The 205,070-nt window shown below is 38.9% G+C and overlaps 3 protein-coding genes across 23 annotated transcripts; 1 reads left to right on the top strand and 2 right to left on the bottom strand.

The window, feature by feature from the left end:
* Positions 1-8,072: 8,072 nt before the first annotated feature.
* FGD6 (FYVE, RhoGEF and PH domain containing 6) lies at positions 8,073-84,140 on the bottom strand. 4 transcript variants are annotated; one of them, XM_067312397.1, is made up of 21 exons: positions 84,083-84,140; positions 74,193-76,644; positions 57,292-57,439; positions 53,758-53,825; positions 53,637-53,667; positions 42,656-42,807; positions 41,648-41,804; positions 40,110-40,197; positions 34,085-34,135; positions 31,062-31,120; positions 30,880-30,951; positions 29,760-29,828; positions 28,100-28,183; positions 27,047-27,126; positions 22,258-22,360; positions 21,564-21,710; positions 20,654-20,756; positions 18,389-18,516; positions 13,262-13,390; positions 10,484-10,632; positions 8,073-8,356 (listed from the first exon to the last, which is right to left on the bottom strand). In XM_067312397.1, the coding sequence occupies exons 1-21, from the start codon at positions 84,093-84,095 to the stop codon at positions 8,320-8,322; spliced, it is 4,320 nt and encodes a 1,439-aa protein (XP_067168498.1). In that variant the 5' UTR covers positions 84,096-84,140; the 3' UTR covers positions 8,073-8,319. The 4 variants fall into 4 exon arrangements, 3 of the variants coding, with proteins under 3 accessions (XP_067168498.1, XP_067168507.1, XP_067168521.1); XR_010886537.1 differs by lacking the exon at positions 8,073-8,356 and adding an exon at positions 13,009-13,177 and having other exon boundaries at positions 10,550-10,632; XM_067312420.1 differs by lacking the exon at positions 8,073-8,356 and adding an exon at positions 13,009-13,054 and having other exon boundaries at positions 10,550-10,632.
* A 331-nt stretch (positions 84,141-84,471) lies between these two features.
* On the top strand, positions 84,472-155,355 carry VEZT (vezatin, adherens junctions transmembrane protein). Of its 8 annotated transcripts, none has more exons than XM_067312309.1 (12): positions 84,472-84,614; positions 106,156-106,290; positions 114,420-114,509; positions 117,286-117,461; positions 121,206-121,481; positions 126,266-126,415; positions 135,908-136,055; positions 139,267-139,598; positions 140,410-140,603; positions 145,933-146,033; positions 147,252-147,459; positions 155,191-155,355. In XM_067312309.1, the coding sequence occupies exons 1-12, from the start codon at positions 84,579-84,581 to the stop codon at positions 155,202-155,204; spliced, it is 1,860 nt and encodes a 619-aa protein (XP_067168410.1). In that variant the 5' UTR covers positions 84,472-84,578; the 3' UTR covers positions 155,205-155,355. The 8 variants fall into 8 exon arrangements, with proteins under 8 accessions (XP_067168410.1, XP_067168373.1, XP_067168367.1 ...); XM_067312272.1 differs by lacking the exon at positions 155,191-155,355 and adding an exon at positions 151,814-153,343 and having other exon boundaries at positions 126,278-126,415; XM_067312266.1 differs by lacking the exon at positions 155,191-155,355 and adding an exon at positions 151,814-153,343.
* On the bottom strand, positions 153,397-196,526 carry LOC106488586 (uncharacterized protein C3orf20). Of its 11 annotated transcripts, none has more exons than XR_010886532.1 (12): positions 193,407-194,524; positions 192,615-192,764; positions 189,634-189,754; positions 187,708-187,839; positions 183,536-183,698; positions 181,917-182,064; positions 181,220-181,321; positions 179,478-179,745; positions 178,178-178,294; positions 168,224-168,366; positions 159,938-160,040; positions 153,397-154,174 (listed from the first exon to the last, which is right to left on the bottom strand). XR_010886532.1 is itself a non-coding variant. In XM_067312335.1 (12 exons), exons 4-12 carry the CDS (start codon positions 189,739-189,741, stop codon positions 160,010-160,012), a joined length of 1,212 nt encoding a protein of 403 aa, XP_067168436.1. In that variant the 5' UTR covers positions 189,742-189,754; positions 192,615-192,764; positions 193,407-193,731; positions 196,449-196,526; the 3' UTR covers positions 156,888-160,009. The 11 variants fall into 11 exon arrangements, 9 of the variants coding, with proteins under 9 accessions (XP_067168436.1, XP_067168444.1, XP_067168431.1 ...); XR_010886531.1 differs by lacking the exon at positions 153,397-154,174 and adding an exon at positions 155,663-155,696; XM_067312335.1 differs by lacking the exon at positions 153,397-154,174 and adding an exon at positions 196,449-196,526 and having other exon boundaries at positions 156,888-160,040; positions 193,407-193,731.
* Positions 196,527-205,070: the final 8,544 nt, after the last annotated feature.

Here is a 205,070-nt window from a genome sequence, read left to right as displayed (position 1 = left end):
ACTGAAAAGAGTCTGGTCCCATCCTCTTGACACCCTCCCTTCAGATACTTGTACACATTGATAAGATCTCCTCTCAGCCTTCTCTTCTCCAAGCTAAACAGGCCCAGCTCTCTCAGCCTTTCCTCATAAGAGAGATGCTCCAGTCCCCTAATCATCTTCATAGCCCTTCGCTGGACTTGCTCCAGTAGTGCCACATCCCTCTTGTACTGGGGAGCCCAGAACTGGACGCAGTACTCCAGATGGGGCCTCACCAGGGCTGAGTAGAGGGGGAGAAACACCTCCCTCCACCTGCTGGCAACACTCTTCCTGATGCACCCCAGGATACCATTGGCCTTCTTGGCCACAAGGGCACATTGCTGGCTCATGGTCAACTTGGTGTCCACCAGCACTCCCAGGTCCTTCTCTGCAGAGCTGCTCTCCAGCAGGTCAACCCCCAACCTGTCCTGGTGCATGGGGTTATTCCTCCCCAGGTGCAGGACCCTGCACTTGCCTTTGTTGATCTTCATGAGGTTCCCCTCCGCCCACCTCTTCAGCCTGTCCAGGTCTCCCTGAATGGCAGCACAGCCCTCTGGTGTATCTGCCACTCCCCCCAGTTTTGTATCGTTGGCAAACTTGCTGAGGGTGCACTCTGTCCCTTCATCCAGGTCATTGATGAAGAAGTTGAACAAGGCTGGAGCCAGGACTGACCCCTGGGGGACACCACTAGCTACAGGCCTCCAACTAGACTCTGCGCCGCTGATCACAACTCTCTGAGCTCTGCCATTCAGCCAGTTCTCAATCCAGCTCACTGTCCACTCATCTAGCCCACACTTCCTGAGCTTGTCTATGAGGACGTTATGGGAGACAGTGTCAAAAGCCTTGCTGAAGTCAAGGTAGACAACATCCACTGCTCTCCCTTCATCTACCCAGCCAGTCATTCCATCATAGAAGGCTATCAGGTTGGTTAAGCATCATTTCCCCTTGGTGAAGCCATGCTGACTACTCCTGATCACTTTCTTGTCCTCCACATGCTTGGAGATGGCCTCCAGGATGAGCTGCTCCATCACCTTTCCAGGGATGCAGGTGAGGCTGACTGGCCTGTAGTTCCCTGGGTCCTCCTTCTTGCCCTTTTTGAAGACTGGGGTGACATTGGCTTTCTTCCAGTCCTCAGGCCCCTCTCCTGTTCTCCATGACCTTTCAAAGATGATGGAGAGTGGCTTAGCAATAACGTCCGCCAGCTCCCTCAGCACTCGTGGGTACATCCCATCAGGGCCGATGGATTTGTGGGTGTCAAGTTTGCTTAAATGATCTCTAACCCACTCCTCCTCCACCAAGGGGAAGTCTTCCTTTCTCCAGACTTTCTCTCTTGCCTCCAGGGTCTGGGGTTTCTGAGGGCTGGCCTGAGCAGTAAAGACTGAAGCAAAGAAGGCATTCAGTAACTCTGCCTTCTCTGCATCCTTCATCACCAGGGCACCCACCCCATTCAGCAGCAGGCCCACATTTTCCCTAGTCTTCCTCTTGCTACTGATGTATTTGAAGAAGCCCTTCTTGTTGTCCTTGACATCTCTAGCCAGATTTAATTCCAAACGGGCCTTAGCCTTCCTCATCACATCCCTGCATACTCTGACAACGTTTCTATATTCCTCCCAAGTGGCCTGTCCCCCTTTCCACTTTCTGTATACTTCCTTCTTCTGGTTGAGTTTTGCCAGGAGCTCCTTGCTCATCCATGCAGGTCTCCTGCCTCCTTTGCTTGACTTCCTACTCATAGGGATGCACCGCTCTTGAGCCTGGAGGAAGTGATGTTTGAATATTAACCAGCTCTCTTGAACGCCCCTTCCTTCTAGGGCCCTAACCCATGGGATTCCTCCAAGTAGGTCCCTGAAGAGGCCAAAGTTTGCTCTCCTGAAGTCCAGGGTTGCGATCCTACTTAGTGCCCTGCCTCCTCCTCACAGGATCCTGAACTCCACCATCTCATGGTCACTGCAGCCAAGGCTGCCCCTGACCTTCACATCTTCCACCAATTCTTCTTTGTTTGTTAGTACGAGGTCCAGCAGCATACCTCTCCTCGTTGGCTCCTCCACCACCTGTGTCAAGAAGTTGTCACCAATGCTCTGCAGGAACCTCCAGGACTGTTTGTGCCTAGCTGTGTTGTCTTTCCAGCAGATATCGGGGTGGTTGAAGTCCCCCATGAGAACCAGGGCCTGGGATCGTGAGGCTACTTCCAGCTGTCTGTAGAAGGCCTCATCGACTTCCTCTTCCTGATCAGGTGGCCTGTAGTAAACACCCACAACAGTGTCACCCATGCTAGCCTGCCCTTTGATCCTTACCCATAAGCTCTCGACTCGCTCTTCATCCACCCCTAGGCACAGCTCAATACATTCCAGTTGCTCTCTCACATAAAGAGCAACTCCACCACCTCGCTTTCCTGCCCTGTCTTTCCTAAAAAGCACGTAGCCATCCATGACAGCACTCCAGTCATGCGAGCTATCCCACCATGTCTCTGTAATGGCAATGAGATCATGGTCCTGTGACCGCACACAGATCTCTAGTTCTTCCTGTTTGTTCCCCATGCTGCGTGCATTGGTGTACAGGCATTTCAGGGAGGTGATCGAGCACGCAGGTTTCCCAGGAGGGGTAAAAGAGGGTCCTCCATAGCCACATCCCATGCACACTTCCCTGGCTGCATTCACCTGCTGGAGGCGTCCTGACTTGAGCTGTCTTTTGCCAGCTACCCTGGCACTATAACTCTCCCCTTCCCCCATCTTTCCTAGTTTAAAGCCCTCCTTACCAGGTTGGCCAACCTGTTGGCAAAGACACGCATGCGCTGCTTAGTGAGGTGGATCCCATCTCTTGCCATCAGTTGTCGATCTCCAAACAGGGTCCCATGGTCGTAGAAACCAAAACCCTGTTGCCAACACCAGCGGTGCAGCCAGTCGTTAACCTGGAAAGTCCATCTCCTCCTCCTCTCATCCATCCCCCTCACTGGCAGGATTGAGGAGAAGATGACCTGGGCTCCCAGACCCTTGACCACTATCCCCAGAGCTCTGAAATCCTGCTTGATGGTCTCCAGTTTGCCCTTGGTGTCATTAGCACCCACATGGAAGAGCAGGAGTGGGTAATAGTCTGAAGCGTGAACAAGCCTTGGCAGTCTTTCCATGACATCTCTCACACGAGCCCCTGGCAGGCCACAAACCTCTCTAGACATGAGGTCAGGTCGGCAGATAGGTGCCTCCGTCCCCTGCAGCAGCGAGTCCCCCACAACAATCACCTGCCGCCTCTTCTGGGCGTTCTGGCAAGGCACAGGCTCTGTTGTCCCAGTTACTTCCCTTGCAGCCATGCCCATCTCCTCCTCATCCTGGAGGGCACTAAACCTGTTCTTCAGCTGCAAGTCTTCGGGAGGAGTAGGAGCCTTTCTCCTCCCATGAGCAGTGACCAGTTTCCAGCCTTCTTCTACGGTGTCAGGATGTGCCATTTCACACAGCACAGAGCCCTCTGGCAACTCCACTGCTGTGGGGGGTTGGGACTCCCGAAGCTGCACAGTCTCCGAGAATACCCTGTCTATCTCTTGCTCAGCTTCTCGGATGCTGCGCAGCCTACTGACCTCCTCCCGTAACTCTCTTACCTGACGACACAACTCGTCAACACATCAGTTGACACAATAGAAATGAATTTAGTAAAAGCATTTATTAATGTAACATCCTTCATTCGACCTTGCCATAAATAACTTTCTTAATTCTTTAGAATGATTATTTCTTAGGCTGTTCTCTTTGCCATGGGCACGTGCTAAAGAATTAATGTGCTAAAGAATTAATTTAAACAAATTAGCTTGAATATCAGATGCAATAACCACTGGGAGTTGGGTGATCAGATTACTTTTTTTTTTAAAAGAGAAACATGACCACAGCACTGGGATGGGTGAATTCACGTATTTGTGGCTGAAGAGGGAGAGATAAGTAAAATCCTGTGTCCTCACAAAAATCTGGGACAAAATGCTTTCTGAGCAATTTTGACCAGGAGCCTGAGATAGCAGCCCTTTTATTCTGTTTCTTGTGTTCTGAAACTGTCTTACCTACACTGATAAATATTCAAGAACATTGCATTAATCAAGTGCTTTCTCTTTGGATTAATTTATCCTAGTCAGCTGTTACTGCAGCTATAACTTCAGCTCATATACCTCTAAATCACACTGCATTATAGCACATAGGCATAGGGAGCCTAGTTCATTCTCAGGCATCAGGGTTGTCCGGGTGACCCAGTTGAGAAGGGCTGCTGTTCCCCATAGCTGGGGGGCAGTTTCAGGAGATACACTCCCACTTCTTGGTGTCCTACAGGACTGCTCAGGAGTAAACTGGATTGTTGCACTTTTTCATCACTTCTGCCCACAACATGGGCTCCTCACCCTGTTGTGAAAAGGCTCTGTGGAAAACTGAAACATCATGAACTTGTGAAGGCATAGTCTGTTAGTTCTGGAGGGTGGGGAAGAGGGAACAGAAAGTGAAGAACTAGACAGCAAGAAGCAGCTACAGGAAAGACAGCAAGGCAGGAAGATGAAAATAGTTTTCATAGCAAGGATGCCAGTTTCTGCAGTAAGAGTGTGTATCGTGTCTTGGTTGACATGAGCAAGACATTTCACTTAAAATTTGTTTCAGGTTGTCAGTAAACTCAGTAGCAATATGCCAGCCTGTGCATATAACCTACCTTTTCTAAGTTTTTTCTGTTTGTAATGACCAAACCTAATATGGACTTTAAATTTAAACAGACATGCAGCATGACGACAGCAAATTCTGCCATTTGGAAATCAATGAATAAACGAATTATGTAATACATAAAAGACCTGAAAATATTTCAAAAAAAGAAAGTGATTCAATTAATGTGAATTTATTTATACAAAAATGATACATATCCACAAAAATATTTACAACAATTTTCGGCACTTTTCATTTACAAAATAAAGATTCTATCCTTTCATTTAGACAATACAATTTAGGACTGCTCCAAATAAAAGTATATTTGGATGGTAAATTTACTGGACAGGAGCTAGGGCAAACAAATGCATTGAATGTGTCTCTCCAAACATTTATATTACATCACAAGGTAAAGAGTTAATTGGGTAGTCCACTTTCCATACACAAAAAATCCTAGTAAAATACGTTCCATAGTTGTTCATCCATTCATTTATCTAAGTATGGCAGGGATAATAAAAAGTTTTAAGTCAATGATTTGTTAAAGACAATTCAGGATCCTAAAACCTTTCATTTATCCAAGATTAAGGATGCTAGAACTAATCTTTAATGCTAATGTTTGTCTCATACTCTATTAACCAACCTTAAATAACTGTTAACTATAGATCTTTATAAGAGGTAGCCAGGTGTTTAAAAACTATTGGTCTTGTTTAATAAATCTGCTGATGTAAGAGTCAAATGTGGAAGTGAATACTTGCCCTTCGGTGGTAATGAATAAAAGGGCAGGCGGGAGAAATTGGGTAATAGTTTGAAAAGCAGTCATCTGAAAACATTATGAAAATACCTATGTTGTGGGTCTTGGAAATTTTTTTCATATGATACAAACCACTAGCACTGGGGAAAACAGAATAAATATTCAAATATGTTTACACAGACAATTTCACCTATTACATACAGAATTAGACTGCAACATGTCTACTAATGTTTTTAAGGCTCTATTCAAATATATTTCTGTCACAGAAAGTTTTTGGTTGATCAACTGCTTCTGGAAGTTCTCTGACTTCTACAGAACACCTTAAACTATTTTCCTATTCTGTGTCAAATCATTTAGAGGTAGTTTCATGCCATACATGAAGCAGAATTTGGGCACTTTACTCTGTGTTTTGACTTTTATTGCTCTCTTTCAATTTTGCACTGAAGAAATCAATATCAAACCATAAATTTTAAACAAAATTAGCTTGCTTCTAGCCATGAACATATTTTTTATTTGCAGGCTCAAGGCTCTCCATCTTAGCTGGTGTGCAGTTCATATAAAAATATTAAGAAGTTCTTCCATTTGATAATATCAATTGAAAGAACCACATGACATTTATGTAATATTAGTATCAGCTTTATTTTGGACGCAGTAAAAGCATGTCAGAAATCACCTGAAGAGACATGCTAATAACTTACTTGGCTTCACTCAGCAGCTGTTTCTGAAAAATTACATAAAAGTCCTCTATATATGTAACAAAAAAGAATATTTATCATATTTGTATTTAAAAAAAAAGTGCGAATAAAGGCTTTGATCTGATTCCCACTAATTTTCAAACACTATCTGGTCAAATCTCTAGTGTTGATGACAGATGCCAGATCAACAGCCTTAAGTCCCTGGTTCAGAAAGGTCCTCAGGACTTCTGAAATGCCTGAAGTCAATAAAAAGCATTAGGCTTCCAAACTCCCTGCTACCTGAACAGGAGCTCTGGAAGGCGAGCTTCCTCAGAGCTGTTTACGTTAATATCTTAAACCTGATCTTGAGGTATTACTTTGAGGGAACAACAGTATTTTGGTTCACATTTTCATTCTCGGCCTTTCTGTGATGACTGCTAACTACTAATTCTATCACTTATGTTCTGGTGTCATCTACACATTGCAAAGCCACATCCAGTCGCGAGCTGCAGTAGACCAGGCTTTGGTATGTTCCATAGAGTTCACGATCATTGTAATCAAATATGGTTAAATCCTCCATTTCTCAATATTTATGCATGTCCCTCATGTTCCAGCAAATAATTAACCCCAGATCCTTCAATGTAAACAAATGCAAATACTCTGTTGAACCAGGACATCAGTCAATATATCAGTAAAAATAGATGCTCCCGGGCTTTTGTCCATATTAGGACTTCCATCAACACAGGCAATTGGGGATAACTCAGGAAATCCCTAACTCAAATTCTCTCCCAGTTTTACTTTGTGAGGCCATAAAATAACTGTCGACATGGATTTAAACCAGCAATTTAAAGATGAATTGCTCTTAATCCTGTTACTGAAACTAGCTTGATCCAGATGATCACTGAAAAATGTAACATACAGTAAAATTAACTGGCTGGCTACATATGCATTGCATTTGACATAAAAATGACTTCCTTTCATGTGTTTTTCATAGTTCTAGTTCCATTTATGCTATTACAGTGTTAACAGTTTTTCAAAATTAAATAGAATAAATGCACCAGAGTCATCAGTAAGTATTTCCTAATGAGGTACACTGACAGTTTTCTAAAGTGTAAAAAAAAAAAAAAAAAAAAAAAAAAAGTGTTTTAAAGTGTCAAAAAGAACAAACCATAGTGTAAACAAAAGGTATTCAAAGAATGGTATGCATTTTCAATGCCATCTACACTAAAAGCTGTGTTTTCTTGCTGTGACAATTCCAGTTTAAACATAATATTTATGCATACAATATTCTAAAATTTGGGGGAATGGCATATGTTTAATGTTTTTTGAGCAGTACTTTATATAATGTTTCATACTGCGTACAGAACTCAATGTGAAGAATTTTGAGATGTGTAATCTTTCTCTGTATGTGAAAAATTCATTTTGACTCTGCTTTAATTTACTACTGGAAACATAAAATATATATCCTGCAATTTTTTAAAGATAATTTAGTCTCTTTGGTTTCTGCAATATTGTAAAAGCTAGTGCATTATCTCAGTAATTGCAGTCTGTTTTAAAAGAGAGTAAAGGGAAAAATATTTTAACAATTGAGCTGTACTTGGCAAGAGCTTCTGTGATACAGAATTTGTTGTACTGCTTTACTGTACTGGTACACAGGACTTCAGCTGCCATTAAAGGAGAAGAGCAGCATTATTATACAGATTCTCATAAAGGAGTTCACATAACCAACAAAAGTCTAAAATCTCTTCCAAAATTCCTATTCTGATCTGTTCTTGCTAAATTGCAGACTGAGTATCAGCAACTCAAGAACTATAAAAATCATGAGGAAATACAGAACTGCAATAAAGTTTGTGCTTTTTTTTTTTTTTTTTTTTTTTTTTTAAAACAACCAACAGATCTAAGAATATTTTGACCAGCCACCTGCCATTCTGAAGACAAGGGCATTTTGGAATTCAATGCAGACCTCACAAATAATTATGACCATTAAAGTAAACATTGGAATTTAATAAATAACACATTTTGTATCAACACAGAAATACACACAATTCTTTAAAAAAAAATATTACCTTGCACTAAAAAAGCAACAGTTCCTAATTCTGACAAATATACAATTTTGTGTAGGTTGACATGGCAGGATTCCATTTCTTTGAACAATGGTGCTGTACTGTGTGTGTTTTACCATCATCTTCAGAGATTTTGCTTTAGACTTGCAGACACGGTGCTGACACTACTATAATATGGTGCCTTCTTGAAAAGCTTCTATCCACCTATTAGAAAATTAATAACTATTAGTAAGCTGCTGGTAAAAGTTCAAATCATACTGCCCACTTGCTGCAGATCCGCACAGAGAGTAACATCATACATGCATTATCAGTTGCTCTGTTAGCTCTAATACCAAAAATCTGTCCAAAGAGTCCAAACATTCAAAGCTTACTAATGACCTATTGAGTATCAATACAAGGCTAGATGATAGCAACTATTTTTCTCATACTTCTTCCCTCCTGAAATTACATGCCTAGAGCTTTTCAAGAAGTTGAGAATAAAGTAGGAACTTTATTCCCTTTATTACAGGGGTGATAAACATCCTCACATTCAAAGATGCTTTAAAAAAATGTTTCTGAAGCACTTTGATGCCCCAGTAAGAAAAGAAATGATGATGTGTTCAGAGGGAGGGCTGAACTGTGTGCATTTAAAGTCGACGGGCCCACATACTGAAGATTAAGCAAACACCGATTTGATGTTGAGTGACAATCTTCCAAGAACTGAATGAGAAAAAGACTGTAAAATGATTGTGATCACGGAAATTCAAAGCTGTCTTAATATTCAAAAGGTATCTAAATATTAGTCACAGACATTGGCCCTTCCTTGCCCTGAGTGTTTAACTTTATAACTGTGTCAATCATCTTTGAATTCAAGCTTTTGGCAGGAACACATTAAGCATGTGTACACCCCCATGCACATCTTCTGAATACACAGTTCAAACTTCTATCCCTTACTTTTTAGGGGATTTTCTATTTTCCACTGCCGTATATTCATTAAAAATGACTAAAATGCTCAAAGGAATAAAAATACAACACATTTATTAACACCTTAAGCATTGAACATAGTACTAGATTCACAAATCTCAAAGCTCGTCAAAAGGTAAGCATCTGTTTACTGCACTTAAAAAAATACATCCAATATTTCTTTGGCTCTAAGAGGAAAAAATAGTGCCTATCCAGGGAAACAGGCCGACAGGGTGGGGGGGGGGTTGTTTGTTTGTTTTTCCTTTTAATGCTATCAAAGCAGCATTTATTCTGTAAGTTCAACATAAATCTCCCTAGGATATTAAATACTTGGAGAAAGCTTGCAATTTAAGGTACGTAATTTTATTCTTAGCCTAAGTAAAATAGACTACATTGAATTACAAGTTTTCCTACTGGTTACAAAAGCCATTGTCTGAATAGGAAAACAAAGCTATTGAAAGCCTTGGATTTGGTTAGTTTTGTTTAATGTAGTACAAATGAGGACACACTGGAAACAAGAGAATACTGTCTTAATTAACAAGAAAATGTTTGTGCATCTGGAGACAAAAAAAAAAAGACAAATAAAAACTTCCAGATTTTGTATATATAAAAGCATTATTAAGGCACTTTGTTTTTTAGAATGTCCCTATTTACACAAAGCTATATTTACAAATGTTTTAATATTTAAGTATTAATAGGGGACTACTTAGCCCATTAAATCTATTTTTTAATGTAAAATTCATTTGGGAAAATTGCAGCAAAACCAGTCAGATAAGCTAGGTATATAAGCAAGATACTTAAATGCATTGCTTGTGTGCTCACTTCTAATTTACTCCATGATTTAACAGGAAATATTTTCACCTAATTAATGACAAAGTGTCTAGATTATTTTGTATATAAACAGATAAATGTTATTACAAATTCAAACAAGACAGAGGGAGTTAGATAGCTTGAAATGGAAAAACAAAACAGACCAGTTAACTCTTAAAATATGCTTTCTGGTTTTCTGCAAAGCTAACATTCAATTTTCATTTGAACAAACCAGGGATAGAGATGAAAGAATGGTTTATCAACAAAAAAGATTTTATCTTACACTTTTCCATTCTCTTACATTCATTCCTCTGCAGAGGAAAGTCTGCTTCTTCATTTCAAGCAAAAAAGAAGGTTTTGCCTGATTTTGCTTGTTTTTGACCTCTATCTCAGAAGTCCTAATGAAACCAGCATCTTCTGTTTAAACAACTTGTTTTATTTTTAAAAAATATTTATTTACATATGATATATTATACACCTTTCATACATATACTTAATCCATGAATATTAACATTCATGACTTCTGAAACATTTTCCCTAGAAAAAAAGTAACAGGAATGAATTCAAATAGTTTCTTACTTTTGAGCTGAATGAGGATCATCTGCTTTGAATATGTAAAATAAAGTGTTTTTGTGCAGTAAATGGAACACTCTAGACTCTGAGTTTTCATCTTTTACTTCACTGACTGTGAATCCCAGTAAAGGCTGGCTCTCTAATGCTGCCACATCCTATTTTAGGGGAGAAAAAAAACAACACAAGACAAAAATAGAGCTCGTAAGATACACTGAGCAATTCCTTTAGACTATATTCATGCACCATACCATTGCAACAGATCAAACAAGTTATTACAAACAGTCATGCACAAAATGCTGCATTTTATAGCCTCCATGCATGAATCGGTGAACAGGAAATAACAAAACCTTATAGACTTCAACTCTACTGTCCCTCATCCTTTGCTGATAACACCAGCCTTCTCCCTCACCACCTATTTTCATCATTCTGCCCCATAAGGACTTACTGGGTATCAAAAGACCTGCCACCACCTGGCTTCAAACTAAAGGTCCATCTAGCCTAGTATGTCTTCAGCAACCTTAATAAGTTTTCATGTCTGAAAAATGCTGCAATGGAGAGACTAAACACCATTATAAGGTGTCCTCTGATAATATTCAGGGCATCACAAAACCTGGTATTTGTAATCTGGCTCATTCTGGTGGTGTGAAATGTATTTCTGGGCTTATCAATGAAGAGAGCTGTGGAGTGCTGAAAGTATTCCTGGAGAAACTGATCCAAGATGCCAATACCTGCACTCAGTACGATAACAGGAAGAGCTATGGATGTAGTCTATGTTTTCAGTCACCGGAGTTGTACTCCAAATGGTTTTGATGGCTAAACTTACTTTGCTTTCTGTTGCTGAAAATTAATAGGGTGAGAAAAAAAAAAGTTTCTGAGTATTCAGAAGTGGTTGGCTAGGAAAGAGTAACAACAGGGCAAACATGTATGATGCTTCCCCTCCTTATACACTTTTAGCTTCTCTTCATTTAATTTCAAAACCTGGCTAAAAATCAACCTTTCTTCCTTCCTCATTCATCCCAATTACTCCCCTTTATGATATTCTTATCTTTTAGTTTATAAAGATACCGTCCAGCATTTTTGGAAGAAAATATTTTCATCCTGGGCAAATTTCATAATAATGTTGTGCAACTAGACCAGATCCTGCAATGCTTATGGATCGAAAATATAAACAAAGAATGTACATAAATGCTGATGCATCAGGTGAAGACTTGGGTAATGGCCTCTAGATCAAAACAACAGTCTCCTATGAATGCAAAATTTCTTGATTGCTAAACCTGATTTGTCTGCCTTCCAAAATCTGTTTTATTATTTTAGGCCTTTATGACACTAATCAGAGTATAAGCTTTGCCACTTAGAAATGTAGCCAATAAGCTTCTGTATCAAAAGCAGCATTCTTAAGTGGGGGTTCACTAATAAGGCAACTAATGTAAAAGGCTTAAGTGGGGGTTCCTGGCTAAAGCTGCATCGGGCTGGTCATTATAACCTTTCCTTGAAAGCCTCCAAACAATCTGGTGCAATGGCTCATCAGGACAAAAACTAAGGACATATATTTCTTAGTGTAAAGAAAACAGGAAAAAACTAATTTTGTGATCATGAGTTGCAAACTGCAGCTATTCTGGAAGGTTTATATATCAGAGGAAGCCAAGCAAAAGAAAATTTAAGGTGACTGCCACAGACTAATATGCCTTTCCTCATAGTTTCCAAAATCTCCCTCACAACTGACAGGAGAGAGATAGTGCTCTAAAATATTTTTCAAATCTCTGCAAAAGTAATTTTTTTTTCTACATAATTATTGAAGATCTTTTTAGAACTACTTGATTATTTGCTATTGCCCATTCTATGCTTGAAGAAACATTACAGGTTCTGGACATAATTTGGAAGTGCTAAATTAACAAAGGTTGGCACTAGAACACTGCAACCTTGCAACAAATCTGAGCGCAATTCCCCTAAAAGCAGGAAATATCTAGGGGTGGAGACTGGGGTGAAGTGGTGGTGAAGTAGTGGTCAGGATAGGTTTGGCCTTACCATCTCTAAAGAAAATGAGGGATAGCAACACTTCTAAACAGATGCTTTGCATATTTTGCTCTTGAAAGCTCTAAGTAAGCTATAATATGTAATACAAATAATCTAAAAGTCAAATCTTCCAGCTCTAGAATACATCCATGTGTTGCAAAATGTTACAGATATGATAAAAACACAATATCCTCAGCATGTGCAGAGCTTTATATACTGGTCAGAGAATATTCCATACCACAATAGGACTAAACATTCTAAATAAAAAAAAGCAAATGCCAGTAGACAAGATGCATTTCTTATTTTCTACTGCAGCAGTTTTTATTAAATGTTAATTCTAGGCTGAAAGAGACAGTTTGAGGAGAAGTCAAGAGATTTAGTTTGCTCATTTTCCAAGCATACAAAACACCTTATGGAATTGCAAAACGAGATACTTCAAGATGCTGTTGGTTTTGTCACTATTGCCACACGATGCATCTAAACAGACCCCCCGTGTATTCGACTGACTCAGAACATACCTACAAGTGTGCAATGGTGTGCAGTGCAGAGGTACTCAAGCTAGGTCTGGAATCAGAAACAGCATAGCTATATCAGCATATTACTGTACCAAGCTCACTGGGCCTTCTCAAAGTACCATATTGCAATCAGATCAATTACTGTAAGGTAATCTAATTGTATAGCTTGTTTCTAGATCATAAAAATGAACAATTTTGTTACAAATACAATATTATCATTGGGTGTTTACTTGATTTCTAGTATGTTGTGTCTTACCTCACTAGCAGCATATGTGTATAGCACCTTATTTTTTATAACAAACCATAGGTGTTTCCATGGTTTCTTACTGCCCTTAGATCTGTGTAAGTAGCCACTCATTGTAGAGTCTTCCGTATTTGCTGAAACCTGAAATAAAAAAACACCAAAAGCATGTACGCATCCATCTGCGTTTAGTTTTCATAGACTGCACATAGATTATTCTAAAGGACAAGATATCATGAAAATTAGTATAACATAACAAGCCAGCTCAAATAAATTATAGTCTTCATTACATTCCCTGCATTCAAGACATCAGATCAAAAGTCACTGCTGTTACAGTTGTTCAGATTCAGATCATATTCTGGTAGCACAGGAAAATAACAGCAACATGTAGCTCAAAAAATACTCAGATACACAAAATACAGTCTGCTTATTTAAGTACTGATCAAAATAGTTACTCTTCCCTGGGGGAAGGAATCAGAAGGAAGATTTTCATCACAACAGAATTCAAATTACAACTTTTACAACTTCAGAGTTGATCTGCTGAGTACCAAAACACAAAAAGTTAAAATATCTCTCAGAAAAACTGGAACATATAAGAAAGAGGACTGTTCCTCTATGTTTTGATAAGTAATTATTTTCATACGGTTCCAACTTATTAGTACCTTACACTCTAAAAACACTTTTTAATCTTAAGAGTTTAGTAGGAGAATTTAAATGATGTTTGGAGCTGCTGACTGAAGCTCGTCACACACAATTTGGTTCCATAGACTTACACAGTGAGTGAAAACATTACTATTGGAGGCTCTTTGTGTAGAAATGAACTTCTCAAACCTCTTTAGGTGACAGCAGTTACTTCAGTAGGGGAATATTCCATCCTGAACTGCAAAGGAACCTGAGGAGGGCTGCAGGTGGGAGAGAGACCAGCCAAACACCTTCAGAAAATGGAAACTACAGAAGAATCCTTATCCTCTGACTTGACTATTGCTGTCACAATTGCTGGTCTCAAGCAATGTCAAGCCTGTAGACACGACAGTCTCATAAACTTTCCTTTGCTCAACACTGCAGCAAGTCTGCAACCTCTGATATCAACAAGTAATTGCATGACACACAGAGAAAGAAAACCATTTAGGTAATCTTTTCTTCTGCCTAGCAGCTTCCAAATGAAGTGATTTTAAAGCAGGAACAATTATTACCATGTGGTATCAGTCTGATTTATTTTGTTTTCTCTCATTAGGAGAGGGATACCTTCACCTTAAAGCTCTTTCACTTGTCTTAAAATTTCAACAAGTGGCTGGTGGCGAGTATTGTGTGTCAGCTAGACCAATGCAACTTGCATGAGAATCAATGTAAGGTTAAATAGCCTTTAATTAAAAATATCTTACACAGTGCATGCTGGAAGTTGTATACTTAATTCACTGAATGATTATTTTTTACTGAAATATTTGTCTGCTACTTAAGACATAACATGTGGTGTCATACTGATTTATTCAGGAACAGTTCAGGTTGTGCTGTTTTGGGTAATTGCCTCTTCTTGCCCTCCACAGTTACAGGTGGGGATGCAGCTATCTTAATGGCTATAAGAAGAACTATAATCTAAACACTGATCTTGACCCTCAATATAACTGAATCCTTACCATTTGCTGGAAATATATCATTTGGCATGAAGATTGATAATGCCCTGTTACTTTGGGGACTCACAGCTAAACAAGACTGCTTTTTAAAATTAGATAATGTCATAGAGAACTAAGAAATTTATTCTGTACTTTGATATTAAGTAGTTTTTTCACTTGATCTGATTTTATGTATTGTACTTTATGATTTAGCTTTATTATTAATGATGCAGGATTTCATTGACATAATAATTATAGTTAATGACTCAGGAAACCAGGAGAATTAGAGTTGCAGTGGATTAGAAGTCTTTTCCCTCCAGACACTAGGACTCGAGCCATGTTGCAGTAGATAACAGACCAGTCCAAGTCTTAGGAGTGTTGCCTCAGTAGTTCAGAGTCTCTTGGAGAAGTCTACCTCTCCCAACAGGTTCACTCCAAAGATATTTCTTCCTGTTGCTCTGATGAGACTTCCAAGCTCACCAAAGATGTTACTTTTATTTAGGAGCTACACATTATCGACAAGAATTTACAAGAGTGCTATCAGAAAGGACTGCTGCCAGCCTGAAGGATAATATCCATCATGCAACTGAATACTACTTAGGCCAAACGGTGGTACTCTCTGCACGTTTTCAGCAGCTAGGCAAATTTTTAAAGGGTTACGAGAGAGCATTTTTAATATAATTATGATATCAGAATGCGGATTAAGAAAACAGAGAAAGAATCCCTATGCCAGAGTATGCCAACAGTGAGGCCTCAATCATTACAGGACCAGGTTAGCATTAGGACAGTGATTTCTGAGTGCAGGCAGCCGGTGAGCCCTTGAAAGCAGTACCAGCAGGCCCGTTTCCCCTTTGTGTGTGTTAAAGCTGTCGCGGGACTATTGTTACAGGTGGTATTAGTGCTCAGGCACAAACACAAAGGCAAAGTCCCCCCAGTCAGCTACCCTAGCACTATGGCAGAGACTCCGCAAGTGGAACTGCAGCAATTTATACCACCTTATAGATTCGTCCACTATATTTTTCAACATCCTTATCAAACTGTAATTTCCTCTCAAATTGCAACAATTCTCACTTGCCAAATGTACTTGGATAATAGCAAGTAGTTTCAAATACCAGTAACATGGATCTCCACATTCTGCCACATCTCTATAGGAGAAAGTTTAAAAATGACTTTTGATAGCAGAAACATAATTGCATATTGAACAATTCCTTTGAAATAACAAAAGTTTTAAAGATAAAAATATTCACAATAGTATTTTTTTTCAAGCAACATGTTCATACTTTAATATAAAAACACAGACTGACACTTGGAAGTCATGCTGCTTTCAGCCTTGAGATTAATTGGTCAAGTGATGCCTGCAGATGAAATTATAACTGCATTTAATCCAAATTATTTTTCCTAATAATAGCAGTTTTCACTAGAATTATCCACCAAAATATCTAGAGAACTTGTAAAATGCCAAGTGCCTGACAGAACGTTTCAGCAATATGTTTCCCAGAAAATAAAATGGCCATAATAAAACTTAGCAGGTGTTAAGGAAGACTAATTGCCCGAGCTGCATCTTACCTAAAGTATCGATACAGCGCAGTTGTATCACATTGCAATGTTGACACATTGCAAGTTGTGTTAAGAATCTCTCACAGGTTGCATACGTAGGAATATATCAGAACACAGTTAGATCAGAACCTCAGGGAATTCTAATGTATCATACACCAGGAAAATGCATAAACATTTAAAATGATTATAAATTAGATAAATTGCATTATATGTTCTAGCAGGTAAATTTCTTCCTGTTCTTGCAATGGCAGCTTTATTCATAAGGATAAAGTCTATTACACATTTTCATTGCCTTCTCAAGAACAGGGGAAAATCCAACTTGGTCATGACTTACAATATTTTTTTTATCTTGATAGGTATCACAATATTAAAAACATGAGTAGGCACCAATACCTAATGACAATGCAAAGGGAATGCAGGAACTGTACCACATTCGTGGGTCACTACTCAAGAAGCTACTATCTTTTCCTTGTTTTTAAAAGGGGGCTCTCTTGCCAGATACATTTCAAAAGATCTAATATTAGTAAATAGCTTTCAGGTAATTATCTATTCTGCCTCACTGAGAGTAGAAGTCTAGCATTAGGAAGATGTCTGATCTTTGGAAGACAGAATAATCACATGTTGGGTATCTCTCCAATACGGTTATGGTACAGAACATGAAGCACCACAGTAGACTAGAGGCACTGATCTTAAGCACCAATGAACATACTCTATCCTATATTTGTGTTTCTTAAATCTCTGTCGGAAAACAGAACGCTAATAATACTCTGATTGAAAGTAAACTGTCTTAGGAAGTTAACAGCTTCGTAAGGAAACAGTGACTCAGATTTCCACTTGCACAGCAAGGTAAGTTAATAGCTGAGAATCTCCCAAACCTCTTCTAGCTTTACTAACATACCACATTATCTATGCTGGGACCAATTATATGAAACATCTTGAAAGAGACAACTTGGGAAGCTAAATCCCTTCCACTGGGGTTTGAAAGTTGGTCTCTACATGTAGGGTGCTCTGCTGCTGCCTACGGGGACTTTTTTTTTTTTTTTTTTTTTTTTTTTTTAAGAAAACAGCTCTGATCTTGTGTTGATATCACAGTGTGAAGAACTTGCATAGTGTCTGTAGTCATTACTGAAATTAAGTTTTGTTCTAGCATTTTCCGTCAGGGCTCAAACGGTTAAGAAATGAAAAAGCCAATATTAGTAACTAAATGAAAAGGTTTATTTAACTGTGTAAGATTTTACCAGCTGTAGCATAACTAAACCAACACCTATCCAGCTCTTACACAGTGTTAATACATTACTTCTATCAAAATTTGTGTGTTTTTTTTCCTTTTAAAACAGATATTCAGAGTCCTGTCCCGTCAAAGACTGAAATTCTAACCTGATCTCAAGTTAATGTTGCTAATTAACTCAGATGCACAAGTCATAAAACTCCAGCCTCAAAAAAGGCTGGAAAAAACATTTTTGTCTGCCTCTATCTGCTCTGGAAGAGAGGTTTCTGGAGTCACTGAGATTTAGGACTTAAACTGGATACAGCAGGACAAGAGAGGACTAAAACACATAGGACCACATACATCTGGAGGACCCACATTCTCATATAAGACGAAAAATTACTTCCTCCCATTCCCAAGCCCTCCAGTGTAGGTGGGCAGAGTTTAGCTCTATCTTTTCCCGTGGGAGTTTAATTTACTACTGGTGCAGAAGTAAATCACAATTCCTTGAAACATGGGAAGCAAGCAAGAAATTATTATTCCAGACTACATCTTTGAATCACAGACTTAAAGGAATTTATGCAGTTTATATACTACTTCATAGTTCAGGGCCCTGCCTAGGTAAAACTGAGGCCCAAATCAATATTGCAGATAAATTTTAACTTTTTATTATAGAGGAGACAGCTAAAATATCAATTAACTTTTCCATCATTAACACTGATGATGTAATACCAACAAAGCATTATTTTTGACCAATAAAGCACTTACTTCTTTGAGAGCTGCAGGAATTTTTTTCTGTTTTCTTCCAGATGGAATACTATGTAACACTGTAGACAAGGCACTGGATGGAGATTTATGGTTGACTGGGGATCCACTCTTGGGAGTGCACTGATTATCTAAAATGCATAGGATGAATATACTGCTTTCATGTCACAGATGACTAAACACAGGCAATGACCCTTGGACATTTTTCTTAAAAGCAGATGACATTTTCATTCAGACTACAGTGTTTCAAATGTTAGCTGTTCATCTCTTGCTAGTCCACCTAGCTAGTAACAATGTAATTCCTAACCACATTAAATTCAGTGTTGAATTAACTTCTCAGTATTATCACTAACGTCATAAGTCAGAATCCCCCAAATCACGATAAAGCTAAAAAACACAAGAAGTTTAAAACTGAACAGATAGGTTTGGTTTGTTTTCAAAGTCTATTTTGCTGTTGAACTGCTTTTGCCCATACTCAGAATAAAAAATTCAAGTCTTAAAAATGATTAAAAATGTTTAAAGATATATATTCCAGTTCAGTCTGTGTTTCAACTCTGTTCCCCAACTCTCTGTCCCTCAGTTCACTTCAATTATCTTCTTTGCTTTTCTCAGTATGGATGCTCTTCCAGCATCATGCCATGACACACCTCTAATTCATTCCCATCTCCAGAGCATGCCCTGTCTTTCTGCACTGCCCTAGGCAGCTTCTCTATCTCCCTTGGAAGACTTCTGCAACACTTCACTCCTTTAGGGCACCTTTTTCTAGCAACACCCACCACTACTTTCCAGTCCAGCCTGGAGAAGGAGGGCTGTCCTAAGCTTCATTAATTCTCCTTTTTGAGTTGTGCCTGAAGGTGCTGTTAATAACGAGGAAAGCAGGAGAGTCCCTGGATTGCCGGCTGTTCCACACCTGCTCTGCAGCTCTTCATACAGCTCCGGGTGCTAAAAAGCACCTGCAATTGCCTGCAGTGCAGCAGCCTCTAGTGCCCAATGCAGAGACCTGCAGGTGGTGCAGGCAATCCCCCTCTGCCCTGTCTTTGTAGGCTCCCACCACTCCAAGGGCTATCAATGCTGCTTTCTGCGTCCAGCTGATAAGATGCCACTCCTAGCATGCTGGAGGCCCTGGCCTGATTATTCCATCAGGGCATCACGGGTTTCCTCTGAGACCCCAGACAGCTTGCGTCAAACCAGAGCCCCTCCCAGAGGGAAGGGCCACACATTTTCAGTCCCTGCTTATGACCGTGTGCCTTGTGCTAGAGTCTTTGGACATAATTCAGAGCAAGTCTTGCGAGGTGGGATTGGATTCCCCCCTACCTGAGGGGAGTGCCCCTGTTGATTTTATATTTATTCCTACATAATGACCTGAAGCTAATTCCAGAGAGATGGATTTGAATTCTCTTGACTTGAGAAGCAAACTGACCCAGGACCTCCCCTCTGAGGAAGTGTTATCATCACAAGGCTATCCAAACTTTGCTTGCTGGCAGGCATTAATAGTACCATCTTCTCAGAAAACATTCAGTGAAAATGGCTCTAGCTGTGGTGCTTTATATGGAAATCCATGTTGTTAGTGTTCAGTAGACGTGCTTAGGGGACAACTGTTAGATCATGCCCTCAGAACTGATATGCCTACTTTTTAAGTCCTAGATAAGTTGAGGCTTGAGAAAGACATTAAGAGATTCAGCTTCAGTAAGATGAAGGCCTCTGCCTTTAGTACTACCCCAGAACGTTAGCTATCTCGGGAGCTTTGCTAGCAAAATTTAAGTCAATGGGCATATAAACATGTTACAGAGGGTAAAAGTACATGTGAACCCGCTGTGATGTCACTGATAAGTTGCAAGGACTTAAAAGTATACTTGTACCCTATGGTAAATGAAAAGTAATTTAACACAAGTTAGCCCAAAAAGAAAGCAGCATAAGCTACATGTCATTTATCATAGGTCAAATGCATGCATGGGGACTGTAACCAAAGGAAGGGCCAACGTATTGCAAATTCACTTCATAGTTTACTCCACAGCAAGTTGTTTGGGCTCTTATAACTTCAGATGCTATAGCCTCTTAGGCAATTAAGCAGAGTTAGACACTTGAATACACAATTCACAAAAAAAGGCATAGGTAGCACTTTATGTTCCCAGATCTCTGCATCTCAATTCCTTGATAGCACTTCCCTATTTCAAAGGGGCGTTGCAAAGAAACACAGTGAAGATGAAGCACATACTGTGGCAATAAGGGCTACAGAAATAGGACAGACAAGTTGGGCAGATTCTTTACCTTGTTTCTGTAGTTCTCTGAAGCAATGATCACATACTCTTGCTGGCTGGTTTTTCATATAGTCTAAGCCATGTTTATTTGATGAACAAGCTTGACAGACAATCTGTAAACAAATAAAAGCATTATTGTGCATGATATGTATCCTCAAATCACCAAATACCTCAAAGATGTACACTTCAGTACTGTTAGGCCCATAACTGAACTTCAGACAGGCTTTTATTTTATACTGAAAAAGATCTTGGCTTTTGCTTATGCGTTCAACATTCTGCTCTTTTTCCATGAGTGATCTCAGCTGACTAACAATTTTCTGTAAATGATAAAAATTTAAGTAGAAAAATCACTGAATTATACAACTCAATAAGCCAATGATAACAATTCATGAAAAGTAGAGTAAGCCTGTGTTACTGAAAATATTGAATTCAGAAGCTTTTTACAAGATAACTAAAAGTAGTCATTCTCTTGACAATTTATCTGCAACACAGATGTCTTGACTACAGTGAATTCTGTACTCTGAGAAAAATAAAGGTTTATTAGATAATCATGTATTTCATAGTAGTTAAATATTAGATAAGTTTGGTCCTAAAGTAAAAACCGAATCATTTATGAAAATCAGTAAGGAAGGTGTTATGAACAATTCAGCTAAAATCCTTGGTTTGTATTATACAGTTGCAGGAGTAAGAGACAACCGTAAATAGTATTCCAAAACACAAAACATGGAACATGTTAAAAGTTGAACACTGGTCTGTCATACACTCTTTACTCTAAATAACTGTGTTGTTTTTAACCCATATTACTGTGTCATACTACAGTGTCCCCTTAAAACAGTGATAGTGCAATTAGGCTCCACTTGTATTTGTCACACAAAACCCCCTAAAAGACTAATGGAGAAGATGATTAGAAAATGGCCTACCTTTCCACATGCCCTGCAGTGATGCCTTCTCCATGTCAGTGTGAATTCACTAGTACAGATCATACACATAGTGGCTCTAGTATCAGGAATCCAGATTGGAGCCTTTGATCCTAGTGGACTATCTTTCTCCTGTTTCTCTGGATCTGCCTAAGAAAACACAAGTGGAATACCATTAAATTCAGTAATGGGAATACCATTAAATTCAGTAATGAAAAATACATTAATATTTCTCAGTGATTACAGGTTAACTCTAACAATGCTGGAAAGCTTTCTCTACTATATAGTCATCTTCTTAAATAAAAGTTATCTACTATTTCACCAGTGGCCATTATAACACAAGCCTAAAGACAGAGCTGCATTTAATCAGTTCATAAAGGCTGTGTGACTACCAACCTTTACCATCATATCTCTATCAATAGCCACTACATATTCAAATCTCCTCATTTCATCTTTCTGTTCTCAAGATTACTGAGAGAACTGAGAATGGTTGGTTTGGGTTTTCTGGAAGTAAAAAATTTAAGATTTCTGAAATAAATAATTCTATGAAACACTATTCTGTTCCATCATCATCTAGTCTCATAATTTACTACTCTGTTTTATTATTCATCATAAAATGCCTTTTGATTCTCCAAACACATGCCAAGAATCTTTACATTTAAAAGGGAAACAAAATAACAATAATGGTATGGTATACCTCTTCAAGACTTCTACTAGGATTAAATGTGATTCTCTTTTTTGTATATTCTTCAATTGACCTGGAGATGGCTTCTAACCACTCATCTCTTTCTGTAGCAGAACTGTTGGAGTTAAAAAAAAAAAAAAAAAATCAATTTATCATTAACATTTAAAACTGAGAAGCAAGTGTTGATTAGAATTCCATTATCTTTATTACATGTTGACTTAACTCTCCCGCAATTTAAATTTTACAGACTGTCCCCTGTTCCTACTCAAGCTGATTTTGCAGCATTGCTTTTTCTCAACTGTCTGCATGATGTCAGTACTTGTGCCGACAAATAATAAAAAAGGATTGTGTCTGTTGCTTTAATGCAGATTACCTCCTTCCTTTCCTCCTTCCAAAATACTGTGTGATTATTTCAAGGCTTGTATGTAATTACTTCCTCCTTCTCGGCAGACCCTTGAATAGCTTGAGTAACGCTGCCACTGGTGTAAATGATGCTCCCAGAGCAAAGTCATGGGCCCTCTCCCTTAAGGGGGCTCTGAAACTTCCCTAAGCCTTTTTTTTCCCCCCCTTTTCCTTCTGTCTCAGGGTGCAGTTTGTTATATTCAATCATGTGAAACTCCAGGCTTCTGTCAAAAAGAATGGGCTGCCTTTTCCCCAGCGTTGTGCTCCTGACTGTTCCCTCCTACCAAGTCCAGTAATTATGCAGCTTCAGAATAAATTGATTTTTGCAATTTTTCCACTGGATCAGCTAACCCGAAGAGAAGAACAGTTCTCCATCAGATCAACTTACTGCCTCTCTTTACCCAGCAGCTAATGGATCACTAAGTCTGATGCAAGAAAAGCATTAGGATCAAGTGGTGTGACCCAGGAAGCAAGGAGAACAAGGACTGCTTGGTACAGCAAGAGCCTGCAGCTATACTGGATTAAGTACAATGTCAAAGTACTTCCTGAGGCCATGGGCAGACTCTCACTTTTATATAATATAAATCCACGCTGCTGCTGCACAGACAGCCTACAATACCTCCCTGTCAGCCACTAGGTCTTATCACCTGCCAGAACAGACACTTATATGGCCTCACAGTGGGCTGCATGCGTAGTGAACTGGCCTGGGAAACAAATTCAGATTAAAACTAACCCAGCGAGCAATCAAGCAGGCAGTCCTCTGTATCAGTTTCCTGACTGGGCTCATCACACAGGTGACCAGTTAATTGTGCCAGCACACAGGAGAGGGTGGTTCTGAGGAAGGATGGACCAGCTTGTGGCAGGGGAAGAGGTGGACTACTTGTTTAAGATGCCATACCAGCTTAAAAAGGGGTTCTGGAATTTCAGCCAGAAGTTGCAACCAACAGGATTTTTTTCCCTATGTAAATAGCATCAAATAATTTATTTTTTTAAAGCAAAAAATAAAGCATGACAACTATATAAAGAAGGAAGTTAAGAAAAAGGAAAGCAACAATTTACACAAATGAGGGACACAACACTTAAGGTGCACAACAACAATTATTTTTTGGTGGCTATTGTTTTATGCTAGATGAATTTGGAAGCTTTGATCATTTTTGAGTCTTTAAGAAAAACATTTTGAGCAGGAATTTTGAACTGAATGAAACTGGATACTACATAGAATCAGAGAGGACAAATCCGGTAAGGCAAACAAAGGGGAAGACTGGGAGGCAAAAGGAGGAGAAAAGATCTAATGCACACAGGGAGAGATTCAGAACAAAAGGATAGGAAACAAGATACAAGCAAGGGCAAAGCAGTGTTATTATTGTCTGTCCCAATATCTCACTCTCCGAGTGGAACATTTTGTTCAGTTTATTTACCTTTGCTTCCTTATCTGGTAAGGACAATCTGCCTTAGCTACATAACATTCATAGCTCCAGTCAATTCCTTTGGCTTTTTCAAAATCTGGTTACATTTAATTAGGTTCCTAAAACCACTTTAAATAATTACATTTAAAAAGTTGGTGCAGTCTGGGAGATTCAGCATCCCCAGATCGTGCTGATTACAGTGGGGCTGCTCACACGATGAGCTGCACGGCTAAGGCCCTAATATCTTACTGCAAAGCTCACAGTTGGCAGTTTTGCTAATGTTAACCGTTAGTGTTGTTACCAACCCTTCAGAAGTTAAGAGCAGAGGCTGTTCCACTGGCAACTGAATTGATATAGTGGCTTGCCGCAGCAAAAAAGGCAGTGCTGCTTCTGCTGTCCTGCCCAGCCCTCCCCACATGGCCCTGCCACAAGCCCAACATTTGTTGCAACCTTCCAAAAGCTGTTTTAGTTTATTAAAATTGTAGGGGGTTTTTTGTTTTGTTTTGTTTGTGATTTTAGCTAATAGCACAACAGAAAACTTAAGTGGGCTGAACAGAGAGCCGCAGCAATTGCTGTTCCTGGTGAACGTGTGTGCCGGCAGCATGGGGCGCAGCTGCTTGCTGGTGCTGAGCAGTTAGCTGGGCTCCTCTGGGCGCGCAGAGCTGCACCCGGCATTGCCAGGACCAGAGCCTCAGGGCTCCTCTCACAGTTGAGCCACTTCTGATGAGCTGCCTCATGTCACGGGAGGCAACGCGCCTGCCAGGGGTAGCTGTTAATTACCATTACCAGGAGAGACAGGGCCAGGAAGATGTATTTACAAGACATCCTCTTCATATCCATGCCAATAGAAACTGCACCATTCACACCCCCGCCCCGCCAAAAAAAAGAAAAAAAAAAAGGCAAATACCTATTTCCAGTAGTTTCTTGCTTGTTTCCCCCTCTCACACCACATCAAACCCAGGCCTTGCTTACGGACGGATAACAATCTGAAAATCCTCAGCTGCACCTGGGCCCCCCAGCACCTCCTTCGTCCCAAGCAAACACAAGCCCTCTGTTACTGTTTGGTAATTTAGGGCTCCTGCACATACATAGCCTCTGGTAAGTATAAAAATACTAATAATAGAGATGAATGCTCTCCAAAGGTGCAAGATCAACAACACAAAAAAGAAAGAGCAGGTCAGAGAAGCTTTAGTTGGTAATATGAGGCTCATCTTCTAGCTATTAAGTTTCCAGTAATGCTAAGCTCAACACAGAAGCATGTCACAAGCAGCAGCCAACATGGTGGGAATGTTATGGGTTTTCCCTGATAGACCAGCACATATTTCACAGAAGTTGCCTTTAAACTACCATTTAACCAACTCTTCAAAAGGAGAAGTCTATCATGTTTTGTAGAATATAAGCAGGTTGTATTTTGAGATGATAATCTTTTCACAGGTTCCAATGAATCTTTTCACATTACTTTTTTTTTTTTTTAAATGACTGAAGTAAAAATGAAGTGTTTTAAATCATGGAGAGATGAATCTGGGTTGCCTACTGAAATCCCATAAATGCCTTTATGCATCTGTGCAATACCCAATCATTCACTAAGGCACCTAAACACCATGAACCCGGTCATACGATAGTGGTGCATAATCACAACTTAAACTGTGAAATCCATCTTTTTCCCAAAGTGCAGAAAAGCCATAAGAAGCATTTATATAAATATCTGTCAAAAAATACATGCAATACTCCTTTCCAATCTGTTGTTATATATCTGTATATAAATAACTACTACTTAGACACAATTGTGCTTCTTCCTTTGGCTACTTAGACAAGGTTAACCTTGGTCTCCCCATCAGCCACAGATATAGCTATCTTTATGCAGACATCCTAATGTCAGTATTTACAAGGTCACACAAAAAGCAGCAGTCTGCCCTTGCTACGCTTTGTTAAATGAAAGAGAAAACATGTCTTTGTTCATTGAGATTAGCACTGTCACAAGTGACAGAACATATAAAACTCCAAGTCAGACATTGTAAAAACAACAATCCACAAAACCAGGTCTTTGGTAAAGGCAGCTCAGTAGAGCTGCTCCAAATTAGTGGCCATGTATCCTTCTGCTGCTACCCAGAGAATTTAATTTTTGATAAAGACAAGCACTGCTCCTGTAGTTTAATGTCATTTCTATAATTTCAGGTTCAATTCAGCACTTCACTGAGGCCTATTTCCTGTTTCAATCACACTGTTATTTTAGCTAGATGACCAGAATGAATTTTGCTAATTTATATCAGTTATCAGTAATATCAGAATTTATTGTTATGCTTCATATCCCCTCTTATTAGTGCACTGACAGGGCATATCAGTAACTTTGGAATAAAAAAAAAAGTCACTGAAAAGCAAAGCCTAAAAATCATTGAAGCGAAACTTAATCTTAATTCTTGTGCTTCTCAAGAAAAGGCAGCAGAAGATATTTCAATTTACTCAACATGTCTGAAGGTGCAGCTGAGCTGAAAAGGAAGAACAAATAAGACTTTTGTTCCATCTGATTAATACTTAACTGTCTCAAGGACAGTTGAATTCCTACCATCAGCAGCCATTGCCCAGATTGTTCAAATACCAGCCACGTTTACTATAGATTTTGTGCTTCTATCCATCACCCTACAATGAGAAGTCTTCCTTATATGTCAAGGTGAACTGTATTAGAGACTACAAAATTCATGTGGTACCTATGAAGCTGATTGTATATGACTAGGCTTCATTTCTGCCAGCCCATAAAAACAAAAAAAATCCTTACCTTTTCAAAATCAGATTTAAAATATGAGCAAAAGCAAATTAGAACAAATCCTACCTTATTTCCAGAAATCCGATTGTCAGTTCTCTATTCTTCTATAGTCACTCAGCACAAGAGTAACTTTTCATTATAAAAGTGCAAAATAAGCCATACAAAGACAAAGCTTATATGGCCTATTTGAAACCACATGCTTTTAAAATAATTATGCACTTATAAGACTTACCTTGCTGAAAGAATGAAAGATCTCTCTACACTTTCTATGTTCAGTTCATTCTGATATGCTTCCTGGGTTGGCTTTTTAACCTGCAGTCAAGAGAGAAAACATCACATTCAAACTGAAATGGTGCTTTTAAGTTGCTTCAGTTTTATTGTAAAATGTCTTATTTTTTAATTGCAAAAGGGGTAAATTGGAGAGAAGATCTCACAGGTAGGAGATCATACATTAGTCCAGACAGCCCAGATACAGTAAGATTACATGCTGCCCACTATTTTATTTCACTGTGGCTTCCCATACCACCAAGGGTTGGACCACCCCAGTGATCCTTCACTTCTGAACTACTAAGTTTCAAATGTCACCAAGTTTGAAAGTTAAGAGTGGCTTGGAGTCACCACAAGACACTTGTTGACAGAAAAGAGGCCACAGTTCTGCCTGTGAAAGTTTCAGAACTGAACTCCAAATGAACTTAATGCTTTTCTGCAACAGGACCAGGGATGAGAGAATTAACCCCTGAGGTGACAGTGCCTTGTCCCACTGACTGTCATGTTATGATATGGACATTCCTTGTCACCAGCCAGAGGGGTTTAGAGCTTAACTTTGGTGCTTTTCACAAAGGCTTAGAAATCATAAGCTGTTTTTTCCTTCACAATTAGCAGATCTCTATAAACCATACAGATCTGATCCACCAGAAACTTATCAGGCAGAGATGTATAATCTTTGGATGTGGGCAAGAAGGAGCAGTTACAAGGCAAGAGTGAGGCAGTCTCAACAAAATACAGACATAAGTAAGCAGGCAGACTATTTCAGAGTAGCTCAGTACTGGATGAAAAGGCAGGTATAGATGATCCTGTGACAATACAGTTGTTTACGGAAACCTAGGTAGTAGTCCCACAGACCACATTATGCAACAAACTTTAAGTCTGTAGCACTGCTCTGCAATATAAGCAACTTTAGCATCTCTTTCCAACAATAAACATAGATGCCTTTTGAAAATCTGAAGACCTGTGTTTAAACAAATTTGGAGAAAGACCTATTTTAACGGGCATCTTAGTGACTCACCTTCATTCCAGCCAATGAGAGCATGTTGTTGAGTTTATACATCCCTGACTGAACTGGAGTAGTATACAACAGGGCATCATTAAACTGTAACATAGAAGCAATACTTTTCAATGACTAAAGATTGTTTAAAGACAGATTGTTTCAGATGACTTCTACTGAAAATATGAAATTTGTACAGCATTGAAATCAACTGTCCAGGAGGGTAGCTTCTGCATCCTATTATTTTGCTTAAAACCCAAGAAACATTTTCATGTATGAATTTAGATAACAATAGGTGTCTATTTATATCCTCACTGTGTAAATATACATTTGGCACATAAGTAATCATTGCAGGGATGTCAAAGACCAGGCTGTCAAACAGGACAAAAAAAGTTTCTCATGTACACAGCTATATTGTATAACAAACTACTTTAAAAGAAGATTAGAACTAACCCTTCACACAAAGTAAAACATCCCAAAATCTAGGAAATGTCAGAATTAAGATTAGTAATTTACAATTATTTGGACAAGCTTATCCATATGAATTTTACTTGTTTAAATGTTCATCTGTTGTTTATTTCCTTTCTACCAGGCTTTGCACTTACTGTACAGCTATTAAGGTGTTTTATCTTCTGTGCTGTTCAACACATGGAATCAAGCTTCATTTACTGAACATAAACATAGACCAGAGGACTGACCTGTCTCATGGCTTTTGCTGCACAGTTCTTTACAAAATAATCAAATGTTTCACAAGCTCTATTACATCTTCACAACATACTACGAAAATCATTGCTTATTAAGAGCCTAAAGGTATAGACAGTATGCCACACCTTTTACATATTAAAAAAAACAAACAAAGAAAATCTGAGCTAGAGAGTTTTAAATTAGCAACATCTACTTTGGGAAGTCCAGCCTGAGCTAGCACCAGATTTTTGAGAGTATTACCTTGATTGACATCATTTGCAATTTTATCAGTGCCCTAAATGCTACAAAGGAGTCTCCAGAGCATAAGATAGGAACTTCAGAACTTAGCACATGCACTTCATGACTGCTAGGAAAATATTTACATATACTTCAGTAACTGAAAGATAGATTTCAGCCAAGACCATGAGCCTGTAATGTCACAAATCACACACAGCAAGCCACTTTTCTATCTAAATAGGAGAGCGAAACAAAAAGGTTCAAGTGGAAACAGAAACTTCAGAGAAAGTCAGAAGTTTCAAAACAGTAGTAAAGACAGAAAGAGAACCCAGAACTTAATTTCCAGGCCAGCGCTCCGTTCAGGATGCATGCTGATTTGGGCAGGGGGGGAGAGAAGGTGAGAATACAATAGCAGCAGCAGAGTTGTAGGTTTTAAGCTCTAGTAGAACTGCATGGGTTGGAGCAACTGTTTTAGTTCTCCAACTACCTCAGATAACGTCTTCTCACAAAGCTGCTCAAATTTTAAGTGAGCATTGTTCAAAACAGTAAATTTTGTTGAGAAATGGTTTTCTATTAAAATGTTACCGCATATAAAACAGATGATCTCTCTAAATTAGACTGAACAAGTAAAACGGCAATAGTCATTTTTGTCCCCTAATGGTCAGCTGAAGTTACCAGTTATTTATGTTTGTGATGCAACCATTTGAACCACTTAAAATTACACTGGTATCAGACACAGAAACATAACATAGCACCTTACCAGAAAAAACATACGTGGCTGCATGACCTTCCGGGACAGCTTCATCAACGTTCCCTCTTTCAGAAAGATCTGGCAAATTAAAGCAAACAATTTCAAAACCCAGCTTTTCAGGACACAAGCCACAACAAATAAACTTATTTTTTCTTGAAATTACTACACTTGTAGTGTTACAGAAGTTTGAAGATTCAAGGGGTTTTTGTTTTAATGCAGAGAGTAGGTAACAAACCTCCAAGCACAGAGGATTAGGAAGAAAAAAATTCTGGTTCTGAAATGCACATGAAGTTAAATCTGTAATAAGAAAATTTTCCTGTATAGGCAAGAAACAACGAAAATTATATCAGGGCCTGTACTTATTGCAGAGAACATCATCTTCTTCTGCTATTAAAGGGTACATGTGTGCGTTTATGTGTAATATACACACACTTTTAGTATTCTGTAAGATGATGATTGTTAACTGCCAAATAGTATGGAATATCTGGAAGGCAGCAGTTTCGTACTATTTGGATCTAGGTAATAAAGCCAGGCTATAAAGGTCTTAATTCTGCAGTCACCCAAATCAGTAACAACACTCATGTTGAAGTTTTCAGTGAAATCAGTGGGACTGTTCATGAAATGGTGACTCACAAGAATTATATTTCCACATATGGCCTTCATTTGTGAATTCACTTGTCTCCACCATGAATCAGTCTTCAACAGAATTAACCCTCTTCTTCTATAAAGCTATGAAGGTAATAAAGACAGAGGCTGGGGGGCACTGAGCTTAACATACCTCCCTGAGGAAGGCTGCTCATCCTTATGGCTCACTAAAATGAAGAGGGATTGTGTGCTTTTATTCCAATTTTCCATGATGCATTTGAAACCATGACAGATTAAAGGTTAAGCTTGGGAAAAAAAGTGCCTGGAAGATTTGGCAGGGAATCACATTCTAAAAGTTTTAAGTTTCCATCAGATAAATATTTTCCTAAAAAAAAAAAATTTTACACATGGAGAAACAGTATTTGACTGTCAGCACCAAATAATTAAGTGATAGATCATTTTTTGTCCTCAATATATGTCACCTTCAGTACTGTCTGTGCTGCATTTTTATTGAAATCTGCTGAATGCCATTTGGAGGACCTACCCTTCCCGGCTGCACAATCTCATGGTGTCCATTTAAACTGTACTGAATCTGCATGAGTTTCTGAAAGTTGTCCTATTGGGAGAAAAAGCAGAGAGACAAGTAATCGCCCTTGCATCCATGACCTCTTTTTTTTAAAAAAGAAAGAGCTTTAAACAACCAGCTTCCAGAATCAAAATACTTACCCCCTGCTTCATGATATCATTGGCATGGTTTGCAACTTCTATGACAACAGCTAGAGCATCTGAAGCATGAAGAAACAATGTTTTTGTTATACAGACTAGTTAGCATTGGTATTACAGAACGTGCAGGTACAGTATTCCCCTTCGCATTCTGCCAAGATTCAAGGATGTGATCTAACATTCACTGCGTTTGAAAAGCACTTCCCATAGATTCCACAGGCTTTGGATCATGGTTTATTAGCTGTGCCCTAGCAATTCATTGCTTCAGCCAACAGTCACGGTATCATTCATTTCTTACAGCTAACTGAAATAATCTACCAGCAAAATTAAGTTTTAGCTTATCTCTCACAATGAATCTCTTTAATTTCCATGTCTCTAGGTACAGTAGAAAAGTTAACAAGACTTCAACTGAAAGTATGCAGAGATTAATTAAGCTTTTTCCAATTTATACATTTGCCACCAGTGCTAGTCATGGACTTTAGAGACTATCTAGAACAATTATCCAAATCTTTGTGATTTTTTTTTTCTGCCTTTCAAGATAACAGTATAAAGTTTAAGTTTCTAAATTTCAAGCATTTTATACCAGTAGATAAAAACTCTGAAAGGGAAGAGTTACCAAAGACACTAAGAGGGATTTTATTAAGTTCAGATATTTAATAAGTAGCAACTCAATAGAAAAACATGCTTAGGTGTAACTGCAAAAAGGAGTTATATAAAAAGTATATGTTACTGAACAGTTAGTCTGTATATTACACAGCACCCATCTGAGGATTTTACCCCAAAACCTGTAATTCACTTAAGTAGCAAAAGGGCTCACTTAATTGAAAGCTAGCACAATTACTCTCATAAAATGATGTCTCTACAGCATTTAGCACTTTTTGAATAATTCAAGTGCAATCAAGCACTCCAAATAAAGGAACTACATTGCTTAAAAGTAATCAGAAAAGCCTACCAAGCCAAAATGTATAGATTTATGAACGGGAAGGTTCAGAAGGCCATGAGGCCATGTAAGGAACTGAACAGAAGCATGAGCAGGGATCTACTAAGTCAATCTAAAGAGAATTTTTCGTTCAAGACTTTTATGAAATAAGGCAAAGTAAGTACACTAGTCAAACAGTTAAAAGGCAGAGAAGATATCAAACATCTGATCAAGATCTGAGTTCAAATATAGATGTCATGTTGTCAACTGAGCCTGCTGGAAGTTATCCGGTGGTCTTCTGACTAGGAAATGCTGGAGCTGTTCCAGCCAAAACACTCTCCAGCTCCCATCAGCTCAAAAAGAACATGAAATTAAGGGAAATTTAGCTAAATTCACTAAGGCAGGAATGAGTGCCTCAATATTTTGTTTTACTTTCCTTCATTTATCAGCTATTATATCTGTGAAAAAAGCTTTTACTCATTGACTTCCAGAAAGATTGAAGAAAGTTGCAGGAAATTTGCTGGTTCTTGCAGGGAAAGTTCAAAGATCACAGGCTTACTTATAGAGCCAAGACTCTAATCCAAATCTAAACAACAATATAAAATAATTCACAGGGTCAAAAGTTCATAAGCAAGCTGATTTTTGGAAAGGAAAAGCATTCCACTTCTCACACCACTTAGTTGGAATAATGTATTTAAATGAAGGTCCCCAGGAAGATTTTTTTTTTTTTTTGACAATGCTAATCATATAACCAAACCTAGCCCTTTTTCCCCCATGCAATTAAATGACAAAGCAAACAAAGTCAGAAGGAAGCTAAACTTAATTATCACATGAAAGATCTTGGTGAGTAAAGATTAGATTTTCTTTTCTTATCCAGTTTCAAATATCAACTATCAAAGACGTCAAATGTATAAAATTAACATTCTTATTGTTACAACCAAGTTTCTGCTTTTATCTTCGATACAGGAAGGGAGAGAAAACATACTGTGAAATATGAAAAAGTACCACCGCAAAAAACATAGAAGCTGGAGAGAGCTCAAGAGCACGTAAAGTAAAATATACATTATTTAATGGGCAGTACGACTATTAGTTTATTCATGGTCATAATCAGTGCACAAGAAACTTTTCTATCTCCAAAAAAAGTCAACACTGAAAACATTTTGTGCTTATACTTTCAATATAATATTCTCAGAGAAATAAATATGCCCAAATATGTTAAGATGGAAATTTCTCATACATTTGATGGTACAGTATCAGCAGGCATAGATACAAGAAAGGGAACCTGGTTTAGCATATTGAACGCTGGCATTTAGTGCAGTCCAATCAACTACACCTGTGCAGCTCTCCTGAAGATAAGGGGCTTGCACAAATACCACTAAAGAGACTGACCTAAATGACAGGGGTTTATGCAAATGAAATGGAAACACTGATTGGGAGCATTTCTAGTATGCTGAGGCACACACAAAGCAGCAGCAATACCGTTTGAATGCGCACCGCAATGCTGTGAGCAAGGCAAAGCAGCTGAATCCGTAACTATCCCAAAACGTGTAGACCTGCTCTCCTCCTCTTCCACCACCAACCATTCCTTCTCATTTCCTCATATCGCCTTTCCCTCACATGCAGGCAAAAGTGTGTGTGCAGGTTTGTGGCAAACCGAACTGGAGAACCGCTAGGTTAAATATAGCCCAGAGCGGCTCCTTGATCTCGCTCACGGCAGCCACACTCGTCCTGGAGAGAGGGGGAGGAAAGGCCCCGCGTTCATGGGTCGGTGGGGAAGAGCCGAAGGAGCAGACTGTCTATCACAGAAAGGTCTGTGGAAGACAGGACAGCCTCTTTCAGCAGCAGTATCCAAATATCTGCCTAAGCTGCTTGTGGAACTTCAGTCTTATCGCGTGGTCCCAGCTCGAGGGTGCGCTGATACCACTTTAAGCTTCAAACATTTTTTGAAACACAAGTTTGGGATCTTTTGGTGTCGCTGCTGAGAAACTCAGAACGAAACAGGAAACACTTCTGCTTCTTGGCTTAATATTTTGCAAGCATTTAAAATGTAGAAGCATTTTTCATATCTAGGTAGCCTGTTATTTTTTTAATCTAAAGAGACATTTACCTTTAGTATCCCTATAGTCTGCAGATTCTTCTAAAAGGTTCTTTAAATAATCTGTATAAAAGAAAAAAAATAGAAATATTTTTGTAAAAGAACTAAACAGCACCAAAGTAGTAAAAAACATTTTTCCTGGAAATTTGCTTTTCAGACAGATGTATGCAGCAAAGGTCTACTATTTAATCTTTCAAATCTGTCAAAGTAATAACATAAGGAAAACTAGAGTTTTCACAATAAAAGCATGTAATGCTACCTTGCTGAGAAAACCTTATAGAAGCAGTGACCTTCTCCAAAGGCAAATTATATATTGTATATATTATTCCAGAACAAAACAAGCTGGTGAAAGAGGACAAGTACATATGTGCAATCCTTTACATTTAAGCTGACGCAAAAAACCTGAATATTATAGATACTACCTTGTTTTGTCTTAGCACCTAACTCGTGTACAAAAGCTGAGAAAAAATTAGCCCAACCCCGAAGATTACTATGATTAATATTTTTCAAATTAAAAAAGTATTATTTACCACCCCCACCCACCAAAATTGTCAAATAGGAATTTTTGGTTTTCAGTTATAAATCCAGCCCTCAACCACCAGATGGCACCATCTATTCATTAAAATCTTCCTTGGTAGTTTTTTTAAATCTATTTTACTTGCCCAAAATTCACCCCAAATGTCTGACTATCAAGAAAACATTCCCCTGGAGATTCCATTTCCTGGTTCAGTGTCTAGTTCACCAAGAAGTATGATGTCCTATCAAAGATATATACATATATTAATCAGGATATATATATATATAAGTCAGCCATGTATTCTCTATAGCCCACAGCTTTGAACTAGTTAAATTTCATGGAAACCCAAGCAGAAACTTCCAGAGAAATATATGCTGGAATGATATCAACAAATACCAATTTATAATTACCTTTTAAGTGAGTGAACGTATTCAGATTCTGACAGATCTACCAAAAACTAATCACATAGGGTCTGTGATTTAGCAAATGTTCAATACTAGCTTAGCAGTTGCACAAGTTTCATGCCTTTTACTCCTATGGGAGTAAAATAATTCAGCTCCCATGTGCTTGCCCTACCCAGATTCATCCTTTTACTCAAGACGGATCTGGAGCCAACAGTTCCTGCCTTCCTAAGACGTCTTGCTTCACACAGGCCCCCCCGAGATCACTCGCTGTACTGGAATGCTTTCCTCATGCAAAAAACAATTATGAAATGCGTTTCTGCAGTAAAAGTGCTATGAAGGGTGAGAAATCTTGTCAGTTAATGAAAGTTTTGAGGAAAAAAGAACCACAGAAAGAAAAATATTTGGCTTTTTTTTAAAAAAATACGTTTTTGGCAAAGACCTAAGGTAAGATCCAGCAGAGAAAAGCATGAAGAGCAGGTTATGGTGAAGGAAAAGGGACTTGGTGGGGTGTCCTGCAGGGAAGCTGGGGGAGGCAGTGAGGAGCGACTGGGCTAACTGGGCCACAAGAACACCCCCGATTTTCTGCTGTATTTGCAGTTCTGTCTGATCATAATCAGGCATTGGCCAATGTATGATCTTTTACTAAAAGTCTAACATGGCACCAAAACCTTTCCAACTTCATAAATATTTCATTGCTCACAGCCCTCAAAATCTTTTGCTGTAGTAGCTACCAGACATTTATGTGCAATATTTATGTGGACACAGTCTCCATTACAAAAAAACTCCACCTCAAATCACCTTGGGTTATGCTGGTAAGAAATTCATTTAAGAGAAAAATCAACAGGAGGCATCTTAAAAGGAACTGAGAGGAGTTCACACTGTTTTTAACTTGAGCTGAAAACCCTCGCTTTGATTTAACCTGGAGGAACCTGCTTCACAAATACACTTTAAGAATATTAGACCAAAGGTGCCCTCTCTTATCCTGCCTCCAGAGCTCTGTCAAGCAGCAACTGTGCCTTCCTACCCAGGCAAAGCGTACTTGGGACTCCACCATAAAGCAAGCAAGTTAAAGCTTTACAATTGCAGCTTGATCTTCATCTTGGTCAGCGCAAAGGACTGAAGCGGGGACCTCCCAATATGAAAATATGTGTCTTTGCAGCTTATATAAAAAAAAGCTAGATCTTCTTAAGGCTGCCAACCATAGACTCACTTCTCTCCAGACTGGGAACAAGAGGTAAGGGGATATAACTTACTAATCTCCAAATGTACTGCTGGCACTCTACGAAACTGTCCCAGGTGAATGGAGACATCCAATTTAATATCCAAAGTAATTGCACCAGAAGCTTAAAATCAGAGACCCAACGAGGGAACTAGTTGTTTCTTGGTGTATTCGTGCGGTACAACACGTTCCCTGAAACGATGACACTTTACAATTTTTTTTTTTTTTTGGTTGGTATATTCTAGCATTCTGAATTATATCAGCATTGAATAAAGGAGGGAAAATTAGAGAGAGATTTTAATATAACTGCATTCACTTAAAATGCTATAGTCAAAAAGGAAGGCCGCTCTTATACTTCAAGTCTGAAGCATCCAAATAAACTTGCAACTGTAAAATCCCCAAAGTGATAAATATTTACATAATGTTGATCTTAATGCTCTTTATGCACATAATTTTGATCTTAATTCTCTTTATGTACATTCTCTTTATGTACACACATGTACATGGCCGCTGGTAAGCGGACATGAGTTCATATCTAAAACTCAACTTCAGAGAAGCATCAGGACAGATTTTTTAGTCTCTTCTGTTCTGTGAATACACATTGGAAATTCTGTGTTTGTAACAACTTTCTGGAGGCACTAGCTTAAAAACCTATATGGACAAGAAGATTTCAGAGACAACCACAGGGACATTTTAGCAAAAATATTCTCAGATAAAATGAGTACAGAAGTCAAATATCAAGGTAAAACAGTATCTGCTCTCTTTGCCAAATTTCTTTGTCCTCTGAAACGTAGTTTAATTATTCAGACTTTTTACTCACATAAAAACCACCAGGTGATTTCTAGATGAGCCACTGGGTTCTCAGAGGAAAAAAAGAGTGACCAGAGAAAGAAACTCTTTTAAACAGTTTAAATATAGAACAGAGATAGAAAACCTAAATTTTTATCCTCTTTCCCTATTGCCTGACCTTAGGCTAGCAAAAGGAAAAGAAAAAAACAAGCAAAAAAATCTACACTTATACCAACAGCTTTCCACAAATGCAGAATAAAATAAGGAAAATAACACAAAACCAGTAATGCTGTCATACTGTTAGCATTGAGTTTTCCTTCTGTTGATTTAAATAGAAATCAGATCAACAGATTTGGGACAAATCTGAGAGCAAGCTACATGTGAGTCTGCAAGAACGGATCTGCTTTACTATAACACAGACTCGAAGGCTGATCCTTAAATACAGACAGATACAACTGACGTAGCACTAAAACTGAAGGTGAGACTGAGCAGGAAGCTAAGAGAGAAAAAGATCTGAAAAAATAAAGACACCAGGGGAGAAACAGCTGCAGCACTGTAGCTAGCACAAGCGTCTACCACCTAAGCAAGGTAAGGTTTGTGTGGAACAAGCGACAGCAACTTCTCAACCGTATGAGAATCAAAGAAGTTTCTTCTAACCAGCTTGCCTCTAACCAGCCTCCCCAACAACAACCCATCTAACATTTGCCGCAGGGGGGCCAGAGGGCAGGGTATGGAGAAGCGGGAGCCGGCGCGACGGAACGGAGAACCCGTGCAGCTAAGCGGGAATACCATGGCGGCTGCGCCTCTGCTCAGCTGATTTACGAGCCCACCTGCTCCTGCTTGTGCTCACACAGACCTAACAGCACGTCAAAGCACGGCAACGACCTTGCAACGTGGCTGCGTAGCAGCAGGTGACAAGTACAAAGCTGTTCCACCAACACGCAACGTCGAAATAGGAAGAATCCCCTGCTGACTCAGGCTGAGCAGCTTCGTTTCTGGGATGATTTTTGCTCTTCTGCTCTGATCCCCTCTGCCTCCCCCTGCCAGCTTCCCATCAGCTGACTGGGGTTGCTGCTGCATCACTGCAAGTCATGCCCATTCCCGTTTTGCTTGCTTACTTTCTGTCTCACCCACTCCAACAGCAGATCCAAATATTTGGCATCTGCTCTGAAAACTCGGCAACACAAGCGTGTATGAAGACGACGCAATACCACACTGAAGTGCTGGAAGGTGACAAAGCAGTCACGCCAGCCGCGTGGATACGGAAGAGCGGGAATAGCAAGGAAAACAGAAGTCTGTGAAATGGCAGGCTAGACTGAACAGTGTGAAAATGAAACAGATGCAAACAATTCAGTATAATTAAATCCTTAGTCTGACCTCTTTTATTCCTCCCACCAAACAACGAAAACTTCCGCTTCCAAATCAGTGCCCAGCATCGCAATACACTTCATGTCGGTGGCCATGTGTATTTGCAGGGTGGCTTAAAGCTGGGCAGCCACAGTATGGCCTGCAGGACTGGAGACTCCTCCAGCAACCACCATCTCCACAAAATGAGGTGTTCGCTTGTCAGTCACCTGTCCAAAACATCCTGTCCCAGCCGCACTCACAGGCAATGGTAATGAGGAATTAGTCTTCAGCTTCGTCATTTCATTTTAGTGCCATTCATCTCTGACATCTCTCACTTCGCTATATCACTATATACATATATATATAGTTTATATATATATAATATATATATACACACAGTTACATATATTCATATGTGCATATGTATGTGTGTGTGTGTGTGCGCGCGCACGTGCCTATATATCGAGAAAGGTATTTACTCTATCCCGCTCCTCTGTTCAACCCTTTTAATTAAAACCTTTGAAAATCTCCAAAGCTCCTTCACTGATTTTGGAATGAACAACAGGCCTATACCATGCCCTAAGTCAGTACAGTTTTAAAGCAAAACAAGCCCCAAATGTCTTTTTATAGTTTTACTTTATCAATTAAGAGACACTAAGATTTTTCCCTACAAAAAAAGTGGCCCATTTAATAAGGGCTTTTCACCCTTTCCCCCCCCATCTGTGACCTTAATGAAATGATTAAAACGAAAATAATCAACTTTAATAAGTTATTAACTTCTAGGTACCACTTAAGTCTACATCTGCCACAACATCACTAGTGTAAACACTTGCTGGGAAAATGCCAGCAAGCTGCTACAGAGCCAAGAAAAGGTCACAGAGCATTTTATTTTGTAGTTACTACGTAAACAGAGGCTATTTTTAAATTGCTCATCAAGAAGCGATGGCTTTCAAAAACAGTCTTAAGTATTTCCAGTTCCTTACAGGAGCCATCCCCTTCTTAAAACAAACACATCACAAAAGACTTCACAACAGCGGCCCATATCATTGCCCTCCTTTTATGGAGGGGAAAACACTGCATCATGGAGATGGCTTGCTCAAGGTCACCCAAATACGCCAATGTCGGAGCAGGGAAGGGAACCTAGCTTTCCTGGGCCCAAGCCAGCTCTTCAACCTAAGATAGGTTGTAACCCCTGTAACAAACCTTAAGCACTTACTGGAAATTTATGCTGAAAAGGCTTGTTTTGCTTTTAAAAGAGAAAGGATTTTGGAGACAAAACACCTGGGTGGGGAGGCGTGGCGGGGAATGGAGAAGATGCTTTCAAGAAAAGCTCGAAAGATGTGTATACACATCTTTCATTTCCTTCTCCTAATTCCAGTTTTCCATACTACTTTTTTCCTTCAAAAAAACCAAAAACCCACACACAAAAAAACAAAGCAGAGCTTTCCAATCCTCTAACTAAATTACTGGCTTCTGTTACCACAGAAACAAAAAATCAGCACAGGTCTCATGTTTGCAAAGCACAGCTGACACACCAGCAGAGAGCACATCACTGTGCACACCCTCTGTGTATCTTATTGCAATCAACATTAACAAAGAAACCCTCTAAATTCATGACTTTTTTTTTTTTTTTTTTTTTAAAGTTTCACATATCTGAAGTCAGATAAATATGCTTTATGGATGGATATGACTGCCTGAAAACAAGTTTCCTGGGACATGTGAAAACTGGCTGCTTAAGCCTGTAAAAGAGCTTGACTGTACCTGTCAAAAGGAGCCTGTACTGGGGAATCCTCTGAACAGGCTTGAGCAAATAATGCTTGAGTGCCAGACTAGCACAGCGGGGGCTCATCTGAAAGAAACACCCAAGATATAAATAACAATTCTGTGGTAGTCAAGGGTTCAAGCAAAAGAAAACATACCTTCAAGCAACTACCAACAACATCAAGTAAGCTTTATCTTAAAAAGACATGACTACTGTAGTGCTACACTGCACCACAGAGCAAGCATTTGCCTATGTAGAAGACATGCAAAATGTCAAGAAAAAAAATCAAATGTACAAATTCTCTACAGATTCAAAACAGTTTTCTGTTGTTGTTGTTGTTGTTGTTGTTGTTGTTGTTGTTGTTGTTTTAATGAGGAAGAGAGGTGAATCTTCCTAGAAATAAACAAAACACCAGTGGCAAAGGCAAAATACTCATTGGTAATTACTGTGAACGTTCATTAGGCAGAATGGCAGAGAAGATAACGTTGTGCTCTGAAGAAGTTTTAAATCAGTCCAAACTACCAAAGACAACATAGAAAAGATCCATGCTCCAGAAATTTTAATTATCTTGAGTTTGCATTCAAAATAATGTGTATCAGAAACACCAACTCTTTGAAAAGACCTCTTTTCCTCTTCCTATCTTTCCCGACTCTGTACTTCAACCTCTTCCTTTGCCTACAGTAAATAGCCTTTGTAACCATTTGTAAACAAACAGAGTAGGCATTACCCAAGAGGAAGCCCTTGTGGTGTGATGTGAGGTCAGTTCGTTTTGTCAGCTATCATCTACTTCATTTTTCGTGGTTAAATGACTGTGTCTTTGCTAGAAATAAAGTTATTAGTGTTGATTTGAGCAGTTTCTGCCATTTTCAACAATTCCTTTAATGCCAACTTAATCTTTGCAGGGTGATGGGAAAGCCTCACAAACGACTAAAACATTTGTGTGGATCGTGTTTAGGAAGTTTGCACCTTTTTTCTGTGTGTTAAGGGGATTAAGTAAAAATTTGGCAATGTTCTTAATGACATAAATCAGCGTTCATCTGATTGTTGCACGCGCTGAGTTTGAAGACTACTGGAAGTTTGCAGATCAGAAATTTCTATGTTTACAATGGAAATGAAATGAGTCTTAAGAGTTAGCTACTGCCTTGTGATGTGGTGGTGAAGTCAATCTGCTTCAAATAAGACAGTTAATTGGTGCATAGTATGATCAGGAGACAAAACTAAAAAAACAACTAATGATTTTGTCAATGCGTCTTCGACATATTTTGTGACAAGTGCTCAATTTTCTGAAAATCAAGATCTTTTAACATATCTCTCAGTGGTAGTCAAAATCACTGGTTACTTTAGAAAATCTGAATTTACTTCATTCCATTTCCACCCTTCTAGGTCTCAACCCAAAACTTTGCAGCAAAAAAGAATAAACGAATTGGAGGATGGTCTCTAAAGCCTTCTGTTGGCCTTACGATGGCCTCTTAAAGAACTTATGTTCACAAGTTCTGAAAATCCACAAAATAGTGTATTCTACAAAAGTCTACAGTACCTCAAAGTCTTTAACTACTGAAGCAAAACCTGCATTCTTCTTACACTGTTCATCTAACAGTGCAACATTTTTATCAAATTCTTTGATGTAAGTTGAATACATCTTTAAGTAAGGACCTTTTTTCACAAATATATCAGCAATTCTTTGATGGTCAAGCCTAGAAACAAGAATAGAGCAATTAAAAAAACCACAAAAGACTGCATATGTTAATCTTAGAGCAAAACGTTGATCTTTTCACATTAAGATGTTCCAGTTTATGTTCTGAACAAAAAACTTTCAGTCCAACAGATAGGCACTTAGCTTAGTAATGGCTCTGAAAAAATCTTACCAGGCACACAGCCACACCTCTATACCCTAGTCTGCAGTTAGATCATAACAACTTTATACGCAGTTTACTTAAAAGGACTTTGAACACAAGAACACCTTAATACAAGCTGGCCTCCTCAGGAATGGATCTTCAAACTTCAAGGTGTAGTCTCCGCTCCTTAATAGGAAGCATCTGATTACAGTCTTTAACTCTTTTCAATGCCTTTACTTGCATACTTTGAGAGCTGAATTCGATATACCCACCTGTGTAATTGAGAATGGGCTTTAACAGGATCATGGCTGTCAATCAATGCTGTGTTTGGTCAGTAGATCTCAACTATCTTTAAAATGCAAACTAATCTTCACAGCTCCCTACTCCTCTAATAAAATCAATCCACTTATTATCATGCCCAACTACACATGTAAGGATCAGAAATTTAGACTGAAACTAAATTTTAGACAAAAAAGTGTAGTTGCTCAAAACATGTTTACATGCCTTCTGGATCCTTTTGGATGCACCTAAATGCCAAATAAATCATCTAAATGGAAATTTGTCTCCTACATCCTAGAATTGAATTTTATCATTTAAAAAGGCACGTGGAAAACAAACAAGGGTAGAACCATGGTCATTACAGAGTCCCGTAAGTCCCTCAGATAAATTTTAACAACGTCAAAGGAATTGTATTCCTCATTGATAGTCACCAGTGAGACAATCGCTCTTCCAGTTCCCTCAGGAGGTCCCGATTAAGCTCGTACAGCTGAGGTAGGTAGTACAGGATCTGATTCAGGATTCTGTCCTCAATCACTGGTTTTCCAAGCTGCCTGGAGGCATGTGCCACAGCGTCCCGGAAATCCTGTCGGAGCACAAAGAGGACAGAAGCCCCCCTGAGAGAACAGCCTTCAAAGCACCAGGGCAGACAGCTGTGCTTTCTTTGCAGACAGTCCACGCGCTGTTCCCTATTACTGAAGGCAAGGAGGGACCATCTGTGTTATGTTTCTGTGCAGTCTTAACATACTCTCTGGGGACGGCCTTAATCCCTTCGGTTTCACACTGGACCTTTACTTTCACTGCTCCTGTGTGCACTATATGGAAGCTGTTAATTATTTTTATAATGCACCATTAAAAATGTGCTGATACTACACAGGAGGAAACTACAGAAAAAAGTATTTACTATCTGTAGAGCCTCTGTGGCCCTTGAGTATCTTCCTGGATCTTTGGACCAACAAGGAACAATGTTACTCCAGCTGATACAATCATAACACATTTTAAAATCATATCAGTTTTTGTAAGTCATCTACAGATGCCCTTTAGGAAGTTGTGCCTCTTGGATAAAATAATGTAGTGTCACAAAAGTTATATTTAGCAGTTCTTCCATACACAGGAAAATTAATATCTAACAAAAAGATATTGTACCAACGCATGCAAATCATGAGATTTTAAATATTAATGATAATCCTAAAACAACCTTGGCACCTTCAAAACATTTACAGGGAGGAGGAAGCCCTGCTCACTTACCCTTGAAGGAGCTTATTATAGTATTTTTATGCTATAACCAGCTCTCAATAGGACAGAGATCAGGTTTACCGGGCCTCTTTAAACAACCTAGAATTAAAATCTTGGTCCCATATAAGTCAGTATGGCCAGGATTGTATCCATAATGAAAGTCTGTATCTACTAGGAGAGGTATTTTCCCTGATCACATGCAAACAAAATTTTCAAAAAAAAGGTTAGCAATTTAGTATTTCACTTGAAAAATTAATCAAGTATATAACATGGTCTAAACTGACAAAAAGGAAAATCCAAGCTAGGATGTGATTACTGTGTTGTCGTCTCTCACTTGAATTTGAAACACAGTGGAAAAAAGACAACCTGTAACAGCTTTTTGGTTTGTGGTCTGCTGAAGCCTGACAGTCTGTGGACAATCTGCAGGTGGCCTGAAAAAGGTGACCAAATGGCACATATTCCCAAGTACTACGATAAGTTATATTTTAAATACGCATGGATTCCACACCTGCCTTTGAAAATTTGTAGGGTCCTCAGGGAAATAAAGCACAAGCAAACAAACAACCAAAAAACCCCCCTAAGCTCCACCCCTCCCACCCGCACAGGTCTCCCACAAGTCCTAGTAGCTATCTCAATAGCGCAGCATCTGGCACTATTTAGGATCTGTCAGACCTAAGTCTCAGATTTCTCCTGTCCGCTCCCCTCATCACATCAGCTCTCAGTAGTCGCGAGCTGGGGATGCACTTGTTTGCTTTGTGACCCTCCAGGTCACCCAGGCTGTGGCTGGGCAGAGCTATGACAAGAAACTGAAAGCAGATACTGGGCAATGAGGGCGAGGGGGCGAAGGCTCAGAATGAAGTGCAATGGAGTTAAAAAACAGATGGTGTTATTCATATGGAAATGGTCTGTTTTACGTCCTCTGTGCAGACTAGTGACACATAGGTTAACTACCAGCTGCATCTTACGCGTTTTCCTGACCCTAGGGCATTGCTTAACACTCAAATGATGCAGGAACTACAATGGCTAAAGCTCAGATGAGGCTTTCTATAGAGCCTCATGCAAAATGCATCTTCATATTACCGCAACATTCTCCCCTTAGTCCCCAAAATCACTCTTGCACACAATATATTGTATACACTTTGCCATGGGATGAAACAAGAATTTTAATTGAATGTTATAAGGCTGTGTGCAGAATGAAAAGAAAAGCAGTTCTGCCTATAGCATAATCAAACTAGGTTTTTCCCTGACCAAACAACAAAAGGAGAGCAGGGAGTCAGGTTTAAGCACCAGTAGATAAGACAGGAATGTCATTTGTGGTTAAGAGCATTTAACTAACTTCTAGATACTGCAGCCAAAGAGCCTGCAGCAGGTTTCCAAATACATGGAATCTGATTTCTCTATTGGCTTGATCCAAAGTGCATCAACTTCATGAGGCTCTGGATCATGCCATGCAAGGCTCGGTCTTTAAAAGAACTGGTCAAAGCTCTGCTTCATCACCCCCTCTGCCCCCCTCCACAACCGAGTCAACAGAAGGAGCCCTGCAGAGAGAAAACACAGGAAAGAAAGATAACACCAAACCTTCAAATGATGCAAACCAGACTGCTGAACAACAAAGAGGATAAACTTCAACACTTGTTTTTTTTTGTATTATCAGGTCTTCACTACAGCAGCAGTACAATGCCTTTGTCATTGTAATCATATTAAGATGTATTTATAATCTGGCAGTGGTTGTGAAGTAACCATCGTGCCAAGTTTAACTCGAGATAAACTGAAGAGTTAAAGGCAGAGATCATATGTCTGGGGCGGGGGGGGGGTGTTAAATCTATTTTATAATCTTATTTTTTAAGGTTATGGCAAGAGTCATTGCACTTGAAGGTACTGGCCTTCTGGGAAAGTAATTTCATACATAAAAGGACCAAAGCCTGGAATGGATGTATTTTTATTATTAAATGGGAAATACATTAATTTAAAAAGTAAAATCTGAAATTTCACTCCAAAGAGTGGAAACTATTTAGATGAGGACAACTTTTGATACAAGTAGGTAGTGACTTAGAAATTATAGTAATGGTAATTTAATGCTCCAGCACCTAATTCCTTCTAAAACTGAATCTGTTCATTGCTAAATACAAACACAGAAACACCATCACAAATACATACATTGCACAGGAGGTGATAAATAATGATAGCCTCCAATATCTATATATACGTGCAAGAAGTGATCCACATTACAAACATTTTTCGTGTATAGTGCTACAGTACTATACAGTACTTTCGATATCACATCTAACTTTTCAGGCAAAGACAACTTGTGTTCACACAGCTACTTGAAGAGGACAGCACTCATCACTGCCCCTGGACTGTACATTCTTTCCAATGCAGAATCATCCTTTTCTACTGCAGACTAACATAAGACAGCACCCCACGGGTACCTGTTGTCCATAAGAAAATCTAGTTTAGGCAGTTTTAACTTCTTCTGAGTATATATTGTAGAATTATTGTCTGATAAAGCCTTCCCAACTTAAAAATGTTAGGTTTTTTTATGCTATTAGTATACACTCTTGCTAGAGATGTTTGATTTGTAACAATATTTGAGTGGGATACCACCATCACTTCTTTCCCCCTCCCCACCAATGCAGTTTCCTTAAGCAAGCAAATGGCTGTGATATCTGAAATAATTCTGACCTTACTGTGAATCATCTGTGATCAACCCACACACTTCCCCCTTTACAAAGGCCCTGAGTCACAGTTTCTTTCTGTTCTTTCCACTGGAGGATTCCTAGTGCAGCTCAACGCAACCTGCCCGTTAGTCTAAGGAGCAAAGGAACAAGTTTGGTTGTAAACCAAGATATATATTAACATGACTAAACTCTTACTCAGCTGTTTATTTGATTAAGTGCTCCTTCAGATATCTGAATAGCTGAATGAAGATAACTTTAAATGGGTGAAATTAAACCTTCGCATAAATTTAATTGGAATAGGAAGTGCTACATGAGCTAAATGTGATCACATCTTTTACTCCTAAGGCTTCACCCATATTGATCTTGGATTTGTTCTCCTGGACCATACCATCAGCAAAAAAAAAAAAAAAAAAAAAAATCATAATCTCTTCTGCTGAAGTACAACTCCACCTAATGCACCTCCAAATAGCTCAAATATCAGCTTAATTTAAGAAAAAATGTTTGCACTTGGATGCTTTTCAAGGAACACAAACACACATCGTATGGGGGAAGGGAAAAAAAGAGAGAGAGTTTCACATTCTAGGAAACAGCCAAGCGGCTGTACTACGACAAATGTTAAGCAAGACTGCTAGGAATACAGTTACAGAAGATTTCACAAATACATTATTTAAAACAAAATAGAAATAGACAAACTTAACCATAGCAATTATAGTTAATAAAGATGAATAAATGTGGATTGTGGCATTTTTTCAAACATAGGGAATTGATTCTGGAAGGGTGGTAACTCACTCCACACCTTTTTCTCAAGCAGTTTATTATGCTCACTTATAAGCATTTAATAACATAGTTAACTTTCAAAATAATCAATTATTTGACTGTGGCATATTCCCAGAATGTTATTTCAAGGAATAGATTAGGTAGTACAGCAATGCTTCCTTCCAAACCAAAATTATTTTATTAGCCTTTTTAAATAAGATATCTACAGCAGCAGTTCATTGTCAAATGCCTCAACAGTCAGCAATGGTAAAACACTTAACAGACTAAAAATTTTACTGACATCTTCACTTCAAACTGTTCAAATATTGAAGCTCTACAGTTGGAGAAACAGGATTTGCAGGTTGAGAGACTTTTTCACAGGTCACACTGTAGATCAGTAATAAGCCAGGACCAGAGGTCAGGAGTTCCTTTGCTCCGATACCCAGTTATTTCATTCCTCAATATGCACTACATTCTTTTTCCAAATCTACTATGATCAATTCTTCATGATATTTAGCTACAATTTAACATACAAAGTAAACTCTTAAGATTTTTTTTTTTTTGACATATAAATGCCTTCTGAAAACAGAAACAAATTAAATCAGAGTTTCCCACACTCTTCCAGAGCATGCCTCTGGAAGGACACACAACAGAGAAGGGGAAGTTGTCTGAACTCTGATCTGTTCTTGTCCAACAAGAGGGTGGTCTTGTGGCTGCAGAGAAGTTCCAGGTGCCTCCTGACAATCTCCTACTTTCTCTCAGAGTGAGTCCTAACAAGGACAGAACTGAGGTATAATTCAGAAGTGAAAATTTAAAGGCTCAGGCAAAAGCCTACAGGCCTAAGCTTTTTTTCCCCCCTCTACCCCCTACTTCCACAGCAAAAAGTCAGACATCAAACCCTGCAGTAGAAGTACCCATCCCAAACAGTGCACGCTCCCTTGCTGGACCAGAAACCTCACTGCCCATAGCAGGAGGAAAAAAAAAAAAAATCAAAATGGAAGGGAAAACAAAAAGAGTGGTAGATGTTGGCAAAATAATAAAATTAGGACCAAAAAATGGACAAAAGAAATCATAGCAACTAAGCCAGGTAGCTTACTCCTACAGCAACAGGTGCTGCTGATGAGTTGCTTTCGCTTGTGCGAAGCAAACTATTTCCAAAAAATCCCATAGTAAAGCAAGTGCAAAAGGCAGTGATCCTGTCCTACTTGTGTCCAGCAACATGCTGCTGTTTTAGGGCACAGAACACCTCGCACAGTGGTGCTTGTTTCTCCTATGTGCCTTAGGTTTTACATCTAGTTCGCAGTTGTTTTTTCCTGCAAGTGCCCTTAGGGAAGAAATAACACTCCTTGCATCTTCACAGTCCATGTATATCCTCTAGAAACCATACACGAATCATCACAGAAAGGTATATACAGATGTACTGATTTGATTTTGCACTCTGTCTTCTGCAGTTTCTAAGAGCACTTTACTGGAATATTGTCCTTTAAGAAAACATTATAATTTTATTACCAGAAATACAGAGAATTCAAGATTACATCTAATGGTTGATTCCTCCCTGAAGCAACCCCATTCATAGAATATGTTTGGGAGAGTATCATTGTGCAAAGCCAGTGAAGTCCATTAGCTCTATCATGTCTAGTTCAATTTCATGATATAACAGAAACTTCCCTAAGTATTTATCATTTTCTACAGAACTTTTGTAATCTGTCTTAAACAGAACAAGCCAGGTGTACTTAAAAAGGGCAGTGTCCAAACAGGCTTTTAGAATTGCACCCCTGACCTGACTTCCTTAACATAAAAGAAGGAAATGCTAATAAAAATTCAGTGGCACTTGTTACGAGCTTGCAACCATGTTTCCACCTTCTCAGCTGTTTTAGGCTTCTCTTCAAATGCTCTGAATAGTAGCACCTTAAAAACATCTCTTTCTTAAATTAAAGTATTTGTTACAGAATCACAGAATCACAGAATCGCTGAGGTTGGAAGGGACCTCTGGAGATCATCTAGTCCAACCCCCCTCCTCAAGCAGGGTCACCTAGAGCACATTGCACAGGATTGCATCCAGGCGCGTTTTGAATATCTCCAGAGAAGGAGACTCCACAACCTCTCGGGGCAACCTGTTCCAGTGCTCTGTCACCCTCACAGTGAAAAAGTTTTTCCTCATGTTCAGGTGGAAGTGTCTGTGTTTCAGTTTGTGCCCGTTGCCTCGCGTCCTGTCGCTCGGCACCACTGAAAAGAGTCTGGCCCCATCCTCTCGACACCCTCCCTTCAGATACTTGTACACGTTGATAAGATCTCCTCTCAGCCTTCTCTTCTCCAAGCTAAACAGGCCCAGCTCTCTCAGCCTTTCCTCATAAGAGAGATGCTCCAGTCCCTTAATCATCTTTGTGGCCCTTCGCTGGACTTGCTCCAGTAGTGCCACATCCCTCTTGTACTGGGGAGCCCAGAACTGGACGCAGTACTCCAGATGGGGCCTCACCAGGGCTGAGTAGAGGGGGAGAATAACCTCCCTTGACCTGCTGGCAACACTCTTCCTGATGCACCCCAGGATACCATTGGTCTTCTTGGCCACAAGGGCACATTGCTGCCTCATGCTTAACTTGGTGTCCACCAGCACTCCCAGGTCCTTCTCCGCAGAGCTGCTCTCCAGCAGGTCAACCCCCAACCTGTACTGGTGACTGGGGTTATTCCTCCCCAGGTGCAGGACCCTGCACTTCCCTTTGTTGATCTTCATGAGGTTCCTCTCTGACCACCTCTCCAGCCTGTCCAGGTCTCCCTGAATGGCAGCACAGCCCTCTGGCGTATCCGCCACTCCCCCCAGTTTGGTATCGTCAGCAAACTTGCTGAGGGTGCACTCTGTGCCTTCATCCAGGTCATTGATGAAGAAGTTGAACAAGACTGGACCCAGTACTGACCCCTGGGGGACACCGCTAGCTACAGGCCTCCAACTAGACTCTGTGCCACTGATCACAACTCTCTGAGCTCTGCCATTCAGCCAGTTCTCAATCCACCTCACTGTCCACTCATCTAACCCACACTTCCTGAGCTTGTCTATGAGGACGTTATGGGAGACAGTGTCAAAAGCCTTGCTGAAGTCAAGGTAGACAACATCCACTGCTCTCCCCTCATCTACCCAGCCAGTCATTCCATCATAGAAGGCTATCAGGTTGGTTAGGCATGATTTCCCCTTGGTGAAGCCATGCTGACTACTCCTGATCACTTTCTTGTCCTCCACATGCTTGGAGATGGCTTCCAGGATGAGCTGCTCCATCACCTTTCCAGGGATGCAGGTGAGGCTGACTGGCCTGTAGTTCCCTGGGTCCTCCTTCTTGCCCTTCTTGAAGACTGGGGTGACATTGGCTTTCTTCCAGTCCTCAGGCACCTCTCCTGTTCTCCATGACCTTTCAAAGATGATGGAGAGTGGCTTAGCAATAATGTCCGCCAGCTCCCTCAGCACTCGTGGGTACATCCCATCAGGGCCGATGGATTTGTGGGTGTCAAGTTTGCTTAAATGATCTCTAACCCACTCCTCCTCCACCAAGGGGAAGTCTTCCTCTCTCCAGACTTTCTCTCTTGCCTCCAGGGTCTGGGGTTCCTGAGGGCTGGCCTGAGCAGTAAAGACTGAAGCAAAGAAGGCATTCAGTAACTCTGCCTTCTCTGTATCCTTCGTCACCAGGGCACCCACCCCATTCAGCAAAGGGCCCACATTTCCCCTAGTCTTCCTCTTGCTGCTGATGTATTTGAAGAAGCCCTTCTTGTTGTCCTTGACATCTCTAGCCAGATTTAATTCCAAACGGGCCTTAGCCTTCCTCGTCACATCCCTGCATACTCTGACAACGTTCCTATATTCCTCCCAAGTGGCCTGTCCCCCTTTCCACTTTCTGTATACTTCCTTCTTCTGGTTGAGTTTTGCCAGGAGCTCCTTGCTCATCCATGCAGGTCTCCTGCCTCCTTTGCTTGACTTCCTACTCATAGGGATGCACCGCTCTTGAGCCTGGAGGAAGTGATGTTTGAATATTAACCAGCTCTCTTGAACACCCCTTCCTTCTAGGGCCCTCACCCATGGGATTCCTCTGAGTAGGTCCCTGAAGAGGCCAAAGTTTGCTCTCCTGAAGTCCAGGGTTGCAATCCTACTTGGTGCCCTGCTTCCTCCTCGCAGGATCCTGAACTCCATCTCATGGTCACTGCAGCCAAGGCTGCCACCAACCTTCACATCTTCCACCAGTCCTTCTTTGTTTGTTAGTACGAGGTCCAGCAGCATACCTCTCCTCGTTGGCTCCTCCACCACCTGTGTCAAGAAGTTGTCACCAATGCTCTGCAGGAACCTCCAGGACTGTTTGTGCCTAGCTGTGTTGTCTTTCCAGCAGATATCGGGGTGGTTGAAGTCCCCCATGAGAACCAGGGCCTGGGATCGTGAGGCTACTTCCAGCTGTCTGTAGAAGGCCTCATCGACTTCCTCTTCCTGATCAGGTGGCCTGTAGTAAACACCCACAACAGTGTCACCCATGCTAGCCTGCCCTTTGATCCTTACCCATAAGCTCTCAACTTGCTCTTCATCCACCCCTAGGCACAGCTCCATACATTCCAGTTGCTCTCTCACATAAAGAGCAACTCCACCACCTCGCTTACCTGACTGTACTAAGAGTACCTGCATTAACTAGCATCAGTAAGGCAGACTAAGCAGAATATTATCAGTTTCAGTGCATTGCTAATGGACTTGGTCACTAAATTTCAAGCATTTACTCTTTGGAAAAACACTAAGAGAGGGTTCAGAAGGTGTAATGAAACCTCATCTAACAGACCAAATCTTTACTATGGGCGAAGCAGCCCAGTGTGGGGATAACCTAGTTTTTACTTTCAGAAATCTGTCAGAGGTTGCTTGACTGGCAGTTAGTAATTCTGACACTAAAGCCAGTAAGCCAATGTAGTTCAGTAGAGGTGGAATCAAAATGGCAGTTTTACCAATATTTACATATTATCCATAATAATATGAGTAAGTAAACAGATTTAATGTCTGTGATGAACATTCAAAATCTTCAAATCTACCACTCTGTAAATAATGTGTTTCTATAACTTTTCTCAACTATAGCAAATGTGTTTAATGAAGAACAGGTGCACACGCTTCGCTCAAAAGTAGTGCCCACTCTGACAAAAGCAGTTACCAAGGTTCACACGGTGGACCAAAGGCAAAGGTGAGAACAGCGCGTTTCCTTGACTCCCAGCCTACCATCCTCCCTTGTTAGATTAGGCTGAATACGTATCAATCTGTTATTGCTAGCCAACAAGAACATTTCTAACGTGTTTGTATTTGGCAGCTAGAAACTAACATACTGTCATGGGTAGAGTTGCGAGTTATCCATTAAAACAAAGCAGAATACACTCTACAACACTGCAGATTTACCTATGTGCAGACCATCTTAAGACGTTTATACCAGAAACTTCCTCAGCTCCCTACACTACCTTCCCTTGCCCACGCTCTTCCTCCATTTGTCTGCTTCTTCCACCCCAATGGCCTTTGCTTCCAGTACTGTACACGTTAGCTGAAAATATATTTTCAAGAACTGGCACACTGAAAAGCAAAGACACTTTTTAAGGTACAAGCTCCATGCATGAAAAAAATAAATAAAATCACATAACTTAAAACTTGTCAATACTCATTAGACCAATTCTCTTCCTTTAACCAGCATTTAAACTTCAGTTCTGTAGTAGGAACTATGTTGACTATAAGTTATACATTGGCCACAAACGTTTGACCCAGCATTTTAAAATCAAGCCCCAACAAAACAGGAAAATCAATTACTTAGATGGAAGGCAAGAGAGGAATCAGCAAATGGTGTGGTAATTTTTTTGTTGCCTGGAAGGTCTCCTTTTTACAGGATCGTACACATCCATACACAAGAGTCTTTGTTCCCAGTTTCACAGACCAAGCTTCTCAAGAGACTCAAATGCATCTGTTTGCAATATAACTACGTCTGTCGCCCAAGGAAAAATTACTATGCTTGCACTTATTAGAGTGATAAAACAGTACATACATATGACTTAGAGGTTTTCAGAAATCACATCAGATGGTGCTAAAGACAGCTAAATTCTTCATTAATTTACTATTTTATCATCTTCTACGCAGCATGTTTAACAGATCATTGGTCTGCATGAGCAAGGAATAAATACCCAGCCCTTGCTGTGAACATCACTATTGTGTGCACTGCAATCACAGCTGTTATCAGGAAGCAAGTATCAGTCAAAATACTGCAGCCTAAAAAAAAATAATGCCATGGTGACAAACACAAAGAGAGCTAATTAGCTATATTACCTAAAGAACGTGTATTTTTATGCATCATTTCTAAACATAAATTAGGTCAAAAAATCCACTAGTTTAAAAGTTATTCTAACCGAAGATTTATGAAAGAAAGATTTGGTTTTTGTTGCTACAGTACAAGCCGGTTTATAAATTAGGTGCCTATTAGCATAAATGGATGTACATTCCATTTTCAATATTCAAGCAGTACCGCACTCAACTGGAATACTGCGTGCATTAAAACTGAGGAGGGAGAAGGGGAAGAAACCACCAAAATATTCACCCATTATAAAAAATCTGGAACTTTAAATTTCTGCTGAATTAGATTAATTTTTGTTTTGAACATGTAAACACTGTAGGAAAAAAATGACATTCACTGTAATAAAACCTAAACATTGAACTTTAATGGATGAGACCAGTGAAAGAAAAAACAAAAATTGTATAGATACTTACAATGTGTAAGAGCTTTAGCACATCCACAAACCTATCAAAAACAAGAAAAAGCAAATAGTTACATCTGAAATACACAATTAAAATAAACTGAGGAGGTGTTAAGTTTAGAATTGACACTTACACTTTCTCTGAGCTCATGATCTCCTTGGCAATATGGTAAACTTTTGTTTTCTTTCCAGCTGCCTTACTCTGCAAATAAAATTATAAGTTATACTATGCACACTTACTAAAACTGTAGTGAAGATCATTTCAGCCTACTAGTTTCTCAAATCCAATGTAGATATTCACTAGTTATTTTCAATAAAAAGTATTTTATACTGCTTGGAAATCTCCTGGCTTTCCAGGATCCATGTGAAATTCAGTTTAGCTTATAGCTGGGAATAACAATATTAGCTAAAAATTAGTTTTCATATAACTATCAGCCTTCCTATTTAATTATTACAGGAAGCACTGAAGCACATAATGAATAAGGCCCTAAAAAGTGATAGCTATTGGTTATTAAAAGAAATAAAGTATGGATAATGTATATTATTCACATTTTTTTTTACTGATGAATACAGCAACAGTAGTATTTGCAGAAATCTCAGATGGCTTTCAGGCACATCTTACACTAAATACAGACTTTCTGCAGAGGATGAAAGGAGAAAAACATCACAAAGAAGAGAAAAGTCAACTTTTCACAGTCTAGTAAAAAAAGTTGCTGGATTCAGGTTCACCTACTTAGCAACTATACGGCAAAACTGTAGAAGTTCGTCTCTTGTAACCTGAGGCTCCGTGTAAATGTTGCTGACTTTTGTGCATGCACACATACAACTTGCACAAATCAGTGCTACTGTTTATCAGATAGAAGGAACAGCCACAGCAAAGCAAAAGGGGGTAGATGTCAGGATGCAAATGTTTTTACACCAGTGTAACTCCATTAAAATTTCCCCCAGATAAATAAAATCTTTCTCCATAACAGCACTTATGGTTAGCAGTATGCTTCTCTGCTGCCAGCTGGCACTATATCTATTACATATTTAGGCTTTCATTTCAATGGGCTTCAAAGAAAGAGCATGGATGAGGAGGACTAAAACATCATAAGGTACACCACACAAATGCAGTGGAAATCCTAGCGAGGCTGTATTGGATATGGTAGTGTAACGTAGACATTGAACAGTGTGTCTTCAAAAGTAGGCATCAGTGGCATTGCCTACAGACTTCTGATTCATAAGCAGCATGCTGCAAGATTCCTCTGGAGTTTTAGTTCTTCTCCAAACCTATAAAGAATTCCCAAGTGCTAGAAGTCAAACTGTGAAACCTATGATATTCATAGGATGGTTTTAACAATGTTGTTAAATTCAATAAATCTAAATTTAAAAAATAATTAATTTAATTTTTAGTAATTTGGCATCACATCAAATATATGCAAAATACATTCTAGATTTTATATACTATATATACAGCTACACACAAAGAGCTGGGATTTTATTTCTAAAACACTCCTCCTCATGCCTTGATGCCTTTTTAGAAAGCACAGCTGATATACCACAAGACTGAATTTACAAATAATCCAGTTACACAAAGCAAGATATCTGCCATTCATTGTAGAACTGACAGTTGCAAACCAGCTGAAAATTAGTATTTCATGAATAAGATGCTAATGCAAAACAATTACAAAATGAACTATCGCCACTGTTTTCAACCTAATTTGAGAGACTTTTCACATACCAGCTGGCACTGAAAAGGCCACTTTGTATTTGTTCAGTCAAAAGATACTCTGGGCCTAAAAACAGCCTAATCTGAAAACTGAAAGGATATAACCTGGGCTTTCTGCCTCAAGACACTGTATAGGAAGGAACGTTATCGCCTTTAATGGATTAAAAGCATCAAAGCAGCCAGATGCTTGTGGTAAGACAAAACAAAAACAGCTGGTCACCAATGCAGAGATTGTTTCATTTTCTTCTGCAGCTGCAGAAGCTGTTAGGAAGTTTTAAGCAAGGAGCGGATCGTTGCTAATCTTCTGCCACCAGCTCCATGTGCCACAGGCCAGCTGAAGCAAGCTGAAGAACAGATGCTTCACAGCAAGTTCTGAATTACCTGGAATTACCAATGCACGTTCCAGGAAACCTAAGAAGCTTCCTAACAGCGATATCTTCCTGTAAAACTCTGTCATGAAAGACTGAGGAGGACAATTCTAGAGACACACAAGGTAATTTTAGCTCATATACAGATACTGTTCTGGTTCATTTCACAGAAACAAGCTTTTCTCTTGGCTCTCTTTCCCTCCCCCAATTTATTCCTCTTGGAAGATTTAATTAAATGAAACTCTGTTTCAGCACACTATCAAGAAACTCAAATCTGAGACAGCATCATCAAGTCATCTCTTCCATCTTTGGAAAGTCTCATTACTACCTTAAAAAAAACAAATAAATGAAATAAAGGAGGCAAATATATCTGAGGTCATACTCTACCAACAAGGGAAACCATACTTCATCTGGGATGAGATTAAGTGCCTTCAGAGCTGCTAGGACTGTTACTGAGGAGAGGGAAAGATTTTACAGGCAGGCAGATTTCAGGACTTCCAGGACTGTAAACCCTTAGGATTTAAGAAAGTTAGTAATCCCCAAGGAGTGGGATCAAACCTCTACCGTTAACTATTTAGATCAAAACGAAGTTCTATCTCCCTGCTCCCAATCTGAAGAAAAAAAAAAGAAAAAAAAAAGAGAAACAAGACTAAAATAGGGCAAATCATTCCAATCCAGCACTCTCAGAAATTAGCAGAAGGTCAGATCTTGGCCATAACAGTTAACTGTGTCCTTCACCTCTTCAATGCTCTGTGGCCCTACAACCCTCAGGCCTCACATGCACATTAATTGTGTCTCCTCAATATCAATGCAGTGAATAAGGAACTGAAATGCTGAAAAGCGGGATGAGCCCTCTGTGTATTCAGGTCATTTGAAAAGGAAGAACGAAAAACTAGTTAACAGTCATCTGTATGCTTTGTGTCAAACAGCGATTTGGCAGGTTTATGAGAAGAACGTTTGAATGCAGGAAAGCTGTCTGCAGAGATGGAAGTAGTTATTGGAACACAGCCTTCACTTCATAGAGCCAAAATTCCCCTGAAATAGGACCATATGAACAAAACTACAACTACCAAGAGATTTTTCAGAAGGACCTCTTTGGACCTTGCAACATTCTTCTAGCCCCTTCGCTTGGGCTTTACCAATGCTGACAAATCAAACAGTTGACTTCAAATGTTCAGTGCACAAGAGACATTGTGCACTCTGGGATCTGTGAGGAGGAGACAGCCTCATTAAAGAGTATTTACAAGTTTGTTTCAAACCAACATCTAAATATACATCTGTACATGTAACTTTGTATGAGAAGGGCATGGTGGGTAGGTCTATAACTCTACAACTCAGTGAAAGATTAAGAATGAATGTGTCAGGCAACACACACTTTCTAATGGCATATTTCTAAACTTAGTCTCTTGATATCAGGCTAGTGCACACAAATTAAAACTTCAGAAAAAACGAAACTATAAGAATGGAAAAAAGAAATATGTCGAGTTACTTTGATTCAATGCCTCTTATTGACTTTTTTTTGTTTTGTTTTGTTTTTTTAAACAAAGCAGCATAAGAGTAAGGAACAGTTTCAAAAAATAAAAAGATACCTGTTTATCTTCTTGAGGATCCAGCTCCCCTTTGCTGGAATCAGAATTTGTGTCATCATCTTCATCAGAACTATTCATGATATCTTCTTCATCTGACTGAAGATCTCCCATTACCACGCTAGGACGATCATGGTGCTCCTCTGATGTCCTATAAGGAAAATGTAGTTGATAAATACACTAGACTTTATTTAAATAAAGAGCTTTCTATTTTATACCACAATAACTCATCTACTTGTTATCAGAGGCACTGAGACCAGAGGAGGAAGACAGCGGTAGGATTTTACACAGTGGAACTCTGGAATGTTTCATCTACACTGAGATTTGTACAATGCTTGCTGACACTGTGGCCAAAAGCCACAGGACCTTTGGAGAATTTACATTATTCGCGTCCTTCACAGTCTACCTGCATCACCACTGAGAGCGAAATTTGGTTACTCTGTTCCCTTACTGCTTTGTGCACGTGTAGTGCAACATTTATATCATGTGTTGTAAGGATTTAAAAAAAGATCTTAGACTTCTTGCTCTCCTCTCTCTCATAATGTCAGGACTTGTTCCAGACATGGTACTCCTACTGGAATTTTTTGTCTGAAACTCTAGATTCTTGTGTATACCTACATATATAGACACACACAATCTTGTTTATCAAAGCATAAGCTAGCTAAACCACCACATCAGGGATGGCAATGTTAGAACTGTTCTGCCCAATTCATTCTCAGCTCTTAAAAACGTGGAACCTTTCGTGATTCAAACCCCCCATCCCTCAGGGACAGACACCTTCCAGGTAGCTGCCAAAGCTATAAAAAGTAATCTTGTTCTGTTGCTGTAGCATGATTACAGAGGTGTCTCTTTTCATTAGCTTTAGCCACATTTGCAACGTACTGAAATTTCATGAGACAAGCACACAGCCTTCTTCCTCTAACTAGCCTTGACACCTTTAGTAGGAATTTAAGAAATGCATTTCTAGAAGAAAATAAAGGGGGGGGGCGAGTAGGGAGAGATAAAGACAAAAAGAAAGAGCCTAGAGGAAACAGTTTTGATAAACTTTTGATAAAGTCACACAGAAACACTGCAAATCCCTGAGCTCCTACCTTCAATCGTTGGGAACATCTGATAATTCCAAGTTACAATAAAGCAGTGTCTAAATCCATAAAATAGATGTGCCAAAGCCTACAAAGATGCTGAGATGCCACAGGCTTGTTGCGATATATGAAACAAAAGGGACTAGCCACTCTACGAAACAAACAACAAATCCAGAAACCTGCCCCCAACCCGTCTTAGCCAGCACAAATCTCATTGTGTTGATCAAAACCTAATTTTGTGCAGCAGCTAACATCTTTCAGGACTGTATATTTCTTCACACAGACAACCTGTGCATCCCAGTGTAAGGGATGTTCACGACTTATCTTGTATTTTGCCAGCTTTAAATCCCAAGAAAGCAAATGGGGGGGGGGGGCAATTCTTACACTCACTACCTCTGAAAGCCACTGTTACCAGAAAGAAAACATGTCCATGCGGACGCCATGGAAACTGTCTGCCAGGAACCTTTTCCCAAACAGAAGAAATAAAGAATACCAGCTGTGCAAGGATGCTCCGGCAGGCACAGCAAGGTGTCAATTATTCAATGCTTAGTGCAGAGTTAAAACAAAACAACAACAGCAAAAAACCCACTGACTCAAACCACACATACCCCCTCCCCAGCCCCCCCAGTGAACAAATGCTGATCACAAGTGGAAATATATTTAGAGATGAAGACAAGATAAGCTGGCCTGTGGACAGACCTTTTGTCAGCCGCAAAGACATAGAAATATTAAAATAGCTTGGTTCTACTAAAATGACACAGGAAAACCTAGGGAAACAACCAGTTACTGTCATCCCAACCTGAACCTTGATTCGGGGAGAAAGACCGTGAGGTCATCACCGAATCCAAGCAAGGAGCCGGGAGAGGGCTGCAGCACCAAGGGCACGCGGCAGCACCCAGGTATCACAGCCTGGAATCGGCCACCTTCGCGGGTAGGAGAGAAGCCGGCAGAGAGGCCCCTGCTGAGCGTCACAACCCATGACGTATTCCAGGGACTTCCTCCCCCGCAGACACTGTAGGAGCTTCAGGAAGGCAAAAGAAGAGCAGCTTTTCACTGGAACTTCTCATGGAAGTGCGTTAGCAGGCCTCTGACAGTTCCTCAGGTAGCTGTTAACTTTAGCAGGTCAGAAAACTCCTTGACTAGCCTATCTAATGTACAGTCAAGTGACCGGAATAGCACCTGCTGGTCAGAAAATAATAGAGAACTTCTGGATCAGCTGACAACTCTTCCTTGCCCAGAAGGATGAGGATCAACTTAGTTGGCCTGTGGTAGGGGAAGAATTTTTTTCAACGGAGGAATCATCAGCTTATTTAATGGAAATTTTTACTAAAAACTACTCAGAAAAATTAATAATTAGCTACTAATTAATCAGGATGTTTAGTAAGTGTTCTCAGGTTAGAGTCATTCAGAAAATACATTTTTTTCCTTCCTGTGAATCACCAAAAATGTTTAAGGAGTAAGCTGCTTTTCTTGCATTTGTGGGGTCTGTGTGTTTACACACATACACACACACACACAGAGCGACTGCATATGCCACCTATTACACCTCTAAAGAAAACTACGAGAGCCAAGAGAACCGCTCTACCAGATCTTACTTATATCATCTGCCTGGGCAGCCAAAGCACCTGCAAATCTTTATAGTGTATTCACTAGAATACTGCCAACTCTAAAGGGCAGGGGCTCACAGCCCAACACAGCCCTCAGGTTCTTTCACTGGATACAGGCAGTCTTTTTTTGCCTCCCCTTTCCCGTTAAAAAACCAAAAAAAAATAAACCCACAGTGGATTAGATGATTCATGGTTAAAAATCAGTTCACACGTAGAAATTTCCCAGAATCAAATAACCTGGCTGTTCAGGAATAGGACGCAGTATTATAGGCATGGGTAGAGCTACTCCCGCTGGTACCTGTGGCTTTGCTTTGGGACTCCAAAGACCACCTGGACATTGTCAGTATCTTCATTAGTCTTTACCAACCATGCGTTGGAGAAACATGCCTGTACCTTTTGTCCTACTCTTTCATCACACATGCTATGGCTTTTCTGTCCTGAACAGAAGCAGTTTTGCATTTACTGATTACTCTTTCTGTGCTTTACTTCTTAAGTCATCTATACCATAAATATACATAATTTCCCTAAAAGTTATTTCTAGACTAAGTGAAATTCCTTGTAGCCTTTAAATTAGTTTGGAAATAGCAGTAAATCTTTAAATAAATAAAGGCTCTTCTACCATGTATTAATTCTCATTTTCCAAAGTGTCCCAGGCATGCAGTAGGGGTTATTTTTTAAGCAGCTCTTCTGATTTTTGAAGTTCGCACAATCCTCAAAATTCCTATTTCTATCTTGTTCCCTCTTCATCACATATTTTGTCCTACCCACAGCACAAGTAAGAGAAACTTCTGCATTATCAGTCATGTGAAACATCATCATTGCCAACTCACTGTACTGTCCACTGAGTAAGAATATCTTGTCATATCATGTGAGCAAGTTACCTAAATATAGATGTGGGGCTTTTTTATTTGACACACAAAATTAAGAGAGTGTTAATTTGCTTCATAATGGAGTAGATTATGGGATGAAACATTTATATTATGCTATATTTTCCTAGTCCTATAGTAAGATATTAATGAAACAAAACATGCATGTCCTAGTCAGACATACAGCAAGATAAATTGTCAAAATTTATAAAGAACTGCCATCAAACTGTTCCATCCAGGAAAAAAAATCCTACCCAAACCAGCAACAAAATATTATTGCTTTCAAAGGATGACCAAAAAAACTTACTTAGTTCCTGACGCATTTAGAAGGCAAGTAGTATTTTAAGCATGACCGAGATGATTCAAAGACAGTGTCTGCTACGCAATGCCTAAACATTAAGCATCTTACAGTATATTAGAATTACATCATGTGCTAGCATCAACACATCTACTAAAGCAAGTTTCCGCAGCTCCAAAGCATTTAATAGGTTCTTCCACACTACTACCACTCCTTTATACTCATTTCTTTAGGATTTTCATTATTTTTAAGAGTTTTTTCTACTTTTGATAAGTACTCAGAATTCTGTAGGGGTGACAAATGAGCAGTCCTCGCACACAAAATTCTGCTAAATTCATAGAATTTATCACTCGTCTTTTTGTTATTTTGAAAAAGGTGCCCATGCTCTTCACAGGAGTGTCTCTCAGCATCTTTATACTACTTCCATCTCTCCCTCCATTATTTCATCAAATATGTTTAGACAGCCTTCAACATATAGACAAAAATCACACTATCTGAAATTTATAATCAACTAAAAATACACACAAGCACACCGCAGTATATTTCATCTCAAATCTTTTTTTCTACAGTTATATTTCATTACAAACATTTCATAGTTACTTGCATCTCACTTTCCTCCAGAGAGGTAACAATTACTATTGCTTTTCATCCATTTTAATTTTTTTATATTTTCAGTCCATGCAATCAATTTCAATAAATAAGGAATGTCCGACTGCTTTTAAGACCTAAAACCACATTGACTCTCCGTGGAGAAAATAAGTGATAAGGCTGTGACATTTTTCATAACTCCTTATACTTGTAATAGCTGTAGGTAAGGCAATAGCCTCACTGACTGATTCTCTCAATGGATCTTAGGTATATGCTTCTGAGAAACCCAAAGGATAAAAGACTTAAGAGACTAGACTAAAGAAAAAAAAAGTTCTGTGGACTCTTTTGTGTTAGGTTCAGAACCTCTCTTTTAAAGTAGAAAGAATTTTTAAGTATAAAATTCAAGTTAAGGTCTAGAAACGGTTAAATAATTATTTAATATGGGTGCTCAAGACAACAGAAGACATTCTGGGAACATCCTCACAGTGTGCCACAGCAGAAGTGAAATGATTGCCTGATCAATAATTCCGTCTGATTTCATTTAGTAAACTTTATTTTGCTTTAACTTAATACTTCTGATTTTATTTGAGACACTGTCTTTATCTAATACTTATCTGGTTTACTGCAGTTTTCTGAGAAAAACAAGGAAATCAGTTCTAGAAAGCAAGCATACTTGGCAAAACACTTAAATAATGAATAATAGCCAAGACTGCTAAAGAGCTCCTGTGAAAGTCTTAAGAAAGCATATAATGGGATTAGTGATCATCTCAAGATTAACAAAAGGAAAGGCATCAATTAATGTATTTTTCTAAAGGGTTACATTTTACAGCAACACCTTAACTCCACAACCATCTTAAGCAAGCCAACATTAGCAGATATTTCCTTGTGCAAACCAGTCTGGAAAGCATAAAGATGAACTTCATATCACTCCAGATGCACCTGGACTCTAACCCATCATACTGAGCTTGTAATTTAAATTTCAGATTTTCTGAATGATGCTAACTGCCCACCATTCTAGCTCTTACCGAAATTCCCTCCCTCGGTGTCCTCTTTATGCCTTTCAGCTCTCTTTCAGGCATACCTGACCATTAAGCAGTAAATGAGGATGAAATGCAGCCTGGATCAGGTGGCTTACGTATCCTGGTTATTCCTATAGCATCAGTCACTTCTTTGCTTTAGTGATAGGAGCACAGATGGAAAGAGCTTGTGCTGAGACCCATCCAGGTGCAGTGGACAGGGTCAGAAATTGTAGTGGATATTGCTGCAGCTCTCGCAGTGCTCTCTTGGCTGCCGACACTAGGGATTGGATGCCTTACTGCAGACAAGCTACTTGGGCTTCAACTTCTCTGCCAAAAAAGGTGCTTTTTCACAGCGGGAGAGTGAGATAGAAGAACGTCCTCTCAAATAGGATTTGTAAGAAGATAGTTTTAAAGTTATAGCACTAGTTCTGCAGTGACAACTCATTGATTTCAACAAGCTCTTGTATTATTAGGACTAGTAACAACAAAAAAAAGGCAACAGACGAAGGGTTTTTATTGATCTGATGCTAGGGAACATGAGAGTTAATCCTGATTTCCCTTTTGCTTCCCTTTAAAAAGTATCTTTTTAAAGCCCCCTGAACAGATCATACCTCTAAGTTTCATTGCTTGCTTTTGTGAGCTATCCTTCCATAGCTGATCTTGCTAAAGAATAAAAGAGCCTTAACCAAAGTCTTAAAAGAAAGAAAGAAAAAAAAAAACCCACAAAACAACAGGCAAGCAAACTAGACCAATGAATTAAAGATTATTTGCATCACCTGTACTTGTTCTGGGTATATTCTCTCTTGGCTGGTTAGGGAACGCTAAGGAAACTATTAAAATACAAAGCATAAACAGACTCCTCAAGAATCCCAAATCTAGAAAACAGAAATAACCTGCATCCATCTGAGCAACTGGCTTGGAAAGCGTTTTTGCCAAAGTCAGGGTAGTTTCTACAACTACATTTTAAAAACTTTAAGAATTTAAACAATTATTTTAAACATTTTATAAATACTGTAAGCACACATAAGCACCTACACATTTTACAGGAAGTCAAGAACCTTGATCATCATGATACACTGTCGACACAGAAGCTCAAGACAGTCTATGTAAAATGGATTTTGGTTAAGAGCAGCTTGTACTTCGAGAGCTGCCGGCTGCCTCCTGGGCAAATGACTGGTTTCAGCGTGAGCTCAGGAGACACTGCCTGGAATTTGCTCCTGCTGCAAATGCTTCCAAGAACCAGCTGCTTCCTCCTGCTTTTTACCTCGTGGCCCTGTCTGCTCACACCTGGATTTTCCAGGCAGCAGTGGGCTCACAAACGCTCTGAGGAGAGCTACCACCACATTTAGCCTCTCCTATCACACCACTGGCATCTGGTTCTATACTTGGCCAAGCACGTTGCAAGCTGCAACACCGGACTTGTTGGAACTCGGCTCTCCTAGTGTTTTCAGCTGGCAGCATTTATTTGGGGGTTTGTTATCCTAAGGTCAAGACATTGCTTCTTTCTTTCCTCAACAACAAGAAGAAAATCTGGCTTCCATTCTAAGTAAAAAGCAGTAAGACATTTGCTCCTATGTGTTTCACAGTTAATCAATTTTGCACCTTTAATAATTTTTTTTAATTATTATTATTAACCTCAGGTATTATGATCAGTACAGTTGTGCACATACATCGTTGCCAGATTTTAGAAAGCACAGTTAAAAAAAAAAGGTGTAAACTGTCAGATTATCTCCATGTTCAGCTCAGATTTGAGAACAGGAGCTCCTGCTGCCAGAGGTGCATAAAGACTGCTCTCATTGCAGACGGCCTCCTGCACTCACAGACGTGTTTTTCAGTTTCAGTTCTGTTAGACCATTTGCTGACAATTCCTCTATCCCTTGGAAAGTTCAACATAAACACATATGCATGCTTCAGATGTTTCCATGCTCTCCGTACAAAAATATTAAATGCCATATTAATTTTAATATTGAATTGCCATATTAAAAAAAAAAGGATTTAAAAAATCTTGTTAGTGAAAACTTTTCTGACAAGACTTATTTTTAAATTGGTTCTCTTTCTCAATCAAGCCATTATATTTAAGATCTGTAACATCGTCCAAACAATCTCAGACACGCTGCAGGTGTCTCACAACGCATCAGTTCAACTTCCAAGCACCACGACGCAGGCACAATCACAGAAAGCAGAACACTGCGTTACACTGGCTCCACTGGAGCTGCCACATCTTACTCTCTCGTGCCAAAACAGATTATGCAAATTTAACAGAATATAATCCAAGATGATATGTGGGACAGTCCTGAGCATTAGTACCAGATGAAACACAATGTCAAAACACAGGGATTTAAACCCTTGCCTTGAGACTGGTACAGAGAAACAATTCACTGTATCAGTTCTTCCTCTCACCACCCCAAAATTTGAGGGATAAGACATTCCTGAATGTGCCATTCGAGGTAGCTAAGAAACACACACATAAAGAGAATTGCCTTGATAAAGTCAGAGGGGGGAGAATCCTTCATATTGCCATTTTTTCATTATGATTATTTGTTAGGTGGATTGGGTAAAACAGGCAGTGAAGCCTTTGCAGAAATCACATCTTTTTGCTTTCCCTTCTTATCATGAAGTCCAGTTTTCAGCCCTATGTCACAGGGAGAGCTGTGATCAACAACACTTAATGGGCCAGATCCCGCCTTTGGGGAAAGTCCCGGCATGGGAGTGATAACTAAAGAAGGACTACTGAACTACAGCAGGACCTGCTACTCTAACTTCTAACCCACCCATATCAAACACGGACCCTAGGCAGACATGTTTATTGGGAAGGGGGAGCAGAAGCAGAAAAATCAAAATAACACTTTAATTGCCAGGCACATTCACATGAAGGGGGGAGGGGGGGAAATACCTATCACGCATCTCCAGTACCACTGAACATGATTCTAGAAAACTGTAATGAAAATGTGATGAAATCTCAAACCAAACATATCAGAGAGGAGGTTCTGTTCTCACTTGGTCTAGTTTGCCCTTTCTTATTAATACCTGTCTCAAACAAAATTGACTTTACCTTGCCAGAGCTACCATGAAATTCCAGTGTTTAACTACGTCTCTCCACTAAAATCAAAGTTAATTCAAGCCCCCAAAAGTCTTCTATATTGTCTGATGATTATTTTTATGATTTGGTGAATTAAGCCCTGAAATCAGGACTGGAATATGTTTCTTCAAAAAGCTGCGCGTTCAGTTTAGAAATAATGTGCAACCCATTGCCCTCCAGCTTTTACATGTCAGACGCCTAGAAGACAGCAAAAGCAAGCTAAATTGCAGAGTACTCAAAAGATAGAGTTACTCAGCTCTAAAATAAACACAGACTGACTTAACTTTCAAACACGGTGCTCCCTGCATGCATACCAGCTGACACAGCTTCCTGAAGAGTGTGCTGGAAAACACAGGATGAAACGATTTGGCTGGAACCTACCCATGCAGGCTATAAAGAATAACTGTGCTGCTTGTAAGATTGGGCTCATGCTCTCTTTTCACCCAACCTTTTGCATAGGTTGGAGGAAGAAGGGAATTTAGACACCTCTCAACTTTTCACAGTTTTCAGTTCCTCTCAAAATCAATCGGGAACACCTGACCAGCAGAAAAAACACTGGGAAATAAATAAATAAATCAACAAACTCTGAACAGTTGAAACCACTAAACCATCAGGCTCAGGCTGTAGATACCAAAACAGAAGTTTTGATAACATTCCTTTTATTTATTCACTTTAAAGAATTTTTTTTAGTCCATTTTAATTCTGCTTGATGGGATGGAACAATTTTTCATAAGCACAAAGATACCATTTCAAGGAAAATTAACACTTGTGTAAAATCAGTATTTCTAAAAAGAAACTGATTTGGTTCTAGTATCTGAAGATATATATTCCTTAATATAAATCTTGTCTGTTGCATTGAGACAAAGTAGCCACTTACAATTTTGTAAGTCTATACAATAAGACATGTTTAATCAGAGCAAAGGTAAATGTTGGAAAATGTTGGGATATATATTAATATCGCTGTTTGCATTTAAAGCCAAAAGCTAGCATCTTGGCTGCTTTCTTTTCCTACATTGGTTTTATGCCCCCCCAAATCGATCTAATTTACATATACATTAGACCTGTTGCAGTTAAAATTTCACCGTACAAAACAGTACTAAGGAGCTTCACAAACACATTTCCTGAGCCAACGCTGAAAATAACTCACAGGAAAAGGCTGTTGTTGAGCATATAAATGGGTCTTTCATCAATTCTCATTTCATATTTGACTTTCCATTCCACATTTAAGATACTCTCTGAAGCTACGTTTTCCTAACCTGCTATTTATACCATTGTTGTTAACTGGAGACAAGAAGAGCCATGTTAGAGGAGGCGAATAAAGGCCAACATTAAGTGTCAAATATGTAACAAAAAGTTAGCTTCCTTCATCTTAAGGAAAGGAAATATGCAGAAACAATGCTGACATTAGGAAAGAGCAAACGTGGAGTAAAAGAAGAGAGAAAAAGAGGTTAATTCATGAAAGTATGTGACACCCGAGTTCCTGTTAGCCATAAATGGGGAAGTTAGGAAACGAGCTAAAGGACACGGGGTTTTATTTACTTCTTTGCTTACTTTGGGCTCCTCCTTACGTCACGCCGCGCTGCCCTCTGGCCCGAAGGCAGCCAGCTCCATAGGTGAGAGCCAGCGATTGGAGCTGACACAGCATCATCGGGAGGAAGGATGGGGACATCCTTGTATTGTACTGGCAGGATCGATTGCAGTAGCACCCGCAGGACATTTTTGCCATCTGCAGTGAGCGCTTCTTTGGTGGAAAACGAAGGACGGCAGTTAACCATTTAGTTCATAACAAATCCTGCACTGATGCTCAAAAGGGCTGTTTTGGTGCATATGGACTACATGTCACAAGCCACTGTTTTTTAAATTGCACAAGACAGTGACAAAAAGTAGCCCTGCAAAGCCTTTTTAAAGCAGCAGAGAGACTGGCCTAGCAGTCAGCGACTGCATTTCGTCAAGATCTATCTAATTTCCATCACCATTGCTGGCTTGCGCTCTCTCATACACACATAAACACAGACAGTCCCAAAAGTATAATGTCAAGAACTTAAATAACATCTATTTTTATGCAACAGTTGCAATACCATCTGATAAATTAGAAATATTTCATTATTGCTTTTCCAATTCTGTCAGAAGGTTTCTATGCATCGGGTCTATGTCAACCTGCCTTCTCCATTTCTTTTATCAAGATCAGCATCAATATGGAGCCCTTGAAAAGGGATGAAAGAAATATCAAAGCCACACAGAATACAAATATTTTCTTTCATGACAGGCTTTGAGATCTTCACAATTGTTTTCATTTCACAAAACTTTCCAAATATTTTCAAGACTGGATTGTGTACTAGAATAATGGATTTGGTATTGGAAAAACTTAGTTTTCTGATTTATTTCTCTCTGACTTTTTCTTTCCCCCTCTCATGGCAAGAAAGCATTGGACCTCAATATTTTTCCCAATGTCAAAACAGCTGAAATCAGCACATATCAAACACACTTGCACAGTTTGTCAAGATTCTTTTAAAGCAAAAAGGTTCATTTTTATTTTGATTAAAAAATGATTAGTGCACTTTTTCCTCCCAAAGTGCTTTAGAAGTTTTATGTATTTTCCCAGATTGCATGAGAGTACCAAAAAGAAAAATATCTTCTTATAGGGTACGCATTTTATTTCAAGCAGACTAAATTATAGACCTGAGCTACTGAAAGCCACCCCAACGCTAAGGAAAACAATTCCTCTCATTAGGAAAACAGACCACAGAGACAAACTCTTGCATCAAGGCTCCCGCAAGAAAAGAAAGAGACGAACCCATTTGCCTTCCTGAGCAAAAGATCCACTCTAAGTCTTCCATGTAGTTTTGCATGCTACTCTAGGACTATAAAAAAAGCTAACTAGACAATACAAAATTAACCAAATCATTCCAGATGCGAGGACTGTGATATGACTAACCCATTTGCAAGAGGAGTCCACAAGCCGGGTACAACCCCAGGATGACAGCTCCAGCATTTATATATACACCCATTTCCTTCTTAAAATCCTCGCGCCAGAACATTAACACTCTTAAGCAACAATATTACCAGCAGGACAAGTTTCTCACTGATTAGGATGCTGATCAAACACCCCTAACTTCTTTATATAATTCGTTTCTTCATAGTTTATAAAATAGCAGAATGTGCGAAGTCAGCAAGAGAGCGTATTCGTGACGTGCAAAGGACGGCATTGCCCACAGCTTCCAGCCGGGCCTGGCAGAGGCCCGGAGGCGGGAGTGCCGACGGAAGCGGCCCTGACTCACTCCTTGCCGCCAAGCCTTCCGAGCAGGCAGGGGTGTGCTAGCTGCCTTACACGTATGTGAGACAGCAAGGTAGAAGGGGGAGAAGAAAAAGGCACGCACAAGGAAGGAGAAAAAAGAAGCCCGGTGATAACACATAACTAAAGATAAGGAGGACTTATAGGAAATGTAATGCGTTGACTCAGTTATTCCATTAAAACCAGAGGTGTGACTGCAGAGCAAGAATTTAATACACAACTAGGGGTGGCAGAACCTGGCTGGAAGCACAGGGGGAAGACCAGAAGGTGGGACAAGATTGTAGGGCTGGTGGAGGAAAAGGAACATGTATTCTTCAGACCAGACACTACACTAATCCATTACAACTAATTTTTAAGAAACAGATGAAATCCATAATCCACACACCTGGCCTCTTGTCATCAAGAAACTATCTTCTCTTTGTATGTGGTTTTATTAAAGGTTATGAAAATGTTTTTGTACATATATATACACCAAATACAGCACCTTCAATACCCAGAAAGTATTTTTAGCATTCAAATTTTAGAAAGCATAAGTGTTAGAGAAATGTTTAAAAATTCTATTTTAGATACTGCAGTAGTTTATGAATTAAGTACTTTTAAGAAAAGTCTTTTGAACAGGAATGTGCTTGTTTCAAAAGCCTCCCTAACATAGCTAACCACTAAGCAACACTGTATTTATCTGGTGTAATACTGCTCATAAGTAGTATACCCCAACCCCAATAAAATGCAGTGCAGATAAGAGGGATGGGTAACAAGGAAAAGTGCTTAATCGCACAGAGAGATTTCAATACTAAAATCAATATTACAGAAAGGCTTTCATGGAGACATAAGCGACCTCTGGGAACTCAGGCACTCAAACAGAACATAGTCTTGGTAACTAAACTTATATTTTGCACTGAGGCATTCATTTCTGAAAAGCCAATGGGCCGTTCTAAATCAGCATGGGTGGGAGAAAATGGGAACTCGTATTAACTAATCAATACTGAGATCTCAAAATACTGTGGTCCATGTGACACCCTCCCCTGCTTCCAAAAGAAAAATCCTAGCAGGAAATACGTTGCAACAAGCCACGCAGTGGAAAATAATCATGACACAGACAGCTCTAACTTCTGTCAAGATGAGGTAGCAATCATTTGCAAGGTCTTGAAGAACACTGTCAAAAGCAGCCAGTAAATATGGTATGCTGTTCCCTGAAGGGCTGAAGGAGCAGACTTACTGAACTGGAAGTATAATACTCTTGCCTAGAACATCATCATAACAAATGCAGAAAGGAAGCCCATAAGACCCAGAGAAGTTTAAGTTTCTGCTTTCTTCAGCGTATGTTCCACATCATGTTGACTTTTCCTTTGTATTTTTAGATTATTGGACAAGTGTACGCTCAACTTTACATTTGATTTTAAAGAAGATTTTGCTGTCTTCTTCGGAAAAAAGTTTTTGTTACTAAAAAGAGACAGATAACAAGCATAAATATTCCTCATTGGTTAGGAGGTTTTAAAAAATGGTGTTACCTCAAAGCAGGACTGTTTCAACTACTGGTCTCTGACAATATCAGAAAGAATTGTTGTGTTGCTATCAGCAGAACTGACTTTTCACCTCACTCCTCAGACCTGTCCCATTCACTTCGCAGAAAAGCAAAGAGATGCTTTTCCTGTCACCTGCAGCTACATAATGCATTTAAAACTTCATTTAGATTGAAGCGCACATTCTCTATCCCATAGCGTCTATTCTTCACTCACTCTGTTTACAGTGTCCAGATAACAATGCGTTTACTTTGATTACCCATTTTAAATGGTAGCCCAAGATTAGGACAAAACAAGCATGCCTTAAAAACTGTTCCAAGAGATTTCTTTTTTCTACAGTACAAAAAATACATGGATCATCTGCTGCCAAGGTATTGTCATTACTTTCTTTACTCAGAATATTCACCTGAACTAAAACAAAAACAACAAACCCAGCAGCTTCTGTACCAACACAGTGGTTCACACACTGCATCAGGACACTAGTTCCCTTCCTTTTAAAGCCATGCCCAAATTTAGTGGATGTGAGGCTGACATCAACTAACTCCAAAAAAACACTTGAGAATACTTGATAAAGTGGTTAACAGGACAACTGATACCTATACTATTAATTACCCAGGCCTGCCACTGTACATTTAAATTCCTGCGGGAAGGTCAAAACAAACAAAATGTGTCCACATTTAATAAGATATATGAATTTAGGATAAGACTGTCAGAAACTATCAATATTCTCAATTTAAGCATATGGGTTTCACCAAATGGGATAAGGAGGAAATTTCACAGTAACCACAGAAGCACTGGGTACATCATGGAATTTAATTTCTTCCTCTAGAAAGATATATAACAAGGGCTAAATACACCACTGGGCTCTCCTAGTAATGGGAAATCTTGTGTTCAGAACTGTTATAATGCACAATTGCTATCATTATTACTAGAAACGTAGACAATCACTCTGTGAATTTCTCAGAACAATCTCATTTGTACTTTGGCTTTAATTATACAATAAATTTGCATTTGAGATGCCATTAGCAGTGCATTATAGAAATTTTATGCACTGTGGTCTATGAAAATGAGATAAGTATATGTTCTGACAAGTTGGGGAAAATACCAGTAGTAATTATTACCATAATGCCAGCACTGTTTCTCTACCTTCTTTTATAATACCACTTGGCACAGGAAAATGTAAAAGGTTCTTAAAGAACTATGCAGGAAAGGTAAGACAATGACAGTGATAAAACAACTTCAAAAGGAGTAAAGATTACAAAGGATGGGAAAACTGGAGAAGCTACCTGCTTGGTTCCATCTGGGCTAGGGCCCTTTGGCCTTCCACGCCAGAGCGCAAAGGCATACTTGGACGTGCTCTTCCAGCTGCAGCTGATCTAGTTAAGAGATCACTGCCCCTGTGTATCCCCTTTTTCCCCCAGGGATTTCTGTGCTCCTTGAGATCTGCTAGGGTAACTTCATGCATAAATTATTCCCTGAGGCAGTTTCTGACCATGTGATTTAGTTTAAAATAAACTTAAATTTAAATAAAGTGCTCAGGGTGATGTTTCTCTATGTGTGTTTTTTGAAGAAAAGCACAACACACTGAACCACTTATGTCAAGAAGATCCAACTTAGGAGGGAGCAGCTACAGCTGCAGATGTGCCAGGGTGCAAAAATCACTTAGACCACCAACGGTACTGGAGAAGGTTTATGTGGAGAGGGAATGACTATAAATCTCATGCACTCATCCAGGTAAGAAAAGTATGGAACTTCACAAGGAACAACTGAGGTCTTATTCCTACTGCACTTCAATACAGCAAGACATTCCTTTTCTTTCCCAAAGCAAAGACAAACATTCACCTGATCCAGAACCACAACACATAAACATATATCACACAAACACATAAAATATGCCCTGCCTTGTCTTTTCCTCCTTAGGCAGATCAAATCAAGGGACTTCCCAAAGAATGGGGTCGAATCCCCCAAAAGATACCCAAAGTTTAGGTTGAATCAAAAACCATACATGCAATCAGGAAGTAGTAGCACTTAAAGTTTGCCAGGAGAAAAACAAAACAAGAAGCACCCTACTGTCAACAACAAAAATACTCAACAAGTATATAAACACATATATAACACATAACACAAACCAATGCCAAACCAATAACTGGTAATACTACTTCTCACAATAAAGCTTCATGCTTTCTATCAAACAGTCCAACATTGAGAACATTAATCCTACAAACCATTATTAATGAAGGATGCCACTTGAAATATTTGTCTTCTCCTATAAAAGAAAACATATTCCCCTAAAGAATGCCAAGTTCTCAAATTCTTTACAACATGCGTTTGCTTCACACACACACACACACAGAATGAAGCAAAGCTTATGAACTCAGTGAAAAATCATGGTAAACATGACTATGTATAAGCTAGCTCTTTTCTTCTTGACAATATGCATACACTCTCAACAGCACAAAGAAGCGTAAAGAAGTTTGGTGGGCACTACACTATATACAGCCTGTATATTTCTTTCAAATCTGTAATGCTAGCTTGAGCCAAATCTCAAGGATCTGTAAGATCAACGGATTCATTGAACTGAAGAACTTATATAATGACATATTGGGTCAAAACAATGCTTCACCTAGTACCACACTGACAGACACAGTGAGAGATGCTATTTAGGGAGAACATACAAGCCTGGCCACTCTCTGTGGTCCATTCCTTTTCCCAGAATTCACAGCCACAGTATTACAGATGTTAAAAGATCTGTTCCTGCCTATTCCATTTAGCATCTGTTTGGAACACGTTATCTGTCAATCAATCCAATCGCTTTTTGAATCTACTGATACTATCTGTCTCCACCACCTTCTGAGACAACAAAACCCAGAAGTTGACTACCCGTTCTGCAATGAGTGCTTCCTTTTACCTGCAGAGTCACAAACCCCTGTCTTTCAGTAATACTCCGTATGAATCACACGGAAAGCTTCTCATTCACTGCTGCTAATTTTATTGCATCTGTGAGCACAGGAAGATTGGAAAGACTCAATGTATTCAGGGAAACGCAATACCTTTTGTTAAACCAGAACAGCTTTCAAGACCTGATGAAGAAATTGCATACCCAAAAGGTTGCCTCTTTTTCCCAGTTGTATCAGCTGATCTAAAAACAAATGCATTCCCCCACAAATCTAGTAATTATGTATTCTATGAACATTTAATCCAGCTCACCCCGAGACTTAGGTAAGGTTCATTTGTCACCATTTAAGTATTCTTGAACACAAATACATGATAATATCTAATTGCTTAATTAAATCTGGAAAAGCACATGCATAAGTAACCAAATTTTGATCAGATATGTGAAAGGCTAGTTTTTCCTCCTGACTCTCTTCACCAAGTGAAATAAGTTTTCAAAACTGCAAACACATATGGAAAGATATAAAGCAATATGACTGTTCTGCTGACATTTAATGAAAGGGATACAGACTCTCCAGTCATCATCTAACCAGTAAAGACATGTTTACAACCAACAGAGCTGCAGTTGAGCAGTTTAACTTCCCTTTTCTCTTTATTTTACCTGCCATGTCTCGAACGCCTGCTTGTAGCTTCATAAGGCTCATCAACCTCATATATGCCAGGGATCTGGTCTTCCACACTGCTGGAACTCTGCCATTCAAAACACAGATTTTTACCAGCACCCATAGCAAAAGGCAAGTTCTCATATTCTGGTATTTCCTCATACTGACGCACGTTCTCATATTCTGGAGCACAATTACTTGTTAAAGAATTGGAATGCGTTTGTGACAAATGCTCTCCTGAAAGCACCTGCCCATCTAAAGACTCCATCCTTTGATTATTCCGCATCTCGGGTTGACTTCTGTTTCTCTGCCTCTTCTTCTGTAATGCTGGACTACTTATTTCCACAGAATGTGCCTTTGCAGATTTAGCTTTCCTTTCGCTACTTATGGATGCTATATTCCGGTTGTTACCATTTCCATACCCTTCCCCAGTGGAAAGGCTAGCAATAGCACTATCCACTGACTGGCTGCCTTTAGACAGAAATTTATGGAAGTCACTTTTCATTAAGCAAACTGACAGTTTCATATTGAGAAACTTTTTCAAACTGTTTTTCTTCTGAGGGTCTTTGCAAGGCTTGTCTGTCCTTTCCATGTCCACAGAAGAGAGAGATTTGGCTCTAGGCTTGGTCACGACAGTTGCATGGTTGAAGCTTGTAGCAACATTAGCAGTTTTTAATGATTCAGAATTTCCTGAAAATGGAAGAATAGGATGAGCTAACTTCCAGACGGGTTTTTCAGAAGAACGTTTGGGTATATCACAGGAAGACAGTACTCCTTGCTCTTTGGCTGGCGTGTGCATGAAGTGAGTTCCTTCTAGAATGCTGTTTGATTTCTTATCTTCACTGGAGGCATAAGAACTTTTTTCAACAAGCTCTGCTGATGCAGCTTTTTTCAGCAGTCCAGCAGCTGGTAGGCTGTTCCTCTGTGGTTTCTTCGGAATGATTTTTGGAGAACTTTCATCCTTTATTTTAACTTCTTTATCTTCCATTTTTTGTGGGGAATCATGCAGGCTACTGGAAGCAGGTGAATGCTGACTGCCAGTTAATTTGAGTTGCTTTGGCAAACTCATGGACAAAGTATCACATCTGATAAAGTTAGTCCTTTTGTCCACAGCATCTAGCATACTAGCATCATCTGTCATTTTATCCATGGAGTTAACTAAGTTAAGGTCTTTCTCTAAAGAGCATTCAATGTTTTCTACCAAATTAGAAATTTTATGTGACACCTGAGGCAAAAGATTTTGTGATGTTGACTCTCCAGTATCAGCAGGTTCCTTCACCTGATGCATTTTCTCTGCAACGTTTTGAGTTATCTCAGATTTTTCAGGATGAAGCCCTTCTTTACTATTGTTATAAGAAACACTCTGACCAAGAATGTTAATTTTTGCTGGCTTTTTAAAGCTTTGATCAGAAGGCCCAAAGGAATCATTCTCTGAATTAGATGGTTCCTTTGTTCCTTCTCCTGCAGTGTCTATGCCATCCTGACGGACTAGACATGCAGTACGTGGCTTTCTTGGCTTAGGAATTGGAAGCATTTTTGAGCTCGCAGCTGAACATGTTTCAGAAGAAAGAGAAGTCTTTTCTGAATCTGCTTTCATACACATCTCATCTGAAAACATAATACTGCTACTTAAATTTTCATTTTCCAGGATTTCCTGGTCCAATGAACAAGAGCAACTGTGGTTATTTTCACTCAAACTAGGGCAAGTTTCAGACATCTCAAACTCATCAGCAGTGAGCTTACTGTCAGTATTTTGTTGCTTCCCTTTAGCTTCCTCAAAAGAAGATGAAGACTGCAAAAGTTCCATAAACTCTATTTTAACATTGTTCTTGGAACTGGTGCTATTTCCTCTGTCAAGTTTGTCTGCATACTTGTGTCTCACAGGACTGCTGTTAGGGAAGACACTCTGAGTTAGAACATCTTTAAGCTTCTCTTCCAGAATGCTGGCTTTCAAAACTACCTGATTTCTATTTTCTAGTTTTTCATTGTGACCATCTCCCAGATCTAGCGCAGTTTGTTCACCTACTTTGATGTTCTCCAAGTTTTCAAAATGTTCAAAAATTATCTGAGTTTTACAAGTGTTCTCCCCATTTCCAAGCTTATGAAGGCATTCAAATTTGCAAGATGACATTGGTAGAATATATGCTGTGTTATCAGTACTCTCTTCTGAGGCTTCATTTTTATAGTTCAAGTGGTCCAGTATTTGAGAAGAATCTCCTCTGTGTTCCTCTAAGCTTTTTGTGCTTCTTCTCATAGACGATGGAGGTCTAACTTCCGCAGTAGATGAGCTCTTGAGAACCTTTGGTTTTGGTGCAATTGCTGGCTTAGTTTTCCTCGTTGCTTGTATAACACCAGAAAGTACAACATCAGGCTTCGGTGCAACAGGTGGAGGTGTTGCCTTCTGTCCCACAGCAAATTTTGGTTTGGGGGCCACCGGTGGCTTCTTAATTTCTAGGAAGGATGGAAAACAAAGATTTTAGTCACCATCAGCCCATACAACAACTTCACCTGCCACCACAGTATTACTAGAAGATTTGTAACATTTAAATCACATGACCTGCATAGAGGATACTGGCATTTGTATGCATATATTTTTCTCCTGAAAGTATTTCTCCCCCCTTCCCTACCACTTTTTTTTTTTTTTTTTTTTTTAACTAGCAGCCTTTCCTCCTTTTAATAGGCACAATCAAGGAGTAGAGGGAAAAATTTTCAAGGATAACTTGCTTCTTAACAACTCTTTCTAACTTTACAAAAGTGTGTGTCCTTGCTCAGATACTGAAGCATGATGCTAATGAAAACAGAAGCAGATTAGCTTGGTTTTGCAGTCTGAACTATTCTAACACTTTTAAAAATGGTGAAAATGATGTTAAGTGCCTACTGTATAATCAGCCACAAAGATAACAGACAGCTAGGGTAATTACCAACACAGTTTAGTTCCTTCCCCTACCACCTTTGGAAATGTTTAACGTAAAAATATTCTCCCCCCTTGTTTTCAAACAATATTTACATGGATTGCCGTACCATCTGTAAAACTGGAGTCTGTCAGCAGCAGTAAAGTGAAATGGATCCTATGGTGTGAGGTTAATGCAACAATTTATAGCCAGTCAGTACCTTCCAACTTTAAAAGTAAAATGTCACTTCTGCTGTGCATCTTATAAAATTACTCTTCCCAACACATTACCATCTGATCTGGAAGCAGCTACCACCGCTATGATTTATGACCCACTTGACAGCCTTAGATAACAAACCTTGAGGAGAGTAGAGGGCAGGAAGGTGAGAGCAAGAGGAACTCGGGGTTTGTAATGTTTTGACCTCTCTCTCTCTTTTTGTGGTTTTTTTTTTTTTTTGGTGTGTTTTTGGTTTTTCTAAAGATATGCCTGAGACATTCCAACAAGGCAAGAGATTATTTATGATGGGGGCAAATGGTGGAAAAGCAATTTGAGATTTCTACAGGTTCTCAGTGATCTTGACATATGAAGACTGATTTATATAGTAAGCAAGATTCTCATTTTGTTCTTTATATACTACCTTTGCATTTATTGCCTCTGTTTAGAACAGTATTTTGGTATACTTTCAGGAAGTCAAATGCACTTTAAAGAAAATTCTCACAAAACCATGCTAATTGATGATTCACATGCAAAGGGGTTGCCTAGGCCATTGATTAAAAATTTCAGTATTCCTTTTGAATACTGAATACTGAATACTGTGCTGGGGTGGGTTTGCTGTTGTTATTTGTTTTAAGATGTGCAACTGTAACCTAATCTCTATCCTAGAAATATAAGAATAAGGTTGCAGGCTTAGTTTTTTTTGTTTTTGTTTTTGTTTTTTTAAGAAATCTAGATGGTTAAAAAAAAAAAAATAGATGCACTCAGATGCAAGCATTTCCCAAACACTAATCTGCTCCTCTAAGGAGACTGCCAGAAACAATGTCTTTACTACAGAAACAGGAAAACCATGTTTTTCTAGGACATGAATCATTAAACTGTATCCAGACTGGCTCCACTTAGCCTTAGAATAGTTGTCCTTGATGCAATTATATTAGCAAAGAGGTAAATCTGATGGCAGAGGCAATTTCTGAGGCATTTTGCAAGAGGGAATGCACTATTTCTTTCAAAAGGTATAGCACCACATAATCGAAATGACAGCCAACAGTGGCACAGCTACCAGTTACTGCAAAGGATGCACCACCTTCTGCTTCCTGTCCAAAGACAGATATTTCCCCTGCTGTGAACTGCAAGCCAATAGTTAGCTGGAGGAAAAAAAATTAACCATTTGGATGGGCAGGCACTCACCCTGAATAGCAGAAGACAGACAGATTTCTTGAATACTCAGACTCATGCAATGCAACTGACTTTTCAGTTGGACAATGAAGTGGTTGCAATAGAGGATGAGCTTGTCTTCTACCGTAAAAACAGAGGAGAGAATGACCATTTGGTCATGGAACACTACACTCCGGTAGACCTGGGCCAGGTGCAATAATTTTTATTAAGTCATTAAAGGTCCCTGAACACAGGAGGAGAGAGACAGTCTGCTTGGGAATCCTTCCTGATCCCCAAATGAGATAAACTGCAGAAGATTTAGGAGATAAAAATTTGGCTAGGTAAATGATACCCTGTGGAATATTTGTCCCACTCTGCAAACAGAAGTCTCTGTAGCTCAGAAGTGTCTCTATAGTAGAGCCACCTAATATTTTGGCCACCAGTCAGACTAGATTAGCCTGCAGGGCTTTCAGCTAGCATTCATTAGAGAGAATTTGAGAAGGCACGATATAATACCATTACCTGAATATAAGACTCAAAACCAAAGCACAAAAGTATTAACGGATACAAAGAAAACAAAACAGTTGTTTATATACTGATATTAGAAACCTGGGTAATGAACAAAATCAGAAAAATTCCCTTCTGACAAATGTGTGATTCAGTAAGTTTTCTGAAGCCTCACAGAACTTTCAAATGACTTCGATGTTAAAAGACATTGGAACAGAGAGAAAAGACAGGTAAGTTGCATGGTATATTAAAAATACCCTTATCTGTTTTAAAGTTATTACCAATTTCATCTAGTTTGAATAGGGGTCAATGTATTAGGGGTCAATGTATTAACAGGCACATTACAAGTTTCAGTATCAATACAGATCTGCAATAGGTAACCAAATCAGAAATGAATCTGATGAGCTGCCCTTTCAAAATATATTTATGATGCAAGAGTAAAAAAATCCAGGAGAAAGGAATGCATACCAATATTTTTCCTCAACAAAACATCTTTAAGTTTCTGAAAAACACAAGTGATGAACCTAAGAATAATTAAAAAAAAAAAAAATCACAGCAGCTAAGCAAGAGTAAATTAATATTAGATTTTGATTGGAAATTGCTAATTCAAATTCAGTTGATCATGACCTAATTTAATTCATCATGTGCAAATCCAAAGCAGTTATACATAATACACTGCTTTAGAAAGGGCAATTTCCTATCCTGAAAAGAAAGAAGACCAAGAAAGCAGCAACTGCTACATATAAAGGTGTAAACAATGACTGGAAGTCATACGAGAGTGACTTTTTATTAAATGAAAAGTGGAAACAAGCTTCTTTTGTGAAAAACAATAAATAACATCAAGGAAACAACAACTGCATGGCATGGCGAGTTCGTTGGGCAACAGGTTTTTTCCCGGTGCCAAATGGCTCTGTATACCTAAGAACAGAGATTGTTGGTTATACTTTGAAGGAGAGTAGAAACTGAAGAGAATTTGGAGATCATCGTAGAAAATTATATGAACTCTATGCAAGTGTGTAGCTAAGGCAGTAAATAATCTTACAATTTACAAGGAGATAAATATAAAAAGAGGTAAGGAGTTGAAAATATTTCTGTACTCAGCAGCTGCCAGACTGTTACTGACATACTATGTCACACTTCGGCATTCTTAAACGAAAACTTGGGAAGAATTCAAGAAATAACTACAAGAAGTACCTTAGGTCTAAAAAACATGCCTCAGATTCCAGAAAAGTTCACCCTACTTAATTTATCCAAGCATTTAAGAAGCGAGATGGTAATAGTATACATAATTATATACATGTGAAAGATTTCTGATAATGGATGACTCTCTAATCCAATAAGCAAAGACATAATGAGACCCCCATAGCTGAACACTGAATTTTGACAAGTTCAAACTAGAAATAGGGCTTTTAAAATTATTATTAAACCACAAGGATAATTAACTACAGGAACATCTCGCCTAAGGTTGTGGTGGAGTCACCAGCACTTACAGTCAACCTAAACTCACTTTCTGAGATATGTAATAACTTCACAGGCAATTTTGCACTGGACACTGGATTCTCTGGCCTGTGTTACTCAAACTCCACTGTTAAACATTTTACTATGATAAACATTTTACCTTGTTAAGTTTATTCCCATGCTCTTGAGGTTCTTTTGAACTTCCATGCTTGGGAATGGCAAAAAAACAATAAAAAGTTACGTTCATCTGCATCTGTACGAGAAAATATGAGCAAAAGGTTCTGGCCAAAGAGAAACAAGTTTGTGATCTCTGACTGATCATCCCAGTCCTCCTTTAGAAAACAAATCAAAAGGCTATCCAGAGGATATAAAAACGCAACAGCCCTTCTGTCTAGCAACACGGGCTGTTGTGCACACACAACTTGATATTCCAGTCTTTGCAATGCCCCACGTGAGTGGAGGCCTCCATCCTGATATTCAAAGTCCTCCGTGGGACTGGTTCTAATTACCCAAGAGATGTCCCCTTGCCAGGACCCTACAATCCACCTTGAAGCAATATTCTTTTGGTACCATGAAACCGTAAGAAGACAGGGTAAAACAGTTAATCAGCGCGACACAAGAGAAGATTTCTTACACCAGCTGCATCTAAACTTAAAGTACAGGTACGGAAACAAGTTAGTATGGGGTAAGCCAAGGAGTGAGTTTAACAAATCAGCTACTTTATAGTAACTGTCCATGTGTGTTCTCTTACGTTACTGCACAGTATTTGTGGTAGCTTATTCCTTTTCGATGAGGTGATCTGTTTTGTCTGCACTAGGAAAAGAAAGGAATTGGGCTTGAAACATTGTTACTGTATAGCACCTGGCCTACTGTAAATTCACATACTAGCTTACTCACGGTAGCTTGACCAAATATGCATATTCTATTCTCAGACAGTTAGGAAATAAATATTGAAACTCTTTTAAACTTACCTACTAGGCAACATATTCTTTTCATACATAGCCTACCTCTATGGAGGTACCCACAGAGCGATCAATCTGCTGTTCTTTCTTACATAGAGTAGGAGCTCACTCCAACAGCAGATTGACTGCTCCTGGGATTACTCTCAGTTTAAAATACTCCAGCTCACAGAAGCAGCAGACACAAAACAAGTAAGACACCAGTCAGGCTTTGAAAGAGCATGTGGGCAGAGAGATAATTATTGCTATACGTTTGGAATGTGCATTCAGAGACTGTTGTGACGGTAGTTAATACATTGCACAGAGAAACAGATTCCACAGTATTTTAAAACTCAAATTCTCTAGCAACTTCAGTTTTAACAACTCGAGACAAGACATTCCGGTTCAAACATAGCTACTTTATGTTTTCAGTTACAGAAGGAGAGTTTCATTAGATAAACACCTAAAAAGTATTCTGAGCTCATTAATTTATTTCCTGTGAATGGGGTTTTGCCTTTGCCTTTGTTTTATCATCATGCAGAGGCTCTAATTTTTTTTAAGGTGTCACAATGCTAAAAAGTAAACAAAAAAAGAATGAATCATGACATCCCGGAAGACAACACATGGAGTTTTTAAAGTACAAGGGAAAATGATGGTTTCCAAGCCACTAGGTTTTTAGAAAACATCCTAAACAAATTGCAAAAGGAAAAGATTAATTTCAAAATCTCATGTTGTTCAATGACTTGTTGCAATAAAACAGGAAAGTTGGGGATAACTTTAGAGCAAATGCAAGAGATGAATAAACAACCTTTTAAGATCATATGTAGAGATAAAGCTGAGTAACTATAATGAGACTTGACATATCAGAGGGTTAAAGGGACACTAAACCCTGTAGGCTTCATTTTTTCAGACCTTAAAAGTAATGAAGTGTGATAGGAAAAGTCATGTTGATTCTCTTTATTCTGTTCCTGATATGACTTTTTTTCTTTTGAGTTACATTTTTGACATTAAAATACACTACACATTTTTCGTTGCTGCTGCCAAACCAAATTTCAAATATATATTTGAATATATATATTGAGCTGTATATTCCACCCACCATTAAATAAGTCTGTATAGATTCACATATAAGGGCTGTTTCTTCAGCAACAAATAATAAATATCAAACTTGCCTATCAAGCTAAAGCCTTTCATTTCTGCAAATCCTAATTACAAATATTAAATCAATACTTATGACTGTCAACCAAAACACTTTGCTCTAAAGGTACATTAAAACCACAGGTGAGAGATATATTCAAGCCCTTCAAGTTAAATTGAATAAAGAGCAGAAGGAAATCCAGGCATTTCAAGTTCTGTCTGTAGTCTTCACATCTGACAACGTTTTTACTAAAAAGCTATGTTATCAATCAGATGTCAAAAAGCATATCATTTTAAACAGCACAAACTAGAGTAATAACTAAATTCACAATCTGAATGATTTCAATATTCAGAAAACCATAGGAATAAATTTAAAATATAGGGGCTAGTAAGAATTGATTTGAGCATTAGCTTTATATAGCATTGGGATGTATATATTTCAGGATATGTATTCTGTGGCAATAGGAAAAGGCAGACTTTAAGCTTCTACAACCTCAGGACTGTCTTCTCGCAGTCCTTAGTCTCTTCAGTCATACACTGCTTGTGAGCTCCTTAACTAAACTGTCAAAGCTGTCATGATCCTGTCAACAAGATCATGAATCTCTCATCTTGCTTCACCTGTTCCCTATTTATTTTCTTACCCTCACATGGATAAATTCTTTATCCCCCCTCCAATAGCCTTCACACGGTCTTTCAGCTTCCCTCTTCCTGCCCACCACGACCCTTTATGCCTTCTCCTTCAAAACCCTCTCGAAAATTCACATTTTCCACGAAGCCTTCCCACTTTCTTCTTTCTGATATTCCTCAGCATCCCTTTCTCTTTCGCCTTTTTAAGTGGCTTTCCCCAGCAGACTCCCTCCCTCTGCACCTTCCCCACAAACACCACGACGACGACACAAACTAAAGCGACGGATCAGAGACTCGGCCCTGGCATCCGACCCCACACAGGTGCAGAGCCTAATCCCCAAAGTCCTGGAATAACTGTTTAGTGCTGCAAAGCTGTCCAACTTTCTGAACTTAGTACCGTATCAAATTCAATTTTAACAGTCCAGCTCCCAGCTCTTGAGCACCCCCTAATATACATCTTTTATTTGCACAGCTGTTTAACTCTTAAAAAAAAAAGTAGCAGTGAACTGTACTACCAGTAGCATTACTAAATACTTCAAACATACAACGCAGCTGTTAAACAGAGATGATCTAAACAAAGTCAGAAAAGTATCTGATAAAAGCGGGAATATATTATATGGGGCAGAAAGATGCATTAAATTGCTTTCTGTTTTCCAGTGATCTGTGCTTATTAGCTAAGGGATAACTTAAAGTAACTCTAGGCTGGATAACAATTTGACTATTGCTCGAGGGGAAAGACACTGCAAATTAGCTTGATGCTTAAAGTCCACGGGTTTTGGGGGGGTTTTTTTGTTTTTTTTTTTTTAAGAAAAGCCCGCTCCCCCGAAGGCTTTTTGCTGCTTAAGGCTTACAACCCCCGGCGACGAGTTTCCCCACGAGAGCGGCGGGCGGGCGGGCACCCACCCCGCGCCCCGCGTCCCACCCCGGCGGCGCGGCTCCCGCCGGGCTCCCGCGGCCACTCACCGGCGGAGCTCATGGCGCCTCCGGCTCGTCGTCCTCCCCCGCCGCCGCCGCCGCCGCCGCCGCCGCCGCCGCCGCCTCAAGCCCCGGCCCCTCTCAGCGCCGCCGAGAAGGAGCCCATTGTCCCGCGGCGCCGCCGCCCAGCAGCGCCCCCGGCCCCGCGCCCCGCTCCTGCATAACGTCCCGCCGCCACCGCTGCTCCCGCCGCCGACTGAACCCGGCAGCGCCTGCTGCCGGCCCGCGCCGCCCGCCCGCCGCCGCCGCGGCGCCCCCTGCCGGCCCGGGGCGGTGCAGCGCCGCCGCCGCCCGCCCCTCCCCATCCCCGCCCACCCGCGCCCAGAAGTGGGTGCTCGCGGCGCCTTCTGGGAGTTGTAGTCCGCTCCCCCCCGCGCCCGAAGCTGGGCCGGGCGGGGAGGGGAGGTGCTGCCGCTGCCGCCGCCGCCGGCGCGGCGGACTCCGTTTCCCAGAGTGCCCGCAGGGGGTGGCATGGCGGAGAAGGATGACACCGGAGTTTGACGAAGAAGTGGTGTTTGAGGTGGGCGCGGGGGTGACCCGAGGCGGGCTGGGCCCGTGCCTCTCTCCGCCCCTCGCTGGGGCGTTGCACCGCGGCCCCCGGCCGTTGGGCGCGCGGCGGGGAGCGGCCGTTGGGCGGGAGCGGCCGTTGGGCCCGCAGCTCGGGGCGGCTCGTAGGGGCCGGCGGCGGCGGGTGCAGCGGCGGGCGGGGAGCTGCGCCGCGCCGGGGCAGCGGCCCTCTCGGTGCGGGCCCGGGGCGCGGGGCTGAGCCGCCGCCGGTGCGGCTCAGCTTGGGGACGGCGAGGACGGGGCCGGGGCGATCCTTTGTGAGGCCGCCTCTGGAGGCTGGGCACCACCAGCGCCGTTCCCCCTCTTCTGCCGTGGGCATTGTGCCTGCTCGCACGCTTCATGTGCCTCCTGGTTGGTCATCTCCCTTACAATGAAAGGCGTTTTGCCTTAAGGCCTTGGGTCGGCCTCATGTTCTGTCAGACCAATCTATGAACGTTTTCAGAAGTCATTAGGAGTTGAGGAAAGTAGTAGTACGGCGGCTATCGCGTTTGAATAGTTGTTTCAGTGAAAAATCCTTGAACCTGAAATGACTACTTGTACCTAAAGCAAAGCACGTGTATCAGAGGTTGCCCTGACCTACACTAACTACTGAGTTGTGGAATCTGGGGCAAAGATAGTAAATCCTTTGCCCAGCTAATAAATCCTGTTTCTAAATCAATGTAATTCTTGTAAATGGTGTATCTGAGCATGCATCCACCTATGTACCAAGTGTTGAAACTACCTTATCTTGCTAATGTTTGTATTACTTACAGAACTTGCATAAAATCTTTAAAGATTTTATGCTGTATGTCCTGTTGAGTAATGAGGCTACAATATTATGTGGGCCTTCTTCAAAACAGTGGCTAAATATATCTGTTGCTGTGGTTCAGTGACAAAATCAGATTGGTTTGCAGTAGGTGAATGTAACTGCATCTTCATGGAGGTCACACCTGTTTTTTTCAGGTGTACAGGGAAAGTGGTTACAGAGGAAGATTGCCTTTAAAATGATGAATTATTATAATCCTAAGACTTCTGGTTTCACTAGGATGGAAAAAGCTCCTTGTGTAAGGAGTTCTCTTCCTCAGATGAAAGTACTGCCCATTCATGGCTTGGTCTGCACCACATAGTTTTGGGGGAAACTTATCTTATAGTTTGGTGTTTATCCACAATCAACCCTGAATCCTATCAATACAGCCTTTTGTTTATGTTGGTGTCATGTTAAATCACTTCCTTGAATAACTTTTTTGGCAGGAATTTATTCCAGGGGTACTGTGCCTTCCCTCATGGCTGCTGCAATTACTTCTTCAGTATAGTGATACTCTGCTTATAATTCCATGGTTCTTTTGTTCATGCAACAGTAACCATTTTGACTTAAAAAAAAAAAAAAGGGGGGGGGGAATTCTGATGCATAGGAACTAAAATACATCCCTGCATGTGTGCGTACTTTGTGTGTTTTGTGAATCCATCTCCTTCACTAGTAAAGGCCCTATGCTACATTACTATATCTATCAAAGTATACTGAGTAGCATAGTAACATATTTTTGATACGTTAATGCACAACTATAATACCAGATAAGCAACTGTAGGAAAAGTTCAGACTTTGGTTGGTTGGTGTCGGGGGTGATCCCTGATGTGCGCAGCTGGGTGACGTACCTACTGATGATAACAGATACCTCGCAATATCCTGATGAAATATCTTCAGGAGTGTTGCTGCTATTGTAAGATGAAGGCCTCACAGAGAATTATGAACCTCCTTTACACAGATGAGCCAGAGGTGGGGATTAGGAAGGAGAAGAAAAGCATCTCAGGTAGTCAGTGTTAAAACATATTTCTTTAGTTATTATTTTGATTTTGTTTTGGGGCCTAAACTCTCCCCCTCCCCTATGATGTTTGGTTTTTATGAAGCAACTACATTGTTTCTGTGCCTCAGTAGGGCAGGCACTTCCCATCTTATTCTTCAGCAGCCTCTGGTCACTTTTGCAAGGAGGCCTTCAACATAGAGACCTAGGTTACTGCAAGCAGTTCTTTTCTAACAGTTTTTGTGCTCTTGTGAACAAGATATTAGCCAATATTATAGGCAGCAGTGACAAATTTAGTCATGTTTATTCCATTAGCTATACATTCATTACACAGGTCATGCCCACTCATTCTTCCAGACTTATACATACCTTCAAACTGTAGAAAGGTGTCTTCTGATAATCCTCCTGTTACAAGCAGCTGAATTCTATTCATATTTCTGTGAACACCTGGGGAAGTTTTCGGGCATTTTCTTATCCTTTCTTGTTTGCTTTAAGTCTAATCATGTTTTTCTTATCAGTGGCTTTGGCTAGAGTTTCCTTAAAAAGCACTCTTACACCAGGTGACAACGTGGGGATTAGAATAGAGAAGGAAATGGACAAAGCAGGGGGGACGTCTTTGGTTTCAAGAACTCCTAGTTTGAGTCTTTTGTCATAAGAGTAGAGATGCTCATGACACAGGAAAAGCACTGAAGATGTGTATGAAGTATGCCAACATGGCAGGCGACTCTTGAGACAGTGAATAATCTCTACAAAGCTACTATGAAGAAAATACATGAAAGCTCGTGCTCTAACAGCTAGTGCACTTCTATTTCAGTATTAAACCCTTGTTATATTTTTCCTCCTCATCTTTCCTCTCCCCCAGCGTACCAGGAGAGCATGACCACTGTCCCTCTGGTCAATCATAGTAGAAGACAAGGTTGCTGATTCACTGTGGCTTGCGCAGGAGCAGCCAGCACCTTGCACTTGTTCTGTGTGATTGCAAAGTGTTTGGGGGGGAGGGGGGGATCTGTTACTGCTCAGTGAATTCTTCCACTAGGAAAATGATAACTTATCTCTTTTGTCTCACTAAAATCACCAGAAGGAGATAGTCTAAGTATTTCTCTAGAAAAATGTGAATACGCTATTACTTCATGGTAGAACAGATATAATGAGTAGCTGAGGAGGCTTTGGGATCACTGGATTTGCTGGTATGTGTTGCAGGCAGGAAGCTTTTGGGTGTTCTGCATGATATGTATGGGGAAAGTGCCACTGATATTGTATTATTGTATTCAGCTACCAAAACTGGAGTTGTCTTTCCAGATACAGTGTTTTCTAATTGTTTGGCAAGCATATATCTGCACAAGTTAATGTGAAGAAGCAAATTACCTTCCCCACACCTCCTTCAGCCATACAGTGCTTCTTTGTTTTTTTATAAATGTCCTTGGTATCTGCCTCTTGGAAGCGGCTAATCTTCATGCTTTCCCATTCCACTTGCCTTTGCTATTTTTCTTTACAAGTACAGTTTAAAAAACAGCATACAGCAACAACAGTTGGAAAACTTGACTTACCAGGATCTATCATGTTTATGAGGTGTTTCCAGGACGTCCTTTCAGTCTGTCAAAAGCATGCTGAAAGCCAGTTTCTGCCTGCTCAGTAGATAGTTAAATCTTTCCTTGGTGCTATCTGTGTGCCAAAGCACTGGTCTCATAATTCAGAGTGGCTAGAAGTAGCATAGGTCCTTGAGAATTTCACTTAGCATTACAGCACCACCTAATATGAGTATTCCAGTCTGGAGAAAAGGTTCTTTGTTGCTGCTTTTAAAAAAATTCTGTATTCCTAAAAATGAGTATTATGCACCTTTCCTCATCTCTGTATTCTTACATCAAGGAAACATTTCCATTAGTGGGCTAACAAAAGCATAACCAGGAAAGAAGTGGTCCAAAGTATTTTTCGTGCCCAACAGAGTGGGTGGGAGACCTGTTCCATACCACAGTTATGTCAGTGTTATCTTCTGCATATTGTTCAGGTCAGAGCCCTGTCCAGCAGGCCCTGAATACATGGATGATAGCGGTCTGTATTACAGATGTTGTAGCATCAAATAGATGATGGCCCATTGATTGATGAGCTTGCAGAGACCAATCATTTTTCTCGCTATCAAAGCATCTTTCATATTAATGTGGGTGTGAAGGCAGGCAAACATAAGCATGGTGCTGCTGCCCTAGGAAAGCAGTATTTCCCATGCAGAAGTTCAAGAGCCACTGCAGATCGTCATGATTGAATAATAATGAATGACGGTCATTTTACCAGTGCAGAAGTGCTGTCATACTCTATTTGGTTGATAAATGAATTCCTACAGCACCCAGTGAATTTCATTCACTGACTCCATAGTCCTCAGCACTTCAGTTCTTTCATTTGTTCTACTTTGCAACCGGTTGCTCTTGTAATTAAAATGCTAAAAAAATACTGAGGAGGAGGGAAGATGCAGAACCCAGCAGACACCAAGATGCCCCTGATATGCTTGGCATCTGTTCGTCTGCCAGCAGAGTATCAAATTAAAAACTGTTACAGTATAGAGCAGATTATGGAAAAAATGGAGGAACAGTGAAATTCTTTATTCATGTCTTTCTTATGGTATTAAAGAAGATCATGGGATAGGGTAGGGAAAATATTAAGATCCTTGAGATGAGTTTTTAAATGAACTAGAGGAGAGAATGCTGTAGTGCAGTGTAGTGTGTGCTGCACTGCAATAGTTTCTGAGTAGCTGAACATAGAGTGCAAGCAACTGTATTCCAGAATCCTCTGGAAAATTGCAATGTTTTGTGTATTTTGACATGACACTTGAAGTGCATTAGTCAGTATTTTTTTATTTGGACCATGATATCTGTTTGCTTTGTTTGTTTGTTTGTTTTTTAAACAGATGCCCCTTCTTGCAACCAGCTAGACTCCTGCAGCATTTTTCTGGTAGGAAGGCTGTTTCAGAACTTCATTGTTCTGATGATTAAAAACTGCTATCCAATTTCTGAACTGAAATTTATTCGTGGCTACTTAATACCTACTTACACTTCTGCTAGTATTGCCCATTAGCATTTATAGTTCCTTATTTCCCTGGAATTTGCCTCTCCTAATGTATTTATAGAGAACAATCTTATCCTGGCTAAGTATTTTGCTAAATTGAATCATCCAGTATATTTTAATCTCCTTTTACAAAACAAGTTTTCCATGTTCTTCTTTTTCATATTTGTTCTTTGTTTGCATCTACTTCAGTTTGAATTCATCTTTCTTTATGTAAGCCAGCAGCGTAGTACTTGGTGTTCTTGCTGGGGTCCTATACAAATACCTGCACTTGTCTCTGCTGGGAATACTTTGATTCTTGCATCTTTGGGCTACAAACAACTTTTTCAGGACTTCATACTAGTGACTCATTGTAATGTGATAGGCTAACCACTCATTTCTGTCTTTATTTTTTTCCAACAGCTTTCAGGTTATTGGAGAACTTGTTTTTGTTAATCTCTGTATGTTTTTATTAATCACTATGTCTTGCTGTTGTTTGCTGTTAAATTACATGGCATTATTGGTACCCATGCAGGGTCATCCATTTCTTTGTGTATGATATTTCAATCCTTTTCTGTGTAAATGGTGTTATCGGGAAATTTCATTAGCATGCCCTTTTGGTGTAAGGATAATTAAGGAAAATTTAAAAGCTTTGATCAAGGACTGATTCCTGAGGAACTCTATTAGTAACCTTCTTCTGATCTGATAGTTTTCCATGCAGCACAACCCACTGTCATATCTGCTATCTACGTATTTGGTTTCTTTCCCATCTTTTTCCTCTTAACTGTGTCAAAAGTATCCAAATCCCATATGGCACAGTATCAAAAGTCCATATAAACTTCCTGCATTTCCCTTGTCTAGAAAAATGAGCTGTCTCGTCAAAGAAAGAAGTCAAGTGAGTTTGGCACAATATACCTCTGGTGAACCCATGTGATATCTTCTGTGATGATGTGTTTTCTTCTCTGTCTTTGAATTTTGCAAGAAAGAATTATTCTCAGTAGCATGCTGGCTTTTGATCAGATTCATAGGCCTGACATATCCCTCATTGCTTTTTTCTCCTTGTAAATATAGACACTGTGTTTGCTGTTTCCCACCTGTGAGCTTATAGATTTATTAAAAATCCTTTCTGCTGGAGCTTTGATCTCCTGTGCCCATTCTTTCAGAATACTGGGTGAGCCAAACACCACTCCTTAAGTGTGTTTTCAGCTCCCGAGCTCCACTTCCAGCTGAGTCATTTGTCCTATATTTTAATGAGCTTGTGCAATTTTTTTTTTTTCATTTGGATGATATTAAAGCTATGCTCCTTCATTCAGGTTTGCACAGACAGTCATTGGAATCAAATTCTAGAGAGTCTTCATGACTGTCTGTGTCCTCTCTGTGGTACCTGTGCAAGGATTCGGACCTGATATTTGCTGTTATGCATTCTAATGCTCTATTTACAGAAGAAACTTATCAATGCAAGATTTCTCAGAAATGCTTAACAGTCACTAGCTTGCAAAAAAACACAGTTTTTGACACTCACAGTGTGAAATTGCAATTGCCTTAGATTTTTAAGGGCTCTTTCAGATACAGTGTTTGAAACTTAAATCATTGGTTGTAAAATTGCATAGAATTAATTTCGTTGTCAATGTTTAAACATTTCTCACCAAATATTTTAATTTAAGTGACAAAAAATAATTAGGAGGTATTTTACTGTTCCTGCTGTTCAAAGTGTATAAGCAAATAAATTGCATTACAGTAGAAAAATTACTTTAAGATTCTTTTGAAGCGTATTCATTAAGGAGAAAAAATTGTTTGCACTTGTACTAAAGTATTTTGGACAAATAACTTTTGATTGCCCTCCAAGGGCATGCCATAATCTGATCCTTCTCCATGAAAAAGTATTACTTAAATCTTATTTTATTCCCCTCCTTCCCCCCCAAAAAAAGCTATCGCAGCATTCAGTAGCTTTTAATATCCAGGTCTGGATATTATCAAAGGTCTGAATAGGTGTCAAGTACAAAAGCCTCCTAGAAATTTTCCATTTTTTCTGTTGTTTCATGACATTTTCCTGGAACACTGAAGTTTCATTACTCTTTGAAGGTTATTGCTGAACATGCTGATTTTATTATGTCAGAAATAGTGCTTTATGTTCTAATGTGAAAAGCAGGGGAGTCTGTTGTACTTTAAGAACTATGCAGCTCGTAAAGATGTTGAAAATGGGTTACCATCTTGTGACCTATCCAAGGCAGAAAAGGATTTTAGGATTTTACAATAATTTATTTTTATCATATATGAGCACTGTGACGGTGTGCTCCTTCCCCCCCACTGATGTGCTCTCTCCCCCTCAACCTGACCTCCCTGTAAACAGCATGTATGTAGGGGCTGGTTTGAGCATGTGCCAACTAAGGCCCGTCTAGCATGCGAATATGACTATGAGTCAATCATCTCCCCCCCCCCCATAAATAGGGGGCAGCCCAGAGCCCATTGAGCTCTCCTGCACGGCAGCGGGCTGCACTGCAGCACCTCCCCTTGAGCAGGGATGGCTCTCGAGGTTACTCCTTGAGGTTGAGAGGTTCCTTACCCGTGACAGATCCTCAGTAAGCGATTAATAGCATGCTGAACTTTTGCGAACTTCACGAAACTTTGCTGAGTTATCTCTCTGACTAATTGCGCACATAATTCCTTAGACATAAACCGTTGACCAAGTCTGGGACTAGGACTGGATCCAGCCGCACCTAGGTTCCTCTCTGAAGGAGTTTAGAAAGCAAGGGGGTCCAGTCTGAACCTTGTGACTCAATGGGAGGGTTTCCTTCGCACACACTCCTTTAGATATGAACCATTGACCAAGCCTGGGACTAGGACTGGATCCAGCCGCACCTAGGCTCCTCTCTGAAGGAGTTTAGAAAGCAAGGGGGTCCAGTCTGAACCTCGTGACTCAGTGGGAGGGTCTCTGTTGCACACGCACCTGACCCTGTCCTTCGTGCAGTAAATAACTGAGGGAACCTTGCCAATCGAACCTTGTTAAATCGTTGTTGTTCACGATTGAATTTTGTGAAGTTGCTGTCTTACTGCAATAAACGTAGTGCTGCTTCCTTCTTAACGAGTGAAGTGCATCACTCCTTTCGCGACAAGCACTTCCCGTTAAAAGTTCAGAGATACGTATAGTATCTGGTGGACAGTCTCGCAATTTCAGGTTGTAAATTAGCTGATTTTATACCAGTTTCACAAATCAGCATGCTTGAAAACTCCTGGGTTAGCAGGCCTTGTAGGAGGCTCTCCTCCCTGTAACCATAGGAAGTACAAGACACCTTTCACAGTCTCTTGGCTGCAGCAAGAGGCAGAGAACCTGGGCTCCTTGTCTTGCTCTTCTTTATGCTTGGCGTGTTTTTTCCCCTGAATATAATTTCAGTTCCTTCTCCTACTGCTGTCACTGTTCTTCAGTTTTTCTTTTTCCCAGGCAACACTCTGGTATTACTGACATTTCCTTAGCTTATGAATTGGTTTTGACTGTAGCCCCGGTGTAGCATCTTCATTCACTTCTGTTTGCAAAACCTTTGTTAAGCAGTTTTCATTAGTTCCTCCGTATGCCAGTTTTCATTATCTTTCTGTTGGCTGCCATGCTTTCCTCAGTCTCACGTGGGTTTTTTGAAGCCTAGCATTTCTTCTCTCTGAATTGTCATCCTTCCTCTTTCCTAGGGTAAAGCTAGTAATTCTTGGAAAGCTTTTTCAGGGTGGTAGTATGTAACTGGACTGAAGGGAGGTGGAAATAGCTGGTTGCTCACAGTCCCTGTTATTCACAGAACTATATCCTTTTTTTTGAGCACAGGATCACTAAATTTGCGTTAAAAATGTCATTATTTTTTAGGAACAGAAAGCCTTCCTCACTGGAGACATTGTCTCTTGCAATTAAATCTTGTGGCCTTGCTAAAAACAGTTGTGTCCAGATACTCTTCAGGTAGGTTACTAATGTTGCTATTCACTGGCTATCTCAGTACCAATGGAAGTGTATGTTAAGGAGTAGCCCCACCAAAGGCTGGCTGACTATCATGATGGTAGTATCACTGTTGAATCTAAGCTTTATTGTAGATATACAGGAAATGATGTGATCAGCAGTATGACTCCGACTTTTTCAAACTAGTGTTCATTGTTTGTCCCTTTAGAAATCCCAAACTGAAAAATATATTATATGTTCTTTCCCAAAGTCCAATTTTATTTCTTGCAATTGAGAAAAAAATACCAAATGACCAAAATAAGTTTCCTTTGCTTCCCTTTCTGTACCAAATCTCAGAAGTCATACTAATCTGTATTTAAAAAATAAAATAAGCTGGGGATGAATGCAAAGAGAGTCAAAATCTCATGTCTGAATTCAAAATTTTATAATGTATTGAACAAAGTTCTACCAAACCTAGATTAGGCATCTAGAGTTGAAACCCACAGAACTAGAACAAAGATTTTGAATGTATATTAGGTGCTTCATTTCACAGCCAGCCCTTGCTCAAGCAGTCATATTCCCATCCCTGGGGGAAAATACCACTACACAGAAATGGAATTACCCTTTCTAGCTAGGAGGGACATGATCTGTATTCTTTGTCTGTTTGCTGAAGTGGAAAAAGTTAACATGAGAAATCAGTCCTGAAGACAGTAAGAGAAGTGTTTTCCAAGCAGCGTGCCATCCTGAGAGAAAGAGAGAGAAAGCACCATGGATTCAGCAGAGGTGGTATCTAATGGTAGAGTCTGTTTAGGCAGGGCACAGGACAAAAGCTCTTTGGAAATAATTGGCAATGTCATAATGTGTTCAGATGTAATAGGTTCAGAAAGATTACTTTCACTGCATATTTAGGCAACAAGCTGCGATGCTGCATGGTGCTGAGTGGCCTGGAGATGTATACATTAACATTCTGATATGCAGATTTCTGTAAGGTTTAAGAAGGATGCCAGCAAAAGGCACTACTGTTTCCCAGCATAAAACAACTATGTTCAAAGCATCCTTTAGATGATGTGTTCTCTGCGTACCTACAATAGCCAAACGTATCTAAAATATGGTATTTTCTTGCTTAAAATATTGGTGCTAAACCCCTCCGTCACCAAATTGAGATGTTCAAATATTCATTTGAACCCTTTCAAACCAAAATTAATTTTTTTCAGACACTGTGATGTTTATTTTCATAAACACTTTCTCCACCCAAACTGAGCTGTTCTAGAATTGTTATTTTGTTTAAAAAACACGCAAACAAACAAAACCCAGAAAACCTAACCTCAGAAACTTTGTTATGTTGAAAATATTATATCACATTCATTCAAACCCCGAACTTTAGGACTTCAAAAATTGTGATTTTGACAAGCATCAGGCTTGGAAATGTTATCGTATAAAAATTAATGTCTCAAGGGTTGTAAATGATGAAAAAAAGTGTCTGAAATAGGACATTCGCATCTATAGCATCTATAACGGTAGCATCTATAATGCTCCTTCAGCTGGATTTTTCTTAACAAATATTGGGCGAAATAAAGAAATAGCGCTCTTATTTTATATATATGGATGAAATAAAGTCAGTTTTAAATACTCAGTTCTGTCAAAAAACACACCTTACCTATCATTTTGATAGGCAGTGTTTGAGACTGTGCTTTGTCTGCCTTCAGTGTGGGCTGTTGCCAAAAGAGGTGTTTGCGCTTCCCTTCTCTTTAGCTGCTTGTTCCCACCCTCTTCTACACTGACGCTAGCATTTACAGGCAGTGTTGGGTAAACTGGCTCAGGACACTGATTTGCCTGTAAACTAACCTGGCTAAGAGAGAAAAAAAAAATTTTGTTTTTTTTTCTTTCTTTTTTCCCAAGCAAATTACTTCCTTCTTCCATCTCACCACTTGGCTATATAAATATTACCACTAGTGTACTAAAATGGTACAGCAGCCGCTCTTAATGTCAGATTAAATTGAGCATGTAACTGCTGCCTGGGGATATATCTGTGCTTCGAATTGTAATGTACTGTCGAGGCCCCTGAACTAGCGGTAAATGGGCTAGATCAGATAACTCAGCAGTCTGCTAAGAGGGAGGGAGGACAGGCTGTGCTCTCTTTCCATCGCGTGACTGGAAGGCAGGTGATAGGAGAGAAAATAAAGGAAACTACAAGTTTAAAACTGTGTAAAGAACCTTCTGATTGTTGGAGACCAAGTAAACTCATCAGACATTTTTGGATAACATGTTCTCCAAACATATACAAAGAAATATTGTTTGGGCCATAAATATCTACCATTAGGGTCAAAGATTCCACAACTCTCATTTAAAATACTGGGCAGCATCACTGTAAAACTACAAAAAATGGCAGGAAGACTAAGAAGCAAATGTAGCACTTCAGCAATATGTCAGTTTTATAAAATTGACTAGCTTTTAAGCTGTCCACCTTGTAAATGCTGGTAGATAAAAATTCAGACTTGAGGAAAGATAGGGGTTTTTTTAGCAGCGAAGAAAGTGTAGAAAAACCTAGAAGCAATATAATATAAACTGCTAGTCACTTGTTCCAAGAGACTTCCCCTCTCCTTTGGAAAGGGTCAGCAATGATGTAACTTGACCTCTTTCTCTCGACATCACTTACAGTTTCATCTACACTTTGTGCAGTCCATCGGGGTAGCCAACAGTTGGAACTGTAAATGTTAGCAGTTTGCAGCACACTGCTTGTTGCTGAGTTAAACATTTTGGCGTATAATATAGTCATTTTTCTATACTTGTAGTGAGCTGATTATATTTTTCATGGGTATTACTGTAGTCGATTACAGTAATATAGTTTGAAAACTTTGTTGAGAATCTGCATTTTGGTCTTTTGCTAAAAATTCTGTTAAACTTCATTTCTATGTGCCAGTAGTTCTTAAGTGATGTGTGAACCCATATTGCTTTTATCATTTTTAATAAAAAATTTGAAGACAAAAGTACATGATGATTCACAGTAGATCTTTGAGGTCTGTTGGTCCACAAGTTTTGGAATCCTCCTCTGTATTAACTGCTTTCGGTCACACTTATGGGAGTGTTAATATTGCCTTACTCTTCTCACAAGTTCAAGTCATGAATCTACTTCCTTGAGATGCCTGAATAAAATATCACTCACTGTACTTTTTCTTTTAGTCGTCATAATGTGACTGTCTCTTATTTCTTGGATGCTTTGAAATTCAGTCAGGATATTTCCTTGTAAGTTGTTATCATTAGATTTCAGAGTTAACATGACTTAAAACAGATAAAAATGTTAATATCTCGAAGCTGTTGTTTTAAAGAGATTTCCAGAATGTTTTAGTAGACATGCCATTAGTTTACCAAGTACAGGCATACCTCAGAGATATTGTGGGTTTGGTTCCAGACCACCGCAATAAAGTGAATATCACAATAAAGTGAGTCACATGAATTTTTTGGTTTCCCAGTGCATATAAAAGTTATGTTTACACTATGCTGTAGTCTATGAAGTGTGCAATAGCATTATGTCTAAAAAAAATGTACGTATCTTAATTAAAAAATGCTTTATTGCTAAAAAAATGCTAACCGTCATCTGAGCCTTCAGCAAGTCGTAATCTTTTTGCTGATGGAGGGTCTTGCCTCGATGTTGATGGCTGCTGACTGATCAGGGTGGTGGTTGCTGAAGGTTGGGGTGGCTGTGGCAATTTCTTAAAACAAGACAGCAGTGAAGTTTGCCGCATCGATTGACTCTTCCTTTCACAAAGGATTTCTCTGTAGCATGAGATGCTGTTTGATAGCATGTTACCCACAACAGAACTTCTTTCAAAATTGGAGTCAGTCCTCTCCAACCCTGCGGCTGCTTTATCAGCTAAGTTTATGTGATATTCTAAATGCTTTGTTGTCATTTCAACAGTGTTCACAGCATCTTCACCAGGAGTAGATTCCATCTCAAGAAACCACTTTCTTTGCTCATCCATAAGAAGCAACTCCTCATCCACTAAAGTTTTATCATGAGATTGCAGCAATTCAGTCACATCTTCAGGCTCCACTTCTAATGCTAGTTCTCTTGCTGTTTCCACCACATCTGCAGTTACTTCCTCCACTGAAGTCTTGAACCCCTCCAAGTCACCCATGAGGGCTGGAATCAACTTCTTCCAAACTCCTGTGAATGTTGATATTTTGACCTCCTCCCATGAATCACAAATGTTCTTAATGGCATCTAGAATGGTGAATCCTTTCCAGAAGGTTTTCAATTTACTTTGCCCAGATCCATCAGAGGAATCACTCTCTATGGCAGCTATAGCCTTACAAAATGAATTTCTTAAATAATAAGACTTGAAAGTTGAAATTACTCCTTGATCCATGGGCTGCAGAATGGATATTGTGTTAGCAGGCATGAAAACAACATGAATCTTGTACATCTCCATCAGAGCTCTTGGGTGACCAGGTGCATTGTCAATGAGCAGTAATATTTGGAAGAGAATCTTTTTTTCTGAGCAGTAGGTCTCAACAGTGGGCTTAAAGTGTTCAGTAAACCGTGTTGTAAACAGATGTGCAGTCATCCAGGCTTTGTTGTTCCATTTATAGGGCACAGGCAGAGTAGACTGAGCATAATTCTTAAGGGCCCTAGGATTTTCAGAACGGTAAATGAGCATTGGCTTCAGCTTAAAGTCACCAGCTGCATTAGCCCCTAACAAGAGAGTCAGCCTGTCTTTTGAAGCTCTGAAGCCAGGCATTGACTTCTCCTCTCTAGCTATGAAAGTCCTAGATGGCATCTTCTTCCAATAGAAGGCTGTTTCGTCTACACTGCAAATCTGTTGTTTAGTGTAGCAGCCACCTTCATCAATTCTCTTAGCTAGATCTTCTGGAGAACTTGCTGCAGCTTCTACCTCAGCACTTGCTGCTTCACCTTGCACTTTTATGTTATGGAGACAGCTTCTTTCCTTAAACCTCATGAACCAACCTCTGCTAGCTTCAAACTTTTCTTCTGCAGCCTCCTCACCTCTCTCAGCCTTCACAGAATTGAAGAGAGTTAGGGCCTTGCTCTGGATGAGGCTTTGGCTTAAGGGAGTGTTGTGGCTGGTTTGATCTTCTATCCAGACCACTAACAATTTCTCTATACTGGCAAGAAGGCTGTTTTGCTTTCTTACCATTCGTGTGTTCACTGGAGTAGCACTTTGACTTTCCTTCTAGAACTTTTCCTTTGCATTCACAACCTGGTGAACTGCTTGGCGCAAGAGGCCGACTTTTGGCCTGTCTTGGCTTTCAACATGCCTTCCTCACTAAGCTTCATCATTTCTAGCTTTTGATTTAAAGTGAGAAATGTGTGACTCTTCCTTTCCCTTGAACAGTTAGAGGCCATTGTAGAGTTATTAATTGGTCTAACTTCAATATTGTTGTGTCTCAGGGAATAGGGAGGCCCGAGGAGAGGGAGAGAGACAGGGAAATGGCCGGCTGGTGGAGCAGTCAGAACATACAGTATTTATCAATTCAGTTCACCATCTTATATGGGCACAGTTCGTGGCGCCCCAAAACAATTACAACAGTAACATCCAAGATCACTGATCACAGATCACCCTAACAGATATAGTAATAATGAAAAAGTTTGTGATATTGTGAGAATTACCAAAATGTGACACAGAGACACGAAGTGAGCACATGCTGTTGGAAAAATGGTGCCAATAGGCTTGCTTGATGCAGGGTTGCCGCAAACCTTCAATTTGTAAAAAAAACACGGTATCTGCAAAGCGCAATAAAGTGAAGCGCAATAAAACGAGGTGTGCCTGTAGATATATTAGCTTCATTAATTTATTTTGAATGTAAACAAAGGGTAAAATCTGTGAGTTGCTGATAAGTAGAGTGAAACAAACCATGTTCTTTCTGTATCAGCTGAGTGCAGTGACTTGCATGGTCAGTGATTTCCCACCCAAAGCTCCAGGTATAGTTTTTGTGGCCGGCCAGCAGTGCCTGTTACTGTTCTCCAGCAAGGATATGTTTACCCCTTTCACGCTCAATTTTTCAGCTATTTTTGTCAAAAAGGTCTGCTCAGCTTTTCCCCTGTGTTCTGCAGGCCCACTTTTGAATGGAGAAATAGTCCAAAACTCTTATTGCCACTAAGTTTCAGAGCTTTGTCTGGTATGTGCATCAGAAGATTTACAGGAACAGCAATAGATTAATGGCTTCAAAGTAGTTCTCAGGCTGCTCCTAAATCACATGACACTCTAGTACTAGAGAAACCAAAGTCTACACTACCGTTACGGTCAAAACGGAGTAGAAAATGTGGAGGACTCTTTCACTGTCTTGAAGTCATTGTCTAATATTAGCCGTGCCAGCCATTGGCTGCATTTCAGTCACATCAGAGGAGGAGGTGGCTCCAGCCAGCAGAATAGGACCAAGGCTTTTAAATACCGTTGCCTGGAAAGTCTTATTAATGGCTTCATATAATATCGATGTGCAGTAATTCCTTCCAGCAGTATCTTTTTAAAAGCCTTTAGCAATCTGTCATCCTCTTCTCCCTTCCCCCAGTTATAAAGCCACGTTAGTCAGGAGGAATTGCACAGTCCTGGGAAGTTTCAGGCTGTGTGCGCTGATGCTGTCAGGAAAATGCTACTGTGCAGGAGCACAGGTGCAATTACAGTGACTGCTGCTTCTCATCCTCTGCTTGGGCCATCCTGGAGGGACAAGTGGAAAGAAATGGGGAGGTGGGAGAGATACTGTCAGGTGCATGGGAGCAGTACAGAAGAGAAAAGTGGAATACCCTGTTCCAGGAGACAAAGATCGCACTGTCTGTAAGTTTTACCTCAACTTTTAAAAATCTTTCTAATATTTTGAGAGAGAGAGAGAGAGGAAGATTTCAATACTGTTTATTTTATTCTGAGTTTAGCCACCTGTTAAGCTCATCTTAGCCTTTGCTGTCACTATGGTAGAAGTGTTTAATTTGTTTTTTTAAACCGAGAATTAATAACTTGTAGCTATTTTGGAAGTGGTTTAGGCTCGCATGGTGTTCTTGGCACATTAGCACCATCGGCTTTGAAAAAAACGTTTCAGTGTTTTAAGAAGAGCTCTTAAACCTCTTATTGTGTGCAGTGGCATTAAATACTACTTCTAATGTTGATCTGCTCAGTTAGCTCTGGTTGGAAACTAGAGCAGGGGTTTACAAGGTAGTAAATTTTATAAGAGTAAAGAAAGTTGGGTGTGGGAAGCCCCCACCTCTGATGGAGAAATCCTGCGTCATTTGCTTCATGATGCATCAGCAAAAATAATTTGGGTGTGGCTTTGGTTTGTGGCTGCTACTGTAATAGGGCTATGAAAGCTGACAGTGTTTTAATCTCGCTTGGGGTTACAAAGGTTTTTCTCATAATACACACAAAATGCCTCAAATGTTGAAGTGCAATATCTGTGCTTGCAAGGCTGCAATAGATTTAAATATTTCAGCAGATATCAGTCAAAAGTGAGCTCTTTTCTGAAACTAAGAAATTCTCTATTGTAACAGCCTTTCCATCATATAGCACTAGAGATTGTCCTGTACGTCTCGTTATCTTTTCCTTTTAATGTTTGTTTGTTTGTTTTAATCTGTTTTAACTGTAGGCTAGGTTGGAGTTGCAAACAAGACATTTGGTCTTTGGTTTAGGTGCGGGGGTTTGGTTTTGTTCTGTTTTTCTTTTGTTAGTTTTGTTTTTTTGTTCTTTAACCAAATCAGTGCTGTGTGGCAACTGGCATTAAAAGTGAGCATTGGGCAAAGGATAAGGAACAAAACTAATTTCAGTGAGCTGTCCTTTAATCCTAAAATTAGGAAGGAAGGAAGGAAGGGTTTTCTTTCTTGATTTCCAGAAATGGAAGTTTATATAAACCTATACCATAGATGTTTAGTTATGACTGAATGGTTTTGCAGCATGACTAACGGTAGTGAATTAACATAGAAAGGTTGAGTGCCTTTTTGTTAGTCTCTGAGTCTCCAGAAAAACCTAATTATTTAAATTTTCAGAAAGTAAGTTCCTAATCAATACATCAGACTGTTTCAGAATACCTTATGCTGATGTTTTTCTTATTAATGAGATTTGCCTTGTCTAATCTGTAAGAAATGCACAAAAGAATAATAGTGTTTTATCTTTTAGTAGTCCTGGAGCTGTTTTCCATTTTCAACGCACAAATTTGACAAGCCGCATAATAAAAAATATACCTGGTTATATATATAATGCTTGTCTCTTGGGCTATCAAAAAAAGAAGGAATGCATGAAATTCAGGCAAGGACAATTAGGAATAAAAAAAGGCAGATCCTTTCTGTTTTCCCCAGCTAAGGAGCAGATTACTTAATGTTATCATGGCATTTGCAGGTGAAAACAGGTGAGCCTGAAAATGCTGATGAATGAAAGCATGAATCAAAACTAAGGAATTTTTCTCACAGTTGGAAGTGCGTGGGCAAGAATATGTGCATGTCTATGATCTTTTTGTGGGGAAAAAAAAGGCAGTTCAGAGTGAGAAATTTTTTGCTAAGGATGTAAGCTAGAAATTCAAAGCTATAATTCATGGGACATAAGACATATTACAAGATTTAATTATTGTTTTAAAAGCTTTGTAAGGATGAAAATGTTGTGCAAGTATTAAGTATAATACTTCTGTCTCTTGTATTGAAACATAAGCAGTACATTGGATAGCACATTTTTAATGTGATCATATTCTAATTGCGAAGTTACAAGATTAATAATTTTATTATATTTTAATACTGCAAATTTTGTGTGAATGCTCACATTTAGGAAATCTATGCTTCAACTTTTACAAAGCCCTTTACTGATTTTTCTAGTCATTGTCTACTTCAAATATGTCATGGGATAAATTTGCTATAGACTGTTGGAGAAATTCTCAGTGAGTTATACAGACCATACAGCTTTGCAAGTGACAGGCTTGTCAGTAACATTTAAGATCAGTCAGTATCTAGGACATTTAAATATATTTATATATACACATACACACACACACACACACATATATACACACACACACTGTATATATACACATACATATAAAAAATAAAGAGAGAGTGTGTGTACATAAGCTAATGCTTGCCATCAGTGATACTTCTAATAGCAGAGGAATGTAATCTTCAAGTTTTGTGAGTGAGCAAAATGTGAAGCTGAATGCCTGAATACTTCCTGAGAAACTCAAGGAAGATGCTCATCTATTTGAAGGAACATGTGATAATCATTTGAGTTAAATTTTAATTTATTACTGTTTTCTAACTAATAATCAGAAAACTGATTTCCAGTTCCCAGCAGTAATAAAATTTGCAAATCTACCCATAATGGAGACTCCATAAAAGTTAATCAAAAGGAATTTATGTAAAACCTAGTAGAGTGCCTATATTTTACCCTGATTACAAGATAACATGATAGGGAGCTAATAAAATCATTTAGCATAGCTAGGGGCTGAAGTTTCATTAACATTCAAAGAGACAGTGCATTTTAGAATATTTCTATACAGTGGAAAATGTACTAATTACAGTTAGCTGCCAGGTTTCGATGTTGCCAGAAGCCCAGTAACAGGGAAGGATTAAGCATTCTTACATCTATGTAGTGTTTCACTTAGTAAATACAGCACTCAGGGTTTCATCTAGTTCTCTCCATCTTTAGTGGATGGAGCCTCACACTTTCTCCCACTCTCTCTTCTTCTATTGCTGTGGGGGAAATAGTACCAATCTAAACAGCATTTGACCAGTTTTCTTGATCAGCTTTTAAAAAATGATCTCCTCATGGACCGTTTCCGTCTGTACCCTGCGCATTTGATGTGACCTCACACGGAATAAAAAGCTCTTTTTTTCTTTCTCCTGGGATGCAAACAGATTGCTTTGCACACTGAAGATTTGCTCTGCGATGGTTTTGGATCAATAACCAAGACCTAGGTCACGTTTCCATTCGGTTGGTTGGTGCTTGCTTGCACCCCTTGGTCAGGCCTCAGCAGCCATGCCCACCTTGGAGAATTTTAGCAGGAGGTGCCCACTGAGAATCTGAATGATGAGCCAGCAGCTGCTTGTGCTTTCTGCAGTGACCCAAAAGGAGAAATAATTTTATGTGATTTCCACAGCAGACAGCTGTTATTGTCACCAGCTTCTCTAGCATTATTTGGGTGGCAAGATGGTGTCTGCTTAGCCTTTCCGTTGTAATGGAGAAAGCAGAATACACAAGCCCCAAAAGCAGGGATGTGCACCCGGAGATCAGAGTGGACAAACTCCTGAGTATATTTGAGGTATTTTGCCAGCTGTCTGTGTTTATGTGTGTACCAATAAAGACAAGGCTAGTCATGTCAAATGATGGCTGGCCTTGCTTGTCACAAGTATGATCGAGATGACATTCATAACTGGAGACAGCAAAAAAGCAGGATTTCCAGGTTCCTGAGGTGAAAGAGGCTTAAAACTTCTTGTTTTGTTTTGTTTTCAGGGCAACACGAACTGTTTCTGAGGTTCCCATCACAGCTGCTCAGTGAAATTGATGTTTGAGTCCCATCCCTGCTAACTGTGACAGGGAAATACTAAAGTCCGTGGGGCGAGGGAGCTGGAGGAGCCCAGGGCTGCTGGATGGATGAGGGAGGCAGTTAAGTCCTGCAGCCAGGACCTGGGAGGGAGGTCCCAGCCCAGGGACAGGTTTGCAGAGAGCCTGGGTGCAGTTCCCTCAGAGTCCTGCCTGGCCTGAGCCTCAGAACTATGATTTTGAAGGAACCATTCCCTTCTCACCCACTGATTTGTCCGCATGTCTTTGTCTGAGCGGGGATCGTGCTGGCTGGTTCTGACTGAAACCTCAGTACAACCCTGAGTGCCCCTGGTATGGGCAGGTTCAAGCTGTTCCAGGTGTGCTGGCACTCCAACGGTTCTGCACCAAAACCATTCTGCAAAGACAAGATTATGCATATGCATCTGTATTCCAAGTTTTTTTGCTGAAGTTATTAAGGTAATTTGACATTGCCTTAAATAAAAGAAGTATTGTATTCTAGTCCATTATGTTTTCTTTTCCATGTTAATTAAGTAATCCTGGTCAAGTGGAATGTTCTTCTTGTAGAAAAACATACCAGTCCAGAACAGCATATTGTTTCGTGAGAGTTATATGCACTGGAAAAAGTACCTAACTATAGAAGAAGGGAACTTGGAAGAGGAAAAAAAAAAAAGATAGGATTGAGCTGTCACACTGGAAAAATTCCCACAAGGAAATGAGTCATTAACCTATCCTAGTGTTTTGCAAAATCATTTTCATTGTGGGTGAGGAGGATCATCTGTACCTGCACAGAGCTCTGAGTTGATATGAATGTTTGAGTTTCAGGTAATGAGTGGACGCTGAGTCTGTTTTGAGTAAGTCGACAGCACACAAAAGTATGCATTTGTTTGCTTTAAATAGGTACGAGTGATTAAAATAGCACTTTGGAGATGGGGTAAAAAAAAACACCCTACCAGTAAAGATTTAATTTGTTCAGCTAGAATCAACGATTGCTTCAAAGTTTTATTAGCTGGCAGGAAGTCATTTAAGATTTGGCCATGTTCTTATGCAATCATGGTAGCTATATCTTGTTTTTTGCAGCTTGCACCAGCAGCAGTTTCTGATAGTTAACATAACAGTTCCTAGTTGATGCACCAATGGTGATTGTTTCTGCAGACCTCTGCTTGTGAGGTCTAACTTCTACAACTGTGCACTTTTTACTGGAAAGGTTTTAGTTTTTACTTACAGTATTTTTGTTATCTCACTTGATGGTATGTTGCATTTCCCAAAATGTTGTGCTCTGTTCTTCCTATACAGTTCATTGGTGTTTGTATACTGTAATGTGGGTTATTGAAAAAGTTTTTTAGAGGTAAAAATGAATCCCTAACTACCTACACTATTTAAGACTGGTTGCTGAGAGGTTTTCTTAAAAGAGAAGTCTCCACAGGTCCCCTGAGCAGAACTAGAGACACCAAAAATATCCTTTCCATGGTGTTGCCATGTATGTGAATGTAAACAAATTAATAACGGTTAAGTAAATCTTAAATACCTGATATAGATGAAACAAGAAAATTTGAACGTTTAAATAGGTAAATATCTAAAAATGTAAAAACCCACTCCCTTGTGATCACAATTCCATGCTTTCTCTAATAAGTTTTAATAAAGGACTTTTCATAAAGTAGTAGCTTTGCCAACAGCTTAAAAAAGTAGTTTTTAAATAATTGTGATACTCTGTTGCCAGAAATGCTAACACCAACCTCAGAGACAGCAGTAGCCATTTCCTAATTTGTTTTTTCATTTCTGTAAAACACTGTAGGTACATAATCGGGTTACACTGAGGCTTTGTTTATTCAAATTTGAAAGTGCTCTAGTTTTGAGGTTTGTTTCAGTAGAAAAAGTACAAACTGTTCAGGTGTTTGTAAACTTTTAGAAACTGGTACCAAATACATAGTTTATTTATTGAATACATGTAAGTTATAAGCTAAAGAACCAGTTCCATCAGGTCACCTAGAGAAAATACTACTGTAGGAAAAGTTAACTGGCGGCATGCTTATTTCCCATCATGTTGTCTTCTAAATTGGCTCGTTGCACCATGTTTTGTTATCGTCAGGAGGAAACTGAGGAGACATACTTAAAGCAAAAGTTTGGCTTCTTTGCTGTTACTGTGTTGTTTTCTTGCTATCGGATACTTCACTGGTGATTGTGTAGTTTGACTGTGGTTCTGCATGCTGTAGTCATAGTTGTGCTTTCTGGGGAATAGGGAATGTCCTTCACCTTTGTTTTTTTTCATTTTCTTTTTTAACTCTCTTTCAGAATTCCCCACTCTACCAGTATCTGCAGGATTTGGGACACACCGATTTTGAAGTATGTTCAGCTGTGTCACAGAAGGCAGAGCAATGTGCAGCAAAGGGAGGCCAACAGGAATGGACTGCTCATGCTGCCCAGAAAGTGAGCGTTGTCCCACTGCCATGCATTTATCTTCTCAAAAGATAACTGCATCATTTCACAAACAGGAAAAATCAGAGAGGATAAAGATTAAAGTGTTACTATACAAAAAGTTAACAATAGCGGTTGCCATATCTTGTCTGTTAATGTATTTGGAAACATGGTCTGCCAGTATAGTCTGAAATATTTCTTTGCATTTATGTAAGCTCCAACAGCAAGAGGTTTTGATATTGAATTTGTAAGGGGTGGAAAATAATATTATTTACTGGATGCTGTCATCTTAGCATGGCATTCTGTGAAAAAAACCTGTAATTTTGTGGAACAAAATATTTATAGTTCCCAGCCCTTCTCAGGCATTCAGTTGCTAAATACCACTTACTTTGTGACAAAACATTTTAAGAAAGAGGATTTCTAGGAAGTATAAATAAATGACCCATCTGACTGAGATAGTAGAATGAGATAGTAGAACTGTGCTTAGGTTATGGAAATGTTATAACAGTAGCGGCTGATGAGCATCATCAACTGATTAGCTCAGACTATTTCTCTTTCTTTTTAAATATAGGCTTGTGGATTTTTCTTTTGATATTTTAGTATTAAAATTATGCTTGAGAATTAAGAGCCTGGAGTTTAAGAAATTCTAAAAAAAAAAAAAAAAAGGAGTTCTTACAGCATTAGTTTGCCTATTTAACATGTACTTTGAACTACACATTTTTTGTTTTCCTTATTAAAAATAAATGGTAATTTACTGCTATTAACAGTGTATAGGCCGTGTGACTCACATGAGGAGCTGCAGTGTGGGCCAGGAAATTCTTCTTCTGAGCTAGCTGATGCAGGAATCTCTTTGCTGATCCTAAAAATGACAAATATATTGAAAATTCAGTAGTCAATCTGTCTTCTCCTTAGCACCTAGATGGAGCATGCAAAGAGCAGTTATTTTCTGCCTACCTCTTTCTCTTCCACAGTGGAGAGTTCTGTTTTCAGTGGACATGCTCCAGCTATGTGCTAAGCCAGGAAGGAAAAAGAGGCTTTCATGCAGACTTCTCTGTCCAGGCCACTGCAGGCTGTGGGGGGGGGCCCAGAACCTCACAGGTAAGAACCTAAAACAAGCGTTCATGGATTGACTTGTTGCCTCTGAAAAATTATCATTTCTTTCTTCCCACCACCTGCTGCAGCTTCCATCTTTGTGCACCTTAGGTCATCTGATTCTTGCCCACTGTGGCTTTTAACCTTCTTCTAGAGCTCAGTTTTCCTTACGTTCATTCCTGCTTTATACCTCTTCTGCCACTTTCAAACCAGTGTTTCACCACCCCCTTCCTCTCATTTATAACCGCTGCTGCTTCCCTGCTCCTGTTCCACTACCTCCTACTCTCCCAATTAGCTGGCAGCGAACTGTGGAAAGCATCCTATTTCTTCCCCAAATTAGGTGAAATGGTATGAATGGCCATTGAGTTCTCCAGCAGGAAGACTCTCTGGATGCGGTGGGTGGGGGATCATATGGCAAGTGGGGTGAGCTGACTGATGTCTACTTCTATTAGGATCTTTACTTAAATAGTGCCATCTTGATGTATACCCAATATACTTTGTCCTCAAGAGGTTTCAAGGAATTAGTCTTGGAATAGTCACAGGCTTTAGTGGCTAATAGTCACAATAGGCTTTATTTTGACCAAAAAAAATTCAGTTTTATGTGTGTCCCTCTTGCTCCTCCCTTGTTTTAAATCATACAGATTTTTTCTCAGGGATGTCTTGTCCTTGAAGACAATAGTCTGTTCTGGTATTCAAGGCAGTCTGTTCTATTCTGTGTAGGGTCTTAGGTGGGGCAGAATTTGGAAGTGTATGAATTGATGTGGAGAATATCAGTCTTATTTTTTTTCTCTGATCTGGGAGAAGAATGTGTGGTTCTTGAAATTTTTTTAGTAGTATGGTATACATACAAGGACTGATGTACACAGTCTTTGAAGTGGAAATTTAGAAGTTGTCGTATGAGTCTTATTCATCCAGCAGTATTCTGAGAAGTGTTAGTATGTCACATTTTCATATAGTGCTGTCCATTTTAGCCACTCTCTGTTTAGACTATATGAGCTTCCTCACACATTCATTACCACATTTGAAAAGACAGGGTAATAAAATGTGAAATGTTTTGTGGTGGTCTTTGGTCCTGTTGGAGTATTTCTGCATGGATAGATCAGTCATAGTTTGTTTGTGCTCATCTGATGGGGCAGGTGCATTGGGCACTTTGCTTCACAGCCCTGACCCACAATTGCTGGAACTTACAGTCCCGTGGAAGTGTAACATATCTCCGTCCTTGCCTTCATGCCCTGATTTCCTCTCAAAGCTGACCATGTAGATAAGATACAGACAGGGTGCATGTAAATTGAGCAGGCCTGTGACTATCACTAAGTGAATATCACCCATGGAATAGACAGAATCTGTGGTGCTGCTGTTTAAAAAATAACCACACTGTAATAAGAATTCCTGAATTTTATAATGGTATGTTCTGTATTCAGCCCTGCTCTTGCAGAATTACAATTTTTCAAAAAGTTCAGCAGTCATGTAGAAAGAATATCCCAGGAGCTTCATACAGAACTCCAGTCTCATATGCTGCAGGGTTTGTGAGGCCAAGAAACAGATTAACTCTGGGAGGAAAAGACGTGATTCTTGCAGGGTTTCTATGCTTCATCAGCTGGTTTCTCTCATGTAAGATTTTTTTTTTTAATTTAGTACATAAATTGATTTCTAGTTACTGTTGATGCGAGTAGCTGTTACATTAGTAGTAATAACTGCTGGCTTCTGTTGGGGTCACAAGGCAAGGCCGAATGTAATTTAGGATTTATTATACTTTAAGTTCAAATAACTTGAAAAGGATTTATGAAAATATTAGGTCCACTACCTTTACTTAACAGAATTGTCAAATGGCGCTCACCACAACCCTCAAGAAACCAGCTGAAATTATATTTCCCCGTTCAAGCTATTGGCAGGTTTGTGATACATTTGCATTGAAGATACCTATTTTGGCTTAGTGCAGGGAGACTTTAATTAAACCACTGTTAATTGAAAAGCAAGGTGACGTATTTGATTGGCTGATTGTCTCTTCATTATTGTGAAGAAATGCATGGACTTTAGCTTTTTAGCCCTATTGCTTTATTTTGCATATTCACTTTTGTGGAAGTCAGTAAAACAGTATGATGCTGTGTAACATGTATATAATTTCCATGGAATTTAATACAAAAGTGCTATGGACTTAAGAACCTTAAAAGAATTAAGATATACTGCTTTTAAAAGCCTCAAGTACTTTTTTCCCTCCCTTCCCCTCAAGCATTTTACTCTTAATTTCATTGTGTTGGGAGCAAGACCTCTGGTTTTGTGTCAGCTGTACAAGTAATTCATCCTGATTTTCCATGTAACTTGAAGGCAGAGGGTGTGTGAAAATGGGTTGTCCATTTCTTACAAATAGTAGGATGACATTCATGCTGTCTCACCTCAGTCTAGACAAGAATACGTAGGAAAAAAGGAAACCTCTGTGTAATTTGGAGCTGAAAAATGTCATAGATTCTTCCATCTTTGTTCTAGTATTAGTTTGGGAACATTAAAACTTTTCTTTTGTGTTCTAATGTCAGAAAGTCTGGTTTTGTCCTTTGATTTCTGTTTCTGTGTCCCATTTTGGTAGAGTGCCTCAAAAGGAAAGGAAATGAGGGAGAGGCAGCTGGCCATACCTTTGTAGTAGATTGGATTAAGGAGAATCTGAGGCTCTGTTGCAACTTCTGTATGACGTAGAGGCAAGACATTTAATTTCCCATCCAATCATTTCCTCATTTTTAATTGAGACCATTATCACTTCCCTTCTCTCACCTTTTGCTGGCCTAATCTACAGAAATTATAAAATGTCTGGGAGACAGATGGTTTCTGAGTTCTGAGTATGTACCTACCCACATGTCTAATATAATATGATGTTGGCTGAGGTTTAGTGTAATGCAAATAACATAATCACAAGGAGTAGAAGAATATTCCATGCTGAGTCATGCCTAGTATGTATGTATTATTTTCTTTATGTTCTGAAGAGTAAATTTACAAATGCCTTAAACACTTAAGATATTTTACTGTTAAATGCAATTAAGACCAGCAGCAGATACAATGGAAGTTTTGGCTTTCTCAGCTTATCATGGTCCATTTACCACTCCAAATTTTCTACGAGATCCCAAACACTGGCATCCAAAATGATATTCTTTTCTTCAGAAGGCGATTAGCTCTCTAGTGAGAGTATTCTATTCATTTTTTTTTCCTCCTACTGTGTGTCTGTCCCGCTGGATGCAGGAATCTTTCTGACTGGAAAAAGAGACAAATGTGTTCCTAAAGAGATAAGGGTTCCCCTCCCCCCCCCAGGCTGTCAGCTGACTGGTAGTAGAAAACTCATATTAGAAAATGTGTAGTATTCCTGTGTCTCTTAAAAAGAGCTGCAATTGTTTTCTCCTCTTGTATTCAATCAAGGAGGAACTCTGTTCAGATATAATCTTGTGAGATGTAGTAAGACTTTGGCAAGGCAAGGATCTTGTTTGGACTTCAAGGACTGGGAAAACAATTCTGGATCCTAGTGACTGATACAAACTTTGCTGCTGTGTCCTGCTATCCTGCCAAGCAGAGTGTATGGTTCAGGTTTAGTGAAAGATACAGGCATATACTGAGCTTCAAGCACACCTTTAGCAGGGTTTTTTTGTAATCAGAGCATGCTCTTAATGGACATTGAGATGAAAAACTGTAAAAGTGCTTCAAGATTGTGTTCTGAAGGCTGATGAAATGCCACCCTTCTTTCTGAGGCAATATAGAGCTATGATCGAGCGTGGTAATTATAGGTACAGTGTTCATGGCTCTACCAATCTTTGGAGAATGTTGCAGCTTAACTTCTGATCTTACGATCACTTGATGTTCAGAAGCACTGTTTGCAAGAGTTCCTAGGCCTGTTTTCTGGAATTAAAACCTAATTGAGTAATTCTGCTTAATCGTTAAGGCGTTTATTTCTTTCCATTTACATTTTTCCTTTTTTCACTCATTTTCCTACACTGCTGTGCATATCTGAAAGTTTTGATTGATTATAGTGTCGCACCTTATCCCACCTTAGATGTGATAATATTTAATCACTAGATCAGGGCTGGTGCTGCAGGCAGCTACTGAGGGTTGCTGTTGGGGTTATCCCTCAGTAGTTGTGCGGGTGACCTGGTGTGGAGAGGCAGAGGGACCATTTCTTTGCCTTCGTCTAGGGCTCCCACCCACTTAATGCTGGGAGCTATTTAATATTGTCTTGTTTCTGAAGTGCACAGAGTTGAAAGGTGCCATGCACATGATGATATTTTAGATATCTGCTAGTTTGCCATTTCAAGTTCATCCTGTACAAAAGAGAAATGTTCATAAGTATTTTATTTTAGATTCAAATGAATATACTTAAAATGTGCAGGTCCTGAGCTATAGGCACTTATGCTATTTTTTTTTAAATATTAGGAGGTGTATGCCTTTATTATTCAGTTTACAGAGAGCTTATTTGCCTGACCTGTGTTCTAAAGTCGTAAAATGAATACTCCAGAAGCATCAGCAACATGACCTGACTTGTGCAGTGATGAAAGTTGTTTTACTTGTCAGTAACACTCCCAATGGGAACACAGGCTGTGAGACACTCTTCCAAGTAGCTGAATAATTCAATGTGTTACTGGACTCTACTGGGTCACAGCCCAAGACAGTGGGTTGTCTTGCTTTGTTGCTTTGTGTTTTCAAGCTCTGGCATGCCTGTTGAGTGTTTATGCAAGCTCAGATTTTTATTTTTAAACCAAAACGTGAAATATAAACCAAAAGATTACTTGCATAGCACATTAATCTGTCTGTCTGTTTTTGTTTTTTTTTTCAGTAGTTCCAATGGGCTTATTTAATTAGCTGGTAGCAGTTTAAAACCATGTGTGGTATAGATTTAAATGCTTGTGAGAAAAACCTAAGAACTTCAGATGGCTAAGCAATTGAAAATGTTAGGCTCCATTTCTGAAATCCACTTCCAAAATACTAGGAAAAGTACTTCTGAATGAAGTGTCCGTTTGTCACTCAAATGTAGGGCACGGACCTTTGTTTATTTCATATCAATTTTTCTACAAATTGTAATGGGAACATTTTGTTTTATTTTGCACCACTTTACAGGAAACTCTGCCTTGGAAGATAATCTAGTGCTGCAGTTTGTGATGCTCTTTTCTTCCTCTTCAGACTTACACCAGTGCCTCTGAGCAACATCAAAATCTTTGTTCACACAATGGGGGAGAATCCTGCTTTTAGCAGCACTCCGTCTTCTTCCTATCCTTACTAATAGTAATGATAGAAATTAGTACTTGAACAAGCCTTCTAGTTTAGTGATACCTTGTCCAGGACTTCTCTTGAAAGTATGTTCTCTAACACATTTCAAATCCTCCCTTGGGTTTATTCCACAGTCTAAGAAGTGTTGATTGCTGGGATAGCTCCTCTTAATAAGCTGTGATGATAGCTGCATGTCCAGAAGAACTATCATTATGAAACCTGTAGTATTGGTTTGTCTCTCCACTAACCTAAAAATACTTCCTTTTGGCATAGGTGTGTAATTCTAACTGTACATAAAAAGATGAGGCACATGCAAAGAAAAACTTGAGTTAGATTACCTAAACGGGTTATTTCAAAAATTGTTCTGCGAAGCAAAAAAGCTTTAGGATGCCAGTTTCTCATGTTATTCAAAGCCATTCTGCCCTGGCTTGCTGCATCAAACTTCTGTCATACTGCTGTCCAAAGGGACGTCAAACAGGTGGTTTGGACTGTTCTACCTCCAGTCCCTGCTGTGACACTAATCACAGGGCTAAGCACAGAGCTCAATAATTCTGATGCTCGGTCTCGTTCTTCTATATCCAAGCTCATAGCTGGAGCCCTGATGAAGAACTCTATATTGTTCTTCCCACACAGCTGCCCTGGAAGCATTTCTGTAGCTTATATTGGAAAAGGTTTGTACCTGGCATTGCAGAGTTCAAAACCTTGTTGTCACTTCCTCTGGGGAAGAGTGACTCTACAGCTATATGTGGTAGCTTTCATTTTTAATACTTCTCTTTCTTAAAAAAAGAGAAAAAAGGAAGAAGTTTATTTAATGCAGACACCCTTATAAGTTAAATTATTGTAATCTGTTTTTTGAAACAATATGCCAGAAAACCTAAGTGTTGCGCAATTCAGTTGTTTGGTATGCATTTCAATCAGTTGTATTGCCTGTGGGCAGTTTGAAGATTAAGAGATAGGGCCTCAGAATTCATGAAATACATGTAAGTAAATATTCTGAAAAATACTTCCTGTTAGCTCGGTCTGAGAAAAGTAGATATACAGTGTGTGTCAAAATTTTTGGGTTTTATCACTAAATGGCTGCAGTGTGAAGCAACATCATGCATGCATTTAATTATCATCTTTCATGCATTGTATTTTAGGAAGGTACTTGAGTAAAATGTGTGATTACAGAGAGAGTCCCTCTTAATTAGTAATTTTCAAAGTTACGTGTACAGCTCAAATGAAAGTCTGGTTTTAGGTTACATTAGAAACAGCATGGAGAGGAAAGTACCTCATAGCAAATGCTTATGTGACAGGGTGTTTTGGGGGCAATTTCTGTTCTTGTGATCACTCTTCCCTGCCTCTGTTGGCTAGTCCTCCAGAGTCTTACCTCAAGCTGTGGCAGTCTTAAAGGGAGAGATGGTTCCTCACCTGGTCTTTTGCTTCTCTTTGGTCTCTGTCAGCCATTTAACTTCACTGCTTTTTTTATCCTCAAGGCAAGAAAGAATCTTTCATGTTTGTACAGCAGTTGCCAACCTGAGATCAGACTAATCCTAACTGTATTTAACTGTGCAGCTTAACAGTCGATTACACTTTGAATAGGTGGGGTTAATGAAAGTTTTATTTCACATTGTCATGTACAGGCAAATTGACCAGAAGCAGATGTTGCCTTAGCATACTCTGAAGTTAGGCCAGATAGAGTAAGTGAAACTTCCTTACAGGTACTTGTGTCTTTGAGTTAACAAGAGAAGCAAATGAATAAATAAAGGAATTGTTTAGTTTTTATTTATTTATTTTCTTTCTTTTTTAATCAGAGTAATTTTTGTTCCCTTCAGCAAGGCATCCTGTCAAAACTAGCTGAGTTCTTTAGAAGTTGGTTTCCTTTTCCACAGTATAAGAAAAACGATGACATACTTCACCGACTGGTAAGTGTTTTGTTTTTTTTTTTAAATTTCCTTTTATAATCCACAAACCTTCCTCTGCTCTGTACCTCATCCTCAGAGCACTTCCTTGGTCCATATTTGCTGGTTTGGGTTCTAAGAGGTTTACTTATTTTTCAGATAACATAATTGACTTGGTTTTCAGAGGTACTGTAGATTTTGGAAAACTGTGCCAGGCAAATTGGTCACAGAAAAAGGGAAAAATATCAGTAGCCAGCTTAAAGATGTTCAAAATGTGGAAGAGATTGTGAGAAATTAAAGAAATTCTTGAAAGCTGAAAAGAGTTAATATGCACTGTAACCACACCATGCAGTGGAAGGCAGTGCAGAGACCCTGAGCCATTAAGGCCATATGTTGCAGTCCTTCCAGTACCTTGCAGACACAGCTCAAGACAGAAGGCTCTAGAGCTTCATCTGAATATTGCTTCACCATCTATTTCAGCTTGTTAGCTCAGGCAGAGCGCCGTGCTTTTGTAGCTGTTCTACCCCATAACCCAACCTGGCATATGTGTTTCTGCATGGCTCTCCACAGTGCTTTTGCATTTGGGAAAAGCATTAGTGAAAACCCAACTAAGACATCTCCATTATAATGCTTCAGAACAGTTATGCATTAACAGCAGATAATGTCATTGCGATTTGACTATCGGGAGAGGCAAGAACAGTTCTCTGTATTACCTATCCACACTCTCACAGCAGTTCAGAACTAGATTTGGATGTCCACCTGCTTTGCCAGAAGTTTTGTTCTCCTACTCCTAGAACCTACAGGAACCTTTAGGGCTCAAGTCTGTCTGTGTGGGGTAGACACAAAGGGTGATAGTTCTACCCCAGGTAGTTAAAAATAGTTTTATGCTGCCTTTACGCCTGTTCTCTACAGACCCACTTTCTAGCCAATTCAGACTCTAGCCTAGGCTAGTCTGAGTTCTCCTAAACTTGCACCCAACTGCTTCTGGTTCCTAGTCTTGTTTGCAATAGTTACAGTGTAAAAGCATGCAGGTACACCTTTATCTTAGACTATGTCAGATCGTACATAGATGGTCCAATTCCAAATCAGGATGCTCTTTCACTGAAGGATTTCCCTGTGGGCCTCAAGCTTTGTGAGTCTTTGCAAAATTTGATACATGGTGCACATACATAAATGCAGAGAAACTAGAGTCCGTATTTGCTTCTCTTGGAGACAGCATCTGGCTAGCCCAGATATACAAAGCAGGGACAAAACATGTTTTGTGTATCATTTTCATTTAGATATGTCATGTTAGTCAGAGTGTCCAAGAATCTAAAGAGCTAGAAGTTTGGCCTTTTTCTACTGTAATATAAGAATGATGTGTTCCAGTGTAGCTTCAAAAAAAAAAAAAAGTCGAACAACATGAGACATTAGGGGTTTCCATTTCTCCAAGAGATCTGCCAAGTCTAATTGCTAATCCTTCACCCTTATCTTAAGAGGACAAAATCTCCTCTGAATCTCCTCAGTACTGAACTTTGGTTGTCTTTTTTTCTTGCTCCCTCTTCCCCTTTTAACCAAAGGTATCATCTTCTCAGCTTTTTTAGCCTTACTTTCTTGAGAGGATGAGACAAACAAAGAGTATGGAAAACATGTTTCTCCTGCTACACGCTACAGTAGTGTACTGAAGTGACACAGGATATGTTGGAGGAGGGCTGAGTTTCCTCTTGAACACAGTTCTGAAACAAATCTTTTTCAGTAAATATGGAATGCAAGTTATCTAGAGTGACATGAATGTATGGAATTAGATTTTGGACTAGCTAGCTTACTCTTTTATAAGTAATCTTATTCTGTCAATGACAGAACTAAAAGGATTTTGTACTGTGAAATTTCAAACTTCTGTTAACAGCTTCTATCAGAGGGAGCCATTTTATAGAAACATTCTCCTTTCCCTCCCATAACCTAGCTAGACACAAAGATGCACATGTTCAGTGTTTGTTGGGTTTTGTGTTACGATATTCTTAACTTGAAGTGATTTCTAATTACAGTTTGGCGCAGTATGCAAATTAAAATTTCAGAGGTCTTCTCTAATATGTTTGTGTTCAGGAGCTGTGTATTTGTCTTGAAAAGCTGTAGCTATAGGGAAAAAATAGCAAATGCCTATGACGACATCGAATCCATGAGTAACTCCCTGAAGTTTGTCTTGAGTTTGCAAGTGTGAGGTCTCCAGGGTCCCATGGTATTTCATGTTTGGAATCAAGTTCCCTTGGGAAAGGTCACAGAATCGTGCAGGAGAGAACTTCACTGCCTTGTGGGGAACTTGAGTCCGGCTTATTGACCCCACTGTTATTGAATAGTCTGCAGCTGACTTTTTGTTGACTAATTTGTAATATCTCTCTTTCCCTCTTTTTTTTTTTTTTTTAGTTTGCTAATGACAAATGCTAAAAAGAAAACATGATTGTAGTTTTATTACAGATCTTCTAATAGATACAGTACCTCTCTGATGCCTGTGCAGATAGCTTGGCATAATTTGTAGCATGTTTCCAGATGCTGATGTTATCTAGGTCAGATCACAGGGTCAGTGCGATGCACCTTGCAAGACTGGACTGGTAGGCAGTACAGCAGTTTTTAAAGTTAAGCATGTTTAGAAAAAAATGAGGTAGCTGGTTGTGGTGTAACTGAAATACCCCTGGAATCTTCTGCAAGAGACAGTTGTCAGTGAAGCATAGAAGGTCTGGGTGTTTTCTTTGCTCTAATAACTTAATTTTAAGAACGTGCATATTCTCTACCAATGCCTGTTTTTCTCTTGTCCATTTGTGTTAAGGATGTTGGATTTCGATTTGACACGCTCCGTACCATCCTGCAGCAGGAAGTTCTGCTGCAGGAGGATGTGGAACTGATTGAGTTGCTTGACCCCAGTATCCTGTCTGCAGGGCAGTGCAAGCAACAGGAAAATGGACAGCTTCCAACACTACGCTCCCTAGCAACTCCTAATATTTGGTATTGTACATAAAATGCGTATGACTATATTCACTGAGAAGCAAGAAAAATTATTGTGTTCTTGGTATAAAATGCAACAAGAAAGTAACTGGGTTTTTTTTGTCTAAAGTCTCTGAGTCTTGATTTCATTTTAGTCCATTAGTCCTAAATTTTGGAGAAATATGTTTTTTTTCCTTGGACATTGTATTGAAAGAGTAGGTTTTAATCTGAGGTAGCTACATGAGCATAAATAGATACTTACAAACCCTATTACATGCTGTCTGGAAAAAGTAACATGGCTGATTTAATTTCAGAAGCTATACAGTGGTGATTTGGAAGTGGATATTCCATTGCTGAGTTGAAAAGTGCCTGACTGAATTTGTACTAAATTAGTTAACATTGTTTAATAATTTGCTAAGTGATCTTCTTTTAGTTCTCTGAGTAAATGGCGGTCTCAGTTTAATCCCCTCCTGGGTAGTGATTGTCTTCCACACTCCATTTTAATGTATTTGTGTGATGTTAGTGACAAGTGTGTGTGTGATTTGAGTACCTACATATCCTACACACACACACTCTCATACATACTCTAATAGTATATGATGTAGTATAATAGTATATATAGTAGCATAAAAGGGGTTTACCATCTGTGCTTTTGTTGCAAGATTTATCTACGGATCTCCTAACAGTTAATCACACCTATGTCTGAATTATTGTCTCAGGATTGGAACACTAGAATAGAAAGGTTGGTAGGAAATGTAAATATTGGTACAGAAGAGTTTAACTGATGCAATGTGAAAAAGAGAAGAGATTTTGCTTTTCTTGCTCTGGAATACAGGAGGAGGTCTGAAGGTATAAAAATAAAGGAAGTTATTTTGGGAAGCAGCCATTTTTGATTTGATTCTGAGTAATGGGGAGAAACCTGTCCTGTTATTTGCCTGTCCATTTAACTAAGAAACTGCCACCTATCTCAAATCACTCTTTTTAAAATACTTTATTTATATAACTAAGAGACTGCTAAAATAATCAAATGGACTTTGCTAAGGTAGCACTAACAACCTAGCACCTTTAATAAAGAAGAAGAGAGGCAGAATTTTCAGGTATCAGTCTTGCTGTCTCTGTGTCCTCTTAATGTCACTGAGCAGAGCTTATTAGACTTTTTTCTTCTCTGCACAGGAATTTGTATGAAAGCGATTGCATAGGAATATGAGGACTAGTGTTCATAATACTATGTGAAGAAGAAGAGTAAATAACAGTGGTTCAAATATTTAAATATTCAGCCTCTTCTTTGCTGTGGCCTTTATAAGACATGTTAATTGTGAATGGGGCAATTAATTTTCACAGGTATAAAATACCAGAACAGACTAAACATTTAAATAAGACACATTTAAGTTAGCAGAGGCTAGTGAAATTCACCCTAAAATGCTGAAGGATTTTGCTGCACCACTGTCTAAACAACTGCTTCCTGTATTTGAGAAGTAAGAAGGGTGATGGGTGGTCTGACGGAGTGACTTGCTCAGGAACAGGCAGGAATCAATAGGTGTGATATCTCCTAACACAGTCCGGTGCTAGGTAAATAGATGGAATTATTATAAAGCCAAAACAGGTTAAAAATGATTTAAGATATAAAGTGTCATTATTGATGCTTACTGTCAAATAGGAGAGCATTTCAATCAGATTTCTTCAGTGGTTTGGTTTGTCCTGGTCCTAGCACTATTCATTGTTTTATTAACTGCTTGGGTAGCAAAGTACGCTTACAAAATTTGTGAATATCACTCAGTTTACCGATGACACCAAGTTTGCAAGTCTTTTAGCAGACAGGGTAGGAGTTCGGAAGGATCATGACAAACTGGAGAGCTATCTTGAAATCGATAGGAAAGTCAATGAAGGCAAGCGTGTAGTGCTGTACTTCAGAAGGAAGAATTAAATTAACAAACACAAAGTGGGGAATAATTGGGTAGACAGTACTACTTCAGAAAAGGATCTGCCCATTATAGTAGAGTATAAATTGATTAAGTCAGGAAATTATTCCGAAAATGGCAGATCTCATCCTGGAATCCTTGTTATATGCAAAACACAGCATTATACTATTCTGTCTGCTTCCCTAAGTCTTGTGCCAGACTAGAGCAACTGTTTTTGGATGCCACACACTGAGAGGCTTGGGTAGTTTACAGAGAGGCCAAGCAGAGCAACAAGAATAAGGCATTTAGAAATTGTAGTCTTTTGGGAAAGTTTGAGGGAGCTAGGATTGTTCAGCCAAAAGGCTAAGGAAGGGACAGAACTGTCTTATGATGTGCAGAAGGTAATTAATAAGAGGGTGGTGATCCGTCATTGTCCGTGCTGTGGCGAAAAGGAAGGATATGAGGAAAAATAATTGGCTTAATTTGCCAATGATTTACGTTGGAGTTGGGGGAAATCTTCTGCACAGTAAGGACAGTTAAGCACTGGAATAGCTAACTAAGTGGGATATGGAATCTTCATTTTCTTCTTCAGTTTGTCAGTGATGGTCTAGATTAACTGGAATCTGTCTCAAAGCTGAAAATAGACCAACTGATCTGTTAAATCCCTTCCGGTCCTTTATTTTTATGATTTTTTTCAAATGTACCAAGGAAGTTATAGAAAGATATGAATGCCATACAAATGAACAGTTCTCTCTTGCCTAGAGAAGATCTTGTTTATAGCATTTTTCTCCTAAGACTCTGTCTGTCCTTCTTAAAGTTAATTCCATCTCTGGAATGTTTTAACCCTGGACCTTTACTGAAACCTATGAGTAGCAGTGAAGAGTTAACTCTTGTAAAGCTTATCGAAATATGACTACAAAACTGTCCACAAACTAGAAGCCTAGCAGTCATATTTTGATTTGGAAATGGGGAAATATTCCTTGTGAATATTTTCAAGACCAAATATATAGGATACACGGCTTTAAGGGGTGAAAAAAATGAAGATTTTTCTATAAAAAAAAAGCTAAAAAATGCTCCTTGAAGCCCATATCCCATCCATTTTTGCAAAGACTGTAATAATTATAATTTTACAAAATTGCAGTTATAATACTACAAAATTGCAGTTATAATACTATATATAAAACACAGTTTATTTTCTAGCAGTTACCTATTTTTGTTGAATCTTTCTAAATGAAAATAACAGTTTTATGAAGTTTTAAAAATGCCCTTGAGAAATAGTTGATATGCTATACCAATGACTCTTGTTCTTTCAGCATTTTTAAAAGCTGGCAAATTATTTAAAATTATTCTTGAAGCTGTCTTTCTTAAAAAGTGTTTAAAAACTAGTGATATACTGGTGTCCAAATTAAATGAGTCAGAATCTGGAAAAAATAAATCTGTCATTACTTGAGGATTTCATTACCCAGAAGAAACATGCCCTTTGCTACTGTCCTCTTGAACCTGGAAATACAGATATTCCAGTTTCTATCCACCCTTACTTAAAATGCTGAGTAGTCGCTTCTTTTTTTTTTTTAAGTCATGTGTGTAAGAGAAACTGACCTGTCAAAATGGTACATCATTCTTTCACTTGTGTCATTCAAAAAAAAAAACCCCAAAACCGTAATATAATTTGTACTGACCAATAATATCATGCATCTGTACATCTAAATCTGCCACGCAGGAGTTGTTTTTGGTATTTACAGCTACCTTCAGAACCTGCATAAAAGCCTCATAATAAAATCTCAAATGTTGTAATCCAGTACTTGATGATTTTCCCACTTGTTTAACCTCAGGAATCTGCAGATGATGCTCCTTTCTCTGTTTGCAGGGATGTCTCACTGTCGCTTGCCTTTGTAAGTGGACTGCTTATGCTTCCTTCATGGTGGAAGGAATCATCTTGGCCACTGTGGGGACTAGTTCTGCTCGTCTATGCCGTCTTACGAGTGTGGGGCACATGGAGGACAGCCAAGTTGCAAATGTCCCTGCGAAAATACTGCCTTCAGCTGGAAGAAACAGTGGCAAATAGCCGAGCTTTTACTAATCTTGTGAGAAAAGCTCTGCGACTCATTCAAGAGACTGAAGTAATTTCCAGAGGATTTACCCTGTGAGTCTATATTTCACTTTATTTAATACACAGATCCATTCAAACCAGATGTCTTCTAAAATAGTCCCATTACACTGTTTCCCTAGTGAGTAGAATTACTGAGAAACATAATACTTAAAGTTTTTCACTTACGTAGAACAGTATAATTACCATAGTTATGTTTGTCAGCATAGAAATATGAATCGTAACAACTAGGTGTTAATTCTCCTTCAGGATGCAGAGTTTTAAGTCTCCCCAAATTCTTTGAACTGGGCAACTAAGCCTTTTCAAAATCTTCTCCAATGCTGTCAGTGAAATAAATGAGTGAAATGGACTCTGAACCAGTTTAGTTAACCATTTTCAGGAGCTGGGTTTTTTAGTATCTTATGTTACCAAATCGGTGTAACTGACCTGTAAGTAATAATTCTTATTTTAGTATACAAGATGAAAACCATTTTTATTTAACAAATAAGAGTCTGAAGTAATGAGAACACAGTAATCAGAAGAGACCATCAACGGTCATTTCCCCCCTTAAAAAAGTTTCAAACGCTTATTTTTCTTGCGTACAATTGTTGAGATGTTTAGAACCTTAAATTGTTTGCTGCTGAATTTGCCTCTGTGCACTTAAAGGATAGGAGAGTTTTCCTAGTTACTTGGCTCTTGCAGCTAATTGGCTACTGTTTGCTTATTTGCTGTGTAAAAGGACACCAGGACGTGCTCAGTGTGTGCACTGATCTTCAAGGCAACAGGCCCACTTGTGTGCATTCTCACTGCCAGGTGTCCCTTTCCCTTGAAACAAGCTATTGCTAGAAAAATACCTGAGCCTGTTAGACTTAAGGTTAAAGGAGGTGAGAAATGCCAGTAACTAAAATCCAGTTGGCTTCTTTCTGAAAACAGTAACAATTCCCCTGTGTGCACCAAGAGGTTCGTTCATGCCAGATCAACTCTTCTGCTCTCAAGCACATGTTGTTACATGCAAGCTGGAAACTGTAGACTTCACATTTTGAATTAATTTTCTAGCTCGAGATACCTTCATTACACTTCGCTGAAGAAATGTGTTATTCTCCCTTTGGAATGTGTAAGCATGTCTTAGGACTGCCTAGCTATGTTTTTTTTGCTGAGGAAGCATATAGTTAAGCAATAGTCATTCTTATCTTTGCAAACAGATTCTTAAAAGAAATTATTGTTAGGGCTTGTCCAAATTACAGATGAGAAAAATATTTGGATTTTTTCCTAAGTTTAAGCAAATGAACTTGTGGTCAATGTCTAAATGGCTAGTTCCTTGTTCTTTTACAGCATATCTTAGATAACAGATTAACAAAAACCAGACTGTCTATAAGCTGATGCTTGATCTAATAGTCCCTTTATTTAAAACTCTGGCAAGCTTTTCAAGAGATTTGGGAGTCTGGATGGAGTGGGAGAAGTCTGACTGTGCCAGCCTCCTCTTTGGAATAATTGTCCAGTATGAAGAATTCGGTGCCCTACAGGTTTTGATCTGGTGTAGTCTGGGGGAAGTTCTAACTCCAGTGTGCCCTTCTCTGCATACATATATGTAAGAGATGCTGCTACGCAGGGCATGCAATTCTTTGTGTGAGATAACACTTCATGTATGATCCAAAAAGGTAGCTGTTTCTTCTTTCCTTCCAGTTTTTTGCTACAGTAAACCTCAGCAGAACAAAGTTTAGTATGTTCTCCAGCAGTAACCTTGTCAAAGTCTTAATGTTTGTTCAGAGTGTGTCATGTGGCATTGGAAATGGTGGCACCTGAAAAGTTAATGAGTATCATCTTGTACCATTTTTCACCCTTGAAGGAATTTTGTGGGGGTTTTCAACCAGGTAGCAGAGTACCCTGCTTGTTGATATGTATGCTGCTGTTTTAGTATGCTGTTAGCCCTGCATGGTCTGGACTCTGCATAAACCGTGTGATGAATGGAAAGATACCTGAGCTGGCATCTAAATATACTGAGTCCAGAAATAGATTAGTTGTACTTATACTAAACTCTTTTTATCAAAAGCCCAGGTAAGCTTTGGTCCAAAGCTCTCTGCCTGCATCCCACAGCAGTTTCTTCTCTCCACTGCACCATCCAGTGCTGCGTTCTCATAGCCTGACTTATATATGCTTTAAAAGATCTATGGCTTTGCTTTATTCTATCCTCTTTGTCCCTGGTTATTTGATATTTCACTGTTTCTATAAATGTTGAATTATTCTCCACAAGATTTTGGTCAGGTCTCCATTGTTTAACCCATTAGAGCATCATTTTGCCTTCATCTCTTCCCCTCCCACCCCAAAAACCACAGCAGCCACTTAGAAAGGAAACGAAGAACCCTTTCTGGCCTCCTTTACATTAGTTGCTGTCAAAGGCAACTGACTGTCCTGATGTCAGATTGGCCTTCAGAACTGTTTAACGCTGCTGTTGTCGTTCAGGGCATGTCTGTGTGGTACAAGCTGTGCCACGCAAAGATGCCTGAGCTTTCACCAGGGGAGTTTGGATTACAAAAATTGTGTAGCCAAGGCAGGAGAGCGCTCTGCTCAGGCAGAATGGCACTATTTCTGGCTCTGTTGCAATTAAACAAGTGAATCCCTATCACAGGTTGCCGCCTGGAATTTCCGCTGGCTAATGAACGTATCTCCCTCGTCTTGCACATGACGAAAGGAAAACTGTACAGATATGTAATAAGAGGCTGCAGTAATAAGCAGAAAGCAGTTATTTCCTTGTCTGTCACTGAGATAAGTAGCTTTCTTCAAAATACTGCTGTCCTAGTATGTTTTAAAGTAGAATCAGGCTCTACAAGCATGTATTGGGGTATGTAGTGTCTTTGTAGAACTGCTGTCATATTGGATTTTATTAATGTCTGACTGTACAAGTTTGTTAAAAGTGAGAGCCTATTTAAAATTTGGCTTGTGAGCCTAAGGGAGAAATATGTCATGGTTCTTCACAAGTGAAATGGGTTTGGAATAATAGGAAAGAAGAAATTCATCCTTGCCTTTATTCTTTCTATTTGTGTATTTTAGTGTGTATTTTAGTAAAATAGCAAGATTCCTTCTTGCTATTTTGTATATTGTACACAAAGCTGGTAACATTTTGTAAGGCCAATTACAATAAATAGAAGATAAATGGAACATTAGGAAGGTAGGGATGTGGCATGTCTGGCACATAGAAATTTATGGCATATTACATTAATTTAACATTACTGGAATAAAGACTTATCTTATAAATAGCACTGAAACAAACCTTCCCAGGAGCAAAACAAATTGTTTTGCTAAGTACTGGCACTACATACAGTGCATGAGTTGTGCAGTATTTGTTCTGCAAAGGAGCTGGAAATGCCTACGTTGCTGTAGCAGAACATAGATTGGTTTCTCTTTTTGACAGTAGAATAGTTTTACTCTTCTTCTCTGGACCTGCTTCTGACATTCACCCAGAACCTGAGTCTACAAACTGATGTGAGAGTTTATCCGTAAACTTTTGCAACCGTTATCTTAAAAAGCTAGGAAAGTATTAGAGGTTGGCATGTACTATATTACATGCTGTGTCCCCAAGTGAAACCTGTGGCACAACTAGCAGTTTAATATTGTTAGCTTTAGAAACTGAAATTAACACGGTTTGTTTTTACTTTATATATTTTAAAATAGTCTATGAGATGTTATGTAAACTATTTTAGTATCACTTTCGTATTTTAATATGGTATGATGATATCTTAATATAGTATGAGGATATTTTAACTTCATATTTAGTATATTGCTGTTTGGCATAAATCTCCTTTGCATTAAGCATACCTAATATACTGATAAAGGCCCAGCCTTGCTCACTGGGTGGGCTGCCTTGCTTTTCCTAGTTGACAGTGGGAGGCCATAAGCTATTCTCCCTCCCAGTCAGTGCACGGCATGGTCAAGCTAAGTTTGTGCTGTAGGACCGACATTTCCAGCAGTGTCAGGTCTGCTGGCTTAGTCAGCTCTTGAGTCAGATGGAAGTGGGCTACTGAAAGTGTCTTCAAGGCAGCAGCCCACCCCAGTCTTTCCAGGTTCCCTGTAAGCTTGTCTCTTTCTCGTGACTGAAGACACGAAGTCACACCCTTACCTTGTCCCGGCAAAGGTGACAGCAGGAGCAGGCTCCCATTCCCCAAACAATTCATCGGTCCTGCTGTCCACACCATGTCCATTCCTGAAATGATTCTAGCAGAAATGGTGGCAGCAAGTAGAGTGGATGAAATGTCTGCCTAAGCTATTTTCAGTCTCATAGCCTTAGTTGGGAATCAGACTCTATATGAATAGAGATAACTGGATATTATTTTTTCATATGTACTGCCATTAAAATTCAGGAGGGAAAAAGTTGAGAGAAAATAATGTTTTGCACAAATAACGGTATGTATTAGCACTTTTTTCTGCAAAAATGATTTATAGAGCAAAAAGTTTAATTTGCATATAGAGGTGTGTGTTAAATATCTTTGTGTTAAAACTCCAAAAGCTTACAGTGGGCTTGTGATAGTTTTGTATCAGAGGAAATGTTATGGCCCACCTGCTTTTAGTGTATTTTTTTTTTTGAGTACTTTGGAGAACATAGATGTCCGTACAAGTTTTGCCATGGCTCACATGAGTATAGAATCAGGTCCTCTGATGAGGCATCCAAGACTTTTATCTAAATTTTTGATTAAATTTACCTTTCATGTGAAGGAATTTTTTTGCTCCTGTATTTACTGAGCCATTTTGAAAAAGTTTTGTAAGTAGTGGAATATGAAAACTGATGTACTGTCTTTTAAAAATACTTTAGGACATCTGTACAGTTGTATCACATTTTACTTTTCAAGTTTGCTTGACAGGGTCAGTGCCGCTTGCCCATTTAATAAAGCTGGACAGCATCCTAGTCAGCATCTTATTGGTCTCCGGAAAGCTGTTTATCGATCTGTCAGAGCCAACTTTCGAGCTTCAAGACTGGCTACTCTGTATATGCTGAAAAAATATCCTTTCTGTAAAAAACCACCAGTTCAGATATTCGATTAATCTTACCTATCTGTAGTTGTGCCAATGTTAAGAGTTTGTATGACTAGAAATATGCAGTATCTAATTACAGCTATACAAGAAATCGGGAAAAGGTATCAGGGAAAAGCATAGTAACTTTGTGCTTTGTGCATGGTTTGGAATATTCTTAAAATTTTTCTCTTTTCTGTACTGTGCAGTGTGAGATAAGATTCTATATACTGAAAACACTGTCCCAGTTACTGATGCCTGTGCCTTTGGTGCGCGTACTGATATGTGGTTCAGAGTCCTTCGAGGTTTTGTTTTATAATTCCTCTCAGTCATCTTTTTCCCTTGCACCAAAATACCTCTCCTGTGAACCGTATGACCTTTCACTTGTCATCCCCAAGCCCAAAGGTAAGTTGATTTTCTGTTTCAGACAAGCTGGATGGAGCTTTTACTATATTAATTAGCTGAAGAGCACATTTACAAGTGAATCAAACTAGAACACTTTGTTCAGATTCAGTTTCATGAAGCATCATCTGTATTTCTTCAGTGAATTGTAGACTTTCTTTTATGGCATTAGCATTTCAAGTTGCTTTTCTATGTTTATTATACTGCGTGGGAAATAACAACGTCTTCACCCTGTATTATAGTAAAAAAGAAAACATACCTATTCCTGATCTGGAAAACCACATGCATGGAAACAAAAGCTGGTGGTAAAGCAAGCACTGAAAATGCTGTCATGCTTGTCATCTGTCATGACAAATGACTTGTTTTGTCTCCCTGGAACATAACATTTGATTAATATATCTTGCCTGGCAAGTAGATGGATATATTGAGTGATGATGTGAGTGCATGCACACGTGCATAGACACATGCTCACACACACACACACACAGCTAAGAGTGCGTGTGTTTTACTTTGAAGGAAATGAGTATTTGTTTGCAAAGTAATAACTTGTAGGGATAGGAATTCCCATTCTGGGCTCAAGACTTCACTTTTAGCTCTGGGGAATAAGGTGTATTTGCTATATAGAGAAAGAAAAAATATTCTGAGTGTCTGTTTCAAATAAGTTTATGAGAACAACTGATACCTAGGTTGGAAATAATCAAGAATCACTTTAAGAACATGGGAAGAGAACGAACTGAAAACGGAGTCAATCAATGTGGCCTTCCCAAATATTCCTCCGCTATGAAGAAAGGAAGTCCAGTAGTGGCTATGGAAAGGTGTGTAGATTGTTGCTGTAGCTACAGAGGTTATATGTTCAAGGAATATTGGTGTGTATTAGATCGTCATTTAATTTTGTAACAGCTGAGCTGATGAAATGAGTCTTAAATTAAGGAACTGAAGAGAAGAATGTGTTTTGTTTACTTTGGGTAATTTGACATTTATGTCTGTCTTTGAATGATTTTAAGATGGAAGTTCCCTTATAGCAAATTATCGTGCAATTATCACAGTAGTAATGGCCAGCAGAAGTAAATGGCAAAAAACATTGTGAAGCTGACATGTGTATAGGTTCTTGACAAATGGAAAGAGAAGTATTGTATTTTTGCAGAATGTAATGGAAAAAAATACAAAGGCAGCATGTGAGTTGAGATACAGGCTGGGTCTACTCTGCAGTGCATGCAAACCGAAAACAAGGAATTTAAATGTGAGGAGGATGAGTAAAGGATTCCTCCTCCCTGCTAGGATAAGTAAGAGCAGCTTCGGGATAGCTCCAAGTTGTCTTAATTTGTAGTTTTCCCTGCATATCACGAATGCCTGAAAATTCAACAGGTACTGTGTTTATCATATGGGCACTGATGGCAAGGAGCGTCTTTCAAATAGATTCCACTGCCTTGTGCAATTAAATATTACTGTTATGCTGGAGGGGCTGGAGATTCCTTCATGTCAAAAGCACTCACAGCTGCCACTTATGACAACTTTAAACCCTTGTCCATCATTAGACTGTTAGCACAAATCTGGCCTACAGCAAGGAGAAGAAGGAACTGGAGAGATTTAATAAAGAAGTAAGGTGATAAATAAAAGGAAAAGAACCGTCAAATGCCTGGAAATGAGATCCCAATTCTGACTTCTACAATTCTTTTTGAAAAGCTCTGGTTTTACATAAAGTCAGAACATATTTTTGAGTTAAATTCCCCTAGGTTCTCTGAGTATGAACTAATGAATTGCTATTTGAGATTTCCTTTTTCTGAGCATTGTGAAAGCCATGAATTTAGTAGCACTATTAATGATTTGCGCCAGCCACAGCAAAATAAAGTTCCTTTATCAGAGGAAAAAAAATATTAGACAAACATTCTAAATACTTAACATTTGGAACAATATTACAAAATGACATTGAGACAAAGACTGTCTTTCCTGGATAGTCATAATACGGTTTCAATAAGTATTTTTTTATTGTACTGCATGTTGTTTCTATCTTTGTAACAAAGCAGATGTATCTCTGTATTTGGGCAAGCGGAAAAACTGATTTATTTTTACTTGAAACAGCTTTCAATAGGAATTTAATGTGTGAAATGCCAACTAGTCTAAAGGACAACAAATCTTGAATCTTCACAGCTAATACACTAAAGATGAAAGCTTTAGTTCCGGTTTAATTGATGACTGATCATTCTTTTTAGCCATTTTTCTCTTCTTTAAAGAATAAGGAATTAATAATTTCTCAAGAATGTAAGCAACTAAATAGGACATGCAATGTCAGTGTGAATCAGGTGGGGTGAGAAACAATATGTCAAAACTCTGTCAGTTGACTGGGCACAGCACTTGGAGTGTGAGAATCAAAGATTATGAAAGTGGGACGGGATCTTCACATGATACAACTTCTCACAACTTCATTTCCTTCCACAGTGCAGTATTCATTGACATCATTTGACGACATGATTCACGATACTTTCTTCTGCTGTGCCAAACTTCTAATGCCGTTGTCTGCTTTTCTTTTCCTGAGAGTCTGACATTGAAATAAGATATTTTATCAAATAATCAGGACAGCTTTGAACCGTGGAGTGTGCATTTCATGTAAACATTTATATAGAAATGGGAGATAAACTTTTATACTACAGTTGGCTTTCCTCATTTGGCAGTATTCAGTTGATGCTGTTACATGAGCTAAATGCTTGTCACTCAGCTTCAGTGGTGAGCCTTTTGGCTCCAGGGATCATTTTTTTGTGTGATGTCCAGTTATCAAAATAAAGTCCTAGTCTGTGACTAGGCCTCCTAAGTGGTACAGTGGTACAAAAGGATGATAATGTGGAATATGCCCTGAAATAAGCCTTCATCTTCTTGTTTCTTATAATGAGCTTTACAATTTGGGATTGAGATCTGTAATATAGTGAAGATAATTGTTGCCTTAAGGCTACAGTAAACAGATCTTGAGCTGAGACATGTCTATTATTACATATAATAGTTAAAGTAATACAGAAAATTGTATTCAATTCACTAATGCAGTAAAAGGTATACTTACATTTAGGCTAAGGTTTCATGCAGAACATTCTTATATATTCATAACCTAGTAGAAATATCTGTAGCCAAAGTGTTTTTCAAGTTTACTATGTCAGAATATCCCTTTTTAAATTAATTTGCAGCAAGATCAGTTCACTCAGTTATGGCTTAACATGAGATGATAATTTTTCTTCTTTGAAAATATGTATTTATATATGCTTAACAAAATGGCTAAACAGCCTCTCTAAGGAACTGTTTTCTAAGACGGCTTGAACATGCATGCGGTTAAGTCAAAAGGTTTTCATAAATAAGTAAAATCTATTTCAAAGTAGCAATTTTTTGCCCACAAAACGTCATTTCAGTGAGTGAGGTTGTACAGATGTATGAATAAACTTGAGCTAAATTTTACTGTGAATTTGCATACTTACATTGTTTTAAATCCAGAACTTTAAAATTATACAGTAAAATAGAGAAAAGTTTAATCTTACAAAACATTTATAGATTTGCACCTCTCAAAATTCTGAATGTTTTGTCAACAAATACAAACTGCAAAGTTCTTGCTGCTGCTTTAATTTACACTGCCTTGAGAGATTTTTTTTTAGTAGTAATCTCAGTAGGTTGCTGAACATGTATTTTAATGTATTTGTATTTGGTTATTTCTGAGGTAAGCTATAAAATTCATACTTTGAATTTATTGCATGAAGACTAGTCATACTGGAAACCAAAGAGAAACTACTTTGAACCTAAGCCACTTGCTTTGTATGTAACTTTGAGCAAGGAAAGGAAGAAAATATACTTGAGGGGCTCAGCTGGCAATTGTTAGATTGAGTCTTAAAAACTGTAGGTAATCTAAGTATTAATTGTAGACGTAAATGAATGACTAGAGAACAGAGATTTAGGTAAAAATAAATGATTAACTACATCTTAAATGTTAAGGGAGGGTATTGGTCTTTGAATGTAGCTGATATATATTAAGTGTATATTTTATACCTGTCATCAGTGGTTATTTACACTACCAAAATATCCGTGACAGATTAGGCTTTTATGATAATATATATCTCAAATGTGTTAGAGGGAGAGCTGTCTGGTGAAGCTGTTCCAGAGAATTAAAAATCTGAATTCATAGCTTTAATCATGGCAATACAAATTGCATAAACCCGATACTGTCATTGTTACTTAGTTCAGTGAGACTGGAAGTTTAGCAGTATTTGCCTGTGGCTAGTTTGCCATCTTTGTAGCTAGACAGCTCCCTTCAGTGAGTATTCACTGAAATAAATATCTTAATAATTAGCCTTTTTTCCCATGTAAAGTAGGAAAAAAGATGCAATTATACTTTAACTAACACCAAGCTTTGGTGTCAGACTTGGCGGACCAGTAGGTTTTAATGAGATGGAAAGTTGTATGCCTTACAGCTTGCGTTACCTGCAGAAACAATTCCACGTTTTCTCATTCCACTCTTACTCTGATTCATTCATATTGGTCAAGGTACATTGATACTCACAGCTATAGAAGAAAAAGCCAGAGGGGAGAGAAGAAGGATATTTCTCTTTTAATCTAGAAGATAAGGGTATAGGAGGATGCAGTGGTTGAAAGCTGAAGCCAGAAATTAGGCACTTTGGATTAACTCTTTACAGGATGTTATGCAGACCAGTTCACTCACTACTAGCTCAAGAGACCTCTGCACTGTACCCAGTTGGATTGTATAGTAACTCAGAGGTAAAAAACATCAGTCAGTGTGCTAGCTGCTTAATATTTTTATACTTAGGAGTCTTGTGGAATCTATAACTTATTCACTGATTTAATTATAATCGTATTGGATGGGGAAAATTTTGTGGCTTTTGTTGATGAATGATGTTAATGGTCTCCTCCAAAGTGAAAGATGGTATGATACTTGTGATTTCCATTGAACTGTGTCGATAGGTGGAACCTGGGAATTTGGCCATATAAACTCAAGCAACTTTAATTTTGTTGTAAATGTAAGATGTTCCCTTATGGCAAGGAGTAAATAGTGTTATAAAAACAGACATGGATAGCAATATTTTAAATGGAATGAGCACTTGCATCATTTAAGTGGAAAGGACCTTGGTCTGTAGGATATAAAATGTAGTCCCCATTTTTGAGATGCACTGAGCTCAGGGAAACTTGCAAATTTGCTCTACTCCTCCCCTGTAAAAATTTAGTTATTGCATATTGAAATATTAAAACAGCACATACTTTCTTATCTTGGGAAAGAAAGCTCACACAAGAAAGCAGTAAGCTAAAGGTTATAAGGTTTAGTCGCCAGCCCACCTCGATACAGTGAGTTTGTTTCATTTTTACAAAACGTTGTACTCTCTTTGGGTCAGAAAAGCCTAAATCAGAAGTCTGACTCTGCAAGGTCTGAGTAAAGATGCTTGGGACTTTTTCAGTGAAATATTTTTTTTGTTAATATCGGATTAGATGCTTTGCTCGTCCTTTCCAGCCTGGTGGGCAGGTGAGAATTTTGAGAAGAGCAGCTCAGATTTCTCAGGGATGTTGTGAGTCCCTCCTGTTAAATCTTTATGTGGGAACGTGATTTCAAAGAGCAAAGCACTGGTACTGATTTGTTTACATGGGTGCATTAGTATTCTTGTTTTCTACAGGTAAATAAGATCAGCCTCCTGCCAGAGATTAGATATTCACTGTACAGATATTTTATTCTGGGTTTGTAGAGGTTATTGTTAAGTAGCTTTGCCTTCTCTTGTTCCAAACTGGTAATGAATATGACTTAAACAGGCAAATAAAGTGTTTGTGCAAAGACCTAGAAAAATTTAAGTTCAGTTATTGTATTTTTTGCTTTATAGAAAACATTAGCTAAAAAATATGTATGTTCTGGAGAAAAGTTCAATAAGGAAATGTGTGCATATGGGGTATATGTTTAAACTTTCTAAAAGTTTAGTCCTTAAGAAGCTATTGGAGGTATATGGTCAGTTCTTCTGCTTTCGCTTAACAAATATAAATACAAATAGTAGAGTTACAATAGAAGAGGGCAAGGTAGGAGATGCAGGAGTCCACTGGGAATCCCTAGCTGATATATAGCATTGGGAAGTGGCTCATTTGGCCAAATGACCCATTTGAGAGATGCACCATTGCCTGAGAGTTTTTATGCTGAAAATCTGGAGCTACAGTCAGTTCTTTACACAACCTTAATGTGAATGTTCCCTGCGTGTTTTTTTGCTGTTGTTGCTGTTTTTCACCCTTTCTTAGAAATCCACATATATTCAAATTGCATTTCAAGATGTGCATGCTGTTGGAAACTTCTTGTTGCGGGGAAGGATTAACAAGGAATATAATTAGTCTTTTAGATAACTGGTCCTAAAGGATTTTGACCTGACTTTTATTTCTGCAGGAGATAAAAATCCTCATCCCATGTGCTCCATCTGCTGGGCATTCTGTCAGGTTAATTTAGAAGAGCTGCCCCAGCTGATGCCAAGTTTGTGCGAGGCAGTATCGATGGCCACCGCACATTGTGTTCCTGAGTCCTTTGCCTTGAAGGTTTTTGTCTGCACTCGTGCTTCTAAAGTACACTTAGAGGCTTCTTTCTTTCTGGACTTTGAGGACAAATTAGGGAGAGCTTCATTTGTTTGTTTAGAGGACAGACATGTAGCATTGCTTTTTCCTGGGTCACAAAAATTTTATTTTATGCAAAATTCTTCTACTGAAGTGGTAAATTTTTTTTGGAGCAAATCACTATTATGTTCTCAGTCCTATGAGAATTTAGCAGGTGGAAAATCTAGGAGTAAAAGGGGGTGGAACTTGTAGCTTCCTCAGAAAACAGATTAGACGGAGACAAGTACTTCTCAGGGGGCTTTATGTGATCCAAGAGATGAGCATTGAGTTTGTAAAACTAAAATATAAAGGAAAGGATCGTAGTTTAAATTAAGGCCTTATTTTCATAAATGCTTTGCAAATATTTTTATTTACTTTTGCAAAGCAAAGATATACTTGTGACACTAGTTTCTGTTTTAGAGAAAATACACTATTTTGTGACTGGATAATTATTCAAACCATACAGAAACCATACAGAAATTTTGAACTAGTCCTCCTTCTCATTCCTCAGCATGAGGTTAGCCTAAAATTAGTGCTATTTTAAAATAAATGCTGTCTAGTGTATGAAATATTTTTATCTGTCTTCTGGTGTCCAAGTCATATGGTGCTTCCTTCCTGCTTTTTAAGCATTTCACCACAGTTCTGAGGGTTGGAAATGTGCATTTTTAAAAACAATAAGTTCTCACGTGAGTCTCATGATTCTAGCATCTGAAGAAAATTGCTAACTATTGAAAGATTGACAGCTAAAAATTGTGAGAGAGAGCTGGGATAGCACAGTTTTGTTTTGTTTTTTTTTCATATTCAGAATTAAGTGTGCTGAATCATGTTGGTAGATATAAGTTCACTGCTGTTCCTGTCAAGATTATTATGGTGGCTTTACAGCTATGTAATCAATAAAATTGGGCATCCAGGGGACTGTGAAATCTTCAAGTAGTGCATGATCAGAGAAAAAGAAAGGTTAAGGGAAACCATGTGTTCAAAATGCCTAGTGCCTTTATTGAATTCCCAGTTGAGAACCTGCTTATCTGGCAGCAGCAGAAGTTTGGAAATGTTTTGTCCTACTGTATGGTTTGTGATGTTCTGCGTAGTCTTGGTAGTTCCTTGTAAATTAGCACAAGTCAACTTTTGAAGCTGATCGCTCCCTTGAGGATGTGGAATTGTGCATTTAAAATGTTTCTGAAGTAAGTCACAAATGACTTGCAAATGCAAAGCATTGCTGCATAACAACAGCTTTATTCCGTTGCAGTCTCTTCCTATCTGCTCAGTTTCATTGTTTTTGAAAGGTTCAAACACTTACTTGACTGCTGATGTGCATTGAAGCCAGATGCACGTTTTTAGGTTATACCTTTCATCTTCTCAACCAGAGCTTCCTGTGTTGCATTTGGGCATGGGGAATGGGGAACAGAGTAATTGCGATTCAGAGAGGGTAACTTGCTTATCCTGAGATCACTGTAAAGTACACAAAAACTGAGCTAATGATAATTAGTGCTAATAGAAAGTTTACTGTTGATTTCAGTAGTCTTTGAAACAGCCAGTCTCCAAGACCTTCATGTTTGCAAGTGTTTTTCTCATGTACTTACATTTTTGTGTGTGAATTATGGGATTATTCCCATATTCCTTCTGGGATTATTCAGAAGAACATCATTCAATATATGAATCAGAATTTGCAGGATGAGGGCCTAAATTGTGCTGTTAATTGAGCTAATTTGCAAATTAGGTAAAGGAGCACAGTGCATCACAGCCACACTTCCCTCGCTTTTCTTGACTAAGAAGTGTCAATGCCATCACAGAGAGAAATAGGAAAGCAGTAAGAACATTAGTACTGTTATCTTCACAAAATTTTTTTTACAGATAATTGAGTTTTGGCTGTATGAAACCTTATTTTACATGATATTGTGTCTTTGAGAAATTTGGTTTTGGATTAACAGTATGACAATCAGGGAGCATCTGCTGTTCATGTTAATACCTGAAATGTCAAAGAACAGGTATTTTAAACATCTCTGGGCACTCCTCACTAAACAGAACTCACAGGGAAGTCCCACGATCCTAATTTTGGACTATTATGTAGGCTACCTTTGAAACTTAAAATTGAACAAGTGTTATTCTCCTCTTTACTTTGTTAAATATCTGATTTCTGTTTTTAAGACTGACATGAGCTGCTTCTTGGCAATTTTGTATTTAAAGATAAGATAATTTCCTCACTTGAAAGGAATGTAGAGATTTTTCATTAATCTGTTTTATTTTGTTTCTTTTTAGATGGTGGTATTTAGACATAGATGTTTTGTTTAATGTCTTCTATTTCTATGAGTATTTAAAACCTGTGCTATGAATAAGGATTGCAAAATGTTCAGTTAAACTGGATTTGGGTGAATTGTATGTGCTTTCATATAAATTGCTAGAAATAAGAAACCCTACTAGGTATTTTTGCCTTCTCTGTGTGCTTATTGCAAACGTTGCTTTGTTAACCCCCTTAACTCTGGCTAAACCTACCCTCTAAACTCTGAGAGTGACAATGTGACCAACTACATCTGTGTAGTCCCTTTTAAGGAGCTGGGTCTGGGGCTGAGCGAAGAGCAGGTGTCTGAAGAGGAGGCGCACAATCTCACAGATGGCTTCAGCTTGCCTGCGCTCAAGGTAATCTCTCCTAGAAGGACAAATGCATCCATGAAGACTATCACAAAAATCTGTTCAGTGGTGATAAGGCTCTGCTGCTTCAACTATTTGGCACTTTTTTTTTTTCCTAAGGTGGTGGTGTTGGGTTTGTTTATTTATTTATTTACTTCCTACATACTGGTCTGTAGTAACAGATTGAACTGAAGGAGAGTTATAAGTAGTCTCATATCATGTGTTTTACATTTTCTGGCATTTAGGTGATTTCTTTTTGCATGTCATTGAAGAGAAGTTAGTTGTTCAATACAACATTAGGATCTTTTCTGTAAATCACTTAAAGTCAAATCAGTGTTTTATAATCAGCTGGATCAGTCTCCTCCCTAAACATGATTTTGTTCTCTGATTGCTGTTCAACGATCTGTTGTTCTCTGATTTCACTTGATGCCAGCAGAGTCAACTAATCTCTTTTTAGCTAAACTCTTGACTTCAATAAAAAGAGAGACATCCAAAGATATAAATTAGTTGTAATTGCAAATGTAATAGCTGCATTTAGTTACACTGAAGAACAGAAATCATAAACTTAGATCCCTTACTGTCATGAACCAGTGTAGTTCTTTGATCTTTGAAAAACATTTAAATGAACAGAATGGCAATCATATGTGACCTTTTTATCTGTCTTGTTTAGAGATGTTAAGTATTTCTAATTTGCATGAGTACATGTCTGCTATTGGAAAGAAAATCTAATTTGATCAACTGCAAAACCCTTTACACTCTAGTGGTTCTCTGTCTAGGCAGTTCCCTTTTAACATTTTTTTTTTTAATGGAAAATTCCATTATTATGTAGCTTCTGTGTTTTATGGACTCTTGTTGCATTTTATTCACTTAATTCCAGACCTTGATCTATTTTGTTCTGGCAGTAACTGTTACCAGTAGTAGTGGTAGCTAAGCTTTGAGGCTTTAGTCTAATTAGTTGTAAGCTAGGAGCTTCATCAGATGTAAGCTTTTGGGATTTTTTTCTTGCCATTAATAAGCTGAAGTTCTAACTGCAACTATGCAAGCCCAGTTATTTATCCACTTCTCTTTAAACATAAGAAGCCAGTCAGTTGCCCAAGCTTGTAAGCTAAGTCTTTGTTTACATACAATTTGCACTGATTTAGCTGAATTTAGTTTTCAAGCTATTTTGAACTGGTTGGAATGCTTTCTGGGTGCAGTTAAACTCAAACTAGCCAATCTCAGTTTACCTTAACTGGTAACAGGGAAGTAGCCTGGGTGCGGTGTAGTTGAATCATGCTAAATTAACATAAACCAGTCCTAAGCAGATCCATATTTAGATAACACAAGTGGATGTACTTGGATAACCTTGTGACATGTTTGTTTTGGGAGCTCTGATTTTATGCATAGTCCTCTTCATTTTTTTGCTTTTTTTTTTTTTTTTTTGAGAGAGAGAATTTGCTATTATAGTAAAATGCAGGCAGTATACAGATGTGTATCCAGATTTGGTTAGTATTTTAATTTTCGTTCAAGCCCATGTCTAGGCCATATGACATATGTGTTGCATTTAGCCTGGCTACCTTGTCCTCAAATTAGACTGCTTTAGAGGGTAAAAAATTTTCACTTTAAAATAAATATTGATCCAAGCTAAGGAGAGCCGGTTAGATGTTTTGGGTGAAGCTGAATGCCAAAAAAAATCATCAAAAGTTGTTATTGACAAAAAAAGCTCTTTGCATCTCTGAATACATTTGGAATTTCATTTTCTCTCATCCTCAGATTATTATTTTCATTTCCTGAAATCCTGTACTTTTGTGTGCTACCTTTTGTGTGTCGTCACTTCTGCCTTATGTCTGAAGGGAAGGGATTGGCCTTCTTTTATGTTCATTATAATCTGAGTTCTGACTTTTTATTCAGAGCAGCACTCCTTCTTCAGGGATGCTTAGGTGATTGCTGCCTTCTTGTTTGTGCTTTTTTTTTTTTTTTCCACTTGGCTTGTTTTTTAGCACTCAGCCAAATCAGTCTTGCGTGTTTCTCCCTAGGTTCTGTTCAGATCACATTTTTCATACTGAGATTTCTTTTTCTTTTGGAATGGTCTATCAGTTCATATCCAGGTATTTTTGGTATATCCCTGGGTATATCTGACCCTATCTATCTGAAAGCATTTACTTTTTGTGTTACTATTGTGAGCGTTTTGCTCTTGATCATTCACAGATTGGAAAAACTGTTACTTGTCCATAATAGTACGAGTGCAAAGATGTAAATAGCTGGTTACAAACCGTATAAATCCAAAATCTCAGAACAAGTAAATTATTAGTACTGTTTTGTAGTTGAGAGGGAAAAAAAGACATGGTAATTACCTTGTCTTCCTCAGAGACAGAATGCTGAAACAGATTTCAGACTACACCTCTTATTTACTTAAATCTGATCCCTTTTAATAGGGACTGGTGTTGCAGAGAAAAGTATCATAACCTTTGCTTTTTATTTTAGAGATATAAGATGCTACTGCTCTGTCATGGTCTAAATAGCCAGGTCTTATGTGTCATTAGAACAAGTCTTGTCTAAACTAAGAAAAACCAGCCTTATTTTCATATTTCAATTGAGTGGAAGTTCTTGAGAAATCACAGTGGTGGCTTTCCTTGTTCCCAGACTGACTGACCTCATTTGTGCCATATATAACATTGTGAAGTGATCCATTTCTTATAAGCCTTCCCCTCCTTCTTTATGGCATTGGTGAAATTTCTCACTTTGGCTGAAAAAAAGAGCAAGTTAGCAGCTCAGGTTTCTTCAGATGTAAAATGTTTTTGTTCAAGTACACATTTCAAGATTGGGTATGGTGCAATGCAGTAGTTAGTAAGCAGATCATAGAAATGATAGCTTGAAGTTACAAAGCAAAAAATGTCTTTGCTGCCACTGGAATTTTGGCAGCTCTTTATGAGCTATAGGATATTTGGAGATTATAGTAAATATTGAGACTGCCTGAAAAGAATATGAAGTTTTAGGCCTCTGAGAACCTTTAGAGCATAATTGCATATATGATACTTCATAGAAGAATTCACAGTCATCTAAGGCTCACAAGATCTGAACTCACGTGGATACCCTTCAAAAATATTCAGCAGATTTTCTCAATTTCTTGGGAGTTCCTGTGGTTGGTTGGGGAATGTTTTTGCTTTATACATCTGAACATTTATTTTGGAGGCTGGCTATATTCCCAGGTGCACACAGCTAACCTTACTTTGTTTTGTAGGTTCTGTTTCAGCTCTGGGTAGGGCAGAGCTCAGAATTCTTCAGGAGACTGGTACTGCTGCTCTCTCCAGCCAATGCATCTCCCAAGCCCTTGATGTCCCCAGAATGTTTGCCTCATCATATCTTGTCTGATGTGACTCAAGGCCTACCTCATACACATGCTGCCTGCTTAGAGGAGCTTAAGCGAAGCTATGAGTTTTATCGGTACTTTGAAACTCAGCATCAGTCAGGTTTTGAGCGGACAACCAGAACAAAACAGAAGTCAAAAGAGCTGAACAGTCTCCACACAGCAGTTCGCAGCTTGCAGCTTCATCTCAAGGCACTGCTGAATGAGTAAGTTTATACATGAATTAAGAGAACATGCCTGTGGGAAGAAGGCTTCAAACTTCTTTGGGTTGTCAGTTTATATCCCAGATTAAAAACAAAAAAGACAAAGATGTATAGTCATGGCAAGTACTTCATACCTGTTCTGTTTCATAATTGATTTTAGTGAAGGTGTCTTTTTCCAAATTATTGGCTCTACTTTAAAAGATGTTATTTGGCATTAGAAGTCTCTCAACAGTTCTTAAAAGATTCTGTTCCACCACTCGTATTCTGATGCTCTGCCCACTGCTGTCTCTGAACTTTCAGCGGTGACAGCTAGGCATATCTTCTCATAGTCTGAAGTCAAAGTGCCTTGGTCCAATATGGAACCTAATATTGTTTCCTGGTTGTTCTTTAAATATCTGGCGAAATTTCCAAACTAAGCAGTGCATAAAAATCTCTCCTCTCTTAGTCAATCTCTTGAAAAATCTGAAAACATACTTATCTTTCATTGATTTTCAACATACCAAGCACTTTATAAAAAAGTTCAGCTTGTAATAACTACCTAGCAAATATTTTTAAAGATTTGTCACTGCCTTGGTGAAATAGTTGAAACTGTCTTACTCCTTTAATCTTAAATTTAAGGATTGCTATAATGAATGTGAGTGAGTCCATGCCAAGAAAGGAGTCTTATTTTTAAAATTTTGGGACAGCTTTGAGGTTTTGGCTAAACCAGATCATGAGAGCTTGGAGAAAATAACAGGATGTTAATGAAATGAAACTTGAAGAAATGATGAAGTCAAATATTTATTGATATTTTATTTGTCTCTTCATCACTTAGGGTAATAATTCTTGAGGATGAACTTGAAAAACTTGTTAGCACTAAGGAGACACATGAGTTAACAACAGAAGCCCATCAGGTTCTGGAACAAAAACTAAAGTTTATTCAGCCTCATATCCAGGCAAGCAACAGCTGCTGGGAAGAAGCCATTTCTCAGGTGGAAAAAATGAGTCGAAGAAACCCAGATAAAAAAGGTAAATATGAAAGGTTAATTTATGAACTAATGGAATATGCTTTAGAGATGGAATGGCCAAACAGACCAAAGACTGTTCAGCATGTGTATCTGAGTTTCAGCTGGAGAAGGTCCTACAACCATAGACTTTGATAAAATGATATGCATGTGTCATACTTTTCATCTCGATGACATTGAGGCTTTTGTTTCCCTAAAAAATGTAAATATGTTAACACAATTTATTAGACACTTGGATTCAAATTGTTACATTACCGGACATAAACCAATAGTGGCTTTTTTGACTTTGACTGGTGGATGATGTGTGAACGGATAGTATTTCTGTGAATCAACCCTGAGATATTTTTCTTTTCATTGTTAGAATTTCATTTAATTGCATAAAAATTACTTGGGTAATCGAAATGACAATGACATTGTCATGAAACTTTCTTGACAATGACATTTCTTGAAGTGTTTGAAATTGTAGAAGATGTATTGAGCATATAATACCCGCTGGAGCGTGAGAGAGGGAGAGATTCTTCTGTGTGCTGAAAAGTCTCACTGAGCAGTACATCCCAAAGTTTTGCCTTTGTCCCTCTACCCAGTGACCTGTGCTGTCCATGCTGTTTTCCTTCTGAATCATAGCTACCTGAAATAATTGAAGTGAGCTTAGGCTGTCATGGAGCTGAACACGTGGAGCTGAACCAATAATTTCTAACTTTTTTTCTTTCCAGGACCTTTTATACTGCCCTAGGAAGGTGCAACCCAGAATCTAAGATTAATGCTGGTAATAGGGATTTTGCAAAAGGAAAATTGTTATTTGGCGTATCAACAAGTTATATATAGAAATCCAAATTTTTAATGTGCTAAGCCCTTAATTATATAAGGGGGGGGGGATTATGCAGCAGATGGATTAATATTGCTGTGGGCAAAGAGACATCCAGGCTGACCTTGTTCATGCTTACATCAGACCTGGGAGCACTGGGGAGTCTAATGCAAGCACTGAGCTGGTTTTACAGATCATTTTGAGCCTGGTTATACAGACCCAGGCACCGTATAACCAAGTTTGTACATTTGTTTTCTGATGATCTAGTCTTACTAATTCCCTGTCAGTGTTGCATAAAAGTACCTATCAGAATATTGGACGTAATCTGATAACACCTGCCTGTACTATTCTGTTATGTTTTGTTGATGCTGTCTACAACCAGCAGTGCTGCTGATCTTTTATTTTTTTCTTTTTCTTAAATGTTATTTCTAAACTGCATATCATAGTGGTTTTAGGCATTTTAGTTTTATTTTTACTTTGTATATAAATTTCACAGAAGACACTTTTCTTATAACTTGCTTCCTTTTAAAATTCAGTACAAAAATAGATTGGTGTATGATTTAGAGAGGAAGGATTGTGCAGGAAATAAAAATAAATAATATTCCTTCTTTACTTTCAGTTTTGTCTCATGACTTTTCTGGAAATGTGCTGGGTTTGTATCTCTATTTTGCAACAAGTTTACTGAATTAGTCTGCAGGAGCTACTTTTAAATTATGTCAGTCATTGAAAACTATTTTTATCTGACTACATCTGACTTTCGTGATGCATTTCTACTCGGTTCAGTTTCTGTGAATTGACCTTATAAAGCTGTGCATGAAAGCAAATTTAATTCTTCCACTGTCATCTTAAACATCTGAACGGCTGGTCTGTCAGTCGTGACTCTGTGAATTACTTCATTACATGTCAGCATTTTCTCTGAATTTTCAATGCTTTCTGAAAGTTCTTCCCAAGAAGATACCTTTCTGCTGAAATAATATAAAAGCTAAGCACATCTTTCTTTAGTCTTTATGCACCATTATCTGATACCAAATGAACCTTTTGACAAGAGCTGTAGTGAGAACCCCATGGCGGTAGTAAACTGTGTCAAAGTGAATGCCTAACACTTCTTCAGCAATATGTGTTTAGTTCAACTAACCATAGTAGGGCTGTGGGAATACCATTTTCAACCTCAGTTGTGAACAGTGTTGAAGAGGGAGCTGTTTTTGATGTTTTATATCCAGTCTTTGAGAGGAAATATTTCATTACTTTAAAGTTGTATATATTTGTAAACTATTTTTGGCAGTATCTCATAGTTGTGCTCGGTATTAAACAAAGTAAACCTTTTTTTGTTTCTTCATCTATAAATGCAAAATATATCCACTACTTAAATTTACTGTTTCCTTGGTTTTGGTTCTTATCTTGTTTATGTATTGAGCAAAAATGTAGCTTTGCTTGCCCTTCTTGTCCCTACTGCTTTCAGCATGTGAAAGCTTGGATCCAGGAGAAGGAGGAGACAGCTCACCAGCTGCAACAGTGACGGTCCCATGTTGCTCCATGGAGCGGGGTAAACCGAGAGCTCACTATGTTCTATAGAACGTAAAGAACCATGAGCTGAAAGCTGCCAGTCATTAAAGACTTGTGATGAACTGTGGGTTATTCTAGTTGTGGCATCCTAGGTAGCTGCCTATCACTTATTTTTAAAGCAGTTTTACATATCTTTAAGTATTTTCTGTGTAAACAGATGGATCTCCTTCAGTAAGCATTTCATGCCCTAAATCATTCTGTGTCAAAGCAGGTTTCCTACAGCTACATTTAATAGTTTATCTTGTCAAACTCTGTCTCATCAAAGGCTTTAAATTTAATTGATTGAACAGTACTTTTCTCATACCCTTCCATCATTTTCATGGATGGTGATACTAGCATACCTTATAGTACGTGGTTACTCTGATGAATATCCTTTGGCTTCTCCCCTTTTACAGGACTTGGTGCATTCCAAAACCAGTACTGTTAGCCACTTGTCCTGTCAGATACATAACAGATCTGAGAGGAAGTGATGTTTTATCACCTTCAGGGAATTCATCTCCACTTAAATGATTGTGTATCCATAGATTTATGGATACACATAGATCTTTATTCACTTCAAATGTGTTGATTCTAGACTTTCAGCCAGCTTCTCTTTATCCCTTCACCTTTTTTCTTCATTGATAAAACTGATTTACCACTGGAGGCCTCAACAATTTAAGCATATAGTAATCTGCTGCTACTTTTACAGAAAAATACTTTTTTACAGAAGAATACTTTTTACAGCTAGTTACAGCACTGTTCTAACTATCTTTGAAATAATATTCCTCAAACTGTTTAAATTACATCCTCTTTTTCCTTTTAGATTGATAGATAGATACATCTCTTTTAGATATTTATAGAAGCAAGGCCATCATACACTGCTGCAAGCTCCTGTATATTGCCATGATTTGATCCACCAGAGAGAAACTAAAGCAGCAGCAGTTTTAGTTAAGCACTGTGAATTCATGATCTTGAAGCATATCCTTAGCAATGTTATAATTCCAGAGAGATGACAAATAAAGTAGCCTGTACATATTAGAACAGCTGTTTTACTCTTCTGTTTTGGGTAGGCAAGCTTTTCACTGGTAACTTTCATTTTATTCTTCCAAATTTGTCTTTATACATTCAGGGGCTTACTATTATTATTAATTATTATCAAAATGTTTTTTATCCCAGGGCAGATTTATGTACAATGTACAAGGGATTCGTATCTCATGTCAGTTTTCCACTTCAGGTTTCACTCCAAGCTTCACCTTTCTTTTAAACCATCACTTTGCATTTAGATATTTCTGGATGTCAAATCCTTAGCTCAGCCCAGGCAATGAGAGAATTATATACTTCCTTTGTTTGTAAAAGCAGGAACTGAGCACCATTAGAGGCATTATTAATGTAAACTGCCTAAAGTCTTCTATGTATAGATTGGAAACTGAAAATACGAGTGGGGTCTGGAGAGGTCATATAGCCCATGTCCTGTGTGCCATTTGTGAGTAAGTGCTGTTTACCTGTTCTTGGAAATCTCTCTTCAGAGATATTTTAGAGTATTTCCAAGCATCTATTCCAGCACTTAACTGTCATTACCAGTAGAAGGTTGTTCCTGATATTGAATATAAATATATCCTACCGCAATCTAAAAACATCGCTTTTGGTCTTCCCACAGTGGACCTTCTATTTCCTCTTTATAGCTCTCTCTTACACTTTTGAAGATAGCTAATATATTTCTTTCTATCTTTCCTACATAACCACATTATCCCTCAGATCTTCCCTGAAGGTTATACTTTTTAAAATTCTCTGATAATTTTTACTGTTCTTCTCTGAACTCCCTCTAGCTGGTCCACAATATTATTGAACTGAGGAGCCCCAGACTGGGCACTATGTTCCTTCCAAGGCCTTATCAGTGCCAAACAGAGTGAAAATGAAATTTCATGTCTTACAGTCTGTGCTATTGTTTGTATGTGTATGTACTTTGGCTTTTTGATCACAGCAGGATATTGTTGACTAGGTCTCTCAAACCTTTTTCTACAGTTTTGGTGCCCAGTCAGTCATCATGTAGTTGTGCATTTGACTCTTCCAAAGTACAGAACTTTGCAGCTGTTGTCACTGAATTGCTGTATCTAAAATCCTCTTCTTCCTGGACTCTCTCTGATTTTTCCAGTATTATTTTGCATTCTAAATCTGCCCTTCGGTATCTTTGCAGATTATCCAAATGTCAGCAGATTTAATGAGCTTAAACATTTTTCTTTCACCCATTGAAAATATTGAAGAGTATCGGACTGGAGACAAATCCTCACTCAATGTATTGTTTCTGTCTGAGAGTGGTAACCATGCTCTGGTTTTCCAGGAGCATTCTGTCCACCTATTAGCAACTTCTCCTGACCATTTTGCTTATGAGCAGGTCATGACACAGTGTCAAAAGCGATACTGAAAACAAGATGCAGGATATCTTTGGCTTCTTCCTGTTCATAAGACCTGTCAGAAAAGGAAATTGGAATGGTTTGACATCTTTTATTCTCAGCAAATCCACACTGGCTCTCTTGTATCTCCCTGCTATCTTCCAGGTGGCTATAAATTTTGTTTGATTTCTTCCAGTATTTTCTAATGACTTGAAGCTGATTGGCCTATAATTTCCCATCTCTTATTTTATTTTACTTTTTAAACTTGGGCACCAAGTCTCTTTTCTGGTCTTACAGATTTTTCCTGTCCTCTTCTGGTTTTCAAAGCCTATAAAAATTTTGAGATCTGTTAGTTGAAGTATTCCAGGTAAGTTTCATCAGACCCAACTTAAATAACTTAGCTATTTTGATATGTGTTCTCTATATGGTGTTTCAGTGTATTCTAACCAGCCTTCTCACCGTTTTTTCATATGTGCCAATCCTGCCTGATAAAAATGCCTGGACCCTGCCTGACTGAGTCAAATATACCGCTCAATCTTTCTTTTCTTTTTTTTCCAATTCTTTTCTTTCTTTGTTTTTCTTTCTTTCCCCCGAAGGCAAACTTGAAGCTTCCTGTGACAACGTACAGCATACTACAGTACCTTTAATACAGCCTACCCTGCACATTGAAGACAAAGATCCAATCCCTGAAGAGCAGGTAAAAAGAAAAAGGAACACTTAAATTAATAAACAGGTCTTTTTTTTTTGTATCCATTTCTTTTTCAGTTGCTTGTGCAGTGACCTTCTTTGTCTTGACAAAACAGAAAAAGTAGGTAGCCAATGCCATTTCATATGTGGACTTACGGAAAAATTTGATGTATTTTCTCTCTGTTGTTCCACAGGGAAATACTCCCCATGTTGGAACAAAGAGCACTAGCATTTGCTTATTCACATATAACATTGGAAATAATTGACTAAAGGAGAGGCAGAAACACAAGTCAAAGTAATACAGGAAAAAATTTGAATTGTTAAAAGGCCATATATAAAGTTGAGTCTTACTTGCATTTTATTAGACCAACTGATGCAGATCCAAAACGGACATGTTTCTGGACAAACCAGCCTGTCTTCAGTTTGTGTAATCTCTGCATTTTTAGATACCTAAAACAGACTTTAACACCAAACACGTTTGTGATGTTTCCCCACTCTAAGGGAAGTCCTGCAATGGTCAGCCTGTCTTGACGAGAGGCTGGCCTCTGCCCCAGAACCAAACAGCAGGTGCCTCCTGAAGGCAGACTGGCCACTCATGCTCTCCCCTATCACTCCCTCACTTTCTGCCAGTGTTACCCCCCCCAAACACACACATTCTCTCTCCCATTAGATTTTTTTCCATATCAAAGTATTAAGATGAATAACTTTACCAGCTGTCTGTCATAACATAAACAGGGCTCAGGATTTTTCATGTTTGTAAGCCAATGTAGTAAAATTTGGAGGAGGAGTTCACTATTTTCAACATCCTCTTGATAAGTTAAATTAGCAGGATGCCTGACTGAGTAAGAATTGCTTATGGTGTAAATTTAAAAAAAGGAAAACCACATTGGCACTGCTTATTTCCATCAGTAATTATGGAGCAATGGACTCCCATTTCCAAGGTATATACTTTATGACATTTGTGTATTTATATGAAAATAAATCTTGGGTGACCGCAGTTATGTTAACTTAGAGTGAGTGGACTTGCTCCAAAATTACACAAGGATAACTTAAAGTAGTGTCAGATCCGCTGGCTCTGCTCAAACAAGACCTCATCCTCTTATGGTGTTTGGCTTGTGTTGAGATCACTTGATCACATATCAGCTTGTAGGACAGGGTCTATGCTGAAGGCAAACATCAAAAATTGTTTTTATTCTTTTTTTCTTTCTTTCTTTCTTTCTTTCTTTAGGAATTGGAAGCATATGTTGATGATTCAGATATGGACAATGAATACAAAAGGGAAGACTTTTACTGCTTTTCCCAGGAAGAGAGAGAGAGACAAAAACAGGAGAGAGAGGAATCCAAGAGGGTGTTACAGGAATTGAAATCTGTACTGGGATTTAAAGCCTCAGAAGCAGAAAGACAGAAATGGAAACAGCTGCTATTCAGTGACCATGGTAAGCACTGCTTTGAAAAATTAATTCCTTTCTAAGAAAGGGTAGGTGTCTGTTTACCATCAACTTCTGACTATGTTGTTAGAATACTAATAGCACTCAGATATAGTAGTGCCTTTGATAGAGCTGTGTGGCCCTTGTTTACTGTTCCATCTGTTTGGAATTACTTTTTAACAATCATTATATTGACTATATATTGAAAAGAACTCTAAGAAATAGGAATTTGGCTCCAAACAAAATAGTGAGCTAAAATATTAAGTACACAAAATACTAAGCACAGCCAGAGAACTGTCAGGCAATAAACCATACTAACTAAGCTGACTTTCTCTCTTTGCTCTCCAGTAAATATGAATTTTAATGAGGGTGCATTAGTAAATTACTTTTCAGAGTTTGAAGTAACGATAAGAATTTATCCCAGACTAACAAAAATGTATAGATTAAAGTGAACAGCTAGACTTTGAAATATTAAAGGCCCATAAAAAACTAAGAGGCTTTTGTTTCCATGAAAGAGTGAGTATGCAGAATATATTTTCCCCAAAAAACTGTCAAGAAGAATTCTTCAGAACCAGCTCATACTCACTCTGATGAGGACTGCTGGGTAGCTCCATCCACTTGCAGTTAGAGGCAGGAATATGCAAATTTCTCTTGCCTCAACAGGATAGCTGGTCTCAGTTCCAGCAATAACACTGGATACAGCTTGATTGCTTTCGCTCCTTGAGCTGTTTGATTTATTATCTTTACAACTGGGAGTAGTTTATTTTTTCATTTTTCCCTTTTTTCCCTTCCCTTTCCCATTTCCACCCGTACCTGTTGCAGAAGGGTTAGGAAGAGCCCTCTAAAAAATTTTCTTGGCCTATGCTAAGAAAAACAACCCTCATCTGGGAGCATATCCAAGGATTCTGCCTCTGCCACAGTGTTTGCCAGGAAAGATGACCATGAATTGCATCCTTCACCAATTTAGTGGGAGCACACAGTAACAGACTATACATATTTATAAGATTGTTTCTTCTGACATCAAAACCACAAAATATCTGTGCTTCACAACCTTCTTCTTTATGTCCATTCAGCTACAACCATGGTAGAAGAAATCTCTTGGCAATTGATATTGACTTCTCTTCTAGTTGAGTTAAAAAAGCGAGACAACAGATTGCATCAGATTCTACTCAAGAGCAGGATTTTCGTGTTATCCTTCTGGTGTAAGATGGGACACCACACAACTCTTCACATAAATCTCTTCAAGTCTCTCTTTCCTCTGAGTTGAAGGGAGAAGGAAGGAATCCTACCTTCAATTCAAGTTTTGACATCTTAGATGTAGTGACTGTTCCAAGAAAGAGATGTTGTCAGGAGAGCTTGCATAGAATATTTCCTTATCTAAGTTGGAAGTTACCTGTCCAAATCAGTGTATCCTCAGGCCATTTCTGGCCATAGCTTTCTTGAATTAATGGACTAGCTTAACTGAACAGCTCTAACCCTGAAAAGAGTCAGCTGACTCCTCTAATCTTCAATAACATACTGCTAACCTGGAACCCTTCATGGCTGGCATTGGTTCCTTTCCTTTTCATATTCAGATACAACATTCCTTTAGGAGTAGAAATTCTCTGGTGGGGAGGGAGGAAAGTGTGATTTCATTCACCTGCTTAGGACTTAACATAGATTCCTTCCATCCTCTACAAAAGTGGAAAATATGAGTGGGGTTTGTGAAAGCAATCCATATTGTTTCCTTTTGGCTCAGGGACAGTGTGTGTCTAATCTGCTGTCCATATCAGTCTTTCAGACATATCTTCTACTGTTTTTGAGGAATTTCTTTGTTATTTCTTCAGGAAAAACCATAAATCAGTTAAATATGACATAATGGACCCTGACATATTGCTACAGCAGACTTTATTTATCTGTACATGACAGTCATTCCTTTAAGAAACCTTTTAGTGAGCTGTGCTTTCCACATTTGTGGCTGGCATTATTTTGAAGATTTAAAACCAAAAGGGTTCATCTTCTTGCCTGCATTGGTCCAAGCCAAAGGATGGTTGTGATATGGCATTTCTCCATCACCCTTTACAAATACAGATTTGTAATCCCTGGGGTCCAGACTGATTCTGAAATCTGCATATGAATTTATTTTCTTGTTTCTTGCTTCCCCAAGTAGAAAAATAATCTTTGCCTCGGGCTTACATAACCAGATAGACTATTAATTTAGCATTGCTGAGCTCTCTGAAACTCCCTTCAACCATGTGGAGAAGTTTCTCAGCCTTCTTCACATTTACCTTGGTGATTACCTCAGTGAGATGTGTCCAAACTCTTACAGCAGTGTCTTGCAAAGAATGCATAAGTTATTTCCAGATAATCTGTGCTTCGTTATGGTCCCAAAAATTCCACAACATTCTCCAATCCAGATCAGCCTGGAAACAGTTTCTTTTTTCTTCTATTCTAAATCAGCTTGGATCTTATATGATCTCCTCAGTCCTGCTTTTACAGGATGACTGTGTTCCAGAAATCATGTGTTCTCCTAGCAAGGCATTCTGCTTTGTTAGAGTTTTGGTTGGTTGACTGAGGAGTTGGAGAGGGTTTCTGCATAAGAGGTCAGCTCCAAAAAGCTGATATGTCTAAACAACGCAGCATGATGTCGCCTGGAGATGATATGTTGGATTCCAGAAAAAAACCCACCATCTTAGCAGAGTATCAAACTGAAGTAAATTTGCCCAGGCCCAGCAACATGGTAATACTGCTTGCAGTAGGTAGTTTATTGGACTGTAGGTGTGCTTATTTTTGGTCCTTTGGCATCCTGTTGAGCCAGAAAAATGGAAGTGCTTTTGAAGAGGTCTGGGAAGTTGTTAGTGGCCTGGTTTTCATTCATCAAACATTGTAAAGCCACTTTCTTCTGGTGCAAAATCCCTTCTAGTCTCTCTCTCTCTCAAAAAAAAAATTTTTTTTAATTTTGTCAGTAGTTGTATTGTTCCCAGCTATTTCCCCCTCTCCCTTCTTGTCTATACAACAGTTCTTCTACAGCCGTTTCCCAGTTCTTCAAGTACTGGGAGAGGTACGCTCTGAGAAATGGTGAATTCCACCTTGTTTATTAACTAATCATCTCAGCAAGTTGGCCAGTTACCAATTTGAAGTATCTCTCTATTTACCTTTCTAGAAATTTTGGCTTTGGAAGTATTCTTTGGAGGAAGCAGGCAACAAAGGTGGCTCCTAAATGATAAGATTAGCCTGCATATTCCTGCCTCTTCAAGCAAATGCACAGAAATAAGCAGCAGGAATTTTTTCAAGATGGGGAAAGAGCTGCTACATTAACAATTGAGATTAGTCTGGTGCAGTGCTCCTTCAGTGTATGATGTTTTAAAGCAAACAATACAATTCAAATTCTAAGCCACAGTTTTCAGTGTGCCAATGAAAGTAATTAGCAATGTGACAACCATAATGATGCGCCTGCCTTCAGCTAGCTAAAATAACTACTACTGAAATAGGATGCAATGGAAAAATCCTAATACCGTAAAGTTTGTTTCCAGTGAAAAGTTTGTGTATTTCCCAGAGTTATTTTCATCTCTGCTTACAGGGGTAAAGTCAGAATGGAATTAGAAAGGGAAATGCCACTTGGGAATCTGCTGTTGCCGCTCTCATTTATGTTCGTGCTGCTACTCTAATGGAGCTACTGCAGTTTAGGGAATCTGTTACTTGGAAATGGACCCTATATCGTTTTGTTAAAAAGAAAGACGTCTGTTCTTCAAGAAGTGATTGTACCGTGTTATACTAACCCTTAACACTGGGAGGAGAGACTTCCTGGCAAGCATCCCGTTGCTGGCAATGGGACTCGCTGCTGCTTCTAACTTCAAGAGAGGCTAAATTAAACCACACTTTATTTGCGAGGACACCTTACCAGACTGTATGAATACATGTTGTGTTTACATGTTGTGATGTATGAGTTCAGATATTGCATATAAGGACTTTCTCATGTACCAGCTGTCTTTATCGGATTAGGTAAACTGTTGTTTAAAAGGAAGGCAGTTCAAGTCTGTATTCAGTGTAGCAATTTTACTTGTTTTTACTTTAACATTGAACACATCATCTGTGTTTGATGCTATTTTGAACATTACGAATGTCATGTCCTCTTTTTACATCATAAATTTTAAGGAATAGTTCAGGCAAGTAGCTATCACCTTTCATCTTCAGCTTCCTGGTTAGAAAACACTGATTTATTTTAGGTTTTCTTTGTCTATGTTTTTTGTTATTGTTGTTTTGTTTTTTTAATCCATTTTGACCCTTACATCTTTTACAATACTCCATCTTTTAAGACACAAATAGATTAATTATATATAGCAGCTTACTTTTTGTTATCATTTCATTTTTTCCCCTTTTTAAGCTGCAGTGAAACCCTTGTCACCTGTAGAACCACTGAAGCTACTAAATAATTTGGAATCACCTATGAATTCAGTTACAGAAAATCAGGACTGTAGCGAAAGCTGTGATATATCTGAAGAAAGAGACTCTAATCTAAGAGTGAATGCTGCTGATAAAAGCAGGACAGAATATTTGTATGAAGATCCTGAGATGGAGAAAGACAGTACTACTGATGAAGGTATTTCTACAGAGGCTGAAAAAAGAGCGTATTATCAGTGTGAAGGGGAAGGAGAAGAACTCAAGCTGAGTGATGTGGATGGAGTAGAGGTTTCCCAGCCAACCTTTCAGGATGCATTGCATTCAAAAATCAAGCATAGGCTGGCTCAACTCCATATATCAACAGATTTTAACTTCACATCTGGTCTGGCTGCACAAGTTGCTGCCAGGTCTCTTACTTTTAGTACAATGCAAGAACAGACTTTTGGAGATGAGGAGGATGAGGAGGAAGAAGAGAAGATTCAAGAGAATGAAAACCTTATGGAAGAGTGTGAGAACGAAGATAGAGGTTTTGAAAATGAAGAAAAAGTACAGGTCTGACCTGAACTTTGTTAAGCCAACAGCAGGTGATTTTGATAGAAATAACTAAGGTGGGAAGATGAAAATACTGAATGGAAAAATGGAGACCTAAATGTAATACGTCTTGTTCCCTAAGTATGATACACTAAATAGGACTTCTAAGTATATTGAGAATTTGCAGGTAAGAGGAATTTAGGTTGCATCCAAAAAATAGTTGGCTGTTGCCTCTTGAAGACCTTAGTGGTGGATTTTGGAATTTACCTTAATGTTTTCTGCTTTATTTATTTGTATTATAATGTGTTTTTTTCTAAAAATAAGGAAAAATAATGTATTGAATTTCAACAGACTCTGTTTTTTGTTTTCTGACTCTGTTGTTGTGGTATCAATGTTAGTTACAACAAAAAAGCCAGGACACTTCTTTTGGAAGAACCTGAACTGTTCCCTGTGATCTTTCGCTACCACTTTTGTTTCACTTCTTGTGTCTGCAGTGTACTGGTTAAGCCACTGTAGGCATTTGTGATTCTGTAGCCAGTGTTGCTCCCAACTAAAATGTAGAATTTTAAATAAAAATATGAAGGAGCTAGTATTTCATGTGTCCTGGGATACGGGGCTGAAATAGTATAAAGTTAGTTGTGCTTCATGTTAAGGTTTGTTTAGAATTTTATGAAGGGTTAATAAATAATTTCAAGATGTTGTAATTCACGTTAGAGAAATATGAAGTATATGTTAGAGAGGGCTATAAACATGTCAGTAGAAAGTAGTATAGATGGCTAAAAGCTATCTGTTGATTGATAATAGATGAGAATTAGATAGCTATTTATTAAAACAGCTATTAATTATTTGTTAACCTTTTGTAAATTGAACCTTAATATGTTTGATTTATATTATTTGCACAGGATTAGTTTGTTTATTGTACATTTGTGTTTATGTCCTGAAGTAATTTTCTTAAAGCCAAATTAACTTGTCTTACAACATGCAGTATTTTGTTTAAATAATATACTTGCTTTTCCCTAATGTTCTTTCATTTTTTCTTAGATCACAGCTATAATCTGTGTGACTAAGAGTCCATGAGAGAACAAGAATCATTTATTTTCTGAGGTGTATCTTGTAACCTAGTTGACACCTAAGTCTGGATGTTTGGTATGAGGTTATGTGGGTTTTTGTCTTTCTCTGTAGCAGTGGTATAAAGAGCAGCAAACTCTGGTATGGCAGATGGTCACCTCACAGAGGAGCTGCTCAATGGTTTCGCTGCCTTTTGCCCTCTGATACCTAGTGAGGAAAAGGTTCCCTGTCTCTGATGGTGAGAGCGCTGCCCCTCCATATGGAATATTCTGCTTGGACCTGGATAAATTTCCAGTCAGAAATCGCTTCACCTGTTACTTAGGGCATTGCCTCTTTGAACCTGATGACCCTTTAGAATAAAGGGTGTGGAGATGCAAGTGGTTCAGAGCAGTACCTTTCCCAGGATGCTGTTGTGGGAAGCGGGGAAGCTGGTGAAGGTCAGCAGGTTGGGGTGGAACCCATGACCTCATGTCAGAAAACAAATGCTTTCTTTCAACTTCCCTCTCCTCTAGTAGTGATTTCATAGGAACACTGTGAGTATAAATATGTGGCTTTCTTCACAGATCCTAACTGGGTAAATAACTTACAGAAAAGGGAACATGTGACTCATTTATTATTTCGCAATGTAATGTCTGTCTTCTCCCTCACAGACAGCTTTTGGTAAGAGAATGTTTTGACATGCTTGAATATTGTATTTTGTGCCCTTAGTTATGTGTAGGTGGCCGGAATCTGAATGGATGATGACCTTGTTTAAAAAAAAAAAAAAAAAAAAAAGCTTTTCACTATGTATTCAGAAGCTAAGCCTCCTCTTAGTTGTAGAATCTGTTTTTTCTCTAGGCCTGAAAAGGTTAAGCTAAGAAAATGAAATACTATCTTATTTTCTCCGTGTCAAGCAATTGCTTTTTTGAAGTCTAGAACCACTGCTTTGGATAAACTATGTGTGTGAAGCGTTGTCAATGCTTCTGAAAATGAAGTCTTCCTCATCCTTGACTTGAGATCTTTGAGTTCACTAAGTGCCCAGATATTTTGTTCCTAGATAATTATTCTCACTGCCTAATAGTATATTCCATTAATAAATATTACATGGAATATTATTCCATGAACTCACCCACCAGTATCTTATGATCTGATGTTGTGTATCCCAAAATTTCATTCTTCTAAATCTTTCCTGTGGGATCCAAATCTTAGTTTACAATGTAGACTGCTATGATAAGGACTTGCAAAAAGATCAAGTTTAGGATATGAATTATCACTGTACTCACAGTTTTTGATAAAGTCAATAATAGCATCAGTACTTAGCACTGCTACTAAGATAGATTTCAGATCTTTCATTCTTATCCCTCAGCTAGGTCAATGCAACTTTTTGTGGCCATGTTATAAACCAGCTCACTGAGTCCACTCAGGTTAAACAAATCACCCCCCTCTTTTTTTTTCATCTTATTTCAATTATGCGGTTTACAGCACATACCCCAAAACAGCACATACTGTGATATGAGTATGGGATGAGGCTCAGGATCTCTAACATTTATGTTAGTGGCAAAGACAGTGTACTGTGAAACTGTAGCCTTGACATTAGACATGGGTAAGATCAAAGTATGAATTTTTGGAGCAAGTTCTGATCCTACTTTGAACAAATAGATTTTCTACAAGCAATTTAACTGATTTACGTGCAGATAAAATGTTCTTACTTAACTCAGTCTTAAATGTAACGTATATGTGCACCTGGGATCATTTGCTCTTTATTTAATATCCTCCCTTCAGAAGAATATGGCTAACAGTCTACAACACACAAAGCACGGATTCCTTTGATTTGAGAACCAGCTTCCAGCTACACGTACATAGTCTGTTATAACCCCGATTTTCTCATGATGATGTCGTCTGAAAGGACTGTGTGTACATGCTGCAGATTCCTTCAAGAACCTGACAGATTTCTTGGCAATCTTTGTTTATTTATGCATTTAAAATAATATATATATATAAACACACTAGAGTTTGTTTTAGAGCTAAAGAGTTTCATTAATATATTGAGCATGTCAAGGTCTGAGTGCTGTCTTGTATTCTTTGGCTTATTACAGTAGAGAGGGAATTTTGTAAAAACAGAGCATTTACTTCTTAGGACTTTGTAACTTTTTGAAATGTGTTAATCAGGAAATCCACAGTAAATGAGTTATGCCAAAGGATATCAGCAGCCAAAATTCTTTGCAAAGAGCAGAGCTAACAATAAATGTATTTTCCATCATTCACTTTTAGTTAGCAGCTCTGTGAAGCTGTAAAAAAAGAAGTAGTTATATACGGTTAAATAATTGCTTCTCCTCCTGACCTACCTGCAAGGCACTCCAAAGACGATATTTGCTTTCTAGATTGGATTGCAATACAATTGGATGCACTACATCTTTTATGTTGGTTGATTTTACAGCTATAGAGATAGGTAGAGGCTCAAATGGAAACAAAGATCTATAATAAGAACATTAATTGCTCCTTTTTTTTAATGTATGCCATACTGACAGAAATGAAACGCTGGTGTAATGGGAGCAGACTGTGAGAATTACAGACAATTCAAAATCTTTCAAATGGGCTGGAATGTGCTTGTGTCGACTATAAGCAAAATCATCAAATGTGAAGGCATCTGCTGTTGGCTACAGTAATAAGACAATTTCACTCCTGACAAAGGGTTACTAGTCATCACTGGATCCTGCAGTTAATATCTAAATATAAGGGGAAGTCCTGGCAGAGTAGCCAGTTATACCGAGTTTCTAGACTTTGCCCTCAGCACATCTGTTTGACCAGATTGTGTGTTTACATTGGAAATTTGATGTGCATTTGAATAGCAGAATTTGTGACGGCTTGTTAATTTCTTTGCTAGTAAAAAATGATCTAAATGGTGACCTATAGAGAGTGGTTGGCCTGCACTGAACTTTACAATCTTTTAGTCTACCCTTTTTTACAGAAACAAAGGTCAAGTATACTAAACTGCCCTGTTTAAAATATTTAGCGAAGGGCTGCTACTGCTCCATAAGTAGCTCGTTCCCATGCTAACTACTCTAGAATTAAAAGTTTTTCTTAGTGTGTCATCTAAATGAGAGCAGAGTGTGTTAGAATGGTAGAATGGTTGCACGCGGTCAGAGTAAAGGGTCGGGCTGCTCTGCAATCTTGTCTCCGATAGTGACTAATAGCAGCTGCCGAGGGAATAGCATGAGGAAAGGAAGATCATGTAATGCTGTTTCCCGCAGCTGCTTCCCTTGTCCCCAGCAATTTGTGGCTCAGGGACTTCCTGAGCCAGTGATGGTGGCTGCCAGTTTAATAGGCCTCGATGGAATTTTCTTCCATAAACTTGTGCAATCTCAAGTTTGATGACTTACGATTGTCCCACTGCCAGTATGCTCTCATCTTTATTACAGTCTTTTACATCTTGTAAGACTTGTCAATAACTTTTTTTAAAATTTTATTTTCTAAACTGAACAAGACCACTTCTATCAGTTCTTCCACAAAGGCCATATTTTCCACCATTTCAGGTGCTTTCCTTAGAAATCTGTCCAGTTTTTGAAGTATAATGCCCAAATTGTGATGCAGGACTCCAGATGCAACCTCGCCAGTACTGAGTATGGGGTAATAATCACTTCCCATAAAACACTGAGCCATTAAACTGTTTTTGAGTTCATCTAGGAACAAAATCTTTTCAGATTTTTTTACCCCCAGCTACTAAGATGACAAATGAAAATATTTGGTCTGATGGAGGAGAAATATTTATTCACTGTCAGTAGAATTTGGTTGGACAATGTTTTTCTTTGCTAACAAAACAAGAACTTGTTAAATCAAAATGATCTTCCAACAGCTGCCACCTGGTCTAACATAAACTAAAGATGCCAAAAAACACTTGTTTAAATTTCAGCTTGACTTTTCAGAGCTGTTCTGATCTCTGATGAATAAGCATGTTTCACAAAATGTATTATTGCACAAGAATCATGGAGTGGATATATGGATATCAGAGATCAAACTGAAGGCTTAGCAAAATTTTAAAATGCTTGGAGGCGTGCTTTATTCATATTCCTGACCTTTAATAGTCTCATCTATATTTTTTTATTTTATCACCTTGAATTTTAAATTTAAAAAAAATTCCTCTTTGATTTAATTGGCTTGGAAATTTGTGCAGTAATCAGATAAGTGGTAATAGTACTGTGATGATAAGTGATAATAAGACAAGGTTCATAGGTAGGGGTAATATCTACCTACCTATGAACTTTGCTTTGTAAACTGATGCAGCAATACAGTTTGAGCTACAGATACTCAATGTAACTCTTTTAGATATTCTCTCTGACCTTTCACATTGCCATCTCTAAGCTATAGACAGGTTTGTCACAATAAAATTTGACCCAATGGGTTGAATGCTCTGTTAGCCCATTTTACACTTTCTGAATTTGATATAGGATTCTGAAGAAGTGACTATAATTTAGTAGATGAGGGAAAAAGGGGTTGTTTCTCTATTACAAAGGGGCTTCTTTTATAAGGGTTGAATGGGACCAAATCTCAAATACTTTCACTCCTATGAAAATATAAAACATGTCAGATGAAGAGGGCACACAGGCAAGCCCATAAAAAAACAACAGTAGTTCATATCAGATACCTATATACAGCTGATTAGATAGCTTTAGGATACTTTTAAAAAAACTCATATTTCAAGTTAAGAGATAAGATGTTTTTTATAAATACACTTATTGCTGATGTAAGAAATAACAGTTATAAGAGCTACTTAGAATAACTGTAAAGACTGATTTAGTGTTACTATTTTCACACTGTTTGCGATTCATAACCATGCCCCAGGTGATACTGTACAAGAGAAGGATGCAAGGTTTCCTCCCCCGAACAGTTTACTATCTAAGCAGTGGCAGCAAGGCAGTTAGTGTATTAAGAATGTTGCTTAGCATCCTGTGCCATGGACTACTGTCTTACTTTGCCCTCTCCTCCTTAGACTGTACATGTTCTGGGACAAAGACTGTCTTTGCTGTGGACCTGAGCCTCACTGAGCAGGTCCTGACTGGAGTTTCTGTGACACAAATGTTAAACATTTATAAGGAGTGACAAGAGCCCAGGGGAGGACAAACCAAGGGACTAACGTGGTGGTGATGGTTGAATTGATCATGTCATTTTTAGTTTTTTTCCTTGTATTTATTGGGTAGAGAGAAAGAAGTTTTTAAGGATTGGTTTGGACAAGATAGTGTTAATGTAACAGACTGGGTCAGGGAGGGAGCTCCATTTTTGAGGACTTTGTGAAAGATGCAGAGAAGAGAGCTCATACCTAAAGGCACAGCCTGAACTATCTGTGAGGAGAGGGCTAAACGCTCATAGTCATGCCAGTGCTGTCAGAAATGCGTTATAGTTTATTTCATCCTTTATAAACATGATCAGCGTATTCTGACCTTTATGACTTCTCAGCTTTTATTCTTGAGGCCTCACAGACAGTCTTCTTTAGGGGATGTAGTCCAGGCATCCCCTAGACCGGGCTGCCTGGGTTCTGGCAGTCACTGCTGTGCACTCTCAGTCCCTCCTTTAGGCTGGCTTTTGCAGCCACTCAGTGATTTAGTGCCCTGCTCTGGCTGAAAATGCATCACTTCTTCAGCTTTCAGCTGAGCTGGCTCCATCAACTTACTCACCATGTCATTGAAAGAGCACTAATACCAGCTCAGGGGAGCAGGAGGGAATACGTGCCTAGCAGTGAGGAGGAATGCTATAGCTCAAATATAAGTCAGTTTGAATTATATCATTAATGTTTACATGCTGTGAAGTACCTCATTAGCATTTGTGCTGAAGCAGGATAAACTCAACTCCATATGTCGCTTCCCTCACCTCCATCTTTTCTGTTGGTTAATGATGATGCCACCTATTATTTTCCTAACTCATTTTGACTCCTCCCTCTTTTTTGTTCTTCAGGCCTAAGCTGTCTAAGGCCTGTTGTGTCTTGCTCTGTAGGGTCTCTAGGAAGTGATTATTATACTGCCAGTAAAACCAAAATAATCAGGCAGGTTTTTTTCTCTTCTCTGAACACCGTTTTCACCTTTCTGGTCTCTGTGACACCCACAGTTCTTTGCCTTTACCACTGCTCTCAGGGGGTTCAGATTTTAAAATACTTTTTTTTTTCTTACGTGTTTGTAACACAACTTGATTCTTCTGTACCTTTCAGCACTTGAATGACTAGGTTTAGAAATGTATATTGAATTTCTCAGTTGACTTGATTTAGCAAGCTAACTGCAAGCTATCCTGTAGAGAATTGAAACAGAAGATGGACACTATAATGGGGAGCCTTGCAGTCAGAACAGAAATAATAAGGTATTGCAGCTCAAATTTATACCACCTTTTTCTTTGTGTTGGCTTTTATAAGTAATTCTGGTTTACTGAAAAACATAGGTTGTATTTTAGAAATAATCACAATTGTACCACGAAGTCCCAAAATGAGTATGTTGTTTGTTGGCCCGACCCGTGCACAAATCTTAATATTTAAAGACTGCTTCCTGACCTTCTCCAGCTGCATGGAAGAGAACAGACAATAACTTCAAGCTCCCAAATAGAAAGTGACCAATGCTTTCCTTTATTTCTTGCTATTAAAAAGAGGTCCGTTCCTAAATAAACAAAAAGAGAAAAACCAATGCTTAAAATCACGCTTCAATAGTCATTACTAACAGAGAAAATAGAAGCACTATAAATGAGCTGCTGTTTATAATGTTTGATGTGTGTGTTTCTTAAATAAAATAAAAGGCTTTTTATGTCTAGTTACACAATTTTATATTTACTCCGGGATGAATGCCAGAAGTCCATCAATTGTCCTCAAGATCTTTCATCTGAAGCCACAGATGGTTAAATTTAAACGAGTCCAGGCTGTCAGTTTCTGTGCTGCTCAGTATGCCGTTGTACTCAGTTTTTCATGTCCTGATGTAAATGTTCACAGTCAGTCAGTGTGCACCTGTGAGCTCCAGGTTTGGAAAGGTTGTCGAGATCTGGCCCTCATAGATTAGTGCTGAGTGAAACCTATACAGGAGCAGGAAGCCTCAGAAGCACTCTGTGGGTTATTGACTCCGTCTTCTTCTACTGCAGGGATCCATGTCATATGCAATCCTACTCGTAACCGTATTCCCTCTACGCTGCCTTCTTTGTAAGCTATACAAGCCAAACTTTTTTTTAAAGTTTTCTCTCCTAGTTTACTATCTTATAATGTACCAGGTAATGTATTTCCAATAGAAATAAAAATATTAGTGGCCACACTGAAAATACTGGACCTGGACACACAAGGGCTAGAGAGGCTCTTCTGGTTTGACCATTTTTGGCAAGAATTATACTGGGATGATTGCCTATGGGAGCACTGAACTAGATTCAATGTCTCTGGAGGTATCTTTCAAACCTCCAGTTTTTGCTGGTGTATTCTTTCCTCCAGTGGTCTCTCTTCCCTCTTAGCAGTCTTCAGCTTTTCTCTAGTATTCTGCTTCCAACTTTCTAGGAGCTAGGCCACTTTTTCCCTTCTTTTCTGAACCTGTTGTTTAAACCTCATGAAATGGCAGATTAGAGAGAATCTGCCGCCATGCACTCCTATCCATAAACAAAAGTATTCTTAGGGCTGCTATCTTGCCTGTCCTGACTTTCCTTCCAGGGAGGTTTGACCTCCTTTTCAACATGGCCCTCCTCTTTCTTGCTGGTATTCAGAGGCTTCCCTTCCAGGCATCTCCCTCCTCAGTGACAGCAAGGTGCTAACACCTCCCCAGCGAGCCTGATTCTTGGACATATATTCCTCATTACATGAGCTTTACTTGTTATTTCCAACAGGAAAGTGGCACAGTTAAGACTGAGCCTTAGTTGCCCTAAATAAGCTTGCTTCTTGCTGTGATAGGGGCTGAAAACATGCTCTCCAGCTGCTATGGCACTGTTCTTTAGCTCAACAGCTGCCTAGCCTTGAGCCCTAGAAACTTTGGGAACTAGCAGTTGTGCTTAAACCTTCCCCACTCTCAAAGAACAAGTGTTTTCAGAACATAATTGCTACTCAATCTCCCCTGAATCTAACCCTTTCCAATTTTTATTGAGCAGTAATAATGGATTGTGTCTTAATTTTAATTCAAAGGGTTTCTGTGATTTTTTTTTTTTTTACTTCATTTTTATTGTACATGCACATTGCCAGGTATCACACTGAAAAACTTCTCTGGCAAAGAGGTTGTGTTTTTTGCATATCAAACTTTTCAGTTATTTACTCAGGAGATAAATAAAAACTTAATTTTTCTTAGATAATTTTCTAATGGCAAGAGAACTGAATACTGTTCTACCACATAGGTTCTATGGAGGTATTTAAAATGCACACTGATTTCACATCCTTAGTTAGAAAAGCTACTTAACCTTGTTTTCTCTTATAAAGGCTTTGCGCGGGAGCTGCTGTGAGTGCTTGTCAGCCCATCTGTCCTATCTTAAACATATAAACAAATACATGTCCCTCAGCATTTCCCAAAATAGGGCCTTAGGGCAGTATGGATTGTCAAGAAAACCACAGTGAAAGCAATGGATCTTGATAGGCTGCTGTTTGACTGGTTAATAAATGAAAGCTAAATATAAGAGGAAATGTTTAAAAGAACAAACTACAGTGAGAGACTCCTGGCAGGGCTACAGAGGGAAATTGCATGTGATACACTCTGAAGTTCACAGGCACTGAGAAAGATCCACAGTTTCTCTTTGGTGTGGAGACAGGAAACACACACCAGACTAGTAGTCTTCAGCTGCTCTTAAAAAAAAGAAAATAAAAAAAAAGAAAAAATAAACTATTTTATCTACATTTTTTTCCACAGACTCAGTCCTGCTGTGCTGGTATATCAAGCTGTATGTCAATCAGTCTCCATATCTCTTCCTTTAAGCTCTGTATAATGTCAGTCTCTTTCCTTCAGCTGCAAGTTCTCAGGGCAAATCTTCCTTCCACAAAACAAAATCCCTCCCGTATATACCTATCACCGGTAACAGTGTGGTTTGCACCTAACCTGCCAGTTGCTGACACTGTTTTGAGCACTGTGGTGATTAGATTGGCCTTGAGCAGGTTTAGATCAGCAGGTGCTTAAAGCAGTTATGAAGCCTGCAGTCTGTCCAGGTTAAGGCTCCAAGAATTCAAGTTTGGGGTCAGATATAGGTAATAGCAGGGAGACATGAACCACTTGTATTCATGGGCTTCTACTGTTTCTTTGTGGCAGTGCTTCCTGCCTGTGACATTTTCCCCAACCCTCTTGTTTCTCTTTTTCTTATTTCCCCATTTTACTTCCTTCCTTTTTCCTGTGGATATGAATCAGGACCTAAAGTCTTTTTAGCATGTTTGATGATATGCATCACCATGATTATTTTTAACCCTTTTTTATTTTGGGAGGGGGGATGAGTTTCCCCAATTTCAGAAGTTAGATCTCTCAAATGTAGTCCTAATCACTTTGAAAATCTTTTTGGTTGCTATTGCTTCTTTAGTGTCTGTAATAAAACTATCCCTCACTACTGTATGTATCATTTTTTCCTCCTTATCCTGTATTCCTGACAGTTGCCTATGTGGCCTGGATATGGTTTATCCACCCTTCAATTAGCAGTGATTGAATGGGAGAGGGGATGCTTTTACAGGGAAGCATAAATGCTGTATCAGCACTGTTGTTTGATCTTCTATATAAAGTTTATTTATAATCCCACCTTCCCCTGGAGATGCATTTCATTTTAAGCAATCTTGGCAATAGTTTGTTTCTGCAGTATATTTTGCAGGTTCTTTAGTACAAGTACTTTAGTAATGAACACTGGTTACTCTTGTCCATATAAGTGATGACTGAAGAAAAAATCTTTTTCTGTGTGGGATATGATTCTGGCTGCATCTTCCCATACTCGTTCAGAGGCCTGTATGCTGTGCAACCATGTGGCAACTATTACCAAAATTGTTTTTAACTTCACATAAATATCTAGGTAGGTGGAGGTTTAGGGGGAGAATAATGTGTCACCTGAGGAGGCTGGTAGCAGTAGATTTTTGACCTAGGAGCTGAGCTTAGGTGCTCTGCAGGAGATATGTCTTCTAATTGTCTCGCTGTAAGATTTCTGAGAAACAGATTTGCTCTGTACACTTCAAAAGCACTAAAATAATGGAGACAGTACAAACTGTCTCCTTTCATCTGAAACTTTGTGGCTCCCTCATAATTCTTAGACTGCTGGTGTTAGGAGCTGTGACCGATACCCAGTATCAAACACCTCTTCCTGTAAACTTACCCTGTCTTGGCATTAAGGTTAACAGCTGTTGATCCCTCTTCTCACTTACGTTTGACTCACTCTCACCTGTTAGTTCATATCCTCAGGAAGAAAAGCTTGGAGATGACTGTGGAAGAGGGGAAATAATTTGATCTTGCAAGGCAGGGGAAAGTTCAGTGAGGCAGGAGTATTTTGATGTATTGAATCTTGCTGCCTAACTGGTGCATAATTTGTTGTACAGTAGAAAAGTCTTGCTTATTCTTTGCTGTTTCCAGGTTGTTCGGTTTGAGGTTTTTTTCATATTGAATACTGAACAGATCCAATTGCTGCTGTTAGAAAGGGAAGCCTATCTACCGAGAAGGGTCCATAATGATTTTCTGCACTTCTTGGAGAGTTTTTGAATGCTAAATTGCCTGTGTGTATTCTTCATGTACCATATGCAAATATTCTTCAGGAGGTGATACTACCACTTCAGACAGTCAATATTTTCTGTGTAAGAACTGTACACGTTTCCTATCCTACCAAGAATGTATATATATCTATGAAGACTTAAGATTGTATCTTTTTGAGCAATTCTCTTTCTTTAACCATCTGAAACTTTCTTCCTGTTTCTCAAGTTCTCTGCTGATTTATTAGACACTTGTGTTATATTGTGTACTTTTTTGTATTGGCTGTATTGCTATATTTCTCCTTTCTCTCATTAAAAACTGTTCTTCTCATCCTTTTACTGTGCTGCTTTATATAGCAAATACTCATATCATATCAGGTAACCTAGGGTAACCAGCTTCCCTAGGGTTGTTTGGAGCATATTTCATGCTTTTATAAGATAGTGAAGAAGCTATGGTGTGAGGGATCATGGAATACTCACAGTAGAAATAAATGGACAATATACAGAAAAATTTACTGAGAGAGTAAGTCTCTTGTACGGGTGTTTCTGCTGATGTGTGCTTAGAAACCTATGAGAGAAGCAGGTTTTGAGGAGAGATTTGGAAGAGGAATCTAAGGGCACCTTGTTTCTAGAAATGCGGCCTTCAGCTTAGGTCATTTAGTTCTCTACACTGTCTCCATCCTTAACTCATCTTGCATATTTAGAAATGTGTAGAAACTCTAGCTTTCTCTTAGTGATATATTGAGGACACAAAGAAAGCTGCAAGATATCACCTTCTTTCATACCTAAGCCAGCTGTCTGTTGTGATTAGAAACGATTTTGTGGAAATCCTTCAGGAAGTTAAAAACTCTTTGTTCTATTAAAAATGTAACTGTTTTAAATTTACGAAAGTGCAGTTCCCAAGAAATCGCTACATGAACAGATACAGAAATGATGATGCTTTCTTTTTGCTCCCCATGAAAAGCACTGATGCTGCTGTAAGAAAACACTTCTGCTTTTTAGAAGACATGCATACATCAACTTGGCCTCGTACTGCATTCTAGAAGGGGATCTTTCCACATTCTTCTCTGCAAACTTCATTTTATACTTTTTTATTGGTGGCAATTTTCAATTAGCTCTAAACAGGAGTTAGAGCTGAACCTCCAGTTCCCTCACAGAGAAGAACAAATGCTGTTTTATAGATTTACCCCTTTCAAAGGACAAACATTTGGCAACTTACAGATGCTTCATCAAATAGATGTAGTAGATAATCCTTTTGTCTGAACTTTCTGCCTGGGGTACTAGGAAAATCTGCTTTTATTGCGTGCTTTAAATTAAAGTGGAATGCAACTTTTTTTTTGGTTATGACAGCCTGCTAGGGGATCCAGTGTTTAATGCCATTTACCTGGCATGTCAGAAGGAGTCACTAAACAAGGAGGAAGGAAGCTGTTGTCTGCCTGCATGAGCAAGTGAAGAGGTAAGAAAATTTCCACTTTCACTAAGGCCTTCTTTACAGAAGACAAGAAGCTGCATTCATGACATAAATGGCTACTCTGAATACAATGACGTACATGGGGTGTCTTTTTCTAAAACTTTATCCTTGGCAGTAACATCACAATTTATCTTGGAGCTGCAATCCCAACCGAATAGATCTCTCTGTCTCAGCTACTGAGGATTCTCCTCCTTTACCTTCTTTGTTGACTAGCTACACATGCACCGTGTTACAGCTGCTTTATATATATGCTCCTCAGGGTTCAAACATGTCTCAGATACATATGGACCTTCCATATATGCAAAGTGATCCTGAGCTAGAACCTGCAAAAGAAGATGATTCCTTTGCAATGTATCTGATTTATTTTATGCCTGTGGGCTAAGTGTGCCTCTGATATGGTATCCATAGCTGTTCCTCCCTAGCTGTTAGAGATGTCATCAGTGCAAAACAAACGAGGAAAAATTGTCGCAAAACCCAAAACAAACATAAAACCTGAAACTCCATTTGCCATGTAGATGAAGAAGAAAAACCTGAGGAAGGGCCAGCATGAGTTGGGTAGGACCTGTTTGCTTACTTCTGTTAGAGAAACAGCTCTTTTATAGACAAGAAAGTGCCAAGAAATCCATGAGCAGATAAAGAAAATGTTGTCATTTCTGTATCCTCCCAGTGAAAAGCAAGATCTTCAATGTTTCACTGATGATAATCCCCGTTTAGCAATGCAGGATCTTCCTTGACCTATAACTGTACTGTCAATATCATCCTCTCCATAGTGTGGTATGGAGGAGGAAAGAGTTCAAAGTTCCACTACAGTGGGCCCAAGGTATTAGAAGAAAGAAAGAAAGTGAACAGAACATGCACATGCACCTGTGATCTGAATATCTGGCAGTTTTTGAATTTGGGAGAACATCTGGCAAGAGAGAAAACATCAGGAGCATCAGTGCTTGGTGAATCTACTGCTCCCTCTGTAATTAGACACTTATTTGAGGATAAAGTTAATCATCTCATTAGCACCACCTATATAATTACAGTAGTATATATGGAAATAGCCGTGTCACCCAGCCTTCATCTTCTCTCAGGCTCCTCGTCACCCTCTTTGTCATTAAGGCTGCTTTTGTGCTCCCACTTGCTCATGTGTTCACAGCCCATGCATAAAAGAACCTTGTAGACTGTCCCAGTGGTAGCGTTTAAGGATTTCTTGTCATGGTGCTGTGGTAGCAAGGAGAAGAAATGCACCTGTAGAATAACAACCCCAGCTCTGAGCAGATGTGAAATTTGTTAATACTTAGATTTAGGTCAGACAATATTTGGGTATAGACTGCTTCCCATGCCTGTTTGTGCGACCTCATAAAGGCCTTATAAAGTTGCATTAGGGATGCTGCCACAGTGGGAAATGTTTAGGAAAATTCTAGTGTAGAGAACATAAACAGGGAATTCCACAGGTTAGTGCAGCCTTTCCAGTCACTCAGAGAAGGATTTGCAAAAGTACCCAGCCTAAATCTGGGTGTCCTGACTCCAACCAAGAAAGCTTGCCACTGACTTTGAGGGAAACCAAGGTAAGACAATAATTAATGCATTTGAAAATGCTACTGTCAATTGCTTGCTATATTTAATCCCTGTCTTCTCTACTACTCCTGTTTCGTGTGCACAAATGAAGTGACAAGCTTCATTCAGAGAAGAAAAATAACTTTAATAATGTGTTGTTTTCTGCTATTGTTCAATATAAATGAGAGGTGTTGGTTTGACATGCTAAAGAGAAATATAAGAAAGGAACAGACCTTCCATGACCTGTCAAAGCTAGCTAAGAGCAGCTCAGCAAAAGACTGCATGCTTCATTTTGGACTATATCCTGTGTTCTTCTTTGCTATCACTGCTGTTCAGCTGCTCCTCAGCTGCTAACAGCAGCTTAATAGATCATCATCACACCCTGCAAGATGTATTGGTTAAATCAGCAGTGGAGTGCAGTGGCCTCTGCATTCACACCAGGCACTTTGAAGCTCTGGTTTGATTATGGGTTTGCAGCACCACTAAATTACAAATAATAATATGGATCCCAAAAGCTGTGTGGTTGAAGTATATTGCAAAAGTTGTAATCATTTCCCCTGTCTGCCTCTGTCTCCACTTTGGCAGTTTCTGTAGAAGAGCTAGCTGTTGCAGCGTTTGCTTTAGCTCCTTGGAATGCCTCCTCCCTAGGCTATACCTCAGGATGCAGCTGTGAGGTATTTAACCCTCCACTGCTATTTCTCTAGGTTATGCATCTAAAGCTTCCCTGTAGCTATTCACTAAATGAAGAAGTTAGTTGTCAGTCAGTTCCTGACTAAAGCAATTGGTCTTTTAATTTGCACTTTAATTTTTATGGATAGTGCCAAAAAAATAAATATAGCAGCCCCTAAACCAAACCAACCAAGTCTTAGTCAGACCTGTTACAAAGAGAAATTGGTGATGTGCCCAGGATCTTTGCCTGTTTTTCGTTATTTCCTTCTTGCTCAAAATGATTCTGTAGCTCAGCAGAGTTGGGGTTAGACAATCCTAGCTGCTGAACAAGGCAGGAAGGAATATACAAGATGGAGAACTTGTGAATGCACCATAAAGAGGATTGCTTTGATGGTGAGACTGCTGCACTTGCTGCTTTGAGTGCTCTATATTTAAGGAACTGAACGAAGAAGCTGAAAGTCTCATAATGAAGTGATTAAAAACCATGATGACTGAAAGTAAAATACCTGAACCTGAAATTGCTCGGAAGACAGTAACCCATGCGGTAATCACTCCTTGTTGTAGCTATTTGTTTTTGAAGGTCTTCAGTCGATTTGCTGTATCCATTGAAAATATAGTTGGCAAAGAGTAGCTTTCCTTGAATGTACATCTGTCAAAGAACAGAGAAAAAATGCAGAAATTGGCAAGAACAACCGCTTATTCTAAATGAAGATGGTAAGCTGAGAAACAGAAAAATGGTAGATAGGTTGGTGCCTTGGCTTACAACTTCATTACGGCTTGCAGCTTTCACCTTTCACAACTTCGGTAAATGAAATATTTGATTGTGTTTAAGGAATTAAAAAGTAAAATACTTTCATACTTTTCTAGTTCCTTATGCACAAGATTTCCAAACATAGCATACAGGAGTGTACAACGCAGTATTTTGCATGATGCTTCATGAACTACCAAACACCACTGCCATCTGTCCTGGTAATATTTCAGTTTAGAAAGGTATGGCGTAACATAACATATTTGAAGATGAACACAGACAAATAAAGTTGGCATAGGAAAAAAAACTGTTTTTTTTCTTTTGCACCCCTTGCATTAGCTTAATATTTTTCTTCATTTTCTTTATTAAGAAGGGATAGGAATAGGGTATCATACTTCTAAACTTTTATAAATAGCAATGAACTTTCCTCTTATAAATACGGTATCTATCTCATTTGGAAACAGCTTTTTAGAGAAGAAAGGTGATCAAGGTAATTTGATTAACTTAAATCTACAGGAATTAATTAAGTCTGGTGTTTAAAGCCTTTAAGGGTTGAAAATGTGGGCAAAATCTGAATCTTTAGCAATTTTCTCTCCCTGGAAAAGTAAAATAAGAGACTAAAGCTAATTCAGAGCTGTTCAGAAAAATCCAGAAATATTTTTCAAATGTATTTTCACAATTTTGAACTTGCTTTTGATTATGAAGTACGTTTCATGGCGTCACATTCATTTATGTGTTTCCTGAAGCTGGCATTTGGAGATGACTAGTTTATCATGACATCCTCAACAAAAGAGGTGAGTTAAAAGCCAAATCCTATTTTGTGCTAGAACCTGCAAGTCTCAAAGAAGTCAGACTTAGGATGCCTTTTGCAAGATCTCCACAACTGACAGGACAGGGCCTTCTGGATTTTTAGAATATTTCTGTTGGTTTTTTATGGGTTTGCTGGGTTGAACCTTTTGTTTTTTAATATTCCCAGACTCAATATTACCAGAACAAATTCAAGAAAAAATGAATACTTTTCCCATGTTGCAAGGACTGTTCCACATGGATGTAACACATAGATGATCTCAAAATCAGGACTTGAAGAAAAGCCTGTTGAAATGTTATATATAAAAAGAAAGAATGTGAGAGCATTCTCAGCTTTTTCTCTGTCAGTAGCGAAATGGTGACTTGTTGGGACAGATTCTCACTGACATGAAGGTCTGTGTCATTGTTCTGGCAGTGTAAAGGGACCTTTGTTTAAGGGAGAATTGGCTTCGTTGAATTTAAAACTGTAAGAATCATTTAAGCTGATGTACTGTCCAAAGCTGCTTGTGTTGTGGGATGTTCCCAGTGTTACACAATTGGAAACATCTGGCTTATTTCATGGAAGCTCTCAGCATGCAGGACTCCAAGTCAAGACTTTTGAATATTTCAGGGTAATGCATATTCAAGTAACAATGGATGTATTCACTAGAAGGAAATCCAGAGGACCACGAAATTGTCTTCATCTTACCAAGATGTATTCATCTGTAATGTAACCAGTAATGAACGTGATGTAGAACCGTGCTTTTGCTTGTGGGTAATTGAGAAAAAAAAATTTATATCAAGCATTTTTCAGTTTTATAGGCAAAAACTATTATGATAGCACTGTTTACTCAACTGTGAAACACTCTTCTTTCAGTCTAGTAACTTGTCTTATTACTATAACGAGCTCTATTTACCTGAGTGTGCTGAAGTTCTTGTGGAGAGAGGCACTCACACGAGTGTGGAATTGGAAGTGATGAACAGGATTTTTTCATACATGGGCACCATTACACTGTGATACAGGTTCTCATTTCTCCCCTCCTTTGCTGAAATCATATTCTGTGAGCAGTGTCAGCATCATCAAAAGGGAATCCTGTAAGCTCTCCTTGGGGTACAGGCTTGGGTGTATGTTGGCAGGTGGAAATGACAATAACATTTGGCCTCAGCTACTGATTCTGTGGCTACAATGTAAGCTCTTACGACTGTGTGTTTTCTCCTTCAGGTAAACTCTTTGCATATGTTCTGACTTTCCTTACTCTTGATGTTGCTATCCTCATTTCAGTTTCTTCCTCATACTTTATTTATACCTATGTTTCTTTTCCTGCTTCTTACTTCTTTCACAGCAATACCTATCTTGCTTCCCATAACTGACTCTCTCAGATTGGGCTCACCCTCCCCTCTACCCAATCATACTTCTCACTATACAGATGCTTCTGATCTGACAACCAGTCTGTCATCTCTCTCCCATATATCTCTGTTGTCCTTCCTCATTTCTGCACGTTCTTTCTTTGTTTAGGGGGGGATCACAGAGAGCAAGAGAAGAAATTTTCAGCCACACGTAGCTCAGCTTACTTCTTCTGCTCCATAGGCTGGGAATTTGTGCTTTGGTTTGGTCACTGTTCCCTGGTCTACTCTGGTCTTTGGGTTCCCCATACAGATACCTAAATTAGTTTCCTCTTGCTGCTTCAAGCCCTTAGGCATTGGGCTGTCCAATTTAAGTGCCTTTTGCTGCCAAATTTGTATGGAAGCAACACACAGCACTCCTCTCATATTGGCTCCATTTAACCACTGGCATTGTCCTACTGCCGAAATGTGGTGGGATACATACTAGTTACAATATTTCATTTAGAGCTCTGACTCTCTTTCAATGTGGCTAATGATGAAAACTGCAACAAGTAAATAGGGAAGTAACCTTTTGCCACTGCAGGATTGCCTGCAGAATGCTTTGAAAGTTTATAAATAACAGTGATATTCTCTGACACATATGTTTTCTGTAATTGTACAAAATGAAGAGACTGATAGAAGGGGTGGATAAATCTATGTCAAAGATGATCTGATGCATTAATACAGAATGCATTGAAACTTTTCTAAGAGAATATAAATCAGTAGGCTGCCTCTGACAATCACCATTCCTCTCAGAGAAATGTAGCCCTTTTCATTACAATTCACCTGGCTGATTCTGTGATGTTATGACACGGAGGAATTTCATTATTCCCTGCACCACAAGCAATCAATTTGTGCCTTCAAGCATGAAGTTTGAATATGCCTGTAACTTTGCTTTGCTTGCATAATGCATAAATGTTACCAGTCAAAGTTTTCCGGTGCCTTTCAAATTCCTGTCACTCTTCTGATGGCCTTTTGTGGAATGTGACTTTCACAGGCTGGCTTTTTATGGCATTAATAAGAATTTTATTTTCTATAGGGCATCGTTCTGCCTTGGCTCACTCCTAAAACACCAGGAGTTTATAGAATAAGATTATTCATTAGCAAGCAGCTCTGAAGGCAAATTTTTCTCAGTAAGCATAAACAGGTATAGCAAAGTTCATTTACCCCTACTGGGGTAAATTTAATCCAAAGCCTTACAGAACTGGAGTCTTTGGTGAAAGCCAAGACATAAATTTGGATGGTGGCATTTTGGGGGGGGAATGTTCTTTCTCCTCTGAGCTAAACATAGTTCTGGCAAATGGCCTCAGACTGAAATTCTTGAGGGAGTCATAATAAGCAAGCCAGGACAAAGAGGAATATTTTCTTCTCCCTGACTAATTCTGCCAAATAAAAAGGTGAAAGGTCAAAGATGAACCTTAATGCTAGTAAAATTCTGAACTTAGAGCAGTAATATGTCAGAACATAGAAGAAAGTCAAAATAGAAAATGTTATATTATTGGCAGCAGTGGGTTGGTTTTGTAAGCATCATATATCTCAGTCCTGACTACTTTTAACCTTTTGGAGAAGGGTGAATTTTAGATATTAAACACAGGCATTAAGCAATCTACAGAAGCAGTGCTGGGAGTTCAGCCCATACTTTCCCCTTTTACATCTTTCCAGCTGACTGAAGGAGTAATGTGGGGCTGTCTTTTGAGTCATCAGAAATTCTCTTTGCCCTGCTTTTTTCTGACTGAGACAATCATTCTCTGGGTTAATTTCCTTCTTTCTTCTGTCTAGGAATATACACAGATTATCAAACTTCCCATGTTTATTTTATGGAAACAGTTCTATTGATTCAAACTACTCCTTAGAGAAGCAACTCAGCAAGGTCACGTTTATATGTGCCTGTGCATTTGGATGCAGAAGAAAAAAAGATCTGGCCACATTAAAGTTTCCTTAAATTTAATCTCCAGAGTTTAAGTACATTTAATGGAAGCTTTCTTATCTGTTTGGATTTTGTAGTGCCACCCTTCTTAGGCTGGTAGTCTGCAAACAAGACTGTTGAGCTGTTCTTTTCATGTTTTTATAGATTATATGTGCTGATAATGACATACAACTTTTACATCACTGTGGGATGTGCAAATAGGAATTTGACCTATGAAATATGAAATCTAACTTGTAAGCTCAGTAGTGCTGGAGTGTCCAGATGCAGATCAACCAGAAAGAATCTGCAGGAAAGCAAGGGGAATGACCAGAACTCAAAAAAATATGACCTATAAAGAAAGGTGGTATAAACTGTTTAACATACAGAAGTGAAGACTGAGTGTGGGATTATAGTTGTGGGAAACAGAAGGGACACAAAGATCTTTACATGACCTGCTCCAGAAAAAAAGAGAACAGTCTGTTTTCCATGTCTGTGGTAAGCAGAGGAAGAAGTAATGGGCTTTAATTGCAGGAAGAAAAATTCAGTAGGAAAAGCTATCAAGCAATGTGAGTATAAAGCATTAGGTTATATTCTGTGAGGAGGCTGTGGTTTCTCTATCACTGAGAGTCTTTGAGAGCGGGTTAAACAGCAAGAGTCTCGCAGGAGAGAAACAGGCATTTCCAGTATGTGATTCATTTCACCCATTTCCATTATACGTTGGAACAAGATGAATCACAGTGTGGATTGCCTGTTTCTCTTCAGGGACAGTGAAAGACTAGAAAGCTGGTTCAGGTGTAGAGGTCTATTTTGTATATGTCTAAAACCAGGTGAGGACAATACTGTGTGTTGTGTCAGTAACAGCACAGACACAGTTGATTCTATACTGGTGGACATGGCTAGACTAGATGACCTCTTGAGGTTGTTTCTAGACTATGAAGGAAATGAAGAACTATCATTGCAGAAGGTCTGCCTAACTAAAGGGACTAATCAAACACAAAAGTTGCTGGTTCAGTTAGACGGCAGTAACAAAAAGTTGGTATTGTCTGATGGCTGCTTGGTTGAATAATATGGAATGAGATAATGAATAATGTAACTGTTAATACACAAACAAGTAAATCATCACCACACAGGGAGCAAACAGGCATCCTTAGTTAGTCAAAGAAGTAGAAGAAGCATAGAGACTGATTATCCTGTAAATTTCTGATTACAGCCCTTCCAGAATAGCTTTTATGAAACAGAAAACAGTGCAAGCACTTTGTATAGTTCTTGGCCTCTATGTATAAATAGAGGATTCCACATCCTGGGCTCATTTCCGAAGCATTATATTTACTGGAGAAACATTGTCATCTTGATTATCTGCAGCAGAAAATGGCAGAAATAATTTTGAATGGTGTTTCCAGAAGACTCCTATTCAACTCTTGAATCTAAAGAAGTCCAAACTCACTGAATGGCCTGAAATAGAATTAAATCCTTTCATGTGGTTGACGAGCTGCAGAATCAGCTCAAAATGTTCAGCCTGTATCGTAATGATTGCACTTAAGTGTGTGTTTGCGTGTGTGTATATATGTACACTATACACACCATGCTTTGTTATTGTTAGGTTCATAAGTTTGTTGTCCTAGTAAGTTCTTCATAAATAATGTACAATTATAAATTTGTAAACTAGACAGAAAAGGCATCTACCTAGGGAATAAGAGGAATGAAAATCCTATGGGAAAGAAAAATCAACAGCAGGAATGTTTGGGGTTTTTTTTTCAACTCAGCACAAACAATGCTTTTGAAAAAACAATTTTTGCAAAAAATAAAAACTTTGGTTCCCTTCCTCCTCCTGCCCCTGAGGCACACAGCTCTCTAACATTTTGAAGGCACAGGAATTCAATTCTGGCCGAAGATCTTTAAATGGGGGTTGGGGGGAGGGATTGTCCATATGGCAGGAAGTACATGCCACGATCAGAGAGAAGCAACTGCCCCTGGGAGCAACTGCATTATTGTAATGCTTCTGTAAAATGATTTCCTCAAGGCATCTAAAAGACTATACAGAAAGCTGTCTAAAAGCAAATGTTTAATATCATACAACATTTCCTTCTTGCCTAATAAGTTGATTAAACTTGAACTTAACTCTTTTTTTTTTGAAGCCATGTATTCTTTTTCTTAAACACACTTGTATTTATTTAACTGAACAATAGTTATTTCAGTAGGAAATTAAGGATAGATTCTGTCCTTATAAGTTTACTACGCAAAAGCTTTTGATTCATTAGACAGCACAATTGTGTTTAATTTTGAAGATTTTTTTCATGATCATCTAAGGAAATCCCCAATGGTGTTGGCCCAGAGGAAATTAGTTATCTGCCTTGAGAAAAAAACATGTAAAATTAAGTAAATTTTCAATCCTACCTACTTCTACACAGTTTGAAAGAGACCTTCTGTGCTGTTCCTGGGAACATTAATTTTGCTTTACTGAAGCTTTACAAATTAAAATATTTAATAAATAAAATATTGAAGGTGGTTCCTGAGGCAGAGAACCTTCTTCTCATGAACTCTGTGCATTTTTTTTCTTGCTAATCCTTTATTAAAGTTTTATCCGAATTAAAGCAACAGCCTTGCATATAACAGTGTTAAAAACGGCTGTACAGGATTATACCAAAGGCTCGTCCAACCCACCCAGTATCCCATCACTGCGAGTGGCTGGTAGCTGAGGAGTAGGGAGGAGGAGGAGTGGAAGAAGCAGGGCATTTATAGGACAATCCTATTCTCTGTCACCCATACCAGCCATGAGCAGTTAACAATTCAGGGATTTCCTCAACTAAAAACTGTGTCTAGGCTATCACATTTGACAGCTGCCAATGGAGCTAGCCTTCGCATGTATCTAATTCTTTTGAACACACTTATTTTTTGGCCTCCACAACATCCTGTAGCAAAGAGTTCCACAATTTAATGATGTGCTGTGAGAAAAAGAACTTCCATTTGTTTTAAATCAGCTGCTTGATCTCTTCATTGGTGCCCAATCACTCTTGTGTTTTAAGAAACAATGAATAATCATTTCTTATTCCTCTGCCACACCATTTTTGTTCTATGAAGCTTTCTCATACCTCACTTTAGTCTCTTTAGTAAGCCACTCTGTTTAGTCCTTCCTTCCATGTAGTGCCATTCCATATGATATCCTTTTTTGAGAGTTATGTGCTGTGTACCAGAATTACAAGAATGTTTCCTGTTTTCTTATTTACCCTTTTACTAACATTCTGTTTGTATTATGACCATTGCAAGGCACTGAGCAGAAGTTTTCAGAGATATGTCAGCAGATGAGTCCTAGGTCTCTTACTTTAGTGTTAAGAGCTGTTGTGTCCATCTTTGTTTCTGTATTTGTATAAATGATTAGTATTTGCTTTTGAGCTGCTCTGGAAATGACTATACAAAAAATGCTGCATTTTCACTTTGTGACTTCAGACATTTGAAAGCTTATCTTTCTGCTGGTTTTTGCAAGTCACCAAACCATATTTGCTACATCTGGCAGCTTTCCTTAGCGCACTCTGGTCTGCAGAGAATGCTAGTACTCCTGCAGTGTGGCTTTGGTCAAGTCTTCTTCAAAGTCAGTCCAGTGCAACTGTGCTAAATTGCTCCTGGTCTTTTTGTTAGATTAGCCTGTTCTGGCTGAGCAGGGTAACAGCTGGGTGAGTCTGACTTGGAATTGCTTGAGGATAGGTTGAATACTTCCCTGGGAACATCAAAGATGGCTCCATCTGTATAAGATGTTCATTGTCCGGTATCATTAGAAAGGTTTTAAGGGTTGTAACCAGGTGAAACAGACTCTAATCTTTGGGGTTTTTTGTTTGTTTGGACTGATTATTTGTCAGCTAAGAGACAGCTGTCTGTATCTGAGTACTGACCTGAAACAGATCTTGTACTTATGGCTCATCTTTGAGCAATTAAGTGCAAAGTAAAAAAAAAAAAAAAAAAACACCAAAAAACCTGCACATATACCATATAATGTATTTAAATGATTTTTAAAACAAAATAAGTTTTTGAGCTGTTCTAAGAATTATGAGGTCATCAGCCATAAAACATTGCTTGGAATCCTGATTTTTCTTTCAAATATAATCAATCATTTCCATATGGGAATGCAAAAAGGTAACATGGAACAGAATCAAAGCACACCTGTGTATTTGGCTAACATAGTTCCTCAGAGCTGTTAATGAACATTCTCATCAGCTGTGGGTCATTCATACTATGGCACGTAATCTTTTTTTCTAAGGGGGCCATCAGTTCATTGTGTACTTTACCGAGTATTTTCCCACTTTGTTTCCATCAGCTTTATAAAAAAGGTAGTGTTTTGGGGTTTGGAAGGAGTTTTATTTTTTTCTTCATTTTGCTTTTCCTATTTCTTCATATTACTTTGTCACCAGAGAGGAAAAAAAATATTATCAATATTACCAGGAAAAAGAAGCTGAGTGATTAAAAGTTTAATCTTCTTCAGACATGTGTTCTGTGGTTTTATACATGGCTAAGTAATGTCGTATAGACTGCTAGTGTCACCCAGTGGACAGAGAAGCTGATCACAGACGGGTGTCCTCATGTAGGGAAGTTTTTCTCTCTGTAGGAATACTTAGTTCTTAACTGACAGAAATGGCCTTAATTTTGCAGTAGTTAAGATAAGAGGATACCTGAAAGGTCCTCTGTTCTAATGCCATGGCCATTGCTAAAAATGTATCCTGAGCAAAAACAGGAAGTGTACTTTTTCCTCACCATTATTAGGAAGTGGACAAAGAAATAACCAAAGACTTATTAGTGGAGGCTCTCTCCTACTGGGAAGAAAGTAACTAAAATAACCAAGCAAAACAGTATTTGTGCTGGTGTTTATGGAAAGATGTGAAGATTATTAAAATCTGATTGTAATGACACTCTGTGCAATGCAACACAAGATTGTACTTTTTTAGCCTAATAACTGCTCATGACTGCTCAGGTGAACAAGACCTGAAGAATCCTCTCTTCTTCACAGTGTTACAACTGTAATATATTACAAGACATGCAATGTACACCTTGCATCCAAAACTTCAATAGAATAAATCACCTATGAAAGATGAATGCATCTCCTGCCAGAAATTCTAATACTTTCAAACCACACACAAAAACTATATAAGTGCTTAAAACTGGCTTCAGTGTATGCTTCATCTCAGACATCTTTCTGATTTGCAAAGACCGCTTTTCAGAATGTTGGAAAACTGAAGCTTTTTTCTTTTGTTAAAGACTGAAACATACTGTTGGGTGATTTGCTTCAAAACTTTTTGCCACAGATGAAGCAGAAATGTGTTCAGATTCACAGAGAGCTGGATCTAACCACTGAAGTCCAAAGGAAGAAATCATGTTCCTTTACTAGCGCTGTGGCAAGTAGCGTGTGCTACTTGCTGTTTGCAAGGTGGAATGAGAATGGCCTGATGCACCATAAGTCCTGAACTGTTAACATATAATGGAGAGCTGGGGCTGCTGTGATGATGGTCTGTACTCCTGAAGGAAGAAGACTACCATTCTGCTCTCTGGCTGCTCCAAATAGACATGACGTGTCAATCCTAAAGTCACTCATTTGTAACCAGATCACAGTAATAGCACTAGAAGTTAATAATGGCTATAATAGTTTTCACATACCAAAAACATGCCAGGGGATACATTATGTCTTTCTACCAGTAAAGAACCTTTATGATCTGTACATGCATCTGCAGAGGTGATGTCGTATTTGAGGAGGCGAAAGGAATCCAGACAACCCTGAAGCAACAAAGAAAGCATAATTATGTAAGTAGGTGGAAAATTGTGTCTGACCAATTAAGCTAATAACATTCCTTCTAAACAAGTCTGTATGAACTTAATTATCTTTTGCTTTCAGAGTGGGAAGCAATGGTTCTTCACACAATAATTTTGGTGACAGGGGTTTCCAAATTTCTGGATTTCTCTTTGTGGGTGTATTTATCTCTTCTTCAAAGAAACAGTTCCTCTGATTTCTAAAACTAAATTTCACAGTTATGAGAACAGTGGTGGTAGCTGGTCACTGTGCAACCTCTTTATGGGTTTCTCATAAGGCCCAGGAGAAAAAACTTGTGCTGCTGCCATTGGTGAACAAGGGTCAAATACAGCACCAGCCTGTGGAGCAAGGAGGCGATACTCATGCCTTTTTTCCACTGACTCCCCAAATGGGCTTTCAGGTCAGGCTTCCAGCAATAAAGAACAATATGAAAATTTAGATCTGAAAACACCCTCTCTTTCTTCCTCTTTTTGTTACATAAAATGTAGATATTTAATTCAGATTTAGACTCTGCTTCTTGAATAAAAATTTTGCTGGTGCTGAAAAGCACGGGAGTTTTCCCAAAGACTTCAAGAAGGCCAAAATTTCACTCCTTCTATGTTAACTTTTTCAAATGCAAATCAGAAATGATAGCTGCTGCGAGACCAGATTCTCAGGGAATAGATAAATACAACAAAGGCAAAGGAGTTATTTTGATGCCTTAATTGGTACTGTGCCACAAAGCTAGAAAGATCTTCAAGATCCAATTCTAGGGATTTTTTAATCAAGGTTTGAGGTCCTTGCTCTACGTCAAGGGATAATGTGGGGTTACTCCTTTGGCTCTTCCAGAAAAAGGAACAATGTGAGGAATTCCATATCTTCAAAGATATGTAATCAAATATTATCATTTTTCAGAAACAATTTTTTTTGAAACAATTTGTTTCGTAGGAAACTAACACTTCTAGACTTTGTTCCACTTTGGAACAATTTGTTTTAATATTTAAATTTCCTGTGGAAGACAATTTTGGAGATGGTGCCAGTTAGACATTTCTGGTGAGACCACTTTTCAGATATTTTAGCAACTAGATAAACAGAAAATTATTCCAAAAAGACTCTCTAAAGGTTTCAACCATGTGTTGCAAAAAATACCTAATGCCTGATGAAACCCACCTGAGCACAAGGCATACTTCTGTTCTTGTTTTTTCTTTCATAGAGCTGCTCTAATTTGTCTTCACTAGGATCCTTGTTCATTTGTGAAGAAGAAGAGACACAGACCACTATGATCTGCTCTTTGGAGGGCATCTGATTGTTAATAAGGTGATCAAACTCCAGGTCTGACACATGGGGAATCTTACGATTACTACATCTGCATGTCTTCCCTTCCTCCCCCATCATAATTCTCCGAAGAACAGCAGGACAAGCAGTCTGGGATATGACCCTGTCATGAGGATGAGAAAATATAGGGAAAAGTGTTAGCAAGTTATACTGTTAAATAAACCAAGTATAGATTGAAGAATCATTTAAAATGGTGTCTATAAATGACAGGCCCAGGCCCAGTCTGAACTCTTGTTATCTGAGGCGTGCTGTCATTTCAATGTATCAGGTGTTTCTCAGAGTCTGACGAAACCAGAAGTGCTGCTGAAGCTCCCAGCTTCTGCAAAACCACAGCTCCTGAAACCAAGCAGAGAGGGGAAAGAGGGAAGTGCTTTAACTAGATGAGCTGGCCAGGCAGGCTTTTGTAACAGCTAAGAGCAGACTTCAAAGGCTGAATTATCTGAAGGTCTCATGGGCACCTCTTATCTCTGACAGCTGATTGTAGTATATTCATTTCGTTTTCATTTGTGTGTGCTATGTGTGTTGTGCTATTTGTCTTCCACAAGTGTTGTGAAGATTAATTTGTTTGAGAAGTCCTCTGACTTTTGGGGGGATTCTGCAGGTTTCTCTGATCCAGTAGAAGCACAAAGCAGAAGTGCCAAGTTCCAGAGCCTTATCTTCACATCTCTAGTGAAGACTTTCTGTAATTTCGTCAATAAGAACCTGTCACACTGCTCTGGCTGATGGTATCTTTAGAATACTAAAGATTTCCTGACAGTGAGAGCAAATCCTATGAAAGATTGAGACAAGCAAAAAAATTACTCTAAAGCCCCCAGGCCTTCTCTGAGGCCCCCTGAAGCTAATGGAAAGATTGTTGCTGTGTTCAAGGATGTTGGATCAATCCTGAAACGACTGTGCCAAAAGAAAAGCATCAAAACAGAGCGAGTTGTGAGGAGCACTGCCCTGAATTAGATGTTTGCTGTAGGTTTCTTGTGCTAGAGGGAGCAGAAGGAGAAATAAATAAATCTAAAGTAAATGGGTCAGGGAAAAGAGAACACAAAAAATCTCATGGGCAGCAAGAGAATATACAAAATTTTGTTTTTTAACTACACGTGGGTAAAACAAGATTATAATTCCAGCATGATAGGAGCAAGAATAACATACTTGAGATTTATGATATTTTTAGTTTATTAGTCAAGCTACAGGATAGCCATATGGAAGTAGAAGTACTCTGTTCCTTTATTTTTGCCCATTTTTGGACATTGTTGAGTTTGTAAAAACCACTGTTGCTATTCAGTTGTATAAAAGGTGCTTGCCTCACGGATGTAATGGAATCTTGACCACCAAATACACAGTAAAAAATCACGTCACCTCATTCTGCTGTTATGAGAAATTGCAGGCACAGCATGAATGACAGTTGTGGATTACTTAGGTTTAAAAAGTCACTACTATTTTTGATACAAATGCAATGCATCCTATGCAATCTTGTAAAAGCATGGAGCCATGGGTGAAATGCTTAACCATGTCCAGAAATGAACTGCTAGTAAACTACTACCATTGGAGCCATCACCGTCCAATCTCAGCTCAGATTTCCTTACCCTGAATTTCTGATGTTTTGTACATTCCTCCATTTACTTAAATGGAACGGAGTCATATGTGACTTCTCTGCTTTGATATTGCTATTTATTAAAACAGAAGCCCTGTAGAAGAGAATAACAGCAAGTTAGTGAAAGGGTCCTGCATTAGCAAGAAATGCCATGGATGGGTTTCAAATAATTGCTAAGGAGGATGCAAACTCCTCTGCTTTAATGGATTGAATAAAAAAAATTTGTCTGAGACTAGCAGAGAATCTGAAATTAAATATGGACTGCCTTGTACTTGAAAAGAAAAGGACTCAGGAAAGACGCTGAAAACAATATTCTCTCCTTCAATATTTCCTCCATTTCTCTGACTTCTCTTATACATTTCCAAGAAGTGAAAGAAGTTTCCATAGCTAAGACTCTAAGCAAACTCTTAGAAAGCAAGTCTGAAGCTGAAGTTTTTACAATGTCATGCAGGGATATCTGAAGGCTCTGAGGTACTGATAATATCTCATGGAAAAAGAATGTGCATTCTTATTGGGTGGCATAAGTAAGTGTTCATAAAAGAAGCATTTAGTGAATATGGGAAAAAGCAGCTCTTCCATTTCCTGCTCTCTTCCCCCTCATTTACCTGGAAGAATAAGAGCATGGTTCTTGCTGCACATTGTAAAGAGAAGCTGACTGCAATTGATCTAGGAGGAGAGGACTTTCTGACCTGGGAGCTTGGCTGTTCTCTTTCCTCTTCGCTTGTGATCTCTGCACGACTGAGGTAACTGAGAGAGCATCTGCAGACTGAATTTTGCATTTCCTTAAGAGTCGCAGAGGAAGGTCAGACATTTTTTGAATGTGTGTGGAGTCAATTCCTGAAATACAACACAACTGCTGAAGTCAGTGACAGACTTGGCCCTGATTTGGTAACTGATAGTGTTCATGTGCTTATAAATGTAACTTGTCTGCTGTGTGATCCAAACTGGAAAAACAGTGGTGAAAGCTAAGGCCAAATTCTTAACTCATGCAGCAGATCACAGATCTGATCTTCATTCCTTTACACCTCGCTCTTCCTGCCCTGAACCAGTTCTGGATTGTTGGATTAGGTATAACTAATTGGCAGATTGGCAGGTTTTTCTGGTGGCTAAACTGCAAGTCACAAGAAAAATCAGGAATGTTGACAATGATGTCAACAAGACAAAAGAGGGAAACTGAATCCTCCCTAAGGAACATGGTGAAGCTCAAATCTTCTTTCCCATAAGCGGACTCTAATACACGGAATGTATCTCTTAGTAATTAATCAGAAAAGAAAGAATTCAGGCAGTACCAGTTTTACTGAATCAGAGAGCATGTTCTTTTAGCTTTTGTTTGTAGTATGAAGGAGACTTTATGTATCAAGTACTCAGAAAGTGATTTCCGTAATGTGCAAAGTGCCAGCATGAGCTCTCTAAATCAATTACATTCCATTCAAGGCTGAAATCAAGCTTATATTAACTTCTGCAAAGTCAGAAGTTAATACTAGCTTTGCCCAGTTAGTATTAACTGGGCCCAGCTTTCAGGCTATCAGGAGCTATATGAAATTTCAGTGGGTTGCATTACTGGACAGTTCATTTAAATGTTATAGCTAATGTATATAGAGCAATAGTCTTCAAAAGAAGCTTGTAGTTACCATAAAACCTTTTTTTTTTTTCTCTTTTCCCAACCTCCTTTCTTCCTCCACTTTCATGGTCTAACAAAAGCTGCAGGACCATGGAAGTAGGGAATCAGACAGGTGATGTTGTCCCCAGTAATTTCATCAGTGCAGGACTGGAATCTGCTGTCTGTATTCAGCCTGAATATCTCTCAAAGATCCACGTATGTCTATACTGCACAATGTACCTCACTGCACAGATCCCTGAGCAAGTCGATGTGCTTGGCTCAGTGCAGCACCACGCAGAGGTTTCAGCCCGGCCCTGGGAACAGTATACTGTGTTAGCTTACTGCTGGGTCTGCACTAATTGGCCCCATCCCTCTAGGACCGATCAATCTGATGCAGTGGCATGCTGACACAGCTGTACTGCTGTCAGTTGTGGGGCGGACTTGCTCAGCGCTTGCCTGGCAATTTCAGCACCACACTGTGTGGAAGCACTCGGTAGAGAAATGTCTGCTGACTTCAGGGGAACCATTTATTCAAGTAACTGCTCCCTTGCCCATTAGCTTCCTATCTGGTTCAGTGTACAAGTCAGCAGGGTTTGGATTCTCCGAAGGTCAGTCTGGGGCTGACTTTCCGAGGACTATTTAGTCTACTCTGGTACCTACTGAGATAGAACCAAGCTCATAAAACCACATGCCCAGCTGTTGTCTGACCGTGCTGATCTAGGGCAGTTTGATAATGTTCCAGCCAGTCATCCACAATCCTCCGGATCTTCCTCTGTAGCTTACTCAGTTCTCTGGCTACACTGATATCATTTACACAGCTTATAGTCTCCTTTGGAACTTCGTATTTCTTCAACAGCTCTGTCAACTTTGGCTTTAAAGAATAACACAGAAAAACAAAATGAAGAACTTCACAATTCTATTTAGAGGTCATCACTGCTAAAGCAGACTCTGAGATAATACTATATCAAATGCATCAGACCTCTGGATATACAAACACTTTCTGCGTACAAGTTATTGACAGAACAAGGTTGTTTGTTTGTTAAAAAAATACTTTTTCAGCTGACTCTGCCTTGAAATGGCGGATAGGTGCAATAGTGAATGCTGCTGTCTGCTAGCCTGAGCAACCACATTGTGTTATTAAATTTGACTGGGGCAAAGCAGACTGCACATAATGAAAACCAGAGCAGATTTGTCTGCTTGGCTGGTTTGATGAAAACTCCAGTGACTCCTAACGGCCAAAGAAGATAGCACTTTGCACTGTGCAAAAAAATGCGTGAAGGAGATATAACTTAGATTTGTCACGGAATCTAGAGCCATTTAAATCTTTGTCTCCCAAACAAATGCTCCACCTTTAATTTGTTCTGAACATACATAATAACAGCTGAATATATGTAATAAGATTACAAACAATAAGTCATGTGCCAATGTATGTTTGAGAGAGCCTTTGAGAACTACTGAAGATTAAAATTAACAGCTAAGAAATTTAGGCCCCTCTGAAAAATATAAATGTAACATCAAATTAATATAAAATTAATTCCATGCAGAATCTCTACTTCATGCCTTAAAAAATACCCTTACATAGAAAAATAAACATTTTTAATATTGTGCCCCTGTGATTCTTTTTTTTTTTACCCAGAAAGTAGCTGTGGCAAGACTGCTGTGATTTTGTTTTTGTTTCCCTAATTCTTTAGAGTAGGCAGCAGATAACCCACTGTTTTCCAGAGCTGCAGAATCTTCTCTGGTTAAGACTGAAGTGTATTTTTCATTCAATGCCAGATTTTGGTCCCATTATTTTTTGCAAAAATCAAAATCAGCTTAATACTTGCCTCTCTACTTGCAATTGGTCAGCTTACATGCTGAAGGTTAATCTAACTCTTTTTAAACTTTTTAAACAAAATCTTAGTTTGCATGCCAGCTTTTGGTATTCTTTAAAAATATTGCAGATTCTAGAATAACAATGTTGTTTTTGTTAGAGGCCACTTTCACATCAGCATACACATGCCATGAAGGTTCTTCTCCCCAGCAAGAACTCTCCCACACTAGACATAGTCTATGAGGAGTTAAGAGGAGCTGGACAGTAGACACCTAATGCATATCCTCCTGCTGGCTATACCTTTAGAAACCAGTTACTCCTTTCAACTCTTCTGCCATCAAAAAGCATCACTTGAAGAAAGGCAAATATCCAGTATGCCTAGCTGGCTTTAAAGAGTGTATTCATCACGTCTGCTGTGATGATTCGGTTTTCACTTCATGATATTTAATATTTGTTTTATGAGACTTTACTGTGCAGTGTCTTTAATTATGTGGACTTCTGACAACTGGAAACATCAGAACTATTTTAATTGCTATAAAAGAGGAATATTTACTTTGATTTTTGGAACAGAAAAAGGCTAATTTTTAGATATATTTTGAGAGAGATTCTTGCTGATTATAAGGAAGAAGCACTTTTTAGTTTTAAAATTCAGAGAGAGGACAATTTCATGAATGAGAAACAAAGGGTAAAATATAAAGGCAAATGCTGATTTAGCTCGAAGTTTAGACCTTTTTTGGTGCTATCAGTTAATCTATAATGGATTAACAGGTACACATATTTAAAATGTCACTAGCTGAAGTTGATATTCTGATGTAAATGAGTCTCACCACCTCACCTCTGTTTTCAAAAAAGTCTGACCTTTCAAAATAATCAGGTCTTTTGGTCCAGTGGTGTTTAAACTGACATAAATCTACCTGGAGGAGGGAGGACAATAAGAAAGCAAGTGTACCATATACATCTGGGTATCTCTAAATGGCTCAGCACAGAGACTTAGAGAGTAGAGACCCATAATCAAATTAAACTGACCCAATAAATGCTTCTGGTCATACCTTCTTCATGTGCAAATTCATCTTTTTGTGTGGTTTGTACTGACACTCCCAATAGGGTAACTGAAGAAGATGATTCTTTCTGACTCAGACCTTAACTGTCTGCCATTTATTTTCTATAAATTTTGTCTAGGTGCAATTTGCTACCTGGGCTATTTAATGTTAAATCCTGCTAAAGTCAAATTCTTCACTGCAGAGCTGTGGTGAGAAATGCTTTGGGTATATAGGAGTAGGTCTGACCCGAGACTTGTACAAACTCTAAACACCTACTTAAGGGTGTAAATGAGCCAGAAGACTTACTCCCTCTATACTAATTCTCCCTATTTTGCTGCAGTTCCTCAGAGCAGTGACCTTTCCAGTTCCACTGGGAAAAGATGATAACCAATGAATTCCTCACAGTGCTTCATCCTCCCCTGTTCTATTTTGAGAGAGGCTCAAATTCTCCATTCCCTTCTGCAGTCCATTTACTCTGTTAATCTCAGGAAGCCTTGTTCTGGTGGCATTTCAGGTGGCAGTCTTTCTTACACGGACTCAGGGTTAGCACTATTTTTATAACAGCCTGGCATTTCTAAAATTAGTGGGAATAAGGTATTGTTTCTCACCCCAGTATTACAGAGGGATTACAGCTTATTCAGGCCATATTAAGAGCTTCTCAATCATCTTTAATCACAGAACTGCCAAACTATTTAAAAAAACTGAGGCTTGTCTTATGAAATGCAGATTCAATGTTTTTTGCTTCCAAGCAAATAAAAACAGGTTAGATTTTGAATATGTTCATTTATTACTTGTATCTTCCCTCATTTGGATTGTATCCTTGCCACATAAGCAGAAATGTCTGTGTATGAGGGGTTGGGGTTTTTTGGTAATGATGGTGATGTTAGATGTAGTAGCTTCACAGAGCATGTTCTAATATCTAACTCTATGATCTATACATTGTGAAACACCATTAGAAAATACAATTTAATAACTGACAAATTGAATTTCTCATAAGTTTAGGAGTTAATCTAAATTCTTTTAAAAGCAATGACTAGAACACACTTGTACACATGTGTGTGCGTGCGTACATGCCTCTTACAGCCCTGCAATATATATTTTTATCCTTTATAGGCTAAAGGCTTTCATGTATAACAGGAAGAAGGAAATAAACACTGAACAAACATTGCTTGTTTTGTTTTGTTTTACTTGGATGATATATTTCTGCTGCTTTTCCAACAACTGTTTCATAGCTATGTTTTTCCTGAGCTCCAAATCACAAAAGCAAGTTCTGTTTTACCAACAACATATTTCAACCTGCCTACAAGAGAACATTTGCCCTCAAGATGCAGGGTTTTGTCTGGCTGATTAACCTAGCTGGACAGTCAGCTCACTGCACAGAAATGGAGACCAGATGATTTGGATCAGGCTTTTAGAGAAAACCTTTGCTCTTGGTGACAGAGAAAAAATAAAACTTTTTTTTTTGGGGGGGGGGGGTGTCTTCATTCAAATACCTTTACCCTCCACCCACAGCACAATAAATTATACCTACATCACAGTGGGCTGAGTCAATGCACTTAGTATTCTGTCTGGTAGACCAGAGAATTCTAGATTTATCTAGATATACTGTTAATACTTTACCATCCTCTCTGAGCAAAAAGCAGCATTTGAACATATTATAGGTACATCTATAGATTAAAGATGTGGTGTAGGGTGATAGAGACTTAATCACCAAAAGGTGTTAACAGGGCAAACATTAAATAATTATTGAAATCAGCCAGAAAAAAGGGCATAAATAGGAACTGCCAAAGTGCATAGGAAGATCTGTCCCTTTGGGCCAGATCTATAGTATCTGTATATCAGCATAAATCCACTGGAACTTATTTACATCTCTGGAAGCTCTTAGTTGCTCTTACATAGCAGGCTTAAAAGTAAATAAACCTTGAAATGTACTTTGTGGGAAAACTCATTGATTGCAGAGTTCACAGGGCAACAAATATTTTTAATGTTCCTTGATAAAATGCAATACTGTAGCAATTACAACATACCAGCTCTTCTAACTGTGGAAGAGCCGCACCCTGCAGTGCTGACAAAGACAAGCACACGCTTTCATGTTGCCACTTGTAGATCAAGCTAATTGCAAAGCGCCCTGCAATCCTCACCGTGATGTATTCATTAACCTGGAAGAGCAAAAAAAGAGATTTACTAACTCCACCAAGTTTTCATATTTGTGATTGCATGGAAGAGGCAGGCTGAAGTCTCAAAGGGTTATCAAAGATAGTTAGAGGTGAGGGAATGATCAGAGTTACTGCAGGCTTAAGTTTATGGACAAGTTTAAGTGCCTTTGCTCTCCTGCTAATGCTGCAAAGTTAGCTTATAGGATATGAACTGTGGGCAGAGATAGCACCTGGTGCCTTGCTTGAATGACTCCAGCCCAAAGCAAAACTACTGTGATTGTGTATGTTTTGTAAGGTAGATAGCTGATGCTGTACAGCAGGAAGACATGAGAAACTAACTCCCCTACCTCTCAACCCATTCAGGAAAGTGTCTACTTCTTCTGAGGCAGAGAGGCTGTGAAGTGAGACATGGACAGGCTCAGCAAGCTCTAGCCCTTGCTTGCCCTCTAACCACTGTTGCTGGGGAGAGTAGGCAGGATTTGAACAATGTTTAGTCCCCACTAAAGAACTGTGACACACACAGTGTGTTTTTTTAAGATCATGATCACTAAAGCCTTCAGTATTGTCTGTGCACACACACCATGAGGAATATACTGGTGACACCAAATGGGACTTGGAACCACTTTTCCTATCTTCCATTTAACCTAAGAGCCAGTTTGCACTACCTGTTTCCAGCCTCTGACGCTCCTATCTATTAAAGCAAAGTAAATATTATGTTGCAGATGCTAACAGCTTTACTAAACTCATTTCCATTTTCATGTGACTCTTGGAGAACATTAAATTAATTTGCTATAGCACATAATTCACAGTAACGTTCTGTAACCTGTATTTCATAGTCCAAACTCTTTCAGTAATTATCTGCTTTAATTTTTACACTTTGTAAAGGCAAAACTGCAGATACAGCATGGTATTTCAGAAGTCTTGAACTCTTGCAGATTTTATCAAATAAACAGTTTACAGCACAAATCCAACACCTATCTCCTACAAATAAAAATATCTGCCTATATTAAACAGTCAAGGCAGCTGTAAGAATTTTATTACCATTTCTGCCTGTTCCAAGCTACTCCTTCATTTCCTCTGCCAGCCTGGGTAGTGTGAGCCAAGTAAAGAAAACTTTGTATGTGTTTGGCTACCTGTCATTCTGTCAGTCTTACGTATAGCTGGTAGAAAATAGTAAGTATGCTGCCAGTAGCTCTGCATCAGGTAGCAAGGAAGAAAAATTCTCCTGACCCAACCCCTGTAGACAGTGAGTGTGTTTACAAGCTCTGTGCCTGAAGGCACACTTACTGACTTGGGCTCCAAATGTTTTTACCCTAATTTCTAGTATTTTTGCAGCATGCTAGCCTGGATCCAGTAACTACAAAACAGTGGGAAGCTTTTCATTGACTTCAGTGGGAACTGGCTCAGGTGTGAAGTCAGGCACAACAACTGCCTGCTACTGAACATGCCCAAAAGAAAAATGAGGAATAGCCAAATAGCTCATTCATATTCACAACTTTCTCCAAAATGCTTCCAGCGAGGAGGATAACCCGCTGGTCTACTGAAATCCTGAGTTGCAACAGTTCCAGGCTATCTGCTTTTCTTTCTTCCTCCTGAGGTGCCACATGAGTAAAATACAAGTAATGATCCCCGCTCATGTAAAGGCTGTTGGGAGGGCCATTCTTTGTAAAACTTGTTAAAGAAGAAGAAATATAAACATCATGGTCCTTGCAATTAAGACACTTCAGAGAGACCAAAAGATGTGGAATTAAAAAAGAGGTTAAAAACAACAGAAAAAAATAATGCAATAAATATTACCTGTATTATAACTGGCTTGGCAAGCTTGCCATCCTGAGGCCATTTCCACTCTCTGGCCATTTCTTCATCTTTATTAGTCACCAGACCTCCTTCCTGATTGAACATCATTATTATGGTATTGCTGTAAACAAGCAGAAATGTGAAACCTGTTCTTCCTGGTGTATCTGAGCAAAATCTAAACAATCCAAGAATCTCACTTTGATCTAAGAGTCTTTAATTAAACAACTACTTAGCATATCCCCTCCTTCACCCTGCTTTTCACATGCTACAGGCCTGTGAGACAGGTACAAATTATTATCCCTGTAACACTGACAGAAGAGTATGGTTAAATGCTTGTTTTGATAATTCAAATGAAAAAGAAGCTGATGTCTAATGGTGTGATTTCAATTCCATTTCCACTTACTAGTACATTCCTAGGAGTTCTAAAATCCTTCAATTTCTATTGTAAATTTAAAGGAAGAAACAAATAAGGTAAAATGGTATGTAGATACTAATATGAGCCTTCAGTTGACAGTTTCGGGGACATTTTGATGTCTTTCACCTTAATATTTATAAAGAATAATATATATTCTGTTGCTTTTATCTACCCATGGGCAAATAACACTTGGTGATCTGCTGAGAAGATAAAATCTTTTAGACATATAGAAAAGATTTTCAGGTCATCAGAAAAGGAGTTTTTAAGTTGAATCTGTGTGTTTGGGGTGGGTCCCTCCCTGCTCACAGAACACTGAAGAATTTTTGGTTTTATTTTTTAAAGTTAAAAATTCCATGGATTGCCCTGGATTTGCTGGGTTTTCTCACAACTTAACTGAATAACAGGGTACTTCAATCTTTAATAAAGGACATGTTTTTCTTGAGCTTCCACTGGGGTTTGAAAAATATATATATATATTAATGAAGACAAAGCAAGATGCATCAGGAATCCTGAAATTTAAAATCTGCACTTAATCTGTTCTATGTATTTTGCTTGCTCTTCTATAATGTGAAGTTGGCTGGTATAGGTAAATTTGGAGGGTTTGATCTTTTTATCCTAATGGAGAATTGTTTAAAAATGTCTTTTTTAAAATTTTGGACTCCTAGACATTGTTTATAAACAAGAGCCAGCTCCTTCCACTAGCCCCAACTGTACTGAACTTGTTTTAAAGTTCCTTTTACATATGTGTTGAAAAATCTGTCTCTGCAGAGCCCCAATAAAACATATTCCCCCACTTCTGAGAACTCATACAGGGTGATAAGCCAATAAATTTGATTTCTTTAAAATTGAAAGCAACTGCAAGTTAATGTGTCCCTCAATTTTAGCCACTGTTCCTCTCTGCAGAGCCTGAAATTTTGATCTCAGACATCTCGAGTATTACAATGTCACTAAAAGAGTATGAAAGAGGAAAATTAAGAAAAGTCTGTGCTGCAACTAGGCTTCAATGGTAAACTTTGTTCACTTCATATAAAGGTGACAGATATAAATACATAATACATAATAAATACATAATAACATTATCCAGAAGAGAACAGTTGTTCAATTTGCACGCTCTGGTGGGCCCGAAACTTCAGAGTAAATCACTTGTGCGCAAGCTTTGGGGATGCTTTCCACAAGCGGGTAACTGTTCTCTTCGACTGCATTTGAAATCAGCACAGAGTATATTGAGAATATCAGTGTTCATCCCACAGCCTTTCTTAGCTTGTTAATCAGAGAGAGTCTATCCTTCCTGAGATACAGAGGCCAACCACAAAACAAAGAAATCCGTAATGAAGTATGAGCATCCAAACAAAACCTGGCAATGTTTTAACAAGATGGCGTAACACAAACCTGGAAGAATTAATGAATCCCAGGGAAAGAAACAGACACAAGATGAAAATGCTAAACCACGACAAATACTTTTTGAAGGAATTGTCTTAAAACATGCATTTAATTCAGATCTAGTGAGGAGAATTAGTTTCTTAATTACCATCCTTCTTAAAAACTGACTGTAGAACATAGAAATCAGAGTTAGAAGGGACTTGGAGAGGTCATTCAGCCATGTTTGACTAGAGGGAGGGACTAAACAATTCTGAGAATATTTGGTGGGCAGGCACAAAGATCTCAGTTCTTTGTTGTGTGTAAATTATTTCAAATTAGTTCAGGTTCAGCAGCTCCAATTTCTCTATAAAGTTATGCCAATTATTTGTTATCTAGAAAATAATACTGATAATTGAATACATAGAACAAATAGCATTTGATCAGCTCTTTTTATGATCTGTATAATGCACTGCACTGTGAGTCATGAAGAAGTGTGGGTAGGGGGAAAGGGAGTGTCTGTTTTTTATCTGTGTAGAATATCCATTCACAGCTCCCATCGCATACTTGAGGCAGCCAGAAGGCTGGTTCCCATTTGCCTGCTGTCTCCTTTGTATGTGTGAATTTTCTAGTAAGCCAAAGTGCATCCTGTCCTCACAGCATTGATTTCACAAATCAGGAAATCAGTTTTCAAAGTGGTTTCCATCTAGCTTAGCAATTTAGATAACAGAGTCCTTCTGGGCTGCTTGAACAAAAGGTGGCATTTGACTCTTACACATGGAAGGTCAAGGGTTTTCTGCCTAAGGCAGAGGTGGCAGATTCCTTTGCCTCCAGGTGACCCATGGACAAACTGAGAGGGGAGTTTTTCCTCTTCTCACGCATGTAGATAGATGCCAATCTCCTCCAAGGCCAAATGCTCCATGGACTATCAGTCTGTTTGAGCAAAAATCTGGTCACCCAAGACTGTGCCTGGCTTAAAGTTTTTGAGCAAAGAGGGTAATTAAAAACAACCAATCAAAATAAACCCAATCCACTGTCAGATACCCAACTAAAATATGACTCTGAGCTGCAGAAAGAAACTCCTATTGCACAACGTATCACCTTTCTCATGCTCATTATGGTTTTGAACATTGTTCAGATCCTTATATAGCTCCATGCACTGTGCTGTAATTTGAAGCATCAAGCAAATGCTTATAGTGCATCTGCCTACCTGCTAGGAAGACAGATACTGCCGTGTCCAAAAGGGGTGAAAGTTCCAACTATAGAGTGATCTGGAGAAGGACTAAATATGTTGGTACACAAGCCCCCACCTGGGAGATTGCAGTAGCTTTGGCAAACAGCAAGATATTCAGAAGGATAGCTAAAATGAGAGTCAAGGAGTTAACTTGATTATTCTCTCTCCAGTTTTATGGCTTCTGTTGCATGCCTATGCAGAGACCACAGGGATTAACACTCTCTACCTGTTCTACAACCTTTAAGAGCCAAGTAGGTTGGGAGAGAGGGAGAATGGGAAGAGCTCTAAGTACAAAATCTACCTGCCTGACTAAGCTAACACCGGGCAATAGGAAATTCCTGCTGGTGCAGGCCAAGAGTGACCTTTCCAGGAGCAAGGATGACAGATGACTGAGAAGTATGTGTATGAAGCACCGTATCTTCTGTGGTTTCCACCGTGACAGAGCAGACTTGCTCAGGACTGTTCCTAATCTAGCTTCATGACTGAGGTCATTAAAGTGATCTCTGTTTAAGAACAAGGTTATGCTCTAAATGAGTTGCAATCTAGCCCTTGATCATCCTCTTGTAACTGCAATTTTTATTCTGTGATTTTTTTTTTCTAATTTCGAGGCATGTCTACCCACCCGACTTACTCTGGCCTTTGCTGTTAGTAATCTGACTGCCTATATATAGCTCTGATACCATATAAATATAGCCTGATAAGCAGCTGACAAAAGAACGATGTTTGTTCTTTTTCATACAGCTGAGAGTTTTAAGCTGTTCAACTTACACATTAAATCTTAATTTTCAGCCTACAGAAGTCCTCTCCCTGCCTGTCACACTCTTGCTGGCATTCACATGTGCTGTGTAAACAGAAAGGATATTAAATTAAAGATGAACCATCATTCAGTTCATAATGCAGTTTTCTCTGCGCTGAGTCTGTTTTCTTGGCCACTGGGATCTGAGGTTTGCCATACAGCAGCTCTGGTGTGACAGTCATGCCAGTCTGATCTTTCCATGTCTTGGGGAAAGTTTCTTCTCTGTGATCACCATAATGCTGGAGAATAATTCGTTTATCAGACCCTGCTTCCTTCTGCTTGGATGCTTGCTCTTTTCTGTTTACATGAGGGGGGAAAAAATTAAACCTCTGATTAGTTTTTGCTAAGCAGAATCCTCAGGTAAGACATTAGTTTAGAAGGAAGTTTGACCTGAGCAGAAAACACATTTTGACTTGCAAGTGTCCTAGTTGAGGTAGAAATGATCAAGGCTACTAATTTAGCTAGGCATTCAGGCAGCTTCAGAAAGATCAGCCTGTTGAATTTGTTAAATTTAACATCAGCTGTTAAATTTATTTTATGTATAATTTATTTTATTTATCATTTCAGTGTTTTGCCAATGGACTCAGGCCGTGAGTTGCAGTGAAGTGTGGTGGTACAGACTTTTTACTGCTCAGCATGGCTGCTGTGAGTGTCAGACAGACGAATGTTCCTGGTTTAAAATCCCAGCTATTGTACACTTATAAGCATCTTAGCAAGTCAGTAGGTTTATATTTTCAGATACAGTATGGGTAAAATGTGCCCAAGCGTTTGTTCCCCTCTTGATCTTCTCCTTCCTACTTGATGCAAAGAACCTGCCAGTCTCCCAGTTTCCTCCTCAAGCTGCATCAGCCTGAAGTGACAGATTTCTGTTTTTTTTCACCAAGAACCTTTCACAGGGACCTCTTTACAACTAACAACATAATTTTGTACTGTTCTAAATTGTCTTTCAGCTGAAAATCCCGAGAAACTTTATAAACATTAATGAATCAAGCTTTGCATGATAAATACTATCAAGCACATTACTCGCACATAGAGAAGGGTCAAATTAGTTGCAAAAGATGACGTAAGTCACCTGTGGTTGAGCTGGCACTAGAACCCACCACATCAATCCTCTACACATGTACATGGGCAGAGATCCATTGATTGTGAGGGGCAATAAAACCACCCATGTAGAAAGTCTGTTTACCTAATTTTTTTTCTTCATCTTCACTATCCTGGATTCCATCCACTGCTGTGCTACCCTTTGTTCCTATTGTTTACTTCACCCTTCTGAGAAAGAACAATACTAAAATATTTTAAAATTTCCTTATCTGACAAGCACATTTGTATCTATTTCAGTCCCATGACTGATCATGAGACAGAAGCAGAGAGGCAGAGTTTGAGATTAACCTTAATTAACCCAAATCTAGAAGACAGCTATTCAGTCCTGCCAGCCTTTGGCTGATATCCTTTTCAAGTAGACCTTCTATGTGTACTGTTCCACATGTATGTAGAACTTTTATCTGTTGCTTTTTAAGCAGTTATAAAAATGTGCAGGTCATCACAGAAGTATTAGGTAAATTAAATCATTAAAGGAAAAAAATGAGCACAAAAGCTGATTGATTTTGAGGAAAGCTAATTATCTAAAATATTAGTTAGCAGGAATCAAAGGAACTTTTTTGTCTTCAAGCCAATACTTCTTGCTGTTTAAATTCTGCCATAAAATAGTACTCAATATAAACTTTTTGCTGACCAGGCTAAGCATAAACATTCAAAAACACAAAGCCAACTCCTGTGGCACTGCCAAAGGAATCTGGTAACAGCACTGGAGTACTGCAATATGAGGAGCAGCACTTTACTTCCAAGCTGATGGGCTAACAAGGGCTACAAATGCTGCAAAGAAAACATGCTCAGGTCCTGTGGAAGGAAATGCTTTGCTTGTAGGCAGACTCTCCTGTTAGTGGTATAAATGTTGTCCTCAGTTAGATGGTTAAATCACCTGACCACAGAGCTTTGGGAGATAGTAATAGGGCAGATCCCAGAATAGTTGCATCACATATAAGCATTGGTATCTTTAGTGTTTAGATGAGATGTATCCAGTAGTTAACAATTGCAGGCTGGAGCATTCTGAAATAGTGAATTCAGGGGGCAAAAAGACAAATATATTTTAGAGTGCTCTCTAAAACAGGCAATTCTAAGACTTGGTATGTCTCACGGGTGCTCAGACAACAATGCTCATTTAAATGATCAGAACATGTATTTCCAGTATGAGCCTCAAATATTAAGCTTACTTATTGCTTTTCTTTTTGCTTGGTTTTTCAAATTACAGCTATTGGAGCCTGAGTTGGTCAAATAAGCAAACTCCAGTTTTTGCTCTGGCATCTAGTCTCTCTTGGAGTTTGGGGTAATTGATATTCCCAAAGGAATAAAGCAGTGATAATAACCCATTCCAGGATAAATATATACGTTGTTATACTGTTGATGTATACATTCTTATATGCTGATAACTGCTAGATTTTATACAGCCACTAGCTGCTAAACCCATTATTTTGAATGATGATTTTTCACCTAAGATACTATGCTGGTTTTATTAAATCTGAATATGTTTAAAGTTATTGCCAGTGTACAAGAACTACCAGTTAAATAGCAGGATATGTAATAGCTGAAAGTCATAAACTGCGCTGTGGATACAAAATTACAGAGGTTAACCTTAATAACTGTCCTCATAAGTAATTAATGCTTGTAATTAGTAATCACCAAAGATTTTTCATTTAAACCTCATCTGGTTTATGAATTCCAGCACCTATTTCACAGAAAATTGATCCAGGCAGGGTAGAACTTAACTATTTCAGACTTCATCTGCCTTCCCTTGATACTCTCTAATTTACCACTAAAGTTGACACTCAGGGAAGGACTGATGTATTTGGAGACTACCATATATTTTAAACACATGACCAATTCTGTATGAGATGTCTACAGGGAGGTGAAGCCAAGCAGCATGAAGAATTCTAATGGCCTGATTCTGGCCATAATACCTTGCGGCAGTCTTCTCTCAGGCCCTGATAAGGCAACAAGCTACACAGATGACAGTAGATTATGAAAATGCAGAGTGGTTTTCATTAGCCATGGTTTCTGTTGCAAAAGATATTCAAACAGGTTATTACAACTGTTGGAAAGTTTATCTACAGATTAATGATAATCAGAGAATATTAATCTTGCCTCACCATTAAACCCTGAAAATATCTCTGTTGAGATAATTTCTATCTTCCATTACCAGTAACTAAAATAAAAGTAGATGCTTCCCTTTCATGAACAGTGGAATGTTAAACTGAATCCTCAAAGTTTTCAGAATAATAATGCTTTCCAGACTAGTGTGTCAGTTTGGTTAAATGGTCTCCCATCATTTGTATTCTACGTCATAAAAACATTGCCATATATTCTAACTTTGCTTATGGAAATAAAAACCTCAGTTTGTTACATTTGTTGTTGAATTTGTTGTAGTCTCTTCAGTGCCCACACATAATGCAGCTTCTGAGGATCCTCAGAACTTGAGTCAGAAGGCTGGCAAATCCAACCTAGAGAAACAAAACACGAGCTCAGAATTAGATGCATAAGAATGAGGTTAATGTCAGCCCTGTTCTATGGCACCTGTCACTATAAAGTAAGATTATGAATACACAGTGATGAAGTTTTGGGAATTTTCTTCTTTAACAGATTCCTTCCTTGCAGAATATAGTGGGAGAAAGAGGGAACGTGTATTTCAGGCTCCTTCAACTGAAAATCAGAGAACAATGTCTATGAGGAGGGAGGACCTCCAGAAAACTAGATTATTCAGATAAATTCCAGGTTAGATGTTTATCTGGACCAACCCTGACTTCCCACTGGAGTTACAGTTACTGTTTAGTTGGGATACAGCCAGACATGCCCAGAATCATTGCTGAGACAGGCTGGATGTGGTAGTCTTCAAACATTCTCGGCACTAGTCTGGAGAAGAACTTGGAAAATAAAGCCATGCATCACTGTTAGCAGCTGGGGCACAGTGTTCTTTTAGCATGCAGTTCTATATGCCATCTGTTGTTGCAGCTGCACTATGGCAGGTACCTTTTACTTAGTGCACATCGCAGAGTTTGTGGATGATTTAAGAAGACCTAAGGGAGTATAGAGGAAGAAGTCCCTTAACTTCTGGAGAGTCTCAGTTGTTCTCACTCTATTTTCTCAAAAAGTAAGAAAGCCCAAGATAAATGGTCAAGGTGTGATCTTTGTTCAGTCTGAACATCTTCTGTTGCAATGGTTATTATCAAGCAGTCAGCAGATTACTTAATGTGAAAATCCAGATGAGGCAGTAAAGAACGGCTACAGATACAGACTGCCAGAGAATGGGCCCAACAATTGTAAAAATCAACACAAGGAAGTTCAGTTTCCCTAGTTTTTCCATTTCACTGTGAACAAATTGAAAATTAAGTTAGCCAGAAACAAGAAGTTGGTGGGTTAAAACTACAATCACAGAACAGTATGACCAGCCCGCTCATGGACATTCCCATCATCAAGTGAGAAACAAGCTTGTGACAACAGACCAAGCAAATGGGAGTTCCCAGGAGAAAGAAAAGGGTAGGGATAAGGGTAGGCTGAATATGTAATCTTGCAAACTTAACAGCACAGTGACCCCAAAGGGCATGCAACTCTGTGGTGAAGCATGTCCTGATGGTCCAGGAGGGCTGTTGCTTTGGTACAAGCAGATGAAACTGGATGCCAGATTTTCAGAAAACAACAGGAGGAGATATTACTCATTCCCTTTGCTGCCTATATATTTATTCGTGGAGGTACCCCTCAGTGCAAGGATGCTTGATACCTCTGCAGCATTTTTAGCTTTCACCAGCCAAGGAATTTCGGTTCTGCATAGTCCTGGCACCACCTGACCAAATTCATGGCCAAGGGTAGAAAGTTAGTTCACAAATGTCTTTTTTTTTTTCTGCATGTCAATGTTCTTAAAGAAATCCAATGAGTGGTGCAGAGTAAGCAATTCTTCACTCCAGATCATCAAATTTGTCCACATGTTTTAGGCAGAACTGATATAATGCCTTGTGATGAACATTTCAGTTGGTTTATTAGTGTTCCCATTCATTGCAAAAGTTATTAGGTCAAATATATGTGGTCAAAGAGTTTCCATCAGGCAAAGGCTTAAAAACATATCCCAAAGCAGTGATGTGGTCTGTATTCTGCTAGCAAAGTGTAGTGAACCTGCAGCTACTGCTTAAAGCAGGTAGAAAACTTTGTTGGCAGACATCAGAGATAATCAGAGAGGGACAGGGCATTTAAAACTGGATTGTGGTCAAAAACTAAAATTGCTTGACAGTTATTCCCAGCTAATCCATGCTTTAGTCCAACTCAGGCATCCAGGACAGCATGTCCAGGTACAGCACTACCCCAACCACCTTTATTAAACACCAGCCATTCACAGAGGAGCTGCCTGGGACTCTTACCTCTTTCCTCACAAATTTTGGATGACAGCGAGAAACTGACTGTGACAGGTGACTGGCTGTTATGGCTTTGCACAACAGGAGCTAAACAGAAGAAGAGCAGAGCATAGTGATTATGAATACTCATACAAGGGTGAGTCAGCTTTTAAAAAAATATATTCTCCTTTTATTTTTAAAGAAGCAAGACTGCAGCAGCACCCAGAGAGCTGGACCAGGCTTGTCCCAGACCTAAGAATCTGCACTGAGGATTACTGACGCTTGCTGAATGAAATGCTCTGGATACGGATGATCTTCATTAGTGCAATATATTATGACTCTATCACTCACCTTGAAATAGGAAACTAAAAATGCTTTGATAAATGGTTTGAAACATTGCCCAGTTTCACTGGCTTTGTTCTTCCTAGTGTTTGTAGCTCTTGCTTCAGCTGCAAAGCTATTTCATCATGTCCTAAAACAGTGCTTTGCAGAGAACTGTATTATATCACCCTATAAAGCAGAATATGTTGGCCTACCCAGCCAATAGAGAGTGTACTCTTAACAGAAGGTGCTTTTTTCCTTTTGGGGCCAAACATGACAACACAGCACACTTACTCAGTACTACATACCTTCATTTCCTAGAGGCGCATTTGATGCTGTCTCAGCATTTCTTTTTTCCTTTGCAGCACAAGCTGACAGAGCAAAGCTCCTCTCGTATTGGTCTCTTCTGATGGTTAGGATTTCATGCTGCGTACACTTGGAACCAGGAGCACCATTCTTAGCCTCCTCCAAGGCCTGGCTTCTCCTGGATCTCACACTTTTGCATGCTAGTGACTTCTGGCACCATTTATTATAATCAGTCCCCTCAGTGAGTTCTCTCCCATCATAGGTCAGCATATTCACAAGTCCCTGAGAGAAACCTGTCTCATAACTAGCAAAGAACTGTAACTTCTCTTCTGTTTCCTGTAACATGTTGGCAGCCACACACTTATTTAACATGTTCAGTGATGAGTCTTCCTCTGTCTGTTGGACTGAAGGTATTTGGGAGACCTTTGGGTTTGCATCTTCAGTGGTGGTTTTACACAGGGAATGACAAGACATCTGACGCAAAACTGGATATTTTTCTTTTCTTGATGGATCATCATTTAAGAAACCATCTTCATGCCTTTCTGTATGCTCCCCTGTACAGCTGGGATTCTTGCCTTTAATCAGGCTGAGGAGAAAAAAATCTGTATCATTAAGTAAGAGCAGTATTAGTTAATGAAAATACAAGGCACAGACATCTAAGGTTTGCTGCCTGCAACGTATGTGGGCAGGCTGGCAATGCTCCCTTGGATAGCAGTTGAGACTGAGCCACATTTTCTCACAGGGAAGATACTCAAGCTCAGAAATACCTGTGCAGAGCAGGGTGTACAGCTGTTGCCAGACCAGGGAGTCTCTGTGCTGACAGCATATGCCTTGGACTACGCCAGCTGATGTACAGTGAGATTTAATGTAACATGCTGATTGATGTCCCCTCTCCTATGTAAAATAATTTTCTCTTGCCTCAGCAAAAGAGAAAATCAAATAAATCTAAGACTTTTTGTCTGAGATGCAATGTGCAAAAGACTTAGTTTTTAGATGTAAAGGAACTTTGAATGTCTAAAGAAGTCTTTTTCAGCAGCTACTGAGTCTACATATCCTATTTGGTGTGGGGGGGGTTTCAGTCTGTGAGCTCTGATCTTCCATGGCTATGAGAGGAGCATCTTTATTTTGAATTATAATGGTTTAATGAGAGGATTTCAAATATGGAATATGTACCCAGGAGTTTTAGGAGTTTCGAAATCTAAAATATGAAGACAATTTACAAAAAAGCCTTAGTCCTCAGGCTTCTAAACACACACAAGCTGAATTGTAACCACATGGTTACCCCCTCCAGTTCCAATGGTAACTTCTCACATGCTCAAAGTTGAGTGCACACAAATGTGTCCATAGACTGAAACAGCCTGGAGTGAACTTACAAAGTCTGAAGTTCAAAAGCAAGATGGTAAAACAAGGTTTGAAGGCAGAGGTTGTGTCTTAGTTCAGTTGTTTTAACTGAAAAAAATTAGCCAAGTTTTTTGGTACAGAAGTTATCCAATACAAGATATTACCTCTTCTTACAAATCTGGTCCTGCCTATATTCTTAGACCATCATGGCTATAACAGAGTACTGTCAAAAAAGTGACTTGGCCATTCAAGGGCATAGAATTCAGTGAAAACAGACAGAACCCAGAACTTCTGTTATGTGGGTATTTCTGAGAATCTTATTCTCCAAGTAAAATTTTCTTCTTTGTTGCTCAACTTTTGTCCTGTTAAATACCACAATTTGGCTGGATCTTCAAACTTCCTAAGCTTCTGCAGTGCAGGAAAAAAGTGAATTTTTAATGCAAAACATCAGATCTTCCATACTTTCTTTTACATTATTCTCCCTCTACAACCTTTTAGAAGTCTGTGTATAGCCTATGTAAAGCAACGGGTAAAAAAAACTTCAGCTCCTTTTGGTCTCCAACTCTTTTCACCTTGCTATTTTTTAACCCATAACTGAACACAGCCAAAAAGCTAATAGCCGTTTCTGCAGCAGTTTCTTGGGAATCATTAAGCATAAGGAAAAAGGGTAAAAAACTGATTATAAGACATAAAGTGACTTGTGAAGGCTAATTTAAATAGTAATGCATTGTTAGCAGGCCAACAGTATTGATTTCCCAAAAGTAGTTTTGGGGTCAAATTAAGAGAACTTCTTGTCTGTTATCCTTATCTCATTGCCTCCTCCTTGGCACAAAAATATCAATTTAAAGTAAATGTGAAGAAATCTGACTTTAAAACCCAATTATCCAAAAGAGTCACACCCCAGAGGAATGCTGTGGACATGAGCTCCTAATACATTAGTCAGCAGACATGAACTTCATGAAATCTGCAGAGCTCTGCATGCAGCAATGTGCTGCTGTCCAGTCCCTGGCAAACTAGTAGAATGTCACCTTCCCACTTGTACCCCCCAGTCTGCACTGCATGGCATGGTGATGGCTCTGGGTCATGTGCCTCCCCCATCTCTCCCATCCTGCCTTGGCCACATCCACCTCTGGACTCCTTTTTGTGTCTTTGAAATTTTCCTTGAAAACCTACCTGAAAGAAACTGCCTTGCTCTCTCACCGCTACTGACATAACACTATTACCTGGGAGTAAAACTTATGGGATGAAGATCTGTACTGAGGAAACTGAAATACGAGGACAGTTCTTCCGGTATCTTCTTGTCCCTCTCTTTCACTCTAGTCTTCATCTAAAACAAAATTAATATTTCTGGTTCAACACTGGGGGAGGTGTGTAGGGAGGGAGAGGGAAGAATAATATCCTGGAAATGAAAGGAAATACCTGGTCAAAGAAATACACAGGTCCTGCCTCCACTGCTGCAGCTGTGAGCATTGGTTCCATTACTCTCTAGAATGAAGAAAGGGTGGAGCACCTCAGAGGAAAATAGTTATGTCAGCAGGCTGTGCAAAGAAAAGTTTGTTTTTACACTAGAAGTGAAGCTAAGCAATTATTTTCTTTGAAAAGCTGTGAAAATCTACATCCAATAATATAGGAATGACCACCATATGAATGAGAATACAACCATGTTTTAGTGGACTGAATTATATGAAGTTGATTACAAAACTGAAAATCAGAGTATCACCTTTTGATAATTTGGGTTCGTATTACTCCAGATTAGTGTTTTCAAGAGATATGGCCTGTAATAATTTCTGATGATAGGTCATGTCTCTGTTAGTTCATTATCCAAGTAAGAAGACTGCTTTCATCTGGAGGTATGACTCAGTGACTACGTCATTAAATGTGCTTTTATTTAAAAAGGGTTTTCACAGCTCTATAAGAATATCGAAAACAGATTTGAAAGATACCACTGTGGGGACCCCTGGCTCTGTGCAGCCTTTCATCCCCTACCAACACGGCTGCACACATGCACAGAGATCTGCCTTCAGGGCAGATCCTCCCTGGCTCACATCCTAATGCATATATCTGCATACCTGTGTGTATCTAATGAAATAGCTACTTAGCATGGGAATATAGGTTTTTTGAAGCACAGGTCCAATGGATTGTTTTGTTCATGTGGATCTTGTCATTTCAAAGCAATTTTTAAAAATGAGCTCCAAAGGAGGCAGGAAAGTTGACTTTTTGTTTCATGGTGTACATTTGTTCATACAAACTGAAGCGCATTTGCATTGTCCCAATTTGAGGGTACAAATGGCAGTCTGTGATTCTCAAGGTGACTTTCAGCAGTAAGATAGATGAAATTTGCTTCTTTGCAGAAGTACTTGTTGCAGCCTTTAAAAATCTGGCCTCCAAAGGACCTTGATGTTGTGAAACAAGCTGACGCAAGCCAGGATATCTGGACTATGGCTGACAGGCTGTAAGCAAACAGGAGTTTGGTGAAAAAAAGGAAATTGCCAAGGGACATGAAAAGAAGACCACAGCGGACAGTATTAAATGTGAATTCTTTGTCACTTTTAACTTTGATTCAGCTACTTCGTCTAGGTTTTAAGCAAAATCTTAGAGAATGAGTGGTTTCAGAATTAAAGAAGCTCTTTATTCTGCTCCTGCTAAGAAAGGTACTACCTGGTGATAGCTGTCATTCCCACAGTAAACACTATAGAGGATGATAACCAAGGAAGTACAAGTGTTCTCTGTCCTCAGCAACTAATGAGAAGGGAGTACCTTTCCCTCTAGAGTTCATAGATATAGTATATATGTGATCTAATGCAGGAAACATTTTTCTTCATCTACTATTTACACCTGGCCTTTAGGCCTTATATTAAACCTTTACTCATACAAATTGTCCTATTGGCTTCAGTGCATTTACACAGGTAAGTAAAGACTATGAGTTTTGGCCCTAAGCTTGGAAGAGGAGTATTAAAGTGTCATAAACACATAAATAATGCCATTAGCTCCAGAAATACAAACAGAAAAATAAATACAACCTCCCTCTGTTCAAACTGTTCTTGGGACTGATGTAGACCATTCACTCCCTATTCTTCCTTCCTCCCCGTCTTTCCAGGAATAAACCGCAGCTGTCAAGAGACAGCTCCCCCACTCCATTCCCTGCAATTTCTTGACACATACATATGGTTTGAAAAAAAAATAAAAAAAAGGAAACCATAACATACCCTGAAAGAAGCTTTTGCCTGGAGATTGTAACTTCTTTTGCTAGGAAAATGGTGCAATGGAAGCTGTCTCCTTAGAAGAAAAAGAAGAGGAGGTGAGTCTCTGTGTTGTCTTTCAGGACAGAGTTTAAAGTCCTGTTGCTTAGTTACCACATGCTTTGGACTGCACTCAACCCTTTCCTTAACTCCCCCAGCCACTGCCTGCCTTTGTCTGGGAGGTTGTTTAGGAAAAAGGAAGAGCCACTGAAAAAAAAAATCAGTATCTTTCTCCAGCTAAATATTTTTTTTTACATGTCTCTTCTGGCCTGCCACCTGTCCACCACCGTTTTTCTACCATGCTGCCTCGCACAGGATGACATTGGCAAATGTAGCATTTATTAACATAAATCATATTAAATGCTAGGAACAGCTGACTGGCAATAAAGGAAGAAGGGCCAAAATTTCTGAACTGGTAAGTGCATGCTACAAGGTGCACATCAGTCTCCCTGCTTCTAAGAGACCAGGTCGTCTTAAAAGCAGCCAGATGGGGAATGCGAAGCCCAGTTATCAACCTGTTCCTGTTAATGTCTGCTTTGTTCATAGTGTCAGTTGAGGTTCTTATACCCACTTTGCAATTTTTTCAATGCATTCCCACTTTTACACTTTGGTTATTCATACTGTTAACCTGTTTGTTATCTGTACACTTTTGTCCAGAGGGCACTGCACTAACTCAGGGGCCAGAAGCAATGTAGTCTTGACAGTGCTCTAACTTTGTTCAGTCTAATGCACCCTCTTCTCAGCAGGCCTAATGAACGCAGCTCGAGTTCTCCTGGTTCCTGTTAATCCTGTCACTTTTAGCACACTACCAATTTTCTTTCACTATGTTGGCTTTTATTCATATTTCTTGTTAATTAAAGTGCAACTCTCCTCTACGATTTATTTTTGGCCTATTTTTTTAAGGAAAGGAGGTTTATGCAATTGTCCTGCCTGTCTCCTTTCTTCTCCTAACAACTTTTGTCCAGTTTCAGCCAGATTTGGCAGAGTAGCACACGTA

This window comes from Apteryx mantelli, chromosome 1 (genome assembly GCF_036417845.1).
Source record: "Apteryx mantelli isolate bAptMan1 chromosome 1, bAptMan1.hap1, whole genome shotgun sequence".
Lineage (NCBI taxonomy): Eukaryota > Metazoa > Chordata > Aves > Apterygiformes > Apterygidae > Apteryx > Apteryx mantelli.
Note: the sequence above shows the minus strand (reverse complement) of the source record. Positions and strands in the feature narration are given on the sequence as shown.

Bases quoted from the DNA above. Each gene is read 5' to 3' on its own strand.
- FGD6 (XM_067312397.1), bottom strand. The intron at 53,826-57,291 runs GTATCTTTTTAT...TTTTATTTGCAG, and splicing joins ATCCTCAAGAAGATAAACAG to AGTAAGGCAGCTGGAAAGAA. The intron at 53,668-53,757 runs GTAAGTGTCAAT...TGTTTTTGATAG, and splicing joins ATCATGAGCTCAGAGAAAGT to GTTTGTGGATGTGCTAAAGC.
- VEZT (XM_067312266.1), top strand. From the start codon at position 84,579: ATGACACCGGAGTTTGACGAAGAAGTGGTGTTTGAG. The intron at 136,056-139,266 runs GTAATCTCTCCT...TTTGTTTTGTAG, and splicing joins TCAGCTTGCCTGCGCTCAAG to GTTCTGTTTCAGCTCTGGGT. The intron at 146,034-147,251 runs GTAAAAAGAAAA...TTCTTTCTTTAG, and splicing joins ATCCAATCCCTGAAGAGCAG to GAATTGGAAGCATATGTTGA.
- LOC106488586 (XM_067312335.1), bottom strand. From the start codon at position 189,741: ATGATGTTCAATCAGGAAGGAGGTCTGGTGACTAATAAAGATGAAGAA. The intron at 182,065-183,535 runs GTCAGACAACAG...GTTGTATTTCAG, and splicing joins AACTGCCCTAGATCAGCACG to GAATTGACTCCACACACATT. The intron at 160,041-168,223 runs GTATTTTACTTT...TTGTTTATTTAG, and splicing joins CCGAGCAATTTCAGGTTCAG to GAACGGACCTCTTTTTAATA.